This window comes from Notolabrus celidotus, chromosome 6, assembly GCF_009762535.1.
Source record: "Notolabrus celidotus isolate fNotCel1 chromosome 6, fNotCel1.pri, whole genome shotgun sequence".
NCBI lineage: Eukaryota > Metazoa > Chordata > Actinopteri > Labriformes > Labridae > Notolabrus > Notolabrus celidotus.
In genome coordinates, this window is record NC_048277.1 from 10,539,758 (window position 1) to 10,792,457 (window position 252,700).

Consider the following 252,700-nt stretch of genomic DNA (forward strand, 5'->3'; position numbering starts at 1 on the left):
AGTATTATCTCTCTAATTTCACATTCTTACCCACATCCTGTGCACTGCCTCCCTACGTGTCTGATTACAGCTTTATCTAATCATCTGATCTTAATTCTACACCAGCCTCTTAAGTGCAGGTTACCTTGGTACTTCACTGTGCATTCTGAATCTAGCTTTCTCTGTGTGATTATTCTATGGAGCAGTCGGACTCCCCTCTGTCTTTAGTACCTTGTTCTCCTGAGGGGTGAAGAAAACAGTGAAAGTAGCAGACAATCCTGGTGCGACCTTGCTCCCTCCATCCTCTGGACCAACCACATGGAAAAACTCAGAATCCTGCTGCTTCACCTTCACATGACGGGAAACCTTGAAAAAAAAAATACAAGTATTACACAAACTTAAGAAAATTGCAAACCCCACACAGCAAGAAACACAGAGCCAGGTACACACACACATGTGATGATTTATTCATTATTACTTGATGGTGTCTGTACAGCTTGCAGTGATAAATCTCCTCCAATCCCTACTGACCTCTTCCAATCATTCTACTCCCTGTGTGTAACACCCACACCCAGTGACACACACATGCACAAACACACACTCAACTCTCTGATGAAAGTTTGACTTGATCTGCTCCCTCTTTCTTCTATACTGAGACATTGGTTCAGCAGCCATGTTGTCTAACTTGTCTGTCATGCACCAACCTTGTCATTGTTGAGAAGCAGTAGAGGTAACTTGTAGGTGTGTGCTTGAGTGAAGTTCTGGAAAACCAACTCAGATGGGAAGGGCTGAAAAAGCGGCAGGTCGGTATCTACCAGAGACAGCTGACACACACACACACACACACACACACACACACACACACACACACACACACACACACACACACACACACACATAAGAAACAGTATAAAATAATTAACAATACAGGAATGTCTCTCTGCAACATATTCATTACAAAATTAGATACCAGTCCGTGCTATTAATAAGAACAATGTATAACTAACTAAATAAAGATGGTAGACTATAAGCATAACTGATTTGTCACAATGGTTTTGAAGCATTTGAGGCAAATGATGTTGCATTGATTGAGGAAAACATTAAAGTCTCTTTATCCACATTATAACATGTACTGTGTTAAGGTTATTATTAGTGTAACAACATCTTGTACAGTATTCAGTACTTAAATAACGGATTCAAGAAGGTAAGGGACATTCCAAATACTCCATAAGAAATAACCAAGTGGCAACCTCCGGTCTCAGAATATGACGCCCATGTGGAAGTGTTATAAACTGCAGTTCATCAAGCGTCCGCTTGAGGCTGGCTGCAGAAACACCAGAAACCACATACACACTAATTCAAAAAAGACGATCTTTGCAGCAATTATAAACAAGTTTACAGCCTGGTTTAAAAAAGGGCTTTGGTCAGAAGAGCTAATTCTCTAATGGCACCCTGTACGGGGGGGTGAATTTTTTTAGTACTAGACATTTCAGAAAAGTTTTGCCCATTTAAGAAAATGACTGACTTGACTGACTGGCAGGAACACTGTAGCTGTTGCCGAAGGAGGCTCAAAGCCCGCCTCTATACCTCACAATAACTCAACAGCAGTTTGGTTGAGTTCAGCATTTCCAGTATGACTCTTGTCGACGATTGGCTTCAAAACAGCACTTCAGAAACAGATGGGTGACGTCACGGATACTACATCCATTATTTATACAGTATATACAGTATATGGTCCAACCTTGTTAACCGAACTTCATATATTTCTATATCAATATTTCTTCGAGGAGACAATAAAAATTAAAGCAATGGTTTCCATTATATCAGGGTTAGTAATTAGACTGGCTGTTTGTGGGCGTGGATTAAGCCTAGTGGTTAGATTACGTGCCAGTAGGGCAGGTGGGTGGGTTTGATTCCAGACTGCAGTCCCTTTCCTGCATGTCATTCCCAAACTCTCTCTCCCAGTGTCCTGCTTTTGTCCACTGTACTATCCTCTCCAAAATAAAGGTGTTAAAGCCCAAAAAAATAAATGAAATAAAAAAATGTGTAGAATGGCTATTAGTCGTTCATACAACAAAAAATTTATATTAAGGGGGCGTTGCTGGCTTAGCTTGGCCTGCTCCCCATGTGCAGAGGCTTAAGTCCTCGTCACAGCGCTCGCAGGTTCGACTTCTGACCTCTACCATTTGCTGCATTTCTTCCCCCTCTCTCTACTCCCCACATTTCCTGTCTCTCTCCAGCTGTCCTATCCAATACAGGCAAAATGCAAAATGCCCAAAAACACAATTAATATACAATATATATATATATATATGTATATATATATATATATATATATATATATATATATATATATATATATATATATATAAAGGGGTGAGGTGTTTTGTTAGGTTGGTCAGATATGGCCAGACTAACTCCTTCCCAAATCTAGTCTTATTGTAATGCTAAGGTATACCCTGTGTTGAATGGACAGACACAGAGTCAATGAAACATCCCCATTCAAAATGCATCGTTTAATCTCAATCATCACCAGTCACAGAGCAAAAAGGGAGAAACTCAAAGTACTGTGCATGAAAGTGTGCATGACTGGGACTATTAGGAAGACTTTCAAAGATCCCTTTTCGAGTGATCATTGCCAGCACTTATCACTGCACAAAGGAGGTTACTCATATTTATATTTGCATATTTGACAATCAAAAGAAAGTGTGAGCAGGGTGAGGTGCAAAAATAGGTCCTCCTAATTACGATGAGGCTGCATTTATTCATCTAAAACTTTTGATGGCGTTGTTGCTCTAAGCACCTTGTTAAATTCTGACTCTTAAAAGTACAGGGCATTCATTCACATTGGTTGCCCTCTACCCATAAATTAGTGCCTGCTGACTAAGAGGAAGAAGCTTTGGTACAATATAAATGACCTTAGCAGACAGCATGTACCCTATATGCAGGTCTCATCTACCCTTCTGCTAAATCCACCTTATTCACTTTTTTATTCAGATTAAGTCATTTATTAATATATGCAGTAATGTTCATCCCATAGTGGCTTTAATTTGACTTGGCTATTAAACTAATTACTGGAGCTTAAGTCTGTAAATATGAGGGTGCTCAGACAGTATGGGGTGTTTCTGCAGCAGTGTTTATACATCTTATTACATACAGTATCTATATGGCCAGTATGTATATGCGTGTGGCCTGCAAATCTTAAGCAAGCAGACAGATTGTCAAAATCAATTAATTAATTGATTAATGCCAAACATGTGTCTTTCTGTATGCCATTGTCTGTCACGGTTATCACTGTGAGTGAGATCAGCTTTCAGCGTGTGCTTCAGGTTCTTATTACACAATCACATGCTGGACAAGCTTCATCATCCTTGTCACTACCCTTTTCCGCAACCATTCCTTCTTTCAGTATTCACTTATATTCCTGTGGATGAAAGCATGGACAGTTGTTAAGCTGCTGAGGCATCAAAACAGTTGTTGGCATTTACTTTGTGATGTGTCGTCATGCTCATGTCAAGCAGCTCCAGGATACGGGGTGGTTGCACCTCATTGGTGTTAGCCAGGCGCTCCTCCGTAGACTGTAACATCTCCTGGGTATAAACAGATGGAGTCACCTGCAAACACACAATCATGTTAGTGCAGTCTGTTTCCTGTCCCTTACTTCAGCACCACATCAAACAAAACTGTTACCACTGATGGAGAAACGGGGAAAAGATAATGAGCACAAGAGCTGTCAGCAAGACTGTGGACTAAAAGTTGTCAGCTATGACACAGATGCTCAGCCGCCAGCATCAAGAACATTTCCTTGAGCTGATTTCATGCGCTCAAAGATTATTAATACTCTCCCTTTCAGTGAGCCCTATCTGCAGCATTTTGTGGTTTATATCCTCTCCTCACAATCCTCTGGCACCTCTTTATCAGTGTACCAGAAACATCTAACTGCACTTAGCCTATTTCAAGTTTAGGTCAGAGAAGGATTTTGGCTTGAAATCTAAATGAATAATGTAGAAGGGGGAGTTACTGTATATGCAATATTCAATAGCTGCCAGTTATGTGTGTATTCAAAATAGACTCTGTTCCATTATTCAGAGACAACAAAGTTGCTCGAGTAAACATTATTCTTTATAAAGGTGAGCTGTGAAATTATGTTGCTCCTCTTTAGACTGGTGTGACTCTAAAGTGCGATCATGAACATTTAGCTGTGGGTTATGATTGTTGCACTGCTGTCTTAATCAATGTTACATAGTTGGGGGCGGCAGTAGTTGAGACCATAGGGACTTGGATTGGGAACCGGAGGGTAGCTGGCTCAAGTCCCAGTATGGACATAGTTTGGCAAGTGGACTGGTGGCTGGAGAGGTGCTGGTCCATTTGCCTGGGCACTGCAGAGATTCCCTTGATCAAGGCACCTAACCTCCAACTATTCAGGTGGTGCTGCTGGAATGCAGCCTCCTCACTCTGACATCTCTCCTTAGTGCATGTCCATAGCATGTTTGTATGTATATGTCAAATTGTGTGTTTGTAGCATGGTCAAAAAAACAACACAAGTGAAGAAATTGAATTTCCCCCATGGAGATTAAGAACGTACGTTTACCTTTATGTTTACCTTTACATATTTTATCCTGGGAACTTTTTAATGACTCTCTTCTAGATCTGTTTCATTGGCCTGGTAACATAGAGATATACAGAATAAGTAACTGGGAAATATTGCAAGTGTTACTGGAGCCTATGATTTAATTTTGAATAACTTTAGGTTTATCATTTGTTAATATGCAAACAGTTGTTTCTCTTATTCAATTGAAAAATGATAAAAACTGAACTATGCACAAACCTGAAACCATTCAAATCAGTTAGGAGTTGAGGAAGGCTGTTTTATGTGAATCTCATTCGCCCTGAGAAAAATCTCAGAACAGTAAAAGCACTTCATGTTTCTGCCACCTACTTTATGTTCGAACACAAGCAGCCCAGAAAATGCCTAAAATTGCTGAGCTGAGGTCATTGCAACAAAACACTGCAGTCACATATTGATTTTTGCTCCCTTTAAGAAGCCAGGGTAATTATTAGGACACTCTGTCACTTGAAGCAGCCTATTTAAAAGCTTGGGACAATGTCCAGAACTTGGTGCAGGAAATGTGGCTTCTGTTCATTCATAAAAAAAAACTGTTTACAACAGCTAATTAATCTCAACTGGATACTGCTAATTCTGTGTTACAAGCTGTCATGACATGATATTAGGTAACTTAATGTAACCCCCGGGGAATGGTAGTGTATCAGTGAGGTGCATTGTGTCCTTACCCTTCGTGGCTTCTCCTCCTTGAAAACGAGTTTAAGATTGCAAGGCAGAGGTTCACTGGTCTTGAACCTCCTTTTTCTCTGGGGAAACTGAATGGCTGTCATTTTAGAATCGCTTATAAGCAGAATTGACCTGCAAATAAAGATTATTGCACTGATTTAATGCCAATAATACCGAATACAACAGTTCCCTAAGACGCTGATAGTAACTCTGAAAATGATAGCATAAGCTTTTTTTTTTTTTTTTTAGCAATTTAGCTACGTGACGATGGCGTAATTGAAAATATCGACACTTAAATGTTCTTTAATTCTACATTTAACAGTCCATATGAGGATTTAATACTTGTAAACTAGACCCTCTAACAGATTAAACGAGTTTAGAACAAACAGTTATGAGTTAAATCTACCCTCTAGTTTATCAAGCACGCATCTGAAGTCCCTTTACAATAAAGTAATGAAATCTTATAAGTAAAACTTGTTGTCTTTACCACTCTGTAGATGAATTGTCGGCGTATTCACAGAACTTTCTCCTAAATTCACCGATGAACGCACTGCCGTCCACTTCGTTTGTTGCTCGTTGCCACGGTAACGCTAACTTCGACATCAGAGTAATCTGTTCTCTGATTGGCTCTTCAAGTCGAACGTGTCATTGTAACGTCCAATCAAACAGGCTGGAAAACAGTGCTTGTTCCAAACATGAAATCGAACCAATGTGAGACTAAACTGGACCGAGTCATCTTAGGTTTTTTTTTCTAGTAGCTCCATTCCTATCTTACAGTTCGATTGCTTAAACACGATTTTGAAAACAGGGCCCATTTTGTCAAAATAGTACACACAATTCACACAACCACACACACAAGTAGCAGAACACCTCAGATCCTTTGCAGCAGCCTGTCTGTTATTGTTAACAGTAAGAAAAAAGAATACACCACAAAACTATTTGGCAGAAGTTTTGAGTCTAAACTATTTCTAATAACAATAAAATTAATAAACAAGCATAAAATAAAGCACTCCATTAAAGAAATACAGACTCTTTAGTTTGTATGAGGTTAGTTTACTGTCAGCCATGATAAAAAAAAATGTATTTAGGCTTATCAAAATGTTTTCATAGCACTCGTTTATCATTTCACTGTCAACACAAACAGGAAATGAATGGCCTTTATCAGTACTTGTATCACAATTTGCAGCTACAGTTACAAATCCCCTCCTAACGCCTACAGTGTGTTTTACATGTACTTTCTTTGATTTTTCAAAAGATTATTGAATTGATTATCATATGATCCCAATAATAGAGTAAAATAATAATTCACACAAGGGGATATAACACTGAATACGGAAATGAGCAGCAAATTACTTCCTTATCAGAATTCTCCACTGGTTTTCGCTGACAGTCTCTGTGTCTGGGCAACATATTGTGCGTTTATTGGCTATCAGAAGTCTTTGTTGTGTAAAACTGCCCACAAATCCGGCAAACTCAACCCTGTCTGAATGTATTAACACTTCACTTTACACATCTGTGTCAGAAAGACAGTAGTGGCACTTGGTGGAGGAATAGTACAAGGCAGCATCGACATCTGTGGCATGACACTAGTTGAATGAAACAGCTGGTGATGTGGAGCTGTCAGCTTGGGTTTAAAAAGGCCCCTGCCCTTATTTTGCTCATGACATAGCTGAAATGTCTTGTAACTGCAGTGAGGGATTTGAAAGGAGGATCTGGGTGGAATTGGATTGAATGTAGAAAAGTTGATCGCTCTATTGAGGTGAGTGAAGGCTGAATTCATTGGGGAGAGGGGGAGATTTTTGCCTCCATTTTTGTGAAATGTTGTTGTGTTTTGCCCTTCAGTGCCACCATAATAATAGGTGCAGCTGATGTCCTTTTGGTTAGGGAGACTAAGGTTGATACATTTCTAGTTCACCAGCCAACCAACAAGTTAATTGTTGATGATGATAATGGAAGGTCTTAAATGGTTTGGTTGCTTCATTCTAGATGTTCCTTATTTTACAAAAAAATAAAATAAAATCCTTATTTGCTTTTGTGCATTGCCTTTACACTACTTGGCAGTACCTGCATCCAAATGGACTTGAAGCACTTTGTTACTCTTACTGATCTTGTTTCCTCTTGTCTAGATCTTTGCTTGTGTTGTTCTTGTTCTCGTATGTACGTTGCTTTGGATAAAAGCATCTACTAAATGACATTGTAACATTGTAACATTGTAACATTGTAACCAGCCACTGGTCATCTCTCAGGTATTTGCTCAGAAGCAGAACAGTGATTCACTGACTCATAAGCCAGTGGGTGTGCATGTTTGAATGAGGTTAGAGTGGTTTCAATTAAAGCACAGCTTGTTATGTAATTTGTCCATTACGCCATTCAACTGCATGATTTTCTTGTTGCCCTGCAAGGCAAAAGACCATGTGGGATGACTTTGTGTTGTATGAGGCCTTGTTTTCCATCTTCACTATTTTCTAACAATTAAAATGCACAAACATAACCCAGAATTATAAAAAAAAAAAAACGTGATAAGATGCAACAGGAAAAAAGTTGATTACATTTCCATTACAGCGTGCAAATGATAAACCAAAAATAGCCTCTGAGGTTACAACAAGCACATAAACATATTTAGTATATAGCAACACAATTACTGGTAGTGATCAAATAGAAACAATACATTCTCAACCTAGCACTGTGGCAGGTCAGTCACAGGGTATTTCTCTGTCACATCTGAAGTCAAACACAGACTTAAGAGTATGCATGTAGTCTGATTATCTTATGAATTTGGCACTTTTATTGAATCTTCTTATATATTCCTTTGGATAAAGCCACACATTATTTGATATAATTACTTAAATCTAATGAGTAAGGCTCCCAATCAGCCTAAAGGAAGACTTAAATGGCTGGTTCTAACACATTACCTGAATCTTTGTTTTGATTTCCTCTGTTGCTTGAAGCTCTTTTGAGGACTTTCAAGCTTGTTATGAATCAGAATGAAATTAACCCATGTGTCTATTTATGACCTACAAAAGCAAACAAGACCCTCAACAACACGATTAAACATTTCTTTAGTGAAGTCAGTGGTTCTTGAAACTGCTGTCAGGGGTTACATGTGTCAGGTGAACAGGTCAACTGCATGCCTTTTTTTACATTTACTACAGCAAATATTTTCAATGAGTCAATGGGTGAACTGTTCCTCCCGTGGGTTTTAATTCATTTCTAGATCTCTAGTCAAATAACATCCAAATGAAACCAATGGGTTTATGTTTCTTTAATGTATATGTAAGGGATAAGGGTAGCAGTTGGTTATGCCAAATAGAATCCCATCAGGGTGAGAACAGACTTGTCCACCCAATCGTTAAAGATGCAGAAAATAACAGCATCCTCTTCTCTGAAACTTTTCTGTTAGCATTTTCTTCTCACTCAACCAGTCCTGTAACACAGCCAAAGCCCATACTGTGTTTCAGTTTGTGGTTGCTTTGTGTCGGATTTCTTCCAATTGATAAGTTTCTCTTTCAATCGGCTCCTCCTGTGTTCAGACATCCCTTACTGTTTCGTGTTGTCTTGTCTTTCATTCTCTGCTGGTGACTGGTCAACCATTAACTACCAATGTAGCAGTAAAATATATCTTCCATGTTGTATACCAATGCAATAAGAACATTATGTTTTGTCTCATTGTAAACATGAGGAGGAAATCATAAACAGTACTAAATGTGTTGAAGTCCTTTCCATGGATTTGTTTGATACATGTGACGTGTCTGATCAGGTTGTCCCTAACGTAGAGGTTTTGACCAATCTGAATCAAGAATTCAACATAGCTGGGAGAATAGTGAGAAAGCCGGGTAATTTGTGTTATTTATTTCTCCCTTAATTTCCAGGGGTAATTAAAAAATTCTGTTGTTGAACTTGACCAAGAAACTAATTAAAACGTCTTACCTTGAACTGTTTCAGAAGGGAGTCAATCATCTAACTAACCTGTGATAGAGTGGTAGGAACTTCAAGAAATATCTTGGCATAAGTAATGGGGATGTACTGTGCAGGATTGCTACACTTGGATGCTGTCTCTGATTTATTTACCTTCCCATATTGCTTTACTTGTTACTGTCTATTTTTGATATGTACCATGTATATTTATGTTTTCAATGCTGTCACTGCATATAAGGAAGTGTACAACGGACACTGTCCACTAGAGGTAGGATCACTTTCATATGTGCCGAGGCTTCCCTTTTGGCAATTTCTGATTTTTTGCTTGTTATGTGGCTATATTGGAAAACTTAAATAAACACACTTAAAAAAAAAAGAAAAAAAGAATGGAGTCAATCTTTTTATAAACTATGTACAAGAATCAAACATTTATTGAGATGGAAGTGAACCACAAAGCTAATTCTGTTGATGTACAGTAAAAATCCCTTGACAGCCAATGTGCAAAGCTAAAAGAACAATGTGAATATAATCACCCAAAATTTGAAATAATAAATATAAATACGTTGTATTAAAAGGAAAGGTCCCAAATAATATAAATAAAATATATTTGTCCTTCTATTATTGTATCTTTCACTCTCTCACACACAGTCACACATGCACACAAACCCCTTGCTAATTGAGCCCAGTGTGTGAGTACAAAGGGGTCATCATGAGGGCAAGTTGGGCTGCTAAGTTGATCTGAAAGCTCAATGAGCATGATGACAGGACAGGAATGTCTCATTTTAATCTACAGTTGTACAAATCCACTTATTTATCCCTATTTTCTGACTGTAATCTCGTTTGCACAGGCAAATACTGCTCTATTTTTAATCAAACCATTGTAGAAGCACTTAGACCCTGATCACTGCTGATGGATTTTTTCCCATGTGTGCCCTAGCTGAAAACGTGTGTAATTTAAGCAGAATAGTCTAAGAGTTAAACTTCCTTTTAGTCACACATTCTGTGCTCACATTGCTGCTCATGTTCAGTTTGAAAATGTGTTTTCAAACCTTCTGAACTAATTTTAATGTAAAAATATTGAATTGTCTTTACATTTAAATAGCAACATTATTCTATGTAATACAACTTATTCACTGTGTTAAAATCTGAAATTGAAAGAGCCAACATTGATGATGTGACCTTACTGTACAATAGCCTTGAACATAACAAAAGTAGGCTATAAAGCCTTTTAATGAGTAGATTGACGTGAAATTAAAGTTTTACTACGTAGTACAGCTCTAGTCGTTGTAAACATTTATGGAGAGATCATCTGACATTATGCCATACTGGTTTATTGTTCTCTCCAGTCAGCAACAGCTGCTGATACTCCGCTTTTGCTTTCTCTTCTCTAACTTGCAGTCTTTCCTTGTAACCCATTAGTCATCACATTGAATTGTTCTGCAGCTTTTGTGTATGAGTGTGTGTGTGTGTATGTGTGTGTGTGTGTGTGTGTGTGTGTGTGTGTGTGTGTGTGTGTGCGTGTGCGTGTGTGTTTCTTTCTGTCTGTGTGTTTAAGAGAAGGGAGAAGAAAAAGAGTGACAGATGAGTCACAGACAGACTTCTACTTATATAAAATGCAGCAAAGTTCCCTTGAAATGTTTTTAACTTTAGGGTCACTTGGTCCTTATCTTTATAGCTGTTCAAATAAGTTATCCTTTATCTTATTATTTTGCACAAAAAGTATGCTCTCTCTCTGTGGCTCTCTCATGCTTTCCTCATAGTTTCCCAGCCTCGTTTCTGTCAGTGAACGGATCAGTGAGCTGCCCAACCTGGTAGAAAATTGGATTTGGGTCTTTTCAAAGGGACCGGCAGTCAGTGTAGGCCCCACCTCCTTCGTACTTAGCGCAGTGACGTCGGGACGCAGCGCCTCTCTGTCACTCCGCAGCAGAATCTCCATCAGCAAGCTTAACCCCTGTGGACGCAGCACCTGTCTAAAACCACAACAAGGGCGTCTTATCAGAATATAGGTCCCCCCAACACATCGGAAATGGAAGCGGCGTCATCCTGCCTCTCTCAGAGCAGGTAAGACTGAAAACACTGGATGTTGGCGGAGCAGAATGAAATGTTTACTCTGTTTTCCCCGGATTACTAGCATGTAAGGGCTCTCCTCTTGGGATGACCCCTCTGACGTCAATGTGTTTGCTACAGGTGGAATGTAAATATTATTAAAGTGAAATAGACAGACCTATAATAAATGATGCCTTTACCTACTCATTTGAAAAGCCAGTCTATCCTAGTCCACTAAGAGCCTCGGAGGTTATAGCAACAGCAAGACTGGTCAGACCCGCTTGTGTTTAGCTGGAGTGTTAGCTCCAGCAGCACCTCGGACAGCTCCAGGCGAAAGCGAGAGCCTGAGAAGGAGAAGCCATGAGCTCATATCCTGCTCATCTGGTAATCTGTTACATCATTCTCAGCTCAGATGTGACATGCACGATCAATGATTATTAGATTGATATAGCGTTTGTATGATTAATCCTTTATGATGAATAAAGAGGCACACAAAAAACAAAGACCAAACTGTGAAAAATAAAACATTTGAAAAAACGTGGCAAATTTTATAGTTTAATTTAATAGTGGCCTACTGTAATAAACAATAATATACCTTAGTTAATATAAAGCCTTCCTGAAAGATATCAGTAGGAGAATATACACGTTTTAGAGATTTTAGTAGTAGTGCAGAAAATCTAATTAATCAAATTTAAATTGAAAACAGTTTCACTTATGTTCAACCTGTTGAGCAAAAAAAACTTTTAACAACTTGAAGTTGTTGCAATGAGTTTATTATTACACGTTTTAGTGAGATTTGTCAATTAAGGTACACATTCGGGCGTCTGTGGCTCAGTGGGTAGAGTCGTCGTCTATCAGTCGGAAGGTTGATCCCAGCTCTTGCGGTCACATGCTGACGTGTCCTTGAGCAAGACACTGAACCCCAAATTGCTACCGCCGTTGTTCAGCAGTATGTGAATGTGAACGAATGAGATTAGCTAATACTGATGGTCCGTCACTAAATAGCAGCCTCTACCATCAGTGAGTGAATGGGTATGAATGGGTGAATGCAACGAGTAGTGTGTAAAAGCACTTTGAGTGGTCAGAAAGACTAGAAAAGCGCTATATAAGTACAAGTCCATTTACCGTTTACCATTTACATTTTAAGGTTAAATCTAATAGAAAAAAATTGGGTAAAGTTTGAAAGAACTCACTCTACACAGTACACATTTCATCCATTACTAAACAAATTGATCACTAAGTGATCTAAAGTGTAAAAGAACACACGATTTCCATTAAACATGCTCACATGCCAATACAATCCATTGACGTATAATCCATGGATTTATTGATGTATGTGACGTCATCCATTGATTTCTCATGCAGAGTTTTGAAGCCTATCAAAAGTGGTCACAATATTGGATGCTGACTCAACCTAACCTTGGCTCGACCTAGCAAGAGACAAAGAGGTGGAGTTGGGGTTGATCTTTAGGCTCCTAGCTAACAGCTACAGTGTGCCTGCCCGTCACTCAGGTCGGCCATGCCCATAAAAAACTAGTGGCCTTGATATCTTCAAAATAATGCGTGTGTGTGTGTGAATAAAGAACTGAGCTATTCAGACCACAACCGTATTTTTTACCAGGCTTTGAACATGTTTATTTATGCAGTAAAGATAGCTTTTGGGGCTTTTGGATCCAGCCTCAGTGGACACTCAAGAAACTACATTTTTCACAGGCTTCACTGGCTTCATATTTCAGCAGAAGGTTGCCGCTTTGCATAATTATGATAAAAAAAAAAACTATCTTAAAAGTTGGCAGTAGCACTGCTCTCTGATTAGTTTAAATGGTCATGAACAATCAAAAGTAGCAGGGCACAAAACTAACTAGGCCTTCAATAATAAAAGTTTATTGCGGAAAGAGATTTGTTGTTGAAACATTTTTCCTTGTCTGTTAATTTAGTCAGTGTGGTTCACCAGCAGTGAGAAGCGTGACATGATTTCTCCCCTCTCCTCTCTGTTTATGAGGTCAGTTTATAGTCACTTGTATAAAATATGACAAACACATTAAAAGTCATCATGTTTCGTTGATAAGAAGTTTTTAGATAATTTTTATTGATATATTGAACATTCCTGCTCATGTATTCATGAATCTGTGTCCTGGGTTTATGACTTACTGAGTAAATGGCCTGAATGGCTGTCAGTCATTGCCTACCTTCTGCTGCCTCAGATTCATTGAATCTGTTGAAGAACACATTTACAGAGCTGCAGACGTTATGTGTGTTGTGCTGCCATTACCACCTGAAGTATGACACGGAGGGGAACTTCTGCGAGTGACAGGCTGGTAATGGCAGCCATACAACAATTCTAGCAATGTTTTAAATGTAGAACAGGTAGATTACTTGCTGCTTCAATGACTCATTGAGGCTTTCAAAGAATGAAAAAGGGCTTTATTTCACCCCTCAGAGGTCCAGCTTTCTGAAATTGTTTCTGATCTAGAATCAGAAAAGGAAATACATCTTTTAGTGAGCACCAAAAGTTACTCTAATGCAGCCATCATCTCATGTGGCAGCTTTAACATAGACTGAGAATCATCAGGCCCTGTGCTGCTGCAGATTGTTCCAGTAAAGGCTGCAGCCTGAAGTCTCAATGTGTTTTATGAACAATGCTTGAGGCGTAAAGGGAACGGTAACAAGGTTATGGCTTTACAACCAGATTTATAATCAGAGTTACACAGCGTCAGACTTGTTTAATGTAGTTCCTCGAGGCGTTTCCGATCAAATCAGCGTCCCTGAATAATAACTTCACAGGTACACTTAAAAAGGCACAGTAAAAACCTGATCATGTGTTGCACGGTGTATAGTTAATTTTTTTTAATGTACTTTACCCCTGCGTTATGAAAGACTTTCCATCCAGCTGATCTTTTCACTGAGATATGAAATGATTGTTAGAGAATACTGTGCATTGTTATTTTTATTACTATCATGATAATGAGCAGATTTATTCCTCATCAAAACAAATTGTCTCTTTATACAAACAATAAAATATTGCTAAAACTAAAGCAATGTTTCGCTTCTTCCAAAGACTTCAAAAAAGCTATCAGCTGTACATTGACTGTTGTATAACTGGCTACATGTACAGTTGGTGATACTTTCCATATTCCTTTTTCCTTTGTTTTCTCTGTGCAGAATATTGTCTTGTTATTGTGTTGTTTTGTGTCTAGCTATCTAGACATGTGTGTATCCTATATATTTTTTAACTCTTTATTCATCATCTTCCTTTGCTTTTTAACTTGCCCAAAAATTTGGACCAACACAGTGGTGTCTATATTACTCATTCTGTTGTGTAATGAAACAGAGCTGCATGTTTGCCTCCGTAGCTTTGCTTTAGTATACTCCTGCTCACTTGTCTCCATCAGCATGACTTATCTTTCAAAACTTGAGACCAATCTGGATTAGTAACAGTTCTAAATAAATGAATCTCTCTTTTGTTTCCAGTTATAGTTATGAAGACTATAAAGAGACAGCAGACTGGCTACTGGCTAACACAAAGCAGCGTCCTAAAGTTGCCATCATATGCGGTTCAGGCCTTGGCGGTCTGGCAGAGCTGCTAGGCGACAGGAATGTGTTCCAGTATAAGGATATTCCACGTTTTCCCATCAGCACTGGTAGGTGATCTCAATAAGGTTCTTTTTGTTTAAAACGTATTGTCAGTGCTTGAAAATGGTTCATCCGCATGCTAGCAGTTGCTAATGATGTATGTCATGCAGTGCAGGGCCATGCAGGTCAGCTGGTGTTTGGTAAGCTGCAGGGCCGTGAGTGCGTCTGCATGCAGGGGAGATTCCACTTCTACGAGGGCTACAACATACACACGGTAAGCAGAGACGAAACCAGACCGATAGTCTACAATCAAGTGTTTGACCAGCAGCAAGAAAACAAACAAGAACAAAATCAACTTAGGCTCATCATTACTATTACAAGTAGGAATGAATCTTGACTAGAGTCTATATGCACTTCAATGCATCTGTTGGAGAAAACATGAGCACCAGAAGCAAAATGATCTGAAGAGACGAAAGTAGTTGATTTATTTATATTTGTACACTTTAAAAAGGACAAGAGGACAAAGCTGGTACCACCTGCTTTACAAGACTTTTATCAAGCACCAATCGACCAAATGGAAAAAACAACTACAAAGTAAACAGAACATGCCTTTCAATACAAATAACGCATTAAGTCAAAATTGATGAAAAGATTAGGCTGCTTCTGTTCACTGAGTGTGCCATATTACTGTGACATCAAATGTGTTCAATGTCAAATTAATGCAGAATCTTGTCTGAATTTCAGACCAGGATTGGGACTTAAGTTTTATTCTCCAGTGCACTCTTCTGTCTGAAGTCATTTATTTCTTTATTCTGACTACAGAGGAGTGCAGATTAGTCCACAGTATTTCTCAAATTCAAATTTTGACCCCATGATGGTGATGAAAAAATGAAGAGATTTTACAAAGGTGGGTTTTAATAATGGGTTTTCATACGACATAACACAAGGTTAGTTAAGAAGCATAATTACAAATTCTCATCTAGAAATCAGGAATGACCAGTGTTCATTATCTGTGCCAGTCCATTAGGTTAGATTCATCTTGACATATTTTACAGACTAAAGTCCTATTTGCAAGGTATAAGTGTTGCCTGGGGAAATCTGTTCATGTAGAATAAAAGCAGAGTGTGTCTGTGTTTTGATCCTGTTAGATTTGACCATGTCTGTTCTTCATAAAGTAAAATTTCAAAGGCAAATCACCAACCATATTTCGGGACAGAAAATATCCTTGAAAGAAATCCCCTGATAGTATTATTGATTTAGTCTGAATCAACATCTCAGTAACTTAGGGTGGTCATTTCAGTTGAAGAAGGTCTTTATGGGTGTTATAACTGCAGATAAAGCCGAAAAAAGCTGATAAAACTATATTTGAAGAACCATAAAGCCCTAACACTCCCCCCCCCCCCCCCCCCCCACCCACCCACCCACAAGAATCTGGGCACCCTACCCCTGGTCGTGAACATTTAAAATGCAGTGTTAGGGCTAAGTGGTAGGGGCAAGGTGTGAGTGGGGTTTAACCTTTTTCTGACCCTTTCTGGTCAGAAGTGATGGCTGTTAAACATTGTAAATAGAGATTATGACTGTATTTTGGGTGCAACCTCAGCTGGATCATTACATCATGCAGTATGGAGACATGTTCACAGAAAGAGCAAACCTGAATCCTTTACAAGATCAGATGGGTTCATTGGCTTTAGGCAGTGTCACCTCCAAAACACGAGCTGCATTATGTCGCCATTCGTATAGAAATAAAAAAAGAGTGCAGACACTGAGGGGGAAGCCGAAGAGCCCAAAGCTCAATAGAAACTGCTTTATTGCATGGTAGCTTATAAACTTTATATGAAATAAGCTTATAAACCTTATACTCTGTGTCCTAAAGTTTTCAATGCACATTCTTTGTGAAAGATTACCAGAGGTGAACACTTCTTCTTTTTAAGAATGTCCAGCAGGCTGTACGCTGTGGAGTGTGATGCTGCTCCCAGCGTCAAGGTGGATCTCGTGCAGCACCTCTGGGTTTTCTATCAGAAATGTCAGTAAATTGGAGTAAATTACAGACTTAATTTATCCAGTGTCAATGTGTCACACCAGACACTGATATCAGGGGGTAATTCATAAATTACCAGATGTTCTCAGGTAACACTAATCCTGTGCAAATAGTGCTGAAGTGAAAAAATCTGTTGCCACATTTGTCCCAAGCGGCAACCTCAGGTCTCAAAACATGAAGCCCATGGGGAAGTGTTATAAACTGCAGTTCATCGAGCATCCACTTGAGGCTGGCTGCAGAAACACCGGAAACCACATAGACACCAATTCAAAAAGGACAATCTTTGCAGCAATGATAAACATGTTTACAGCCTGGTTCAAAAAATAGCTTAGGTCTGAAGAGCTAATTTCTCTATCTGCACACACTGTATGGGGGTTGATTTTTTTTCTAATGCGACGGTTCAGAAGATATTAAGATTACGAGCTTTGCACATTTAAAGACATGACTTGACTGATAGGCGGGAACACTGTAGCTGTTGGCTAGGAGGCTCAAAGCCTGCCTCTTTACCTCACACTAGCTCAACAGAAGTTAGGTTGAGTTCAGCATTTCCAATATGGCCTCCGTTGACGATTGGCTTCAAAACAGCACTGTTGCTCTGCACTGTAAGACATTTCAAGCTGGCTTAACTTGGAAATGTAAGTTCCCCTGCTGCCTTGAAAATGTAAGTTCATTCAACTTCAAAACTAGCTTTGTCTTAAATCTGAAATTAAAGTTAAAAAAGTTGATTTAACTATAATGTACTAGTTGTCACAATATTGTAGTTTAAGTTGTGAGTTAGTTAACTTTTGATATTTCATTGATTCAACTTTATACTGCAAATTCAAACAATGAATTATATAGTTTTATTGCAGTTATAAAACGTGTCTTACCTAATTGAACAAACACACATTTCTCTGTTGTTTCAATGTAAATTTCAAGTTTTTCTTAAGGTAAAATAACTTGACTAATTTGTTTTTACTTGTCTTTATAAGCTATAGGATCATTTCTGTTTCTAATTTTTTTGAACTTAGCTGCATCAGTTAATTTGACAAATGATTGTAAGTATAAATCCCAGTAGGCTATGCTAAATCGTCCAAAGAATTCATTCTTGCAATTTTTACATTCCAAAACCCATATCGCCTAGTTCAAAGTCTAAAACTTCTTCAGGCTTTTTGAGTTAAAGAAAAAACGTGAATGGATATAACTAATTGGGACTATAATGTTTTACAGTTTGCGAGCAGCTGTCTGTCACTTTCTTTCACAGGTTAACTCTTTCTTCATTTTGAAACCTTCCTGATGTCAATGATACACTGCACAAAACTCAAGCTATCAGTTTAAACTCTGAATATGTCTTTGACTTTGAGAAAATCATTCACCGCTTCTGTTTCTGTGGGCTTATTATTAAAAACATGGAATTTACAAATTCTGTTCTTCTTGTCACAAAGGGAGGCTTCAATTGAGTACAGAGAAAACTGCTCTCAGAGTCACACAAGTTTCTACCCAACCATAACATGTGATTTTATGATAATGTGGCACACTACACTGACTAAATATTTAAGTTGAGTGATCAGCTGCTAAACTGTGATGATACACAGCTTGTCATAGTGTGCCATGGACTTTGTCCTGTGGAGAAACAGTATGCTGGTTTTACTGCACCAGCTGTGATGCACCATCTCCTTAGTCAACGATGCCTATAATCCCTCATAACCATAAAAAAACAGTTCCATACTCATAGTTATACAAAGCCACCGCATAATGATACTTCAGCTCACACTTTAGACTTCTAACTGAGCTGAGCTGCACAAAATGCCTCCAACTGAACAAACAAAGATTTGAGTCAGCCCAAGCCAGGGTGGATACATTTCCTCCAGGTCATTTGTATTTGAAGTATGCTTTTCTATGAAGCTGTGCTGGTCTCTGTCCTGTGGTGTGTGACTGGAGCTCTCGGTAAACATAAAGTTCTGAAGTGAGAAGAGATCAGAAGAAATAAGGTTTTGTGTTTCTTATCCTGACCTTGACATGTCTGTCTGTCAACTGACAAGCATTTCTCTTTGCTTTAAAAAAATGTCTTCTAACACATACGAACAAATCTGTACTGTAAGGTTATCGCCTGTAAGCTAGTGTTAGCATTCTAATGCACAAGAATATGATGGTTAGTATACAACATGCTATGAAATGTTACAAGTAAATATATGCTAAATACGAACACATCAACTCTAAACATAAACATGTTTAGAGGGCGTTATTATTATTGTTAAATGTGAGCATGACACAACATGACACAAACCAGAAATATATATGCAGACGAGAAAAAAAAAAAAAAAATGTGAGCAGTGACATCAGCATTTATCTCAACCACCACATCAGTGAACCTCTGGGATGGCTCTACAGTCTTTTGCATGTTCTCTTTATCTGACTGTATCTTTTCCTCCTCCTAAGCAACACCAAGAATCAATATTGACTGCAAACAAGCTCAACAGGAAATATTACTCCTAGAGCCAAACAATGCAACAAAGTCAACTCACGAATAACAGCTTCATGCTTCAGATAAACAAGTCAACTCATGACTAAGTACGTAATTATTATATGCAAAACCTGTGAAATGACAGCCCTGACCTTATCAAGAAACCATGGTACCTCAAAACAATTCTGTAATAACTCGCAAAACACTTTCCCAGGCAATTCCAGCTGTAGAGAAATGTGGAGTAGAAAACGTAAATGTAACAGCAGTGAAAGATAACAAGAGTCAATATGAGCCGTCAGCTTCCTTGTAAAGGTTAGTTCATCGAAACATTTGTTTCAGACAAACACACTTCAGAAACAAACTACAGAAGCAACAGACTCTTCTAAAGTCTGTATGCAGCTGGTAGAATATTCACCTGTCATCTGATATGTGTTCACCTTTGTTGTTCTCAGCTGACCTCAATCTTCGTAAAGATCTGATTTACATCAGAGCAATCAAAGATTGATAGTATCGGTCTCTGAAACAAAGCATGTTCATCTCTCCAGGTGACATATCCAGTGCGAGTCTTCTTCCTGCTGGGTGTGGAGACCCTGATTGTGACAAACGCAGCGGGGGGACTCAATGGCAGCTACAATGTGGGAGACATCATGCTCATTAAGGATCACATCAACATGCCAGGCTTTTCAGGGCAGAACCCGCTGTGTGGGCACAATGATGACAGGTACAAACACCTCACTACAACAATAAACAACACTTTAAAATGTGCAACTTAAAGATGTTTGCAAAGTCTGATTTATTCAATTATGTCTGTCCAGGTTTGGAGTGCGTTTCCCGTGCATGTCGGATGCATACGACGGTGAGCTGAGGGCTTTGGCCAAGCAGACAGCAAAGGAGCAGAGTTGCGACAGCTTTCTACAGGAAGGAGTTTACTGCATGCTGGCTGGACCGACATATGAGACCATCGCAGAGTGCAAAGTCCTGCAGACGCTGGGGGCTGACGCTGTGGGTCAGTTCAGCTCCCTCATGCTCACTTGAAGGGACACTGATGTGTCAAGGGAAAATCTCTTAGTATGATGCTTACTAGGGATATGAGAGTGAATATGAGGACATGGTTAGGACAAGACAAGAGCATTCCACTTTGAACAGATGCAAACAGCTTTTGAATAGAGCAGCATTGATCCATAGATGTTGCTCATTAAGTCCAGTTGTCAGTTTTTCATGGATCTGACTGTTAATGTATACTGTTCTACTGAGTCTCTACAAGACTACGATTTGATTATAGGAGTCTGTGTGAAGGTTTGAGTTTAGAGTGTTAAAGACATACAGTAGCTCTAAGTCAGGTAGAGGATATCTGATAAAAGTCACAATCAAAGTGCATTGTGGGAAATGTAGGATTGAGCTACATTGTTAAAACTAGAAAACAATCACCATTCAATGGAACAATGAGAAGGAAGAAGGATAAATTGAATGGATGGATGGATGGATGGATGGATGGATGGATGGATGGATGGATGGATGGATGGATGGATGGATGGATGGATGGATGGATGGATGGATGATGGAAGGATGGATGGATGGATGGATGGATGGATGGATGGATGGGTGGATGGATGGATGGATGGATGGATGGATGGATGGATGGATGGATGGATGGATGGATGGATGGATGGATGAATTAATGGATGGGTGGATGGATGGATGGATGGATGGATGGATGGATGGATGGATGGATGGATGGATGGATGGATGGATGATGGAAGGATGGGTGGATGGATGGATGGATGGATGGATGGATGGATGGATGGATGGATGGATGGATGGATGGATGGATGGATGGATGGATGAATTAATGGATGGATGGATGGATGAATTAATGGATGGATGGATGGATGGATGGATGGATGGATGGATGGATGGATGATGGAAGGATGGGTGGATGGATGGATGAATGGATGGATGGTCAGACGGACAGACAGATTGTTTGATTGATTGATTGATTGATTGATTGATTGATTGATTGATTGATTGATTGATTGATTGATTGATTGATTCCTACCTTTCTTAATCTACACATACAAAACTCTCCCCTCTCTGTTCAGGTATGAGCACTGTGCCTGAGGTGGTGGTGGCTCGTCACTGTGGCCTGCGTGTCTTGGGTCTTTCGCTCATCACCAACAAGGTTGTGACAGATTATGACAGCACTGAAAAGGCAAATCATGAGGAAGTACTGAGGACTACCAGGCACCGCACAGAGGACCTCCAGAATCTCGTCAGCCACCTCATCAGCAAGATCTAATACCAAAAAACAAATCCAGCTTCATATTTTAGTCACAGTGATAGTTAGATTTGAACATAAGGTAATCGGTGTATGCACACACACAAGATAATCTGGTTAATGTGGGTCTGTTTTGATTTTTTGGTTATTGTATAGCTAACATGATTAGCCTGGGGGTGAAGTTCTGAGGTATGGAGTTCATGAAAAATGTTGTTGTGACAGTCGGAGGTGTCTGATATAGCTCTAATGTCCACAGCACTAGTTAGGTAAAATATTGGCTTATATGTCCAGTTACCTAATTGGTGCTAATAGAGCATAAGTCATACAGTATAGATCATGTCAGCCTGGGTTTTGGTGCAGTTTTCATGTCTTGCTGAGGGCGTGGATTTACTTGATTTATTTTTATTTAGTTTGGTTTTGCCTGCTAATCTGGGGCTTGCAATAATAAGAGGAATAATAAGGGGAATACCAGGATATTTGAACCAGGCTGGTGAGCAGAGTCTCACTGGCCTCTTTGGTAGCAAGTTTGAGTATGCTCCATTGATAGACCACAGCACACATCACCGTTGCCTTGGGTTAGAGTGGCGAAACACAAAAAGACTCAGACATCTCTAACAGCTACAAAACAGTATAACAATTGTAAGACTATTCTAAAGTGTATTTATTCAACATGCTGGAGTACGTATGGACACATAAAACCTCAGTCTGGTATGATTGTTGTGAATGTAGATCTTAAAGTCTTTTATTTTCGTCGTCACTGGCAACCTTTTATTGCAGTCTACTGCTCAGTAATACACCTGTATTGTTTTTGAATACATGCTTTACATCCTGTTTGCCTTCAGTGAGACGTAGCATACAACTCGCCTCTTTGAATGCATCATTTTCTAGTTTAGGTGTGTTCAGATGACACTTTGCACTTTTGCGTTTGCCTCCTCATGTTGGTGCAGGGCTCGAACAGACAGCCCATTACATCTCATAAGTTTATCCAGATTATAATCAATGTTGCTACTAGAAGAGAAAACAGAATATTCCTTGTGACTAAAGAGGATCAGTAGGACCAACTGTCATGTACTTTTCCTTTGCTTTGTGATTGCTTGTAATAATAAGTGTTCAATAAACACTAAATTTAGCTATAAATCAAGTTCATATATTTAAATTCTGATGCGATAAAATCAGAGTTGCATATTTTTATAATATAAAAAATATATTATTTTAAATATCTATTGTATTTACTGATGTAAAACATGCATCAAGTAATATAAGTCTTGTATCTCCATTGAAAAAGAGAATTCAATTATGTAACAGGCCTCTACTTGAACCCCTCCTGTTTATGTAGGGTTGTGTATTAGAGTAATCTTTTAGATGAGCGTTTGTATGTATTGAAATCAAATTTATCACAATTAAAAGCACAATATAATCGATGAGAAATACTGAAAGTTAAAGGCTGATTAAGACAAGCAGTCGTGATGTATGAAAGCTTTTCCGCAGTGGATTGCACAGACCCGTTTTATTTGTACAACAAGAGACCACAGCACTGTAATATCAAGGAGAGCTGTATTACCCAGGCCTGCAGGTTTCAATCTTCCCTGCACTGATTTGGAACCTCCTGCCAGGTTCCTTTGACCGACTCATTCATTAGAGCTGGAAAGGCCAGAGAAATCCTGGATCAGCAGGTCCACCTCTTAGACCATTTATATCAGGCTTATCATCAAGATGCTAATGGAAGTCTTAAAGGGGAATTAATCTCAGAGTGAAACCTGCCATCATCAAAATGTAGAAACCAGAAAGCTGCTGCATTCACAACTAACAGGGGAACTTGTTTAAGTACAGATGATTCACTTAAAGATGAGGCTGTTTTCCCTTATTTGCACAACTTCACATTTTGCAATTAATTTCCTTCTGGTTTGTTTCCCTCATGCTCTCATTTATTTGACTAAATCCAAACAATATTGCAAGCTCCACCGTATCATTATGCTGTAAATGTACCTATGTCCCTATGTTAATGTCTAATTTGGATACAAGACAAACATGCTTTTTTTCAAACCTGCCTACTATCATATCAACTGTTGTTGCTTTTTGCTGTCAAATAAAAACTGTCTGGGTACATAAAAATGGTGTATTTAGCCTTTAATCTGTGTATGTGTGAGTGAGTACGTTGTCTAATACTATGTACCAGAATCAGTCAATGTAGAAAAAACTGTTTCTTTTGCTTTCAGGCAAAATGATCATGATGACACCTTGAAAAAGTTAGATAAAAGTGAAGACCACTCCACTCCACTTCCCTTCTAAAACAAACATTTACACCTTATCAACACACCACTCTTTCTCTCTCCATGTATCTTCAGCTGCACGTTAATCCTTCACTTTAAACACAGCTCAGATGAGGACACTGTGAGACTGAGAGGAAGTGGAAATGGCTGTTTCATGCTCGGCTCCTTTCTGTTACATAATTCATCCCATATAGCATGTGGGGTGCAGCCCACTGTGGAGCTGAAATATTAATACAAATGAACCAGGCAGCGTGGTAACAAAAACACAACACCTCTACTCAGCTGGTTTGTATTTACACTGAAGCCTCGCAGCTTAGCTCCACAGCGAAAAGTGAGACGTCTGCAGCCAAGATGCACATGTAGAATGCAAATGACTGGCTCTCTGCTTTGAATGGGAGGAAGCTGTGGACAGGACACGCAGATAAAGACAGACGATACCAGTGAGTCAAGAGAATAAGAGAAGAGAATGAAGTGTGTTTGAGTAGGCAGTCCCCGCAGGCTGGCGACAGGCCTCATCTGTAATGTAATGTTGATCTATCTATTGTTGCTGTGCCAACTGAGCCCAGAGCCTGCTATTGATTACTATAGGGTGAAAAGAGAAGCTGAGGAAATAGAGTGGGACAGCTCTGCTGAGTTTACACTCTTAAACACTGTCACACAGAATCCTCACACACTCTGTCTCTCTGTCACACACACGCTGCTCTCATGCACTGTCATGTTTCAGAGCCCACACAGTCCATGAGATAGCAGCGCTCATCTTACTGAATGTGACTTTTACAAGCATAAGAAATAGCGTTAGTGAGGGGATGTCTCTGCTGACTTTCACACACCGCCTCCCAACAGGAGTCGGCTGCCAGCAGCGCGTCAGCACTGTATCAGCGTGCAGGCTTGATCTGGAAAATTACTGCCCCACCTCTGAGGACACTTGACAGGTCAAGTTCAACAATGCATTTATGGGCGTGATGGTTGCCAACTTGGTTAACGTGGATCATCTGTATTATTTAAGGTAACCTTGATTCATAGGAGTGAGAATACAAAATGTTAAGAACAAGATCAGGCACACACCAGGCAGGATTTATTATACAGCAACCAACTGTTTTACCTAAGCTGACCCCAGAAGTTAAACCTACTCCGTCTTTGCAGAATACCTCATTTCCATGAGCTCTAAAAGGACTGATTGAACAATTGTTGGTTGTTCACTTTCTTTTAAAGAGTGAGACTATTGGATAAAGGAGGTTGGAGCCAGGAGTTGATTAGCTTAGCTTAGCAGACAGGTTAGAAGCAGAGTGAAACAGGTAGCCTGACTGTGTCATGGGTCCAAAATATGTCAAGTAGTGCTGTTAATATCTACAATTAAAATTAAAATTTGACAAGATGGAGACCTAATCAAAAGCTGGTCCTCATGTGCTGCCAGTGATGGGCAGATGGACGGACTATTGTTTGCCAAGAAGTACCACAGAGTTATGTCCACTAAAACCACAAATTATCATACATATTGTCATTCACTTCTGAGTTGGTTAAAGACATTTTTGTATTCTGGGGCAAGCCAAGCTAGCTTTATCCACTTGCTCCCACTCTCCGTGCTAAACTAGACTGATTTCTTCTTGCTACTTCTTACATTTTTGACTTGATATAGTTTTTCCCACTCAACTACAAAATAACTCTGCCCAAAACTGTCCCCTGGTAAACATTTAGTTGCTTTTAGCCCCCATGGGAGTCAGAAAATTAAAAAGTAAAGCAACAGAAGAGTGACTTCTTTTTTCTAGGTGGTCAAACCATGACATATATTCGTATATATTCTGCCCTTTGCAAACAGACTGTTTGCCTTATGTGTATGAAACATATGTGAGATCATGATATCTTATCTTTACACTCTCCCTCCTCCTTCCTCATAGTGGTAATAAGATATAGTGTGATAAACTTAAATAAACTGTTGACTACTCCATTGTGCACCTCAGCAATCCCTTGTCCTGCAGACATATTTTACATGTTATAGCCATAGACTGTATAAATAATGGATGTAGTATCCGTGACATCACCCATCTGTTCCTGAGCACTTTTTTGAAGCCAATTGTCTGCGGGAGCCATATTGGAAATGGTGAAGTCAACCTAACTTCTGTTGAGTTAGTGAGGTAAAGATGCGGGCTTTGAGCCTCCTAGCCAGCAGCTACAGTGTTCCCACCTGTCAATCAAGTCAGCTATGCCTCTCATAATGGAAAACTCGTAATCTTGATATCTTCAAAATTGCTGCGTAATGAAAAAATTCACTCCCCGTACAGTGTGTGCCGATTAATTAAGAAATTAGCTATTCAGTACCAGCCATCGTTTTTTGTACCAGGCTGTAAACATGTTTATATCTGCTGTAAAGTTCAGCTTTTTTGATTTGGTGTGTATGTGGTTTCCAGTATTTCCAGGGCCAGCCTCAAGCAGAGACTCAAGAAACTCCAGTTTTTAACACATCCGCATTGGCTTCAACTCTTGTGGCCGGGGGTTGCTACTTGGTTATAGAAGGCCCTCAAAACTGTGCTCTTTCACTGAGGATAACTCAAAACATCAGTGACAGGATCAACTGTAATCACCATAAAGAGTTTGGAAATCATTCTTAAATGTCCCTCTGCAGAAGCACATGTGACAGTCAATTGAAATATATTAATAATCTCTGAGTGAGAAAAGCCGCCTCTTTGCAGAACTTATCCAACTGCAGTAACAAGCTTCTGGGGATACTTGCCCTCTTGCTCATTACAGCCTTATTACTTCATCCTGAATATTATCACCTCTGCGGTAAATGAGTTCAAGAAATATATATATACTTTTTCCATTCTCATTCTCCTAATAGGATCTGTGGCTTTGCCTGCCCCTCTTCACAGTAGACCGGCCATTAATGAAAAAGACCCTCACCACCACCCCTGCTTTTTTCCAGAATTTACATTTATTATGTGGGCTAATCACTGCAGGCTTGAGGCAATGTGGGAAATGTGATTAGTGTGTGAGTTCTAATTAAGTCTGTGAAGCCTCACACACTGGCAGACAGGCTGGGGGAGCTGCACGCTTAGATACACACACAGATGTAGGAAAGAAGAACACACACACTTTAACACAAACACACTGAGACATGCATTGTACATGCATGCAGGTGCATAGGATCAAACTCACACACGTGGGATCTTCTGTAATGCATAACTCAACACCAAAACAAAATGCCCACTATCTGCATTTCTTCAATCTATCCCTCTCGCTCACACAGCCTATTGTACACACACATACACACACACGCACAACAGTCTGTCCACTGCAGTGCTCAAGACGTCCTATCACACAACTATATCAAGGCTGAAAGCGCGCACACACACATGCGCATGCACGCACACAAGCACGCTCTCAGTGAGACAGGGACGCTGACTCAGATGGAAGTTGTTGGTGGCAGTGCGCCCCCAGCGGTGATGTGGCGGTGCTGCCACTCCTGCGCCGGGGTTAAAAAGCGGCGGGCGGCGGACCGGGGCCACAGTGTGGGGTGTAGTTGCAGAAGAGACACAGAAAAGTTAGTAGCGGATTTTTCTGATCTGCAGCAGCATCCGTCGAGAGCATCATGGCAAACAAATCACAGCAGGCTCCTCACCTGCACCTGGCCGAGGTCACCGCGTCCCAGTTCCTCGACATTTGGAAACATTTTGACGCAGACGGTAAGACACTTTTTTCTTCTTTAAAGTTAAAATATTAATGTACGACAAGTTAATTATAGGCTACACCAGCTTTTAAAAATGCAGAGTGATTATCAATCGTCATAGGGGGAAATGCATTGGGAAAATATTGAGAGGTACCATCTCAGCAGAGCCAAACCGTTACCAGACTTAGAAACACAGAAATTATTAATCCGAGCATTTTTATTCCGGTCAAAGACATGATTTGTGATCAGGATGAAGAGAAATGGTGAAAAACACGGTTCTGGTTGTTAAATGGTCGCATCAACTTAAATTAAAATGTTGTTTTAAGTCATAACACTTTCCTAAGTTATCTGACAGATGATAAAGTATCCATGAGAGACATTTTCATCCATCATATCCTTAACGGGATAATAGCCATCCCAGTTTCTGTGGCACTAAACCTTTTTTCCCCACCGCTCATAAAAGTTAATCGTTTCTCCAAATTCATTTTAGATGCGGACCACTCCCGACGTCATCACGTGGCATGATTTTATCTGATATTGAGTTTTTTTTTTAATGATTTCAGATATTATTTATTAATGCAATGTCTGATCGCTTCTCGTGAAAAGGTGCAAAAAAGAAAAGCGTATGCAATGGTTCATAGCCTATTCAGTTTTCTTTCTATTCTATTTATACTTCAAGAGCCTTAAATGGATTGAATGACTGATGAACCGCATTGAAATATTGAGTAGATCGACTTTAAGTGGAAGCCGTCTTTATTCCTATGACGGTATTGCTACATAAGCGCATAAAAACGTCCTGCATGGTTCATATAGTACAACCTGACGTTGTAATTTTAAAGTCATTGAAACACACTTTAAGTGTGATTTTGTATTTAATTAGTATCTTAATTAATAGCTTAATTGGTATAAAGTAACGAGCATCAACTGACTGTTTGGATGTTAAGTAAGTAATTGGATCTAACTGGTGCTCCTTGTATTGATTTCCATTTTCACTTAAAGACTGTTTTTTTTAAAGTTCCATCAATAGATGCCCACTGTGAAGTGTTCCTCTTAAATAGTGAAGCATGGTGTAAAAACAGATAACTGTGGGGTTTCTGTCAACATGAAATTGTATTGTATGTTCTAATCTATTCAAAGAGCCCCTCCTCCCTGCCCCTTACACACTCTCTCGCTGTCTCTCTCTCTCTCTCTCTCTCTCTCTCTCTCTCTCTCTCTCTCTCTCACACACACACACATACACACACACACACACACACACACACACACACACACACACACACACACACACACACACACATACAGTGTATTTCTTCCCCAGCCTCAAACCTAATTGGTGTCTTCCCTTCTGGCATGGATCTTCAGTCCATCTTGCCAGTTGTTCCCACTCTGCAAATATTCCTTTGTGTGTGCATGTGTGTGCAGATGTGTTTGTGATGAGGTATGAGTGACAGGCGTTAACAAATCCATCAGCCATATCAGTGCCATAAAAAAAAAAGCCTCATAAGTCTAATTATTATGGAAATGTTCTTACTTTCATGTAACCCAAAGGTCTGCAGACTCCTCTGTGGATTAATGACATTCTGTGACCTGATAAAATGCTGATGAAACTGTTTTCAAAAACACTGATGGGACTCAAAACGCCACAGTAGTCAATCTCAAAAGGAGAGCCATTTTCATTCTGCTTCAAAACTTTGTGACTCAGACTGTTGGTCTCCTGACTGCTGGTGGTCATGTCAGAGAGTTCTCAGTCTCCCATCTTCAATCAGCTGTTTTGAGAAGTTCAAGATGTACCTGCTGACAAGGCTATGTGGTGCATCTATTTGTTAAACACTCGCACACACACACTCGCTCCTGGGAATTCATTGTTAGGTGATCTGTTTTTTGACGCCTGTGCATGCTGAAAGGTTCTCCGCAGGGAAATCAAGGTGGCATGAAGAGATGGGTGGGGTGGGTTGGAGTGGCTCAGCAGCTGAGCTCCTCCACACCTGTCAATGTGCAGATAGAGTTGTCATATCTGTGGGGGGTTTTCTTCTCTTTTGGCCTGGTTGGAGCATATCACTAGAAGTCCTACCCCCCAGGTGTTTTGGTCTGCTGCAGAGGTCTTTTACATATTGGTATTTGCAATAAGCCACTTTGCAAATCAAATACAACGAACGTGCATCAACAGATTTAGCTGCAGCGCTTGATTCCTGCTCTCATTACTGAGAGTGTCTTCTGGCTGTGCAGAAAGAAAGGCGAGCTAATTTGTTTGTTCAGATTGAGTAAACATCTCTGAGTTGCAGATAAAAATACACAAGAGGGGCGATGCACCCAGAGATGATGAAACCACATATTCCCCTGTTGGCCAAGGATCAAGTCTCATCTGGATTGTGTCCTCTCCCAGCTCTATCCCTCCGTGTCCCTCTCATCTTTCTCTGCTGTGTCTGTCAGGCCTTTTCAATGCTATCACTTCAAAGCTTAAAAAGGAAGCAACTGCAGTGTCTTTTGCTAATTATAGAGCTGTCAATTATTTTTATTAACCTGGATATGGAAATTCAGAGTTTGAAGCATTATCCGCCTCCTGAATTAAGCCAGCTGTGATCTCAACACAAAATATTTGAATAGACAGGGCTGCACTCTTGTTTGAAAGGCAAATGCACTTTATATAGGATTTAAATATGCACTTGGGTGGCACAGCTGTCCGCTTGAGAGTTTTCTTGTGTTGGGGTTGAATTTTAAAATCAGAACTGGTAGAAGAGTGAAACATCCTACCCACATCTCCCGGGACTGTAATGACGCACTTTCTCAAAGAGTGTGTATTCAGGCCAAAAGTGGTTTTGTGGACCTTTTATCTTGCTGGTTGGTGCATGCTTTTAGTGCATGTGCAGAAACACTAGAGAGTACAAAACCAAGTATGAAGGCGAGCTCTCATTATGACATATAAGCCAAGTTATTTGACATTTAAACTGAATGGTCTTGAAGTGAGCCATGAAATGTGTCTGCTATCTGTGATTTTCCTTACATCTGCGCACTGAGACAGCACCATTGATGCACAGTGGATTTGGGACGCTGTACAGCAAGATGAACACTCTTGTTTGGCTGCAGCACATGAAGCATTTGAAAGTTAAAAAAGAAAGTGTCAATAAATAGAACAGATTGTGTTACCCTAAAGGCATCTTAAACACAAAATACTCATGGTACATCTGAATAAGCATTGAACAAACAGATGCTCACACGTGCACACAAGATAGGATGTATGGGTTAATTGATTCATCTATTGAGTGTATGAAATTGCTTGTGTATAATGTATTCATAAGTCTCTCTTTATTGTCATTTTCTGCCATCCCGCTCGTACTTCATCACATCTTACTCTGTTTAATTATCAACACACCATTTCTCTCCTGAGAGCTAAATGTCAATAAGACCCACTGGAGGGAGGCTCAATAGCAGCAAGTCATTTAACTGTCCAGCTTATTGAAACAGCAGAGCTTCTATTCAGGAGTTTTGATAACATCACTGAGGAAGGCGTGAATGCCCACACACATGCTAAAGAATTTCCATGGGTAGAACAAAGAGACTAAGATGCTGGTTAGATAAGGAGAGGAAGATGGCAGAGAGAGAGAAAGTGAGTTAGAGGTGGAGAAGAGGAAGTGGATGGCATGATAATCTTTGTTAGTGTTTAATGAGGCAGCTCTGTCTTCTAGGGTTTTATTGAAGTAGCTAGTTACATCGTTTGGAGCCATCTGTCCAGCCATTCAGCATGCCTGTTGATAGAATATTGGCACGGGTTCACACAGTACCCGGGTGAAGCGAGCATACATTCATCCTCGGAATAGGTACTGTCAGGGCAACAAAACACCAAGCATACGAGAAAAATAAGATAAGAAGAAAACAACCTCATTGTCCCTGAGCTAAATTTGTCCTCAAGGACTAAAGAAAAATGTGATGTACATGAACCCATGATAGGCACCATCTGACAACAGTGACACTTGAGCTGTCAGAGTGATTGAAAGCCTGCAGTGAAACAAGGTTAAGACATTTTTTCACAAAATGTTTTCTCTCATAAGTCAAACTAATAAAGGTAGATACTGTCACATTACACTGTTACCTCTATTGATCCTTGTTGTATACCACACTCCCTGTTGAAGACAGCATTGATCTCTCTGTGGAATAAGGAAGCCGTGTGTGGATCATCACCTTTCATATCCGGGAAAAGCAATTTTCCATAAATAGTTTCTCCTAGTGTACAACCCTGTGAACGGGCAGTCTTTTTGGAGTGATCAGTTTGCATGGTGTCAGTCAATAGCCTAATCTATTGAGCCAGAGGGGAAGGAAGAGAGTTACTGGGAAAAGGCTCATGTTTGAATCAATACCAGGGCAAAAGTGAGCCATCCTTGGATCTGTTTGACACCGCAACACTGTGACCACATCTGTCCTGATGGTATTTTTGCATGTCAGCAATTCTGAAAAAAAAGCTCTTTGTGATGTGTTATGAGAACTTGTCGTTATAATCTGTCTGTCTCTCAGGTAATGGCTACATTGAGGGGAAGGAGCTGGAGAACTTCTTCAGGGAGTTGGAGGTGGCCCGAAGAGGAGCTGGGGTAGTGAGTTCAAGAACAAGAAATATTAACAGAGATACTGTGGCTTACGATTTCCCTTTTATTTAAACATTTTATAATGTTTCCTAGGACCCTTCAAACCCCACGTTCAGAGAAAACATGAAGGAGTTCATGCAGAAGTTTGACAAGAACAAAGATGGACGAATTGAGATGTCAGAGGTAAGGCTTAGATTTGTTTCTGGGATCATTCCCAAGATTGTGCATTTACCAACCAATTACCAGTCCTATTTTGAAATGCTCAGTATGCTCATTGATTTTGTTCCAGGGAGATAGAGGAGGACATTGGTGTCATGCTCTATGGAACTAGCGAACAGCTTACTAGCTTAGTTTCGAATCAATAATGACAAACGAGAAAGAGCTAGCTTCTTAAAAATTGTACACTTTGGTATTTTTGGAAACAGGCGTATTCACCTTGTTGTTGAGATTTAGACTTTTATGAAAAGACTTATTTTATTTCTGTCCATCAAAGAGTAAGCTGCCAGCCGTTTTAGCTTAGCATGTAAAAAGCTGGAAACAGAGGTAAACAACTGGCAAAAAAAGCTTAGCATAGATGTGAAAAAGGTGATGGAACAATGTGTTTAGTGATAATAAAGCCCTCATAATGCACACTGTGGTGCTATAATTAACTAGTGTAGCAAATAAGGGAGCTTCAGTGGTAGTTTTTTAGCCTATGAGCAGAGGCTACATGAGCCTTTTACCCCAAAAATCTAGTCTCACCTAAGAGCTAAACTGACCTATTGCTAGCTTTAGCATCTTGTTAACACAGACATAAATGTGTTTTTAATCTCCCTCTAGATTCAGTTCAAAGAGAATACGTTTTCATGCTAAACAGTCTCTCTAAAATCTGGAGAACAACAGATGGAGTGTGGCTAATTTCTGCTACGTTATTGTTACTCAACAGAGCTGTTTTACTCCAATCACTGTCATGACAGCAATAGGTTGTGTTTTGTACTTTTAGCCCACAAACTGAATTCAGTAAAATGTGCCTGTGATCCAAAAATAACTACAGAAAAGCTTTGAGCTTTCTCCTTCATGCAGGGTGAGAAAAAGTTGTAGAGAAAAAGAAGTTTGGATTATTTAAAGCGCCAGAGGAATACAGCAGAAGTGAGAGGCTGCCGAGGCCTGGTCAATACTCCAATCGATACATAAATACAGTCTTTATGAAAGTCTCCATAGAGTGTCAGTTTGGGATACTGACTTCCCTCGATTTTACCATTTTCAGAGTGTAATTTAAAAAAGAAAAAAGAAAGAGAGCTCCTGCAATATCAATAATCCCCTGCTAGGGTGGAAAAGCTGCAAATTGAAAGTCCAATGCAGACAAAGGCTTTGCCTGAACATAAGAAAACAACATTTAAAAAAACATTTCTGACTGAGTACAGCCTCTGAGGTTATGACTCTCTATTATTTATGTCTGTACAAAAAGCTCACTGGTCTCCACCTCTTTTCTCCGATCATATCAGCGCCACCATCTCCTGTACTCACCACTCCCATTTTCCTGTCATTTCTCTCTTTAGCTGGCCCAGATTCTCCCCACCGAAGAGAACTTCTTGCTCTGCTTCAGACAGTTTGTCAGCTCCAGTGCTGAGTTTATGGCGGTAAGAGTGTGTTTTTAAGTGTGTGTGGATGAGGTGGTATATTTTTTTTGGTGCAGAGATTTGTCTCCTCTTGCCCTTTGGCTTTTGATCAGATCTTTGCAATACTTTTCAGACAAAGCCATCTTGTTTACGACAGATACCATTAGTCTGGGCAACTGAAATCCAGACTAGTGCCACTTAACCATAGAGAGGAGACAGCATTCATGTTGTCATTTCTACCTAGTAGCTGATTTCATGGATAAGTTTGCGGCAGAAGACTTTTTGGCATAGCATGCGAAGAAGACCACACACTCGCCTCCACACGACATTTGGCACTTGAATTGCAAATTCAAAGACCTCACTTGGGCAATTATGAAAATCAACTGCAGAATTGGCTTAGCAATAAACATAAACAAACAAAATGACTTACGCTGCAATGTCTACACTGGTGTTTGGAAGTCATGGGTAACAAATGAGATATGCAGGAATGCTAACATGCTAACATGCACATCTCAGTGCAGACTCAGCACTAAGCAAACATTTAAAGGGTTAAAAAAAAAATGTAAAAATCACCTTTAAAGTCTGCATGTATATAAATAGAAAGCTCTTAAAAAGTTTCCAAAGCATGTGGTCTCATCTGAACACAATACCTTACAGAATATGCAAGGCAGCTGTTGCTGATAGTCTGACTGAGCCAAGTAGGCTATGCACTGATCAGGGTTTAAAGTTAAAATTTGAAGTCAGGGCTGGACATCTAAGACCTTATTTCAACCCAATTGGATAAAATGCAGTCACATCTTCAACTGCACACACGTTAGTACTTAGGCAGTGCAGAAATGAAGCCAAAATGATCCTGTGATGCTGATGTAGTAATTGATTTCTCACAGAAACTGTGTCTTAAAGAGACCTCAGTGGCTGATGAGTGCTGGATAAATACAACTAAATAAGTTTAGAGCTGCTTTGAATTATGCATAATAAATGATTGTGAGAGTAACAAAAAGCCTTCAGCAGTGTGAGATGTGTGCTGAAAGGTACAAGCAAAAGGAAATCATTCATGCCACAAAATATCTTGAGCAGATAAGAAAATGGCAGATTTTATGTAAGATGTGCTGCAATGAAAGAATGGAGCCAATTAGAAACCAATTACATGCAGAGAAGAGTTTGTCCTTGTCTCTTGTGTCATATTGGGAAGGAATAATGAAACGAGAGAAGAGGGTGACAGAGAGAGAGAAGATGCAGAGAGAGAAGGATACAAAGGGCAAACGAGGGAGAGAGAGCAGGAACAGGGAGGACGTAAATGAAATGTCGATGGGAAGTTGAGAGCCAGAGTTTGAGAACATAAAGCAAGAGAGGAGGATTAATCAGTCTTTGTTGAAGGGTGCAGGGAGGAGGAAGTGGGTGTAGAGGTTCTTTAAGGGTTAGAATGAGGAAGCAGAACCTTCTATTTTCAGAGTCATATATAATGGATAACACCACTGTAGCTCCTCTCTGCAGAGCCCAGAGGAGGGGAGGAGGAACACAGAAAAGGAGAAGGAGAAGGGGGAAGACCATCCATCTTTGATAAGGAGCCCTTCTTTGGACAGGGACAGCTGCTAGATTAAAACATTCATTAAAATGACTTTCTCTCCCTTCCTCGTTTCTCTGTCTCTCGTCACCCTCTGGTCTGTATGCGAGTGGATGGGATTGTATTGAAAACTGTGTGATTACACACTGATGGTCCAGGCTTTTGTGGTCACCCCCTCTGGAACGATTTCTGCTCAGCTCCTGAGAAAAATCAAACTCTTGGCGCTGTTAAAGAGCAAGCTGGGGTTCGATCAGGGAGGATTTATGTAGGGGGGAGAAATGTAAATCGCTCTGAAGAACAGTGTCTTTGTGCTTTGGGCTAAAAACTACTTTCAATTCAATAATTCTTTTGTCTCCTTTATTTCTCAGGCATGGCGGCAGTATGACACAGATCGCAGTGGCTACATTGATGCAAATGAATTGAAGGTACGTTTAAATATTTATCATTTTTAATCATAAAACATGGATGGTTGTTCAAAGAGAGAGCTTTTATCCAAGATTTCTGATGATATAATTCATCTTGGAATCATAAAGGCTGCAATGATCTGCAAACTTTGATTACATAAATAAAAATGCATTTTATTTACCCATCTGCACTCTGTCAAACTTACCTTTTTGTCCTTTTTCTTTCTTTTCTTCCTCATTCATCAACACATGATCACTCAAAGAGCACCCATCCTAAACAATAATTATCAGAGAGAAGTCATTTGAGTAGGAACCTACCTACATGACCCATAGTCCCTCTCTCTTCTTGTGATAACTCCCTTTTTTCACACAATCATACCACTGTCATATTAATGCTTTTCTTTGGTTTTGTCACCCTCATGTATTTCTCATACCTTTCATTTGTTTTACGTGTAAAGCAAAACAGACAAACTGTCTGAACTTGTATGATTTTTCCTAGTTACTTCATTGTACAACAATAAAAAACAAGCAAAGCAAGAGACAAAAAAATGCTCTACATTTATTGTGTATCCACTCTATCAAACAAACAGTACTGGCATGATACTAAATCTAAATCTGTGTACAGGTGAAAAACAAGCCACATTTCAGGGAAGGTGCTTATAGCTTGAACACACACACAATCAGTGACGTCACCCATTGGTCTCTGAGGAGGCGTTTTGAAGCAAAGCGATGGCAGTTGTGATGTTGGAAACTGCTGACTCAGTCTAACTTTCAGTCGGCCTAGCAATAGACACAGAGGTGGAGCTGAGGTGGGCCTTAAGCCTCCTTGCAAACAGCTACACTGCTTCCGCTGTCTCGACCACATCCCCTAATAATGCAAATCTATATTCTTGGTCTTAATATCTTCAAAATGGAAGAGTTACAGAAAAAAGGACCTCCCTGTGTACAAATACAGAAATTAGCTGTTCAGCCCAAAGCTGCTTTCCATACCAGGCTGTAGACATGTTTACTTATGCTGTCAAGATGAGCATTTTAATATGCATAATAATGAACACCCTGGGCTTTTGCAGCCAGCCTCAAGTGGACACTTGAGGAACTGCAGTTTTTGGATGCTGTTGCTTGGCTTGTAGGCTTTCTTGCTAAACCTGAACAATGTTGAGGCTGCAAGCTTCATTAAAGCATGGAACCAGCAGTAATTAGCATAAAGACAGACAACACAGTAGGGAAAATCAACTCTGGTTGATTCAAAATTTGTGACACCTATATAGTACAGTTTGTTGCTACAATTTAGCACCCATACTTACCTGTAAAACCAAAGCTTGTTTTTAAATTTGTGTTTTTGAACAGATTAATTTATGCTAGCAGTCAGGTTTAGTGTTTCATTTGAACTTTGAATGAAACAAGACAAGCAGTCGACCCTAAGTTAATTGCTTCTTTGCACAGGCTTCACAATTAGCAGAACAGTAAAGAATCATATTTCCAAGTCTTGAGGCTCATCAGTGGAGCGTGTTGTCTCTCAGTCAAAAGTGTGGAGGTTCAATCCCTAGCTCCTGCAGTCCACATGCCAGAGTGTCTCATAGAAACCTTTGCCATTGGTTCGGGAGAGGTAAATGTGACATGTAGTGTGAATGGTCAGAACACTAGAAAAGGTCTGTAGAAGTGCAGACCATACAATTAAAGATGTCTTCATAGGCCAGAGAAACATCTGTTAAAGGTGCAGTGTGCAATAATTAGGGGCATAAAGAAGAACAGACTTAATAGAATTTAGGATTTTGCAATATTGTATTTTCACTTCACGATTATTCAGGCCTAAAAAACCCATGAAAATAATATTACCGCCATATTCATGAGACAAAATAATACTATCAGTTAAATTAAGGAAAGGCAAGGGTGCGACAAGGGTGGAGCGGCACATCTATTACTTTATAAACCAGCAACCTCACTTTCATCTGTCATTTCTGATGGTAAATACTTTGATAAAAGGAGGGTCATATTCATCATGCATCACAAGGAGCTTCTTCCTCAAAGACCACCATGGCTTCACTGAGGGAGGGGAGAGAAAGGGAGAGTTTAAATCTAGAATCTGGCCGCTAGATATCGCTAAATAGTCATTTCAACACACTGTACCTTTGAGATGAGTGTTTAAAGCTTTCAAAAATGAAATTACAAAGAAATCAAACAAACTGGTTTGAAGGAAATAAATTGGCACAGATGCTTAAAAACTGAACAACCTATCTGAGATGTTATTCAACACACAAGAGCAAAGCTAACAACTCTCTAATATCCCCCAGTATTGAGTGTTTTCTTCAGGTGAGGACTCTGATGTTCACAGATGTTATTCCCCTCAACACTTCTTTGAATTACTGTGTCAAATCATACACGATAGTCTTCTGGGATATATTCCACACAGGTGAACTGAAGATTAATGGGGTCAGTGGTTGCAGGGCATGTTCAGATAAGGCTGCCTGGGTTGTTGTGGAGTCACATATCTTGCAGCTGAGCAGGTTTACGAGTTACACAGTTGTGATCTATTGAGAACGTCAGAAAAATGCAGATAAGATGGTGTGCAGCAGACTCATGCTTCAACTGTAGACCGCAAAGTAACGTAAAATAAATCCTCAGAGGTACTGCTCAGGTGATGTGGAAATCGATTTAAGGTATAAGAACTTGGGTTCCCTCATTTTTAGTTTCTTAAGACTTTTAGTGCGCCACATTACGGATGACAAAAACCTTTTACTGCACTAATGGCTGTGGTACCACTTTACTCTGCAGATTGAGATTTCACACATTAAACAAAAGAGGCATGCTTTACGCTCACAGAAATTAGCAGTACTATCTCTTCATTTTCCTTTTTATCTTTCCTCAACTGTGGAATGAAGTATTTTGATATGTGTTACATTTTTATTCATCATGTCTCCCTTTTCTCTCTGTGTTAAACATCATCATATCATAACGTATCTCCTTTAACACCTCTTCCTACTTCCTGCTTCCTAGTAAATGCATAATTTGTAGGAAATGATAGGGTCTCTTTTTTTATATGATGCATGGAGAATATAAACTGTTATGTAAGTTATATTTTGGGTAATTTTTGCCTTTATTTGACTATTCAGCTGAAGAGAGACAGGAAATGTAGGGAGTAGAGAGTAGGTTATGACATGCAGCAAATGGTCGAGGCAGGGAGTCGAACCAGAGGCTGCTGCAACTAGGACTATAGCCTCTGTTAAGGGGCATGTACTTAAACCGCTAGGCCAATGGCGCCTCTTTATTGATTTATCAAATTGTCAATTCATTTATTTAAAAGTCCAAGACCAAAGAAACAAGCTTTGCTCATCCTCTATAAAAAAAATCTTTAGTACAACATTTTTACATGTTTTTACTTGTTAACATTAATATTTTAGCATTTATTGACAAAGAGTAAAGTGTTTCTCCTCCAACTGAGGATGGCTGACTTTACTGTTTTGACATTTTTAACAAAGAAGAATTCTTTGTTAAAAATGTCAATACGGAGGTGCTGGTGGCCTAGTGGCCTAAGCGCCCCACATACACAGGCCATAGTCCTCATTGCAGAGCTCGCCAGTTCGACTCCTGGTCGCGACTATTTGCTGCATGTCTTCCCCCGCTCTCTATTCCCCACATTTCCTGTCTCTCTTCAGCTGTCCTTTCAATTAAGGCAAAAAATACAAAAATATAACTTAAAAAAAAAATGTAAATATGTTACCACAAAAATCGATGTAATTTCTGACCTGTGTTGAACCTTCAGCTACATCATATATCCATAACAGAGCACAAACTCTTGGAAAGCTGTGAGCTGTGTTTTTCAACATAGATGTCTAATTTCTGCCTGGTTGTCCTCATCCTTTTTTTTTTATCTGTGTCTCCATCCTCAGGGCTTTCTGTCAGACCTGCTCAAGAAGGCTAACAGACACTACGATGACCAGAAGCTTCAGGAGTACACGCAGACCATTGTGAGACTCTCTCTCTCTCTCTCTCTCTCTCTCTCTCTCTCTCTCTCTCACACACACACACACACACACACACATTGCTCAGCAAATTAAAAAGATTACGTCCATTTAGTTGAGCCACACCACATGGGCAGTGTCAGTAAAACAAGCGATAATTAGTTTTATGATGGGTTTTTTACACAAAGTCTACAGAAACAAAAGTTGGATGTACCCAGAGATGTCCTAAATGATGAGGTTCTGTTTTAGCCTTATACCATCCCAATGGCATAACTCAAATGACATTCAAACCTTGGGATCACTAATGGCTCCTACAGAATCACACATTGATCATCTTGCTGGCAGCCTGTCGTGCACCTCAATGCTTCTGACCCTTTATATCCTGCAGGTTATCTGTTTACAGCCCAGATGTGTTTACTTGAACATCTGCCTATGCCTTGAAGGCTGACCTGACCTTGTTTTCTGAAGCATTTCTTCTTTGATATGCTCACACATGTCCCTATTGTTACCTCATACGTTATAACACATTAAAGCATTGATGATTACATCACATGTCGGTTATCCTGGAAGTTGAGTTTGCAGCGATTGGCCAAATTATGAAAAAGGCATCAATGTATTTAAGATGCTGCTAGAGAGTGTTTGCTGTAGCAGTGTATGGCAGTTACTTATGTTGTGTTACATACTGTCCTAAAACTAATCCTCTATGAAATTTGAACCTACTGTGAAGATAAAAATGGCTACAATTACTTAATATCAGCTAAGGATTTCTTGAGGAGATATGACCCATAACAAGAGAAATAAAAGGTGTCTAATATAACATTCATTAAAGTATTACAGTCATACTATGGGTCAATCTTCTTTGGTTGTGAATGTGAATTGCATCCTGTTAATTAATTTACAACATTTGCATCATGATGCCTCATTAAAGCTAAATGTTGTAATATGGAATACATTTGCAATGACATTGTGTAAAATAAGAAAGCATATAAGGCTTTTTCTCTGTGAGAGTTATCATAAATGCAAAGAATTGTGTATGCTTTTCTTCTGCAGTCAGTAGGAAGCTTTGAGTTCTCAGTCTTGAAGGATTCACCATGAACAGCATTGTCTGAAATGGTTTAAGAAACTTTTCTGGACTGGTCCTCTCTTAAACATCCACAACTATGAAAAAAAGAGTAGGGATGGTAGAAACTTTGTGCCCAGCAATTCTATTTCCCAGTCATGAAATCCACGGTACGGCATCTGCCTTTATCTTGACAGCATATATCTATAAAAAGCTTCCCTTTCGGTTTCTCTCCTCTGTCCCTTCCTATCTCTGCTCTGCTTCTACTTTGTAGCTCAGGATGTTTGATCTGAATGGAGATGGGAAGCTGGGTCTGTCAGAGATGGCAAGGTAATGTGCAATTTTACTTGCTTCTGTTCATTATATAAATGTTGGAGCCCATTGCCTGCTGATGTTCTTTCAATGGATTTGAATAATTTAACACCTATTGTGTCCGCTAATGAAGACCTTCTCTCCCACAGGCTTCTTCCTGCTCAGGAAAATTTCTTACTCATCTTCCAGGTAGGGACCAAACAGGACGCATAAAGGAGGGGTGATACAAAGCTAAATAACTGCAAATAATGTCTCTGACATCTGTGTAAGGTGTAGCTACTGTTTTATACTGAATACTGATTATCTTTTCTGATTGAGTAGTATGACTTGTTGGAATTTAAAAATGTGCAGCCTGGTAATTAAAGTTACACACTTGTTTCTACAGGGTGTCAAGTTGGATGCTGAGCAATTCAATGCCATCTTCACATACTATGATAAGGTAGGAGACGATTGGGCCAAGTTGGAAATTAATAATGTTGTTTGTACTGTCCAATTACTCAATGATGTCTGGAAGCTTCTCAGTCTTATCCCCAGCTTTGATTAGAAACAGTTTTGCAAAGTTCTCTTGTTGAAAACAACTAAAAATAACGTATAGCTTTTTTCATGGGTTGCTAAAGACGCTATCGTTTTCACCTTAAGCCAAATATTAAAATGTTTTTATGTTGGTAGATATTAGCTTAGTTTGGCTAAGGCAGGTGGAAAGAAACTAATTCAAAAAAAGACTTAACAAGGCCTAACAAGTAGGTATGGTTTGTGTCTGTGCAGTAGTGTCCTCTATCTGAAAGCTAAAATGTTAATACGGTGAAACGACCCAGTAAAAGAAAGTCTAGTGTGTGTGTATAGACACTATGAAATAAAAAATACATCACAACAAAGCTTTGAAAATTAGGCTAGACTCTTTGTAAACTCTGTCTGGATGACTCAGCAGTGTTTGTTCTGGAGTTCCCCCTTCCTTTCGAATCATGAATACACAAATTTCTACTTTTGTATCTAGGGCGCTCCCGAACTACCTAGGGAAATGAGTAAGGCTTGGCACACCTGTCCCTTTGTAAACAGCACAGGGTGGCTGAGCAGTGGTTCAGTTAATGGCCATATTTTCCACATTAGAGACAAATTGTCAGGGAGGGACCACGGGGTGGGATGTGATACAAGAGGAAAGGGGAACAGAGCAAGGTGACAGAGGAGAGAGATGGCTTTTGGTCACCTGCTGAATTCTTTTTCTCTTTGTATTGATATCTTTCAGGCTTTTGTCAGGTAGATATAAGAGGGCTGACTCAATATTTGATGGAAATAAATGACTTATCTTGGCACAGCACCAGGGTGTGTGTTAGCTCAGCTTTTAGCTCAATGCTTATTAGGTTCAATGTTCAGTAATCTTTATATAGTTATACAAACATTTGTATTGAAATTCTCATCTCCTTCGCTCTTTTCGGCTGCTTTTACAAGTCACGCTTGAATAGAAAACATGAGTCCTCAGAATTTTTAACTGAAGATTGTTAGTAGTGTATTCGATTCAGAGAAAACCAAACAGCCCATTCAGCACTGTATCATGGAGTGGAGGTTCATTGGACTCCCACTCTCATTTTGGAGCAATCACACATTAGCCTCCTCTCATTTGAACTCTCTTCTAATTTGGCTCCACCATTTATGTGTGTAATAGTTTCATCAGTTTGTCATGAGCTCAGGCCCAGCAGCTGAAACACAGGCGGCTGCTGTCACTGGTGTTTAGAGATCTGAAGAATGTGGCCAATCAGCTGGACACTGACATGACTCCCAGTACCTCAGCCCCAAACTGTGCAAGGCCTCCAAAATGTCTAAAATACAAGATAGCATGAAGAGTAACTGATTGGTACTTGATGTTGCTCCTCTTTCTCAAAGCTCTGCAGAGGTCCATATTTCATCCGCTATGTAAAAATACATTGAATAACTTAGTTCCCAAGAACCTGTATACTTCAGTCTAGCTCTAAACTGCAAACAGCATCTCCCAAAGTAGCAAACTGGCAAGCCACTCAGCTATGAAGTCATCTTGAGACTGAGCCTTGATGAACAGATCATGGTTTTGTGCCATAAGCCAAGGGAAAACTTCCAACTATTTGGACTTTTTTTTTGGCCCCAGACTCTAAACACGACTGTGCGACTTATCTCATTAATTAGCAAAGTGGCTCCATATTGGCTTTACAGCCAAACCCCTTTGCAGAATTGTGAATGGGAGATCTTTTTTAAACCATCAGTCATGGATGGTTATTTGGCTGGTACATTCATGACAGCTGCCATTAATTATTGAATGAGGTTTGAGCAGCAGAGCAGAACTAAAATCTGAAAGCTTAATTTAAACATAGCTGGTGCACTGTTTACTAAGAATGCAGGACTTTCAGATCTGAAAACACAGGCGCTGTATTCAGATATGCTGGCTCCAGATTATTCTGATGGTGTTGTCTTTCTTTAAGTCCAGTGTTAGTGTTTGGAGGTGTAAATGACATCTGTGACTGTTTCTGCTAACTTCTTTTAGGATGGGAATGGCTACATTGATGAGCAGGAGTTGGACGCATTGCTACGAGACCTATACCAGAAAAAGAAGATGGTGAGATAGGAATCTGATAAATGATTTTGAGCCAATTTGTATGCCTAACATTAACCAGACCAGAAACCGAAAGAAAAACAGAAGTTCCTTAAAAAATGTCTTAAGTAAACTCTTCAAAGCTGCATGTATTGCTGAAAGAAAACATACAACAATCATCAGAATCAGAAATACTTTATTTATGCAGGGGGAAATTCAACAGTGGGTGTTAACATGAATAATGGACAAGCTTCATGTGATTAGTAATTTTGACCACTTCGGTCCTTAGTGCTGCAAAGTCATTATAAATATCCCCAAATTTTACACATTTTAACTTTTTATTGACTTTACTTAATGTGTTTATGCAGAGTTTGACAAATGGGTTGGACAGTCAGACAAAAGTGAGTCTTTGTGTTACTACACTGAAGTCATCTTACCTGTTGGCGATACTTGAATGAATTAAAATAGTACAGAACAAGGTGCTATTTAGCAAGGATTCAAATAAGACATTTCCAAATGATAAAATTCAAAGTCTTAGCACCATGAATTTCACCCTTGTGTTAAGTTCACTTTTTGGACCCTTAGTACCGCTCGGGTCAAACTGACCTGGGATATTATTGGGCTTTTAAAGCACAACATATTATTAAAAATACATAAAAATCCTTTACATATATATTGTCTTCATCTCAATATAAACAATATTAATAATATATGTGATGAATCTTTATAATTAGTGGCTCACATTTAACAATAAAAGTTCATTTTTGTGATAAAGTTATAATTTGTTTAAAAAAACGATAATAAAGACCTTATGGCATAAATCTAGGGAATATTGAAGTTATATATCTAATCCAAGTGATGAAAAATAATAAAAGCACAAGAACCAAAGATTATTTCAGTCCCTTTCTTTGATATACATTCAGTCTGGCCTCTTGTGGACGTATATGGGTGCTGTGGGGCTCCTCCAGTGCTGCGTTGCACTGTTCCTTGAGATGCATTCTCATCTTCAGATTCACTGTTATGGTCAGGATTTATTTCTACAGTATCCTCATATTCTTAGACATCCTCCTCTTCCCCTTCGTTACCTATCTCACTAGCTCAAAGGCTCTCTGAGACGTGTAGTTTTTGCTCATATTGCTGATGGGGGGTGTTGGATGAAATTACCTTTACACTGTGATCAAGATCCCTTTTTGTTCAAATTGTCCTGAACATCTCATAAGAGACATAAATGTGTGGGGTTATTGAAGCATGTGTACTTAATGAACTTTGTTTCTTTCTCGAAGTCTTCACATAAATTAAATTAAAGCCATCAAGTTTCAGGATAAAAACATTTAATCTTGCACAATTTTTCTTTCAACGAAAATACTAAATGGGTCAAATCGACCACCAAAACGTACTAGAAATGACTTAAGGTTATTACTAAGCAACACACTATTACAACATGAAGACACCAGGTCCATTTGTACTTATGAGGTCGAAGAATATTACAATGTAATAAAAAAAACTCAAATCCTAAAAGTAAAGATCATTTAACTGAACTGTCTTTTGTGGAACTGTACGATTTTACTGGTGACAGCCAGAAAGAGCCTTCTACAATAATTATGGCTTATGCTTAATTTTTACCTGGGACACGCAGCCCTCTTATATAATTACATCAAATATGTTGCTGAGAAATATTTTTGTCTATATTTGACTTTTTTTATGTGGCTCTTATTTAGAACAGCAAATATCAGAGAAACCTTAAAGCCAGCATAGTTAGCATGGAGCTGGCTAGCAAGAGAGGCTACATGCTAGCTATAAATGTGGTTTAATACAAAATTATTAGATGACAGACAATCAAGAGATGCATTTCTGTCAGTCTGAAATCAAGGAAGGTTGTTACCTACAACCTTGTGTTAGAATCCACAACTATCATTTGTATTATGCAGAAACAAGGACCATGAAGATACTTGATGGAAGGATTAGTAGCCAATCAAGGTGTAAATAATGAGCTAACTTCTCTATAAATAGAATTAGAGCCCAGCTGAAAATTTAGACCTGTTGTTCATGTCCCCAAAGACTTTCTAAAAAATGTTCATGCTGAGGTTACAGAACATCCATACAAGAGAAAAAAATCAGACTGTCAAGGACAATACTTATTGAATTATTCATCTTCAGTTTCACTGACCTTATCATACCTGTCTGTCTGTCTGTCTGTCTGTCTGTCTGTCTGTCTGTCAGGATGTGGACGCCAAGAACCTCAAAGGCTACAAGCAGAGCATCATGAGCCTGTCTGACGGAGGCAAACTGTACCGTGGCGAGCTGGAAATTGTCCTCTGCAGGGAGCCAATTGTGTGACTCTTCCTTCCTCTCTTGTTGTATATCATAATTTTCTCTGCCTGCCCCGCTTTGCTCTCCCGCGACCACACCCACTTCCAGCTGCCTGGCAACATATACCAGGTGCATGAGCCAGACACCCCTGACCCTTATCATTTCCCCGACCCTTGATAAAGTTACAAGTCCAGAATGAATGAAAAGTGCACTGTCAGCACGCAACAGCTCCTCGTCCTTACACCCTTATTTTCTGCAGTCAGACCTTTCAACCCTAAACATGACCTGTTTGAATCCTCTGGCTTTTCATCTTTGTAACATTACCCGTGTCTTTAACCATTTCTGACCTCATCCCTGTCCATGCCGCCCATGCTGTGCCTGACTTGTATATCCTGTAAAGCCCAAACCCATGACTCCACAGAAATTACCTTTTTACCTGTTGAAAACCCCCAAACCTTTACCCAGCTTCATCGACCCCTTCATCCCCTTGCTCTATCAACTTTGCATTAGATACAATATATAGTCGAAGAAAACTGCAGACAACTGTGTTTGAATTGATTTTATTTATAGTCTGTGATGGAACTGTTACAGATTTTTCCACCTTTATCTGACCTGAACCTCTTCTGTTACATTTCCATACTATGGTTTTCATTTTTAATATTTGTTTTGGGCTGATACTGTCAATTGAAAATATTAATAAAATGTCTTAAGATAAAATCTGTTTTAACTTTGTGATTCTTGAAAGAAAAAATGCCAGTGGTGGTGATGACTTTAGAAGAAAGACTGCCTGCATGACTTCCTTATAGTCAGCCCTGCAGAGCTGTGTCATACTCCTGAAGTTTCATTTCTTGATTACTTTCTGTTGTGCTGACCTTCTGCATACAGACTTGTTTACTTTATCATGCCTCCCAGCTTTAAACTGCTCCCTCACCTTCAAAGCATAAAAAGGATTAACGATTGGTGCAATCACAACAAGAGCAAGAAGGTGTACAATTTAAAGCTACAGTAAAGTTAAGAAAAACACTTAAACAGGACTCTGTTGTTGATGCTGGTCGTTTGTATTAAGCAACTTAGTAGCAGCCATAACTTCTGATGCTTGGCTTCCACACAAATTGCTTAGTGTGCATTTGAATCAAGAAGCTGATAAAAATAATGGCTGTTTCCCTGTTGCAAGGACTCCGACAGCTTTATTTGCTGCATGATGTCTTTCTCCCCGTTGTATAATGAAAATGACTGAAGGAACAAGTGGAGTGATATTGCTGAGTCTGCACTGCAAAGCATTGCCTGTGTTTCCCCCTCTTGTGAATGAATTGCACTTCAACCATGAGTTTGAGGAGCAATCCTGAACAGCAGCGTTAAAAGAAAATGCTGATGACATTCCAGTTCACATAAATTCAAACCTAATTTTTAATGGATTATCTCTTTAACTCCTGTCAGTGAGTCCTTCTTTCAGATGTGGGTTTCAATGAAGAGCCCCAGTTCAAGAGTTTAAACCTTTGTAGGCCCAGATATGTAACACTATTTTAAAAGTAACTAAATTAAAACTGAAAAACACATTTATCTAAAGTAAATCTAATAATCTCCAAATACAAATGCAGCGCCTGTTACATGAAACCTGCCTTAGAAAAAACAAAACTCACCCTTAACAATTATTGAAACTGACAACAGCAACACATGAGCTGAAATTCCAGTTGTATAGGAAGTCTCATCTTTTCCAGCTCAATCCAGGGTGCAGGATTTCCTCTCTCCTGAGCTCAGATGTTACTCCTGAGATAGTAGGACAGAACATGATATTTCTAGTAAAATCCTGTAATTGATTTGACATGCTTTTAAAGTCACCTGAATAATACAGCAGGCACACAAGCTCCAAGCTCACTGTGGAGCTGGTGCAAACCCACATCAATTAATCAGGAGCATTTAAATCTTTATATGACATACAGCTGCTACAGTGAAATCTGCTTATGTCGAAAATTTCAACAGTGTTTATTGATGAAAAGTCCAATGTGTCTATATAATTTGTAGTGAAACAGTGAACTAACACACACAATCATTCACAAAACAATAGATTAATTAAAACAGATACAATCTGAGACACAGTGGTCTGAGATCAAAGTCTTAAATTCTGCAAAAGAGAGAATGGATGTCAACTTTAAAGTCTGTTGGAGGGTATTCCATGATTTAGCGGCATCAATGGAAAATGCTGATCTACCGAGTTCAGTGTTAACTCGAGGGGCTTTCAGAATGAGCCTATCAGAAGAGTGAGTCATGTAGGATCCATAATTCAGATAAAAATGATAAAATATGTGCTAAAGTGTAGCAACAGAATAGAAGGGTCAAATGACAACACACTACTTCAAATACCATCAGGTCAGACAGAAACAGATCTGTTTGTTTTCTTACATCAGTGATTATTAGCCCCCTCAGGTGAAATCTACTGCAGTGCACAAGTCTGACAGAAAAGACTCTGATATGGTAATGGTACATTGAATGTGTATTATATAGTGCTTTCTCTAGTCTTCTGACCACTCAAAGCGCTTTTACATTACATGTCACATTCACCCATTCACACACTGATGGCAGAGGCTGATGTGTAAAGAGCCCATAACTATTAATTAATCCCATTCACACGTTGCTGACACAGCCACCGGGGGCAGTTCAGGGTTAAGTGTCTTTTCTAAGAACACTTAGGCATGTGCAAGGCAGGACCTGGGATCAAACCCCCAACCTTCTAGTAGAGAGACAATTGACTCTACCACTGAGCCACAGCCGCAATATTTGACAATACAGTGAAGGCTGTTTGAGGGGAAGGGGCGAGAAAAAAAAAAAAAAAGGGCACCTCCTTTCTAAACCCTGGTACTCACAGTTAAGGGTGGTTTTAAGTGTATTGAGGCAGCAGTAACAAAGCAGTCTGGGGCTCCTCCCCTAACATTTTGAGCATCTAACTAAAAAAAACCAAACTATTGAATTACCTCTATTTTATTGATTATATTACATAATTAACATAATAACATACCGTAATTAACTACAAGGGCATCCAGAGGCCACTTTTTTGTGTTTTTATACATTTTAGGGGCAGCCAGATGACACTTTTTCATGCATTTTCCACTGGAAGGGCACCTGAGAAGGCCATTTTAATATTTTATCTAGTGGAATCCAAGAGGGCACTTTAGCGTGTTTCTTTTGGACATGAGGGCACCACTGTGACAATATGACAGAAGCTGAATAATGATTATAGCTTAAAGGCACTGTGAGGCGTGTTCATGCTGCATTGATTCTGGTGACCCCATTGGTTGACACTTCTAGTGTTTTTCCTGGATGAAGACTTGTTTTGTTGTGAATTGTTTTGTTAAAGAGGTAACATTTACATGTTACTTAGTTTAATGATTTATAAAGAAATGTAAAAACACACTAGTTACATGGTTTACAACAATCAATGTTGAAAAACCTGCTAATGTTAATGATTTAAGTTATATTTCCTGTGTTGTCAGGAAGTGCCTATATTTCAATGTACAAGAAAGTGACATGTCAGTGAGTTGTTGTTGCTGGCTTGATGTTGTGATTAGACACATCAGTGCAGAAGGCTGTGTTTTTAACCCTTTCCTATCTGTTAGCTGCTTAATATGACAGTAAACAGTTCAGTTCAAAAGACTTCCATCTAAGATCATCATTGAAGCTTCCACTTCACAACACATTTCTCATGTGCACCATAACCAACTGTCATAGAGATGTGGCTCTTACCACAGCATGCAGTTGATGTAGAAACAAACAAATGGCACACAGATCTTCTTTTTGATATCACTTTTCTTTGTTCGAGACAACTTTTGCTGGATGCAGAGTGATGAGGTGATGTCTTCATCTATAGCTGTGTAACATTATTTACTGTAATATAACAATGACAACACTTTGTAAACTCAGATTTTTTACCTTTAGTTAGCTTAAAAAAGATGACCAGATGTACCTGTTAAATGTTCCCTTTTATAGCCTCAAGTTTTGTAATAATAAAGTGAGTAATGTAAATATGCACGTGGTTTAACACTAGAAAGACCAAGGGAGTCGTTTTTACTGTTTTCACATTTATATGTCGTGTAACTTTGTTAAATTCAAGATTACAGTGCTGATGGTTCCTGACTTTTCCTAAAGTTGCATGTTTGCGTATTTAAAATGTAATTTATACAAGTTGCACAAAAGGCAACAATTATATTTAATTTTTCACCTACGTCGGCCACAGGCAGTCATTAGATAGATACATTTTCCCGCTGGGCCTATGCCTCTTGGTTGCTTGGCAACTATCATTGTAGTGTACAAAGCAATTTGAAAAGTTTTGGATTGAAACTGAGAAAAATAGACAACTCTAATTCGCTAATTATGGCAAAGAGAAGCACAAAGAGAGAGAGAACTGCTAAGGAAGCCTGAAAGTTGTTCCAGCAGTTGGACAGCGCTGACCGGCCATCTATCTGCATAAGAAGCGGATAAAAGTGACTTGCCAAGGAAAGTTTCATATAAACCTATGTATATTTTCATACATATATAGCATATTGGGGTGCAGTTGGTATTGTGGTCTAAGTGCGCTCCATATACAGAGACTATAGCCCTCTTCATAGAGGTTGCAGGTTCGATTCCAAACTCAACCATTTACTGCATGTCCTCCCCACTCTCTGCTCCCCACATTTCCTGTCTCTCTTAAGCTGTCCTGTACATTAAAGGCAAAAATGCCTCAAAAATATAACTTAAATAAAAAAAATATATATAGTATATCATTAAAATAAACACATCATTTTCTATGTTGGGTATTTATCATAATAGATAATGCAATTTGGAATCTGGCATTCAAAATGACCTCTCATGGCCTCTCCAGTAGAAATGGAATTCTGGCCCTTCTAGTGTTAACTGTATTGACCTTAAAGAGCAATGAAGCATTCACACACCAGCATCAACATTACATCTTGTGCACAGCCATTTTTCTCTTTTACCAATAAGCACAGGTTGTAAAGTCCCTCCCTCTAAAACCAAATGCTATGACAGAAAACAGTCATTGTGCAAAAACTGCTTCAGCATCAGCCATGAGTACAAAATTTTGTGTCAAAAGAAAATATTCAGAGAATAAAAAAAACCCTTTCATATGTTAACTTAAATCTCACTGTGAAACTTTACCAGCATAGTTCTAAACATAGCCACTTCATAACATAGCCAGGTCATGAAGAGGCATCAGTATAAGAGTGACACTATTTAAAAAGCAGTTCTACTCCTCACACAGCCTTTAACCATAAACTGTAGTAATAATGTGTCAGAAGTCATCGTACTGGCAGAAAAATGTCCGATATCCATCAAAAGCTTGCTAATACCGTTAGCTAATGGACCAAGACAAGTCATGGGAGGGCTGAGATAATTCAGTAAGTTGTGTTATTTTATATAAATTAACTGTCCATATTTAATTGTTGATGCTTAAACAAAATGTAGGTCTTGAATAAACTCTGGTGCTCATCATCAGCGATGAGCCAAGGGTCATGGGGTAATTTGGGTCTTAGATCGTCACACGCTCTCCCAAAGGCAACCAAGTCAAGGGTGATCAGCCCCTGACTTGTGTCACTCTGCTCCTCATGTTCCTTTTCCGGATCAACAGCAACCTTAAGGCCCTTTCAGCAGCATTCACAATGTTCCTGGTAACTCTTCTTCACTTGAGTTATTTCAGTTTTGGATTTGGAGTTGCAGTATGACTGACCAGCAGAATCCCAGCACCCAACTTGGAGCAGCTCACAGCGTCCTCTCCAGCTATCGTACCAGCACTCTGTTACAAGATCTGCATATTCTGGATTCTTTATTATAGTCCACCGCAAGAGTCGTCAGAACAACTTGTTGGGCCACTTATGAATCTTTGAATATTTCTTGCAAGCGTGAGCTGCCCTCCATCGATCCTCCATAGACGCTCCTTTGTCTTTCTGTTCTGAATCCTTGTCTTTATTGTTTCTGCCAAAGACCTTAAGACTTGCAAGGATACCCCCCTTCTCTCTTTGCCCTCAGGTCACAACTGAAGAAGGGCTCTAATGTGCCCTTTCCCTGCACAGTTTTCAAACGAGGGCCCTAGCTTGCCTTGCCCCAGCTAAGGTTTTCCAAGTTTTAAGGAACATCATGAATTGACTGTGTTCTTGACAAGGCTCTGTATCCTCCCTGCTGGAGCAAACGGCTCCTTTGTTAGTACAAACCATTCTCTTTCTTCACCTCTCTTTGTGTCTCATCTGAAACAGACTCATGCTTCTCCTCTCAGTGGGCTTTTTGGAAAACTGCCAAGTACTTCCCATCCCACTGCCACAGTACCCACCAAGATGTTGTCCAGCAGCCGTACCACTGCTCTTTTAATGTGCCTGCCTCTGCTTTCACGTCTTTGTCAGGATTTCAAAACAGTTTATATATCTGAGAAGCTGTGGTTAATCACTGCAAGGCAAGTTACTGAAAAAAAGTAATTGGATACATTTACTAGTTACTATTAAAAACTGGAACACATAGCTGTTGGCTAGGAGGCTCAAACTCCCCCCCTTTACGTCACACTCTGCATGGTTGAGTTCTGCATTTCCAATATGGCTGCCGCCGTCGATTGTCTTCAAAACAGCGCTCAGGAACAGATGGGTGACGTCACAGATACTACGTCCATATTTTATACAGTCTATGGTCACTGCATTATAAAGGTAATCAGTTACTTCAGAAAATTATATAAGCTTACTTCTTTCTGTTATTAATGTACCCGTCTCTGCAGTATTCTGCTATTTCTCTGAAATCAGAGGACTCATCAGCTGTTAGGTGAAGCATATCTACAACAACATACCTTCAAAACAGTCTGTTTAGTCCTCCCTGGCTTACAGTTTGTGGAGCTGATGGTGATTTAAAATCATGCCTTGGCTGTTTGGATGGAGTGCTCTGCCAAGCTAATGTCAGCTGCACTTGCATCATTGGAGTTTGCATCGCTGGGCTCTCTTGCAACTAGTTTAGTAGAAGCATTTTGTTTAGTTTGGTGCTTTGTGAGATTAGAATTACCCGTCTTGGTGGTGAACAAGTTTTCCTTACTGCACAAAGACTAAAACTCACCAGTTTACTCTAGTCTGTTGTCTCAAGGAGATGATGTAGGCGTAACCTAACCAATGAAGTCTAGTGATTAATCTTATGCAGTTTTTGGCTTTGGCGTAAATTACTTTTATTGTATTGTAACAGCAGTATTGAATTTGAAAAGTAACTCAATACACTACTAGTTGCAGCAAATGGTATTGGAATTACACTGACGAGTTACTCAACCTGATCATAACCAATCTTGCATAGATAACTTTGACACAGCTTCATGCTGGGCCTCATTTCTCATCCGTCTTCCCTCTTTCTTAATCTCCTAAGAAATGAGGAAGAATACTATTTCTTTGACAGGCTGCTGTGGTGTTACCTTTGGTGGAATACCCATACAGAGCCACGTTGCTCAAGGCATTGTAACAATAACATTATTAAGTGAGTGAGGAGTCAAGACAGTAATATTTATATAATAATCTTAAATTTGCTGCCTCATAGCCTGTGGTCATACTTGTTGTTTATTCACTCTGAACAATGAATCAGTGTAATAATTTGGAGCAATGTGTGTTTAAAAAATATATATATTTCAGAGATTACACAGGTTTATTTTGAATTGCACCCAGTATGCAGTAGACCAAAGGATTGTTCTATTTAATGATATTAATAACCACATATATCACAAGTTAAACAAGCGTTTTTACTGAATGTGCAGTTGCAACATTCCCATGCTTTCCCTCAGCCTGTCCTTGTGGAGCAGCTTCATTTAAGACTCTCTCCAACCTACACGTCTCCCTGCATCCCTGAGGGTATCTAACAGTAGCACCATCTCTCAAAGGTTTACGCACTACTCTCTCACTCCTTTTGTACAAAGACAGATTTTTAATCACTCTTTGGGTAGCATGGAGATGACTCAGCTAATGACGTCAGACTTTAAAACAGGGGAGAGTTCTTTGAGGTAGATAGTGAGTTGGTGTTGGAATAATCTTCTAGAACTCCACACTGCTGAAGTAAAAGAAGGTAGGCACATCTATGTACTTGAGAAAATGGTGAAGATGCAGAGGCCAAGAGATTGGAAAACAGTAGACATCTCAGGGCCACCAGTGTTTAGTCCCTCTCCAGAAATATTGTTTCAGTCATCAAGAAATAAAGTAGTCACTTATACACCTTTCCTACATACTGCATTAGCAGATGAAGCAGGGCATGAGTCAGACCTTTTAGAGAGGTGTGGCCAAACTGGAGCAGTGACTTTTGCAGGGTTGGCATAAAGTATGTATGCACACACAAATGAATAACATTTATTTGCCCTTTGTGTTTGGTCTTAAACATCTTAACTGCTTACATTGAAGTATCAAACAGATGTCACATACTTGTGTATAGAAAGTAACAACACAAAATGCGACATGAAAAATCTTCTTTGTTAAAATTTGACAACTGAAAAAGATCTATGTCCAACGTCACAAGTAAAAATAAACAAAAACAAAAGGTAATTTACTACTTTTAAATGCAAGGACAACTACTGTCAGCCTATATCAACACAGCCCAAACAGTTGGTTTAAGCAGAAGTCCTACCTCAGACGAGGCCAGATAGCCAATCATGGTTAAGGATTTTTGGTGGCCGCACAGATGGCCAACCCCCAGGCTCCACCCCTGAGAGGAAAAGTAAATTGTTTTAGGCAAAGAATCCCCTTAATCACTTAAGCAGTCATACAAAGCTTGATCCGAAAAGTATGGTGTCCCTGAAGGGCAAAACACAACAACGCGGCGCGTCTCAGTTCCATCTCGGGAGCGTGCCCCGCCCGCGCCTCTCCGCCAGAGATACGCTTCAAGTCTATTTTTGATGGAGCTCGCACCCAGCATGCGTCAATATGCACAGAAAAGAATGACCAGGACTGGAAGTCAGGCACGAGGATCGCATGCAACCTCTGCCAATCTCAAAATAAAACTTCATACAAGGACTTCAAAGCATTTAAAGATCATTTAGATCAGAAATACTCATTGATTATGGATGTAAGCTACAAAGAGCCACATATCAGTGATCCATGTCAACCACAACAGGACTTTAAGATGATAACTGTGTCAGAAGGTAACAGGACAACAAAATAGAGCAGAATTAATCATATTAAACTCATCGAAACCTGCAAAAACGAAACTTGACAGTTATGCAGCATACTCAGTGATGATAGAAGCACCAAAGTAATGGAATACTATCCAAATGAGCAGAAATTCAACCACAGAAAGGCTCTGTGACCTGTTGTTTGTATGTGGTTCTCTCTATTTTGGACCCAGCTGATCCTGCCTGCTCTGAGCTGCGCTAGAAGCACGCGTCCTGTGGACCAGGGCGCAAGCCCTCAGACAGAGCAAAGCCGTGTTGCAGCCGTAACGCGGCGCACACACATCCTGTGGACTCCCCTGGTAATACTCCTATGGTGTAGCCTACATATTAGGACATCCTCAGGTCTCAGAGTCAGGTGTCAGACCTCAGTGAAAAAGCATCAGGTCTTTTTCACTTCAGAAGCAAAAATTTTCCCTTTTTTCTCGTTCTGATTACATGTAATTAGATTACTCTTTGGAAAGTATGCTGATTACATGTACTCTGAATGCTTTTGGGAAAGAACTCTGATAATTACAGGCATGCCAATTATGTGGTGGTTAGCACGGACAATCTTCAACAGAATAAGTCCTGGTTCACATCCTGGCCTGAGGTTTTCTATTTGAGGAACAATTTTTTCACACTGTCTAACATGTGCTTTTAAAGTATCCCAATAAAATGTTTGAATGAAAACACCTAAATCTCAGTTAGATAAGCACTGCCAGGCAGGCCTGTGGAAAGGTGGTTGGTACTGTGTGGTGTAATGTGGTGTACGGCGTGATATAGTTAAGGGTTCAAATCCTGGACAGAGACCCATTTGCAATCGCAACATGTTGTTGTGATTTGTGAAATTATGCTGTTTTCTGTAATGCCGTGTTTTCTGAAATGTTGTGTTTTGCCCTTCAGGGCCACCGTACAAAGGTCAACTGGATGAGTAAAATGAATCTTGAAGACATTCACCTTTCCTCCGATAGGCTTCTTCACTTCTGATCAAACTGTGGAAGAGCTAGAAGATGCAGATTAAGAAGCCTCTTACAGTAGCAGGTGTGCTTAGTTGGTCTCAAACGGTCGTTAGTAGAGTCGTTGACCAAGTTCCTGAAAGGCATTTGCCTAGTTCCTGACAGCCGTTCAGGTCATGGGTTGTCTGTGGGTCGTTAGGGTCACGTGATCTCTCGTGAGTGTTACTTGTTTTGAAAGGGAATTCAAGACTGCATTGTATGTTGGAGACAAATGGATGTTCACGACTGTTGTATGTTCACAACTGTAAGAGGCTGATATTTTCTAACTCTTCCCAAGTCTGGTCCAGTTGCCTTTTCGGATCAAGCTTACCATGACCTGGCTGACCGAAAACCTTCACAGACGTTAAGCAGTCATAGACATTTTCAAAATGTGGAATGATTTTAACACCAAAAGCCACACTACACCACAACAGACTATTACTGTGAGGGGTCAAAGGATGTAATGGGACAGAGTCCTTGATTGGGCACTTAGTTGACCCATGTTAATGCTAAATCTGGTCTGTTGCATTAGTTACTGAAATTATGAATTAAGGAATCAGTTCTCCATATTCTCAGTTTAGGAAAGAGGTTTAAAACACTGACACCCTGGGCATAGGCGATCCGTACAAAAAAGTATCAGGAGTATTTTTCTGCTTTCATGGTTTAACTGAAAGACTTTAACTTTGCACCATTTTTTGTACTAATCTGGCACACTAGGTTTTTTCCAAAGACTGACACTTTATTGAATCTTAAATTGTATTCAAAATAGCAAATAGCTTCAGGTCAAGGAATCATGCAAAACATTTATAAAGTACTTACACCAGCAAAAGCAGTAAGTGAAAAGCTTATAAGGATGCAAACAGTAAGAGGATAAACAATTTTGCACATGAACACATATAATAATGCATCTGACTTCTTGTAATGAACAATGTGATGAAGACTGGATGAAGCCAAATACTCTGTAGCTATGCAGGAGAGAAAGAGAGAAGAGAATATGAACACACAACACAAGAAGCCATGATTTATTCATTCATGAAAGGAACCCTGGTATTTTATTTATGGTGTCTTTAAATATAGCTCATGTGAATTAAATAAATGATTGAGAATGGATGTTCCAACCTACATTATTGTGTATTTAACACATTCAGGCCCATACACACTGAAGTGCGCTCACCTACACACACACACACACACACACACACACACACACACACACACACACACACACACACACACACACACACACACACAGGTTGTGTGTGGTAGTTCTTAGTTTATTTCATGTCCTTTAGACTTTGATCTGTCTTTAATAATCTCCTAATCTAAATCCATCACGACTCCAGCTTGTCAGAAATACAGCAAGAAGAGTTTCAGCTTGCGTAAAACTCTTATTTTTCAAATGTCCTGACTTCCTGTAAGATCCAGAATTAGTTTCAATCACTTTTGTTTTATTTATTTTAAGCCCCTGGCTTGATAAGCCAGGTCTCAGTCTTTTATATGAACCATAGTCCAGTCTTAAATAAAGATGACTGCCCACTCTGTTAGAGCGCCTGTACCGAAGAACAGAAAATGAGGGATGTTTTTTTAACTACAAAAAAACTACATTAACAGACTTTAACGTCAGTAATACTTTTATATCCTTTACACCAATTTCTCATAATGATGCAGTAAACACCATATCCTAAACGGACCTTTGAAGCTCTTCTTTTTCAGATTTCCTTCCCAGGAGTTTGTGGAGATTTGCATGGAAATATAAAGTGAAAGGTGTGCCAGGTAATTCAATGAAAACTATTTAAAACTCCAAATTGGAGTGTTAAACAACTGATAAAGCAGTTTTAGATTGTGACATGTAACACTGCCTATAATTACATCTTAAAACTCTCAAATTCAGCACAGCATGGAGCTACTTACCCGAAACAGCATCCTCCAGATACAAAGTACCTCCACGGATGTAGTAGGCCATTTTCCTGACTTCCCCTGACCTCAGCTGGCCTTCTTCAATGGTTATTTTATCATTGTTGAAAAGGAGGCTCATAAGGATAGGTTCTGTACAGGTATGACTCTGATTCATCTTCCTGATCAGGTTCCTGAACACGCCTCTGGTCGTCACAGCGTCTGAATAAAAAATGATGTCTAAAGTCATGTTAATATAAGTTCAGCCAACTGCTAGCTCCTCTTAGCTGAAGGATCATTATCAAATCAGTGGACTTCACACAGTCTATAAAATATAACAGGAAGTAAGAACAAAAAAATGTGATCAAAAAACACAATTATCCTCTGCCAACACCAAGCCTTCCTCTTTTGATCAACCCTCAAGACAGAGCAGTGTTAATGCACAGACAAGCAATAATAAACAACAGTCTGAATGAATGGGTTTGAGGTTGCCTGCGGTCTCATTCTGGGATTACTCCAACGCACAGTTTGAAACTTTGCACACATTTAGTATTGACATCCATCATTTTAATGACCTGCATGTAATAGTTTTTAAACTATGAAAAAGCATAATACGCCTCTTTAATATCTACAAACTCAACAAGCATGTGAACCATCTTCAGGGTAATTAGGGTTATTAGATGAAGATGAAAGATGAAATTATCCAGTAAATGTTGATTTAATTTTCGTTTTCAGATACTGTGCAACAAGTTTGTATCTGGCGTATGTCATTCCAAGGATGTGCAACGTGATTCATGCATGAAACCCCTGGACTTTGTAAAACACGTAGTTCTGACGCCACCTGTTGGTTTTTGGAGCAGATTTGAAGTCGAACAACAGCAGTAGCCACGTTGGTAAAGCTGACTCAACCTAAATTTCAGTCGACCTAGCATGAGGCTTTTAGCTTCTTTGCTAACAGCTACAGCATGATCACCTTTATGTCAATGAGCTGTGCTGTAATTATGCAAAACTCATAATCTTCATATCTCTAAAAGTAAGGAGATATAAAATAAATTCACCCCCTCTGTGTGTGCAGACAGAGAAATGAGCTATTTAGACCAAAGTCATGGTTTGAACCAGGATGCTAACATGATTATTTTTGTTGTTTAGATCGGCTCTTTTGAATGGGTGTATATGTGACTGCTGTTGTGTCTGCAGTCAGCCCAAGTGGATATTTGAGGAACTGCCATTTTTAACACTTTTGCATCAGCTTCATTCCTCCAGGCCAGAGGTTGCTGCTTGGTAAAAGTTGAGTGTGCAGAAGTAAGTAAGGAACAGAGCATTTATTTTTAAAACAGAACAATCCAGAGAATGAAAGAGTGCAGAATGCAGAGGAAAGAGATGATGAGCAGTTCATTATACTGTAAAAAGATGCAGTCCATTTTCATAGATGAGAGCACTGTATTTTACAGATTTGTTTGTTGATAGAAAACTTAGCCTGGAAACTAAAGATGATATTTTTGGTGATATTTTTTAACTCAAAAGAATACACAAATTAAGCTAAATCCTCCTGTTAGTGTACCATCAAATGTTGCACAATCACATCCCCATCACAGTCAAATCTCGACACTGACTTTCTGAGTACTTTCATCATGCAAAATGTTGCTTATGAACACACCTTCACATTCCATTGATAAACAGTAGAACTGTAGAATAATTTACACATCTAAACTTAAAGAAAGTTTGATCTCACTTCAACACTTGTCTATATTCACACTCTTCCTCTCTCACTCGTCCTTATCAGCACTGTTCTCTCTCTCTCTCTCTCTCTCTCTCTCTCTCTCTCTCTCTCTCTCTCTCTCTCTCTCTCTCAATTTTCAATTCAATTCAAATTGACTTTATTGGTATGAACAACGAGATATTATTGCCAAAGCACATAAATTCATACAGTACATTATATATATTTACAACACACTACACTCACCATATATACATTAATCACACACCATATTCATTACATATTATATTCATCACATACATATCAACCATATATTACATATTTTATATGAATTAATGAACGATGGTGTCACCTATACAGCATATCTCAATGTCCTCACCCGATGCGGCGCGCTCACAAAACCTCCACCCAAAATCAAACACCATGGGATGGTGCGTCCCTCAGGCTGTGACAGGCAGACACATATTTAGCAGCCAGAGGAGCTGCTGACCCTTCCCCCAGTAGAACTGACAGTTTCTCCTCTGGGGTTAATGTTGGGAAGTTTGGTACCATTTTAGTAATTTCCCTGTAGTGGGCATCTCTTAAAGAAGAGAACTTGCTGCAGTGGAGGAGGAAGTGCATCTCTGTCTCTATGTTCCCTGTAGAGCAGTGAGCACATAGACTCTCTCTCTCTCTCTCTCTCTCTCTCTCTCTCTCTCTCTCTCTCTCTCTCTCTCTCTCTCTCTCTCTCTCTCTCTCTCTCTCTTGCTGTGAGTCAACAGTTTTCTATGTTTCCATTGGTTAAAGATAATGATTGACGCCGAGGTTTTATTTGCTTTCGGAGCTGTCAGGAAATGAGATCAGATCGTGTTGTTAACACTAAAAGAATTGTGATCAGATACGGGTTGTAAACAGGGCCTGTCAGTAAAGATTACAGAAGTTTAAGAGAAGTTTAAGTTAGAAGGATCCCTCCCCCTGTTCACTGTCTCAGTGGAGGGCAGAGTTATCAAATTATATCCCACTTTACTACTTGTACTACAAAATAAGAGGAAAGCTGGACATACATGACAAAATATGGATCCCTTACATCAATTTTATGGACGACAACTTGTGATATTTATGAGGTCATTCACTATCTATTAAAAGCTTATACTCACTGTAAAGGCAGATTATGAATGAATGTCAGACAGCAGCTAACGTTATTACTCGGGCTGAAGAACATTCAGACTCACTCAAATGTGTCCAAGATGTTTGTTCATATCCCTGACTTAAAAATCAAACACTATCAAGTGGTTAAAAAGTGGCGTTAGCTGTTGTCAAATGTGTTCCTGCAGAATTATATTACAACTGTCTATTCTGTTGCTGATGTACTAGAAAGGGTTAAATTGATGACATTGACTCATATCAGAAATGCAACATATTTTATCATGTCCTGTAAGCATGCAACGCAAAGCACTGTTTCCTTCTGTGATGTCCTGCAGAGTGACGCAAAGTAACACAATGCAATGCATGCAATGACTCGACCTCAAGGGCCTTAAGCATCCTGGCACACACTACACCTCTTATTATGCAAATGTATGCAGGACTCTTGGCTATAATATCTTCAACACCAATGAATTACCAAAAAAAAATCCACCCTCATTTTACACCAGACTGTAAACATGTTTGATTCCGATGTAAATGGTATTTTAACATGGGTGTTAATGGGGATTCGTGGCTTGTGGAGACAACCTCAAGTGGACACTCGAGGAACTGCAGCTTTTTGCATTTCTGCATGACTTCATGCTCCCCAGATTTTGCTGTTCGGGGCCGAGTTTGTGCAAAAAACTATAAATAATAAATTTGCATGGCCACTGTGTTTTGAATCAAAACACTGATGTGCCAACCTCGTCTGAAAGAGCAGCTCCACGAAGCTCATCAGCTGCATTACTGCCGACACGTCGCTGCAGAGAAACAAGCAGGAGAGAGCAGTTCTTTTCAAGGAACTAAATGGTTCCTGTGGCCCATTGTTGTCTGCTTTCCACCGCTGCCTGAAGTCCCGTGGAGATTATACAAATCAGGCCAGTGACGCATGATGAAGCAATAAAAATAATTACACTATACACAGCCACACCAGTGGAGGGAAGTACGACAAAGACAAAAGCCATTGAACAAAGATGACACCATCTGATGAGGTTATTTTGACAATTCAATAAGAAACTAAACTACGATGCATTCTGAAAACTCCTTCCATGTTAAAACCACTGACACGTTCAGCTGGAGAGTTCAGGTCTCCAGTGTACAGGGTCACTCTTCAAACTGTAACACCAGGAGCTCAAAGAGACGAATTCACACTATTGTCACAGCTGCAGCTTCATAGCGTCTTAGATAAGCATCTTAGCTGCCATTATTAATGATAGTATTTACCACTCATAGAAAAAAACAATCTTGAACAATAATAAATGCTTTTGAAGCACCTTGTGACCTAAGTCTGGTAATGCATTCTTGTCCCAGTGGGAAGGGAAGTTTTCAGCTATGGAGGCTCTGGAGCTATGTGATGATCGACTGCAGTGGAGACAAACAGAGTAACAGTCCGACTGAAGTAACTTTGAATGCAGAGAAATCTAAAATGTAATGCAATCCTGATCTGTTGCTGGAAATAAAGATACCTTTTCAGCTTCAGCTCCACATCCTTAGCAGATACAAAGCGAGGCCTACGTCTGACCTCTCTCTGAGTTTTGTATTTTACATTCTGCTGATACATATGATGGGCTCCTGGTTCACCTTTGATGTGGAGAATATATGCATGTTTGCCAGCATTGAAAATAATCTCTACATCACTCTCTGCCAGTGCCAGGTACGCATTCTCCAGAGTTTGAGAAGTCACGGAGGCAGATGCATCACCCTATAGAAAGAGAGAGTAGACAGAGTGGAGAAATTACTAAAGTACAGAGGGGTAAAGGATTATGGTTATATGACCACAAACTCAGATCTACGCAGAAGGAACAGTCTGGTCGCAACCACTGTGGGAGCAGGGTCGGAGCCAGACCTTTTTGGCTGGGGTAGCCAAGCTAGAGGACTGACTTTTGTAGGGGTTGCTATGTGGGATTAGCATTAGGTGCTTATCACAAACCTTGCAGGGGTATCTCCACTGCTCACATGTTAACCTTTGATAGAATATATAACTCACTTTGAAAGATATCTCAAAAGAGTGAAAACATTTAAATCTGCTGACCTGAACTCTTAAAAATAAGACTGGAAATACTGGATAACCTCTGGTATCTGTGATGTACATGAACACGTTCATCGAATGTGCTCATATTTTGATTAATGGTAAACTGAACGGCTCAGTTTGCAACTCAGGAACAGTATCTATCTATTAGAGATAAATGATTAATGGGGTAGATTAATGGCATTTTGAAACAGTTGTATCAGCCAATGTCTGTGCTCACCAGGCCTATTAAAAAAATAAAAAAATAAAAAAATGTCTGCAGACACTGCAGGCAGCCTCATCAGTGTGGCTGCTGTTGAACAATGTTAGTACTTTCCCTTATGACCATTTCTCCATTCTATAATCTACTATAACTTTCCTTAGTCACCATCATCTTTTCTAAATAGCAATGTTTTCGATGACAGCACATCAAATCTAAAACAGTTACTGGCTGGTGGCTACTGTTTCTAAAATAAAAATCAGTCATGTTCTGAATTCTATAGCATGACCCGATGTATCTTTCTTTTCCATGAATCAGTTAAATAGCCTTCTAAAACATGTTGCTGGCTGAGATAACCATGTTTTTAGATTGTTTGGAATAATGGCTTTAACTATTAAATTGTTGTTTGTTTCTGATGACAAGATATCAGCATTGAATATTGGCCATCAGCCAACTTGCTCACTAATTACTGGTATCAGCACTGGCTATTGAAGGTTGATTTCAGTCAACTACTACTGTTTATGACTGTCTTGTAGTAGTGTGCTATAATTCATTTAGTTTAGGAAATGTCAGTGTTTGAGGCCTGAGGACTGAAGCAGGAGGCTCCACTGGAAAATAATGTGGGTGCAGCTTTAAAAAATGAGTGAATACTTAATTTTTTGGACCATAAACTTAGTTCAAAATGTAAAACAATGAACTATGAGTGTGGACTATAGTTCATTTCAATCTGTGTGAACTGAACTTTGAGCAAACTAACTTGCGAACTTCCATAACACTGTCAACACAAGCTAAGCTAGCCTGGGCTAATTTATTAGACTACCTGTGATAACTCAGCGCCAATGTGCTAAACCACTGACTTTATATTAGATAGACAACCTGTCTTCACCTCCTCTCATTACACTAAAGTGAAGATAAAATATCCCAAAGCATGTGCAAATATATCGGTGATGATGTTATTTGGACCAAGATTTGTTCATACACAAATGACCTCTGAAATGGCAAAGATCCCCACTAGTCAGCTCAGAAAGTTGAGTGGTTGTAGTTTTCTGTGTTGATGGAATCTCCCTTGCTGTTCCTTCTCTACCCTGCTCCTCTGTTACAAACCCCCTACAGGAGCTGTAGTTTTCAACAGAGCTGTCAATCATCACATAACAGCCCCTTGATAGTTTGGTCCATGTCACATCAGTTAACATTAGAGAGGCAGACCTTCTGAACTATTCTGCAGCCATCACCATGGGGCAATCCAAGTGTTTTGGGTCAACTTTTGGAGAGCTGTGGCGTCATTCATCTTTTTATGTAGCTGTCACTGTTTTGGTGCTGAGCAGGAAGAGTTTAAGAGCTTTTTTTGCTAAAAATATCTGTATGCTGCCAAGAGAGCATAAAGGGCGACCCAGAATAGTTAAGCTGAGCTTAAGGTCACTGTAAATCTTGTTACTCTAAATATGTAGAGGCAGACAAACAGACACATACAAGAACTAAAATAAAAGAACCCTAACCACTCAAACCCCTAACCTTATATACAAAAGTCATATTAGCCTACCAGCTTAACCTTTTGATCACTGTATTGGAAATAGGCACCACTTAACAACACTTGGTTACAGAACTGACTCCTTTTTTTCTTAGTTGGCGTCAATATTCTGTATCCTTCTTTGACCTTTCATTAGGTCTTGACAGAGTCCCAGTGGCCCATTAATGTTTGCTCCTTACCACTAAGCCAATAAAGGACATTTCAGGAAGAGCATATGAAAGAGGATCCTTATGAGATACAGGAAAAGGAAGTACTATAAAATGATCAATACTGCCATTTTCGGTGGCAGAAAATCCTCCTGCAGTGACCTGACCTGTCTTTCATTTTGGCTGGACATTCTAAAGCTCTAGAGAGTGTGTAATCTTAAATAAGTTACTGTATATCTTCACTCTCATGGCTATGCCTGACCAATGTTTGCATTCAAGCTCAGAGGTACACATGGACAGACACCAGTAAATTCTACATTTAATAACACAGCACATTCAAATTCTATTTTTTCTTCTCATAGAAATGTACTGTTTTACTCTTTATCTTGAAGTATTACGGTTCAAGTGGCTTTACGATTGATGAAAAAATTAATCAACATTTTAAAGAACTCAAAATAGTCCCCCAAACTGCAGACAGTCTTAATGGCCATATATAGAAAGTACACTACAGGTAATTGTGATGTATCATGTGCAGTCTCCAGTACAAATCCAGTACCTTTGCTATGAAAATCACTTGGCTGTCTTGCCATTATTATTTACTGAGCAAAAGGAGATACAACACTAATGTAAACACAGCTCAGTTATTACACTCAGCTTATAAATGTTATGGTTGTCCTGTTTGGTCAGTTATAGTTTTATTATAGCTTCGTGGCAGATTAGTAATACTAGTGTTAAATTGTGGACATGGAGACAGAGTAATACTCATTATGTGATTTTGTTGAGGAGGCAAATTGGAAAAATAGAAAAACATTGTATTCTGTTTCTACTGCCCCTCTGCAATGTGTCCTGGACTGACCAACAGCAGTCCAAGCTATTAACAGATTGTCGTGTTTTCTGTGGAAACAATACATCACTGCACTATTGTGTATGCTTAGGAGAGCCCATTGCTACACCACACATTGTACTACTACCAACCCATCATTTGCACTGAATGCTGTGTGCCAAAGAAGCTTGTTAGAAAATGAAGGCATGAAATGCCAAATTCTAAATTAACTGACCTGAAGCAGACCTGCGATATCTGCTGCTCCCAAACACGAGAAGCTTTAAGAAAATCTGGATTTAGGAGGCTGCCAGAGAAACCATCTGTGTTTGGACTGCATAAGCCGTGCTGTCACCCTCATCTCTGCACGTCCATCTTGGCTTCAATATTTAAGAACTAACAAAAAAATTGAAGCTATGTAAAATGATTTACACGATTAACATATGCTCAGAAGATTTTAGTAAGTCATGTAGTTTAACATTGATGGAAAATGGCCATCACAAAGTGAAAACTTAAAGAAAATGTCTGGTACTAAAATTTGTGAGTTTTTAAGCATTCTCACACAATATGAGACAACCAAAAAACAAACAGATGATACATAGAAATAATTGATGGTACACTGTTAATGTAATGTAGCCAGCCACTGTCATAATGTCTGTTTCTTGTTTTATAATTTATTAACGTCATAAACTGTAGGTAATGCTGCTAATCTCATCGTTTTATAGGCTACTGTATGTAGGCCTGTTCATTAGCAATATATTGTCAGATTGAGCAGCACCTCTTTAATAAAAATAAAATCAAATTAAGATCATTGTATTAAAATAAATATATTTTTTGAATTTTATAGAGTAAGTCTTAAACATTAAGAATGTAGCTTTTGGGAGGTTTTTTTTTCCACTTCCCCACCCTTTGTCCCTCTTATATTAATGTGTTTGTTTGTGTTTAACCTAAAAAAATAATTCCAAGTATTATCACTACCTTTCGGCCTTATTAACTTACAGTATGGTACAGACCAAATTACTCATTCCAAAGAGTCTAATGAAGGAAGAGGGGTCATCTAAAAACAGCAGCGCAATGAATTGTGGCTGATAAGAACTCATAGCCTGAGCAGGACATGCGACTCACACCCATCTGTACCTCTTACATAATACTCAGGGACACAGTTCCTATCAAGTCTCAGTGATAATGTTTTGAAAGACTGTATCTCAGTTTGCTGAGTGTTTGCAGCGACTTGTCGTAGAAAGAGACTGTGTTAATTTGAACCATCTCCCTCTTGTAGAGTCTCTGGTGTGTTTTGGTCAAATGGAGCAATCCCCCCACCTACCGGCGAAGCCACACGACAACTGAGGACTTATCTTAATCGTGTCAGTGAAAGCTCTAGAAAGGGAGCTCAAACACCGGGCTGCACACTCTTTCGTTGGGTACAGGTGAAATATGCAATGAGTGGTGCCATGAATTTTAAGAACTGCGGTTCTGTGTTGGTGACAGGAGCCAGCCGTGGGCTGGGGCTGCAGATAGTCGACAGTCTGGCGAGTGGAGATTTCTCACCTGGCAAGATATTAGCCACAACAAGAAACCCAGCGAGCGCGCAGGTAAAGACCCACCTTTACAGCAAAATTGAACTTTTAGCGTTGATGCCATTAGTGTCTGGATATAAATGAGATCTGCACGACGCTTTGTCGACCTTGAGTACAGGTAGAGGTGCGACAGCAGCGAAATAAAGTCACACCACACAGAGGGCGCTATTGTCCCCCCTACCCCTGTTCTTCACACAGCCTATAAACAATGATGATAATGTGTTTGTCTTACAGAAACTACAGGAACTGGCAGCGAGACACCCTAACATCCATATTATCACTTTGGGTAAGACTGAGAAGAACTGTTTAGGATTGTGTGTGCCAATTGTGTTTAAATTTTTTAAGATCAACTTTCATACATTTCTTTTGTGTGTGTTGTGGCCCAAAGCTAAATACTGCAGCACAGGAACATATTTTTATACACAGCCCGTCCCAGAAACAACATCGCCATCTGGATTTAGCAAAGCAAGTAGGTAAGAGCCTTCCATTGGATAATTAAAGCAGTGATGAATATGTTTCAGATGGCAACAACTTATTTAACCCTAGCTGATCCAATCCAATCCAATCCAATCCACTTTATTTATAGCACATTTAAAAAAGAAAATAAATCAAGTTTACCAAAATGCAGGACAGTTAGGTAAATGAGTTAAAACACACAGAACATAAAACACTGTCAGAAAATAAAATAAAATAAAAGAATCATAATAAAACACTAGCAAAAATAATTTAAAAACACTGTAAGAACAAATGAAAATATGATAAAAGAACAGACAGAGACCACAAAACTGTCATGCTGGATTAAAAGCCAAGGTAAAATGGGATTTAAGAAGGCACGGCCACCCCTGGTTTTCAGTCTGGTGTTAGGGACCACAAGAAGCTGCTGACCAGCACACCTCAAAGACCTTGAGGGAGTGTAGCTTTGCAGGAGGTCGGTAATAAACTGTGGAGCTACTCCATTTAAAGATTTATAAACAAACAATAAAATCTCAAAATGAATCCTAAAATGAACAGGGAGCCAGTGGAGGGAGGCGAGGATGGGGACAATGTGCTCTAGCTTACGGGTGCCTGAGTAGCTTCACATTTCTTAAACAACCAAGTTGGAAGACATAACCTGTGGTGATGGAAAGGATTTTTAATATTTTTCAGAAGGGATCGAATTATTGGCCTGCATCAAGCAAAGTAAACGAAACATTCGAGTTTACAACATTTTTTTTCGACGGGCAGTGTATTTTGGTGAAGGGATATTCACACTAAATGTATGATCAGTATTAAAAAAAAATCTGGATGAATAAGTTGGACATTATCAACAAAACTCCGACATGAACCAACATTCTGCACATCATACATCACAACAACTTTAACACATGCTATCTGCAAACGTCACATCTGTTACGTTGTGTGTTAAAACATTCTGCTTACATTTTAACATCTAATTCATATGATTGTATTTCTGTCTATATTCTGTATACTCTGACTTTGAGGATTTTAAAGTGAGGATGTTTCGCTCTCTACCAGATGCAGTGAACCAGGAGAGCATAGAGAAGTCTGTGGAAGAGGTTGGCCAGCTTGTACAAGAAGAAGGCCTGAACTGTCTGATCAACAATGCCGGGATTAATGTGGTGGCTGACTTTCACACAGTTACTGCAGAGAAGATGATAGAAAACTTCCATACTAATGCTGTGGCTCCTCTGATGATAACCAAGGTAATGTCCTTAATTGGATTTTATGCTTGACAAAAAAGGCTAACAGCTCTCACTTCACCAGACAGTGAAATGAATCAGAAAAGATGCCACATGTGTGAAGATAAGTCAACAGACACAGGATCAATAGGTGGTTATGTTACTGAATGCTGCAAAATTATGCAAAGGGTTGACCTTGATACACAAGTAAAAAAAAAAGCCCCCGAGTAGAGGGCAGACTGCATTTCATGAATATTGATTAAAAGACTGGCTTCAGTTGGCCTCAGAGTACAGCACAAACTAAAGAGCAGCACCTTGTGCTTGGAAAAATTCAGGCACTGATCAAGAACATGTCAGCAGGACAGATGCTTGCTGACACCCAGTTTGCTCCAAATGAAGGACAGACTCTTTGCAACCACAAGGCCATGCTGCAGAGTGTGAATGTGGGGGGAGGTCAGCAGTGAATCACATAAATCAGAATACTGACACCCTGAATCAGAATACTGACACCCTGCTCTCTACAGGACAAGTGTATGAAACATAGTTTTTATTCATTTGGGCTGGTGATAGTCATCACTGGAAGTACTGCTGTCCTTCCCCCTCTTGTAAACACAATATGGGAGGATGACTGGAGGGGAATATGTCCCAATTTGCCACAAACTTTCTCTTGGTTTCAAAGATAAACTAATTAGTTTTTGCTCGTCACAGGTCAAGATCACAGTCACCTAAAATCCTTCCCTTTCTTGTGAGAGAGAACTCTCAGTCCTGCCCAGAGGGAATGTCATACTCCGTGGTGTATTTTCTTTTTCAATGCGTATGATGCCTGTTGCAGTTGATTAGTGAAGAGTCCCCTGTCACTCCACCCCTAGTTTGTTCTGCGTTCATGAAGAAGGTCACCTGACATAACATGCTTTGCAGAGAAGCACAGATGGAGATGTTTGCAGGTGTTGGAGGTGTGACCTTTTCAGTTAAATACAGGCATAATTATGTCCTAATTATTTTAAGGGTAATGTTTTCTTAAAATTAATTTCAATGTACACATTCTATCCAAACCCTAGTAGGGTAACACATGTGGACTGAGGGGCCTGGACTGTTAATGATAATAATAATAATAATAATAATAATAATAATAATAGTAATAGTAATAATACAAATAATACAAATAAAATAAATAAATGAAAAATAAAAGAGAAGTTTCTGAACGAACTGAGGAAACACTCATGGTATCTTAATGAGGAAACACTGGAGGTAAAATAAGATGTTAAAACTCAACACAGAAAATTAAACATACCAAAATAAAATCAAAAAATACTAAAAGTTTAAATCCGTAAAAGAAACTAACATGCTATACTTAAAAAGTGACTAAAATTTGAACTAGATAACAAATAAATAAACAAAGTAAGGTGAAATAAAACTGGTAGAAGAATAAAACTCAGTTAAAAGTGAGACTAAAAAGGTAGGTCTTGACTTTGCTTTTAAAAATGTTGATGCTCTGTGCAGCCCTCAGATCTTCAGGTAGGGTGCTCAACAGACATGGGCCATAATGATAAAAGGCAGCCTCACAGTGGTTCTTTGTTCTAGCTTTTTTGTACAATTAAAAGTCCACTACCCGAAGACCTTAGGGCTCTCACGGGCTCATATGGTAAAAGTAAATCTGATAAATAAGAAGGAGCAAGACCATTAAGAGATTTTAAAAAATTAAGTAATCTTAAAATCTATTCTAAAAGGTACTGGGAGCCAATAGACAGAGACTAGTGTTGCCATAGCCTGAGATTATTTCAGTCTAACTTAATTTTATTTTGTATTTATTTTTTAAATTATGAATTTTAAAACAAATCTAAAATATTAACAAGATTACTGATTTATGGGACTCCTGTAGAGCATGAAGTTGTTTGTAAAATCCTTTAAGCACAGAACAGAGTGCTAGAATAGAAGATATTTTAAAAGAAAGTTTTTGGGTTGTATTTCTGTGTATTTCAGATAACTGAAACTAGATATTTGTAAATGTTGTTGCCAATTAATTAGGTACACTTAGCTGACAGAAGAAGCTAATGTAACATCCCTCATGTCATAAAGTCATTTGAGGGGACCGTCAATTCAGCTGTGATAATCTTGAAAGTTTCTGTGTATGGAAAATGTTATTGAGCAATACAGTCAGGTTTTCTGTTATTTAGCCCACTGTCATTGATACACGTGTTGGACAGTCTGATATTATTCAGTAAGTTCCACTTATAACCACTAGATGGCAATCTTTTACTCCACTTGAAACAACACTGTGCTCAGGAGAAGGCAAAGTTTATTGTTTTATACTTATTTTGCAAAGTGTTCTTGTTCTTGTTCTTCTTCTTCTTCTTCTTCTTCTTCTTCTTCTTCTTCTTCTTCTTCTTCTTCTTCTTCTCATTATTATTATTATAGTCAATCCGTGATTTATTTCATTATGGCAACCTTTTTGAGTTTTTGTGAATTTCTGGCACTCTGATGCCACTTTAAGTTTTATTTCTCAATAGCCTTAGGTTGAATTCAGCCTCAGATGTACTTTCTTGCCCCTGCCAGGCGTTCCTGCCTCTGTTGAAGAAAGCTGCATCCAGAGGAGGAGCAGGCGGTGCAGGGAGCATGAGCATCCACAGGGCGGCAGTCATCAACATGACATCTCTGCTGGGCTCTGTTGAGCTTAACTGGGGAGAACGGGCCAACAACTTCAAGTGGTACCCCTACAGGACTTCCAAGGTACTGTTACAGTTTCCACACAGTGTGACACCAATAAGCTGTTTGAATTGTTGCATATTGCACTTGTGACTTAGTGAGTGAAAGTAAGTCATTAGCCCTTGTTTTTTGAATGAAACATGCAGGATTGGACTGAAATGCACAGCTGCACTTTTGAACATCCACCGAGGTATCACCTGTAATAGTGATGAGTTAAACTGTAATGTGTTGCATGGAAGATTTTCCTCCTTGCTTTTCTTAGAGTGCTCTAAACATGGTGAGTCGCTGCATGGCAGTTGACCTGGAGCCTGATGGGATTCTCTGTATGGCCATACATCCAGGCTGGGTCCGCACTGATATGGGGGGGTCTCAGGTAAGAGTTTACTCTGCCCTTCTGCGTTACATTGCTTCAGGAATGCTATGGAATAAATCTGAATAAGTTGTGATTGAATTACTCAAATATATCAGCTGTTATGTGATGTTAGATTCAAGAGCTGCTGCAGATTTGACAGTGACATGGTGCTGTGATGTGAGTCATGCTTATATGGATCACAACATTCACATTTCTACAAAGTGTGTCTTATAATTTATCCTTCTCTTTCCAGGCTCCACTGAGCCCAGAGGAGAGCATCTCTTCCATCTTGTCTGTGATTGGTGGACTGACTGAAAAGGATCATGGGTCATTTCTAAACTTTACAGGAGAGGTGTTGCCTTGGTAACCCTGGTATTCCCAGTAATGAGAGGCTCGATTATGAGTACCACTACCTGATCGTATGATCAGCTTCAGCTATGCAAATATGAAAGAAGTAATGAGTCAGAAATGAGTAAAGGTATTCAGTATTCTGTGCACTGTAGTTTGTCTGTGCTTCATACTTTACTCACATTAAACTGTGAGAGCAGTGCAAACTCTAAATACCTCCAACATGTTACAAAAAGAACAAGCTGTGTTTAGTATTAAACATTTAAGGTTACAAGAACAAATACGCTGTGTAGAAAATAAAACGTTTTAGGATATTAGATGTTGATCAATCAGACTCATTATGTCAGATTTATTTTAAAACATCTCCACAGAGTTACACTTTGATTGTTTGTTATGAATACGTCACAGCAGAATTCTGGAAAGCTGAAGGGTCTCAGTGCATATCTGTTCTGTGAATGTCGTCAGCCCTGTAGCTCTAAAACAATGGCCCAGGGTGCATCTCAAAGCTCTAAACTGCAGTCTCCTCGCCAAAGTAAAGTTTGTCTGTTAGTAAAAACACTCGTTATATTTCCTGTCAGGTTAAAAAAGTTTCACATGAGGTTGATCATTAATGAGCACAGGGTTTGAAAAGAGTTGCATGGTTTCTATTTTCCCTTAAAATAATAAATAATTTAATAATGAGGCATTTTAAAAGTAAATCGATCCGTGATGCTTGAGGACAGAATAAACAGAGAGCAGATTCTCTTCATGTGCAGGTGTTTGTTAAACAGGTAAACACAGAGACAGAGCTCTGTTACTGTTTATATTTATCAGAGTTATTACAGGGAACATGTGTGCAGACACAAACAGCTGTTAAGGCCGTCATCACAAACCGACGTCGCTTCACGTGACACTCCGGAGGAGAGGACGTCTCATTTCTCTAAATACAAATCTCCTCTCTCCTCTGGTTTCATTTCCTCGCATCTCTGGTGGGCGGGACTAAGACATGAGGAAAAGAAGCGAGGAAACGACGCGAGGATTTACGTTTAGAGCTTTGAGATGCAGCCCCAATCTCAATCTTCTCCCTGAACCCTGAACCCTGAGCCCTTCTTGACTTAATTGACGTCACCTGGAAAGTGATTGAGGGTAGGAGGCTGTAAGGGCTCAAAACTGTATAACTGGGAGTGGGACAGCAGTAACCTGCATGACGTCATGTTGCTCACCTTAGCAGCATTAGGAATGTTAATGCACAATTTTTACTTCCCTTAAATTCAAGGCGCTTCAGAGATGGACTGACTGCCATAGGATCCAGGCTCTTACCGCACAGACTGCTTAACCACAAAATTTAAAATATATAAATATACAACTATAGATATATAAATTATACTGGATATACACGTGTGAAAATAAATAGATTTAGGCTGATTAAGGCTGCTTTCTACATTTATACTTAAAAACTTTTGGAAGGCCAACATTGGTTGCACCTTTCATGCATCTTGTTTACCATCTCTCTTTTTTAAATTTCATGTTATTGCGTTCGTTTACCCTTCCATGCTCAGGGGCTCCCCCTTTGAAATCCTGTGTTTCACTTCACAATGCTCCCTTACGCTAAGTCTGCAAAAATGCCCACTTACGAAAAAGGGGGCATAGAGGGATCAGGCACACACTTGAAGATTTGACAGTGGGACAGCCCTAAGCCAGTCAGTGAGTGTGAATGTAAACATTGAGATAGGGCTAAATTACTTTGCTCAGACATCTGTATTTGAATGTAGTCCCAAATGTGATATTGACACTAGTATTAAATATAGTGTTTGTAACAAACAGTAATGTAAGTTTAAACAGATCTAGTTTGTATTTATTTGATATCCGATGACCAGTATCACCAATATGGATGCTGTTGTTTAAACAGATAATGATTATATATAATTATGGAAAGCACACACATAAAAAGCCATTAAAGCTCCATAAAACTGAAGTGTAGTGTGTTTGTGACCCATTGTTGAGTATTTGTTTAATGCTAAATTAAGGGACCCTAAAATGTTGTGTGGTCCTGCTTATATATCATAGTAAGCATTTTAGAGAATAAAAAAGCTTTTAAAGCCACTGTACTGCTTGGAAATTAGCTTTATTTATAGAGCAACTTTCATACAAATCAAATTAAATTCTAAGTGTTTTACAGCAATTGAAAAAGATATAATATATAATGACTTTATATAAAACGCAAATGGATTTTTAAGTAGAGACTATTGTTTTTTGATTTGTTGTTTTGAGATTGGACGTGTATTTGTTAAGGCCTTTTTTTGCTAATCTCAGTGGTTTTTCTTTCTGTGGCCCGTTTCTGAGCACAAAGTTTGTTCATGCTAAGTTTTGAAAAATTGCTGTTAAGCCTTTGAAACCTCTGAATGTGGTCAGCCAGTAGTTTACATGTTTACATTTTGATGGAAATGAGAATTATCTGCTGTGATTCCACTACTGATTTGTATACCAACACTACAAAACCATATATAGCCAATATACTTTATTTAGATTGTATTATTTTACTATTTACAGTGGTTTTAGCAGCTGTTTAAGAAAATAACACGGACATGTGTTGTGTTTTTTAAGATTGCTTCTGTTAGGAGGATTCACTTTAAACAGTAATAAAGGTTTAAGTATGATCAAGTACAAGAGGTCTTCTGCTTTATAGTTACCTTTGTATTTAACTGTGAAATGAATAAGAAAGATCTAACAGTGGCTGTGTTAGAGGGATGTTTAAACTCACAGGATCTAAGACAAAAAAACACTGACTCACAAGGAAAATACGTTCTCTTCCTCATTCTTTTAAAGGCAAGTTTAAGTAATACTAAAACCTTTAGTTCCTGCAGGGCAACTTGTCATGGTTTATTGTTGAAGGGCATGTTTTATTTCTAAACACACAGTCCTCCAAAAAGGTTGTAATAAGTGCAAAATAACACAAAGAATGTAAATTTGAATAAAGGTCACTCAATAGTAATCCTGTCTCGGTTGTTACAGAGAGCTGTGTGTTATCCTGTCAGTTTATTGTACCTGTCGTTGCAGATAGTTTGGGTAAAGTTGATAAAGAAGAACTGCCACTGAACAGAGCAAAGCGTAGAATGGAAACATATCAGATGTATTAAACTCCTCATACAACTAACAAGCTAAAACTAACATGCACAGTGGAGAAAGGACAGCTAAGGTAGGGCTCAATGCAAAGGGGTTTGGCTGATTACCAGTAAATACACGAGTACAATGACTTGACACTCATTGTATCTGTCCCCTACTTTGTAGAATATCCCCAACCTGAAAATTTGGCTGTGGAAGAATCTGAAAGAGAAATAGAGCTGGTAATCAGGCCACGTTAAGCTCCCCTTAAGAGTCATCTCAATCTAATCAAACCAGTTTGCTAACAATGGTGTGGAGGAAGTCAGCTGCTGGGTGTGTGCAGAGAGAGAGGGAGGGAGGGGGGGCAGAGGGAGTGTGCCTGGAGTGCAAAAAGGAGGAACAGTTACATGATAAGATGCTGCTTTGAATTTTTCTTGCTCACCTTATTTTGTGTCTGACTTTTCAGGAGTTCAGGGTGGATTTATTGCGCAGGAAGATGCATGAACCTATGAAGAAAAAGTGCTTGTGAGTTTTCATTGCTTACTCTAAGTAAATATTGATGTTTGTCCTCCATGCGGTTATGAATTAGATCAACTGGAAAGCAGCCACAGAGGTGAAGTGTTTCATCTATTCACCTGTCTGACCACGTCACAACTCTACTATTTTTCTACTACAAGAGCAATCTGACCCGTGAAGTATGTTGCATAAATGAGCAGACTTAATGACATCACTGTTATTCACAACAAAGACTCACAGTGAGTGAAATGTTTGAGTTTGTGCATGAGATATGCAAAACATTTTATGGACCAAAAGGGTTTCTCATGGGGGCTTTAATCTTTCACTTTTGTGGTCCACAGAAAGTCAATTAAGTGAAAGTGCTGAAGAGTTTCCCTAAGCCTTTTTTGAAGTATTTTAACAATTTCTTTTTAACAGCTGTCCAAAACCCAAATGGTATTCACTTAAAAAAGTTATTACAAAGTACTCTTGTTGGCTAATATAACTTGTTCCAGTGTACATTTTGGAGATACCCTCTGGCTTAACTTCCACAATAGCTGGTCCATCATGTGACCTGCAGTTCAGTACTTTACAAAGGTGTCCTCTATATGTTGCAGAGGAATGTAAAGGCTACATGTAGGTGGAGAGTACTTTTGATGCAGATGGAGTTTCCGACACCTGTCGGGCTCCTATCGGCTGCTGATAACCCGGCGATGCTGTACTCAGACTGGGTCAAGTATACTATCCTGGGTATCTCAGTCACTCTTCTTCTGCTGGCACTCGGGATCTTGGCATGGCAGATCTTCAGATGCTACACACAGCCACGCTCTACACACACTCAGCAAGATACTTGTGAGTAAAAATTACATTATAATACTAAACAGTGCTGCAATATTGATGATGCTGGGTTTCTGACCAAGGCTGCAATCACCTCATAAATGTGCCCGATCTTTGCTGCAGTGAACAATGATTTGCTGTACTTGGATGAAAAGCCTGGAACAGCGGGAAACTCCTCAGGAGCTCCAAGTACTAGGGTAAGAGGAAGAAGATTTAAGGGATGATCATGTAAAAGAAATCACTTAAGTATATTTTCTTAAAACCAGGGGTCATATGCAGTGTCTTTACAAAGTAGTATGGCTTTGAGAACAAAGCTAACTGTACCCATGCTCAAAACAATAAGTCAAGTCCATATTTTTTTCAAGCAAATATACATACTTGAGGGTCTTTTGTTGTTTTTGTTTTTTGATGAAGTTAAAATGTGAGTGTACTTTTCATGTGACGACTGGGAAATGGCCCAGTTGTCCCCGAGCAAACCTCTTAGAAAAGTATATCTGAAAAATAAAGACTGACGAAAAGAAAAAAAGAAAAAACTATCACATTCAAGCTAATACAATTAACTAGAACCTTATCACTCTGAATTAATTCATCCAAGATTACCTCAGAAAATATTATTTCAAATGAGTACAACAGGACCCCCTAATAGATACCATGTAGTCAGAAGTAAGTACACGTTCACAGAGGCAAGAAAAAATTAAGAAAAAAACATCCACCCTGGACGGCTGTGGATTTCTGTAACGACCTGGATATGTTTAGCAGTGCTATTATTGTTCTTGTTTGAGGAGTTATGTTTTTCCTGTGCACACAGTAGATGACAGTTGAGATGTTGATCTTGTGTTTTCTTGTACCACATATTAGCTGTGTTTGAGAGTTTTTTTTAACTTTTTGTTTGGATAACTGACTTCTTCCTTTCCATGGGACTTATGTCAGTAAAACACAACCAAATATTTTGGACTTACAGTGACAGGATTGTTGTAAAAAGAAAATATAAAATGTGAGCCTAGGCAGATGGTACAATGCAAATCTCACAAAAAGCAGGTGCAGCAAGTAAAGCTCCACATAGTGGATGGTCTGAAGAACATAGAGGAGACTCTGCTGCCCGGGAAACTTAAGCACTGGTGTCTACAATTTGGGCTCCTCCCCCCAAATGATGTGGCCAAGTCCCAATAACAACTGTGGAGAAGATGGAGTGAACCATAACTTTGCATGTGAAAAAATGGCTTGGTGTCCCACAATGCTTAAGCAACATAGGCCTTTATGGGAAAGGGGTCCTTGAACTACCTCTTGCTAGTCTAACGGAGGAATACAAGTGGTCAAAAGTGGGACTCTTGATGACTCTAAAGTACTCCAAGGATCAGATCATTAGCAATGATCCAGCATCACTCCTAACTGGACGGAAATGGACACCATCAGATGAAGTACAGACAGCTACATCAACCCTGAGACACAAAGATATTGTGGGGCAAGTCCATCAGGGAACAGGAGACTGCAAGGGGTGCACAAGCCGTCTCTCTCGTGAAACAGGGACAATGTATGCAGTGGGAAGGAGTGGAGAAGAGGAAAATCAGTCGGAGGGAACTTTGGGAAATGGAAGCAAGCAGCATCAGCTTTATCATCAGAGCTACTTATGATGTACTGCCATCACTAAAGAATCTCCATCAGTGGTTTGGCAAGGATCCAACCTGTGCCCTCTGTCCAACTCCAGCAAACCCTAGAACACATCAGCGATGGCTTATAGTGTGTCCTTGTTGAGATCAAAACTGGGTCATTGCGTCATTAAGAGGTCAAAACGAGATGGGCTGTCTGCCCAAAGACTACTGGACTTCACTCAAAATAGCACAACACTTTTCTTTTTTCCTCCTTTTTTTGAGTTTCCTTTTCATTTCAGAGTTTAATTAGCTTCCTGTTAGCTATTTAGGTGAAAACCCTTAAGATAAAAGAAAACAGACAAAAGAAATACACCTGCATCAAATCATATGAAAATGCAACATAAGCACAGAGCTAGAACAACAGAAAAAAAACATGCAAAATCTAAATCAACTTAGTTTGAATAACTGCCTATCGTTGCTTTTACCACCATAACATTAATAAAACAATTTAACCCTTAGAAATCCAGGAAATTCAATGATATTTAAATGTTTATATTCATATGATATATAATAAAATTGTTAAATTATTTATCAATTAGTTATTTATAATGTTTATTTCAATCATTGGTTTAATGCTGATCGTCCTCTCTGCACAGATGCACCACAGGTCTCCTCTTTAGAGCAGCCTGTTTTACACCGTGTTCCAAATTATTATGCAAATTGCATTTTTGTGAATATTTTAAAAACTGTGTCAACAGTTGTTTTCAAATTTGTCAAGAAGTCAGATAGTGAATATATTTCTTCAACTGTGTGGTTAAAATGATGCTTTCCAAAGTACGTTGGCTGTATTTTTAAATAAATGCAGAATCTGCATCAGCCAGATAGTGAATTTATATCTTAAACTGTGGGGTTAAAATGATGCTTTTCGGCTGTATTTTTAAATAAATGCAGAATGAGTGTGCCAAATTATTATGCAAGTTGGTGATAAGGGCAAATAACTTGTGATAATTAAAAACTAGGCACCATTTTAAACATTCTATTGATAAAGTCTTCAAAACATTTAAAATCTAAAGTGTTTCTCAAATGTCCAATATAACCTCCATTTCTTTCAGTGAGGGTCAGAGGTCACTGGTAAACTGATTTAGTTTCTGATGAATACTCTGCTGACTCTGTGTGCAGCACCTTTGGCCTGCCTGCTCACCTGATCTCAACCCGATTGAGAACTTGTGGTCAATACTAAAGGAGATAATTTACAGTAATGGCAAGAAATACAGCTCAAAAGAGCAGCTTTGGAAAGCCATACAAGGTACAGCTCACAGTGTCAGCAGAGAAGTCATCAGAAACATCAGTTTACCAGTGACCTCTGACCCTCACTGAAAGAAAAGGAGGTTATATTGGACATTTGAAAAACACTTTAGATTTGAAATGTTTCAAAGACATTAACAGTTTTATTTTGTATACAAATGTAAAGAAAACTGTTGTTTTTGTTGAAGTTTGAAAACAGTTGTAGTAAATATTACTTTCAATCAATAGAACGTTTAAAATGGTGCCTAGTTTTAAAATTTCACAAGTTATTTGCCCATATCACCAACTTGCATAATAACTTGGCACACTCATTTCTACAGATTCTGCATTTATTTAAAAACACAGCCGAAAAGCATTATTTCAACCCCACAGTTAGAGAAATAGATTCACTATCTGACTTCCTAACAAATTTGAAAATGACTGTTAACATAGTTTTTAAAATATTCACAAAAATGCAACTAATAATTTGGAACACGGTGTAAGTGCAGAATTTTTTTTAACAACTTATTTATTTACATATTAACTAATCTATTAATGATTTAGTTTATTTATCTGATAAATAACTTAACAATCTTTTTTTATCTACTTATCCATCCCATCTGCATAGCAGCATTAGTTTTAATGAATATGTCTTTTCATAAACGTAACTAAGATAAAGTTATAGATTCTACTTTTGGTTATTCTAATATATTAAAGCCTATTTTATTATTTTTCTACTATTATTTGTTCTATTATTACAGTTTGACTTGACAACTACTACTTTTTGATTTATGATTGTTTGTAAAATAAGACATTCTGTCACAAAGAGTTCATGTTACTTTGTTCAGACCATGTAGTCTGCAGATACACATTGTCAACATACTGATAGATTAATGACCATACTTGTTTAAACAAATTAAAGTTGACTTGGTTATTGTAAGTCAAATAAAAGCTTGAGGTGCTGTAGTTTCTAATAAAAACAGCACTAATACAACTGCTGTGTATGTCTGCTTGCTCCCCAGGTGAAGGATTTAAACACAGAGGTACAGAAGCTAAGTCGCTGTCTCTCTCAGGCCTTGTCTCTCCCCTCAGGATCCAGCCAGACAGAGAAAGACACAGGAGAGCAAACAACCCTAAAAAAGGTAGTAGACATTCCTGTCCACCCTCTTGTCTTGCAACAATCTCACAGCTACTTGCATCTTTTCATTATTTTCGTCATATACCCCGTATTCGTATCTAAAAAAAATACAGAATGGTCTTTCCCAGTTGTATTTTAATTGACATGTGCGCTTGTCTCTTCAGTGAGGCATTCTAAGTAATAAAAGCATGCAAGACCTTTTTTCTTTTTCCTTGTATTGTAAGGAAGATGTAGTTTGTGATCAAATAATTCCAAGTATCATTGATAAAGACCAGAACAGCTTTGTACAAAATAGGCATTGGAGGAGGAAATGGAGGAGCTCCAGCTAAATTTACCTCTTCCTACATACCTGTACTCGGCAAATGCCAAGAACCTTAAAAGAATACCAAAAACCTTATAGTGGAAAACATGATTGCAGTGTGGCTTCAAGTTATAAAATATCTGAAAGAAGGGCCCTCTCTCTCCGTCTTCAGTCCAATATGGAGAAATGACTCCTCTCCAGGAAAAGCAGACAGGGGATATAAATCTTGGGCTATGAAGGGGGTAGGGAAATTAAGAGATCTATACAACCCGCAAAAGCAACTAATGACATTTGAAGAAATAGTGAATAAATTTAACATACCACATAACAATTTTTAAAAAATACCTGCAGTTAAGAAACTTTATTATAACACTACAAAACCAAACGCTGTGCATCCCTTTAATGTCTACCATAGAAAAATGAATGACCATACATTGTTTAGGGATGGGCTTAATTTCCAAATTATATAAATGCCTGGTAGATGGATGTACAGAGACGTCTGTGGAGCAGCTGGAGGCGTGGAGAGGGGACCCACAAGACAATATTTCAGTGGAAAAGTGGAACGAAGCATGTACTAAAGCACAATCAAGAACCACTGATACTGGCCTGAAATTACTGCAATATAATTGGTTGATGCGTACATATCTAATTCTGGAAAAACTTAATAGATACAATAGAGCCATATCTGAAAGCTATATCAAATGAGGGAAAAGGGTTCATTTTTTCATTGTATTTGGCAATGTGGTGAGATACACAAATTCTGGCAAGAAGTGAAGCAATGCATCCAAAAAATTGTACAGATTCAAATACCCTTAATCCCACAGCTGTTTATATTAGGTTTATACCCAGATAATTTGCATATAAAAAAGAATCAACAAATATTTGTAGATTTAAGCATGCTACTGGCAAAAAGAGTAATCACTCTCTCATGGAAAAACATCAGAAGACCTAATATGGGCAGATGGTTGTCTGAACTATCTACAACACTCCCTCTAGAGAAAATAATGTATACAATAATAAAATCAAAAACATAATTTCCACCAGCTTTGGAACCCTTTCATTAATTAGATAACAGGAATAGACTTGACTCATATGATGGAAGTGCCCGAGGATGTATAAATAGCAGCCCTCTGCAGTTATCAAATCCAAACAGATTATGGACTGAAAAAGCGTAAATTATTGATAATATATATATTTGACCTCCAACCAAGAAGTTTAATAAATCGGGGGGGGGGGGGGGGGGGGGGGGGGGGGTCTGTTTGATTTGATATATTTATGTGTGTGTAATACATGTAATTGAATTTTATTTTTAAGCTGTGAATACAATTAAAAGAATGTTGGGGGAAAAGATGTAGTTTTTGGAAAGATACCATACGCTGTCATGTCCTACAAATAGCACCATATCTTGCATGAACAACTTAATCTTGGAACATGTCTGATATAAAATCTGGTGGGTTTCCCATCTTATTGTCTTATGCTAGGTTGATGGAAAGCTACGTTTCTCCATCTTTTATGACCAGCTTCAGTCCTGTCTAGTGGTCACCATCTTGCAGGTGGAGGGGCTTCAGGAGCACAGTCAGAAGCTCTATCCGTTTGTTAAGATAAGTCTCATGTGGGCCGGCTCACATGGAGTGGAGTTGGAGAGCTGGTTAAATGAGGAGGTAATTATGTCCTTATTGGGAGCCACAATTTTCTCACTCAGCATGTAATAACATTAAATTAGTTTCTGTGTGTGAATCTATGGCATGTTATTTGGGAAAATATAAAGCTTTTCTTTTTTCTTTCTGCTTGTTTACTACGTTGACCCCCATAGGGCCATGGGATAGAAGAACCTGTGATTTGGACAATGCTGCAGGATTGGCGGACTCGTATTGTGAAAGGCAGCTGTAATCCTTTATATGGAGACCAGTTTAGCTGTTTTTTACATGAAGATAAGGAGCTACGTCACCTTAACCTTAGAATGGAGGTCCTATGGTTTACATTGTATACCTTATATCTGTCTGATTATATATCTATATCGAACTATAGGATTGTATGCCAGTTATTGAAAAAATGTCTAGAAAGATAAAACTGATAATTTTCTAAATGTGTGATACTGTTTGTGCTCTTCCTACCATGTGTCTGTTTGAAACTTAGGTGAGGGACTTTGACAAATTCTCCAGACACACAGTATTAGGAGAAGTCAGGGTTCCTCTTGGGCACCTCAACATCTCCTACCCTTTGGAGCTACAAGAAGATCTGCAGATTCCCCAGAAGGTCAACATTACATCATTTGTACAAATGCCTTATCAAATTAAAAAATATAATTCTTCAATTGAGATTAATTTAGAAGAGGTATTTTTCACATTCAGTCACTACAGTAATATTGACTATAGAAATGGCATTGTTTTTTTTGAGTTACTAGCTTACTTACTGTCAGTGTACCACACAGAGTAGATACAAAGCGGCAACCTCCGGTCATAAAATATGAAGCCCATGCGAAAGTGTTATAAACTGCATTTCATCGAGCGTCCACCAGAGGCTGGCTGCAGGATCACCAGAAACCACATGCACACCCATTCAAAAAAAAAGATCTTTGCAGCAATAATAAACATGTTTACAGCCTGATTTGTCGTGGGCATAAGTGCAGTGCTGCTCACAATCAATACATTCATTCATCATACCAATATACAATAACATGCACACTTTCAAAAAAAATAAAATGTCACTGTGGCATACAAATGACACAACAAAATACCAATAATACAATAAATACCAATAAGATACCAATGTGGCAGTAGAAAGCAATATCACATTAAAATATCAACTTCTAGGTTGATTTATCAATGTTGCATATCTACAATATCTACCAAATATGGTCACTTCTGGTTCCAAAAAACAAAGATCCTGATGAGCCAAGATGTCTAACTGAGGGCATCAAAAGCATTGGTTAACATCATAGTGGCTATAACCACTTCTATAGTCAGTTGAATAAATGTACAGTATATTGTCCTGAAATGTTTATCTTTTCAATATCCAAACAGGATCTTGTAGGAGAGGTGCTTCTGTCTTTGAAGATTCTTCCTACTTCTCAGAGACTGGAGGTTGGATTGCACAAAGTCAAAACAGTCCCCCCAGAAATATGCTCAGATACAGGTGAATGAAATACCTATAGAAAAAGCTATACAAACACATCTAGTATATGCACATCAAGTTTTACACACATTTTCTTTTTGTCTTCTGTATTTTCAGCCTTGTATGCCAGGATCAGTGTGCAGTGCAACCAGTGCAAATTAAGGTACCAGAAAACCTCTGCTGTAGCCCACTGGCTGGTGTCCGTCTTCAACGAGGTCTTCATGTTCTCTCTGCCAGAGTTTCCTCTTGAACAATGCAAAATTTCAGTTTCTGTTTATGAGATTCACATGAATAGAAAATCCACCAAACATCTGATTGGACAGTTGACTGTGGAGAAGAATGAAAGTTCAGAAGACAAGCACTGGAGTTTAATGATGCACTCTGTTCGCCAGCCAGTAGCGAGGTGGCATGGCTTGCTGATGTGATTTACTGCTCACAAATTCTCACCTTCACTTGTGGATGCTTGGGTATTCAGTCTTTTTGTTTGTTGACCAGTTAACTGATATATTTTATTTAACCCCTAGCTTCTGGTCTGATTATTATTATTATTATTATTATTATTATTATTATTATTATTATTATTATTATTATTATTATGTCAAAACTCTAAAGATATGAAATTTGCACTCTAGATTTCTGTGATCACTCGATGAATAGTTTTGTTGGTTTTGTTTCTTTAGGTATGACTAAACCATGCTGTTCTTATCTGCTTGTAAAACTGCCCCCTCTTTGTTACTAAATGTTTACATTGAAAGTATTCATATTTAGTAATTTCAACATTTACACATTCACCAATGTCTTATATATGAGAAACCAAACAATTTCTTTCAAGTGATATATTCTAAAACTGCATAAGGCACGAGGAAACCTCAAATGATGATGAAAAATATTAAGAGTTCGTGGATGAAAAGTTACCGGGGAAGTTTCAAATTCTTCCAAATGCTGTGTCTCTTAAACCTTTACTGACTCAGGTATGACTCAGTCATTACTAGAATTAATGTTATTTTTACCTTTGCTGCCATCTTCTGGTTAAACCGAACATTTTGTCTAGTTTGGAGAAAACTTCCATATTATATCTGAAAATACCTTTAACAATTAACTTTCTAGCTCTTAGCTTAGCAGCCAGCAACTGGAAACAAATCAGGGCTGGGACTTCTAGTGGTTATTATTGTTGTTAATTTAATCAATTACTCATAATTAGCAATGTGAAGGTTTTTTTTAAAATCGATTTATTATTCGGCCAATGAAATGTGAAACCTTTAAAACCTGGCTGTGCAAGACTCAATGACTCAACCTCTGCAAAATAAATACTTTGGCCATTCCACCAAACAGGGACCTTTTCTGTCCCGGGATATTTTAATTGTAAATGAAAACAATTTGCTAAATGCATTTTATCATCAAGCAATGTGTCTTGCAGATTGATGTAATCGTAGATATAAGATATTGAATTTCAAACACAGATAAAAACTACCTAGAACACCAAAAGATAGAAAATCTTACCTGTCCCAACCCACATCACTTCCATCCTATTCTCCTTACATTGGCTGCCAATCAAATTCAGAATACAGTTTAACATCCTCATATTAACATATAAAACTATCCATCATCAAGCACCCTCATATATCTCTGACCTGCTCCACCCTTACATCTCCAGTAGACCCCTCAGATCCTCAGATCAGGGTCCGTGACCGTGCCTTTGAGCTTATGGCTCCAACTCTGTGGAACAATCTGCCGGCCAAATTGCGCTCTGCTATTTCCACTGAGACTCTTAAAAAGCAGCTTAAGACTCATTTGTTTGTCATGGCTTTTGACTATCTTTTGTAAATTGTTGTTATTTTGTCTGCTTTCATTACTATCTTATGTATTGCACATTGTATTGCTTTGTCCATATTGATACTCTGTGAAGCACTTCGTGACTATGCTCTTGAAAGGTGCTGCACAAATAAAGTTTCCTTACTTACTTGCTTACTTGCTTACTTGCTTACTTTAACACTACATTTTAAACTATGAATAACTAAATTAACTAAAATCCTTCAGAATTAGATGATTTAAATAGTTTTAATTGTAGTCCGCATCCCACCTTTGGTGTGAATACTTTTTTTTTAAAATAAGCATTTCCCAATTAATAATAATTAATTAAGGTACACTTTTCTCGGTCCACTTACCTTAATACTTTCCCTCCTCTTAACAACTTGCAACTTCCACAAGTCTTTTTTTTTACAGAAAACCATTTCATGATCTGGATCTTCTGAAGGCCATGGTACAATCATAAAGTTGTATTTTCTCTATATAGCTATTTTATGATTTTATGACCATAACACATTATTTCAAATAACATGAGTTTTGGTAACAGGACTAAGAATAATGCATTAATCTCTTGCTTTGAAACCCTGTAAAGGATATAAACAACAGCTTGAGATGGTACACACTTTGAATACTTCAGGAATCAGTGTGTAAAAAAAGCTCATTTGAATAGTTACAAGTAAAAGGAAAGGCATACATTTTGGGGAATTGCCTAAATGACTGAACAAGTAATATTAAATGAAACAGTTAACCGTGATGTTGTCAACAGTTTTTTGGACATATGCAACCAGATCATAACGATGTTAATATTTATAATTGATATTCACTATTCTGCGGATCTGGGATTTCGCAGCTGCACGTCGCAGGGTGCGCATAGGTGGGAATTGATCTCACTGATATGCGTACATGTCAAGCGGCAACCTCCAGTCTCAAACGATGAAGCCCATGCAGAAGTGTTATAAACTGCAATACGAGAATCCGCTTGAGGCTGGCTGCAGAAACACCGGAAACCACATAGACATGAATGGGAAAAAGACGATCTTTGCAGCATTAATAAACATGTTTACAGCCTGGTTCAAAAAACGGCTTGGCCCTACGAAGCTAATCTCTCTATCGGCACGCACTGTACAGTGGGTGAATTTTTTTCTAACGCGACGGTTCAGAAGATACTAAGATTACGAGTTTTGCCCAAATAAGGACATGACTGACGTGACACCCGGTCGGGAACACATAGCTGTTGGCTAGGAGGCTCACACTACGTCACACTCTGCCTGGTTGAGTTCCGCATTTCCAATATGGCTGCCGCCGTCGATTGGCTTCAAAACAGCTCTCAGGAACAGATGGGTGACGTCACGGATACTACGTCCATATTTTATACAATCTATGGTACATGTACATGCACGACGGCAAGGGAAGCTTTTGAGGTAGGAGCAAATACAGGTAGGTTGAAATATGAAGATATCTTTGAAATGTGTCATTCTTTTAAAAATTAAATCGAGTTTAGTATCCCTGCTCAATTTTGGCGCTAAAATCTTTTTCTTTTATCTTGTAAATGAAAATAGGATTTGTTTTAGCTAGCTAGCTTAAGTAGTGTTGTAAGAGTGGGGAGAAGTGCTAAAGCCAACTGTAGCATTCATGTAAAGTTTAGCCAGTCATCACCCAAGTGACAGAATATATTCAAACACATATTCAGATAATCCAAAAGCAAATTCAACAGGGATAAAATATTGAGGCAGTTTTGGTATTGTTGGGTTAAAGAAATCGTGTTAATGCTAAAATTTAAAAGTGCTACTCACTCACTTCATATTATAATATAATGTTGGTACAATTATATTTGAAATACATTTTTCAGAATGTGCCTGTCTGGGAAGTGGTACTAAAATGTATTACAAAATTATCAAGACGTAGTAGTGTGAATGCAGACATACAGACATTGGACAATGAGCTCTTTGTTATACAAAGAAAACTATGGTTGCAGCTGTCTCAGCCAACAACCAGTTGCTGTTTGTGTTAAATGTATTTTTGCAGAAAATTTGTTGACAAAATTAGCCTTTTTTTTTCTGTTAGCAACTTAGATGATTGCTTTTCATCAGGAATGAAGTCGGAGTAAGAGGGTTCTACAATGACAATAATATTTGACTAATGGGTCTTTGGCACTAACCTTTTAGGTACTGCTAAACCAACTTAGAAATTGTGTTCCCCTTGTTACTACAGTCATTTTGGTCCCCTGTGAGAGCTGTCAGTCAAACCCAGATGATGACCAAAAATCTGCACCTTGACAGTGGGAAAAGGTAAGTTTTTCCACCTGCATTTGATGCAGAAAAACAAAAAATCAAACACAGGATCTGATGATTGTAGATAGTGGTTGTGTTTTCAGTATGATAATAAAAACTTGACAGCTAACAAATTAATTTGCTGGATGTGGAATATACAGGATAATTTACTCGTTTTTTAAAATCTAGTAACATACAGTCTAATTCGGTGATAAACCCAGGCCCATTACGTAGGTTACATCTGCAAGAATATGCGTCCCGCGACGTCCCGTGACGTGCCGCGACGCTGGCTGGGTGAAATGTTCGTGGAATAAATGAGATTTATGGATTTTGATGGACACTAAAGTTGGATTCTTGCATGTTACACTATGGAGAAAAGACGGTGAACAATAAATCATCCGTAAATGCAACCAAAGGACGTCAGGTACTTCTTTTCACAAGACACAATGATCGGCAAGCGCGTCAATTATGTTTAGCCCATCTAGACAGCCCCTCATCGGCTTTAAGTTTTAGGCTTAGCCGCTATATTCAAGTCAAAAAACTGTGTTAAAGTACGCTGGAGGAGCAGCGTACTTTAACACAGTTTTTTTACTTGAATATAGCGGCTAAGCCTAAAACTTAAAGCCACTGAGGGGCTGTCTAGACGGGCTAAACAATACTATTATTGTTACTGTATTTACTTAAGTATGACCAATAAATGATTTTGAATATATATAACAGTTTATTTTTATTTTTTAGTATATAAACCAATTCTCAAACATTTGCTATAAGTATACTAATTCTAATATTTATGGGTTTTTTTGTATTGACTTGTATTCTTCTGTTCCATGAATGAGTTATTTGGTACGCAGAGCAGAATTTGTTTTAAACAATACTGTCATGCTTGGAGGAAAACTTGCTCCCTATCATGGAGAGAACACGGGTGGAAGAACATCACAAGATTCTTTAGAGCACCAGCGCAAACAAAGTATCATGACACAAAGTGTTGGAGATTATGTGGAGTTGATAAAGCCGACCATTTCCACGTGTTCTGGGGTTGTCCCTCCATTGATAGCTACTGGCAGGAGCTTAAGAAGTGTATGGATAAAATACTGAAGGTAAACCTTCCACATACATTTGAGGTATTATACTTGGGGAAATTGGACATCAATTTTACAAGATTTGGGGATAGATATATTTATAGAATAATGCTGATTGCAAGCAAAAAAGCAATTACTAGAAAATGGAGGACGAATGAAGCACCCAAGGTTGAGGACTGGGTTGAGGTAATACACAATATATATGTGATGGAAAAATTAACTTTTTCTTTGAGACTGGAGGCGGATAAATTTAAAAGAATTTGGGAAAACTGGATGGAGTACGCAAAACCAATTAGGTCAGATTTTATCTGAGATGTCAATTGTGGAAAAGAAACCCTAGTTCATAGCTACAGGAGTTGAAATGTTTTGTTTCTTTTGAATTTATTTATTTATTTCAATAACCTTTTACTATATTCTCTACACTGTTATCATAGTGAAATTCTGTAAGCCGAACTGGCTAAAATACATGGCTGAATGTAAATACCCACTATGTCCTGGGCATAATTTTATTTGTGTACATGGAAAGGTACGGTCATTTTAATTTGATTTAAAGTAAAATACTGAGGAAGTCATGTTTAAGCTAAAGATAATGCATTTGTAAAAGAAGATAGAATAAAAAACACTCAGTCATTGTGTACCAACTGTATGTAGAATATATGGTATAATGTTCAATAAAAAGAAAATTAAAAAAAAACACAAAAAAAAACCAATACTGTCATGCTATCTTCAATAGCCAAGAATGTTAATATGTCTCTTTCCGCTTCCTCAGCCTGCCTCTTGTAGGCCTTCACCTTGAGCTGCAGTTTGTCAACCAGATCCAGCAGCCTGGTAACATTCTTCTTGTCCTCCTCGGTCTGTAATAAGAAAACGTGATTTGTATTTTGGATCATTTCAAATCTTATAAATCCTTCATTGATTTAGTTTTTACATGATAAATGATAAAAGTGACTTTACCTGATAGGTGAGCTCCTTCACTCTCCTCTCATATTTGCGGACACCCTTAACTGCATCAGCTCCACGTCTCTGCTCACCCTCAACTTCAGTCTCCAGCTCACGCACCTTCAGAAAACAATTAAACAGTACGTATATGAATATATTATTTTATAGACTTGACTCAAGTGTCCAAATTCTTAACACAACCTTCTTACCCTAGTCTCAAATTTATGGAGCTGCTTCTTGCCTCCCTTCATGGCCAGGTTCTCAGCCTCATCCAGGCGGTGCTGCAGATCCTTAACAGCAACCTCAAGGTTTTTCTTCATTCTCTCCAGGTGAGCGCTAGTATCCTGCTCCTTCTTCAGCTCCTCAGCCATCATAGCAGCCTAGAGCTAACAGAATTTAACACTGGTGAGAAATGTTGTAGAAAGACAACTGATCATGACCAAAAATTAAGAATAAATGAAAGTACACCTACATCAGTGATGGCCTTCTTGGCCCTGGGTCCACTAAGGGATTTTACTGATGCCCTTTCTGGTGAGGACTATGTCAGTGTTTCCTACATAAAGCCAGTGCTGCACCTGCTTAAAGTAAGCCTCTTCAACCCAAGTGATGATGACACTGAACTTACAAAATCTATGAAGACAGATATCCTCAGCTACCTCATCGAAAAATACCAGGATCCCATCACTGATGCTCTGCTGGATATGGCTTCACTTGTCGATTCCAAGCTTTAAAACACAATACATTGACACTGACAAGAAAGAGAGAATACAAGCCAGAGCTGTGTCGGAGCTCGAGTCCTTTCTGACTGCACAAGAACAACAACAGGAGCCATCTTCATCCCCCTCCACATCACAGAGTTCTGAGGCAGAAGTACTAACACAACCAAGTAAAATAAGAAAAAAACTTGCCAGCTTTTTGAAAACATCAGGCACTATACCTGCAGCTGCCACATCTACTCCCCCATCTCTAAAAGAGGCTATTGGTGGTGAACTGAATGCCTACCTGTCCGCACCAAGTGCTGACAGTGAGATAGATCCTCTTGCATGGTGGAGACTCCACGAGAGAAGCATTCCCAGGGTTAGCCAGCTAACTAGTAAGTATTTGTGCATCCCAGCAACAAGTGCTCCCTCAGAACGAGTTTTCAGCATTGGTGGCAAGATAGTTACCTGCCAAAGGGCTACCCTCAAGCCAGACAAAGTGGATAAACTGGTTTTCCTGGCTAAAAATCTGTGAGTTGAAATGAAAGCTGCTGCTTTATTTTCCTATTCAGTGACCAAACATATTTTGCACTGACTTTTGTGGATGTCATTTTTTGCCATGTGATAAACAACTTTCAACTGTGACACAAGCACTTTTTGTGACTGGGTGGCGTTATCACAGTTTTGTTTCAAAATTTTGCATTGCCCTTTAGGTGTTTAAAGCAGTTGCTTAAGTTTACAATTGTATTTAATCCTTTGCAATATGTTGAATTGTTTTTATCTTGGGAAAGTTAAGCCAATTTTCATTGAAAGTTGTGCAAAAGTTTTAAGTCAAGTTAAGTTTACATGGCTGTAATTAGAAACTGTTTGAACAGCTTTGGAAGCATCTGTTACGGCCAGCGCCACACTGTGGGCAACACAGTGCACCTGGATCGAAATAGGGCTGTCCTTTTTCAGCAGTGCGCATACTCCAGAGTATACACCTGTCTTTACACTTGCGCCGTCGGATCCTGGGCCTGTCACTCGCCTGATATCCACACTCCTGTCTTTCATTCCATCCACAATTGTACTATAAGTGCACTGTGCCAACCCTGAATGCACGTTGTAGTTTCCTAGAAAACATGTCTCAGCTTTCCCCTCATTTTCAACTTTTAAGTACATTATTAGTTTTTTTTCTGCTGTGATGTTTACAGTTTCATCAATTATCAAACCTAGAAATTTGCTCTGCTTAATTTTGCCATCAAGCTCGTCAGTCAGTGTTTTTTTCCAGCGCTATTTCCATGTCGTTAACAGAGTCATTGTGTTTGTACACATTAGCGTTGCAGTCAAAGTCTCTCAGAGATTTTAATAAATCTGTCAATCCAGCAAACTGATGGCATGGGATGTCATTTTTTGCCATGTGATAAACAACTTTCAACCGTGACACAAGCACTTCTTTTTGTGACTGGGTGGCATTATCACAGTGTTGTTTCACAGCACTTTGCTGCTGTGTTAGATTAACAGCTAATTTGTGGTCTGAGCTTTGGCTATGATCCATAAATGCTCGTCCGCTATCTTACTGGCTTCAGTTGTAGTATTTGTTGCACCATTGCTTGTCTTTTTAAAAAACTGTCCCAGGGATGTCTGCTTTGATTTAAGGCTGATTTATACTTCTGCGGCGAATCGACAGCATAGCCTACGCCAGGGGTCCTGTACCTACGCAGAGGCCTATGCACGCAGCTGACGTGCACCTCCTCTGAAATGCAATTACGCGTAGAATCGACGCGGACCGCAAGCCCTGTGATTGGTCCACTCTGTGGCATTGTGTTTCCTGCATTTATATCACTTCCGGGATCTCGGACATCGTCCGCATATCGGCCGTGTATTTCATCTCCTCCTCTCTATTCTTCATGTAATCATGTCTGTATGATAAACAGCAACATGTATCAGCTGTAGATTAACATAAAACGCTCTGAATCGCTGTGGATAGGTAAACGGAGATCATAGTGGGGCCGGAAGCAGGCGACTGGCTATCAGAGAGACCACACTGCCCTCAAGCGTTTCAGCTGAGATTTGCTGCGTGACATGGACACACACACATTGACGCACAAGTATTTGGTGCTCATGTCCGCGTCAGCCCCTGTTGCTAAGGGGCGACGTAGAAGTATAAATCAGCCTTTAGACATATTTGAGAGTCATTGATCGCTGTTATTATAGCTCGCACAGGGTTTTATTTAATTATGTAGATGATTTTCTTTCCGGGCATTTTGGCCGTCAATATCTTTATGTGCCGGAAAACTACATGTGATATGAGCCACTCTCAGCTGACTTCGGGCGGAAGGCAGGGTACACCCTGTCGGCAACCTATCAAACGTGGAGAGACAGTCAACCATTCACGCACACTCACACCTACGGGCAATTTAGAGTGATCAATTAACCTGGTGAACATGTATTTGTACTGTGGGAGGTAGCCGGACTACCTGGAGAGAACATGCAAACTGGGACTCGAACCAGGAACCTTCTCACTGTAAGGCAACAGCGCTACTCACCGTGCGTTGGTTCCTCCCCGTGATTATTCTGTATTAGTTATCCTTTGTCCATGAGTGTTTAGTGATCCATGTCTCTTGATGTGTTTTCTTAGTCTAGTCTTGTGTTTACTGTAGGGGTGACCCCAAATAGTCGAATATTCGACGATTCGTTCTAACGAGCCTTAGTCGACTGCCAATCTCATAGTCGAATATTTGCATATGAAATGTGGATCATTCCATTCAAACCATGGGGGTGCTCAATGTCTAATTTGCATTATTTTCCTGTTTCCCGTAAAAATAGTGTCTCATATAGCCTATTTTTATATAAATATAAACTTATTTAATGTAATTCTGAGAACAGCTCTTGAAGTGTTAAATCCCCTTAAAGTGGTAATTAAATCTCCCCTGGTAATTAAAGGTGGACCATTTAGCGGGGACCTGTGGAGCAGACGTACCTCAGCTGGCCTTTAAATCTTTCTACGTTCGTGGTAGCTCAAAATGTCAGGAAATAAAACTTAAATTTATCCTAAAAAATAGTAATGAAGATGAGGAGCAACTTAATGAAGAGGGCTGTGAGATCAAGGATTAACGGACCACACAAAAACTGTACGGGGCCAAAAGAACGAGGATGGATACCCAAAGCTGTCCGAAGCCTCAAAAACAATCCACAGCATCCCATCCACCTCCACGCCATCAGAGAGGATATTCTCAAAGACAGGATTTACAGTCAACAAAGCAAGGAGTGCACTTCTGCCCATAAACATGATGGTTTTCCTTGCGTACAATTTGAAAAGACCCAAGCGGACAAAGACGCGATGAATGACTGTTTTAAAAGGTACTGTTAAGAGATTTAAAAACCCTCTAGCTGGTTCAGGTTTGATTTTGAACATTATACAAATGTTTAGCCTTAAGTTGGACAAACTACCCACCACAGTGCTGCTCTCCGCTGTGTGAACACGGTTTAAATATCTCCTGATTCCTTATTCTATAATGGCGCGTTGTTCCATATTTAACGGATGGTGGCCTTATTTGAGTTTTCTCTCCTTCATCACCTCGTTGTTTTTGTGTGCAATATGGATTTAAAAAAATCTAAGTTTTATGCTTATAATATTCTGTTGTCCCTTTTACTTTAAGCTACGAGTCTCTTAATTGTAAAGGGTTATGCGTAATATTGTCATGCGGTCACCATCATGCAGACTTTGGGTCAATATGGAAAAACAACAAACATTCGACTATTCGTCGACTATGGGCAAAATCTGATGAATCGGATTCAACTAAGCAAATCCTTAGTTGGGCTCACCCCTAGTTTACTGTTTTATTTTGTAGTTCTGAACCTTTGTGTCTCCAGTTTAGTTTTACGTCATGCCCTTGTGTGTTTCCCTCCTTTTGTGATGTGTTTCACACCTGTGTTGATTACTCAGTGTATTTAGTTATTCTGTTTCCCCTGTCCTGTGTTGGATCATTGTTCATCTTCCCTGTACCGGTACAGCGGTTTGGCATTGTTTTTCCTCGTTACTTGCCTCTTTGCGAAGTACATCCATTGTGGTTTTTCAAGTGTGTGAAGACTTAGGTGGTGATGTTGATGATGTCATACGCAGCGTCCCTACACTTAAAAGTTATTTGGACATGGATATTAACTTAATAAAATTGATCCACATATAATTAAAACAACATTAATCGTTCTGATAACTCAATAATTAATTGTTGGTTCAACTAATTAGCTGGTTTTGAGTGCTGTACCGATCATGGCTATGAGTTAGAAGTACTATTCGGGTTGACACTGTAGTTTTCATCCAAAATACCTCAAACACTGTAGGTTTACACTTAGTATATAGGCACTTCACCTGACCCTTCTCTTTTTCCTCAGGGGTAGAATGAATAAGAAGCTCTAAAACCCAGCTCTTATTAAATATTTAGCACTGAATATTGAATGCTGTTGAATGTTGAACGATATTGTTGACTTGTATTATTTGTTGTGATTAGCTGTGGCTACATTATCTTTAAAAAAAATTACAACAAAAAACTGGCACTTCTTCTGGTATTAGAGGGCAGAACCTGTGGCCAATCAACTTGAAGCACTTTGTCGCACTTACTAAGGTTTTCCCTCCAGTCTAAATTCTTGCTCGTGTTGTGCGTCGCTTTGGACAAAAACGTCTGCTAAATGAAATTGTAGAATTGCAGTATTGTAGCATATATTTGGGATGATTTTTAACCTAGAAACAAACCATACCAGTTAGCCACCGATTCTAATAGAGACTGTTAAAGTGTTTTGGAAATTATTTAAATGTACATGTGCTGCCTTCAGGCCCAAAATAAAAAAACAAACACATAGAGCAACTCAAGATCAAAGAGCATTTTATTATGGTTTATTTCACATCATATTATATGATAAGAGATAGCCCATCAGCTGGAACGCTTCACTCAGCTGCTTCTTTTCCCTGTAAAAAAGAAATAAATTAATCACTCAATTTTCACAGTACATCCCTGAATACATGTATACAAAAATTGCTTGATGAAACTTGAAATACAGGGAAACTTATCAGTTCAGTTTTTGAATTTCTAAATATAGTTTTACCTTGCCAGAGTCACGGCTCTTAACTCTCAGTTTGTTAACCTGGGACTCAGCTATGTCGGCACGCTCCTCAGCCTCCTCAAGCTCATGCTGAATCTTCCTGCTCTTGGACAGATGAGAATTGGCCTGCTCCTCCTGAAAAACGCAGAACACGACATAATGAAAATCTTTCAAAAATGTTATCGAACTTTACATAAAGAATACATTTTGTCAGGTGATTTTTGTTTGAACATGTGTTGAAACAAATTCTATGTCCTTACCGCTTCCTCAGCCTGCCTCTTGTAGGCCTTCACCTTGAGCTGCAGCTTGTCAACCAGATCCTGCAGCCTGGCAACATTCTTCTTGTCCTCCTCAGTCTGTAATAAAAACAAAATACAGATTTAGATTTTTAATCATTTCAAATTGTAAATATGTATTATTGATAAAAATGTTACATCTTAATAAAAGTGACTTTACCTGATAGGTGAGCTCCTTCACTCTCCTCTCATATTTGCGGACACCCTTAACTGCATCAGCTCCACGTCTCTGCTCACCCTCAACTTCAGTCTCCAGCTCACGCACCTTCAGAAAACAATGAAAGTACAGTAAGTAAAGTAAAATAAATCTGTTTTTAAAGAGGATTTAACCTCTTAACTCAGGTGTTAAAATTCTTAACACAACCTTCTTACCCGAGACTCAAGTTTCTGAAGCTGCTTCTTGCCTCCCTTCATGGCTAAGTTCTCAGCCTCATCCAGGCGGTGCTGCAGGTCCTTAACAGCAACCTCGAGGTTCTTCTTCATTCTCTCCAGGTGAGCGCTAGTATCCTGCTCCTTCTTCAGCTCCTCAGCCATCATAGCAGCCTAAAGATAACAGAATTTAACACTGGTGAGAAATGTTGTAGAAAGACAACTGATCATGACCAAAAATGAAGAATAAATGAAAGTACACCTACATCAGTGATGGCCTTCTTGGCCTTCTCCTCTGCATTCCTTGCTTCCTGAACAGTGTCATCCACTTCACCCTGAACCTGGACCAGGTCAGCCTCAAGCTTCTTCTTGGTGTTCAGAAGGCTTATGTTCTAAAAGCGTAGAATAAAGTGTTATTATTTCCCCAATAAAAATGGTATGAATGCAGAAAGTGGCAGAAATAAAAGAAAAGTCACCTGTGAGTGCAGAAGTCCAACACGCTCACTTGCGTCCACCAGCTCCTGCTCAGCAGTTTTGCGGCTTCTCTCTGTCTGTTCCAGACCAACTCTGAGTTCCTCAATTTCAGCCATCATGAGGCCGTTCCTGCGATCCACCATTGCAGCTTGTTCTTTGAGGTCTTCCTGGGCTCTCACAGCATCATCAAGGTGCAGTTGTGCATCCTAGTGAAAAATGTCAGGAAAATATGAAGATGACTTCTAAAATGAAAGAGAACTGATCATAAACTCTGCACAGCCTCTGTGTGCTACAGTACCTTGAGCTGTGCCTGCACATTCCTCAGCTGCTTCTGGGACTCAGCAGCCTGGCGATTGGAGTGGCTAAGCTGAATCTCCATCTCGTTCAGGTCTCCCTCCATCTTCTTCTTGATTCTCAGGGCATCATTCCTGCTCCTGACCTCAGAATCCAGAGTGCTCTGCATGGAGTCAATCACCCTCTGGCTGTTCCTCTTGATCTGCTCCATCTCCTCGTCTTTCTCTGCAAGCTTCCTGTCCACCTCACCCTTGATCTGGTTGAGCTCCAGCTGGACACGCAGGATCTTAGACTCTTCATGTTCCAGAGTTCCCTAGTGACAGAAAAGATAATTATTCATCTTAATGTTCCTACATTTGCAAAGTACCTGTCAACAGATTCAAATATTTTGAATTTTACATAAGATTTCTCAAGAAAAAAAGTATACCTCAGCCTCTTCAAGAGCAGTCTGGATCTCAGACTTCTCAGTCTCCACCTGCTTCTTGGACTTCTCCAGTTCATGGATGCTCTTGCCAGTCTCACCGATCTGTTCAGTCAGATCTGAGATCTCCTCTGCAGAGAAATGTATGTGTTTCAAAATATTAAGCCTCAAAATGTAAAATGAGCATTGAATAGAACAAAGAAATACAGCCTTTTTCAACATAGTGTGTCTGCAGTATGTAGTGAGAGCTTACGCTGCAGGTTCTTGTTTTCACGCTTCATGGTCTCCAGCTGATCCAGAGCTTCCTCGTATGAGTTCTTCATTTTGAACAGCTCAGTGCTGAGAGAACGAGCCTCCTTCTGAGCTCCCTCAAGCTCTGCCTGTGCCTCCTCGTACTTCTGTTTCCATTCTGCCAACACCTGAAGTGCAATTCATTTTCTCAGTAACTGATCAAAACAATGTTGAAATGCATCGTGGTTTCTTGGATTTCATGTAGAGCTGAAAGAAATGAACTTTACCTTGTCAAAGTTCCTCTGCTTCTTGTCAAGGTTAGCAGCCAGACCGTTAGCTCTCTCCACATCAATCATGAGGTCCTCCACCTCACTCTGGAGCCTCTGTTTGGTTTTCTCAAGAGATGCACACTTGGAATTGACAGCCTCAATCTGCTCCTCAGCCTCCTGAAGGCGCTGGGCAAGCTTTTTCCTGTGTGAAAATGGTGTGGTTGGTCTCAGTGAAAACCTTGAACTTACAAACACTGACAATATTTGTACATATAAAAATTATTCAAATTTTTGTTCATGTGTTGTATGAAAATTAACTCACTTGGCTTCCTCAAGCTCCTCAGTGCGCTGGATAGCATCAGTTTCATACTTGGATCTCCACTGAGCCACCTCACTGTTGGCCTTGGACATTCCACGCTGCAGCTCAGCCTTTGCCTCCTGCTCCTCCTCAAACTGCTCCCTCAGCAGGTCACAGTCATGGCGGGCCGATTGCACTCCATGAGCAAGAGCATTCTTGGCCTAATGTAAAAAATGAAATTCTGTGTGAAAAATGTTGAAAAACACACATTAAATGTTATCATAACAAAGTCGAATGTTCTTACCTTAACCTCCTCCTCAACCTGTCTCTTCAGCTCCTCAATCTGCTGAGTGAAGGCCTGTTTGCCCCTGGTCAGTTGGGAGACAAGAGCCTCTTTCTCTTCAATTTGACGGCTGAACTCACCTTGTTAGAAAGATGTGTTGAAATATTAGTTTGTGATACCCTTTTACAACAATTGAAAAAAGATCTTTCAATTAAAATTTGTAGATACCATTTTCTGTCAGGAGACGTGCTTTCTGTGCACTCATGTCATTGTTTTGACGGACATTTTCATCATTCTTGGTCTTCAGTTCACTGAATTGGTCCTCAAGGGTACGGCACATCTTTTCAAGATTTCCCTAATGAGAATAAGAGAGATTAAAGTATTGATCAGATTTTCTTTTAATACATATGAGACTGTTCAATGTACTCACTTTTGGCATTAAAATAATGTTTAATATATGTTGTACCTTTGCTTTTGCTACAGCCTCCATGTTGCTGGAGAGATCATCAATCTCCATCTTGTATTCGCTCTTTTCCTTCTCAAGCTTCTGCTTGACACGCTGGAGGTTATCAATCTGCTCTCCCAGCTCAGCAACGCTGTCGGCCTGTTTCTTGCGAAGAGCTGAAGCTGTGGCTTCATGCTGCAGAGTGGACTCCTCAAGATCACGACGGAGCTTCTGGAACTCAGCTTCACGCTTCTTGTTCATCTCAATCTGAGCAGCAGTGGCACCGCCAGCCTCCTCCAGCCTCTCACTGATCTCCTCAAGTTCCCTGGAGAGGTCAGCTCTCTGCTTCTCAACTTTGGCACGAGCAGCCCGCTCAGCCTCAATCTCCTCCTCCAGTTCCTCAATACGGGCCTGTTAAATGGAGGCATGTTGTCTTTCAGTATACTTTAACTGAACTTAAAAATGAATGTATTTTCTTTCAACACAATATGTCACCTGAAGCTCCTTGATCTTCTTCTGAAGCTGAGCACCCATTGACTGCTCATCCTCAATCTTGCTGAGGAGCTGGCTGATCTCAAAGTCCTTCCTGTGGGGATTACACAAGATCAATTTAAGAGCTTGTGTGTTGGCTATAATCTTTTAGTATTATTTTTGGTAGAATTGAAAGACAATTTTACTTTTTAATTTTCTCATCAGACTGCTGCTTTTCATTCTCAAGATCCATGATGGATTCCTGAGCCAGTTTCAGATCACCCTCAAGCTTCCTCTTGGCTCTCTCAAGGTCCATACGCAGCTTCTTCTCTTGCTCCAGAGAACCCTCAAGCTAAACAGTAGTATACGTTTTGAATGACGAGGCTCATCACCCATGTTAATTTGCAAAGCTGAGTGACTATTAAAACTTACATCATCCACTTGCTGCTCAAGCTTTGTCTTGGCCTTGGTCAGAGTGTTGACTTTGTCTTCCTCAGCCTGCAGATCATCAAGAGTCTGCTGATGAGACTCCTGAAGGGCTTTCTTTTCCTTGGTCAGCTTAGCAATGCTCTCATCCTGAGAGGCCATCTCTTCAGTCAGGTTCTTCACCTAGATTTGTAAGCAAAACATTGTTTATATGTGGTAATCTCTGGATTTTAGTTTAAGTGTAAGATATTTAGTTGTTCCCAAACCTTGTTCTCAGTGGCATGTTTCTCCTTCTCCACTTTGGCCAAGGTAAGCTCCAGGTCATCAATGTCCTTCTTGAGCTCAGAGCATTCATCCTCCAGCTTTCTCTTCTTGGCAGTGAGCTCAGCATTGATTTCCTCCTCATCCTCCAGTCTCTCAGTTGTCTCTTTGAGTTTGGCCTCCATCTGAATCTTACTTTTGATAAGTCCCTCACATCTCTCCTCAGCATCTGACAGATTCTCTCCTTCCTGGTTTGCAATGGAAAAAGGTTGTTTGCAGATCCACATTATGCTAACAGAAGGAGACAGAATATAAATGTATACTTACTGATGCGACTTGCAGCTGCAGGTCATTCTTCTCCTGCACGAGGGACACCATCTTCTCCTCCAGTTCCTTCTTTTTGGCCAGGGCAGTAGCCAGGTCTGTCTTCATCTTGTCATAGTTCTCCTTCATCTGACTCAGCTCCTTCTCAGTTTCAGCACTCTTCAGCAGAGGCTTGATCTTGTAGTACACCTTCATCCATGGCCAGTGTTTGACATTCATGAATGAGCGGATGTTGTACTGGATGGTATAGATGGCTTCTCTGTGGACAAGAAACAGCTGTTATGGACAATGTAGTTTTTTTACTTTTCCTTAATTTTATTTAGTAAAATCTGTTTTCAACATGCCTCCTCTCCATCATCTTAACAAACTCCTTCCTCATGACGTAACCACGGCACAAAGCTTGAGTCATGGTGACCAAAGATGCCAGTTTTTCATCTCTCATCTCCTCAAGGACACCCAGGAGACCAGCCTTGAAGAACACCTGAATAAAAAGAAAACAGTAGTTTATGGTTCATTTTGCATCATTCACTACTCTAACACCATAGATGGTACTTTAGGACCAGGAAAGTGTGCACCCCATTCAATATGAATCTCTCACATGTAAAAAAGAATTCTTTGGAGAATATTTTTCAATTAGCCAGAGATTAAGTTTCTTTAAAAATTTCATACTGTATATAACCAAGACATGTGTGCCACATGGCCAGTGGCAGTTATGCTTAAGAAAACTTAGACACATGTAGGAGCAGTAGCAGTAGTGAATTGTTGACAAATTTCACTGGGGAGAGACTTGTGACAGTGAAGTTATTGTGATTTAACAGGCAAACGTTCTTATATGTTCTGGAGCATTAGTAGTGGCCACATGGGTGTGCTGTTTGGCCTCATCTACTTATTTTAACTTGTTCCTTGGCCCATGGCCTCAAACTCCATCACAATGTCTTCTAACTTGGAGATGTGATTTTTAATTAAGATTGAAAGCAAAATAAATTGCAATGTACATATACCCTCCTTGGTGACTACAATTAAGTTAATGAATGCAAGAAGGGTGCTTACCTTGGTGTGTCCAAATCTGTACTCATCATGGTTGACATCAATTGATCCAAGCAGCTTCTCTGAAGCCTTCTTGTTATCAATGAACTGGCCCTCAGGGATGACACTGGCATTCAGCACTTTGTATCTTTAAAGAGGGAGTTCATTATCAGTGTGAGAATTGTCTTTGTATCCCCTGCATTCAATTTCCATTCATATTTCAATTGATACCTCTGCTTGAAGTCAGCATAGACGATTCTGCTTGGGAAACCTTTTCTGCAGATTCTGATACCCTCCAGCACACCATTACACCTGAGCTGGTGGATGACCAGGAAGTTCTCCATCAGACCTGTTAAAAAAATGTATAATAGCAAATATTGTGTTAAATGTTTGACACAAAATGAAATAACAATCTATCCAAACTATTCCTCAAATAATCTATTTAGATTTTCTTTTCCATGTACCTGGAGTCTTTGACTCATTTGGAATCAGGCAGCGCACAAAGTGAGGGTGGGTGCTCCTCAAGTTAGTCATCAGCTTGCCCAAGTTCTCCTGTGGATCCAAAGTGTTAACTCGTCATGAGATATATCAGTGTGAGTTTGCTTGTCATCTGAAAAATTATTGAATATCCAATTTTGTAATGGGAAACCTTACCCTGAACTGTGAAGACACAGTCTGCATAGAACCACCCTTCTTCTTGCCTCCCTTCTTTCCAGTCTCTGTTGACAATCAAGAAAATACTGTCAGAACTAGTAAAACAGTTCATGTAAATCCATGCTAAAGTTTGTTCAAAATCAACAAGCAAAACACAACTTGACATAAACCCAAATAATGTGTTATATATATATCTATGTTGTCACAATCGTACCCTCAACAACAGTAGGATAGATAACAGGCATCAGTTTGACTGAGGACTTCTGGTACAGCTGAATGACAGACTCATTCAGTGGATCCTTGTTCTTGTCCAGCCAGCCACCGATATTGTAGTCCACGGTACCAGCATAATGTACCAGGGAGAAGTGGGCCTCAGCCTTGCCCTTGGTGGGCTTGGGCTTCTCAAATGCTTTGTTTTTGCCAAGATGCTGGTCATACAGCTTGTTTTTGAAGGATGTGTCTGTTGCCTTGGGGAACATGCACTCCTCTTCAAGGATGGAGAAGATGCCCATGGGCTTGAAAAAAAAGAAGTATATTATTAAAGGGAACAATAAGTAAAACTCAGAGTTACATAGTCACCAAATGTAATCATTACCTTCTCAATAAGCTCAATGCAGGCAGCCAAGTCCATACCAAAGTCAATGAACTCCCAGACAATACCCTCCTTCTTGTACTCCTCTTGCTCCAGAACGAACATGGTGTGGTTGAAGAACTGTTGCAGTTTCTCATTAGTGAAGTTGATGCACAACTGCTCCAAGGTGTTGAACTGTGAGCAGAGAGATACATCAGTTGTTATCTCAAAAACACAGGGAATGATTGTGTTATGAAAGGTCACGAAAGGAAAGCCAATAAAAACTAAAATATGAAGCTTACATCAAAGATTTCAAAGCCAGCAATATCCAGCACACCAATGAAGAACTGCCTTGCTTGTTTAGTATCCAACATCTGGTTAATACGGATAACCATCCACAAGAACATCCTCTCATAGATAGACTTGGCAAGGGCAGTCACTGAGTTCCCGACCTGAATAAAAAAACAGGTATTATATGATTTTAGTCAGTCAAGCATTTCATTTAAAATACCAAGTTATTAGTTTTTTGAACTTTTGTTTGAGATGAATGACACCAAAGATCTTAAATAAAAACTACATCCCAAATAGTACTCAAGATATACTACAACATACGTTTCACGTTTCATGTCTTAAACCCATAAAAAACACTATTACATCGAATTCCTTGTTTTAGTAAAACACAAAAAAACAAATGTATTACCATAATATTTAATTAGAACTAAAGTGACCCTATTTTTTTTTTTTTATAGATATTAGTGGTGCAACGGATCATCGTTGATCCGTGATCCGTACGGATGCCTCTCCACGGTTCGGCACGGACGTGGTCCGCGGATCGGTTGATGAAAAAAGTTGCGCGTGTTCACGTGATGACCGTATGTTCAATCCACTCTCACTCGTCAAGCGCAGCGGTAGTCATGGTAAGTGAAGGAGCAGAGGAACTTGAAAAACCTCCTGCATCTCTTAAGTCACATGTATGGGAGCATTTTGGTTTCCCTGTGAAATACAGTGAATGCTGAATGTGATTAAGCCACGTTATGAAACTCCGTTGCGCACCCACTAGACCAGAGGCCGTCAATACGCGGCCCGTGGGCCGCATCCGGCCGCCTATTTATGGCCCCCGAACTGTTATCCCTTCACTCTGTGTTTTGGTCGGGTCACCGTGTGTTTACCGGGACTTGTCTCCATGTCAGATACGCAGACAGGCTGTTACTGGGTCACTTAAAGTCCACTGCTGCGAGTGCAATTTTTAACTTTCACTTTCGTTTCTGGAGCAGTTCACATATTGGCACTTTGCCAGCTGTAGGACCCTAGAATGCACGAAAACTGTGTGTTCGTAGTTTGCAGCTCAAAAAAAAGTGGACGGTGAAAATCAGCAAATGAAAGTAGAATGGAGTGAAACTTCTGAAGTTCCTCTGCTCCTTCACTTGCCATGCCATGAAATGCAGTGAATGAGGCAGGACTGGGCCCACAGATGGGGTGCTTTGCACAAGCAGTACATTTTGAGTTGAATCTTGTTTTTATTTAATGGGCAAAAGTTTACAAGGGTTTTACAAATAAATGGAGGACAAAGTTATATTTGTCTTGTCTTCTTTTTTTTTTTTTTTGCTGGTCCGAAAAATGATCCGATCCGTGACTCAAAACCGTGATCCGATCCGAACCGTGAGTTGTTTGATCCGTTGCACCCCTAATAGATATTGATATTTCATGGTTACCTGAGGTACAGTCTGTCCCTTGGTGACAAACTCATTTCCGACCTTCACTCTGGGATAGCACAGAGCCTTAAGCATATCAGCAGAGTTGAGACCCAGCAAGTAGGCAACCTTGTCAGCATCTGACAGAAATTAAATGACTTTAAGTTTGTACAGACAGCATGTGATAACGTCAGTCATGATAGAGGACAAGCTAGTCTAAAAGAACATTTTGCAAGCATTAATTAACATAGAAACTCACCCTCTGTGCCATCAGGCTCAGCCTGCTCCTCACGCTGCTTCTGCTTGAACTTCATGTTGCCATGGTGGAGCACAGCACCGGTCAACTTGTAGATGCCCATCTTCTCCTCATTAGTGAAGCCCAGGATATCAATAGCATTCTGTGTTTGAAAGAAGTGTAAAAAGAAATGTTAACTTTCTGGAAATTTAGTAAAGGGCAATTTTGGTATTGCAAACATTCACAGAAATACATGTTAACATTTTGTAGTCACAGTCACGCACATCAGTGGCTTCCAGCTCAACTTTGTCATCAATGCTGTTCACAGTGATCTGACCCATGCTGCACATGGGGAAGTCATAGGGGTTGGATGAGATGAGTGCCATTTCTGGAAAACAAAGAAAAGGGTGGAGAGCTCAAAACATAGTTGTATATGAAACTGAGGAGTAACACAGGGGTATTTGAGTTAAGGTTTGTGTATACCAATCAGCTCAGGTTTGTGGTTGGTCATCATCTGGAAGAAGATGTGGTAGCCTCTTTCATCAGGAAGCTGGAATGTCACTCTAGACTTCTCCAGCAGATCTACAAATGTTGTTCATAAGTCAAATCCTGGCAAAATTTTTGTCCTTGGTTTTTGGATGTATCACAGGATTTGTACTTACATGTCTCAATATCAGCACTAGCCAGTTTGCCAGTTGTGCCGAAATGGATTCTGATGAATTTACCCTGTTTGGGAAAAAGAAAGTTTTGACATTCATGAACATGGGCAATGTTTCACTAGACCTCTCTGATTTGCAAAAATCCCTCCATACTTACAAAACGAGATGAGTTGTCATTTCTCACAGTTTTGGCATTACCATAGGCCTCCAGCAGGGGATTGGCTGCAATAATCTGATCCTCAAGTGAACCCTATAATGAAGATTTAGAAGGGATATCAGTTTTGTTTTTTTCTTTTCTTTGAACCATATGAAAGAATACTGAATTGTAACCATTAAACATGTTGATACTCCCACCTTTGATGTATCCCTCTTCTTGTCTCCACCAACTGAGATTGTTGCAAAGTACTGAATGACACGCTTGGTGTTCACAGTCTTTCCAGCACCAGATTCTCCACTAGGTATAGAAAAAGACTTGTAAAGACTTGTTCATTTTCTTTGTCAAGATATAGAACTAAAAAATATCAACAAATATGAAACTTACGTGATCAAGACAGACTGGTTCTCCCTATCTGTTGAATGAAAAAACAACAAAGTTATCCACCATGGGGTCCAGAGCCTTCAGCCGGTCTGCCCCCCGCCTCTGGAACTCCCTCCCACCAGACATCGGTAACATCAACTCTCTTTCCATTTTCAAATTGCATCTCAAAACACATCTTTTTTAAATTGTCATATTCACTTTGATTACACCTCTTCACTGCACTGATTGTATCCTGTTAAAGTTATATGTATTTATTAATTACGCTGTATCGTGCCATGTTGATTTTATCTGCCTAATTCTGCCCTGTAATCTGACCTTGTGTGCTAAGAAAGGCGCCTTCAAATAAAATGCATTATTATTATTATTATTTGTATTTAAAAAAATTTTTTCATCATTATTATTATTATTATTTATTACGTTTTTCTTGCAGCAGAAATATAATATTTGATAAATTGTGCATGTCTTACCAGTAAGCATGAACTGATAAGCGTTGTCAGAGACGGAGAAGATGTGGGGTGGAGCCTCCATACGCTTCTTGCCTCTGTAGGCATTGACAACTTCAGAGTCGTACACTGGGAGCCATTTGTAGGGATTCACAGTGGCACAGAACAATCCAGAGTAGGTCTGAAAGGGGTCAAAAGGATCCAAAAATGACCTTGATGTTTCCTACATGTGAATCAAACTGAAAACAAATTGTCATAGAGCTCATTTTCTTACGTAGATCATCCATGCTGCATAACGCTCTTTGAGGTTATAAAGCACAGAGGCTTCATTGAGGTGGGTCATCATGGCCATGTCCTCAATTTTGTCGTACTTTGGAGGGTTCATTGGAGAGACGTCATCTTCCTTGACTGTTTTCTCCTGGAACAAGAAAATTGTCAAATGATAACTGGTCAACTGAGGAAGAATTTGACTTTGACTTAAAGATACCAACCTCCTGAGTGTCCAGGACTTTGACGACAACTTTGCCACCATCCTTACTTATGATTGTTCCCTTCAAGTACAGCTCTTTGACATCAGTCACATAGCAGGCAGCCTTGGCATCAAACGGTTTGCTTTGAGCCTCAATTCTCTCCCTCTCCGGCTTACGGAGGTAAATGGCAGCTTTGCCGTAAGCGGCCATCTCTGCGTCTGTACTCATGGCGGCGGTTTGCTTCTATAGAGGAATTACCAAAAAGAGAAAAATATCTTTAACTTGTATCAGCCTACAGAGCTCATTATAACCAAGTTCACGAAATAGATATCACTGTTAAATAAATGGAATTCCTTGAAAAGCAAAAAATATCCACATTGAAACCATGTTCCAACATTCTTACATTAAGTTTTTAAATGTCATTACAGAATAAGCTGGTAAATGAAACAAAGTCTAACATTGTTTTATTCATCCAGATCTTTGTATGAACAACTTTGGTCATTAAATGCAATATCTGTACAGAGAAAATAATGAAATTCCAAGTTTTTCTTACCTGACCCCCTCTCTTTGTGTCTTATTCACCAATCCTGTTTGAAGAAATTTGTTAAATTTGTTAGGGTAGGTGTGAAATCATAGATTCACCAAATACTGCCTTCGACTGAACTTTTATCATGTCAAAACATTGTAAATTTGTCTGATGCATTGAAGAACGCAGCCTTACCACAAGCAGGAACCCACAGATCTTCTGAGACTCATTTTCCCTGAGGCCTACTTATATTGTATGGGGTTTGCTGACACATCTAAAGTTAAATGTGGATTGATTTCCAAATGTGGTATGGTAATGTCAGATCTAGTGTTTCAGTTATTCTGGCAAGCAATAATATTTTTTATTTGATCCTTAGTTCTATTCAGGTTTACTTTGAGCTCTCGACCATCTGGTATGTTTAAAAGAAATTAGCAGATTAAAAAATATCTGCTGTTTTTGGTTTTGATTCAATTAGGTACAATATTTAGAAAATCAAGTTTGCCTAGTTCCAAAATGTAATCTACAAATATTTTATTGTCTTTTATTTTTGCACAGTCAACTGCTCTATGGATATAGTTGGTAGTAGGTTATTATTTTCTAAATGGCATCCACATCCCTTAAAATAATTCATCATAACTAATACTGAATTGAAATAGATACCTCTGGTTACAACTTTAGGACCCCAGCAGCACATCAAATTCTGTTATGAAAGCCATGTCTGAGTTTCATTTCTTATTGGTTCCATCTGTGCAACCAGGAAATAAAATCACATTTTATTTAATAAAAGTAATCATTTCTTTGAGTTTTGAACAAGCCTTAATTTGATTTTTGTTCTTTTCTGTAGAGACAAGACACTTAAGAGAATAGGCTGACGAGCATATTGTAATGCATATTTGAAACAGCTGGAAGCACTTCACTTGAATATATTTCAATGTTAATCTTAGAATTTTCAAAACCTCGATCCAATGCGATGCTCAGACTAAAATCATATAGGATTATAGGATTTTATAGCACTATACTTTGTCAAAATGAATAGAAAACCAGTTCACACTGATAAGTAACATTTTTAATAATAATTAAAAAAAATGAAAGTCTGAATATATGGAATGAAGTCTGAATATACTGAATGAAACTCGATATATATGAAATGAAGTCTGAATATATGGAATGAAACTCGATATATATGGAATGCAATTCTGAATATTGAATGAAACTCGATATATATGGAATGAAGTCTGAATATATTGAATGAAGTCTGAATATATGGAATGAAGTTTGAATATATGGGATGAAACTCGATATATATGGAATGAAGTCTGAATATATTGAATGAAACTCGATATATGGAATGAAGTCTGAATATATTGAATGAAACTCGATATATGGAATGAAGTCTTAATATATGGAATGAAACTCGGTATATATGGAATGAAGTCTGAATATATTGAATGAAGTCTGAATATATGGAATGAAGTCTGAATATATGGAAAGGAAACTCGATATATATGGAATGAAACTCGATATATATGGAATGCAATTCTGAATATTGAATGAAACTCAATATATATGGAATGAAGTCTGAATATATTGAATGAAACTCGATATATGGAATGAAGTCTGAATATATTGAATGAAGTCTGAATATATGGAATGAAGTTTGAATATATGGGATGAAACTCGATATATATGGAATGAAGTCTGAATATATTGAATGAAACTCGATATATGGAATGAAGTCTGAATATATTGAATGAAACTCGATATATGGAATGAAGTCTTAATATATGGAATGAAACTCGGTATATATGGAATGAAGTCTGAATATATTGAATGAAGTCTGAATATATGGAATGAAGTCTGAATATATGGAAAGGAAACTCGATATATATGGAATGAAACTCGATATATATGGAATGCAATTCTGAATATTGAATGAAACTCAATATATATGGAATGAAGTCTGAATATATTGAATGAAACTCGATATATGGAATGAAGTCTGAATATATTGAATGAAGTCTGAATATATGGAATGAAGTCTGAATATATTGAATGAAACTCGATATATGGAATGAAGTCTTAATATATGGAATGAAACTCGGTATATATGGAATGAAGTCTGAATATATTGAATGAAACTCGATATATATGGAATGAAGTCTGAATATATGGAATGAAACTCGATACATATGGAATGAAATTCAATATATATGGAATGAAGTCTGAATATATGGAATGAAACTCGATATATATGGAATGAAACTCGATATATATGGAATGAAACTTGATATATATGGAATGAAACTCGATATATATGGAATGAAGTCTGAATATATTGAATGAAACTCAATATATGGAATGAAGTCTTAATATATGGAATGAAACTCGATATATATGGAATGCCTGCCTGCCTGCCTGCCTGCGTGTGTGTGTGTGTGTGTGTGTGTGTGTGTGTGTGTGCAGTAAAGTTTCATGCAATATATTCAGACTTCATTCCATATATTATTTCCTGAACGGCTTGTCATATATATATATATATTAGGGGTGCAACAATACTCAAAATCCACGGTTCAGTTCGGTATGTTTTTGTCACGGTTCGATATGTTTTCGATACAGAAAAAGAGAAATTTCCATAACTTTTTTTTTTTCCTTGTAGTTTATTGAAATTTCCAACATTTGTTTCAGCTCAAAAGCAGTTTTTAAATTAAATTAGATGTATCAGGGGCAGCTATACCTGACACACTGCCTGCACGCGCATCTGCCGTGCGAGATAGAAAGCAGAGGAGAATTGTAAACGCGCGACCATGTAGAGACAGAAATGACATCCTGTCATGTAAATAAGATAAATAACATAAGGATATTTAGGCTGTTACATAAATGAACAAGGTATAGACCTGATCTATGAGAGAGGGAACCTTAAATCACTTCTGCTTTGACTTCCAAGGAGGGGCGGGACCCGACGGGTGCGCCCCCGATGTAACGGCAGGAAAACACTGTCCGGTATCAGGCGGAAGTCTACAGAGCATGCAGTATAAGACCACAAGTAATGCATAAACGCACTTTAAAAACATATCATCCAGACTAGCATCACTAGAGCAGCCATTCTCAACCCTGGGGTCCCGACACCAATGGGGTTCGCGAGATGATTTCTGGGGGTCGCCAAATAATTTTCGAAAAATATATCTAATATTATATTACAGAATTTCAGTCAGGGAGCTGTTCTAGTTGCTTTGTGCTTCATTACTTTTTCAAAATGCATTGTATCAACTAAATTTGTATGAATTGACCTGTGCGCGTGAGATCATGCTCCGTGACCCACGGCGGGAAAAAAGACAAAGAAAAACAAACCATTAACCTCGCGCTACATTTTGCAACAAGTTTGCTAGCTTTCTGATGCTGTAAAATGGAGCGATGGCTGAAGAGAAAAAGTGTTCCAGCTCGAGACTTGGGTCAGCAGCAGGGGTCTCAGAGTCAGTCACCAGACAGTCTGACAGCAGGACCACCCCCTGAGAAACGGAAGGCACTGGGGCCGACACCGGCAAGAACTAAGGAGCCAAAAAACGGTGGTCAGTGACTATGCTACAGTCCCAGCTAAGGCCCTGGCAGCTTCATATGAGGTGGCATATTTGGTGGCTCAATCGAAAAAGGCTCACACGATCGCGGAGAGTCTCATCCGCCCCGCAGCCGTAGCGATGACAAGAGCATTGCATGGAGAGAAAATATCTAACACTCTTTTAACCATTCCCCTTTCAAATGACACTGTGGCACGCCGCATTCAGGACATGGCTAATGACATTAAAGATCAACTCATTGACAGAGTGAAGAAGAGCGGAAGATTTTCTTTGCAAATTGATTAAAGTACAGATGTGTCCGGAGATGCGCAGCTGCTGGCCTTTGTGAGGTACAGCTACGAAGGCAAAATGCATGAGGATATGTTATTTTGCTCATCAATGGAGGGAACATGTACTGGACGGGACATTTTCAACAAGCTCGACAGTAACATCCAAAAAGAGGGGCTGAGTTGGGGGAGCTGTGTCTCTGTGTGCACAGATGGAGCTGGAGCTATGCAGGGGGCAAGAAAAGATTTAAGGGCCTGCGTGTTGGAGGTAGCGCCCCATGTGAAATTTCTGCACTGCATGATCCACAGAGAAGCACTTGCTGGCCGGTGTCTCGGGCCAGAGCTTCGTGATGTTCTCCAAACATCAGTTCAGATTGTTAATTTTATTAAATCTCGGCCACTGCAAAGCAGACTCTTTGCCACACTCTGTCATGAAATGGGATCAGATCACGAAGAACTGCTGTTTCACACAGAGGTCAGGTGGCTTTCTCATGGTAAAGTTTTAACGAGACTCTTTGAACTGCGTGAAGAAGTCCGCATATTTTTATCAGACTGTGGTTCTCCCCTCGCTGACCATCTGACTGACCCAGAGTGGGTTGCAAGCCTTGCATATTTGGCTAGCATTTTTGACAAACTTAACTGCTTAAACTTGTCCCTACAAGGCCCAAACACAAATGTCCTTATTCTCTCTGATAGGGTCACAGCATTTAAGAGAAAGCTGGAGCGGTGGGCTGTGCGAGTGGAAGGGGGTAGTGTTGAAATGTTCCCTGAGCTTGATGACTATATGGACAGTCACGACATAACCATGCAAACTATGCAAGGAATTATTGCCACTCACCTCAGGAGCCTGCTTGAAAGTTTCACTAAATACTTCCCAAACGATGACACGCCAGAGAAGTACGACTGGATACGCCAGCCTTTCACCACCTCCACCGCGCATCACCTGCCATCAGAGCTGCAGGACGCGCTCTTGGATCTCTCCTCTGACCGCACATTACAGACTGCTTTTTCAGCATGCACACTGGAAGAGTTCTGGTTGTCAGTAGCTACAGAATAGGCAGCTTTGTCAAAAGCTGCAACCGATGTACTGTTGCCATTTGCATCCACATATCTGTGCGAAAAGAGCTTCTCTGCACTGACATGCATGAAAAACAAATACAGATCACGACTCCTCAGAGTTGAGAGTGATCGCGGACACCAGTGCATGTTAAATTGGGGGTCGCGACTCAAAAAGGTTGAGAACCGCTGCACTAGAGGACCACGGAACAACTCTGCTCTGCAACCAAAGCGGATCACTCGTGCTTCCCTCTCGTGCGGGCGCGCGCGAGCTCACACACACATACGTGTGCCAGTCACAAAAAAGAGCCATGCCATATCTCCTATGGAGAAACTCCTTGCAACACTGCATTTTCTTGCATCTGGATCATTACAGCGCACCGGCGTCTCCCAATGTCCACCCGTGGCATAATGAACGAGAATGAGTGTCCCAGCGGAGCGCGCCCAACATTGGACACAGCTCTCACCTCCTGATCAGTGGCCTGTAACCCATCCGTCTGATTTCTTTGCAGATAATGAAATCACAATTTTTTCCATTCTATATTCAATGAGACACACAGAGCAAATTCATTTTTAACTATTTAAATGTGTCCAATATTAGAAATGTGCTGAGATTTTATTAAGGGAAAGTTTTTCCTTTTTTTTTTTTCTGCAGATATCTTGCCATCTTCTTTTTATTTCATCAGCAGATGTTCTGTTTTTTCTCACAGCATTCACCTTTTCACATATGGCCTCCCAAATCGCGTTTCTTGTTGCAACGCTGAGATGTCTCTGCTGGAGTTCACTGATGTGTTTATTTGCCTCTTCCACCAAAACCTCCAACTCCATGGCTTCAAACTTCATTTTTAGTTTGCGGCCACTCTGCTCTCAAACTCTCCATGGTGACAGCCGGTAGCACACGCAAAATCCTCATTAATATAGGGCGGTCCGCACCACTTTTGCACTTGTTAACATTTGCACACGCAGTCATGGTAGATCACCCGCAACACGCCCAGAAATAGCACGTGCAGTGTTTTAGTTTGCATTTTGATAAAATCTAAAATTAAGCATGAAAGGGACATTGGGTGATTCTGGAGTTAAATTTCCACATCTCTCATAATTGTCCGTTGCCTTTAAAGACAGCTTTTAAGCAAATTTGAGTCTTTACTTGGTCAAATTGTCGTGCATGCTCAATCTTCTTTTTTATTGAAGGAAACTTGTGATGTACCTTTTTCTACTCTTCAAATACTTTTCAACTTCACCTGATGAACACAAAAAGTTATAGTGTCTGTCTTGATGAACTCTCTGGGAGATTGTTTCTCGCTAACGATGATGGAACTTTTTTTTTTTTTAACCATTTATCTATGATTTGGTTTACACTAGGTAGTTTTTCATCCTAAATACCTCAAACACTGTAGGTTTACACCTAGTATGTATTTTGGATAAGATTTAACCTAAAAACAAACCATACCAGTTAGCCACCAATTCTAATGGAGACTGTTAAAGTGTTTTGGAAATTATTTAAATATACATGTGCTTTCTTCAAACTCAGAATAAAAAAAAAAAATACAAAGAGCAATTCAAGATCAAAAAGTATTTTATTATGGTTTATTTCATGTCATATTATATGATAAGAGATAGCCCATTAGCTGGAACGCTTCACTCAGCTGCATCTTTTCCCTGTAAAAAGAAATAAATTAATCACTCAATTTTCACAGTACATCCCTGTATACATGTATACAAAAATTGCTTGATGAAACTTGAAATACGGGGAAACTTATCAGTTCAGTTTTTGAATTTCTAAATATAGTTTTACCTTGCCAGCGTCACGGCTCTTAACTCTCAGTTTGTTAACCTGGGACTCAGCTATGTCGGCACGCTCCTCAGCCTCCTCAAGCTCATGCTGAATCTTCCTGCTCTTGGACAGATGAGAATTGGCCTGCTCCTCCTGAAAAACGTAGGACACAACGTAATGAAAATTTCAAAAATGTTTTCAAACTTTACATAAAGAATACATTTTGTCAGGTGATTTTTGTTTGAACATGTGTTGAAACAGATTCTATGTCCTTACCGCTTCCTCAGCCTGCCTCTTGTAGGCCTTCACCTTGAGCTGCAGCTTGTCAACCAGATCCTGCAGCCTGGCAACATTCTTCTTGTCCTCCTCAGTCTGTTATAAAAACAAAATACAGATTTAGATTTTTAATCATTTCAAATTGTAAATATGTATTATTGATAAAAATGTTACATCTTAATAAAAGTGACTTTACCTGATAGGTGAGCTCCTTCACTCTCCTCTCATATTTGCGGACACCCTTAACTGCATCAGCTCCACGTCTCTGCTCACCCTCAACTTCAGTCTCCAGCTCACGCACCTTCAGAAAACAATGAAAGTACAGTAAGTAAAGTAAAATAAATCTGTTTTTAAAAATGATTTAACCTCTTGATTCAGGTGTCCAAATTCTTAACACAACCTTCTTACCCGAGACTCAAGTTTCTGAAGCTGCTTCTTGCCTCCCTTCATGGCCAAGTTCTCAGCCTCATCCAGGCGGTGCTGCAGGTCCTTAACAGCAACCTCGAGGTTCTTCTTCATTCTCTCCAGGTGAGCGCTAGTATCCTGCTCCTTCTTCAGCTCCTCAGCCATCATAGCAGCCTAAAGATAACAGAATTTAACACTGGTGAGAAATGTTGTATAAAGCCAACTGATCATGACCAAAAAATAAGAATAAATTAAAGTACACCTACATCAGTGATGGCCTTCTTGGCCTTCTCCTCTGCATTCCTTGCTTCCTGAACAGTGTCATCCACTTCACCCTGAACCTGGACCAGGTCAGCCTCAAGCTTCTTCTTGGTGTTCAGAAGGCTTATGTTCTAAAAGCGTAGAATAAAGTGTTATTATTTCCCCAATAAAAATGGTATGAATGCAGAAAGTGGCAGAAATAAAAGAAAAGTCACCTGTGAGTGCAGAAGTCCAACACGCTCACTTGCGTCCACCAGCTCCTGCTCAGCAGTTTTGCGGCTTCTCTCTGTCTGTTCCAGACCAACTCTGAGTTCCTCAATTTCAGCCATCATGAGGCCGTTCCTGCGATCCACCATTGCAGCTTGTTCTTTGAGGTCTTCCTGGGCTCTCACAGCATCATCAAGGTGCAGTTGTGCATCCTAGTGAAAAATGTCAGGAAAATATGAAGATGACTTCTAAAATGAAAGAGAACTGATCATAAACTCTGCACAGCCTCTGTGTGCTACAGTACCTTGAGCTGTGCCTGCACATTCCTCAGCTGCTTCTGGGACTCAGCAGCCTGGCGATTGGAGTGGCTAAGCTGAATCTCCATCTCGTTCAGGTCTCCCTCCATCTTCTTCTTGATTCTCAGGGCATCATTCCTGCTCCTGACCTCAGAATCCAGAGTGCTCTGCATGGAGTCAATCACCCTCTGGCTGTTCCTCTTGATCTGCTCCATCTCCTCGTCTTTCTCTGCAAGCTTCCTGTCCACCTCACCCTTGATCTGGTTGAGCTCCAGCTGGACACGCAGGATCTTAGACTCTTCATGTTCCAGAGTTCCCTAGTGACAGAAAAGATAATTATTCATCTTAATGTTCCTACATTTGCAAAGTACCTGTCAACAGATTCAAATATTTTGAATTTTACATAAGATTTCTCAAGAAAAAAAGTATACCTCAGCCTCTTCAAGAGCAGTCTGGATCTCAGACTTCTCAGTCTCCACCTGCTTCTTGGACTTCTCCAGTTCATGGATGCTCTTGCCAGTCTCACCGATCTGTTCAGTCAGATCTGAGATCTCCTCTGCAGAGAAATGTATGTGTTTCAAAATATTAAGCCTCAAAATGTAAAATGAGCATTGAATAGGACAAAGAAATACAGCTTTTTTCAGCATAGTGTGCAGTATGTAGTGAGAGCTTACGCTGCAGGTTCTTGTTTTCACGCTTCATGGTCTCCAGCTGATCTAGAGCTTCCTCGTACGAGTTCTTCATTTTGAACAGCTCAGTGCTGAGAGAACGAGCCTCCTTCTGAGCTCCCTCAAGCTCTGCCTGTGCCTCCTCGTACTTCTGTTTCCATTCTGCCAAAACCTGAAGTGCAATTCATTTTCTCAGTAATTGATCAACGCATCGTGGTTTCTTGGATTTCATTAAGAGCTAACATAAATTAACATTACCTTGTCAAAGTTCCTCTGCTTCTTGTCCAGGTTGGCAGCCAGACCATTAGCTCTCTCCACATCAATCATGAGGTCCTCCACCTCACTCTGGAGCCTCTGTTTGGTCTTCTCCAGAGAAGCACACTTGGAATTGACAGCCTCAATCTGCTCCTCAGCCTCCTGAAGGCGCTGGGCAAGCTTTTTCCTGTGTGAAAATGGTGTGGTTGGTCTCAGTGAAAACCTTGAACTTATAAACACTGACAACTTAAAAATACTCAGTTATTTATATCTTTTTCAAACAAAGAACACAAACAATATTTTCTGTTAAACTAAGCTGCTGTGTGAAAATAGTCATTTGTTTTAAAAAAAAAAATGAACTCACTTGGCTTCCTCAAGCTCCTCGGTGCGCTGGATAGCATCAGTTTCATACTTGGATCTCCACTGAGCCACCTCACTGTTGGCCTTGGACATTCCACGCTGCAGCTCAGCCTTTGCCTCCTGCTCCTCCTCAAACTGCTCCCTCAGCAGGTCACAGTCATGGCGGGCCGATTGCACTCCATGAGCAAGAGCATTCTTGGCCTAATGTAAAAAATGAAATTCTGTGTGAAAAATGTTGAAAAACACACATTAAATGTTATCATAACAAAGTCAAATGTTCTTACCTTAACCTCCTCCTCAATCTGTCTCTTCAGCTCCTCAATCTGCTGAGTGAAGGCCTGTTTGCCCCTGGTCAGTTGTGAGACAAGAGCCTCTTTCTCTTCAATTTGACGGCTGAACTCACCTTGTTAGAAAGATGTGTTGAAATATTAGTTTGTGATACACTTTTACAACAATTGAAAAAAGATCTTTCAATTAAAATTTGTAGATACCATTTTCTGTCAGGAGACGTGCTTTCTGTGCACTCATGTCATTGTTTTGACGGACATTTTCATCATTCTTGGTCTTCAGTTCACTGAATTGGTCCTCAAGGGTACGGCACATCTTTTCAAGATTTCCCTAATGAGAAAAAGACAGCTCAAAGTATTGATCAGATTTCCTTTTAATATCTATGACATTTTTCAATGTACTAACTTTGGTATTAAAATAATGTTTAATATATGTTGTACCTTTGCTTTTGCTACAGCCTCCATGTTGCTGGAGAGATCATCAATCTCCATCTTGTATTCGCTCTTTTCCTTCTCAAGCTTCTGCTTGACACGCTGGAGGTTATCGATCTGCTCTCCCAGCTCAGCAACGCTGTCGGCCTGTTTCTTGCGAAGAGCTGCAGCTGTGGCTTCATGCTGCAGAGTGGACTCCTCAAGATCACGACGGAGCTTCTGGAATTCAGCTTCACGCTTCTTGTTCATCTCAATCTGAGCAGCAGTGGCACCGCCAGCCTCCTCCAGCCTCTCACTGATCTCCTCAAGTTCCCTGGAGAGGTCAGCTCTCTGCTTCTCAACTTTGGCACGAGCAGCCCGCTCAGCCTCAATCTCCTCCTCTAGTTCCTCAATACGGGCCTGTAAAATGGAGGCATGTTGTCTTTCAGTATACTTTAACTGAACTTAAAAATGTATGTATTTTCTTTCAACACAATATGTCACCTGAAGCTCCTTGATCTTCTTCTGAAGCTGAGCACCCATTGACTGCTCATCCTCAATCTTGCTGAGGAGCTGGCTGATCTCAAAGTCCTTCCTGTGGGGATTACACAAGATCATTTTAAGAGCTTGTGTGTTGGCTATAATCTTTTAGTATTATTTTTTGGTAGAATTGAAAGACAATGTTACTTTTTAATTTTCTCATCAGACTGCTGCTTTTCATTCTCAAGATCCATGATGGATTCCTGAGCCAGTTTCAGATCACCCTCAAGCTTCCTCTTGGCTCTCTCAAGGTCCATACGCAGCTTCTTCTCTTGCTCCAGAGAACCCTCAAGCTGAACAGTAATATAAGTTTTTAATGACAAGGCTCATCACCCATGTTAATTTGCAAAGCTGAGTGACTATTAAAACTTACATCATCCACTTGCTGCTCAAGCTTGGTCTTGGCCTTGGTCAGAGTGTTGACTTTGTCTTCCTCAGCCTGCAGATCATCAAGAGTCTGCTGATGAGACTCCTGAAGGGCTTTCTTTTCCTTGGTCAGCTTAGCAATGCTCTCATCCTGAGAGGCCATCTCTTCAGTCAGGTTCTTCACCTAAATTTGTAGCAAAAAAAATTGTTTATATGTGGTAATCTCTGGATTTTACTTAATGTACAAGATATTCAGTTGTTCCCAAACCTTGTTCTCAGTGGCATGTTTCTCCTTCTCCACTTTGGCCAAGGTAAGCTCCAGGTCATCAATGTCCTTCTTGAGCTCAGAGCATTCATCCTCCAGCTTTCTCTTCTTGGCAGTGAGCTCAGCATTGATTTCCTCCTCATCCTCAAGTCTCTCAGTTGTCTCTTTGAGTTTGGCCTCCATCTGAATCTTACTTTTGATAAGTCCCTCACATCTCTCCTCAGCATCTGACAGATTCTCTCCTTCCTGGTTTTCAATGGAAAAAAGGTTGTTTGTAGATCCACATTATGCTAACAGAAGGAGACAGAATATAAATGTATACTTACTGATGCGACTTGCAGCTGCAGGTCATTCTTCTCCTGCACGAGGGACACCATCTTCTCCTCCAGCTCCTTCTTTTTGGCCAGGGCAGTAGCCAGGTCTGTCTTCATCTTGTCGTAGTTCTCCTTCATCTGACTCAGCTCCTTCTCAGTTTCAGCACTCTTCAGCAGAGGCTTGATCTTGTAGTACACCTTCATCCATGGCCAGTGTTTGACATTCATGAATGAGCGGACGTTGTACTGGATGGTATAGATGGCTTCTCTGTGGACAAGAAACAGCTGTTATGGACAATGTAGTTTTTTGACTTTTCCATAATTGTATTTAGTACACTCTGTTTTCAACATGCCTCCTCTCCGTCATCTTAACAAACTCCTTTCTCATGACGTAACCACGGCACAAAGCTTGAGTCATGGTGACCAAAGATGCCAGTTTTTCATCTCTCATCTCCTCAAGGGTACCCAGTAGACCAGCCTTGAAGAACACCTGAATAAACAGAAAACAGTAATTTATGGTTTATTTTGCATCATACACTACTCTAACACCAAAGATTCTACTTTAGGACCTGGAAAGTGTGCACCCCATTCAATATAAATCTCTCACATGTAAAAAAGAATACTTTGGAGAATGTTTTTCAATTTGCCAGAGAATAAGTTTCTTTTAAATTTCATACTGTCAATAACCAAGACATGTGTGCCACATGGCCAGTGGCAGTTATGCTTATGAAAACTTAAGACACATGTGGGAGCAGTAGCAGTAGTGAATTGTTGACAAATTCCACTGTGGAGAGACTTGTGACAGTGAATTTATTGTGATTTAACAGGCAAACGTTCTTATATGTTCTGGAGCATTAGTAGTGGCCACATGGGTGTGCTGTTCGGCCTCATCTACTTCTCCTTACTTTACTTGTTCCTTGGCCCATGGCCTCAAACTCCATCACAATGTCTTCTAACTTGGAGATGTGATTTTTAATTTAGATTAAAAGCAAAATAAATTGAAATATACATATACCCTCCTTGGTAATTGCAATTAAGTTAATGAATGCGAGAAGGGTGCTTACCTTGGTGTGTCCAAATCTGTACTCGTCATGGTTGACATCAATTGATCCAAGCAGCTTCTCTGAAGCCTTCTTGTTATCAATGAACTGGCCCTCAGGGATGACACTGGCATTCAGCACCTTGTATCTTCAAGGAGGGAGTTCATTATCAGTGTGAGCATTGTCTTTGTATCTCCTGCATTCAATTGACTGTCTGCATACCCTTACATGGCCGTTTCCGGTCACAACTATCGATCGTCTCCCTGCAATACAAACTCCAATAGCCCCCCCTCTCGGTTTGAGCGTGATCCATGCTCTCTGAGTCTCCCCTGTATCATACATCCTATTAAGTCAAATGAAAACCCTGGTCCTTCAGCCTTGCAATCTGTAAATGAACCACTGTCTCAGTTGACCTCTATCTGTACTTTAAGTCCCTCAAGTTTCAAGAACAGGAGAGGCCTGGGCTTAATTCACTTAAACACAAGGAGCATTCTTCAGCCTGAAAAACTTGACCAACTTAAAATCCTTGTGTCCCAAACTGATCCAGACATTATTGTGTTGTCTGAAACTTGGTTGAAATCTTCTGTGAATGATTCTGAGGTTGTTTTAAGTGATTTTAACCTTTTTAGAATGGATAGACAGTCAAGGGGAGGTGGTGTAGCCATTTACACAAGAGCCTCGTTAAATTGTACTGTTCTTAATGCAGTAACAGTTGAAAAAGGTTTTGAGTTTTTGGCTTTGAAAGTAAATATTGCACATAATAATACTATTACTGTGATTGCTGTGTACAGACCTCCTTCTGCTGCCACTTCTGCTTTAAATGCATTGGCTGATCTTTTAGCTCCACATGTAAATTCAGAGGTCATAGTTTTAGGTGATTTTAACTTAAACTGGTTGAGCTCCCCCTCTGATAACTTAAAACACATCTTTGAAAATTTAAACTTTGCACAGTTGATTACAGACCCCACTAGGCCAAATCTAAAGGACTCATCAAAGTCCACTCTGATTGACTTAATATTTACAAACAGATTAGATAAAATTACTGATTCTGGAGTGTTTGAACTTGGTTTCAGTGATCATTGTCCGATAGCTTGTATCAGAAATACCAAGTTACAAAAACAATGTCCTCGCATGGTGGTAAGCCGTAATTTTAAACACTTTGTTGAGCAAGCCTTTCTCTCAGATCTTTGTAATAGTGACATTCATGCTACTGTTGAAATATCTGATGTTGACTTAGCTCTAAACCATTTTTGTAAATCTTTTAATTCTGTAGTTGACAAGCATGCACCCTTCAAACAACACAGGGTAAAAAATAGGTCCTCTCCCTGGTTCTCTGCTGAAATTTCAGCCCTGCTGAGAGAGAGAAATAGGGCCTGGGTCATCGCTAGGTGCTCTGGTGAACCCAGTCACTGGCTAACTTTCAGGCGCCTTAGAAATAAGTGCACCTCAACTATAAGGAAGGCTAAAACAAATTTTTATTTGCTTTTAATCCCCAACCCTCACTCAAATCCATCAAAATTCTGCAAGGTAATAAATTCTATCAATCGAAAGTCCTCCCCCTCTTTACCCTCCCTTACTTCATCTGATGGAACATTAATAACAAACCAGAAAAATATCTGTACAGCCTTTAATGAACACTTTTATGCTGCTGGTAACCTATTTGAAGAAACTTATACAGGTCCCCCTCTGCCTTTTATCTATAATTCTTCTCAGATGATGCAAAGACCAAGATTTACTCTTCAGCCCATTTTTCCTGGTGATGTCTTCAATGCCTTAGTAGCATTGGACTCAAAGTATTCAATTGGGGAGGATAAACTTGAGCCCTACTTCTTGAAGCTTGCAGCCCCTATTATAGAGAGCTACATAACGTACATTTTCAACCTTTCAATTTCATGTGGTACAGTTCCCTTGCTTTGGAAGACTGCTTATATCACTCCATTACATAAAGGTGGTGAGACAGGTAATGTGAACAACTACAGGCCTATCTCTAAACTATCATGTCTTTCAAAAATATTAGAATCTCTGGTGAATGATCAACTTAAAGCATATCTTTTCAATCATTCTATTATAAACTCTCACCAGTCTGGTTTTAGACAAAGGCATAGCACCATTACTGCTGCCACTCTTGTTTTAAATGACATTATCGTAGCCTTGGATAACAGGAAACACTGTGCAGCCGTCTTTATTGATCTTTCCAAAGCTTTCCACACAGTAAATCATGTAATGCTCTTAAAAAAGCTAGAAAATGCTGGTTTCGATAAAAATGCGTACAGCTGGTTCAAGAGCTATCTCTTGGGCAGACAGCAGTGTGTTGCCCAAGGAACTGTAAAGTCAGACTTGGTTGAAATTGTAAATGGTGTTCCACAAGGTTCTGTTCTAGGACCTGTTCTTTTTACTGTTTATATCAATGATATTGTGTCTGCTGTCTCAGATTGTAAAATTCATCTTTATGCTGATGACACAATTCTGTACTGTACTGCTGCTAATGCACAGTCTGCTGTGCATTCTGTACAACACTGCTTCTCTGAATTAGAAGCTGCACTCACCCAACATAGGTTGGTCTTAAATGCTGAGAAAACAAAATTCATGCTCTTTTCCAGGTCCAAACATATTAATCTGAGTAAATTCATCATCAATTCCAATGCAGGCACCGAAATAGAAAGGGTGAAGATTTACAAATATCTCGGCATCTGGATCGACGAGAAAGTAACTTTTAAAAGTCATATTTTAAATTTGTCAAGTAGACTTCGACAAAAGATTGGCTTTTTTTACAGAAACAAGTCCTGTTTTCCTCTCCACTGCAGGAAAACTCTGATAGAGGCAACATTTTTATCAGTCCTCGATTACGGTGACATATTGTACAGGCATGCTTCAGCCTCTACATTAAAGCCACTTGATGCTGTATTTCACTCTGCCCTACGTTTTATTACTGGTGATAGTTACAGCACTCATCATTGCATACTTTACCAAAAGGTGGGATGGTCTTCTCTGGCAGAAAGACGTGATTTGCATTTTTACCTGTTTATTTATAAAGCACTTATTGGAATGCTACCGTCATATTTATCTTCGATGCTAGTTTGGTCTTCTGGGGCAAAACATACCAGATCAACTGGTTGGCTCACTCTCCAGGTTCCCAGAGTTAATTCTGAGCTGGGAAAATCTGCCTTTTGCGTATTTGCACCATCTGCATGGAACTCCCTGCAAAGCACTTTAAAAATAAATGCACTGGTTTCTTTTAATCATTTTAAATCATTAGTTTTAAAATGTTCAACCTCTGATTGTACCTGTTTTCACTAACTTTGTGTAACATTATTTTTTCAATGGTTGTAACATTACTTTTAACTGTCGTCTGTTTTTAATTGATCATCATTCTTTTAGGGTTATATCTTTTATTTTGCTTGTCATGCATTTTAATGTTTCTTTTATATACTCGTCGTCATTGTAAATGAGGGCTTGCCCTCAATGATTTTCGAGTTTAAATAAAGAGAAATAATTTCTATTCATATTTCAATTGATACCTCTGCTTGAAGTCAGCATAGACGATTCTGCTTGGGAAACCTTTTCTGCAGATTCTGATACCCTCCAGCACACCATTACACCTGAGCTGGTGGATGACCAGGAAGTTCTCCATGAGACCTGTTAAAAAATGTATAATAGCAAATTTTGTGTTAAATGATTGGCACAAAGTTAAATAACAAGCTATCCAAACTATTCCTCAATTAATCTATGTAGAATCTATTTTCCATTTACCTGGAGTCTTTGACTCATTTGGAATCAGGCAGCGCACAAAGTGAGGGTGGGTGCTCCTCAAGTTAGTCATCAGCTTGCCCAAGTTCTCCTGTGGATCCAAAATGTTAACTCGTCATGAGATATATCAGTGTGAGTTTTCTTGTCATCTGAAAAATGATTGAATATCCAATTTTGCAATGGGAAACCTTACCCTAAACTGTGAAGACACAGTCTGCATAGAACCACCCTTCTTCTTGCCTCCCTTTTTTCCAGCCTCTGTTGACAATCAAGAAAATACTGTCAGAACTAGTAAAGCAGTTCATGTAAATCCATGCTAAAGTTTGTTCAAAATCAACAAACAAAACACATCTTTCCATAAACCAAAATTGTTTGTTATATATTGATGTTGTCACAATCATACCCTCAACAACAGGTGGATAGATAACAGGCATCAGTTTGACTGAGGACTTCTGGTACAGCTGAATGACAGACTCATTCAGTGGATCCTTGTTCTTGTCCAGCCAGCCACCGATATTGTAGTCCACGGTACCAGCATAATGTACCAGGGAGAAGTGGGCCTCAGCCTTGCCCTTTGCGGGCTTGGGCTTCTCAAATGCTTTGTTTTTGCCAAGATGCTGGTCATACAGCTTGTTTTTGAAGGATGTGTCTGTTGCCTTGGGGAACATGCACTCCTCTTCAAGGATGGAGAAGATGCCCATGGGCTTGAAAAAAAAGAAGTATATTATTAAAGGGAACAATAAGTAAAACTCAAAGTTACATAGAGTCACCAAATGTAATCATTACCTTCTCAATCAGCTCAATGCAGGCAGCCAAGTCCATACCAAAGTCAATGAACTCCCAGATAATACCCTCCTTCTTGTACTCCTCTTGCTCCAGAACGAACATGGTGTGGTTGAAGAACTGTTGCAGTTTCTCATTAGTGAAGTTGATGCACAACTGCTCCAAGGTGTTGAACTGTGATCAGAGAGATACATCAGTTGTTATCTCAAAAACAAAGGGAATGACTGTGTTATGGAAGGTCACGAAAGGAAAGCCAATAAAAACTAAAATATGAAACTTACATCAAAGATTTCAAAGCCAGCAATATCCAGCACACCAATGAAGTACTGCCTTGCTTGTTTAGTGTCCAACATCTGGTTAATACGGATAACCATCCACAAGAACATCCTCTCATAGATAGACTTGGCAAGGGCAGTCACTGAGTTCCCGACCTGAATAAAAAAACAGGTATTATATGATTTTAGTCAGTCAAGCATTTCATTTCAAATACGAAGTTATTTGTTTTCTGAACTTTTGTTAATGAGATGAGTGACACCAAAGATCTTAAATAAAAACTACATCCCAAATAGTACTCAAGATGTACTACAACATATGTTTCACGTTTCATGTCTTAAACTCATAAATCACTATTACATTGAATTCCTTGTTTTTAGTAAAACACAAAAAAAATCAAATGTATTACCATAATACTTAATTAGAACTAAAGTGACCCCACTTTTTGTTTATAGATATTGATATTTCATGCTTACCTGAGGTACAGTCTGTCCCTTGGTGACAAACTCATTTCCGACCTTCACTCTGGGATAGCACAGAGCCTTAAGCATATCAGCAGAGTTGAGACCCAGCAAGTAGGCAACCTTGTCAGCATCTGAAAGAAATTAAATGACTTTAAGTTTGTACAGACAGCATGTGATAACGTCAGTCATGAAAGAGGACAAGCTAGTCTAAAAGAACATTTTGCAAGCATTAATTAACATAGAAACTCACCCTCTGTGCCATCAGGCTCAGCCTGCTCCTCACGCTGCTTCTGCTTGAACTTCATGTTGCCATGGTGGAGCACAGCACCAGTCAGTTTGTAGATGGCCATCTTCTCCTCATTAGTGAAGCCCAGGATATCAATAGCATTCTGTGTTTGAAAGAAGTGTAAAACGAAATGTTAACTTCCTAGAAATTTAGTAAAGGGCAATTTTGGTATTGCAAACATTCACAAAAATACATGTAAACATTTTGTAGTCACGGTCACGCACATCAGTGGCTTCCAGCTCAACTTTGTCATCAATGCTGGCCACAGTGATCTGACCCATGCTGCACATGGGGAAGTCATAGGGGTTGGATGAGATGAGTGACATTTCTGGAAAACAAAGAAAAGGGTGGAGAGCTCAAAACACAGTTGTATATGAAACTGAGGAGTAACACAGGGGTATTTGAGTTAAGCTTTGTGTATACCAATCAGCTCCGGTTTGTGGTTGGTCATCATCTGGAAGAAGATGTGGTAGCCTCTTTCATCAGGAAGCTGGAATGTCACTCTAGACTTCTCCAGCAGATCTACAAATGTTGTTCATAAGTCAAATCCTGGCCAAAATGTTGCCCTTGTTTTTTGGATGTATTACAGGATTTGTACTTACATGTCTCAATATCAGCACTAGCCAGTTTGCCAGTTGTGCCGAAATGGATTCTGATGAATTTACCCTGTTTGGGAAAAAGAAAGTTTTGACATTCATGAACATGAGCAATGTTTCACTAGACCTCTCTGATTTGCAAAAATCCCTCCATACTTACAAAACGAGATGAGTTGTCATTTCTCACAGTTTTGGCATTACCATAGGCCTCCAGCAGGGGATTGGCTGCAATAATCTGATCCTCAAGTGAACCCTATAATGAAGATTTAGAAGTGATATCAGTTTTTCTTTTCTTTGAACCATATGAAAGAATACTGAATTGTAACCATTAAACATGTTGATACTCCCACCTTTGATGTATCCCTCTTCTTGTCTCCACCAACTGAGATTGTTGCAAAGTACTGAATGACACGCTTGGTGTTCACAGTCTTTCCAGCACCAGATTCTCCACTAGGTATAGAAAAAGACTTGTAAAGACTTGTTCATTTTCTTTGTCAAGATATAGAACTAAAAAATATCAACAAATATGAAACTTACGTGATCAAGACAGACTGGTTCTCCCTATCTGTTGAATGAAAAAACAACAAAGTTATCCACCATGGGGTCCAGAGCCTTCAGCCGGTCTGCCCCCCGCCTCTGGAACTCCCTCCCACCAGACATCGGTAACATCAACTCTCTTTCCATTTTCAAATCACATCTCAAACCACATCTTTTTTAAACAGCCATATTCACTTTGATTACACCTCTTCACTGCACTGTATTGTATCCTGTTAATTTTATGTGTATTTATTAATTACGCTGTGTCATGCCTTGTCGATTTTATCTGCCTAATTTTTTTTATATTGTTGTTTTTTATAACTCTGCCCTGTAAGGTGACCTTTTGTGCTAAGAAAGGCGCCTTCAAATAAAATGCATTATTATTATTATTATTATTACTTTTTATTATTATTATTATTTCAATTATTATTATTTATTACGTTTTTCTTGCAGCAGAAATATAATATCTGACAAATGTTGTGTATGTCTTACCAGTAAGCATGAACTGATAAGCGTTGTCAGAGACAGAGAAGATGTGGGGTGGAGCCTCCATACGCTTCTTGCCTCTGTAGGCATTAACAACTTCAGAATCGTACACTGGGAGCCATTTGTAGGGATTCACAGTGGCACAGAACAATCCAGAGTAGGTCTGAAAGGGGTTAAAAGGATCCAAAAATGACCTCGATGTTTCCTACATGTGAATCAAACTGAAAACAAATTGTCATAGAGCTCATTTTCTTACGTAGATCATCCATGCTGCATAACGCTCTTTGAGGTTATAAAGCACAGAGGCTTCATTGAGATGGGTCATCATGGCCATGTCCTCAATTTTGTCGTACTTTGGAGGGTTCATTGGAGAGACGTCATCTTCCTTGACTGTTTTCTCCTGGAACAGGACAATTGTCAAATGAGAACTGATCAACTGAGGAAGAATTTGACTTTGACTTAAAGATACCAACCTCCTGAGTGTCCAGGACTTTGACGACGACTTTGCCACCATCCTTACTTATGATTGTTCCCTTCAAGTACAGCTCTTTGACATCAGCCACATAGCAGGCAGCCTTGGCATCAAACGGTTTGCTTTGAGCCTCAATTCTCTCCCTCTCCGGCTTACGGAGGTAAATGGCAGCTTTGCCGTAAACGGCCATCTCCGCGTCTGTACTCATGGCGGCGGTTTGCTTCTATAGAGGGTTTACCAAAAAGAGAAAAATATATTTAACTTGTATCAGCCTACAGAGCTCATTATAACCAAGTTCACGTAATAGATATCACTGTTAAATAAATGGAATTCCTTGAAAAGTAAAAAATATCCACATTGAAACCATGTTCCAACATTCTTACATTAAGTTTTTAAATGTCATTACAGAATAAGCTGGTAAATGAAACAAAGTCTAACATCGTTTTATTCATCCAGATCTTTGTATGAACAACTTTGGTCATTAAATGCAATATCTGTACAGAGAAAATAATGAAATTCCAAGTTTTTCTTACCTGACCCCCTCTCTTTGTGTCTTATTCACCAATCCTGTTTGAAGAAATTTGTTAAATTTGTTAGGGAAGGTGTGAAATCATAGATTCACCAAATACTGCCTTCGATTGAACTTTTATCACGTCAAAACATTGTAAATTTGTCTGATGCATTGAAGAACGTAGCCTTACCACAAGCAGGAACCCACAGATCTTCTGAGACACATTTTCCCTGAGGCCTACTTATATTGTATGGGGTTAGCTGACACATCTAAAGTTAAATGTGGATTGATTTCCAAATGTGGTATGGTAATGTCGGATATACATCTAGTGTTTCAGTTAGTCTGGCAAGCATTAGATAAATGCTTGATCCTTAGTTCTATTCAGGTTTACTTTGAGCTCTCGACCATCTGGTATGTTTAAAAGAAATTAACAGATTAAAAAATATCCGTTGTTTTTGGTTTTGATTCAATTAAGTATATATTTAGAAAAACAAATTTGCCTAGTTCCAGAATAAAATCTACAAATATTTTATTGTCTTTTATTTTTGCACAGTCAATTAATCTATGGTTATAGTTGGTAGGTTATTATTTTCTAAATGGCATCCACATCCCTTAAAATAATTCATCATAACTGATACTGAATTGAAATAGATTCCTCTGGTTACAACTTTAGGACCCCAGCAGCACATCAAATTCTGTTATGAAAGCCATGTCTGAGTTTCATTTTTTATTGATTCCATCTGTTCACCCAGGAAATAAAATCACATTTTATTTAATAAAAGTAATCATTTCTTTGAGTTTTGAACAAGCCTTAATTTGATTTTTGTTTTTTTTCTGTAGAGACAAGACACTTAAGAGAATGGGCTGACGAGCATACAGTAATGCATATTTGAAACAGCTGGAAGCAATAATTGAGATCACTTGGATATATTTCAATGTTAATCTTAGAATTTTCAAGAACCTTGATCCAATGCGATGCTCAGACTAAAATCATATAGTATTATTTTTCTACATTTTGCTTAACAGTGTTCAGAAATTGATCCTGGCTTTGAAGGAGGTCAATTTGGAGGTTGCGCTATACTTTGTCAAAATGAATAGAAAACCAATTCACACTGATAAGTAACAATTTTTAAGAATAAAAACATATTTAAAAATGAAATATATATATATATATATATATATATATATATATATATATATATATATATATATATATATATATATATATATATATAATGTATCTTAATGGGGTGCAGGATTATGAAGAATTTTGTGGTAACTAATCAACAAAAATATCTGAATCACTTCTTCAAACAGAGTATAGAACACGAAAACTTATGTCAATAGGTTTGAGCAAGATTATGGTGGAGACCAACCATTACAAGTATACTCTCCGTAGTGGACAAAAGCTAACCCTTTTTGTAGCATATTCTCGAACAAAATGACAGAGTCCAGCTGGATGGTCTGAAGCTCGTTTAATGATAGCTCACACTCAGCTTTTATACACTTCACAATGGCGTCACACAATCTCGGCTACGTGCTGGTCTCCATGAACACCAGGTCAATATTTGGCACCATCCAGGTCCATTTTAGGCAATGTCCTGGTCCATTGACACCACTGATTAATATTTCTTGAGATGTCCCAGCGGAGCGTGCCCAACATTGGACACAGCTCTCACCTCCTGATCAGTGGCCTGTAACCCATCCGTCTGATTTCTTTGCAGATAATGAAATCCCATTTTTTTTTCCATTCTATAATCAACGAGACACACGAAGCAAATTCATTTTTAACTAATTAAATGTGTCCAATATTAGAAATGTGCTGAGATTTTATTAAGGGAAAGTTTTTCCTTTTTTTTTTTTCTGCAGATATCTTGCCATCTTCTTTTTATTTCATCAGCAGATGTTCTGTTTTTTCTCACAGCATTCACCTTTTCACATATGGCCTCCCAAATTGCGTTTTTTGTTGCAACGCTGAGATGTCTCTGCTGGAGTTCACTGATGTGTTTATTTGCCTCTTCCACCAAAACCTCCAACTCCATAGCTTCAAACTTCATTTTTAGTTTGCGGCCACTCTGCTCTCAAACTCTCCATGGTGACAGCCGGTAGCACATGCAAAATCCTCATTAATATAGGGCGGTCCGCACCACTTTTGCACTTGTTATTATTTGCACACGCAGTCATGGTAAATCACCAGCAACACGCCCAGAAATAGCACGTGCAGTGTTTTAGTTTGCATACGCAATATAGCGCTTGTTATTTGAGATCTTACTAGATCAGGCCCTTAGTGTTATCCTTCAATTTTGATCAATAACTTGAGCAAGCAAAGCATTAATTAAGCATATACAAAATTATCAATTTGTAAGAACCTTTGTAGGCAGGAAAAATCCTTGACAGAAACAGCTCTCTGTATACCTTGGTCTAATTTTTATTAATGAGAAAAACTTTGATCTCAGAGTGTGGTGATGGATAATACCCTGAAAGATTGTGCTTTCTAATAATCTTTATGAGACAAATAAAACAAAAACTACTCTCTTCTACATTTTCCTGTAATTTTTCTAAAAATGTGCTGGATGCATTTTGAAAAAATCGAAAATTAAGCATTAAAAGGACATTGGGAAATTCTGGAGTTGGTAAAATGTTCACATCTCATAATTGTTTGTTGCCTTTAAAGACAGCTTTTAAGCAAAATGTAGTCTTTACTCGGTCAAATTGTTGTGTATGCTCAAGCTTCTTTTTTAATGGAGGAAACTTGTGATGTACCTTTTTCTACTCTTCAAATACTTTTCAACTTCACCTAATGAACACAAAAAGTGATAGTGTCTGTCTTGATGAACTCTCTGGAAGATTGTTTCTCTTCTTTTATGGTGCTAACGATGATGGAACTTTTTTTTTTTTTTTTACTATTTTACTGTTTCTCTATAATTTTGTTTACACAAGGAAGTTTTTCATCCAAAATACCTCAAAAACACTGTAGGTTTACACCTAGTATATGTTTTGGATAATTTTTAACCTAAAAACAAACCATACCAGTTAGCCACCAATTCTAATGGAAACTGTGTGTTTTGGAAATGATTGAAATGTACATGTGCTTTCTTCAAACACAGAATAAAAAAAATTCCAAGAGCAATCCAAGATCAAGAAATATTTTATTATGGTTTATTTCACATCATATTATATGATAAGAGATAGCCCATTAGCTGGAATGCTTCACTCAGCTGCTTCTTTTCCCTGTAAAAAAGAAATAATTAATCACTCAATTTTCACAGTACATCCCTGAATACATGTATACAAAAATTGCTTGATGAAACTTGATATACGGGGAAACTTATCAGTTCAGTTTTTGAATTTCTAAATATAGTTTTACCTTGCCAGCGTCACGGCTCTTAACTCTCAGTTTGTTAACCTGGGACTCAGCTATGTCAGCACGCTCCTCAGCCTCCTCCAGCTCATGCTGAATCTTCCTGCTCTTGGACAGATGAGAATTGGCCTGCTCCTCCTGAAAAACGTAGGACACAACGTAATGAAAATTTCAAAAATGTTTTCAAACTTTACATAAAGAATACATTTTGTCAGGTGATTTTTGTTTGAACATGTGTTGAAACAGATTCTATGTCCTTACCGCTTCCTCAGCCTGCCTCTTGTAGGCCTTCACCTTGAGCTGCAGCTTGTCAACCAGATCCTGCAGCCTGGCAACATTCTTCTTGTCCTCCTCAGTCTGTAATAAAAACAAAATACAGATTTAGATTTTTAATCATTTCAAATTGTAAATATGTATCATTGATTAAAATGTTACATCTTAATAAAAGTGACTTTACCTGATAGGTGAGCTCCTTCACTCTCCTCTCATATTTGCGGACACCCTTAACTGCATCAGCTCCACGTCTCTGCTCACCCTCAACTTCAGTCTCCAGTTCACGCACCTTCAGAAAACAATGAAAGTACACTAAGTAAAGAAAAATAAATCTGTTTTTAAAAAGTTTAACCTCTTGACTCCGGTGCCCAAATTCTTAACACGACCTTCTTACCCGAGACTCAAGTTTCTGGAGCTGCTTCTTGCCTCCCTTCATGGCCAAGTTCTCAGCCTCATCCAGGCGGTGCTGCAGGTCCTTAACAGCAACCTCGAGGTTCTTCTTCATTCTCTCCAGGTGAGCGCTAGTATCCTGCTCCTTCTTCAGCTCCTCAGCCATCATAGCAGCCTAAAGATAACAGAATTTAACACTGGTGAGAAATGTTGTATAAAGCCAACTGATCATGACCAAAAATGAAGAATAAATTAAAGTACACCTACATCAGTGATGGCCTTCTTGGCCTTCTCCTCTGCATTCCTTGCTTCCTGAACAGTGTCATCCACTTCACCCTGAACCTGGACCAGGTCAGCCTCAAGCTTCTTCTTGGTGTTCAGGAGGCTTATGTTCTAAAAGCGTAGAATAAAGTGTTATTATTTCCCCAATAAAAATGGTATGAATGCAGAAAGTGGCAGAAATAACAGAAAAGTCACCTGTGAGTGCAGAAGTCCAACACGCTCACTTGCGTCCACCAGCTCCTGCTCAGCAGTTTTGCGGCTTCTCTCTGTCTGTTCCAGACCAACTCTGAGTTCCTCAATTTCAGCCATCATGAGGCCGTTCCTGCGATCCACCATTGCAGCTTGTTCTTTGAGGTCTTCCTGGGCTCTCACAGCATCATCAAGGTGCAGTTGTGCATCCTAGTGAAAAATGTCAGGAAAATATGAAGATGACTTCTAAAATGAAAGAGAACTGATCATAAACTCTGCACAGCCTCTGTGTGCTACAGTACCTTGAGCTGTGCCTGAACATTCCTCAGCTGCTTCTGGGACTCAGCAGCCTGGCGATTGGCGTGGCTCAGCTGAATCTCCATCTCATTCAGGTCTCCCTCCATCTTCTTCTTGATTCTCAGGGCATCATTCCTGCTCCTGACCTCAGAATCCAGAGTGCTCTGCATGGAGTCAATCACCCTCTGGCTGTTCCTCTTGATCTGCTCCATCTCCTCGTCTTTCTCTGCAAGCTTCCTGTCCACCTCACCCTTGATCTGGTTGAGCTCCAGCTGGACACGCAGGATCTTAGACTCTTCATGTTCCAGAGTTCCCTAGTGACAGAAAAGATAATTATTCATCTCAATGTTCCTACCTTTTGTAAAGTATCTGTCAACAGATTCAATTATTTTGAATTTTACATAAGATTTCTCAAGAAAAAAAGTATACCTCAGCCTCCTCAAGAGCAGTCTGGATCTCAGACTTCTCAGTCTCCACCTGCTTTTTGGACTTCTCCAGTTCATGGATGCTCTTGCCAGTCTCACCGATCTGTTCAGTCAGATCTGAGATCTCCTCTGCAGAGAAATGTATGTGTTTCAAAATATTAAGCCTCAAAATGTAAAATGAGCATTGAATAGGACAAAGAAATACAGCTTTTTTCAGCATAGTGTGCAGTATGTAGTGAGAGCTTACGCTGCAGGTTCTTGTTTTCACGCTTCATGGTCTCCAGCTGATCTAGAGCTTCCTCGTATGAGTTCTTCATTTTGAACAGCTCAGTGCTGAGAGAACGAGCCTCCTTCTGAGCTCCCTCAAGCTCTGCCTGTGCCTCCTCGTACTTCTGTTTCCATTCTGCCAAAACCTGAAGTGCAATTCATTTTCTCAGTAATTGATCAACGCATCGTGGTTTCTTGGATTTCATTAAGAGCTAACATAAATTAACATTACCTTGTCAAAGTTCCTCTGCTTCTTGTCCAGGTTGGCAGCCAGACCATTAGCTCTCTCCACATCAATCATGAGGTCCTCCACCTCACTCTGGAGCCTCTGTTTGGTCTTCTCCAGAGAAGCACACTTGGAATTGACAGCCTCAATCTGCTCCTCAGCCTCCTGAAGGCGCTGGGCAAGCTTTTTCCTGTGTGAAAATGGTGTGGTTGGTCTCAGTGAAAACCTTGAACTTATAAACACTGACAACTTAAAAATACTCAGTTATTTATATCTTTTTCAAACAAAGAACACAAACAATATTTTCTGTTAAACTAAGCTGCTGTGTGAAAATAGTTATTTGTTTAAAAAAAAAAAATGAACTCACTTGGCTTCCTCAAGCTCCTCGGTGCGCTGGATAGCATCAGTTTCATACTTGGATCTCCACTGAGCCACCTCACTGTTGGCCTTGGACATTCCACGCTGCAGCTCAGCCTTTGCCTCCTGCTCCTCCTCAAACTGCTCCCTCAGCAGGTCACAGTCATGGCGGGCCGATTGCACTCCATGAGCAAGAGCATTCTTGGCCTAATGTAAAAAATGAAATTCTGTGTGAAAAATGTTGAAAAACACACATTAAATGTTATCATAACAAAGTCAAATGTTCTTACCTTAACCTCCTCCTCAATCTGTCTCTTCAGCTCCTCAATCTGCTGAGTGAAGGCCTGTTTGCCCCTGGTCAGTTGGGAGACAAGAGCCTCTTTCTCTTCAATTTGACGGCTGAACTCACCTTGTTAGAAAGATGTGTTGAAATATTAGTTTGTGATACACTTTTACAACAATTGAAAAAAGATCTTTCAATTAAAATTTGTAGATACCATTTTCTGTCAGGAGACGTGCTTTCTGTGCACTCATGTCATTGTTTTGACGGACATTTTCATCATTCTTGGTCTTCAGTTCACTGAATTGGTCCTCAAGGGTACGGCACATCTTTTCAAGATTTCCCTAATGAGAAAAAGACAGCTCAAAGTATTGATCAGATTTCCTTTTAATATCTATGACATTTTTCAATGTACTAACTTTGGTATTAAAATAATGTTTAATATATGTTGTACCTTTGCTTTTGCTACAGCCTCCATGTTGCTGGAGAGATCATCAATCTCCATCTTGTATTCGCTCTTTTCCTTCTCAAGCTTCTGCTTGACACGCTGGAGGTTATCGATCTGCTCTCCCAGTTCAGCAACGCTGTCGGCCTGTTTCTTGCGAAGAGCTGCAGCTGTGGCTTCATGCTGCAGAGTGGACTCCTCAAGATCACGACGGAGCTTCTGGAATTCAGCTTCACGCTTCTTGTTCATCTCAATCTGAGCAGCAGTGGCACCGCCAGCCTCCTCCAGCCTCTCACTGATCTCCTCAAGTTCCCTGGAGAGGTCAGCTCTCTGCTTCTCAACTTTGGCACGAGCAGCCCGCTCAGCCTCAATCTCCTCCTCTAGTTCCTCAATACGGGCCTGTAAAATGGAGGCATGTTGTCTTTCAGTATACTTTAACTGAACTTAAAAATGTATGTATTTTCTTTCAACACAATATGTCACCTGAAGCTCCTTGATCTTCTTCTGAAGCTGAGCACCCATTGACTGCTCATCCTCAATCTTGCTGAGGAGCTGGCTGATCTCAAAGTCCTTCCTGTGGGGATTACACAAGATCAATTTAAGAGCTTGTGTGTTGGCTATAATCTTTTAGTATTATTTTTTGGTAGAATTGAAAGACAATGTTACTTTTTAATTTTCTCATCAGACTGCTGCTTTTCATTCTCAAGATCCATGATGGATTCCTGAGCCAGTTTCAGATCACCCTCAAGCTTCCTCTTGGCTCTCTCAAGGTCCATACGCAGCTTCTTCTCTTGCTCCAGAGAACCCTCAAGCTGAACAGTAATATAAGTTTTTAATGACAAGGCTCATCACCCATGTTAATTTGCAAAGCTGAGTGACTATTAAAACTTACATCATCCACTTGCTGCTCAAGCTTGGTCTTGGCCTTGGTCAGAGTGTTGACTTTGTCTTCCTCAGCCTGCAGATCATCAAGAGTCTGCTGATGAGACTCCTGAAGGGCTTTCTTTTCCTTGGTCAGCTTAGCAATGCTCTCATCCTGAGAGGCCATCTCTTCAGTCAGGTTCTTCACCTAAATTTGTAGCAAAAAAAATTGTTTATATGTGGTAATCTCTGGATTTTACTTAATGTACAAGATATTCAGTTGTTCCCAAACCTTGTTCTCAGTGGCATGTTTCTCCTTCTCCACTTTGGCCAAGGTAAGCTCCAGGTCATCAATGTCCTTCTTGAGCTCAGAGCATTCATCCTCCAGCTTTCTTTTCTTGGCAGTGAGCTCAGCATTGATTTCCTCCTCATCCTCAAGTCTCTCAGTTGTCTCTTTGAGTTTGGCCTCCATCTGAATCTTACTTTTGATAAGTCCCTCACATCTCTCCTCAGCATCTGACAGATTCTCTCCTTCCTGGTTTTCAATGGAAAAAAGGTTAATTGCAGATCAACATTATGTTAAAAGAAGGAGACAGAATAAAAATGTATACTTACTGATGCGACTTGCAGCTGCAGGTCATTCTTCTCCTGCACGAGGGACACCATCTTCTCCTCCAGTTCCTTCTTTTTGGCCAGGGCAGCAGCCAGGTCTGTCTTCATCTTGTCATAGTTCTCCTTCATCTGACTCAGCTCCTTCTCAGTTTCAGCACTCTTCAGCAGAGGCTTGATCTTGTAGTACACCTTCATCCATGGCCAGTGTTTGACATTCATGAATGAGCGGACATTGTACTGGATGGTATAGATGGCTTCTCTGTGGACAAGAAACAGCTGTTATGGACAATGTAGTTTTTTGACTTTTCCATAATTGTATTTAGTACAATCTGTTTTCAACATGCCTCCTCTCCGTCATCTTAACAAACTCCTTTCTCATGACGTAACCACGGCACAAAGCTTGAGTCATGGTGACCAAAGATGCCAGTTTTTCATCTCTCATCTCCTCAAGGACACCCAGGAGACCAGCCTTGAAGAACACCTGAATAAAAAGAAAACAGTAGTTTATGGTTCATTTTGCATCATTCACTACTCTAACACCATAGATGGTACTTTAGGACCAGGAAAGTTTGCACCCCATTCAATATGAATCTCTCACATGTAAAAAAGAATTCTTTGGAGAATATTTTTCAATTTGCCAGAGAATAAGTTTCTTTTAAATTTCATACTGTGCCACATGGCCAGTGGCAGTTATGCTTACGAAAACTAAAGACACATGTAGGAGCAGTAGCAGTAGCAGTAGCAGTAGTGAATTGTTGACAAATTCCACTGTGGAGAATTGTCACAGTGAAGTTATTGTGATTTAACAGGCAAACGTTCTTATATGTTCTGGAGCATTAGTAGTGGCCACATGGGTGTGCTGTTCGGCCTCATCTACTTCTCCTTACTTTACTTGTTCCTTGGCCCATGGCCTCAAACTCCATCACAATGTCTTCTAACTTGGAGATGTGATTTTTAATATAGATTAAAAGTAAAATAAATTGCAATGTACATATACCCTCCTTGGTAACCACAATTAAGTTAATGAATGCGAGAAGGGTGCTTACCTTGGTGTGTCCAAATCTGTACTCGTCATGGTTGACATCAATTGATCCAAGCAGCTTCTCTGAAGCCTTCTTGTTATCAATGAACTGGCCCTCAGGGATGACACTGGCATTCAGCACCTTGTATCTTCAAGGAGGGAGTTCATTATCACTGTGAGCATTGTCTTTGTATCCCCTGCATTCAATTTCCATTCATATTTCAATTGATACCTCTGCTTGAAGTCAGCATAGACGATTCTGCTTGGGAAACCTTTTCTGCAGATTCTGATACCCTCCAGCACACCATTACACCTGAGCTGGTGGATGACCAGGAAGTTCTCCATCAGACCTGTTAAAAAATGTATAAAAGCAAATTTTGTGTTAAATGATTGACACAAAGTTAAATAACAAGCTATCCAAACTATTCCTCAAATAATCTATTTAGATTGTCTTTTCCATGTACCTGGAGTCTTTGACTCATTTGGAATCAGGCAGCGCACAAAGTGAGGGTGGGTGCTCCTCAAGTTAGTCATCAGCTTGCCCAAGTTCTCCTGCGGATCCAAAGTGTTAACTCTTGTCATGAAATATATCAGTGTGAGTTTGCTTGTCATCTGAAAAATGATTGAATATCCAATTTTGCAATGGGAAACCTTACCCTGAACTGTGAAGACACAGTCTGCATAGAACCACCCTTCTTCTTGCCTCCCTTCTTTCCAGCCTCTGTTGACAATCAAGAAAATACTGTCAGAACTAGTAAAGCAGTTCATGTAAATCCATGCTTAAGTTTGTTCAAAATCAACAAACAAAACACATCTTTCCATAAACCAAAATTATTTGTTATATATTGATGTTGTCACAATCATACCCTCAACAACAGGTGGATAGATAACAGGCATCAGTTTGACTGAGGACTTCTGGTACAGCTGAATGACAGACTCATTCAGTGGATCCTTGTTCTTGTCCAGCCAGCCACCGATATTGTAGTCCACGGTACCAGCATAATGTACCAGGGAGAAGTGGGCCTCAGCCTTGCCCTTTGCGGGCTTGGGCTTCTCAAATGCTTTGTTTTTGCCAAGATGCTGGTCATACAGCTTGTTTTTGAAGGATGTGTCTGTTGCCTTGGGGAACATGCACTCCTCTTCAAGGATGGAGAAGATGCCCATGGGCTTGAAAAAAGAAGAAGTATATTATTAAAGGGAACAATAAGTAAAACTCAGAGTTACATAGTCACCAAATGTAATCATTACCTTCTCAATCAGCTCAATGCAGGCAGCCAAGTCCATACCAAAGTCAATGAACTCCCAGATAATACCCTCCTTCTTGTACTCCTCTTGCTCCAGAACGAACATGGTGTGGTTGAAGAACTGTTGCAGTTTCTCATTAGTGAAGTTGATGCACAACTGCTCCAAGGTGTTGAACTGTGATCAGAGAGATACATCAGTTGTTATCTCAAAAACACAGGGAATGATTGTGTTATGGAAGGTCACGAAAGGAAAGCCAATAAAAACTAAAATACGAAGCTTACATCAAAGATTTCAAAGCCAGCAATATCCAGCACACCAATGAAGTACTGCCTTGCTTGTTTAGTGTCCAACATCTGGTTAATACGGATAACCATCCACAAGAACATCCTCTCATAGATAGACTTGGCCAGGGCAGTCACTGAGTTCCCGACCTGAATAAAAAAACAGGTATTATATGATTTTAGTCAGTCAAGCATTTCATTTAAAATACCAAGTTATTAGTTTTCTGAACTTTTGTTAATGAGATGAATGACACCAAAGATCTTAAATAAAAACTACATCCCAAATAGTACTCAAGATATACTACAACATACGTTTCACGTTTCATGTCTTAAACTCATAAATCACTATTACATTGAATTCCTTGTTTTTAGTAAAACACAAAAAAAATCAAATGTATTACCATAATTCTTAATTAGAACTAAAGTGACCCTACTTTTTGTTTATAGATATTGATATTTCATGCTTACCTGAGGTACAGTCTGTCCCTTGGTGACAAACTCATTTCCGACCTTCACTCTGGGATAGCACAGAGCCTTAAGCATATCAGCAGAGTTGAGACCCAGCAAGTAGGCAACCTTGTCAGCATCTGAAAGAAATTAAATGACTTTAAGTTTGTACAGACAGCATGTGATAACGTCAGTCATGAAAGAGGACAAGCTAGTCTAAAAGAACATTTTGCAAGCATTAATTAACATAGAAACTCACCCTCTGTGCCATCAGGCTCAGCCTGCTCCTCACGCTGCTTCTGCTTGAACTTCATGTTGCCATGGTGGAGCACAGCACCAGTCAGTTTGTAGATGGCCATCTTCTCCTCATTAGTGAAGCCCAGGATATCAATAGCATTCTGTGTTTGAAAGAAGTGTAAAACGAAATGTTAACTTCCTAGAAATTTAGTAAAGGGCAATTTTGGTATTGCAAACATTCACAAAAATACATGTAAACATTTTGTAGTCACGGTCACGCACATCAGTGGCTTCCAGCTCAACTTTGTCATCAATGCTGGCCACAGTGATCTGACCCATGCTGCACATGGGGAAGTCATAGGGGTTGGATGAGATGAGTGACATTTCTGGAAAACAAAGAAAAGGGTGGAGAGCTCAAAACACAGTTGTATATGAAACTGAGGAGTAACACAGGGATATTTGAGTTAAGCTTTGTGTATACCAATCAGCTCAGGTTTGTGGTTGGTCATCATCTGGAAGAAGATGTGGTAGCCTCTTTCATCAGGAAGCTGGAATGTCACTCTAGACTTCTCCAGCAGATCTACAAATGTTGTTCATAAGTCAAATCCTGGCCAAAATGTTGCCCTTGTTTTTTGGATGTATTACAGGATTTGTACTTACATGTCTCAATATCAGCACTAGCCAGTTTGCCAGTTGTGCCGAAATGGATTCTGATGAATTTACCCTGTTTGGGAAAAAGAAAGTTTTGACATTCATGAACATGAGCAATGTTTCACTAGACCTCTCTGATTTGCAAAAATCCCTCCATACTTACAAAACGAGATGAGTTGTCATTTCTCACAGTTTTGGCATTACCATAGGCCTCCAGCAGGGGATTGGCTGCAATAATCTGATCCTCAAGTGAACCCTATAATGAAGATTTAGAAGTGATATCAGTTTTTCTTTTCTTTGAACCATATGAAAGAATACTGAATTGTAACCATTAAACATGTTGATACTCCCACCTTTGATGTATCCCTCTTCTTGTCTCCACCAACTGAGATTGTTGCAAAGTACTGAATGACACGCTTGGTGTTCACAGTCTTTCCAGCACCAGATTCTCCACTAGGTATAGAAAAAGACTTGTAAAGACTTGTTCATTTTCTTTGTCAAGATATAGAACTAAAAAATATCAACAAATACGAAACTTACGTGATCAAGACGGACTGGTTCTCCCTATCTGTTGAATAAAAAAACAACAAAGTTATCCACCATGGGGTCCAGAGCCTTCAGCCGGTCTGCCCCCCGCCTCTGGAACTCCCTCCCACCAGACATCGGTAACATCAACTCTCTTTCCATTTTCAAATCACATCTCAAACCACATCTTTTTTAAACAGCCATATTCACTTTGATTACACCTCTTCACTGCACTGTATTGTATCCTGTTAATTTTATGTGTATTTATTAATTACGCTGTATCATGCCTTGTCGATTTTATCTGCCTAATTTTTTTTATATTGTTGTTTTTTATAACTCTGCCCTGTAAGGTGACCTTTTGTGCTAAGAAAGGCGCCTTCAAATAAAATGCATTATTATTATTATTATTACTTTTTATTATTATTATTATTATTTCAATTATTATTATTTATTACGTTTTTCTTGCAGCAGAAATATAATATCTGACAAATGTTGTGTATGTCTTACCAGTAAGCATGAACTGATAAGCGTTGTCAGAGACGGAGAAGATGTGGGGTGGAGCCTCCATACGCTTCTTGCCTCTGTAGGCATTAACAACTTCAGAATCGTACACTGGGAGCCATTTGTAGGGATTCACAGTGGCACAGAACAATCCAGAGTAGGTCTGAAAGGGGTTAAAAGGATCCAAGAATTACCTCGATGTTTCCTACATGTAAATCAAACTGAAAAAACAAATTTTCATAGAGCTCATTTTCTTACGTAGATCATCCATGCTGCATAACGCTCTTTGAGGTTATAAAGCACAGAGGCTTCATTGAGATGGGTCATCATGGCCATGTCCTCAATTTTGTCGTACTTTGGAGGGTTCATTGGAGAGACGTCATCTTCCTTGACTGTTTTCTCCTGGAACAGGACAATTGTCAAATGAGAACTGATCAACTGAGGAAGAATTTGACTTTGACTTAAAGATACCAACCTCCTGAGTGTCCAGGACTTTGACGACGACTTTGCCACCATCCTTACTTATGATTGTTCCCTTCAAGTACAGCTCTTTGACATCAGCCACATAGCAGGCAGCCTTGGCATCAAACGGTTTGCTTTGAGCCTCAATTCTCTCCCTCTCCGGCTTACGGAGGTAAATGGCAGCTTTGCCGTAAACGGCCATCTCCGCGTCTGTACTCATGGCGGCGGTTTGCTTCTATAGAGGGTTTACCAAAAAGAGAAAAATATATTTAACTTGTATCAGCCTACAGAGCTCATTATAACCAAGTTCACGTAATAGATATCACTGTTAAATAAATGGAATTCCTTGAAAAGTAAAAAATATCCACATTGAAACCATGTTCCAACATTCTTACATTAAGTTTTTAAATGTCATTACAGAATAAGCTGGTAAATGAAACAAAGTCTAACATCGTTTTATTCATCCAGATCTTTGTATGAACAACTTTGGTCATTAAATGCAATATCTGTACAGAGAAAATAATGAAATTCCAAGTTTTTCTTACCTGACCCCCTCTCTTTGTGTCTTATTCACCAATCCTGTTTGAAGAAATTTGTTAAATTTGTTAGGGAAGGTGTGAAATCATAGATTCACCAAATACTGCCTTCGATTGAACTTTTATCATGTCAAAACATTGTAAATTTGTCTGATGCATTGAAGAACGCAGCCTTACCACAAGCAGGAACCCACAGATCTTCTGAGACACATTTTCCCTGAGGCCTACTTATATTGTATGGGGTTAGCTGACACATCTAAAGTTAAATGTGGATTGATTTCCAAATGTGGTATGGTAATGTCGGATATACATCTAATGTTTCAGTTAGTCTGGCAAGCATTAGATATATGCTTGATCCTTAGTTCTATTCAGGTTTACTTTGAGCTCTCGGCCATCTGGTATGTTTAAAAGAAATGAACAGATTAAAAAATATCGGTTGTTTTTGGCTTTGATTCAATTAAGTATATATTTAGAAAAACAAATTTGCCTAGTTCCAGAATAAAATCTACAAATATTTTATTGTCTTTTATTTTTGCACAGTCAATTAATCTATGGTTATAGTTGGTAGGTTATTATTTTCTAAATGGCATCCACATCCCTTAAAATAATTCATCATAACTGATACTGAATTGAAATAGATTCCTCTGGTTACAACTTTAGGACCCCAGCAGCAGTTCAAATTCTGTTATGAAAGCCATGTCTGAGTTTCATTTTTTATTGGTTCCATCTGTTCACCCAGGAAATAAAACCACATTTTATTTAATAAAAGTAAACATTTCTTTGAGTTTTCAACAAGCCTTAATGTGATTTTTGCTTTTTTCTGTAGAGACAAGACACTTAAGAGAATGGGCTGACGAGCATACTGTAATGCATATTTGAAACAGCTGGAAGCACTTCACTTGAATATATTTCAATGTTAATCTTAGAATTTTCAAAAACCTTGATCCAATACGATGCTCAGACTAAAATCATATAGTATTATTTTTCTACATTTTGCTTAACAGCGTTCAGAAATTGATCCTGGCTTTGAAGGAGGTCAATTTGGAGGTTGCGCTATACTTTGTCAAAATGAATAGAAAACCAATTCACACTGATAAGTAACAATTTTTAAGAATAAAAACATATTTAAAAATGAAAAAAAAAAATAAAAAGAAAAAAAACTTATGTCAATAGGTTTGAGCAAGATTATGGTGGAGACCAACCATTACAAGTATATTCTCCTTAGTGGACAAAAGCTAACCCTTTTTGTAGCATATTCTCGAACAAAATGACAGAGTCCAGCTGGATGGTCTGAGGCCCGTTTAATGACAGCTCACACTCAGCTTTTATACACTTCACAATGGCGTCACACAATCTCGGCTACGTGCTGGTCTCCATGAACACCAGGTCAATATTTGGCACCATCCAGGTCCATTTTTGGTAAAATCCTGGTCCATTGACAACACTGATTAATATTCCTTAAGATGTCCCAGCGGAGCGTGCCCAACATTGGACACAGCTCTCACCTCCTGATCAGTGGCCTGTAACCCATCCGTCTGATTTCTTTGCAGATAATGAAATCACATTTTTTTTCCATTCCATATTCAACGAGACACATGAAGCAAATTCATTTTTAACTAATTAAATGTGTCCGATATTTGAAATGCACTGAGATTTTATTAAGGGAAAGTTTTTCCTTTCTTCTTCTGCAGATATCTTGCCATCTTCTTTTTATTTCATCAGCAGATGTTCTTTTTTTTTCTCACAGCATTCACCTTTTCACAGATGGCCTCCCAAATCACGTTTATTCTTGCAACGCTGAGATGTCTCTGCTGGAGTTCACTGATGTGTTTATTTGCCTCCTCCACCAAAACCTCCAACTCCATGGCTTCAAACTTAATTTTTAGTTTGAGGCCACTCTGCTCTCAAACTCTCCATGGTGACAGCCGGTAGCACATGCAAAATCCTCATTAATATAGGGCAGTCCGCACAACTTTTGCACTTGTTATCATTTGCACACACAGTTTGCTGTTATTTGAGATCTTAGTAGATCAGGCCCTTAGTGTTCCTTCAATTTTGATCAATAACTTGAGCAAGCAAAGCATTAATTAGGCATATACAAAATTATCAATGTGTTAAAACCTTTGTAGACAGGAAAAATCCTTGACAGAATCAGCTCTCTGTATACCTTGGTCTAGTGTGGTGATGGATAATACCCTGAAAGAATTGTGCTTTCTGTTTATTTTTATGAGACAAATAAAACAAAAACTACTCTCTTCTACATTTTCCTCTCATTTTTCTCATAATGTGCTGGATGCATTTTGATAAAATCTAAAACTGAGCATTAAAAGGACATTGGGTGATTCTCGAGTTGGTAAAATGTTCACATCTTTCATAAATGGAGCGCTGCCTGCAAGCTAGTTCAGGCAGACAACTCGAGCTGCGCTCATTAATACTGACACGTCATCATCCTCCCTATCAGCTGATCTCAGCATCCTCTCATTTGGCGGTCTATTTAAGCTGCAAGTCTCCCTGTCTCTGCCTCTGCTTTGCAAGTGCTCCTGCTGTCCTGCTAAGTGCTGTGTGCAAACTTCATAATATCTTGGAATGCGATTAGCGTCTTACTTTCTCTGCTCGGCACCGGATTTTGGGCAAGCTCTACTCACGGAACATTCCTGTTCCACTGATTTCCCTCCGTCCGTTCCTCGTGTTGCTCAATCCAAAGGTAAACACCCGGCGAAGAAGCGTCTCTCTCAGCAGATTGCTCCGAGCACGCCTGCGAGACGTTCTGGGCACCTCCGGACCCTGTCCATTAATGGACTCCTCCTTGTATCCGCTCTTCGTGAGATGAAGTCGGCTCTCACTGCCATGAATGTCAGGATGGATTCCCTGGAAAGCAACGTGATGTCCCACGTCTACAATCACAACATGCCGGGGCCATCCACTTCCGCGTTCGCTACCTGCTCCTCTAACACATCACGTCTCACCCCAAAGGACCATGGGCACTGCAGTTCCAGCTCCGTCTACTGCCTCTCTGTTTCTGGAGTTTATCTTGAAGATAGCGACCCGAGACTGTCTAAAACTCTGACTTTAGCGGAATTTAATGTGTCTTTGGGGTTTTTAGGGTCTGCAGTGGATCTGAGCTTAGTGAGTGGCCATTTTCCCAACCTTTGTCTTATCCAAAAATAAATAAATAAATAACCGATAATGATTGCCGGTTGGTGCAAGGTTTTCTAGCGGGTCTGTGCTGGCTCCAAAGGGACGCATGTATTCAGGACTCTGCAATCAGCTCTCAAAGAGCCAGAGGTTGTAATCCAGCTCTTGGTTAGGGAGGTTGAGAAAGGCTACATGCTGGATCCTTTGTCAAGCTCCCCTTTTGCATCCTCAGAGTAAGTCCCATTGGCATAGCTACAAGAAGTATTCTCGTGAAATACGCCTTATCATAGATCTGTCAGCCCCTCGCAATTCCTCCTTACCAAGTATAAACAGTTTGATTCATTCGGAGCCTTTTTCCTTGTTCTATAATACCATTGATAATGCAGATGAAGCACACAACCTGTCATTTACCCTCCCAGGTAAAGCAGGTGTTGGCGCATGGTTGGGTAAGGCAGATATTACAGATGTCTTCAAAGTACTGCCACTTTACCCTTCCCAGTGGCATCTCTTTGGAGTCAAATGACGGTCTTGGTTCTATTTTTCTGTTGAACTGACTTTCGGCTGCTGTAGTAGTCCCTCATATTTCAACACCCTGTCAGAGGCATTGTGCTGGATTTTCTACAACACATGCAGACTGCCCTTTGTTTTGCATCTCCTGGATGATTTTGCCGGTTGACTTTCTCCTTCTCCTCCGGCTCGTAGCATCTCCTTGTTGAAAGTTCTGTCCGGGAGTTAGGTGTACCTCTTTCACAGGAAAAACCATAGGTCTTTCCACACGCTGGAGTTCCTTGGCATTACTCTTGACGGCGTGCCTATGCAAGCATTCCTACCTCTTGATAAGTTGTCTCGCATTAGAGAGGCTATCGGATCCTGTTCCTCTACTGCTAGTGTTACGAAGCAGGGGCTTTTATCCCTGCTAGGTCACCTGAATTTTGCAATGCGTATCATACCTCATGGTAGGTCTTTTGTGTCTGGCTTGCTTACTCTAGCTAATTCTGTTGAGAATTTGAATGATCATTTTGTCTTAGATGAGGGCTGCAGTTCAGATCTTCGGTTCTGGTCCATGCTGTGTAACGTATGGAACAGCGTTTCCTTCTGCTATAATAATTTGCTGAGTCCTCAGATTCCCTCCAGTTTCACTAATGCGACCCTTCTGTTGGTTTTGGGGGTCTTTACAACAATGAGTGGTTTGCAGATAAATGGCCCTTAGAGATTCAGTCTCTCAATGAATCCAAATCTACAGCTCTATTCAAGCTCTACCCTGTTGTTGTTTACCAGCTTGGGGCTCCAGTTGGACAAGGGAGTAAATCGTGGTGCTTCGTGACAATTCTGCAACTGTAGAAATAATCAATAAGGCTGCTCCGAAGTACCGCTTATAAACAGCCTTATGCATCGGCTCACTTGGCTATGCATTTTAAATAATTTCATTGTGCTAGCAGCCTGTATTCCAGGTCATGAGAATCGCATAGCCCCTGCAGGATCTTTTGCACTCAGCCTGAAATTATATGAGAATTGACCTAGCAAAAGTACCATTAAAGCCCATGACTCTCCCTGGTACTTCTAAATTGCTTTCAAGCCAGCCTTTTCCTCAATCCTCTTCCAGTAGACATCTCCATAGTTTCTGCCTTCATTGTATTTTCATTTGAATCCCGCCATCTTCAAATGCAGAGTATTAAGCAATGTTGGCAGGACTTCGGTTTTACATGCGTTGTAATGATCCAGCTTCCCAAAGCCTTCTTGGGAATTCAGCTATCAAGCTACAGCTCAACGGCCTTAAAAAGCACACCCTTCAGGCAATGATAAAAGATTACCTATCAAAAAGGTGAATTAGTTGGTTTCTAGGTTAAGACAAGGTCTCTTTTCACAGTACACTGATATCATGCTGGAAGCGGTTCTCCTAATGGCTTTTTATGGGTTTCTATGGTGTGGTGAATATACTACAAGATCCCTGTTATTTAATCCTCAGCAGGATCTTACAATTGAGGATTTAACCATGGAAGAGCACATGTATTTTTGTTCCTTAAACTCTCCAAGACTGACAGAAATAGACAAGGTACTCAGATTTATTGCTAAGACTAACTCTATGTTTTGTCCCTTCTCTTCCATTATGAAATTCCTGCATTACCGGCCCCCAACTATGGGCCAGCTCCATTGTTTGTCCTCAAGGGTTGCAAGCCAATGTCAAAATCCTGGTTCTCCTCCAAGCTGCGCGATCTTGCCGTAGCTGTGGTCTGCCTCAGGATCGCTATTCACCTCATTCCCCAGAATTCGCCACCGCTCAACTGCAGCTCTTCTTCTTCCTGCATCGATCTTAAAATATCTTGGCCGTTGGTCATCATCCACGTACCAAAGATATGTCAGACTTCATAAGAAAGATATTCTGGCAGCACAAAAGCTAATGAGTTCTAGCAACCCTTGAATCTAAATAAATCTTGAAATTGCCTTGCTTAAATATGTTGTTGCATATGAGGTGGTTGCTGGGTTTTGAATACTATTCATTAAGTCACTTGCAGTAACCTAGTTAGCATATTCTAATGGGGCCTCAGTGCTTTTGAGAATGGCCTGAAGGTGAGGCATACACAGGTCTACCCATAATAGTCACTAGGTAGTATGTTTCTCATAGGGCCAGGGTGCTCTATGGAAATGGCCTGAAGGTGAGGCATACCCAGGTCTACACATAAGTCACTGGGTAGTATGTTTCTCCTAGGGCCAGGGTGCTCTATGGAAATGACCTGAAGGTGAGGCATACCCAGGTCTACACATAATAGTCACTTGGTAGTATTTTTCTCATAGGGCCGGGGTGCTCTTGAGAAATGACCTGAAGGTGAGGCACACCCAGGTCTACACATATTAGTCACTAGGTTGTATGTTTCTCATAGGGCCAGGGTGCTTTTGAGAAATGACCTGAAGGTGAGGCATACCCAGGTCTACACGTTAGATCCTTGCCACTTTGGCGTCAGGCTCCACTTGCGGTTTGGGGGGTTAGTCCTATCTCATTACTCCTAATGTCTGCATTTAAATAATCTACGAGGAGTAATGAGGTTCGGAGCCCATACGCCAAACACAATACTGTATGCTGCATTAAACTTTATCTTAAAGGGGCTATGAGGACTTTCCGTCGGTCGTTGTTTGCAGTGACACCTTTGGATTGAATCGTAGTGTTTTCCGGGATAAAGACTCAATTTCCCATGAGCACCCTCGCCCACTGTCGCAAAGACGTGCCTCTTACCAAGGCGTGCATTTGTTTTGGGAGCAAAAGATGGAGAACGGATCGTCTTTTTAACTCTACTTTTCTTCGTGCAAGACAACTTTCTGCAGGATGCAAAGCGACGAGGTAAAGTATTAATCTGTATTTACGTAGCGTTACTGTCTGAAAAGTGACAACAAATAAACTTTGTAAACTCCGTAGTTTAGTTTATAAAGTGTGAGCAGACTATCTGTGTAGCTCCTCACAGCCCGGTGCCCTGAGACGAGTCTGAATAATGTAAATATACATGTTTTAATTCTTTAGTCCTCTTAGAGCAGTAAATCATTCACACACCGGTATAAACATTATATCCCGTCCACAGTCATCTTACTCTGACCTTGCTCAGCCCTGGTTTAGCTGCTGTCTGTAACGATGCTTGACAGAAGAAGCTTTAACTCATAGCTCATAGCATAGCATTGTAATACCTTATTCGTATGTATATGTTATTATCTATGTCGTAACCTTATCATCACAGTAATATATTCAAAGTATTTCGTTCATATGATTGTATAGTTACATAGCAGGGCCAAAGTAAACAACTAAAGTAAGTTTGAAATAATAAGCATTGTTTCTGTGAGAGTATCTTCATAGACCTCCTTTATGTACAGAGCTATTTGTATTATATGCAGATGTTCAATTTTACAGCCATTAGCATTATTTTTAAATACCATTTACTTTCATTTGAAAAACTGAATTAGCTAACATGTATCTGCATTTATTTCACACACCATCTCAAAGCAGGACCTCAGCACTGAAACAGAGGGGACAACACACTCCTCCTCCAGCTGGACTGAACCGGAGCTTTCAGCAGTGGACAGAGGACGGGAGAGGTGTCATTGTTAGAGGAAGGGGGAGAGGTTCTGCATCAGGCCCGTGCTGCATGGAACGACACTTTGCTGCTGATGAAGACCTGGAGCCAGGCGTGGAACAAAGACAATACAGATAAACAGCATGCAGGCGGCATGTGTTGTGGCAGCATGGATTTTATCTGAGGGCAACAGAGTGGGGATCCATAGCTGCACTGTATGAAGAATTAGAGACACATATCCAGACACTCAGGGCCACTGCACTGGGTTTAGACTCTGCAGACTAATATCAATTGTATAAAAGCAAGAAAGGTTAAACAAGCAGGTCGTATCTACTTCTTACACCTCAATAAAACACACTGACTTGCTTCTATAATACCAAGTACTCTATAGTCATATTGACAATGTAAATTACTTTTGACATATTTAATATTTTACTTTGAGCCAAGTGAATGCAAATAAAGTTTGTTTTCTTTAAACATTCTTGTGTTTTATTTTCAATATACAATATTTACAGTTCTTCACATTATTAACATATCTGTAACACGGTGTATGATGATACAACTTTACACTTTTCATACAGGCAGGTTCTGTAAGAGTGAAAGAAGATATAGTGATGGTTAGAAGAGGAACAAAAGGAAGCTTAGAGTGACTACATGTGTCACATTTTACTCTAAAAGTTAAACTGCTGTGTGTGATGAACAACAGAGATTCTTTTATGATCAGCCAAGCTGCTTTATCAATATTCAGACTATGCTGCAGATATCAGATATATAATATTTATTCTTGTTTGTCATGTAAGTGATGCTAGAAAAATATGCCTACATGTGTACAAACTTCTCTGCATTGGATGCATGCTTGTGCTAGTTCTGTTGTAGGTGGTGGAGGAATCCCAGGAAGATGTCCAAGTCTTCTTTGATCATCAGGTCTTAGTGTTCTTGTTTTGGGAAGTCTCTTCCCAGATTTCAATCTTCTTCCAAGTATTCCTTTCTGAAAATGAGGGATGTAAAGTTACATGGGAGACTACAGTTGTGCAGTCTTAAGGCTTCTTCACAGTAGATGCTCCATGTTTTGGTCGTCTTATTGTAGTAGCTTTTGTTCCCGTCACAATACAGAATTTATAATTCAACGTTAGTGAATTACTTTTTCCTCCCATGTTTTTAAAATTCCACACAGGTAAATAGAAAATATTTTAGTAATGTTGTGTGTTTATGAATGCATTTTGTACTGAAGGCAGAGACATGTCTAATAGGAAACTTTTAGTATTAATGCCATCACTCACATTGTTACCATCAGAGTCAGGGCTGCAGGCCTGTGGGTGTGGTGCCAGAGGAGTGTGCGCCTCATACACTGGTGAGCTGAATGAAAAGCATTTTGCAGCATACAAGAGGATGTGGTTCTGAAAGGATTCCAGGTCAGGTGTTGTGCTGTATAGGGACAGACAGCTCATCAGTCATTGCCCTCATCTATTTTAGTAAGATTCATCAATTCATAATTTTGTCTTGAAATGCGTTTGTCTTACTGAAAGTTGGTAAACTTCTCCTTCAGTCAGCGTTTATCAGGGATGATGGATGCACAAGCCTGATGTGATGGAGAGTCTGTGTAAAACATAATGAAGAACATTGTAGGATTAACTCATCAGCTCAGTATTTGAGACTTCAGTGTAGAGATCTAAAACATGATCATATAGTCTGACAACTCACCTCACACCATCCATGGCTTATCTCTGCTGCTCTCATCAAGTGGCCCGTGGTCACAGCTTCCAAAAGAGCAGCGGTGCTGGTCTCTGACATGGAGGAGGACACGATGCCACATTATCTGAGGAGACATCACAGTGAAACACATAATGTATTATTCAATAAAATCCTGGGAGAATACAGAATACTGAATCATACTTACTGACATCTGAGTGATAATGTTTAGTTAGCCTGTGGTTATGTATAATAGCATTTCAGGGTCTTGTTCACACTGAGGCAGAGTAATGAGTGAAGATAACTAGCAGACAAAAAGCTGGAGGGTGGTCAAAATGACTTACTTTCAGAGCTAACATTAGGGGATCATTGTGTTTTATCACTGTGTAACTACATGCAACTTTGAGAACACAGTATGCATCTAATAACTCAACCATCACCACGTAGAGCACACAGACTACTGTGTTATACCTGCAGCATGTGGGCTTTAATGCACATTATCACAGACTACTGTGTTATACCTGCAGCATGTGGGCTTTCATGCACATTATCACAGACTACTGTTTTATACCTGCAGCATGTGGGCTTTAATGCACATTATCTCAGACTACTGTGTTATACCTGCAGCATGTGGGCTTTAATGCACTTTATCACAGACTACTGTGTTATACCTGCAGCATGTGGGCTTTAATGCACATTATCACAGACTACTGTGTTATACCTGCAGCATGTGGGCTTTAATGCACATTATCACAGACTACTGTGTTATACCTGCAGCATGTGGGCTTTAATGCACATTATCACAGACTACTGTGTTATACCTGCAGCATGTGGGCTTTAATGCACTTTATCACAGACTACTGTGTTATACCTGCAGCATGTGGACTGTAATCATAGACTGTATGGCTATAGTTCACATTATCACAGACTACTGTGTTATATCTGCATCACAGACAGCTTATAGGTGCTAGCTTTGCTCAATACATGCAGCTAATGCTAACGAGCTAGCCGTGTGGCTAACGCGATTTGACCTACATACAGACGATTACTAGAATCAGAATCAGCTTTATTCGCCAAGTATGCTTGAACACACAAGGAATTTGACTTTGGTAAACTGTGCTCTCTTTGTACAAGGCATAAGAATAGGAATAAGAATAAGAACTACAATAAAAAATAAAATGAAAATATAATAACAATAACCTTAGCTATAAATACAAAGAAACAACAAATAGCTTGACTAATATGTACAGGCTAAAATAATATGATAAAGTGCAGTGGTGAGTTGCAGAGGTAGTTTTACATTATAAAACAGAAGTTAAATAATACAAAAAATAGAAATATGGAATTCTGCTTGAGAATTGTTGCATTGTATATCTACATGTATATTTACAGAGAGTATTTATCTGACAGGTATGACACTGTTATGGTTTAGTGTTCATCAGAGTGACAGCCTGGGGGAAGAAACTGTTCTTATGGCGGGTTGTTTTGGCGCACAGTGATCTGTAGCGCCTGCCGGAGGGGAGGAGTTTGAAGAATTTGTGTCCAGGGTGTGAGGGGTCAGCGGTAATGCTCCCTGCCCGTTTCCTGGCCCGGGACCGGTACAAGTCCTGGATGGGGGGCAGGTCGACACCGATGATTTTCTCTGCAGTCCTTATAGTCCGCTGCAGTCTGTGTTTGTCTAGTTTGGTTGCAGAGCCAAACCAGACAGTGATGGAGGTACACAGAACAGACTGGATGATGGAGGTGTAGAACATGATCAGCAGCTCCTGAGGCAGGTTGAACTTCCTGAGCTGACGCAGGAAGTACATCCTCTGCTGGGCCTTTTTTCTGATTGTGTCTATGTGGGAGGTCCACCTCAGGTCCCGGGAAATAGTGGATCCCAGGAACCTGAAAGAGTCCACAGTAGACACAGTGCTGTTCAGGATGGTGGGGGGGGGCTTCTCCTGAAGTCCACTGTCATCTCTACCGTCTTGAGCGGGTTCAGCTCCAGAAGGTTCTGACTACACCAGAGGGCCAGCTGTTCCACCTCCTGTCTGTAAGCAGACTCGTCTCCGTCCTGGATGAGACCGATGACGGTGGTGTCGTCTGCAAACTTCAGGAGTTTCACCGAGGGGTCTCCTGAGGTGCAGTCATTGGTGTAGAGGGAGAAGAGCAGTGGGGAGAGAACACATCCCTGTGGGGCGCCAGTGCTGATGGTCCGGGTGCTGGATTTGATGCTCCCCAGCCTCACCTGCTGTCTCCTGTCCGTCAGGAAGTTGGTGATCCACTGACAGATGGAGGCCTGCACTGTGAGCTGGGTGAGTTTCTGGTGCAGGATGTCTGGTATGATGGTATTGAACGCAGAGCTGAAGTCCACAAACAGGATCCTAGCGTAGGTCCTGGGGGAGTCCAGGTGATGCAGGATGTAGTTCAGACCCATATTGACTGCATCCTCCACCGACCTGTTTGCCCGATAGGCAAACTGCAGGGGGTCCAGCAGGGGGCCTGTGATGTCTTTCAGGTGGCTCAACACTAGTCTCTCGAAGGACTTCATGACCACAGACGTCAGGGCGACGGGCCTGTAGTCATTGAGTCCTGTGATGGTGGGTTTCTTTGGGACTGGGATGATGGTGGAGCTTTTGAAGCATGAGGGCACTTCACACAGCTCCAGCGATGTGTTGAAGATCTTTGTGAAGATGGGGGCCAGCTGCTCAGCACAGACTCTCAGGCAGGAGGGGGACACGCCGTCTGGTCCTGGAGCCTTCTTGGTCTTTTGTCTCTGGAAGAGCTGGATTACCTCATCTTCACAGATCGTCAGCGCAGGTGGGGGGTCAGAGGGGGGTGGGGAGGGGCTTGTGGGGGGGCCAGGTAAATCAGAGTGTTCGGGTGTGGGGTGTGAAAACCTGCAGTAGAAGCTGTTCAGGTCGTCAGCTAGTCTTTTGTTACCTTCAGGGTGGGGGGAGGGTCTCCTGTAGCTTGTAACTTCACGCAGGCCTCTCCAAACTTCTGAGGGGTCGTTGGCAGAGAAGCTCTGTTTTAACTTCTCAGTGTAGCTCCTCTTAGCTACCTTGATCCCCCTCGTCAGTTTGTTTCTGGCCTGCTTGAACAGGTCCCGGTCCCCACTCCTGTAGGCCTCTTCTTTGGCCTGACGCAGCTTCCTCAGTTGAGGTGTGAACCAGGGCTTATTGTTGTTGTATGTGCAGAAGGTCCTGGTCTGCACACACATGTCCTCACAGAAGTTGATGTATGAAGTCACAGTGTCAGTGAGTTCATTGAGGTTTCCTGATGCAGCTTCAAAAACACTCCAATCAGTGCAATCAAAGCAGGCTTGTAACTCCTGCTTTGACTCCTCCGTCCACTTCTTCACAGTCCTAACTACAGGCTTAGCCGTTTTTAACTTCTGCCTGTAGGTCGGGATGAGATGAATCAGACAGTGATCAGATAGTCCTAAAGCTGCACGGGGGACAGAGCGATATGAGTCCTTTATTACTGTGTAGCAGTGGTCCAGAGTGTTAGACTCCCTGGTGGGACACTTAATATGTTGTCTGTATTTAGGTAGTTCGTGGGTTAAATTTGCTCTGTTAAAATCCCCGAGAATGATGAGCAGAGAGTCAGGATGTTTTTTCTCCACGTCTGTAATCTGGTCAGCCAGGTGCTGTAACGCCTCCGTTACGCAGGCCTGAGGTGGGATGTAGACGCCGACCAGAATAAAGGAGGAGAACTCCCGCGGCGAATAGAAGGGTTTGCAGTTTATGAAAAGAGTCTCCAGATTTGGACTGCATGACTTCTTCAACACTGTGGTATCTGTACACCAACCTTCGTTTATGTAGAAACAGATTCCGCCTCCTCTCGCCTTCCCAGAGAGTTCCTTTACGCGGTCCGCTCTGTGGAGCTGAAAGTCCGGTAAGTGCAGCGAGCTGTCTGGGATGTGTTCACTGAGCCAGGTTTCAGTGAAACACAGGGCGGCGGATCTGCAAAAGTCCGTGTTTCTTGAGTTGAGGAGCAGCAGTTCATCCATCTTGTTTGCCAGGGAGCGGACATTCGCCAGGTGAATGGACGGGAGCGCACTGCGTAACCCCCGCTGTCTCAGTCTGACGAGCACGCCTGCTCGCTTGCCCCGGCGCCGGCGCCTCCGGCAAAGACCATAGAGAGCTGCGGCTCCACCAGCAAGAATCTCTGTGTAACTTAAAGGTTCAATGAAAACCGGTGTAAAAAGTTCGGCAGAGGACTGTCCAATGTTAACAAGTTCTTCTCTGGTAAAAGAAACCAGAGAAGCGGAGCATAAAGATACAAGAAAAGAGAAAAACGCAAAAAGTACGAGAGAGCGCAGTACCAGGGCGACCGTCCGTGGCGCCATCTTGGATTGGCAACTATAGTGCAATAAAATATTACATTGTGATTAACAACAGAAATGAAGCATTACATACCTGTTTCAAGGAAGAGGATCCACCCAGCATCTGTTTTCAGTCATTTTAACTCCTTTAGTTCTCTCCATCTCTGAGAAGCTATTCTGAAGTGCTTCAGACTGGGCTCTGTCACTCTCCTGTTTGCTTTCTTCATCTCTTCTGTCCTTTCTCTGTTTACCAGTCCAGCTCCAGAGTCCACCATAACTTCAAAATAATTCAAATAAATCGATTTCTTCAAGGAAAAGACCAGCGGTCACTTGTTGCTTCTCTCTCACTCTGCTCACGTCTCTCTGCTTCTCTCTGCTAAACGCAGCCGGTCTGCGTAGTGTAAACAAGGGGACGCGCGGGTACTGCCGTATATCGTTCCATTGTTTTGCGCGGGAAATGGTCGGGTCGGACAGGGATTTTTGAAATAGCATTTAGAAATGACCTTTTTTAGAGCTGATAATCTCATTTTATAACGTGGATTAAGAGCAGGAACATATATAAAGGTGAGACTATTTCAAGATCACTTAAAAAGTCCTCATAGCCCCTTTAAGTAAACGTGAGTTGTCTGACTGAATTATCTATGGCCTTTAAAGGCAGCTTTTAAGCTAAATTTTGTCTTTACTTGGTCAAATTGTCATGCATGCTCAGGCTTCTTCTTTAATGGAGGAAAATGAATTATCTGGGAGATTGTTTCTCTTCTTTTATGGTGCTAACGATGTTAGCATTTCTCTATACTTTGGTGTATACTAGGTAGTTTTTCATCCAAAATACCTCAAAAACACTGTAGGGTTACACCTAGCATATATTTTGGATAATTTTCAACCAAAAAACAAACCATACCAGTTAGCCACCAATTCTAATGGAGACTGTTAAAGTGTTTTGGAAATGATTGAAATCAATATGTGCTTTCCTCAAACCCCGATTAAATTAAAAAAATACAAAGAGCAATTCAAGATCAAAAAATATTTTATTATGGTTTATTTCACATCATATTATATGATAAGAGATAGCCCATTAGCTGGAATGCTTCACTCAGCTGCATCTTTTCCCTGTAAAAAATAAATAAATTAATGACTCAATTTTCACAGTACATCCCTGAATACATGTATACAAAAAATGCTTGATGAAACTTGAAATACAGGAAAACTTATCAGTTTAGTTTTTGAATTTCTAAATATAGTTTTACCTTGCCAGCGTCACGGCTCTTAACTCTCAGTTTGTTAACCTGGGACTCAGCTATGTCAGCACGCTCCTCAGCCTCCTCAAGCTCATGCTGAATCTTCCTGCACTTGGACAGATGAACATTGGCCTGTTCCTCCTGAAGAACGCAGAAAACGACATAATGAAAATTTCAAATGATCAAAATGTCATCGAACTTTAAATGAAGACTACATTTTGTCAGGTGATTTTTGTTTGAACATGTGTTGAAACAAATTCTATGTCCTTACCGCTTCCTCAGACTGCCTCTTGTAGGCCTTCACCTTGAGCTGCAGCTTGTCAACCAGATCCTGCAGCCTGGTAACATTCTTCTTGTCCTCCTCAGTCTGTAATAAAAACAAAATACAGATTTAGATTTTTAATCATTTCAAATTGTAAATATGCTTTATTGATTAAAATGTTACATCTTAATAAAAAATAAACTTTACCTGATAGGTGAGCTCCTTCACTCTCCTCTCATATTTGCGGACACCCTTAACTGCATCAGCTCCACGTCTCTGCTCACCCTCAACTTCAGTCTCCAGCTCACGCACCTTCAGAAAACAATAAAAGTACAGTAAGTAAAGTAAAATAAAAATAAAAATGATTTAACCTCTTGACTCAGTTGTTCAAATTCTTAACATGACCTTCTTACCCGAGACTCAAGTTTCTGGAGCTGCTTCTTGCCTCCCTTCATGGCCAAGTTCTCAGCCTCATCCAGGCGGTGCTGCAGGTCCTTAACAGCAACCTCGAGGTTCTTCTTCATTCTCTCCAGGTGAGCGCTAGTATCCTGCTCCTTCTTCAGCTCCTCAGCCATCATAGCAGCCTAAAGATAACAGAATTTAACACTGGTGAGAAATGTTGTATAAAGACAACTGATCATGACCAAAAAATAAGAATAAATGAAAGTACACCTACATCAGTGATGGCCTTCTTGGCCTTCTCCTCTGCATTCCTTGCTTCCTGAACAGTGTCATCCACTTCACCCTGAACCTGGACCAGGTCAGTCTCAAGCTTCTTCTTGGTGTTCAGAAGGCTTGTGTTCTAAAAGTGTAGCGTTGTTATTATTTCCCCAATACAAATGGTATGAATGCAGAAAGTGGCAGAAATTTTAAAAAAAGTTACCTGTGAGTGCAGAAGTCCAACACGCTCACTTGCGTCCACCAGCTCCTGCTCAGCAACTTTACGGCTTCTCTCTGTCTGTTCCAGACCAGCTCTGAGTTCCTCAATTTCAGCCATCATGAGGCCGTTCCTGCGATCCACCATTGCAGCTTGTTCTTTGAGGTCTTCCTGGGCTCTCACAGCATCATCAAGGTGCAGTTGTGCATCCTAGTGAAAAATGTCAGGAAAATATGAAGATGACTGCTAAAATGAAAGAGAACTGACCGTAAACTCTGCACAGTCTCTGTGTGCTACAGTACCTTGAGCTGTGCCTGCACATTCCTCAGCTGCTTCTGGGACTCAGCAGCCTGGCGATTGGCGTGGCTCAGCTGAATCTCCATCTCATTCAGGTCTCCCTCCATCTTCTTCTTGATTCTCAGGGCATCATTCCTGCTCCTGACCTCAGAATCCAGAGTGCTCTGCATGGAGTCAATCACCCTCTGACTGTTCCTCTTGATCTGCTCCATCTCCTCGTCTTTCTCTGCAAGCTTCCTGTCCACCTCACCCTTGATCTGGTTGAGCTCCAGCTGGACACGCAGGATCTTAGACTCTTCATGTTCCAGAGTTCCCTAGTGACATAAAAGATAATTATTCATCTTAATGTTCCTACCTTTTGTAAAGTATCTGTCAACAGATTCAAATATTTTGAATTTTACAGAAGATTTCTCAAAAAAAAAAGTATACCTCAGCCTCCTCAAGAGCAGTCTGGATCTCAGACTTCTCAGACTCCACCTGCTTCTTGGACTTCTCCAGTTCATGGATGCTCTTGCCAGTCTCACCGATCTGTTCAGTCAGATCTGAGATCTCCTCTGCAGAGAAATGTATGTGTTTCATAATATTAAGCCTCAAAATGTAAAATGAGCATTGAATAGAAGAAAGAAATACAGCCTTTTCAGCATAGTGTGTCTGCAGTATGTAATGAGAGCTTACGCTGCAGGTTCTTGTTTTCACGCTTCATGGTCTCCAGCTGATCCAGAGCTTCCTCGTATGAGTTCTTCATCTTGAACAGCTCAGTGCTGAGAGAACGAGCCTCCTTCTGAGCTCCCTCAAGCTCTGCCTGTCCCTCCTCGTACTTCTGTTTCCATTCTGCCAAAACCTGAAGTGCAATTCATTTTCTCAGTAACTGATCAAAACAATGTTGAAATGCATCGTGGTTTCTTGGATTTCATTTAGAGCTGACATAAATTAACATTACCTTGTCAAAGTTCCTCTGCTTCTTGTCCAGGTTGGCAGCCAGACCATTAGCTCTCTCCACATCAATCATGAGGTCCTCCACCTCACTCTGGAGCCTCTGTTTGGTCTTCTCCAGAGAAGCACACTTGGAATTGACAGCCTCAATCTGCTCCTCAGCCTCCTGAAGGCGCTGGGCAAGCTTTTTCCTGTGTGAAAATGGTGTGGTTGGTCTCAGTGAAAACCTTGAACTTATAAACACTGACGACTTACAAATACTCAGTTATTTATATATTTTGCCAAATATTTTTTTTTCATATATTTAATACAAACCATAAAACTTAAACAGTCTTTTTGAACATTTGAAATCAGTTCAGCAATACGATGTATGTCCTCCAAAAGCTCACAAAACAAATTGTGTTTTTCGATATATTTCTGGAAAAGCAAGTTTAAATACAAACAATATTTTCTGTTAAACTAAGCTGCTGTGTAAAAGTGGTCTTTTCTGTTTTGCAAATGAACTCACTTGGCTTCCTCAAGCTCCTCAGTGCGCTGGATAGCATCAGTTTCATACTTGGATCTCCACTGAGCCACCTCACTGTTGGCCTTGGACATTCCACGCTGCAGCTCAGCCTTTGCCTCCTGCTCCTCCTCAAACTGCTCCCTCAGCAGGTCACAGTCATGGCGGGCCGATTGCACTCCATGAGCAAGAGCATTCTTGGCCTAATGTAAAAAATGAAATTCTGTGTGAAAAATGTTGAAAAACACACATTAAATGTTATCATAACAAAGTCAAATGTTCTTACCTTAACCTCCTCCTCAATCTGTCTCTTCAGCTCCTCAATCTGCTGAGTGAAGGCCTGTTTTCCCCTGGTCAGTTGGGAGACAAGAGCCTCTTTCTCTTCAATTTGACGGCTGAACTCACCTTGTTAGAAAAATGTGTTGAAATATAAGTTTGTAATACACTTTTACAGCACTTGAAAAAAGATCTTTGAATTAAAATTTGTAGATACCATTTTCTGTCAGGAGACGTGCTTTCTGTGCACCCATGTCATTGTTTTGACGGACATTTTCATCATTCTTGGTCTTCAGTTCACTGAATTGGTCCTCAAGGGTACGGCACATCTTCTCAAGATTTCCCTAATGAGCATAAGAGAGATCGAATTACTGATCAGATTTCCTTTTAATATATATGACATTGTTCAAAGTACTAACTTTGGTATTAAAATAATGTTTGATATATGTTGTACCTTTGCTTTAGCTACAGCCTCCATGTTGCTGGAGAGATCATCAATCTCCATCTTGTATTCGCTCTTTTCCTTCTCAAGCTTCTGCTTGACACGCTGGAGGTTATCGATCTGCTCTCCCAGCTCAGCAACGCTGTCGGCCTGTTTCTTGCGAAGAGCTGCAGCTGTGGCTTCATGCTGCAGAGTGGACTCCTCAAGATCACGACGGAGCTTCTGGAACTCAGCTTCACGCTTCTTGTTCATCTCAATCTGAGCAGCAGTGGCACCGCCAGCCTCCTCCAGCCTCTCACTGATCTCCTCAAGTTCCCTGGAGAGGTCAGCTCTCTGCTTCTCAACCTTGGCACGAGCAGCCCGCTCAGCCTCAATCTCCTCCTCCAGTTCCTCAATACGGGCCTGTTAAATGGAGGCATGTTGTCTTTCAGTATACTTTTACTTAATTTAAAAATGTATGTATTTTCTTTTAACACAATATGTCACCTGAAGCTCCTTGATCTTCTTCTGAAGCTGAGCACCCATTGACTGCTCATCCTCAATCTTGCTGAGGAGCTGGCTGATCTCAAAGTCCTTCCTGTGGGGATTACACAAGATCATTTTAAGAGCTTGTGTGTTGGCTATAATCTTTTAGTATTATTTTTGGTAGAATTGAAAGACAATGTTACTTTTTCAGTTTCTCATCAGACTGCTGCTTGTCATTCTCAAGATCCATGATGGATTCCTGAGCCAGTTTCAGATCACCCTCAAGCTTCCTCTTGGCTCTCTCAAGGTCCATACGCAGCTTCTTCTCTTGCTCCAGAGAACCCTCAAGCTAAACAGTAATGTAAATTTTTAATGACGAGGCTTATCACCCATGTTAATTTGCAAAGCTGAGTGACTATTAAAACTTACATCATCCACTTGCTGCTCAAGCTTGGTCTTGGCCTTGGTCAGAGTGTTGACTTTGTCTTCCTCAGCCTGCAGATCATCAAGAGTCTGCTGATGAGCCTCCTGAAGGGCTTTCTTTTCCTTGGTCAGCTTAGCAATGCTCTCATCCTGAGAGGCCATCTCTTCAGTCAGGTTCTTCACCTAAATTTGTAAGCAAAAAATTGTTTATATGTGGTAATCTCTGGATTTTACTTAATGTGCAAGATAATCAGTTGTTCCCAAACCTTGTTCTCAGTGGCATGTTTCTCCTTCTCCACTTTGGCCAAGGTAAGCTCCAGGTCATCAATGTCCTTCTTGAGCTCAGAGCATTCATCCTCCAGCTTTCTCTTCTTGGCAGTGAGCTCAGCATTGATTTCCTCCTCATCCTCCAGTCTCTCAGTTGTCTCTTTGAGTTTGGCCTCCATCTGAATCTTACTTTTGATAAGTCCCTCACATCTCTCCTCAGCATCTGACAGATTCTCTCCCTCCTGGTTTTCAATGGGAAAAACGTTGTTTGCAGATCCAAATTATGCTAACAGAAGGAGACAGAATATAAATGTATACTTACTGATGCGACTTGCAGCTGCAGGTCATTCTTCTCCTGCACGAGGGACACCATCTTCTCCTCCAGTTCCTTCTTTTTGGCCAGGGCAGCAGCCAGGTCCGTCTTCATCTTGTCGTAGTTCTCCTTCATCTGACTCAGCTCCTTCTCAGTTTCAGCACTCTTCAGCAGAGGCTTGATCTTGTAGTACACCTTCATCCATGGCCAGTGTTTGACATTCATGAATGAGCGGACGTTGTACTGAATGGTGTAGATGGCTTCTCTGTGGACAAGAAACGGCTGTTATGGACAATGTAGTTTTTTTACTTTTCCTTAATTTTATTTAATACAATCTGTTTTCAACATGCCTCCTCTCCGTCATCTTAACAAACTCCTTCCTCATGACGTAACCACGGCACAAAGCTTGAGTCATGGTGACCAAAGATGCCAGTTTTTCATCTCTCATCTCCTCAAGGACACCCAGGAGACCAGCCTTGAAGAACACCTGAATAAACAGAAAACAGTAATTTATGGTTCATTTCACATTATACACTACTCTAACACCAAAGTTTCTACTTTAGGATATAGAAAGTGTGCACCCCATTCAAAATAATGATAATGATAATAACTGACATTGATATAGCGCCTTTCAAAAAACCCAAGGTCGCGGTAAACGTGCAAGAATAAAATTAGAAAAGCTTCAGGTACCAACCAGTAAGAGGGCCATGGGTCTCCCTAAACTAGCATTGTATCACTATGCCTTCTGCTTGAGACATATAGCTCAGTGGACATTGCCACCTGAAAGGGCCCCTCCTTTGCTTGAGATTTAACATGGATTTTTCTCTCCACTTGCCCCTATAAATGCCCTGTCTAGTAAAATACCACTGGAATTAAAATCTCATCCCATTATAGCCAACCTCTACTATGTATGGAAGAAGGTCTCTCAGGCTTGTCATCTGAATGTCTATCTCAACTCTGAATCCTGTATTTGGAATAACCCAAAGTTACGAATTGGTAAACACTCCTTTTTATGGAAGGACTGGATAGAAAAGGGAATTCTAACACTGATAGACCTATATGAGGGAGATAGTGTGAAGTCATTTGAGAGGTTGGCTAATGAATATAATCTGTCCAGAAGCAGTTTCTGGAAGTATTTACAAATCCGACATCTTCTAGTCCAGGTTATGGGGATAGGTACTCCACCTCAAAAGTCAAATCTTCTGTCTCATACCATAAAGGTGATTGGTTTGGGACATGAGGCGTCTATCTATTATGCAATGATTTTCCAGCAGATGGTTACTGTATTGTATGCTCTGAAGTCAACTTGGGCAGAGGATTTGAATATGGATGTTACAGAGAAAGAATGGGACAATATATATAAAAACATAACAAGGATTTCGAGAGACATCAAAAAAAGACTAATTCAATTTAAGATTCTCAACCGATATTATTGGACCCCCTCCAGAATGTTCAGGATTAAGCTCAGGGACAATGCTGATTGTCGGAAATGTTGCAACTCTGAAGGGACTCTTCTCCATCTACTTTGGGAATGCCCCATGGTACAGAACTATTGGCTAAAAGTTCATGAACATATTAAAAATATTACCAGGACCAACTTTGAACTATGCCCAAGGCTTTATGTTCTGAGTGATCCACAAATGACATCTCAATGTGCGGCCAGGGACTTTATTCAGACCAGTATAATGGTGGGAAAACAAATCATAATGAGAAACTGGAGGAACCCAAGTGAGCCCTCTTTTCATGAGTGGTTCACTGAGCTGGCAAAGGTAGCATCATATGAACGGATTTCGTTCAGCTGTCAGGATATGGTGGAGAAATATGTGGCAAAGTGGGGAGACTATTTGAATTACATTGGTAATGGGGATTGAGCATGAACTAAGGCACACATACTGTAAAGTAATGTACTGCTTCTATTAAATTGGAGTAGATCATGGTGCATGTTTTTTTTGTTGTTTTTTTCGTATTGCGGTTGTTTTTTTATTTTTTAACTGTGGATTTTGGTTTCAATTATTATTAGTTAAATGTGTTTATTTTAATCTTTCTGTTCATTTATATTATTATTATTTTATTTATATTTTGTTTTATGTTAAAAAAATGAGATATTTGAATTTCACCAAAATGTGATAAGTCTTATGTAAAAATCAATAAAATACTAATTACAAAAAAAAATAAGAAACCCAAGGTCGCTTCACAGGGTCAGGTAGAGGGTCTGGGGGAGAGAGATTGACACAGCCGGGAGATGTTCTTCAGGTGGTAGAAGGCAGACTTTGTGACTGATTTGATGTGTGACCGGAAGGAGAGGGTGGAGTCAAGAATGACACCCAGGTTGTGGACTTCAGGAGATGGGTAGGTGGAACAGCCATCCACATGGAGGAGATCTCCAACCTTCCTGAGCAGTGGCTTGGGAGCATCAACCATGAGCTCTGTCTTTTTACTGTTGAGCTTGAGTAGTTTAGTTGTCATCCAGGTTTTTATGGCGTGAAGGCAGTTGACCAGAGACTGAGGGGGAAGCTGGGTGGATGGTGAGGTGCTGAGATAAAGCTGAGTATCATCAGTGCAACAGTGAAAATTGAGACAGCAGTGCCGGATGATCTGCCCGAGTGGGAGCATGTAGCTGGTGAAGAGTAGGGGACCGATCACCGAGCCTTGGGGGACACCTTGGTTGACAGGGGCCGGGGGGGGAGGATGAGCCGTTAATGCTGACAAACTGAGTCCTGTGTGAAAGATATGATTGAATCCATGAAAGAGCTGTACCTGTGATGCCGAGATTGTCTGATAGGCATTTCAGAAGGACTGCGTGGGAAACTGTGTCAAAGGCAGCAGAAAGGTCAAGGAAGATGAGTACACTGATGTGTGATGGTGGAGTTGACATGGATGTTGAAATCTCCCAGCAGATAAGTAGTTGGAGACTTAGAACAGAGAGAGGACAAAAGCTCAGTCAACTCGGACATGAAGGTGGTGGAGGCTTTAGGGGGGCGTTATATCAGGACAAACTGGAGTAGAGGAGAACCGGAGAGTATGAATGTAATGGACTCAAATGAGGTGATATTTGGAGTGGGTATCTCCTTGACCCGGATGTCAGCCTGGTAGATGACAGCCTACCCACCGCCACGGCCTACTGAGCAAGGTTTTTGAAGATACACATAACCAGGGGGAGTGGCTTGGTTGAGTGTCATAAAGTCCAGCTGGTTTTGCCATGTCTCCGTCAAACATAGATAATCAAGTTGTCTTTCATTGATAGTGTTATGGATAAGTAGAGCTTTATTATTTAGGGAGCGAGTATTGAGCAGCATGAAGGTGGCTGAAGAAGAGATCAGACAGCTGGTGCAAACGTGATTTGTTGTGATGACGCCGGCAAGCAACACGGAAGCGCACAGCGGATTGTACCACAGGAATAGTGATAACAGTGTGAATAAGCTTATAGCGGGAGGCTCTGTGTATATAACGGGGGCGTTGTAGGAGTCTGAGTGATCTGATGACATCCAGGCAGATTGGCGCGGCACCACTGGAAAAACTCAGAAGTTTGAGAGAGGAGTATCTGAGCACCATATTCATGGTAGCAGCTAGCCGGCTTACGACCGGCAATGTGCAGCAGACACAGCGACAGACAACAGCCTTCTGCGGTGCAATGACAGGAGTCAACTACGGAGAGTCCAGATTTCTTGGCAAAAGGCAATCCAGTTTGGGATAATCCAAGTTGCAAGAGAGGACAAAAACCGAGGCGAGAGACCCAGGAGAGACAGACACCAGGTAGCCTGCAGGGAAATTACACTAAGCTAACAGCTGACAGGTAGCAACGTTAGCCCGGACAGCTGGTCAGCAAAGAGGGTGAGTACCGAGGCAAAAACAATGTAAAAAGAGATGCAGTCGTCCCAAGGCAGTGGCCAAAAAAGAAGCAGGAGGTAGTGAACTAATCCAGCAGTCAAAACGCAACTTTTAGGAAGGCAGGGAAGAGATATAAACTTAAGTAGACTGGATGAGAAGCGGCGACATGAAACGCCAGTGCCCTCTCACAAGCTCGATCACAGGTAAGAAAATGAAAACAGCAATGTCATGATCCTCATCATGGCAGCCCTCCCCTCTCCCTCTTTGTGTGTGTGTTTTGTCATTTCCCTGTCTGTTACTCCTCCTCCTGTGTCTCTTCCCCTTGTTTGTTCCATTCGGGTGAATGTGGGCGGGGTTTTCCATACACAGGCAGCACCAGGTGAAGCCCATTCACTAATCAACCCTCTACTATAAAGCGTCTGGATTTCCTCCTACTCATCGCCAGATCGTACTTCAGTTTCAGTGGTATTCTGAGTCCATGGCTCCTCAGCATTTAACTTTTGCTTGTCTTTGTGTGTGTTTAGTTGACGTCCTTGTGTGTTTCTGTCTTGCTGCAGAGATTGCTGTGCATGCTTCCTGCTCTCGTGCCGATTGCTTCCCTGTCTGCTGCTGAACCTGCCTGCCTTTGCCTGAGCTCCTGTTTCCCTCTGTGTGAGTACGCTGGAGAGTGGGACTGCTCTGCTCTGTACCCATGGCACCATTACCACAGGGTGGACGCCAGTCGTGCCTCACACAGCGCCACCATTGTCACGTGGCTGACTCCAAATAAAAGATTTGGATATTCACAATCGATCTTTGCCTGAGTTCTGCTTTTGGGTCCAATTCTGGTTACAATCCATAACAAGCAAGGCCATATATAAATCTCTCATATGTAAAAAATAATATTTTGGAGAATATTTTTCAATTTGCCAGAGATTAAGTTTCTTTTAAATTTCATACTGTAAATAACAAAGCGAGTGTGCCACATGGCCAGTGGCAGTTATGCTTACGGAAACTAAAGACACATGTAGGAGCAGTAGCAGTAGTGAATTGTTGACAAATTTCACTGGGGAGAGACTTGTGACAGTGAAGTTATTGTGATTTAACAGGCAAAAGTTTTTATATGTTCTGGAGCAATAGTAGTGGCCACATGGGTGTGCTGTTTGGCCTCATCTACTTATCTTTACTTTACTTGTTCCTTGGCCCATGGCCTCAAACTCCATCACAATGTCTTCTAACTTGGAGATGTGATTTTTAAGTTAGATTAAAAGCAAAATAAATTGAAATATACATATACCCTCCTTGGCAATTGCAATTAAGTTAATGAATGCGAGAAGGGTGCTTACCTTGGTGTGTCCAAATCTGTACTCGTCATGGTTGACATCAATTGATCCAAGCAGCTTCTCTGAAGCCTTCTTGTTATCAATGAACTGGCCCTCAGGGATGACACTGGCATTCAGCACCTTGTATCTTTTAAGGAGGGAGTTCATTATCAGTGTGAGAATTGTCTTCGTATCCCCTGCATTACATTTCCATTCATTTTTCAATTGATACCTCTGCTTGAAGTCAGCATAGACGATTCTGCTTGGGAAACCTTTTCTGCAGATTCTGATACCCTCCAGCACACCATTACACCTGAGCTGGTGGATGACCAGGAAGTTCTCCATCAGACCTGTTAAAAAAATGTATCATAGCAAATTTTGTGTTAAATGATTGACACAAAATTAAATAAAAAGCTAACCAAACAATTCCTCAAATAATCTATTTAGATTGTCTTTTCCATGTACCTGGAGTCTTTGACTCATTTGGAATCAGGCAGCGCACAAAGTGAGGGTGGGTGCTCCTCAAGTTAGTCATCAGCTTGCCCAAGTTCTCCTGTGGATCCAAAGTGTTAACTCGTCATGAGATATATCAGTGTGAGTTTGTTTGTCATCTGAGATATGATTGAATATCCAATTTTGCAATGGGAAACCTTACCCTAAACTGTGAAGACACAGTCTGCATAGAACCACCCTTCTTCTTGCCTCCCTTCTTTGCACCACCAGTCTCTGTTGACAATCAAGAAAATACTGTCAGAACTAGTAAAACAGTTCATGTAAATCCATGCTAAAGTTTGTTCAAAATCAACAAGCAAAACACAACTTGACATGAACCCAAATAATTTGTATATATATTGATGTTGTCACAATCATACCCTCAACAACAGGTGGATAGATAACAGGCATCAGTTTGACTGAGGACTTCTGGTACAGCTGAATGACAGACTCATTCAGTGGATCCTTGTTCTTGTCCAGCCAGCCAGCGATATTGTAGTCCACTGTACCAGCATAATGTACCAGGGAGAAGTGGGCCTCAACCTTGCCCTTGGCGGGCTTGGGCTTCTCAAATGCTTTGTTTTTGCCAAGATGCTGGTCATACAGCTTGTTTTTGAAGGATGTGTCTGTTGCCTTGGGGAACATGCACTCCTCTTCAAGGATGGAGAAGATGCCCATGGGCTTGAAAAAGAAAAGAAGAAGGAAGTATATTATTAAAGGGAACAATAAGTACAACTCAGAGTTACATAGAGTCACCAAATGTAATCATTACCTTCTCAATCAGCTCAATGCAGGCAGCCAAGTCCATACCAAAGTCAATGAACTCCCAGATAATACCCTCCTTCTTGTACTCCTCTTGCTCCAGAACGAACATGGTGTGGTTGAAGAACTGTTGCAGTTTCTCATTAGTGAAGTTGATGCACAGCTGCTCCAAGGTGTTGAACTGTGAGCAGAGAGATAAATCAGTTGTTATCTCAAAAACAAAGGGAATGATTGTGTTATGAAAGGTCACGAAAGGAAAGCCAATGAAAACTAAAATATGAAACTTACATCAAAGATTTCAAAGCCAGCAATATCCAGCACACCAATGAAGAACTGCCTTGCTTGTTTAGTATCCAACATCTGGTTAATACGGATAACCATCCACAAGAACATCCTCTCATAGATAGACTTGGCAAGGGCAGTCACTGAGTTCCCGACCTGAATAAAAAAACAGGTATTATATTATTTTAGTCAGTCAAGCATTTCATTTAAAATACCAAATTATTAGTTTTCTGAACTTTTGTTTATGAGATGAATGACACCAAAGATCTTAAATAAAAACTACATCCCAAATAGTACTCAAGATATACTACAACATACATTTCACGTTTTATGTCTTCAACTCATAAAAAACACTATTGATGAATACAGTGAATTCCTTGTATTAAAAAACAAAAAACAAATGTATTACCATAATACTTAATTAGAACTAAAGTGACCCTACTTTTTGTTTATAGATGTTGATATTTCATGCTTACCTGAGGTACAGTCTGTCCCTTGGTGACAAACTCATTTCCGACCTTCACTCTGGGATAGCACAGAGCCTTAAGCATATCAGCAGAGTTGAGACCCAGCAAGTAGGCAACCTTGTCAGCATCTGACAGAAATTAAGTTTGTACAGACAGCATGTGATAACGTCAGTCATGAAAGAGGACAAGCTAGTCTAAAAGAACATTTTGCAAGCATTAATTAACATAGAAACTCACCCTCTGTGCCATCAGGCTCAGCCTGCTCCTCACGCTGCTTCTGCTTGAACTTCATGTTGCCATGGTGGAGCACAGCACCAGTCAACTTGTAGATGCCCATCTTCTCCTCACCAGTGAAGCCCAGGATATCAATAGCATTCTGTGTTTGAAAGAAGTGTAAAAAGAAATGTTAACTTTCTGGAAATTTAGTAAAGGGCATTCACAAAAGTACATGTTAACATTTTGTAGTCACAGTCACGCACATCAGTGGCTTCCAGCTCAACTTTGTCATCAATGCTGGCCACAGTGATCTGACCCATGCTGCACATGGGGAAGTCATAGGGGTTGGATGAGATGAGTGCCATTTCTGGAAAACAAAGAAAAGGGTGGAGAGCTCAAAACATAGTTGTATATGAAACTGAGGAGTAACACAGGGGTATTTGAGTTAAGCTTTGTGTATACCAATCAGCTCAGGTTTGTGGTTGGTCATCATCTGGAAGAAGATGTGGTAGCCTCTTTCATCAGGAAGCTGGAATGTCACTCTAGACTTCTCCAGCAGATCTACAAATGTTGTTCATAAGTCAAATCCTGGCCAAATTTTTGTCCTTGTTTTTTGGATGTTTCACAGGATTTGTACTTACATGTCTCAATATCAGCACTAGCCAGTTTGCCAGTTGTGCCGAAATGGATTCTGATGAATTTACCCTGTTTGGGAAAAAGAAAGTTTTGACATTCATGAACATGGGCAATGTTTCACTAGACCTCTCTGATTTGCAAAAATCCCTCCATACTTACAAAACGAGATGAGTTGTCATTTCTCACAGTTTTGGCATTACCATAGGCCTCCAGCAGGGGATTGGCTGCAATAATTTGATCCTCAAGTGAACCCTATAATGAAGATTTAGAAGGGATATCAGTTTTTCTTTTCTTTGAACCATATGAAAGAATACTGAATTGTAACCATTAAACATGTTGATACTCCCACCTTTGATGTATCCCTCTTCTTGTCTCCACCAACTGAGATTGTTGCAAAGTACTGAATGACACGCTTGGTGTTCACAGTCTTTCCAGCACCAGATTCTCCACTAGGTATAGAAAAAGACTTGTAAAGACTTGTTCATTTTCTTTGTCAAGATATAGAACTAAAAAATATCAACAAATACGAAACTTACGTGATCAAGACGGACTGGTTCTCCCTATCTGTTGAATAAAAAACCACAAAGTTATCCACCATGGGGTCCAGAGCCTTCAGCTGGTCTGCCCCCCGCCTCTGGAACTCCCTCCCACCAGACATCGGTAACATCAACTCTCTTTACATTTTCAAATCACATCTCAAACCACATCTTTTTTAAACTGTCATATTCACTCTGATCACACCTCTTCACTGCACTGATTGTATCCTGTTAATATTATGTGTATTTATTAATTACGCTGTATCGTGCCATGTCGATTTTATCTGCCTAATTTTTATATTGTTGTTTTTATAACTCTGCCCTGTAAGGTGACCTTGAGTGCTAAGAAAGGTGCCTTCAAATAAAATGCATTATTATTATTATTGTTGTTGTTCTTGTTATTATTATTTATTATGTTTTTCTTGCAGCAGAAATATACTATCTGACAAATGTTGTGTGTGCCTTACCACAAAGCATGAACTGATAAGCGTTGTCAGATACTGAGAAGATGTGGGGTGGAGCCTCCATACGCTTCTTGCCTCTGTAGGCACTGACAACTTCAGAATCGTACACTGGGAGCCATTTGTAGGGATTCACAGTGGCACAGAACAATCCAGAGTAGGTCTGAAAGGGGTTAGAAGGATCCAAAAATGACCTCAATGTTTCCTACATGTGAATCAAACTGAAAAAGCAAATTGTCATAGAGCTCATTTTCTTACGTAGATCATCCATGCTGCATAACGCTCTTTGAGGTTATAAAGCACAGAGGCTTCATTGAGATGGGTCATCATGGCCATGTCCTCAATTTTGTCGTACTTGGGAGGGTTCATTGGAGAGACGTCCTCTTCCTTGACTGTCCTCTCCTGGAACAGGAAAGTTGTCAAATGAGAACTGATCAACTGAGGGAGAATTTGACTTTGACTTAAAGATACCAACCTCCTGAGTGTCCAGGACTTTGACGGTGACTTTGCCACCATCCTTACTCGTGATTAAGCCCTTCAAGTACAGCTCTTTGGCATCAGCCACATAGCAAGCAGCCTTGGCATCAAACGGTTTGCTTTGAGCCTCAATTCTCTCCTTCTCTGGTTTACGGAGGTAAATGGCGGCTTTGCCGTAAACGGCCATCTCCGCGTCTGTACTCATGGTGGCGGTTTGCTTCTGTAGAGGAATTACCAAAAAGAGCAAAATATATTTAACTTGTATCAGCCTACAGAGCTCATTATAACCAAGTTCACGTAATAGATATCACTGTTAAATAAATGGAATTCCTTGGAAAAGTAAAACATATCCACATTGAAACCATATTCCAACATCATTAAGCTTTTAAATGTCATTACAGAATAAGTTGGTGAAGGAAACAAAGTCTAGCATCAGTATAACTCATCCAGATCTTTGTATGAACAGCTTTGCTCATGAAATGCAATATCTGTACATAGAAAATAATGAAATTCCAAGTTTTTCTTACCTGACCCCTCTCTTTGTGTCTTATTCACCAATCCTGTTTAAAGAAATTTGTTAAATTTGTTAGGGTAGGTGTGAAATCATAGATTCACCAAATAATGCCTTCGATTGAACTTTTATCATGTCAAAATATTGTAAATTTGTCTGATGCATTGAAGAACGCAGCCTTACCACAAGCAGGAACCCACAGATCTTCTGTCACACAGTGCTTCCTAAAGGACTACTTATATTCTGTGGGGTTTGCTGACACATCTAAAGTTAAATGTGGATTGCTATCCAAATGTGGTATGGTAATATAGACTGATGTGGTGTTCATGATTTAAATGGTGTTGACAGGATATACATCTAATGTTTCAGGTTTCAGTTAGTCTGGCAAGCATTAGATTTATGCTTGATCATTACTTCTATTCAGGTTTACTTTGAGCTCTCGACTATCTAGTATGTTTAAAATAAATTAACAGATCAAAAAAATATCTGTTGTTTTTTGTTTTGATTCAACTAAGTACAATATTTAGAAATCTAAATTTGTCTAGTTCCAATATATAATCTACAAATATTTTACTGTCTTTTGTTTTTGTACAGTCAATTAATCTATGGATATAGTTGGTAGGTTATTATTTTTTAAATGGCATCCACATCCCTTAAAATAATTCATCATCACGGATTCTGAATTGAAATAGATATCCTCTGGTTACAACTCTAGGACCTAAGAAATTTAGGTGTTTTATTTGACTCTGAATTTTAATTTAAACCACATGTTTATTTTATCACCAAAACAGCTTTTTATCATTGAAAGAACATTTCTAGAGTGAGGCTGTTTCTCTCTCAGCAAAACAGAGAGACTAATGCACGCTTTTATTACCAGCAGGCTAGACTACTGTAATGCTCTCCTTACTGGTCTTCCAAAGAACACAATAAACAAACTGCAATTAATACAAAATGCAGCAGCAAGAGTTTTAACAAAGACCAGAAGGAGAGCACACGTTACGCCTATTTTAAAATCTTTACATTGGCTGCCTGTTTCTTTTTGTATTGATTTTTGAATTATTTTACTAGTTTTTAAGGCACTGCATGGCCTCGCGCCAACCTTATATCAGATATGCTTTTAGTGTATGAACAAGGCCTCTCAGATCCTCCGGCTCCTCTCTTTTAGCTGTTCCTCAGTACGTATTTATTCAGTCTGGCTTTTATGTAGGGTTTGACAACTTACTTTTTACTGTTATATTGATTTAAATGTTGCTTTATTTTAACTTAACTGTTTATCTTATTTTATTTTTTGTATTCATTCATTTATTTATTTTAATTTATCTACTCAGTTTTATTGATATTTTTAGCCTTAATCTTATTTTCAACTCTTATCCTTACCCCTGTAAAAAACTAAATATTTTAACTATTTATATTCTTAATATTAATCTGACTCTTTAACTTATTTTAATTACACATTTTTTTATTATTTTTTTAATAGGTCTTGCCATTATTTTATTTCTGGTTCTTTCTTGTCTTCAGTCGCTGTAAATCACTTTGGGTTGCATTTGACCAGTATGAAAGGTGCTATATAAATAAAGCTTGATTGATTGATTGAATTTGGAGGTTGCGCCATACTTTGTCAAATTAATAGAAAACCAGTTCACACTGATGACCCTCATTAGTTTCACCTGTGTCCTGTGTTCCACACCTTTGTTGATTACTCTGTGTATTTAGTTCCTCTGTTTCCCCTGTACTGTGTTGGACCATTGTTCGTCTTCCCTGTAACGGTACAGCGGTTTGGCATTGTCTTTCCTTGTTACTTGCTGCTTTGCGAAGCACAGCCATTATTGTTTTTCAAGTGTGTGAAGACCAAGCGGCAACCTCCGGTCTAAAAATATGAGTCAATGCGGAAGTGTTAAAAGCTGCAGTTCATCGAGGATCCGCTTGAGGCTGGCTCCGGAAGTACCGGAGTCAACAATACACATACACATGAATGGGGAAAAGACGATCTTTGCAGCATTAATAAACATGTTTACAGCCTGGTACAAAAGATGAGAGTAGTCTGAATAGCTAATTTCTCGATGTCCTCTCACTGTGAGGGGGGTGAATTTTTTTCTAATTCGGCAATTTCGAAGATATTGAGATGACCAGTCTTCCAATGAGAGGCACAGCTGCCTGTGGGAACACTGCAGCTGTTGGCTAGGAGGCTCAAAGCCCGCCTCTTTACGTCACACTGGCTCGACAGAAGCAATATGGCTGCCGCAGTCGATTGGTCTCAAAACAGCTCTTCAGAAACAGATGGGTGACGTCACAGATACTACGTCCATATTTTTTACAGTCTATGGTGAAGACTTAGGTATATACAGTCATGGCCAAAAGTTTTGAGAATGACACAACTATTAATTTTCACAAAGTCTGCTGTTTCAGTTTTTATAATGGCAATTTGCATATACTCCAGAATATTATGAGGAGTGATCAGCTCAACTGTAATTAATTGCAAAGTCCCTCTTTGCCTTGAAAATGAACTTTATCACCAAAAACACATTTCCACTGCATTTCAGCCCTGCCACAAAAGGACCAGCTAACATTATTTCAATGACACACAGGTGTCACACACATTAACACAGGTGTGGGTGTTGATGAGGACAAGGCTGGCGATCAATCTGTCATGATTGAGTGACTGGACACTTTAAAAGGAAGATGGTGCATGACACCATTGTTCCTCATCTGTTAGCCATGGTTACCTGCAAGGAAACACGTGCAGCCATCATTGCATTGCACAAAAAGGGCCTAACAGGGAAGTTTATAGCAGCGAGTAAGATTGCACCTCAGTCAACCGTCTATCGAATTATCAAGAACTTCAAGGAGAGAGGTTCAATTGTTGCCAAACAGGCTCCAGGGCGCCCAAGAAAGTCCAGCAAGCGCCAGGACCGTCTCCTGAAGGTGTTACAGCTGCGGGATCGGGCCACCACCAGTGCAGAGCTTGCTCAGGAATGGCAGCAGGCAGGTGTGAGTGCATCTGCACGCACAGTGAGGCGAAGACTTTTGGAGGAAGGCCTGGTGTCAAGGAGGGCAGCAAAGAAGCCACTTCTCTCCAGTAAAAACATCAGGGACAGACTGATATTCTGCAGAAGGTACAGGGACTGGACTGCTGAGGACTGGGGTAAAGTCATTTTCTCTGATGAATCCCCTTTCCGATTGTTTGGGGCATCTGGAGGAAGGCTTGTTCGGAGAAGACGAGGTGAGCGCTACCATCAGTCCTGTCTCTTGCCAACAGTGAAGCATCCTGAGACCATTCATGTGTGGGGTTGCTTTTCGGTCAAGGGAGTGGGCTCTCTCACAATCTTGCCTAAAAACACAGCCATGAATAAAGAATGGTACCAGAACGTCCTCCGAGAGCAACTTCTCCCAACCATCCAAGGGCAGTTTGGTGATGAAGAATGCCTTTTCCAGCATGATAGAGCACCTTGCCATAAAGCAAAAGTCATAACAAAATGGCTCGGGGAACAAAACATTAAGATTTTGGGCCCTTGGTCAGGAAACTCCCCAGATCTTAATCCCATTGAGAACTTGTGGTCAATCCTCAAGAGGCGGGTGGACAATCAAAAACCCACAAATTCTGACAAACTCCAAGCATTGATTATGCAAGAATGGACTGCCATCAGTCAGGATTTGGTCCAGAAGTTGATTGACAGCATGCTAGGGAGAATTGCAGAGGTCTTGAAAAAGAAGGGTCAACACTGCAAATATTGACTTATTGCATGAATTCTGTGTAATTCTCAATAAAAGCTTTTGATACTTATGAAATGCTTCTAATTGTATTTCATTATACCATAGAAACATCTGACAAAAACACCTAAAAACCCTGAAGCAGCAGACTTTGTGAAAATGTAATATTTGTGTCATTCTCAAAACTTTTGGCCATGACTGTACACTTAAAGTTGTTATTTGGACATGGATATTAACTTAATAAAATTGATCCACATATAATTAAAACAACATTAATCGTTCTGATAACTCAATAATTAATTGTTGGTTCAACTAAATAGCTGGTTTTGAGTGCTGTACCCGTAATGGCTATAAGTTAGAAGTACTGTTCGGGTTTACAGTGTAGTTTTCATCCAAAATACCTCAAACACTGTAGGTTTACACTTAGTATATAGGCACTTCACCTGACCTTTCTCTTTTTCCTCAGGGGTAGAATGAATAAGAAGCTCTAAAACCCAGCTCTTATTAAATATTTAGCACTGAATATTGAATGCTGTTGAATGTTGAACGATATTGTTGACTTGTGATTAGCTGTGGCTACATTATCTTTAAAAAAAATTACAACAAAAAACTGGCACTTCTTCTGGTATTAGAGGGCAGAACCTGTGGCCAATCAACTTGAAGCACTTTGTCGCACTTACTAAGGTTTTCCCTCCAGTCTAAATTCTTGCTCGTGTTGTGCGTCGCTTTGGACAAAAACGTCTGCTAAATGAAATTGTAGAATTGCAGTATTGTAGCATATATTTGGGATGATTTTTAACCTAGAAACAAACCATGCCAGTTAGCCACCAATTCTAATGGAGACTGTTAAAGTGTTTTGGAAATGATTGAAATGTACATGTGCTGTCTTCAAAAAAAAATACAGAGAGCAATTCAAGATCAAAAAGTATTTTATTATGGTTTCTTTCACATCATATTATATGATAAGAGATAGCCCATCAGCTGGAATGCTTCACTCAGCTGCTTCTTTTCCCTGTAAAAAAGAAATAAATTAATCACTCAATTTTCACAGTACATCCCTGAATACATGTATACAAAAATTGCTTGATGAAACTTGAAATACGGGGAAACTTATCAGTTCAGTTTTTGAATTTCTAAATATAGTTTTACCTTGCCAGAGTCACGGCTCTTAACTCTCAGTTTGTTAACCTGGGACTCAGCTATGTCAGCACGCTCCTCAGCCTCCTCAAGCTCATGCTGAATCTTCCTGCACTTGGACAGATGAACATTGGCCTGCTCCTCCTGAAAAATGCAGAAGTCGACATAATGAAAATTTCAAATGTTCAAAATGTTATCGAACTTTACATAAAGAATACATTTTGTCAGGTGATTTTTGTTTGAACATGTGTTGAAACAAATTCTATGTCCTTACCGCTTCCTCAGACTGCCTCTTGTAGGCCTTCACCTTGAGCTGCAGCTTGTCAACCAGATCCTGCAGCCTGGTAACATTCTTCTTGTCCTCCTCAGTCTGTAATAAAAACAAAATACAGATTTAGATTTTTAATCATTTCAAATTGTAAATATGCTTTATTGATTAAAATGTTACATCTTAATAAAAGTGACTTTACCTGATAGGTGAGCTCCTTCACTCTCCTCTCATATTTGCGGACACCCTTAACTGCATCAGCTCCACGTCTCTGCTCACCCTCAACTTCAGTCTCCAGCTCACGCACCTTCAGAAAACAATGAAAGTACACTAAGTAAAGTAAAATAAATCTGTTTTTAAAGAGGATTTAACCTCTTAACTCAGGTGTTCAAATTCTTAACACAACCTTCTTACCCGAGACTCAAGTTTCTGAAGCTGCTTCTTGCCTCCCTTCATGGCCAAGTTCTCAGCCTCATCCAGGCGGTGCTGCAGGTCCTTAACAGCAACCTCGAGGTTCTTCTTCATTCTCTCCAGGTGAGCGCTAGTATCCTGCTCCTTCTTCAGCTCCTCAGCCATCATAGCAGCCTAAAGATAACAGAATTTAACACTGGTGAGAAATGTTGTATAAAGACAACTGATCATGACCAAAAAATAAGAATAAATTAAAGTACACCTACATCAGTGATGGCCTTCTTGGCCTTCTCCTCTGCATTCCTTGCTTCCTGAACAGTGTCATCCACTTCACCCTGAACCTGGACCAGGTCAGTCTCAAGCTTCTTCTTGGTGTTCAGAAGGCTTGTGTTCTAAAAGCGTAGAAATAAAGAGTTATTATTTCCCCCCCAAAAAAGAGTATGAATGCAGAAAGTGGCAGAAATAAAAGAAAAGTCACCTGTGAGTGCAGAAGTCCAACACGCTCACTTGCGTCCACCAGCTCTTGCTCAGCAATTTTACGGCTTCTCTCTGTCTGTTCCAGACCAGCTCTAAGTTCCTCAATTTCAGCCATCATGAGGCCGTTCCTGCGATCCACCATTGCTGCTTGTTCTTTGAGGTCTTCCTGGGCTCTCACAGCATCATCAAGGTGCAGTTGTGCATCCTAGTGAAAAATGTCAGGAAAATATGAAGATGAGTGCTAAAATGAAAGAGAACTGATCATAAACTCTGCACAGTCTCTGTGTGCTACAGTACCTTGAGCTGTGCCTGCACATTCCTCAGCTGTTTCTGGGACTCAGCAGCCTGGCGATTGGCGTGGCTCAGCTGAATCTCCATCTCATTCAGGTCTCCCTCCATCTTCTTCTTGATTCTCAGGGCATCATTCCTGCTCCTGACCTCAGAATCCAGAGTACTCTGCATGGAGTCAGTCACCCTCTGGCTGTTCCTCTTGATCTGCTCCATCTCCTCATCTTTCTCTGCAAGCTTCCTGTCCACCTCACCCTTGATCTGGTTGAGCTCCAGCTGGACACGCAGGATCTTAGACTCTTCATGTTCCAGAGTTCCCTAGTGACATAAAAGATAATTATTCATCTTAATGTTCCTAACTTTTGTAAAGTATCTTTCAACAGATTCAAATATTTTGAATTTTACATAAGATTTCTCAAGAAAAACAGTATACCTCAGCCTCCTCAAGAGCAGTCTGGATCTCAGACTTCTCAGTCTCCACCTGCTTCTTGGACTTCTCCAGTTCATGGATGCTCTTGCCAGTCTCACCGATCTGTTCAGTCAGATCTGAGATCTCCTCTGAAGAGAAATTTATGGGATTTGTATTGTTAAGCCTCAAAATGTAAAATGAGCATTGAATAGAAGAAAGAAATACAGCTTTTTTCAGCATAGTGTGTCTGCAGTATGTAGTGAGAGCTTACGCTGCAGGTTCTTGTTTTCACGCTTCATGGTCTCCAGCTGATCCAGAGCTTCCTCGTATGAGTTCTTCATCTTGAACAGCTCAGTGCTGAGAGAACGAGCCTCCTTCTGAGCTCCCTCAAGCTCTGCCTGTCCCTCCTCGTACTTCTGTTTCCATTCTGCCAAAACCTGATGTGCAATTCATTTTCTCAGTAATTGATCAAAACAATGTTGAAACGCATCGTGGTTTCTTGGATTTCATGTAGAGCTGACCTTGTCAAAGTTCCTCTGCTTCTTGTCCAGGTTAGCAGCCAGACCGTTAGCTCTCTCCACATCAATCATGAGGTCCTCCACCTCACTCTGGAGCCTCTGTTTGGTCTTCTCCAGAGAAGCACACTTGGAATTGACAGCCTCAATCTGCTCCTCAGCCTCCTGAAGGCGCTGGGCAAGCTTTTTCCTGTGTGAAAATGGTGTGGTTGGTCTCAGTGAAAACCTTGAACTTACAAACACTGACAATTTTTTTCATGTAAAAAAATTCAAATATCTGTTCATGTGTTGTATGAAAATGAACTCACTTGGCTTCCTCAAGCTCCTCAGTGCGCTGGATAGCATCAGTTTCATACTTGGATCTCCACTGAGCCACCTCACTGTTGGCCTTGGACATTCCACGCTGCAGCTCAGCCTTTGCCTCCTGCTCCTCCTCAAACTGCTCCCTCAGCAGGTCACAGTCATGGCGGGCCGATTGCACTCCATGAGCAAGAGCATTCTTGGCCTAATGTAAGAAATTATATTCCGTGTAAAACATGTTTAAAAAATAACACGTACAGAGTTATCTTAACAAAGTCAAATTTTTCTTACCTTAACCTCCTCCTCAATCTGTCTCTTCAGCTCCTCAATCTGCTGAGTGAAGGCCTGTTTGCCCCTGGTCAGTTGGGAGACAAGAGCCTCTTTCTCTTCAATTTGACGGCTGAACTCACCTTGTTAGAAAGATGTGTTGAAATATTAGTTTGTGATACACTTTTACAACAATTGAAAAAAGATCTTTCAATTAAAATTTGTAGATACCATTTTCTGTCAGGAGACGTGCTTTCTGTGCACTCATGTCATTGTTTTGACGGACATTTTCATCATTCTTGGTCTTAATTTCAATAAGTTGGTCCTCAAGGGTACGGCACATCTTCTCAAGATTTCCCTAATGAGAAAAAGAGATATCGAAATTGGTGATCCGATTTCCTTTAAATATCTATGGCATTGTTCAATGTACTCACTTTGGCATTAAAATAATGTTTAATATGGATAAGGTAATATGTTGTACCTTTGCTTTTGCTACAGCCTCCATGTTGCTGGAGAGATCATCAATCTCCATCTTGTATTCGCTCTTTTCCTTCTCAAGCTTCTGCTTGACACGCTGGAGGTTATCGATCTGCTCTCCCAGCTCAGCAACGCTGTCGGCCTGTTTCTTGCGAAGAGCTGCAGCTGTGGCTTCATGCTGCAGAGTGGACTCCTCAAGATCACGACGGAGCTTCTGGAACTCAGCTTCACGCTTCTTGTTCATCTCAATCTGAGCAGCAGTGGCACCGCCAGCCTCCTCCAGCCTCTCACTGATCTCCTCAAGTTCCCTGGAGAGGTCAGCTCTCTGCTTCTCAACCTTGGCACGAGCAGCCCGCTCAGCCTCAATCTCCTCCTCCAGTTCCTCAATACGGGCCTGTTAAATGGAGGCATGTTGTCTTTCAGTAAACTTTTACTTAACTTTAAAATGTATGTATTTTCTTTTAACACAATATGTCACCTGAAGCTCCTTGATCTTCTTCTGAAGCTGAGCACCCATTGACTGCTCATCCTCAATCTTGCTGAGGAGCTGGCTGATCTCAAAGTCCTTCCTGTGGGGATTACACAAGATCATTTTAAGAGCTTGTGTGTTGGCTATAATCTTTTAGTATTATGTTTGGTAGAATTGAAAGACAATGTTACTTTTTCATTTTCTCATCAGACTGCTGCTTGTCATTCTCAAGATCCATGATGGATTCCTGAGCCAGTTTCAGATCACCCTCAAGCTTCCTCTTGGCTCTCTCAAGGTCCATACGCAGCTTCTTCTCTTGCTCCAGAGAACCCTCAAGCTGAACAGTAATGTAAGTTTTTAATGACGAGGCTCATCACCCATGTTAATTTGCAAAGCTGAGTGACTATTAAAACTTACATCATCCACTTGCTGCTCAAGCTTGGTCTTGGCCTTGGTCAGAGTGTTGACTTTGTCTTCCTCAGCCTGCAGATCATCAAGAGTCTGCTGATGAGCCTCCTGAAGGGCTTTCTTTTCTTTGGTCAGCTTAGCAATGCTCTCATCCTGAGAGGCCATCTCTTCAGTCAGGTTCTTCACCTAAATTTGTAGCAAAAAATTGTTTATATGTGGTAATCTCTGGATTTTCCTTAATGTGCAAGATAATCAGTTGTTCCCAAACCTTGTTCTCAGTGGCATGTTTCTCCTTCTCCACTTTGGCCAAGGTAAGCTCCAGGTCATCAATGTCCTTCTTGAGCTCAGAGCATTCATCCTCTAGCTTTCTCTTCTTGGCAGTGAGCTCAGCATTGATTTCCTCCTCATCCTCAAGTCTCTCAGTTGTCTCTTTGAGTTTGGCCTCCATCTGAATCTTACTTTTGATAAGTCCCTCACATCTCTCCTCAGCATCTGACAGATTCTCTCCTTCCTGGTTTTCAATGGAAAAAAGGTTGTTTGCAGATCCACATTATGCTAACAGAAGGAGACAGAATATAAATGTATACCCACTGATGCGACTTGCAGCTGCAGGTCATTCTTCTCCTGCAGGAGGGACACCATCTTCTCCTCCAGTTCCTTCTTTTTGGCCAGGGCAGCAGCCAGGTCTGTCTTCATCTTGTCGTAGTTCTCCTTCATCTGACTCAGCTCCTTCTCAGTTTCAGCGCTCTTCAGCAGAGGCTTGATCTTGTAGTACACCTTCATCCATGGCCAGTGTTTGACATTCATGAATGAGCGGACGTTGTACTGGATGGTATAGATGGCTTCTCTGTGGACAAGAAACAGCTGTTAAGGACAATGTAGTTTTTTGACTTTTCCTTAATTTTATTTAGTACAATCTGTTTTCAACATGCCTCCTCTCCGTCATCTTAACAAACTCCTTCCTCATGAGGTAACCACGGCACAAAGCTTGAGTCATTGTGACCAAAGATGCCAGTTTTTCATCTCTCATCTCCTCAAGGGTACCCAGGAGACCAGCTTTGAAGAACACCTGAATAAACAGAAAACAGTAGTTTATGGTTTATTTTGCATCATACACTACTCTAACACCAAAGATGGTACTTTAGGACCTGGAAAGTGTGCACCCCATTCAATATGAATCTCTTACATGTAAAAAAGAACTCTTTGGAGAATATTTTTCAATTAGCCAGAGATTAAGTTTCTTTAAAAATTTCATACTGTCAATAACCAAGACATGTGTGCCACATTGCCAGTGGCAGTTATGCTTAAGAAAACTTAGACACATGTAGGAGCAGTAGCAGTAGTGAATTGTTGACAAATTTCACTGGGGAGAGACTTGTGACAGTGAATTTATTGTGATTTAACAGGCAAACGTTCTTATATGTTCTGGAGCATTAGTAGTGGCCACATGGGTGTGCTGTTTGGCCTCATCTATTTATCTTTACTTTACTTGTTCCTTGGCCCATGGCCTCAAACTCCATCACAATGTCTTCTAACTTGGCGATGTGATTTTTAATTAAGATTAAAAGCAAAATAAATTGCAATGTACATATACCCTCCTTGGTAACCACAATTAAGTTAATGAATGCGAGAAGGGTGCTTACCTTGGTGTGTCCAAATCTGTACTCGTCATGATTGACATCAATTGATCCAAGCAACTTCTCTGAAGCCTTCTTGTTATCAATGAACTGGCCCTCAGGGATGACACTGGCATTCAGCACTTTGTATCTTTAAGGAGGGAGTTCATTATCAGTGTGAGCATTGTCCTTGTATCCCCTGCATTTAATTTACCATTCATATTTCAATTGATACCTCTGCTTGAAGTCAGCATAGACGATTCTGCTTGGGAAACCTTTTCTGCAGATTCTGATACCCTCCAGCACACCATTACACCTGAGCTGGTGGATGACCAGGAAGTTCTCCATCAGACCTGTTAAAAAATGTATTATAGCAAATTTAGTGTTAAATGATTGACACAAATTAAATAACAAGCTAACCAAACGATTCCTCAAATAATCTATTTAGATTTTCTTTTCCATGTACCTGGAGTCTTTGACTCATTTGGAATCAGGCAGCGCACAAAGTGAGGGTGGGTGCTCCTCAAGTTAGTCATCAGCTTGCCCAAGTTCTCCTGTGGATCCAAAGTGTTAACTCTTGTCATGAAATATATCAGTGTGAGTTTGCTTGTCATCTGAGATATGATTGAATATCCAATTCTGCAATGGAAAACCTTACCCTAAACTGTGAAGACACAGTCTGCATAGAACCACCCTTCTTCTTGCCTCCCTTCTTTGCACCACCAGTCTCTGTTGACAATTAAGAAAATACTGTCAGAACTAGTAAAACAGTTCATGTAAATCCATGCTAAAGTTTGTTCAAAATCAACAAGCAAAACAAAACTTGACATAAATCCATTTTTTTTTAAATATATTGATGTTGTCACAATCATACCCTCAACAACAGGTGGATAGATAACAGGCATCAGTTTGACTGAGGACTTCTGGTACAGCTGAATGACAGACTCATTCAGTGGATCCTTGTTCTTGTCCAGCCAGCCAGCGATATTGTAGTCCACAGTACCAGCATAATGTACCAGGGAGAAGTGGGCCTCAACCTTGCCCTTGGCGGGCTTGGGCTTCTCAAATGCTTTGTTTTTGCCAAGATGCTGGTCATACAGCTTGTTTTTGAAGGATGTGTCTGTTGCCTTGGGGAACATGCACTCCTCTTCAAGGATGGAGAAGATGCCCATGGGCTTGAAAAAAGAAGAAGTATATTATTAAAGGGAACAATAAGTAAAACTCAGTTACATAGAGTCACCAAATGTAATCATTACCTTCTCAATCAGCTCAATGCAGGCAGCCAAGTCCATACCAAAGTCAATGAACTCCCAGATAATACCCTCCTTCTTGTACTCCTCTTGCTCCAGAACGAACATGGTGTGGTTGAAGAACTGTTGCAGTTTCTCATTAGTGAAGTTGATGCACAACTGCTCCAAGGTGTTGTACTGTGATCAGAGAGATACATCAGTTGTTATCTCAAAAACAAAGGGAATGATTGTGTTATGGAAGGTCACGAAAGGAAAGCCAATAAAACCTAAAATATGAAGCTTACATCAAAGATTTCAAAGCCAGCAATATCCAGCACACCAATGAAGAACTGCCTTGCTTGTTTAGTATCCAACATCTGGTTAATACGGATAACCATCCACAAGAACATCCTCTCATAGATAGACTTGGCAAGGGCAGTCACTGAGTTCCCGACCTGAATAAAAAACAGGTATTATATGATTTTAGTCAGTCAAGCATTTCATTTCAAATACCAAGTTATTAGTTTTCTGAACTTTTGTTTATGAGATGAGTGACACCAAAGATCTTAAATAAAAACTACATCCCAAATAGTACTCAAGATATACTACAAAATACGTTTCACGTTTCATGTCTTAAACTCATAAAAAACACTATTACATCAAATTCCTTGTTTTAGTAAAACGAAAAAAAAAACAAATGTATTACCATAATACTGAAGTAGAACTAAAGTAACCCTAATTTTTTTGTTTTAAGATATTGATATTTCATGCTTACCTGAGGTACAGTCTGTCCCTTGGTGACAAACTCATTTCCGACCTTCACTCTGGGATAGCACAGAGCCTTAAGCATATCAGCAGAGTTGAGACCCAGCAAGTAGGCAACCTTGTCAGCATCTGACAGAAATTAAATGACTTTAAGTTTGTACAGACAGCATGTGATAATGTCAGTCATGATAGAGGACAAGCTAGTCTAAAAGAACATTTTGCAAGCATCAATTAACATAGAAACTCACCCTCTGTGCCATCAGGCTCAGCCTGCTCCTCACGCTGCTTCTGCTTGAACTTCATGTTGCCATGGTGGAGCACAGCACCAGTCAGTTTGTAGATGCCCATCTTTTCCTCACCAGTGAAGCCCAGGATATCAATAGCATTCTGTGTTTGAAAGAAGTGTAAAAAGGAATGTTAACTTTCTGGAAATTTAGTAAAGGGCAATTTTGGTATTGCAAACATTCACAAAAATACATGTAAACATTTTGTAGTCACGGTCACGCACATCAGTGGCTTCCAGCTCAACTTTGTCATCAATGCTGGCCACAGTGATCTGACCCATGCTGCACATGGGGAAGTCATAGGGGTTGGATGAGATGAGTGCCATTTCTGGAAAACAAAGAAAAGGGTGGAGAGCTCAAAACATAGTTGTATATGAACTTGAGGAGTAACACAGGGATATTTGAGTTAAGCTTTGTGTATACCAATCAGCTCAGGTTTGTGGTTGGTCATCATCTGGAAGAAGATGTGGTAGCCTCTTTCATCAGGAAGCTGGAATGTCACTCTAGACTTCTCCAGCAGATCTACAAATGTTGTTCATAAGTCAAATCCTGGCCAAAATGTTGTCCTTGTTTTTTGGATGTATCACAGGATTTGTACTTACATGTCTCAATATCAGCACTAGCCAGTTTGCCAGTTGTGCCGAAATGGATTCTGATGAATTTACCCTGTTTGGGAAAAAGAAAGTTTTGACATTCATGAACATGAGCAATGTTTCACTAGACCTCTCAGATTTGCAAAAATCCCTCCATACTTACAAAACGAGATGAGTTGTCATTTCTCACAGTTTTGGCATTACCATATGCCTCCAGCAGGGGATTGGCTGCAATAATCTGATCCTCAAGTGAACCCTATAATGAAGATTTAGAAGTGATATCAGTTTTTCTTTTCTTTGAACCATATGAAAGAATACTGAATTGTAACCATTAATCATGTTGATACTCCCACCTTTGATGTATCCCTCTTCTTGTCTCCACCAACTGAGATTGTTGCAAAGTACTGAATGACACGCTTGGTGTTCACAGTCTTTCCAGCACCAGATTCTCCACTAGGTATAGAAAAAGACTTGTAAAGACTTGTTCATTTTCTTTGTCAAGATATAGAACTAAAAAATATCAACAAATACGAAACTTACGTGATCAAGACGGACTGGTTCTCCCTATCTGTTGAATAAAAACAACAAAGTTATTAATTATGTATTTCTTGCTGCAGAAATATAACATCTGACAAATTATGTGTGTGCCTTACCACAAAGCATGAACTGATAAGCGTTGTCAGAGACAGAGAAGATGTGGGGTGGAGCCTCCATACGCTTCTTGCCTCTGTAGGCACTGACAACTTCAGAGTCGTACACTGGGAGCCATTTGTAGGGATTCACAGTGGCACAGAACAATCCAGAGTAGGTCTGAAATTGGTCAAAAGGATCCAAGAATTACCTCAATGTTTCCTACATGTGAATCAAACTGAAAAAACAAATTGTCATAAAGCTCATTTTCTTACGTAGATCATCCATGCTGCATAACGCTCTTTGAGGTTATAAAGCACAGAGGCTTCATTGAGATGGGTCATCATGGCCATGTCCTCAATTTTGTCGTACTTGGGAGGGTTCATTGGAGAGACGTCATCTTCCTTGACTGTCCTCTCCTGGAACAGGAAAATTGTCAAATGAGAACTGATCAACTGAGGGAGAATTTGACTTTGACTTAAAGATACCAACCTCCTGAGTGTCCAGGACTTTGACGACGACTTTGCCACCATCCTTACTTATGATTGTTCCCTTCAAGTACAGCTCTTTGGTATCAGCCACATAGCAGGCAGACTTGGCATCAAATGGTTTGCTTTGAGCCTCAATTCTCTCCTTCTCCGGCTTACGGAGGTAAATGGCAGCTTTGCCGTAAACGGCCATCTCCGCGTCTGTACTCATGGTGGCAGCTTTTTCCTGTTGGGTACATAGGAAATGCCATCTCAGAATTAGTTCTAAGTCCATGTGATTAAAAAGTAATTGAATTTGGAATTCCTTGGAAAAGTAAAACATGTCCAGATTGAAACCATGTTTCAACATTCTTACATTAAGTTTTTAAATACCATTACAGAATAAGCTGGTAAAGGAAACAAAGTCTAGCATCATTATAACTCATCCAGATCTTTGTATGAACAACTTTGGTCATTAAATAAAATATTTGTCCAGAAAAAATAATAAAATTTGAAGTTTTTCTTACCTGACCCCCTCTTTTTGTCTTATTCACCAATCCTGTGTTAAATTTGTTAGAGTAGTATTAAAATCATAGATTCACCAAATAATGCCTTCGATTGAACTTTTATCATGTCAAAACATTGTAAATTGGTCTGATGCATTGAAGAACGTAGCCTTACCACAAGCAGGAACCCACAGATCTTCTGTGACACACTGCTTCCTAAAGGACTACTTATATTCTGTGGGGTTTGCTGAGCCATCTGAAGTTAAATTTGGAATGCATTCCAAATGTGGTATGGTTATGTTGACCGTTATGGTGTACATAATAACCTGTAGACTGAGTTACTCTACTTTCTTAGGTTTCATAATTCAGTTAGTCCAGCAAGCTTTTGATCTTTGCTTGATCATTACTTCTATTCAGATTTACTTTGAGCTACTGACCATCCAGTTTGTTTAACAGAAATAAACTAGTTAAAAAGATATCTGTTGTTTTTGGTTTTAATTTAGAAAACCACATTTTCCTTGTTCAAAAATATAATCTACATTTTTTGTATTGTCTTTTATTGTTATACAGTAACTTAACACATGGTAGGTTATTATTTTCTAATGGCATACACGTCCCTTGAAATAATTCCTAATCACTGACACTGAATTGTAATAGATTCCTCTTGTTACAACTCTAGGACCCCAGCTGTCCGCACTTAAACTTCAGCTGTCAAAGCCATGTCTGGGTTTCACTTTTCATTGGTTCCATTTGTGCACCCAGGAAATAAAATCACATTGTATTTGATAAAAGTAAACATTTCTTTGAGTTTTGAACAAGCCTTAAACTGATTCTTAAGAGAATGGGCTGTCAAGCATATTGTAATGCATATTTGAAACAGCTGGAAGCAATAATTGAGTTCACTTGGATATATTTCAATGTAAATCTTAGAATTTCCAAAACCTTGATCCAATGCTATGCTCAGACTAAAATCAAATAGGATTCTTTTTTGCATTTTGCTTAACAGCATTCAGAAATTGATCCTGGCTTTGAAGGTCAACTGGAAGGTTGTGCCATACTCTGTCAAAATGAATACCAGTTCACACTGATAAATAAATTAATGTATTTATAAAAACATATTTAAAAATTAATATATATATATATCCAATGTATCTTAATGGGGTGCAGGAACATGAACATTTTTGTGGTAACTCGTCACCAAAAATATCTGAATCACTTCTTCAAACAGAGAAAAAACAAGAAAACCTTATGTTAAGTTTGAGCAAGGTTATGGTGAAGACCAACGATTACAAGTATTTTCTCCTTAGTGGACAAAAGCTAACCCTTTACAAAAACATTTTGTTTATTTACTATTCAGTGTTATCCTTCAATTTTGATGAATAACTTGAGCAGCAAAGCATTAATTAAGCATATAAAACGTTATCAATGTGATAAAATCTGTGTAGGCAGGAAAAATCATTGACAGAATCAGTTCTCTATATACCTTGGTCTAATTTTCTTTAATGAGAAAAACCTTAATCTCATAGTGTGGTAATATATAATACCCTGAAAGATTGTGCTTTCTAATAATCTTTATGAGACAAAAACTACTTTCTTCTACATTTTCCTGTAACTTTTCTCAAAATATGCTGGATTCATTTTGATAAAATCTAAAATTGAGCATTAAAAGGACATTGGGTGATTCTGGAGTTGGTAAAATGTTCATATCTTTCGTAATTGTCTACGGCCTTTAAAGACAGCTTTTAAGCAAAATTGAGTCTTTACTTGGTCAAATTGTCGTGCATGCTCAAGCTTCTTTTTTAATGGAGGAAACTTGTGATGTACCTTTTTCTACTCTTCAAATACTTTTCAACTTCGCCTTATGAACACAAAAAAAGATCCTTTTTTTCTTCAATTCAATTGAGCTTTATTGGCATGAACAAAGACATGTTATTGCCAAAGCACATACAATTCATACACATACATTCCATATATATTCACAACATATTATATTCATTACATATATATTAATTACACATTATATATATTACATATTTTATACGCATTAATGAACGATTACCCATACAGCATATCTCAATGTCCTCACTTGATGCGGTATGCTCATAAAACCTAAAATCAGATATTATGGGATGGTACGTCCCTCAGGATGTGACAGGCAGACACATATTTAGCAGCTAGAGGAGCTGCTTACCCTTCCCGCAGGAGAACTGACAGTTTCTCTTCTGGGGTTAATACTGTCTGTCTTGATGAACTCTCTGGAAGATTGTTTCTCTTCTTTTATGGTGCTAACGATGATGGAACTTTTTAAAAAATGTTTTTACCATTTTACCATTTCTCTATACTTTGGTGTTCACTCGGTAGTTTTTCTTCCAAAATGCCTCAAACACTAGGTTTACACCTAGTATCAATTTTGGCTCATTTTTAACCTAAAAACAAACCATACCAGTTAGCCACCAATTCTAATGGAGACTGTTAAAGTGTTTTGGAAATGATTGAAATGTACATGTGCTGTCTTCAAACCCAGAATAAAAGAAAATACAAAGAGCAATTCAAGATCAAAAAGTATTTTATTATGGTTTATTTCACATCATATTATATGATAAGAGATAGCCCATTAGCTGGAATGCTTCACTCAGCTGCTTCTTTTCCCTGTAAAAAAGAAATAAATTAATCACTCAATTTTCACAGTACATCCCTGAATACATGTATACAAAAATTACTTAATGAAACTTGAAATACGGGGAAACTTATCAGTTCAGTTTTTGAATTTCTAATCATAGTTTTACCTTGCCAGAGTCACGGCTCTTAACTCTCAGTTTGTTAACCTGGGACTCAGCTATGTCGGCACGCTCCTCAGCCTCCTCAAGCTCATGCTGAATCTTCCTGCACTTGGACAGATGAACATTGGCCTGCTCCTCCTGAAAAATGCAGAAGTCGACATAATGAAAATTTCAAATGTTCAAAATGTTATCGAACTTTACATGAAGATAAATTTTGTCAGGTGATTTTTGTTTGAACATGTGTTGAAACAAATTCTATGTCCTTACCGCTTCCTCAGACTGCCTCTTGTAGGCCTTCACCTTGAGCTGCAGCTTGTCAACCAGATCCTGCAGCCTGGTAACATTCTTCTTGTCCTCCTCAGTCTGTTATAAAAACAAAATACAGATTTAGATTTTTAATCATTTCAAAATGTAAATATGTATCATTGATTAAAATGTTACATCTTAATAAAAGTGACTTTACCTGATAGGTGAGCTCCTTCACTCTCCTCTCATATTTGCGGACACCCTTAACTGCATCAGCTCCACGTCTCTGCTCACCCTCAACTTCAGTCTCCAGTTCACGCACCTTCAGAAAACAATAAAAGTACAGTAAGTAAAGTAAAATAAATCTGTTTTTAAAGAGGATTTAACCTCTTAACTCAGGTGTTCAAATTCTTAACACAACCTTCTTACCCGAGACTCAAGTTTCTGAAGCTGCTTCTTGCCTCCCTTCATGGCCAAGTTCTCAGCCTCATCCAGGCGGTGCTGCAGGTCCTTAACAGCAACCTCGAGGTTCTTCTTCATTCTCTCCAGGTGAGCGCTAGTATCCTGCTCCTTCTTCAGCTCCTCAGCCATCATAGCAGCCTAAAGATAACAGAATTTAACACTGGTGAGAAATGTTGTACAAAGACAACTGATCATAACCAAGAATGAAGAATAAATTAAAGTACACCTACATCAGTGATGGCCTTCTTGGCCTTCTCCTCTGCATTCCTTGCTTCCTGAACAGTGTCATCCACTTCACCCTGAACCTGGACCAGGTCAGTCTCAAGCTTCTTCTTGGTGTTCAGAAGGCTTGTGTTCTAAAAGCGTAGAAATAAAGAGTTATTATTTCCCCCCCAAAAAAGAGTATGGATGTTGAAAGTGGCGGAAATAAAAGAAAAATCACCTGTGAGTGCAGAAGTCCAACACGCTCACTTGCGTCCACCAGCTCCTGCTCAGCAACTTTGCGGCTTCTCTCTGTCTGTTCCAGACCAGCTCTGAGTTCCTCAATTTCAGCCATCATGAGGCCGTTCCTGCGATCCACCATTGCAGCTTGTTCTTTGAGGTCTTCCTGGGCTCTCACAGCATCATCAAGGTGCAGTTGTGCATCCTAGTGAAAAATGTCAGGAAAATATGAAGATGACTGCTAAAATGAAAGAGAACTGATCATAAACTCTGCAAAGTCCGTGTGTGCTACAGTACCTTGAGCTGTGCCTGCACATTCCTCAGCTGCTTCTGGGACTCAGCAGCCTGGCGATTGGCGTGGCTCAGCTGAATCTCCATCTCATTCAGGTCTCCCTCCATCTTCTTCTTGATTCTCAGGGCATCATTCCTGCTCCTGACCTCAGAATCCAGAGTGCTCTGCATGGAGTCAGTCACCCTCTGGCTGTTCCTCTTGATCTGCTCCATCTCCTCGTCTTTCTCTGCAAGCTTCCTGTCCACCTCACCCTTGATCTGGTTGAGCTCCAGCTGGACACGCAGGATCTTAGACTCTTCATGTTCCAGAGTTCCCTAGTGACAGAAAAGATAATTATTCATCTCAATGTTCCTACCTTTTGTAAAGTATCTTTCAACAGATTCAAATATTTTGAATTTTACAGAAGATTTATCAAGAAAAAAAGTATACCTCAGCCTCCTCAAGAGCAGTCTGGATCTCAGACTTCTCAGTCTCCACCTGCTTCTTGGACTTCTCCAGTTCATGGATGCTCTTGCCAGTCTCACCAATCTGTTCAGTCAGATCTGAGATCTCCTCTGCAGAGAAATGTATGTGTTTCATAATATTAAGCCTCAAAATGTAAAATGAGCATTGAATAGAAGAAAGAAATACAGCTTTTTTCAGCATAGTGTGTCTGCAGTATGTAGTGAGAGCTTACGCTGCAGGTTCTTGTTTTCACGCTTCATGGTCTCCAGCTGATCCAGAGCTTCCTCGTATGAGTTCTTCATTTTGAACAGCTCAGTGCTGAGAGATCGAGCCTCCTTCTGAGCTCCCTCAAGCTCTGCCTGTCCCTCCTCGTACTTCTGTTTCCATTCTGCCAAAACCTGAAGTGCAATTCATTTTCTCAGTAACTGATCAAAACAATGTTGAAACGCATCGTGGTTTCTTGGATTTCATATAGAGCTGACCTTGTCAAAGTTCCTCTGCTTCTTGTCCAGGTTGGCAGCCAGACCGTTAGCTCTCTCCACATCAATCATGAGGTCCTCCACCTCACTCTGGAGCCTCTGTTTGGTCTTCTCCAGAGAAGCACACTTGGAATTGACAGCCTCAATCTGCTCCTCAGCCTCCTGAAGGCGCTGGGCAAGCTTTTTCCTGTGTGAAAATGGTGTGGTTGGTCTCAGTGAAAACCTTGAACTTACAAACACTGACAATATTTTTACATGTAAAAAAATTCAAATATCTGTTCATGTGTTGTATGAAAATGAACTCACTTGGCTTCCTCAAGCTCCTCAGTGCGCTGGATAGCATCAGTTTCATACTTGGATCTCCACTGAGCCACCTCACTGTTGGCCTTGGACATTCCACGCTGCAGCTCAGCCTTTGCCTCCTGCTCCTCCTCAAACTGCTCCCTCAGCAGGTCACAGTCATGGCGGGCCGATTGCACTCCATGAGCAAGAGCATTCTTGGCCTAATGTAAAAAAAAATGTAAGACATTATATTCTAAGTGAAACATGTTTAAAAAATCAAATGTACAAAGTTATCTTATCAAAGTCAAATGTTCTTACCTTAACCTCCTCCTCAATCTGTCTCTTCAGCTCCTCAATCTGCTGAGTGAAGGCCTGTTTGCCCCTGGTCAGTTGGGAGACAAGAGCCTCTTTCTCTTCAATTTGACGGCTGAACTCACCTTGTTAGAAAGATGAGTTGAAATATAAGTTTGTGATACATTTTTACAACAATTGAAAAAAGATCTTTCAATTAAAATTTTTAGATACCATTTTCTGTCAGGAGACGTGCTTTCTGTGCACCCATGTCATTGTTTTGACGGACATTTTCATCATTCTTGGTCTTAATTTCACTGAACTGGTCCTCAAGGGTACGGCACATCTTCTCAAGATTTCCCTAATGAGAATAAGAGAGATCAAAGTGTTGATCAGATTTCCTTTTAATATCTATGACATTTTTCAATGTACTAACTTTGGTATTAAAATAATGTTTTTATATATGTTGTACCTTTGCTTTTGCTACAGCCTCCATGTTGCTGGAGAGATCATCAATCTCCATCTTGTATTCGCTCTTTTCCTTCTCAAGCTTCTGCTTGACACGCTGGAGGTTATCAATCTGCTCTCCCAGTTCAGCAACGCTGTCGGCCTGTTTCTTGCGAAGAGCTGCAGCTGTGGCTTCATGCTGCAGAGTGGACTCCTCAAGATCACGACGGAGCTTCTGGAATTCAGCTTCACGCTTCTTGTTCATCTCAATCTGAGCAGCAGTGGCACCGCCAGCCTCCTCCAGCCTCTCACTGATCTCCTCAAGTTCCCTGGAGAGGTCAGCTCTCTGCTTCTCAACCTTGGCACGAGCAGCCCGCTCAGCCTCAATCTCCTCCTCCAGTTCCTCAATACGGGCCTGTTAAATGGAGGCATGTTGTCTTTCAGTATACTTTAACTGAACTTTAAAATGTATGTATTTTCTTTTAACACAATATGTCACCTGAAGCTCCTTGATCTTCTTCTGAAGCTGAGCACCCATTGACTGCTCATCCTCAATCTTGCTGAGGAGCTGGCTGATCTCAAAGTCCTTCCTGTGGGGATTACACAAGATCATTTTAAGAGCTTGTGTGTTGGCTATAATCTTTTAGTATTATGTTTGGTAGAATTGAAAGACAATGTTACTTTTTCATTTTCTCATCAGACTGCTGCTTGTCATTCTCAAGATCCATGATGGATTCCTGAGCCAGTTTCAGATCACCCTCAAGCTTCCTCTTGGCTCTCTCAAGGTCCATACGCAGCTTCTTCTCTTGCTCCAGAGAACCCTCAAGCTGAACAGTAATGTAAGTTTTTAATGACGAGGCTCATCACCCATGTTAATTTGCAAAGCTGAGTGACTATTAAAACTTACATCATCCACTTGCTGCTCAAGCTTGGTCTTGGCCTTGGTCAGAGTGTTGACTTTGTCTTCCTCAGCCTGCAGATCATCAAGAGTCTGCTGATGAGCCTCCTGAAGGGCTTTCTTTTCTTTGGTCAGCTTAGCAATGCTCTCATCCTGAGAGGCCATCTCTTCAGTCAGGTTCTTCACCTAAATTTGTAGCAAAAAATTGTTTATATGTGGTAATCTCTGGATTTTCCTTAATGTGCAAGATAATCAGTTGTTCCCAAACCTTGTTCTCAGTGGCATGTTTCTCCTTCTCCACTTTGGCCAAGGTAAGCTCCAGGTCATCAATGTCCTTCTTGAGCTCAGAGCATTCATCCTCCAGCTTTCTCTTCTTGGCAGTGAGCTCAGCATTGATTTCCTCCTCATCCTCAAGTCTCTCAGTTGTCTCTTTGAGTTTGGCCTCCATCTGAATCTTACTTTTGATAAGTCCCTCACATCTCTCCTCAGCATCTGACAGATTCTCTCCTTCCTGGTTTTCAATGGAAAAAAGGTTGTTTGCAGATCCACATTATGCTAACAGAAGGAGACAGAATATAAATGTATACCCACTGATGCGACTTGCAGCTGCAGGTCATTCTTCTCCTGCAGGAGGGACACCATCTTCTCCTCCAGTTCCTTCTTTTTGGCCAGGGCAGCAGCCAGGTCTGTCTTCATCTTGTCGTAGTTCTCCTTCATCTGACTCAGCTCCTTCTCAGTTTCAGCGCTCTTCAGCAGAGGCTTGATCTTGTAGTACACCTTCATCCATGGCCAGTGTTTGACATTCATGAATGAGCGGACGTTGTACTGGATGGTATAGATGGCTTCTCTGTGGACAAGAAACAGCTGTTAAGGACAATGTAGTTTTTTGACTTTTCCTTAATTTTATTTAGTACAATCTGTTTTCAACATGCCTCCTCTCCGTCATCTTAACAAACTCCTTCCTCATGAGGTAACCACGGCACAAAGCTTGAGTCATTGTGACCAAAGATGCCAGTTTTTCATCTCTCATCTCCTCAAGGGTACCCAGGAGACCAGCTTTGAAGAACACCTGAATAAACAGAAAACAGTAGTTTATGGTTTATTTTGCATCATACACTACTCTAACACCAAAGATGGTACTTTAGGACCTGGAAAGTGTGCACCCCATTCAATATGAATCTCTTACATGTAAAAAAGAACTCTTTGGAGAATATTTTTCAATTAGCCAGAGATTAAGTTTCTTTAAAAATTTCATACTGTCAATAACCAAGACATGTGTGCCACATTGCCAGTGGCAGTTATGCTTAAGAAAACTTAGACACATGTAGGAGCAGTAGCAGTAGTGAATTGTTGACAAATTTCACTGGGGAGAGACTTGTGACAGTGAATTTATTGTGATTTAACAGGCAAACGTTCTTATATGTTCTGGAGCATTAGTAGTGGCCACATGGGTGTGCTGTTTGGCCTCATCTATTTATCTTTACTTTACTTGTTCCTTGGCCCATGGCCTCAAACTCCATCACAATGTCTTCTAACTTGGCGATGTGATTTTTAATTAAGATTAAAAGCAAAATAAATTGCAATGTACATATACCCTCCTTGGTAACCACAATTAAGTTAATGAATGCGAGAAGGGTGCTTACCTTGGTGTGTCCAAATCTGTACTCGTCATGATTGACATCAATTGATCCAAGCAACTTCTCTGAAGCCTTCTTGTTATCAATGAACTGGCCCTCAGGGATGACACTGGCATTCAGCACTTTGTATCTTTAAGGAGGGAGTTCATTATCAGTGTGAGCATTGTCCTTGTATCCCCTGCATTTAATTTACCATTCATATTTCAATTGATACCTCTGCTTGAAGTCAGCATAGACGATTCTGCTTGGGAAACCTTTTCTGCAGATTCTGATACCCTCCAGCACACCATTACACCTGAGCTGGTGGATGACCAGGAAGTTCTCCATCAGACCTGTTAAAAAATGTATTATAGCAAATTTAGTGTTAAATGATTGACACAAATTAAATAACAAGCTAACCAAACGATTCCTCAAATAATCTATTTAGATTTTCTTTTCCATGTACCTGGAGTCTTTGACTCATTTGGAATCAGGCAGCGCACAAAGTGAGGGTGGGTGCTCCTCAAGTTAGTCATCAGCTTGCCCAAGTTCTCCTGTGGATCCAAAGTGTTAACTCTTGTCATGAAATATATCAGTGTGAGTTTGCTTGTCATCTGAGATATGATTGAATATCCAATTCTGCAATGGAAAACCTTACCCTAAACTGTGAAGACACAGTCTGCATAGAACCACCCTTCTTCTTGCCTCCCTTCTTTGCACCACCAGTCTCTGTTGACAATTAAGAAAATACTGTCAGAACTAGTAAAACAGTTCATGTAAATCCATGCTAAAGTTTGTTCAAAATCAACAAGCAAAACAAAACTTGACATAAATCCATTTTTTTTAAAATATATTGATGTTGTCACAATCGTACCCTCAACAACAGGTGGATAGATAACAGGCATCAGTTTGACTGAGGACTTCTGGTACAGCTGAATGACAGACTCATTCAGTGGATCCTTGTTCTTGTCCAGCCAGCCAGCGATATTGTAGTCCACAGTACCAGCATAATGTACCAGGGAGAAGTGGGCCTCAACCTTGCCCTTGGCGGGCTTGGGCTTCTCAAATGCTTTGTTTTTGCCAAGATGCTGGTCATACAGCTTGTTTTTGAAGGATGTGTCTGTTGCCTTGGGGAACATGCACTCCTCTTCAAGGATGGAGAAGATGCCCATGGGCTTGAAAAAAGAAGAAGTATATTATTAAAGGGAACAATAAGTAAAACTCAGTTACATAGAGTCACCAAATGTAATCATTACCTTCTCAATCAGCTCAATGCAGGCAGCCAAGTCCATACCAAAGTCAATGAACTCCCAGATAATACCCTCCTTCTTGTACTCCTCTTGCTCCAGAACGAACATGGTGTGGTTGAAGAACTGTTGCAGTTTCTCATTAGTGAAGTTGATGCACAACTGCTCCAAGGTGTTGTACTGTGATCAGAGAGATACATCAGTTGTTATCTCAAAAACAAAGGGAATGATTGTGTTATGGAAGGTCACGAAAGGAAAGCCAATAAAACCTAAAATATGAAGCTTACATCAAAGATTTCAAAGCCAGCAATATCCAGCACACCAATGAAGAACTGCCTTGCTTGTTTAGTATCCAACATCTGGTTAATACGGATAACCATCCACAAGAACATCCTCTCATAGATAGACTTGGCAAGGGCAGTCACTGAGTTCCCGACCTGAATAAAAAACAGGTATTATATGATTTTAGTCAGTCAAGCATTTCATTTCAAATACCAAGTTATTAGTTTTCTGAACTTTTGTTTATGAGATGAGTGACACCAAAGATCTTAAATAAAAACTACATCCCAAATAGTACTCAAGATATACTACAAAATACGTTTCACGTTTCATGTCTTAAACTCATAAAAAACACTATTACATCAAATTCCTTGTTTTAGTAAAACGAAAAAAAAACCAAATGTATTACCATAATACTGAAGTAGAACTAAAGTGACCCTACTTTTTGTTTATAGATATTGATATTTCATGCTTACCTGAGGTACAGTCTGTCCCTTGGTGACAAACTCATTTCCGACCTTCACTCTGGGATAGCACAGAGCCTTAAGCATATCAGCAGAGTTGAGACCCAGCAAGTAGGCAACCTTGTCAGCATCTGACAGAAATTAAATGACTTTAAGTTTGTACAGACAGCATGTGATAATGTCAGTCATGATAGAGGACAAGCTAGTCTAAAAGAACATTTTGCAAGCATCAATTAACATAGAAACTCACCCTCTGTGCCATCAGGCTCAGCCTGCTCCTCACGCTGCTTCTGCTTGAACTTCATGTTGCCATGGTGGAGCACAGCACCAGTCAGTTTGTAGATGCCCATCTTTTCCTCACCAGTGAAGCCCAGGATATCAATAGCATTCTGTGTTTGAAAGAAGTGTAAAAAGGAATGTTAACTTTCTGGAAATTTAGTAAAGGGCAATTTTGGTATTGCAAACATTCACAAAAATACATGTAAACATTTTGTAGTCACGGTCACGCACATCAGTGGCTTCCAGCTCAACTTTGTCATCAATGCTGTTCACAGTGATCTGACCCATGCTGCACATGGGGAAGTCATAGGGGTTGGATGAGATAAGTGCCATTTCTGGAAAACAAAGAAAAGGGTGGAGAGCTCAAAACATAGTTGTATATGAAACTGAGGAGTAACACAGGGATATTTGAGTTAAGCTTTGTGTATACCAATCAGCTCAGGTTTGTGGTTGGTCATCATCTGGAAGAAGATGTGGTAGCCTCTTTCATCAGGAAGCTGGAATGTCACTCTAGACTTCTCCAGCAGATCTACAAATGTTGTTCATAAGTCAAATCCTGGCCAAAATGTTGTCCTTGTTTTTTGGATGTATCACAGGATTTGTACTTACATGTCTCAATATCAGCACTAGCCAGTTTGCCAGTTGTGCCGAAATGGATTCTGATGAATTTACCCTGTTTGGGAAAAAGAAAGTTTTGACATTCATGAACATGAGCAATGTTTCACTAGACCTCTCAGATTTGCAAAAATCCCTCCATACTTACAAAACGAGATGAGTTGTCATTTCTCACAGTTTTGGCATTACCATATGCCTCCAGCAGGGGATTGGCTGCAATAATCTGATCCTCAAGTGAACCCTATAATGAAGATTTAGAAGTGATATCAGTTTTTCTTTTCTTTGAACCATATGAAAGAATACTGAATTGTAACCATTAATCATGTTGATACTCCCACCTTTGATGTATCCCTCTTCTTGTCTCCACCAACTGAGATTGTTGCAAAGTACTGAATGACACGCTTGGTGTTCACAGTCTTTCCAGCACCAGATTCTCCACTAGGTATAGAAAAAGACTTGTAAAGACTTGTTCATTTTCTTTGTCAAGATATAGAACTAAAAAATATCAACAAATACGAAACTTACGTGATCAAGACGGACTGGTTCTCCCTATCTGTTGAATAAAAACAACAAAGTTATTAATTATGTATTTCTTGCTGCAGAAATATAATATCTGACAAATTATGTGTGTGCCTTACCACAAAGCATGAACTGATAAGCGTTGTCAGAGACGGAGAAGATGTGGGGTGGAGCCTCCATACGCTTCTTGCCTCTGTAGGCACTGACAACTTCAGAGTCGTACACTGGGAGCCATTTGTAGGGATTCACAGTGGCACAGAACAATCCAGAGTAGGTCTGAAAGGGGTCAAAAGGATCCAAGAATTACCTCAATGTTTCCTACATGTGAATCAAACTGAAAAAACAAATTGTCATAAAGCTCATTTTCTTACGTAGATCATCCATGCTGCATAACGCTCTTTGAGGTTATAAAGCACAGAGGCTTCATTGAGATGGGTCATCATGGCCATGTCCTCAATTTTGTCGTACTTGGGAGGGTTCATTGGAGAGACGTCATCTTCCTTGACTGTCCTCTCCTGGAACAGGAAAATTGTCAAATGAGAACTGATCAACTGAGGGAGAATTTGACTTTGACTTAAAGATACCAACCTCCTGAGTGTCCAGGACTTTGACGACGACTTTGCCACCATCCTTACTTATGATTGTTCCCTTCAAGTACAGCTCTTTGGTATCAGCCACATAGCAGGCAGACTTGGCATCAAATGGTTTACTTTGAGCCTCAATTCTCTCCTTCTCCGGCTTACGGAGGTAAATGGCAGCTTTGCCGTAAACGGCCATCTCCGCGTCTGTACTCATGGTGGCAGCTTTTTCCTGTTGGGTACATAGGAAATGCCATCTCAGAATTAGTTCTAAGTCCATGTGATTAAAAAGTAATTGAATTTGGAATTCCTTGGAAAAGTAAAACATGTCCAGATTGAAACCATGTTTCAACATTCTTACATTAAGTTTTTAAATACCATTACAGAATAAGCTGGTAAAGGAAACAAAGTCTAGCATCATTATAACTCATCCAGATCTTTGTATGAACAACTTTGGTCATTAAATAAAATATTTGTCCAGAAAAAATGATAAAATTTGAAGTTTTTCTTACCTGACCCCCTCTTTTTGTCTTATTCACCAATCCTGTGTTAAATTTGTTAGAGTAGTATTAAAATCATAGATTCACCAAATAATGCCTTCGATTGAACTTTTATCATGTCAAAACATTGTAAATTGGTCTGATGCATTGAAGAACGTAGCCTTACCACAAGCAGGAACCCACAGATCTTCTGTGACACACTGCTTCCTAAAGGACTACTTATATTCTGTGGGGTTTGCTGAGCCATCTGAAGTTAAATTTGGAATGCATTCCAAATGTGGTATGGTTATGTTGACCGTTATGGTGTACATAATAACCTGTAGACTGAGTTACTCTACTTTCTTAGGTTTCATAATTCAGTTAGTCCAGCAAGCTTTTGATCTTTGCTTGATCATTACTTCTATTCAGATTTACTTTGAGCTACTGACCATCCAGTTTGTTTAACAGAAATAAACTAGTTAAAAAGATATCTGTTGTTTTTGGTTTTAATTTAGGAAAACCACATTTTCCTTGTTCAAAAATATAATCTACATTTTTTGTATTGTCTTTTATTGTTATACAGTAACTTAACACATGGTAGGTTATTATTTTCTAATGGCATACACGTCCCTTGAAATAATTCCTAATCACTGACACTGAATTGTAATAGATTCCTCTTGTTACAACTCTAGGACCCCAGCTGTCCGCACTTAAACTTCAGCTGTCAAAGCCATGTCTGGGTTTCACTTTTCATTGGTTCCATTTGTGCACCCAGGAAATAAAATCACATTGTATTTGATAAAAGTAAACATTTCTTTGAGTTTTGAACAAGCCTTAAACTGATTCTTAAGAGAATGGGCTGTCAAGCATATTGTAATGCATATTTGAAACAGCTGGAAGCAATAATTGAGTTCACTTGGATATATTTCAATGTAAATCTTAGAATTTTCAAAACCTTGATCCAATGCTATGCTCAGACTAAAATCAAATAGGATTCTTTTTTGCATTTTGCTTAACAGCATTCAGAAATTGATCCTGGCTTTGAAGGTCAACTGGAAGGTTGTGCCATACTCTGTCAAAATGAATACCAGTTCACACTGATAAATAAATTAATGTATTCATAAAAACATATTTAAAATTTTAAAATAAATAAATATATATAACCAATGTATCTTAATGGGGTGCAGGAACATGAACATTTTTGTGGTAACTCATCAACAAAAATATCTGAATCACTTCTTCAAACAGAGAAAAAAACAAGAAAACCTTATGTCAATAAGGTTTCCTTTCCAAAAAAAATTTTTTTGTTTACTATTTAGTGTTATCCTTCAATTTTGGTCAATAACTTGAGCAAGCAAAGCATTAATTAAGCATATACCACGTTATCAATGTGATCAAATCTGTGTAGGCAGGCAAAATCCTTGAAAGAATCAATTCTCTATATACCTTGGTCTAATTTTCTTTAATGAGAAAAACTTTAATCTCATAGTGTGGTAATGGATAATACCCTGAAAGATTTGTGATTTCTGTTAATCTTTAAAAAAGATTAAAAAAGAAAAACTACTCTCTTCTACATTTTCCTGTAATTTTTCTCAAAATATGCTGGATGCATTTTGATAAAATCTAAAATTGAGCATTTAAAGGACATTGGGTGATTCTGGAGTTGGTAAAATGTTTATATCTTTCATAATTGTCCCTTGCCTTTAAAGACAGCTTTTAAGCTAAATTGAATCTTTACTTGGTCAAATTGTCGTGCATGCTCAAGCTTCTTTTTAATGGAGGAAACTTGACTTTTTCTACTATTCAAATACTTTTCAACTTCACCTGATGAACACAAAAAGTGATCCTGTCAGTCTTGATGAACTCTCTGGGAGATTGTTTCTCTTCTTTTATGGTGCTAACGATGATGGAACTTTTTTCTTTTTTTTTTACCATTTTACCATTTCTCTATACTTTGGTGTTCACTCAGTAGTTTTACATCCAAAATACCTCAAACATTGTAGGTTTATACCTAGTATAAATTTTGGCTCATTTTTCACCTAAAAACAAACCATACCAGTTAGCCACCAATTCTAATGGAGACTGTTAAAGTGTTTTGGAAATGATTGAAATGTACATGTGCTGTCTTCAAACCCAGAATAAAAGAAAATACAAAGAGCAATTCAAGATCAAAAAGTATTTTATTATGGTTTCTTTCACATCATATTATATGATAAGAGATAGCCCATCAGCTGGAACGCTTCACTCAGCTGCATCTTTTCCCTGTAAAAAAGAAATAAATTAATCACTCAATTTTCACAGTACATCCCTGAATACATGTATACAAAAATTACTTAATGAAACTTGTCAGTTCAGTTTTTGAATTTCTAAATATAGTTTTACCTTGCCAGAGTCACGGCTCTTAACTCTCAGTTTGTTAACCTGGGACTCAGCTATGTCGGCACGCTCCTCAGCCTCCTCAAGCTCATGCTGAATCTTCCTGCACTTGGACAGATGAACATTGGCCTGCTCCTCCTGAAAAATGCAGAACACGACATAATGAAAATTTCAAATGTTCAAAATGTTATCGAACTTTACATAAAGAATACATTTTGTCAGGTGATTTTTGTTTGAACATGTGTTGAAACAAATTCTATGTCCTTACCGCTTCCTCAGCCTGCCTCTTGTAGGCCTTCACCTTGAGCTGCAGCTTGTCAACCAGATCCTGCAGCCTGGTAACATTCTTCTTGTCCTCCTCAGTCTGTAATAAAAACAAAATACAGATTTAGATTTTTAATCATTTCAAATTGTAAATATGTATTATTGATTAAAATGTTACATCTTAATAAAAGTGACTTTACCTGATAGGTGAGCTCCTTCACTCTCCTCTCATATTTGCGGACACCCTTAACTGCATCAGCTCCACGTCTCTGCTCACCCTCAACTTCAGTCTCCAGTTCACGCACCTTCAGAAAACAATAAAAGTACAGTTAGTAAAGAAGAATAAATCTGTTTTAAGAAATGATTTAACCTCTTGACTCAGGTGTCCAAATTCTTAACACAACCTTCTTACCCGAGACTCAAGTTTCTGAAGCTGCTTCTTGCCTCCCTTCATGGCCAAGTTCTCAGCCTCATCCAGGCGGTGCTGCAGGTCCTTCACAGCAACCTCGAGGTTCTTCTTCATTCTCTCCAGGTGAGCGCTAGTATCCTGCTCCTTCTTCAGCTCCTCAGCCATCATAGCAGCCTAAAGATAACAGAATTTAACACTGGTGAGAAATGTTGTATAAAGACAACTAATCATAACCAAAAATGAAGAATAAATTAAAGTACACCTACATCAGTGATGGCTTTCTTGGCCTTCTCCTCTGCATTCCTTGCTTCCTGAACAGTGTCATCCACTTCACCCTGAACCTGGACCAGGTCAGTCTCAAGCTTCTTCTTGGTGTTCAGAAGGCTTGTGTTCTAAAAGCGTAGCGTTGTTATTATTTCCCCAATAAAAATGGTATGAATGCAGAAGGTGGCAGAAATAAAAGGAAAGTCACCTGTGAGTGCAGAAGTCCAACACGCTCACTTGCGTCCACCAGCTCCTGCTCAGCAATTTTGCGGCTTCTCTCTGTCTGTTCCAGACCAGCTCTGAGTTCCTCAATTTCAGCCATCATGAGGCCGTTCCTGCGATCCACCATTGCAGCTTGTTCTTTGAGGTCTTCCTGGGCTCTCACAGCATCATCAAGGTGCAGTTGTGCATCCTAGTGAAAAATGTCAGGAAAATATGAAGATGACTGCTAAAATGAAAGAGAACTGACCATAAACTCTGCACAGCCTCTGTGTGCTACAGTACCTTGAGCTGTGCCTGCACATTCCTCAGCTGCTTCTGGGACTCAGCAGCCTGGCGATTGGCGTGGCTCAGCTGAATCTCCATCTCATTCAGGTCTCCCTCCATCTTCTTCTTGATTCTCAGGGCATCATTCCTGCTCCTGACCTCAGAATCCAGAGTGCTCTGCATGGAGTCAATCACCCTCTGGCTGTTCCTCTTGATCTGCTCCATCTCCTCGTCTTTCTCTGCAAGCTTCCTGTCCACCTCACCCTTGATCTGGTTGAGCTCCAGCTGGACACGCAGGATCTTAGACTCTTCATGTTCCAGAGTTCCCTAGTGACAGAAAAGATAATTATTCATCTCAATTTTCCTACCTTTTGTAAAGTATCTGTCAACAGATTGAAATATTTGGATTTTTACACAAGATTTCTCAAGAAAAAAAGTATACCTCAGCCTCTTCAAGAGCAGTCTGGATCTCAGACTTCTCAGTCTCCACCTGCTTCTTGGACTTCTCCAGTTCATGGATGCTCTTGCCAGTCTCACCAATCTGTTCAGTCAGATCTGAGATCTCCTCTGCAGAGAAATGTATGTGTTTCATAATATTAAGCCTCAAAATGTAAAATGAGCATTGAATAGAACAAAGAAATACAGCCTTTTTCAACATAGTGTGTCTGCAGTATGTAGTGAGAGCTTACGCTGCAGGTTCTTGTTTTCACGCTTCATGGTCTCCAGCTGATCCAGAGCTTCCTCGTATGAGTTCTTCATTTTGAACAGCTCAGTGCTGAGAGAACGAGCCTCCTTCTGAGCTCCCTCAAGCTCTGCCTGTCCCTCCTCGTACTTCTGTTTCCATTCTGCCAAAACCTGAAGTGCAATTCATTTTCTCAGTAACTGATCAAAACAATGTTGAAATGCATCGTGGTTTCTTGGATTTCATGTAGAGCTGAAAGAAGTTAACATTACCTTGTCAAAGTTCCTCTGCTTCTTGTCCAGGTTGGCAGCCAGACCGTTAGCTCTCTCCACATCAATCATGAGGTCCTCCACCTCACTCTGGAGCCTCTGTTTGGTCTTCTCCAGAGAAGCACACTTGGAATTGACAGCCTCAATCTGCTCCTCAGCCTCCTGAAGGCGCTGGGCAAGCTTTTTCCTGTGTGAAAATGGTGTGGTTGGTCTCAGTGAAAACCTTGAACTTACAAACACTGACAATATTTTTACATATAAAAAAATTCAAATATCTGTTCATGTGTTGTATGAAAATGAACTCACTTGGCTTCCTCAAGCTCCTCAGTGCGCTGGATAGCATCAGTTTCATACTTGGATCTCCACTGAGCCACCTCACTGTTGGCCTTGGACATTCCACGCTGCAGCTCAGCCTTTGCCTCCTGCTCCTCCTCAAACTGCTCCCTCAGCAGGTCACAGTCATGGCGGGCTGATTGCAGTCCATGAGCAAGAGCATTCTTGGCCTAATGTATGAAATCATATTCTGTGTGAAACATGTTTAAAAAATCACATGTACAAAGTTATCTTAACAAAGTCAAAATGTTCTTACCTTAACCTCCTCCTCAATCTGTCTCTTCAGCTCCTCAATCTGCTGAGTGAAGGCCTGTTTGCCCCTGGTCAGTTGGGAGACAAGAGCCTCTTTCTCTTCAATTTGACGGCTGAACTCACCTTGTTAGAAAGATGTGTTGAAATATAAGTTTGTGATACACTTTTACAACAATTGAAAAAAGATCTTTCAATTAAAATTTGTAGATACCATTTTCTGTCAGGAGACGTGCTTTCTGTGCACTCATGTCATTGTTTTGACGGACATTTTCATCATTCTTGGTCTTAATTTCACTAAGTTGGTCCTCAAGGGTACGGCACATCTTCTCAAGATTTCCCTAATGAGAAAAAGAGATATCGAAATTGGTGATCAGATTTCCTTTAAATATCTATGGCATTGTTCAATGTACTGACTTTGGCATAAAAATAATGTTTAATATGGATAAGGTAATATGTTGTACCTTTGCTTTTGCTACAGACTCCATGTTGCTGGAGAGATCATCAATCTCCATCTTGTATTCGCTCTTTTCCTTCTCAAGCTTCTGCTTGACACGCTGGAGGTTATCAATCTGCTCTCCCAGCTCAGCAACGCTGTCGGCCTGTTTCTTGCGAAGAGCTGCAGCTGTGGCTTCATGCTGCAGAGTGGACTCCTCAAGATCACGACGGAGCTTCTGGAATTCAGCTTCACGCTTCTTGTTCATCTCAATCTGAGCAGCAGTGGCACCACCAGCCTCCTCCAGCCTCTCACTGATCTCCTCAAGTTCCCTGGAGAGGTCAGCTCTCTGCTTCTCAACCTTGGCACGAGCAGCCCGCTCAGCCTCAATCTCCTCCTCTAGTTCCTCAATACGGGCCTGTTAAATGGAGGCATGTTGTCTTTCAGTATACTTTTAATTAACTTTAAAATGTATGTATTTTCTTTTAACACAATATGTCACCTGAAGCTCCTTGATCTTCTTCTGAAGCTGAGCACCCATTGACTGCTCATCCTCAATCTTGCTGAGGAGCTGGCTGATCTCAAAGTCCTTCCTGTGGGGATTACACAAGATCAATTTAAGAGCTTGTGTGTTGGCTATAATCTTTTAGTATTATTTTTGGTAGAATTGAAAGACAATGTTACTTTTTCAGTTTCTCATCAGACTGCTGCTTGTCATTCTCAAGATCCATGATGGATTCCTGAGCCAGTTTCAGATCACCCTCAAGCTTCCTCTTGGCTCTCTCAAGGTCCATACGCAGCTTCTTCTCTTGCTCCAGAGAACCCTCAAGCTGGACAGTAATATAAGTTTTTAATGACGAGGCTCATCACCCATGTTAATTTGCAAAGGTGAGTGACTATTTAAACTTACATCATCCACTTGCTGCTCAAGCTTGGTCTTGGCCTTGGTCAGAGTGTTGACTTTGTCTTCCTCAGCCTGCAGATCATCAAGAGTCTGCTGATGAGCCTCCTGAAGGGCTTTCTTTTCTTTGGTCAGCTTAGCAATGCTCTCATCCTGAGAGGCCATCTCTTCAGTCAGGTTCTTCACCTAAATTTGTAAGCAAAACATTGTTTATATGTGGTAATCTCTGGATTTTACTTAATGTGCAAGATATTCAGTTGTTCCCAAACCTTGTTCTCAGTGGCATGTTTCTCCTTCTCCACTTTGGCCAAGGTAAGCTCCAGGTCATCAATGTCCTTCTTGAGCTCAGAGCATTCATCCTCCAGCTTTCTCTTCTTGGCAGTGAGCTCAGCATTGATTTCCTCCTCATCCTCCAATCTCTCAGTTGTCTCTTTGAGTTTGGCCTCCATCTGAATCTTACTTTTGATAAGTCCCTCACATCTCTCCTCAGCATCTGACAGATTCTCTCCTTCCTGGTTTTCAATGGAAAAAAGGTTGTTTGCAGATCCACATTATGCTAACAGAAGGAGACAGAATATAAATGTATACCCACTGATGCGACTTGCAGCTGCAGGTCATTCTTCTCCTGCAGGAGGGACACCATCTTCTCCTCCAGTTCCTTCTTTTTGGCCAGGGCAGTAGCCAGGTCTGTCTTCATCTTGTCGTAGTTCTCCTTCATCTGACTCAGCTCCTTCTCAGTTTCAGCACTCTTCAGCAGAGGCTTGATCTTGTAGTACACCTTCATCCATGGCCAGTGTTTGACATTCATGAATGAGCGGACGTTGTACTGGATGGTATAGATGGCTTCTCTGTGGACAAGAAACAGCTGTTATGGACAATGTAGTTTTTTGACTTTTCCTTAAGTTTTTTTAGTACAATCTGTTTTCAACATGCCTCCTCTCCATCATCTTAACAAACTCCTTCCTCATGAGGTAACCACGGCACAAAGCTTGAGTCATGGTGACCAAAGATGCCAGTTTTTCATCTCTCATCTCCTCAAGGGTACCCAGGAGACCAGCCTTGAAGAACACCTGAATAAACAGAAAACAGTAGTTTATGGTTTATTTTGCATCATACACTACTCTAACACCAAAGATTCTACTTTAGGACCTGGAAAGTGTGCACCCCATTCAATATGAATCTCTGAAATGTATAAAATAATTCTGTAAATAACCAGTGGCAGTTATGCTTAAGAAAACTTAAGACACATGTGGGAGCAGTAGCAGTAGTGAATTGTTGACAAATTTCACTGGGGAGAGACTTGTGACAGTGAAGTTATTGTGATTTAACAGGCAACAGTTCTTATATGTTCTGGAGCATTTGTAGTGGCCACATGGGTGTGCTGTTTTGCCTCATCTACTTATTTTTACTTGTTCCTTGGCCCATGGCCTCAAACTCCATCACAATGTCTTCTAACTTGGAGATGTGATTTGTAATTAAGATTAAAAGTAAAGGAAATTGCAATGTACATATACCCTCCTTGGTAACTACAATTAAGTTAATGAATGCGAGAAGGGTGCTTACCTTGGTGTGTCCAAATCTGTACTCGTCATGGTTGACATCAATTGATCCAAGCAGCTTCTCTGAAGCCTTCTTGTTATCAATGAACTGGCCCTCAGGGATGACACTGGCATTCAGCACCTTGTATCTTTAAGGAGGGAGTTCATTATCAGTGTGAGCATTGTCTTCGTATCCCCTGCATTACATTTCCATTCATTTTTCAATTGATACCTCTGCTTGAAGTCAGCATAGAGGATTCTGCTTGGGAAACCTTTTCTGCAGATTCTGATACCCTCCAGCACACCATTACACCTGAGCTGGTGGATGACCAGGAAGTTCTCCATCAGACCTGTTAAAAAAATGTATCATAGCAAATTTTGTGTTAAATGATTGACACAAAATTAAATAACAAGAACCAGTAAAACCAAACTATTCTACAAAGAATCTATTTAGATTTTCTTTTCCATGTACCTGGAGTCTTTGACTCATTTGGAATCAGGCAGCGCACAAAGTGAGGGTGGGTGCTCCTCAAGTTAGTCATCAGCTTGCCCAAGTTCTCCTGCGGAACCAAAAATGTTAACTCGTCATGAGATATATCAGTGTGAGTTTGCTCGTCATCTGAAAAATTATTGAATATCCAATTTTGCAATGGGAAACCTTACCCTAAACTGTGAAGACACAGTCTGCATAGAACCACCCTTCTTCTTGGCTCCCTTCTTTCCACCAGTTTCTGTTGACAATCAAGAAAATACTGTCAGAACTAGTAAAACAGTTCATGTAAATCCATGCTAAAGTTTGTTCAAAATCAATAAATAAAACACATCTTTACATAAACCAAAATTATTAGTTATATATTGATGTTGTCAAAATCGTACCCTCAACAACAGGTGGATAGATAACAGGCATCAGTTTGACTGAGGACTTCTGGTACAGCTGAATGACAGACTCATTCAGTGGATCCTTGTTCTTGTCCAGCCAGCCAGCGATATTGTAGTCCACGGTACCAGCATAATGTACCAGGGAGAAGTGGGCCTCAGCCTTGCCCTTGGTTGGCTTGGGCTTCTCAAATGCTTTGTTTTTGCCAAGATGCTGGTCATACAGCTTGTTTTTGAAGGATGTGTCTGTTGCCTTGGGGAACATGCACTCCTCTTCAAGGATGGAGAAGATGCCCATGGGCTTAAAAAAAAAGAAGAAGTATATTATTAAAGGGAACAATAAGTAAAACTCAGAGTTACATAGAGTCACCAAATGTAATCATTACCTTCTCAATAAGCTCAATGCAGGCAGCCAAGTCCATACCAAAGTCAATGAACTCCCAGATAATACCCTCCTTCTTGTACTCCTCTTGCTCCAGAACGAACATGGTGTGGTTGAAGAACTGTTGCAGTTTCTCATTAGTGAAGTTGATGCACAACTGCTCCAAGGTGTTGAACTGTGAGCAGAGAGATACATCAGTTGTTATCTCAAAAACAAAGGGAATGATTGTGTTATGAAAGGTCATGAAAGGAAAGCCAATAAAAACTAAAATATGAAGCTTACATCAAAGATTTCAAAGCCAGCAATATCCAGCACACCAATGAAGTACTGCCTTGCTTGTTTAGTATCCAGCATCTGGTTAATACGGATAACCATCCACAAGAACATCCTCTCATAGATAGACTTGGCAAGGGCAGTAACTGAGTTCCCGACCTGAATAAAAAAACAGGTATTATATGATTTTAGTCAGTCAAGCATTTCATTTCAATTACCAAGTTATTGGTTTCTGAATTTTGACTTTTGTTTATGAAATGAGTGACACCAAAGATCTTAAATAAAAACTACATCCCAAATAGTACTCAATATGTACTACAAAATATGTTTCACGTTTCATGTCATAAACTCATAAAAAACACTATTACATTGAATTCCTTGTTTTAGTAAAAAAAAAAAAATGTATTACCATAATACTTAATTAGAACTAAAGTGACCCTACTTTTTGTTTATAGATATTGATATTTCATGCTTACCTGAGGTACAGTCTGTCCCTTGGTGACATACTCATTTCCGACCTTCACTCTGGGATAGCACAGAGCCTTAAGCATATCAGCAGAGTTGAGACCCAGCAAGTAGGCAACCTTGTCAGCATCTGACAGAAATTAAATGACTTTAAGTTTGTACAGACAGCATGTGATAACGTCGGTCATGATAGAGGACAAGCTAGTCTAAATGAACATTTTGCAAACATTAATTAACATAGGAACTCACCCTCTGTGCCATCAGGCTCAGCCTGCTCCTCACGCTGCTTCTGCTTGAACTTCATGTTGCCATGGTGGAGCACAGCACCAGTCAATTTGTAGATGGCCATCTTCTCCTCACCAGTGAAGCCCAGGATATCAATAGCATTCTGTGTTTGAAAGAAATGTAAAAAGAAATGTTAACTGTCTGGAAATTTAGTAAAGGGCAATTTTGGTATTGCAAACATTCACAGAAATACATGTAAACATTTTGTAGTCACAGTCACGCACATCAGTGGCTTCCAGCTCAACTTTGTCATCAATGCTGTTCACAGCGATCTGACCCATGCTGCACATGGGGAAGTCATAGGGGTTGGATGTGATGAGTGCCATTTCTGGAAAACAAAGAAAAAGGGTGGAGAGCTCAAAACATAGTTGTATATGAAACTGAGGAGTAACACAGGGATATTTGAGTTAAGCTTTGTGTATACCAATCAGCTCAGGTTTGTGGTTGGTCATCATCTGGAAGAAGATGTGGTAGCCTCTTTCATCAGGAAGCTGGAATGTCACTCTAGACTTCTCCAGCAGATCTACAAATGTTGTTCATAAGTCAAATCCTGGCCAAACTGTTGTCCTTGTTTTTTGGATGTATCACAGGATTTGTACTTACATGTCTCAATATCAGCACTAGCCAGTTTGCCAGTTGTGCCGAAATGGATTCTGATGAATTTACCCTGTTTGGGAAAAAGAAAGTTTTGACATTCATGAACATGGGCAATGTTTCACTAGACCTCTCTGATTTGCAAAAATCCCTCCATACTTACAAAACGAGATGAGTTGTCATTTCTCACAGTTTTGGCATTACCATAGGCCTCCAGCAGGGGATTGGCTGCAATAATCTGATCCTCAAGTGAACCCTATAATGAAGATTTAGAAGGGATATCAGTTTTTCTTTTCTTTGAACCATATGAAAGAATACTGAATTGTAACCATTAATCATGTTGATACTCCCACCTTTGATGTATCCCTCTTCTTGTCTCCACCAACTGAGATTGTTGCAAAGTACTGAATGACACGCTTGGTGTTCACAGTCTTTCCAGCACCAGATTCTCCACTAGGTATAGAAAAAGACTTGTAAAGACTTGTTTATTTTCTTTGTCAAGTTATAGAACAAAAAAATATCAACAAATATGAAACTTACGTGATCAAGACAGACTGGTTCTCCCTATCTGTTGAATAAAAAACCAACAAAGTTATTTATTATGTTTTTCTTGCAGCAGAAATCTAATATCTGATACATTTTGTGTCTGTCTTACCAGTAAGCATGAACTGATAAGCGTTGTCAGAGACAGAGAAGATGTGGGGTGGAGCCTCCATACGCTTCTTGCCTCTGTAGGCATTGACAACTTCAGAATCGTACACTGGGAGCCATTTGTAGGGATTCACAGTGGCACAGAACAATCCAGAGTAGGTCTGAAAGGGGTTAGATCCAAGAATTACCTCAATGTTACCTACATGTGAATCAAACTGAAAAAAACAAGTTGTCATGAAGCTCATTTTCTTACGTAGATCATCCATGCTGCATAACGCTCTTTGAGGTTATAAAGCACAGAGGCTTCATTGAGATGGGTCATCATGGCCATGTCCTCAATTTTGTCGTACTTGGGAGGGTTCATTGGACAGACATCAGCTTCCTTAACTGTTTTCTCCTGGAACAGGAAAATTTTCAAATGAGAACTGATCAACTAAGGGAGAATTTGACTTTGACTTAAGATTTGTGATAACCTGTGTTCCCGTGTACAGCAAAGATTGTATTTTTTTTTACGTCGGCTCAGGGTGTTTGGTGTGAATCAGCAGGCTATGTTTTTTTTTTATCAGGCTGTACTGGAGAGTATTATTAGGTATGGGATGACAGCATGGTATGGTAACCTCTCTGTTCAGCTGAATACCAAGCTCTCTCGTCTGGTGCAGACTGCCATGAAGGTCATAGGGAAGACTGGCAACCCTTCCCTACAGGCCATTTATGTCTGTAGGCAGGCTCAGAGAGTACTTGTAGACCCGTTGCACATCCTTTACTCTGAGTATGAACTTTTACCATCTGGAAGAAGGTACAGTCCCCAAGTGTAAGTTGAATTATTTTAAAAACTCCTTTGTGCCGATCTCTATTAGAATTTTAAATAGTAAATAGCCTGTTATGGTTGGGACAGTGTTATGGTGCTCTCTCTTTAAGATTATGCTGTGTGTTGAATGAATGTGTACTATTTATTGTATTTTATCTTATTTATTTATGTGTTCTTGTGTCATTGTGGTGATTTTTGAAGGAGCAGGTAACATGTGCAGCACTGATGTCAAAGACAAATTTCCCAATAAAGTACATCATATCGTATAGTAAGATACCAACCTCCTGAGTGTCCAGGACTTTGACGACGACTTTGCCACCATCCTTACTCATGATTGTTCCCTTCAAGTACAGCTCTTTGACATCAGTCACATAGCAGGCAGACTTGGCATCAAATGGTTTGCTTTGAGCCTCAATTCTCTCCCTCTCCGGCTTACGGAGGTAAATGGCAGCTTTGCCGTAAACGGCCATCTCTGCGTCTGTACTCATGGTGGCAGCTTTTTCCTGTTGGGTACATAGGAAATGCCATCTCAGAATTAGTTCTAAGTCTATGTGATTAAAAAGTAATTGAACTTGGAGTTCCTTGGAAAAGTAAAACATGTCCAGATTGAAACCATGTTTCAACATTTGTACATTAAGTTTTTAAATGTCATTACAGAAAAAGATGGTAAAGGAAACAAAGTCTAACAACGTTTTAATTCATCCAGATATTTGTTTGAACAACTTTAGTCATTAAATGCAATATTTGTCCAGAGAAAATAATAAAATTCCAAGTTTTTCTTACCTGACCCCCTCTCTTTTGGTCTTATTCACCAATCCTGTGTAAAACAAGTTGTTAAATTTGTTAGAGTAGTATTAAAATCATAGATTCACCAAACAATGCCTTTGATTTAACTGTTATTATGTCAAAACATTGTAAATTGATCTGATGCATTGTAGCCTTACCTCAAGCAGGAACCCACAGATCTTGTGACACAGTGCTTCCTAAAGGAGTACTTATATTGTGTGGGGTTTGCTGACGCCCCCAAAGTTAAATTTGGAATGCATTCCAAATGTGGTATGGTTATGTTGACCGATATGGTGTTCATAAAAACGTGTTGACAGAGTCACTGTACTGTCTTAGGTTTCATAATTCAGTTAGTCCGGCAAGCTTTTGATCTTTGCTTGAGCATTACTTCTATTCAGATTTGCTTTGAGCTACTGACTGTCCAGTATGTTTAACAGAAATAAACTAGTTAAAAAGATATCTGTTGTTTTTGGTTTTAATTTAGAAAACCACATTTTCCTTGTTCAAAAATATAATCTACATTTTTTGTATTGTCTTTTATTGTTATACAGTAACTTAACACATGGTAGGTTATTATTTTCTAAATGGCATACACGTCCTTTGAAGTAATTCCTCATCACTGACACTGAATTGTTATAGATTCCTGTTGTTACAACTTTAGGACCCCAGCTGTCTGCTCTTTAACCCTCCTGTTATGTTGCAGGTCAAACTGACCCTTTGTTAAGTCTATTTTAGGCAATATATGCCTTCCAAACCAGCTAAATGCAGCATAAAAATCTGGGCAGCATGTGACAGAAGAGGTGTCTTGTGTTCAACATCAACATCACTTCATAAAAAATAAAAAATATATATACATGTAAAATAAAATAAACAGAAATCTATGTCATGTAAAACTATTGTATTTATATTTAGGGCTTTCCAATGTACATTAAAAAAAGTATTAAGATGAATTTTAATGAAAAACGAGTGAGTTATCCTCATTGAATTATGATCTGTGAGAATTAAAGAACACCAATCATCCATAACAGGAGGGTTAACTTCAGCTGTCAAAGCCATGTCTGGGTTTCACTTTTCATTGGTTCCATCTGTACACCCAGGAAATAAAATCACATTGTAATTGATAAAAGTAAACATTTCTTTGAGTTTTGAACACGCCTTAATTTGATTCTTGTTTTTTTATGTAGAGAAAAAACACTTAAGAGAATGGGCTGTAGAGCACACTGTAATGCATATTTGAAACAGCTGGAAGCAATAATTGAGTTTACTTGGATATATTTCAATGTAAATCTTAGAATTTTCAAAACCTTGATCCAATGCTATGCTCAGACTAAAATCATATAGGATTCTTTTTTACATTTTGCTTAACAGCATTCAGAAATTGATCCTGGCTTTGAAGGTCAACTGGAAGGTTGTGCCATACTTTGTCAAAATGAATACCAGTTCACACTGATAAATAAAATTATGTATTAATAAAAACATACTTAAATATTAAAATATATATATATATCCAATGTATCTTAATGGGGTGCAGGAACATGAACATTTTTGTGGTAACACATCAAAAATATCTGAATCACTTCTTCAAACAGAGAAAAAACAAGAAAACCTTATGTCAATAAGTTTGAACAAGATTATGGTGGAGACCAACAATTACAAGTATTTTCTCCTTAGTGGACAAAAGCTAACCCTTTACAAAAACATTTTGTTTGTTTACGATTTAGTGTTATCCTTAAATTTTGGTCAATAACTTGACCAAGCAAAGCATTAATTAAGCATATAAACATTATCAATGTGTTAAAACCTGTGTAGGCAGGAAAAATTCTTGACAGAATCAGTTCTCTATATGTCTTGGTCTAATTTTTTTTTAATGAGAAAAACTTTGATCTCAAAGTGTGGTAATGGATAATACCCTGAAAGATTGTGCTTTCTGTTAATCTAACAAATAAAACAAAAACTACTCTCTTCTACATTCTCCTCTTATTTTTCTCAAAATATTCTGGAAGCCTTTTGATGAAATCTTAAATTTAGCATTAAAACCCTGTAAGACCCACTGTTGCAAAATTACAACATCAGTTTAAGATATTCTTTTAAAGAAATTAACAAAGTATTTTTTTTTTAAAAGACCAAATTTACATAGTTAATGGGTTCTATTGTTTAACCCTGCATTGTGATTGGTTTGTCAATATGGGTCCTGCCACCGGGTCATGAACTCACAACCTGCAGACTTTTCGTCAGACTCTACAACCCTGGGTCAAGGTGGTTGTCAAAATAGCAGTTGCACCTGACACATTCCATGGGGACACTGCTCTTCTCACATGTTCATATATGGACAGATATGCTTTAGAAATATAATTTATTTGGTGATTACTATTAATACAAACTGTTAATGTGCTTTCTGTTAAAATCTTGAGATTAGACAATAAATGATTAAATCATTTTTGATTGCCGTATATGAAACTCTATATGTAGCAGTATTTGAAACTGCATCCGTGTCTCATCAGTTAAAAATAATTAACAGTTGAAGTATATAATTTAACTGATCCTGGGCTTTGTTTTTCTGCCCAAATAGCTTCTTGTTGCATTAGAGTAGGCAGAAACAGGTTCTGAATGTTTTGGGGGGTTGCTCGTTGCATTGTTCAGAGAGAGCTGAGAATGTCCTGGAATGTGGGGATGTGAAGTGTTCCCTTTTAGCATGACAAGTAGAGAGCCTAATAGGCCACCCACACACTATTCTGTGAATTTGGTGGAATAGGAAAACAAGATTAGGATATTGGAATTGAAACTATTTAGCCTGGAGAATATATCAATCAGTCAATCAGACTTTATTTATAAAGCGCTTTTCATACAATGACATTGTAACACAAAGTGCTGTACATAAAAACAACTTAAAATAGAATAAATTAAGAAAAAGATCCAACCCCCAGCCCCGACCCCAAAGCCACCCCACAATCCTAAGGTTAAGAACACAATATATGCAACAATAGTAATAAAAACAATAAAAAAGAAAATAAATAAATAAAAAAGAAGTTGCTGAACGAACTTAGGGAAACGCTCTCATGATATCTTAATGAGAAAACACTGGAGGTAAAATAAGATGTTAAAACTCAACACAGGAAATTAAAATCACCAAAAAAAAATACATTTCTAAGATAATAAAACACTAAAATATTAAACCATTAAAAGAACATAAGATGCTATACTTAAAAAAATAAATAAGTACATAAATAAATAAAGTTGAATAAAAGTGAATACATTTGAAATAAATGATAAATAAATGAATAAAGAATAAAAATAAAACTCAGTTAAAAGCAAGACTAAAAAGGTAGGTCTTGACTTTGCTTTTAAAAATACTGACACTCTGTGCAGCTCTCAGATCTTCATGGAGGGTGTTCCACAGGGGTAGGCCATGATAATAAAAAAAGCTGCCTCACCGTGGGTCTTAGTTCTTACTTTTGGTATAATTAAAAGTCCACTACCTGAAGACCTGAGGGCCAGGGGGGGTTCTACACGGGTGGCATACGGTGGCAAGTGCCACCCTAAAACACAGCCTTGCCACCCCTGTTGCCAGCCCAGTTGAAAGGATTTGATACAAAGATATTTTTTTTTTGTCAGTTAACCACTGTTATTAATACAACCTACTTTTTATGTTGATTGAAAAACATAGTGAAGTTACTTTAAATCTTACAGAAATGAAGAGGAAAGACATTAGCAGTTTTTTCCCACCAAAGACAAAGGTGAAAAAAATAAAGTCGGAGCAACTGGGCAAGGTAGATGGAGAAGATGACCAGGGACCCTCATTTTATGTGGTCAAATCAACTCAAAAAGACATCCAGAAAACAGAACAATCATTTTTTTTAAAATATCAAGCTTTGACCAAAGTATAAGTTTTTAAATTAATTCAGCACATCGACGTCTGCCATGTTGCCACCCCCCAAAAATGTACTGCCCCCCTCTTGCCAACCCATAAATATTTTTCTAGATCCGCCGCTGCTGAGGGCTCTTACTGGCTCATATGATAAAAGCAAATCTGATAAATAAGAAGGGCCAAGACTATTAAGAGATTTAAAAACCAATAAAATAATCTTAAAATCTATTCTGAAAGATAATGGAAGCCAATGTTCATCTGTATTACTCACTTACGTACATATTTTTTATTAATTTGTTTGTTTTACTTTTCCATTTCAGAATGCCACCAGCAAAGAGATATGTTCTCCACAGTGTGCAGGATGTGATTGATGCCATCACAAATGGAGACAGTGATTTTGAGATGGATTCAGACACTGATACCAGTGACGAAGAGGCAGATGAACATGCGAAGTGGACAAAGAAAATCTACAGCCCACTGACTGTCCAGCTGACGATTATATGAACATTGAGCCCCAAACTACCAAACACGAAATGCCCATTACCAGTATCATTGGCTGAAAAAGGATTTCATTAGTCCCAATACTGATTTCTCTGGTCCAGATATCACCAATAATGTAATTTCCCTCCACACACCACTAGTGTACTTCAAGAAGTATGTGTTCGACTATATAGAATAGATAGTGTGATGTTCGTCTTTGCTTTCAGAGGAAAATAACTGTTTCTGGGACTTCGCTGCAAATGAACAAAAGGCTGAACACCGGGACACTAGGACTTTGAATGCTCAGAGGGGATTTTGTAAATACACTATTATCTTCGTTTTTTTAATTATTAAATGACTTCATAACAAAATATGTTTTTTTTAGGTTTTAAATACATCTTCTGATGCACCTGAACACATCATCAGTGATGTGACCAGGGGTCATTGAGTGTTTCGGGTCTTTCAACATCAGACACTATCACCCTGGCAACCCAGCTGCGGTTGATCAGACCGCAGCTTGTGCTCAGATAGCATTTGCTTCTCCCCATGGCTGTGATCTTCGGATCCAGAGCCATCTCGAGGCCTTCTCAGCTGCTTCGGTGGTGTTCTTGATGGCTCTGCTTCTTGTTGCTCCCGTAATGCCTAGTGCACTTACGGCTTTGTGGACTGAACACCCACAAAGCCCCTGCATGGGCATACACCTTGCCTTCCAGCCCTGCGCCCGACAGTAGATGGCCAAATGTTCGTATTTTGACCTCTTCCTTTCGTGGGCCTCCCCCAAGCGGTCCTCCCATGGCACTGTCAGCTTCATTGTGACGATGTTCTTAGTGCTCTCTGAGACCAGGAGGATATCTGGTCTCAGAGTCGTGCTGACGATGTGTTGAGGGAACCTCAGCTGCCTCTCCAGGTCTACTGAGAGCTGCCAATCCTGTGCAGTTGCCAGGATACCTGCTGCTCCCTTCTTGCAAGCTGCCCTGGGCTGCTCTCCTTCCTAGACGAAAGCAATCGCGCTCATCTTGTTGCGCACTCGGCTGCAGCTGCTGATTCCTTTACTGATAGCTTCAGCAATCGGTTTCAGCACCTGGTTTTGGCGCCAGGTGTAGCGGCCTTGGCCGAGCGCTCTTGGGCAGGAGCTCAGAATATGCTCCAGAGTACCTCTTGCTGAACACAGCTGGCAGTCCGGGGTCTCCACTTTCCCCCAGGTGAAGAGGTTCGCTGGGCTAGGCAGAACATCATAAACTGCAGTCCTGACCTCCTCCTGTATCTGCCTGCGCTTCTCCTTCCCCTTGCACTCCTTGCACCAAGGTGGTGTTGGGAACATCCCCAGGCCTGCTCTGCCATGGGCTACCATGCCCACCAGATCTCTGGTGTTGGGAACATCCCCAGGCCTGCTCTGCCATGGGCTACCATGCCCACCAGATCTCTGTGGCGCAGTTGTGCCCCTGCATCCAGCACAGCAGCCTGGGCACTCCATTTCCTTCCCTTCTTCACCACCACTCCTGCCTGGGCGACCTTTGGGTCGTTCGAGTCCCTGTACATCAGCACCTCTCTTGTTTGTGTCACCTTGAGCTCCTGTTCCAGAGACTTCAAGGGCAACCATAGCTTTGTGGTGTTCCCATAGAGGGCAATGTTGCTGAGGCTTCTGGGCAACCCCAACCATCTCCTGAGACAGCTGCTGACCTTCCTCTCCCTGTATGGCTACGGGGGCCTCGGCACTCTGGCTCAGCAGACTTGGCAATCATGTTCATTGCCAAGGCAAACAAGGTCACAGAGATGGTGCAACCTGTGATTATCCTCACCTCCAACCTGTGCCATTCTGATGTTTCTTCCCCCGCAGTAACTCTCATCCTGAAACAGTCATAATAATCCAAGATCAGAGCCACAACGTGGTGTGGCACATGATGTTTGGTCATGGTGGTCTGGACCAGTTTGTGGGGGATGGAGCCATAAGCGTTGGCTAGGTCCAACCACATCACTGTGAGGTCTCCCTTGTTCTCCTGGGCTTCCGGGATGAGCTGTGTCACCACTCCAGTGTGTTCTAGACACCCCGGCACTCCAGAGATGCCTCCCTTTTGCACCGACGTGTCTATATAGTTTTTTGATTATTATCCATGGCATAAGCTGTTATGTGGCAACATTGGCACTCAACACTGCAAAGGAAACCTAAGTTGTTTAGTATATTTGTCCAAATAAGGTTAGTATAAATACAGAAATTCTGCTCCCAACTAGGCCCAACGTTGCAATATTACATGTCCCTAAAAACTTACTAAAACATCAACGTTTTATTTCTCAGGTATTTTTATATTTGAGTTTTACAGGGTTAAAAGGACATTGGGTGATTCTGGAGTTAGTAAAATGTTCCCATCTTTCATAATTGTCCTTTGCCTTTAAAGACAGCTTTTAAGAAAAATTGAATCTTTACTTGGTCAAATTGTCGTGCATGGTCAAGCTTCTGTTTTAATGGAGGAAACTTGTGATGTACCTTTTTCTACTCTTCAAATACTTTTCAACTTCACCTGATGAACAAAAAAAGTGATCCTGTCAGTCTTGATGAACTCTCAGGGAGATTGTTTCTCTTCTTTTATGGTGCTAACGATGATGGAATTATTATTATTTTTTTTCATTTCTCTATACTTTGGTGTTCACTCGGTAGTTTTTCATCCAAAATACCTCAAACATTGTAGGTTTACACCTGGTACATATTTTGGATATTTTTTAACCTAAAAACAAACCATACCAGTTAGCCACCAATTCTAATGGAGACTGTTAAAGTGTTTTGGAAATGATTGAAGTTAACATGTGCTGTCTTCAAACCCAGAATAAAAGAAAATACAAAGAGCAATTCAAGATCAAAAAGTATTTTATTATGGTTTATTTCACATCATATTATATGATAAGAGATAGCCCATCAGCTGGAACGCTTCACTCAGCTGCTTCTTTTCCCTGTAAAAAATAAATAAATTAATCACTCAATTTTCACAGTACATCCCTGAATACATGTATACGAAAATTACTTGATGAAAACTTGGAATATGAGGAAACTTATCAGTTCAGTTTCTGAATTTCTAATCATAGTTTTACCTTGCCAGAGTCACGGCTCTTAGCTCTCAGTTTGTTAACCTGGGACTCAGCTATGTCAGCACGCTCCTCAGCCTCCTCAAGCTCATGCTGAATCTTCCTGCACTTGGACAGATGAGAATTGGCCTGTTCCTCCTGAAAAACACAGAACACGACATAATGAAAATTTCAAATGCTCAAAATGTTATCTAACTTTACATAAAGAATACATTTTGTCAGGTGATTTTTGTTTGAACATGTGTTGAAACAGATTATATGTCCTTACCGCTTCCTCAGACTGCCTCTTGTAGGCCTTCACCTTGAGCTGCAGCTTGTCAACCAGATCCTGCAGCCTGGCAACATTCTTCTTGTCCTCCTCAGTCTGTAATAAAAACAAAATACAGATTTAGATTTTTAATCATTTCAAATTGTAGATATGTATCATTGATTAAAATGTTACAGCTTAATAAAAAATAAACTTTACCTGATAGGTGAGCTCCTTCACTCTCCTCTCATATTTGCGGACACCCTTAACTGCATCAGCTCCACGTCTCTGCTCAGCCTCAACTTCAGTCTCCAGTTCACGCACCTTCAGAAAACAATGAAAGTACACTAAGTAAAGTAAAATAAATCTGTTTTTAAAGAGGATTTAACCTCTTGACTCAGGTGTCCAAATTCTTAACACAACCTTCTTACCCGAGACTCAAGTTTCTGAAGCTGCTTCTTGCCTCCCTTCATGGCCAAGTTCTCAGCCTCATCCAGGCGGTGCTGCAGGTCCTTAACAGCAACCTCGAGGTTCTTCTTCATTCTCTCCAGGTGAGCGCTAGTATCCTGCTCCTTCTTCAGCTCCTCAGCCATCATAGCAGCCTAAAGATAACAGAATTTAACACTGGTGAGAAATGTTGCATAAAGACAACTGATCATGACCAAAAATGAAGAATAAATTAAAGTACACCTACATCAGTGATGGCCTTCTTGGCCTTCTCCTCTGCATTCCTTGCTTCCTGAACAGTGTCATCCACTTCACCCTGAACCTGGACCAGGTCAGCCTCAAGCTTCTTCTTGGTGTTCAGAAGGCTTATGTTCTAAAAGCGTAGAATAAAGTGTTATTATTTCCCCAATAAAAATGGTATGAATGCAGAAAGTGGCAGAAATAAAAGAAAAGTCACCTGTGAGTGCAGAAGTCCAACACGCTCACTTGCGTCCACCAGCTCCTGCTCAGCAGTTTTGCGGCTTCTCTCTGTCTGTTCCAGACCAACTCTGAGTTCCTCAATTTCAGCCATCATGAGGCCGTTCCTGCGATCCACCATTGCTGCTTGTTCTTTGAGGTCTTCCTGGGCTCTCACAGCATCATCAAGGTGCAGTTGTGCATCCTAGTGAAAAATGTCAGGAAAATATGAAGATGACTGCTAAAATGAAAGAGAACTGACCGTAAACTCTGCACAGTCTCTGTGTGCTACAGTACCTTGAGCTGTGCCTGCACATTCCTCAGCTGTTTCTGGGACTCAGAGGCCTGCCGATTGGAATGGCTCAGCTGAATCTCCATCTCATTCAGGTCTCCCTCCATCTTCTTCTTGATTCTCAGGGCATCATTCCTGCTCCTGACCTCAGAATCCAGAGTGCTCTGCATGGAGTCAATCACCCTCTGGCTGTTCCTCTTGATCTGCTCCATTTCCTCGTCTTTCTCTGCAAGCTTCCTGTCCACCTCACCCTTGATCTGGTTGAGCTCCAGCTGGACACGCAGGATCTTAGACTCTTCATGTTCCAGAGTTCCCTAGTGACAGAAAAGATAATTATTCATCTTAATGTTCCTACCTTTTGTAAAGTATCTGTCAACAGATTCAATTATTTTGAATTTTACAGAAGATTTATCAAGAAAAAAAGTATACCTCAGCCTCCTCAAGAGCAGTCTGGATCTCAGACTTCTCAGTCTCCACCTGCTTCTTGGACTTCTCCAGTTCATGGATGCTCTTGCCAGTTTCACCGATCTGTTCAGTCAGATCTGAGATCTCCTCTGCAGAGAAATTTATGGGATTTGTATTGTTAAGCCTCAAAATGTAAAATGAGCATTGAATAGAAGAAAGAAATACAGCCTTTTTCAGCATAGTGTGTCTGCAGTATGTAGTGAGAGCTTACGCTGCAGGTTCTTGTTTTCACGCTTCATGGTCTCCAGCTGATCCAGAGCTTCCTCGTATGAGTTCTTCATCTTGAACAGCTCAGTGCTGAGAGAACGAGCCTCCTTCTGAGCTCCCTCAAGCTCTGCCTGTGCCTCCTCGTACTTCTGTTTCCATTCTGCCAAAACCTGAAGTGCAATTCATTTTCTCAGTAACTGATCAAAACAATGTTGAAATGCATCGTGGTTTCTTGGATTTCATGTAGAGCTGACCTTGTCAAAGTTCCTCTGCTTCTTGTCCAGGTTGGCAGCCAGACCGTTAGCTCTCTCTACATCAATCATGAGGTCCTCCACCTCACTCTGGAGCCTCTGTTTGGTCTTCTCCAGAGAAGCACACTTGGAATTGACAGCCTCAATCTGCTCCTCAGCCTCCTGAAGGCGCTGGGCAAGCTTTTTCCTGTGTGAAAATGGTGTGGTTGGTCTCAGTGAAAACCTTGAACTTACAAACACTGACAATATTTTTACATATAAAAAATGTTCAAATATTTGTTAATGTGTTGTATGAAAAGGAACTCACTTGGCTTCCTCAAGCTCCTCAGTGCGCTGGATAGCATCAGTTTCATACTTGGATCTCCACTGAGCCACCTCACTGTTGGCCTTGGACATTCCACGCTGCAGCTCAGCCTTTGCCTCCTGCTCCTCCTCATACTGCTCCCTCAGCAGGTCGCAGTCATGGCGGGACGATTGCACTCCATGAGCAAGAGCATTCTTGGCCTAATGTATGAAATCATATTCTGTGTGAAACATGTTTAAAAAATCAAATGTACAAAGTTATCTTAACAAAGTCAAAATGTTCTTACCTTAACCTCCTCCTCAACCTGTCTCTTCAGCTCCTCAATCTGCTGAGTGAAGGCCTGTTTGCCCCTGGTCAGTTGGGAGACAAGAGCCTCTTTCTCTTCAATTTGACGGCTGAACTCACCTTGTTAGAAAGATGTGTTGAAATATTAGTTTGTGATACATTTTTACAACAATTGAAAAATTATCTTCCAATTAAAATTTGTAGATACCATTTTCTGTCAGGAGACGTGCTTTCTGTGCACTCATGTCATTGTTTTGACGGACATTTTCATCATTCTTGGTCTTCAGTTCACTGAATTGGTCCTCAAGGGTACGGCACATCTTCTCAAGATTTCCCTAATGAGAAAAAGAGATATCGAAATTGGTGATCAGATTTTCTTTTAATATATATGAGACTGTTCAATGTACTCACTTTTGGCATTAAAATAATGTTTAATATGGATAAGGTAATATGTTGTACCTTTGCTTTAGCTACAGCCTCCATGTTGCTGGAGAGATCATCAATCTCCATCTTGTATTCGCTCTTTTCCTTCTCAAGCTTCTGTTTGACACGCTGGAGGTTATCGATCTGCTCTCCCAGCTCAGCAACGCTGTCGGCCTGTTTCTTGCGAAGAGCTGCAGCTGTGGCTTCATGCTGCAGAGTGGACTCCTCAAGATCACGACGGAGCTTCTGGAACTCAGCTTCACGCTTCTTGTTCATCTCAATCTGAGCAGCAGTGGCACCACCAGCCTCCTCCAGCCTCTCACTGATCTCCTCAAGTTCCCTGGAGAGGTCAGCTCTCTGCTTCTCAACTTTGGCACGAGCAGCCCGCTCAGCCTCAATCTCCTCCTCCAGTTCCTCAATACGGGCCTGTTAAATGGAGGCATGTTGTCTTTCAGTATACTTTAACTGAACTTTAAAATGTATGTATTTTCTTTTAACACAATATGTCACCTGAAGCTCCTTGATCTTCTTCTGAAGCTGAGCACCCATTGACTGCTCATCCTCAATCTTGCTGAGGAGCTGGCTGATCTCAAAGTCCTTCCTGTGGGGATTACACAAGATCAATTTAAGAGCTTGTGTGTTGGCTATAATGTTTTAGTGTTATTTTTGGTAGAATTGAAAGACAATTTTACTTTTTAATTTTCTCATCAGACTGCTGCTTTTCATTCTCAAGATCCATGATGGATTCCTGAGCCAGTTTCAGATCACCCTCAAGCTTCCTCTTGGCTCTCTCAAGGTCCATACGCAGCTTCTTCTCTTGCTCCAGAGAACCCTCAAGCTGAACAGTAATATAAGTTTTGAATGACGAGGCTCATCACCCATGTTAATTTGCAAAGCTGAGTGACTATTAAAACTTACATCATCCACTTGCTGCTCAAGCTTGGTCTTGGCCTTGGTCAGAGTGTTAACTTTGTCTTCCTCAGCCTGCAGATCATCAAGAGTCTGCTGATGAGACTCCTGAAGGGCTTTCTTTTCCTTGGTCAGCTTAGCAATGCTCTCATCCTGAGAGGCCATCTCTTCAGTCAGGTTCTTCACCTAAATTTGTAAGCAAAACATTGTTTATATGCGGTAATCTCTGGATTTTCCTTAATGTGCAAGATAATCAGTTGTTCCCAAACCTTGTTCTCAGTGGCATGTTTCTCCTTCTCCACTTTGGCCAAGGTAAGCTCCAGGTCATCAATGTCCTTCTTGAGCTCAGAGCATTCATCCTCCAGCTTTCTCTTCTTGGCAGTGAGCTCAGCATTGATTTCCTCCTCATCCTCCAGTCTCTCAGTTGTCTCTTTGAGCTTGGCCTCCATCTGAATCTTACTTTTGATAAGTCCCTCACATCTCTCCTCAGCATCTGACAGATTCTCTCCTTCCTGGTTTGCAATGGAAAAAAGGTTGTTTGCAGATCCACTTTATGCTGAAGGAGACAGAATATAAATGTATACTTACTGATTCAACTTGCAGCTGCAGGTCATTCTTCTCCTGCACGAGGGACACCATCTTCTCCTCCAGTTCCTTCTTTTTGGCCAGGGCAGCAGCCAGGTCTGTCTTCATCTTGTCGTAGTTCTCCTTCATCTGACTCAGCTCCTTCTCAGTTTCAGCACTCTTCAGCAGAGGCTTGATCTTGTAGTACACCTTCATCCATGGCCAGTGTTTGACATTCATGAATGAGCGGATGTTGTACTGGATGGTATAGATGGCTTCTCTGTGGACAAGAAACAGCTGTTATGGACAATGTAGTTTTTTTACTTTTCCATAATTTTATTTAGTACAATCTGTTTTCAACATGCCTCCTCTCCATCATCTTAACAAACTCCTTCCTCATGACGTAACCACGGCTCAAAGCTTGAGTCATGGTGACCAAAGCTGCCAGTTTTTCATCTCTCATCTCCTCAAGGGTACCCAGGAGACCAGCCTTGAAGAACACCTGAATAAACAAAAATGTAGAATGTATCTGGACAAACTCACGATAACATCTTGATATTAAGTAAAATATGCAGACAAACAAATAATGTCCTCCTACTGTGCGTCGTTTTTGGTATTTAGGAAAAATATGTAAAGTAATTGACCCTTTGTTTTACTTGTCTCAAAACCCAGTTCATTCATGTTGTTCCTGAAACCACTCATAACACTCCTTAATCTTGAAAAGTTTCATGTAGTTTTTTCTAAGAATTTCACAAATGTAATTCATATTGAATTAACAAAGAAAAAACACACAAGCTCAACTCAACAATTCAACCTTCTTTGCTAAGGATTTCAGGAAAAAAATGAAGAAAGAAGCTTACCTTGGTGTGTCCAAATCTGTACTCGTCATGATTGACATCAATTGATCCAAGCAGCTTCTCTGAAGCCTTCTTGTTATCAATGAACTGGCCCTCAGGGATGACACTGGCATTCAGCACCTTGTATCTTTAAGGAGGGAGTTCATTATCATTGTGAGCATTGTCTTTGTATCCCCTGCATTACATTTCCATTCATATTTCAATTGATACCTCTGCTTGAAGTCAGCATAAAGGATTCTGCTTGGGAAACCTTTTCTGCAGATTCTGATACCCTCCAGCACACCATTACACCTGAGCTGGTGGATGACCAAGAAGTTCTCCATCAGACCTGTTAAAAAAATGTATCATAGCAAATTTTGTGTTAAATGATTGACACAAAATAAAACAAGAACCAGCAAAACCAAACTATTCCTCAAATAATCTATTTAGATTTTCTTTTCCATGTACCTGGAGTCTTTGACTCATTTGGAATCAGGCAGCGCACAAAGTGAGGGTGGGTGCTCCTCAAGTTAGTCATCAGCTTGCCCAAGTTCTCCTGTGGATCCAAAATGTTAACTCATCATGAGATATATCAGTGTGAGTTTGCTCGTCATCTGAAAAATGATTGAATATCCAATTTTGCAATGGGAAACCTTACCCTAAACTGTGAAGACACAGTCTGCATAGAACCACCCTTCTTCTTGCCTCCCTTCTTTCCAGTCTCTGTTGACAATCAAGAAAATACTGTCAGAACTAGTAAAACAGTTCATGTAAATGCTAAAATTGTTAAAAATCAACAAACAAAACACAACATTACATAAACCGAAATCATTTGTTATATATTAATGTTGTCACAATCATACCCTCAACAACAGTAGGATAGATAACAGGCATCAGTTTGACTGAGGACTTCTGGTACAGCTGAATGACAGAATCATTCAGTGGATCCTTGTTCTTGTCCAGCCAGCCAGCGATATTGTAGTCCACTGTACCAGCATAATGTACCAGGGAGAAGTGGGCCTCAGCCTTGCCCTTGGTGGGCTTGGGCTTCTCAAATGCTTTGGTTTTGCCAAGATGCTGGTCATACAGCTTGTTTTTGAAGGATGTGTCTGTTGCCTTGGGGAACATGCACTCCTCTTCAAGGATGGAGAAGATGCCCATGGGCTTGAAAAAAGAAGAAGTATATTATTAAAGGGAACAATAAGTAAAACTCAGAGTTACATAGAGTCACCAAATGTAATCATTACCTTCTCAATCAGCTCAATGCAGGCAGCCAAGTCCATACCAAAGTCAATGAACTCCCAGACAATACCCTCCTTCTTGTACTCCTCTTGCTCCAGAACGAACATGGTGTGGTTGAAGAACTGTTGCAGTTTCTCATTAGTGAAGTTGATGCACAACTGCTCCAAGGTGTTGAACTGTGATCAGAGAGATACATCAGTTGTTATCTCAAAAACAAAGGGAATGATTGTGTTATGGAAGGTCATGAAAGGAAAGCCAATAAAAACTAAAATATGAAGCTTACATCAAAGATTTCAAAGCCAGCAATATCCAGCACACCAATGAAGTACTGCCTTGCTTGTTTAGTGTCCAACATCTGGTTAATACGGATAACCATCCACAAGAACATCCTCTCATAGATAGACTTGGCAAGGGCAGTCACTGAGTTCCCGACCTGAATATAAAAACAGGTATTATATGATTTTAGTCAATCAAGCATTTCATTTAAAATAGCAAGTAATTAGTTTTCTGAATTTTGAATTTTTTTTATGAAATGAGTGACACCAAAGATCTTAAATAAAAACTACATCCCAAATAGTACTCAATATGTACTACAAAATATGTTTCACGTTTCATGTCATAAACTCATAAAAAACACTATTACATCGAATTCCTTGTTTTAGTAAAAAAACAGAAAAACAAATGTATTACCATAATACCTAATTAGAACTAAAGTGACCCTACTTTTTGTTTATAGATGTTGATATTTCATGCTTACCTGAGGTACAGTCTGTCCCTTGGTGACATACTCATTTCCGACCTTCACTCTGGGATAGCACAGAGCCTTAAGCATATCAGCAGAGTTGAGACCCAGCAAGTAGGCAACCTTGTCAGCATCTGACAGAAATTAAATGACTTTAAGTTTGTACAGACAGCATGTGATAACGTCAGTCATGATAGAGGACAAGCTAGTCTAAAAGAACATTTTGCAAGCATCAATTAACATAGAAACTCACCCTCTGTGCCATCAGGCTCAGCCTGCTCCTCACGCTGCTTCTGCTTGAACTTCATGTTGCCATGGTGGAGCACAGCACCAGTCAACTTGTAGATGCCCAACTTCTCCTCATTAGTGAAGCCCAGGATATCAATAGCATTCTGTGTTCGAAAGAAGTGTAAAAAGAAATGTTAACTTTCTGGAAATTTAGTAAAGGGCAATTTTGGTATTGCTAACATTCACAGAAATACATGTAAACATTTTGTCACGCACATCAGTGGCTTCCAGCTCAACTTTGTCATCAATGCTGGCCACAGTGATCTGACCCATGCTGCACATGGGGAAGTCATAGGGGTTGGTTGTGATGAGTGACATTTCTGGAAAACAAAGAAAGGGGGGGAGAGTTCAAAACATAGTTGTATATGAAACTGAGGAGTAACACAGGGATATTTGAGTTAAGGTTTGTGTATACCAATCAGCTCAGGTTTGTGGTTGGTCATCATCTGGTAGAAGATGTGGTAGCCTCTTTCATCAGGAAGCTGGAATGTCACTCTAGACTTCTCCAGCAGATCTACAAATGTTGTTCATAAGTCAAATCCTGGCCAAACTGTTGTCCTTGTTTTTTGGATGTATCACAGGATTTGTACTTACATGTCTCAATATCAGCACTAGCCAGTTTGCCAGTTGTGCCGAAATGGATTCTGATGAATTTACCCTGTTTGGGAAAAAGAAAGTTTTGACATTCATGAACATGGGCAATGTTTCACTAGACCTCTCTGATTTGCAAAAATCCCTCCATACTTACAAAACGAGATGAGTTGTCATTTCTCACAGTTTTGGCATTACCATATGCCTCCAGCAGGGGATTGGCTGCAATAATCTGATCCTCAAGTGAACCCTATAATGAAGATTTAGAAGGGATATCAGTTTTTCTTTTCTTTGAACCATATGAAAGAACAATGTATTGTAACCATTCAAAATGTACATACTCCCATCTTTGTTGGTTCCCTCTTCTTCTGGTCTCCACCAACTGAGATTGTTGCAAAGTACTGAATGACACGCTTGGTGTTCACAGTCTTTCCAGCACCAGATTCTCCACTAGGTATAGAAAAAGACTTGTAAAGACTTGCTCATTTTCTTTGTCAAGTTATAGAACAAAAAAATATCAACAAATACGAAACTTACGTGATCAAGACAGACTGGTTCTCCCTATCTGTTGAATAAAAAACCAAAAAGTTATTTATTATGTTTTTCTTGCTGCAGAAATATAATATCTGACAAATGTTGTGTATGTCTTACCAGTAAGCATGAACTGATAAGCGTTGTCAGAGACAGAGAAGATGTGGGGTGGAGCCTCCATACGCTTCTTGCCTCTGTAGGCATTAACAACTTCAGAATCGTACACTGGGAGCCATTTGTAGGGATTCACAGTGGCACAGAACAATCCAGAGTAGGTCTGAAATGGGTCAGAAGGATCCAAAAATGACCTCAATGTTTCCTACATGTGAATCAAACTGAAAAAGCAAATTGTCATGAAGCTCATTTTCTTACGTAGATCATCCATGCTGCATAACGCTCTTTGAGGTTATAAAGCACAGAGGCTTCATTGAGATGGGTCATCATGGCCATGTCCTCAATTTTGTCGTACTTGGGAGGGTTCATTGGAGAGACGTCATCTTCCTTGACTGTTTTCTCCTGGAACAGGACAATTGTCAAATGAGAACTGGTCAACTGAGGGAGAATTTGACTTTGACTTAAAGATACCAACCTCCTGAGTGTCCAGGACTTTGACGACGACTTTGCCACCATCCTTACTCACGATTGTTCCCTTCAAGTACAGCTCTTTGGCATCAGCCACATAGCAAGCAGCCTTGGCATCAAACGGTTTGCTTTGAGCCTCAATTCTCTCCCTCTCCGGCTTACGGAGGTAAATGGCGGCTTTGCCATACATGGCCATCTCCGCGTCTGTACTCATGGTGGCGGTTTGCTACTATAGAGGAATTATCAAAAAGAGTCGTATCAGCCATGCAGCTAAGTTACTACAGAGCTCATTATAAGCAAGTTCACATAATAGATATTACTGTTGTTAAATAAATGTGTCTACAATATTTCAAGTCAAATCAAATCTTACATCACTTTTTAGACTGACTTGACAGTGACAACATGAACATTACTGTGAGTTTTGCAGAGCTTTGCAAGTAAATAAAATGTATCAAGATTAAGATTGTACAAAATATTCATACCTGACCCTCCCTTTGTCAAAAGTCTGTAATATTGCACAGTCCTGTTAAGAACATACAACATATTTTCAGTGTTTTGGAGATGGTTTAAGCAGAATAATGTAATTAATAATTGTATCGAAGTGATCCAAACAGGATAACAGATTAACTTACCACAAGTAGAGGTCTCGTAAGGTCTTCTACCACACACTGCTCTGTCCTCTTTGACTCCTTATATTGAACCTGTCATGCTTACACAGCCAAGTCTAAATATGGTCATATGACAAATGTGGTTCGGATAACATTTAAAGCAGACATCGATATAAACATGTGCTGCTTGAACAAAAATTTGTGTTGCTGATTTTAGCATGAGATGGATATTAGATAGTATGTGAGTCATATTCTTGATTTTTAGTATTATTAAGTGTGTGTGAGTGATTTACTTTTTTCTATACTTGTTTTTCTTTCAGACTTAAGACATTAACATCCATGGTGACATATAGATATTAAAGAAAGGGGAGGAGCGCAGGGAAGGTTTATATTGTTTATTCAACAAATTACAGTTGTAGACTATATTTAATCAATATAAAACTGTATTTTGCCTCTGAGCATGTACAAAGGTTGTCTTAGCCTGTTGTTGTTCATAACTGTTTTCATTCTTGTATGTGAATGATTATAATCTTCTGTATACCTCTTCAAATGCTGAAATGCAAATGCTTTTTTTCATCCAGCTAGAGTCATTCTATTCTAGTAAAATATCTGCTATCCTAAAGTGATAGAGCAGGATTTAAAATAAACCAAATAAATTCATGGTTCTCATATTTAAGTAAAGAATTTGAGAAATGCTTTGTGATATTCAGAACTTCCTTTGAATGTTTGCTATATTTAGACGTGTTTTTTTCTGTGACTTAGAGTCATCTTTGAAATCCATTGCAGCTGCTTTGAAGTCAAGTTGACAACAGCTGTTATTGTCTTGAGGTAATGAGAAAGAGTTGGACATTTCAACAGCAATACTCAGGACAGTGTAGGCATTGATGAAAATAGAGATACCCTGATATGTGTGAAAAGTTCAAGCAAGCTTACTAGCTTTTAATAAGTATTTTTTCTTAAATGTGATGAGTAAATGGGGTTATAACAGTGTTTTGTTTAAGTGTTTGTCTTTTAATTGTATGAATAAAACGTGCCACTTTAACATCTCATGTTATGTATCTTTCAAAAAAGCAGTATGAATATCTATTCATTTAGCCAAATATAAACTACAGATTTTTGTATGTTAGTTTTAGTTGAGTTTTGCAACTTTCCAATTTCAATACATCTGTGTTTCTCAGGAAAAGTAATGCATGTGAAACAACTTAAAACTACAGAGACCTTTTTTTTTGCGGCAGCCTGTCTCCTACCAACCCTTTTTAGGTTCCATATTTTTAGTAACCCTGGTAGTTGATCCCTGATCCGTCTACCACTACTTTTTCATCCTGCCTCTTTTGGCTTGTTGTAAATTGCTGATCCTGATGTCTTGTCTTGTCTTTTGTGTAAATTAATTCTGTGTTTTAAGCCTGTGTAGTTGGGTGTATGTTTTAATAGCAACTAGATTTGGCCTTTATCTTACATCAATGTATAAAAAATTTTTAACTGGATTGCTGCTTCAAATATACTTTCTAAAAATCCTTTACTTAACAACTCTTTCATTCTTTTTTTGCCATTTCTCCGCAGCTCAAGCTCCTCAGGAGGAACTTCAGGCTCTACTTTATCACCTCCAGAAAGGTTAGAATTAATTTTTATTTTGTTTTTGATATTTTTAAGTGATGACACTCTTGTCCCTTATTTGTATTACTTTCTTTCTGTTCAGTGCTGTCTACTTCTGTTGGTAGCTGTAAATTGCTCTCCTGCATCAAAACATTTTGTCATTTTGATTGTTTTATTCCTGATTCGAAAATATTAATTTGTGTGTTAGGAAAGAAATTTAGGCATAAGTCCAATGAACCCCAAATGCATTGGCAGCTGCCTCAGCACTTGGCACCCCTTCTGTCTATTTCAGAACATCCCTGGCTCCTAAATTTCGGCCACCTGTTGACTGACTCTGCTCACAGTGGGGTGTTTTTAATGTGTGTAAATTCCACTACTATCATTAGTTCATGCAATTAAATTATTCTCAACAGGAAATTAGTTCATTAAAGTATGAACATGCAACTCCAAATTTAATTTTACAGCCATCTATTGAGCTAGAGTGACAAAGCTAGTAATGATTTTAAAAAATTGACACATTAATTACAATGTATTTTTTTACACAGACCTTTATCATCATGTGTGAAAATGTGTACACCAGTTTGAACTATTGTTAGAAATTAATTGATATCAAAATGTTAAATTGATTTAAAAAAAATGTTCGACTTCATTGTGCATAATATATAATATATAACACTACTGTGTATATGGACTTCTGATATCTGATGCATCATAGATAATTTTAATGCAAACATGATCTTATAAGGTTATGTACCACACTTTCAGCTCCAGGGTTCTTGCATTGAGTCTGTGTTGCTTGCAAGGCAAAAGTTAAATATGGGACACATACCATTTATGGTGAAGGGTGACAGCTGATGCTTGGATGAGTTTGGTATTTGCTGCCAGTACATGCATCTTGTGTTTCAGGTCAGCAAAGGCACACTTTGTATTTGATTAAAACAGGGAACACTTTGTATTTGATTAAAACAGGGAACCTAATTTTAGTTTTTGTCAACTTTTTTATTTTTGATATGGGCAATTGATTTCAACAACAATTTTACAGTAAAAGTACTTGTGTATTCAAATTATTTTATATCGTTTAATTAGTTTGATGAATAAATACTCAATTAAAATAAACTAAGTGAAGTTGCTGGAAGCAGCATAAAACAATTTCTGCACACATCTTAAGAGTGTAAGAAATAAATAATGAACGATATGCAACTACTACTTTTGATAAGCCGTAAGAGATATGCCTGTGGTATTCACAGTCATATGCCAAGCTATTAACACTTTAACTGACGCTGCAGACACAGCTTCAGTCCATTTTTGGCCCCATGCACATCACAGCACTTTGAATGTCAACCATTCCACTTGTTGAGCAATACCATTTCTAAATGTCACAGGCAAGAGATAAACATGCAGTGTGAAAAACACACTTCAATTGTTACATTTCACTGAAATTAGCATTCTCAAAAATCAGTTCCTCTTAAAAGGACTGATTCTGTTAAGCAAAAACTATTCTTGTAAACCCAAGAGCAGAACACAGGGACTGAGGCAGGTCGAAGGAACAAATCATTTATTAGTGAAGATGAAAAATGTAATTGAGAATCTTAGCTTGGTCAGGAGTGGGGAGGGGGGGGGCGGTGAGTCCAGGGGAGTGAGAGTCCAGGGTGAGTGAATCCAGGGGGAGAGAGAGGTTGGCGGAGCCCGTGTCCAGAGGTTGCCTGAATTCCTGGGAGTATGTGAGTCCAATGATGAGTCCTGAGGTCCATTTGTGTGTGCGGGTCCAGAGTAGAAAAGGAGTTGGAGGATGGCTGGAGTTGAACACAGCACCACTGTTGGCAGAGGAGAACAGGTATTAGCAGGTATTCAATAATATAAAAGAATTTCAAGAAGAGTCTCTGGAACTCCGAAGCAGAGTCTACTGGCAGCTTGGTTGAGTAGGAGACAAGTATTTGTAGCGGAGTGATTGGAGAAGTGCAGCTGCCTCCCCAGGGCTGCACACCTGATTCCACTCTAGTAATCAATCATACACACACACAGGGAGGAGGAGGAGGCCTCCTGCTATATGATGAGGAGGGCGTAACATTACCCCTCCCTTAGGGGCCCCTGCTAAAGCACATCCAGGGGGAATTGAGGATATGGCGACAAGGGGCCCAACAGCCCTCCTCGGGACCGCATCCCCCCCAGTCCACCAAATATTGTAGGCCACGACCACGGCGCACCATCCACCAACCTGGAAGGAGGTGGGGGAGGAGTGGGGGGGCAAAGAGGGCTGTGGGAAACAGGCTTGTTTTGGGAGACATGAAAGGTTGGATGAATCGCACAGGGGTTCACTATGGATTTAATCTCAAATGGACCAATAAAACAAGGAGACAGTTTCTTGGATTACAATTTGAGGGGAATGTTCTCAGAATTGAGCCATACCTTCTCACCATGTGAGTAGCTGGGGTCAGGGATCCAGCAGCGATTAGCTTGACGAATACCTTTTAATAGTGGCGTATATGAGCTTGGACAGAGGGAACAGCCAACTCCTGTTTCTTTGTGGCATTGGGCAAGGTGTTGTGGGCATATTCCACCCAGGGCAGTAAGGTGCTCCAAGACGATGGATTGGAAGAGGTAAGTTGAGAGGAGTGAGCCCACTGGAGGACCTGAGAACGGACTGAATCAAGAACAAACAGACAGTTATTGGGACCTTGGTCGGCCTGTTGGTTTTGGGCCTGTCTAACAAGAGACTTGATCTTGCAGATAACAGCTGCGACAACACAGGTTGGTGGCAAGAAAGGTTCAGGATCCAGTCAAGTCAAATTTAATTTGTATAGCACATTTCATACACAAGGCAACAAAATGTGCTCTACAATTACAACACGTAAAAATTACAGAGAAAATCAAGTTAACAAAATACAAAGCATATATCCTTTTTTATATGCATACAACATTTCAGAGCACACATTACCTCCACATCACAATATCCCCACATGGATATCGATGTGCTCACACACAGATGCACACAACCTAAAAGCTAAAGTGTAAACTGATGAGAAAATAAATGTTTTCAGCCTGCTCAACTGCCCTAACAGGGCATCTGGCTGGGTGGTTTGAGATCTACCAAAATACTAGGCCCACCTGGCTTGCCTGGAGTTCAAACGTTTAGTAGACTGGATGTATACAAGGCTCTTGTGATTTGTCCACGGTTCTGCCCCCTCCCCCAACAAGTGGCACCATTCCTCCAGGGCCAGTTTAACAGCAAGTAGCTCTTGGTTACCAATCTAGCAATTTCTCTCTGCAGGGGGGAGTCTGTGGGAGAAAAAGCGACAGGGGTGAATTTTATAGTCTGCAGTCACTCATTGAAATAATACAATGCCTACCCAAGTATCAGAGGCGTCCACCTCCACAATGCACTGACGAGTAGGGTCAGGTGGGACCAGAATGGGAGGAGAGGCAAAACAGAGCTTGAGCACTTTGAAAGCAGATTCAGCCTCTGATGTCCAGCAGTAATGTGATTGATTTTGGGTAAAATCAGAATGTTATCCAAATAGAAATAAAAACATACCTGTTGAGCATGTAGCGGAGGAGATTGTTAACCCTAAGGGCATTACCAGATACTCGAAGTGTCCCATGGGAGTGTTGAATGCCGTCTTCCCATTTGTCATCCTCACAGATGCGGACCAGATGTTAAGCAGGTTACATTCACAAATGTAACATTTTTGGGGATAATTTAAGTGTACCCAATTATCATTCATATCACACTTCCAACTTTGTGGAGGTTAGGGCTGCAAAGACAGCTGTTGCACAATGGCTGATAGAGAGTGAGATGTATTCAGCTTCTTTACTATTTGATACAGAAATCCATGATCCTTGTGATTTGCCTTCTTCCAATTTTTTTTTTCAAAATGTGGATAATTAGGTGTTATATCTTGTGAGATCATTCATAGTTTTTTTTGTGAGTATAGGAGTGTGATTTAGTGAATAAAGTGTTAACCATAGTGCCTTGATTATATTAATGGCCTAATTAAAGAATGGACCAGCTTGGTAATGTCAGGGAAAGACGTCTAAGCTGACAGAAATACCTTCACATAATTGACTATGTTTTTTGTATTTTTGGTTACAGGTTGGCTTTCAAGTGCTTTCAAAATATCTTTAAATTTTGTATTTTATTTTTCGCCAATAAAAACAGAGTTATGGAATGATTGTACCAATTAATGATTCTTGAATGAGTTTTTCTTTTACATACATTTTCTGTTATTTATTCAAATTACTCACATTTTCTATTGGCCAATTTTTATTGGAATCAAATAAATGAAGTAGAAATAAAAGCATTACAGACAGCAAGTGAAGGTCAAAAAATGAATCTTTATTGTTTCAGCATGAATTATATCATATTTTATGATTAAACAAATGAAACACTCGTGCTTTACTCAGCTGCTTCTTTTCCCTGTAAAACAGATAAATGGTAGTGTAAGTTTAATTTTAGAGAACTTCAGATAATGAGTTTCATCATTTACTTTTTTTTTTAGATTGAAAGTTAATGCGTTGTTAGGTGACTACAAAACTTTGAAGACTGTTCAGACTTATTGACAGATAAAGTTAAATATAAGTTAGATGTTTACCTTGCCGGTGTCACGGCTCTTAGCTCTCAGTTTGTTAACCTGGGACTCAGAAATGTCAGCACGCTCCTCAGCCTCCTCAAGCTCATGCTGAATCTTCCTGCACTTGGACAGATGAACATTGGCCTGCTCCTCCTGAAAAGGGGAAGAAGACATAATAAAAATTTCAAATGTTTCAAATTATCCTTTCAGGTAATATTTGTTTGAACATGTGTTGAAACAAATTCTATGTCCTTACCGCTTCCTCAGCCTGCCTCTTGTAGGCCTTCACCTTGAGCTGCAGTTTGTCAACCAGATCCTGCAGCCTGTTAACATTCTTCTTGTCCTCCTCAGTCTGTAATAAAAACAAAATACAGATTTAGATTTAGATTGATAATTTCAAATTGTAAATATGTATTATTGATTAAAATGTTAAATCTTAATAAAAGTGACTTTACCTGATAGGTGAGCTCCTTCACTCTCCTCTCATATTTGCGGACACCCTTAACTGCATCAGCTCCACGTCTCTGCTCACCCTCAACTTCAGTCTCCAGCTCACGCACCTTCAGAAAACAATTAATATTAATATTATTAATATTATTAATAACAAACAGTGAATATTTATTTATATTTATTTATCATTTTCATTATATATATATTTTTTTTTTTTTTTTTTTTTTTTTTTAAGGTCTTAACTGAGTTTTTCAAAATCTTAAAATGACCTTCTTACCCGAGACTCAAGTTTCTGAAGCTGCTTCTTGCCTCCCTTCATGGCCAAGTTCTCAGCCTCATCCAGGCGGTGCTGCAGGTCCTTAACAGCAACCTCGAGGTTCTTCTTCATTCTCTCCAGGTGAGCGCTAGTATCTTGCTCCTTCTTCAGCTCCTCAGCCATCATAGCAGCCTAAAGATAACAGAATTTAACACTGGTGAGAAATGTTGTAGAAAGACAACTGATCATGACCAAAAATGAAGAACAAATTAAAGTACACCTACATCAGTGATGGCCTTCTTGGCCTTCTCCTCTGCATTCCTTGCTTCCTGAACAGTGTCATCCACTTCACTCTGAATCTGGACCAGGTCAGTCTCAAGCTTCTTCTTGGTGTTCAGAAGGCTTGTGTTCTAAAAGCGTAGTATAAAGTGTTGTTAATATTTCCCAGAAATATGATTAAGATTGCAGAAAGTGGCAGAAATAAAAGAAAAGTCACCTGTGAGTGCAGAAGTCCAACACGCTCACTTGCGTCCACCAGCTCCTGCTCAGCAATTTTGCGGCTTCTCTCTGTCTGTTCCAGTCCAGCTCTGAGTTCCTCAATTTCAGCCATCATGAGGCCGTTCCTGCGATCCACCATTGCAGCTTGTTCCTTGATATCATCCTGGGCCCTGACAGCATCATCAAGGTGCAGTTGTGCATCCTGGCAAGAAATTTTAAAAAGTATGTCTTACATGACAAGGCTAAAATTCTCTTCAAAATGTGTTCCACAGCACATAGCATCACTATGTGCCAGTCATGTTTGCATTTAAACAAGCCATTACGCATGAATGTTGTTCAAAACAGGCACTTTCTATGCAAATGAGGCTCTTGCAAATAACACCCAATTCAATTACACTGGCGTTAACAGCCATGTGCAATCAAAGATAAATTATGAATATTTCAAAATAAATATTTACCGTCTTTATAAGCATTGTTATGCTGAGACCAGTCAGTGATCAAACACTGACATCACTGTTATTATAATAATTGGGGTAAGATCTGTCTGGAGCTGTCTGAGGCTCAACCCTGGCACATAAGTGCTGTTCGACTTCTAACAACAGAGTGTTATAATTATTTTTTTTAAATATATTTTTTAATTTGAACAAGTTGTGTATTGCTTCCTCGCTCCAGGGAGTAAGCTGGTGATAAACTGAGTAATTTGTGTCACATCTTCCCCTAAATAAAACGGTAAGGACTTCCTCTCTCTCCATCCAACTCATCATACATGTGGATGGCATTCAGTGCTGTCAGGATCAGACGGCACAGTGCAGCCCAGGGTTGCACAGAGTGAAGGTTTTTGCAGCTCATCTCAGTCACAATCGGGATATAAGCTAGGGCAAGAGCTGCACAACTTTGTGGGTGTTTTAGTGCTTGAATATCATAAGAACAATTTGCTTCGTGAATTAAACCTTGAGATTGGCCAAATGATAAGCAACTCTTTGTGCAATTAGGAGCCGCAATCCATTCATAGTTAATTCCCCCTCGAGTATACTCTTTGCCAACCTACAGCTACAGTACCTTGAGCTGTGCCTGCACATTCCTCAGCTGTTTCTGGGACTCAGCAGCCTGGCGATTGGCGTGGCTCAGCTGAATCTCCATCTCATTCAGGTCTCCCTCCATCTTCTTCTTGATTCTCAGGGCATCATTCCTGCTCCTGACCTCAGAATCCAGAGTGCTCTGCATGGAATCAGTCACCCTCTGGCTGTTCCTCTTGATCTGCTCCATCTCCTCGTCTTTCTCTGCAAGCTTCCTGTCCACCTCACCCTTGATCTGGTTGAGCTCCAGCTGGACACGCAGGATCTTAGACTCTTCATGTTCCAGAGTTCCCTAGTGACAGAAAAGATAATTATTAATCTCAATGTTCCTACCTATTGTAAAGTATCTGTCAACAGATTCAAATATTTTGAATTTTAAAGAAGATTTCTCAAGAAAAAAAAGTATACCTCAGCCTCCTCAAGAGCAGTCTGGATCTCAGACTTCTCAGTTTCCACCTGCTTCTTGGACTTCTCCAGTTCATGGATGCTCTTGCCAGTCTCACCGATCTGTTCAGTCAGATCTGAGATCTCCTCTGTAGAGAAATGTATGGGATATGTATTGTTAAGCCTCAAAATGTAAAATGAGCATTGAATAAGAGTCTGGGTGTCATCCTTGACAGCACATTATCCTTTCAATCACACATCAATAACATCACCCGGACTGCCTACTTCCACCTTCGTAACATCAATCGTCTCCGCCCCTCCCTCACCCCCCACACTGCCGCCATCCTTGTCCACAGCCTTGTCACTTCCCGTCTGGACTACTGCAACTGTCTCCTCTTCGGCCTCCCTCACAAATCCCTCCATAAACTCCAACTGGTCCAGAATTCAGCTGCCCGTATCATTACCCGAACCCCCTCCATCCACCACATCACTCCTGTCCTCCAACAGCTCCACTGGCTCCCTGTTCAGTTCCGTATTCAGCTCAAAGTCCTCCTGTTAACATTCAAGACCATCCACAACCTCGCCCCCCCATATCTGTCCAACCTCCTCCATGTTCCCACTCCCTCCCGCTCCCTCAGATCCTCTTCCTCCATACACCTGTCTGTCCCCTCCGCCCGTCTCACCACTATGGGGAGCCGAGCATTCAGCAGCTCTGCTCCCCGTCTCTGGAACTCATTGCCACCTCAACTCAGAAACACAGATTCTTTCCCCCATTTCAAATCACAACTCAAAACATATCTGTTCAAAACCGCCTACTCCGTCTGACTCCAACATTTTGTTATTGTTTCTATTTTTTTCTTACCACTTTGTTAGTTTATATTGTTTTCATTTTGACTTTGATTTTGTTTTCCTTTAATGTAAATTTGTGTATGTATATATATATATCTGTGCGGTGTCCTTGAGTGCAGAGAAAGGCGCCTTTAAATAAAATGTATTATTATTATTATTATTATTATTATTATTATTATTGTTATTATTATTATTATTAATAGAATAAAGAAATACAGCCTTTTTCAGCATAGTGTGTCTGCAGTATGTAATGAGAGCTTACGCTGCAGGTTCTTGTTTTCACGCTTCATGGTCTCCAGCTGATCCAGAGCTTCCTCGTATGAGTTCTTCATCTTGAACAGCTCAGTGCTGAGAGAACGAGCCTCCTTCTGAGCTCCCTCAAGCTCTGCCTGTCCCTCCTCGTACTTCTGTTTCCATTCTGCCAAAACCTGAAGTGCAATTCATTTTCTCAGTAACTGATCAAAACAATGTTGAAACGCATCATGGTTTCTTGGATTTCATGTAGAGCTGAAAGAAATGAACATTACCTTGTCAAAGTTCCTCTGCTTCTTGTCCAGGTTGGCAGCCAGACCATTAGCTCTCTCCACATCAATCATGAGGTCCTCCACCTCACTCTGGAGCCTCTGTTTGGTCTTCTCAAGAGATGCACACTTGGAATTGACAGCCTCAATCTGCTCCTCAGCCTCCTGAAGGCGCTGGGCAAGCTTTTTCCTGTGTGAAAATGGTGTGGTTGGTCTCAGTGAAAACCTTGAACTTACAAACACTGACAATATTTTTACATATAAAAAAATTCAAATATCTGTTCATGTGTTGTATGAAAATGAACTCACTTGGCTTCCTCAAGCTCCTCAGTGCGCTGGATAGCATCAGTTTCATACTTGGATCTCCACTGAGCCACCTCACTGTTGGCCTTGGACATTCCACGCTGCAGCTCAGCCTTTGCCTCCTGCTCCTCCTCAAACTGCTCCCTCAGCAGGTCACAGTCATGGCGGGCCGATTGCAGTCCATGAGCAAGAGCATTCTTGGCCTAATGTGAGAAATTATATGCTGTGTGAAACATGTTTAAAAAATCACATGTACAAAGTTATCTTAACAAAGTCAAAATGTTCTTACCTTAACCTCCTCCTCAATCTGTCTCTTCAGCTCCTCAATCTGCTGAGTGAAGGCCTGTTTGCCCCTGGTCAGTTGGGAGACAAGAGCCTCTTTCTCTTCAATTTGACGGCTGAACTCACCTTGTTAGAAAGATGTGTTGAAATATTAGTTTGTGATACATTTTTACAACAATTGAAAAAAGATCTTCCAATTAAAATTTGTAGATACCATTTTCTGTCAGGAGACGTGCTTTCTGTGCACTCATGTCATTGTTTTGACGGACATTTTCATCATTCTTGGTCTTAATCTCACTAAGTTGGTCCTCAAGGGTACGGCACATCTTCTCAAGATTTCCCTAATGAGAAAAAGAGAGATCGAATTAGTGATCAGATTTCCTTTTAATATATATGAGACTGTTCAAAATACTAAATTTGGTATTAAAAATAATGTTTAATATGGATAAGGTAATATGTTATACCTTTGCTTTTGCTACAGACTCCATGTTGCTGGAGAGATCATCAATCTCCATCTTGTATTCGCTCTTTTCCTTCTCAAGCTTCTGCTTGACACGCTGGAGGTTATCGATCTGCTCTCCCAGCTCAGCAACGCTGTCGGCCTGTTTCTTGCGAAGAGCTGCAGCTGTGGCTTCATGCTGCAGAGTGGACTCCTCAAGATCACGACGGAGCTTCTGGAATTCAGCTTCACGCTTCTTGTTCATTTCAATCTGAGCAGCAGTGGCACCACCAGCCTCCTCCAGCCTCTCACTGATCTCCTCAAGTTCCCTGGAGAGGTCAGCTCTCTGCTTCTCAACCTTGGCACGAGCAGCCCGCTCAGCCTCAATCTCCTCCTCTAGTTCCTCAATACGGGCCTGTAAAATGGAGGCATGTTGTCTTTCAGTATACTTTAACTGAACATAAAAATGTATGTATTTTCTTTTAACACAATATGTCACCTGAAGCTCCTTGATCTTCTTCTGAAGCTGAGCACCCATTGACTGCTCATCCTCAATCTTGCTGAGGAGCTGGCTGATCTCAAAGTCCTTCCTGTGGGGATTACACAAGATCATTTTAAGAGCTTGTGTGTTGGCTATAATCTTTTAGTATTATTTTTGGTAGAATTGAAAGACAATTTTACTTTTTATTTTTCTCATCAGACTGCTGCTTGTCATTCTCAAGATCCATGATGGATTCCTGAGCCAGTTTCAGATCACCCTCAAGCTTCCTCTTGGCTCTCTCAAGGTCCATACGCAGCTTCTTCTCTTGCTCCAGAGAACCCTCAAGCTGAAAAGTAATATAAGTTTTTAATGACGAGGCTCATCACCCATGTTAATTTGCAAAGGTGAGTGACTATTAAAACTTACATCATCCACTTGCTGCTCAAGCTTGGTCTTGGCCTTGGTCAGAGTGTTGACTTTGTCTTCCTCAGCCTGCAGATCATCAAGAGTCTGCTGATGAGCCTCCTGAAGGGCTTTCTTTTCCTTGGTCAGCTTAGCAATGCTCTCATCCTGAGAGGCCATCTCTTCAGTCAGGTTCTTCACCTAAATTTGTAAGCAAAAAAAATGTTTATATTTGGTAATCTCTGGATTTTAGTTAATGTACAAGATATTCAGTTGTTCCCAAACCTTGTTCTCAGTGGCATGTTTCTCCTTCTCCACTTTGGCCAAGGTAAGCTCCAGGTCATCAATGTCCTTCTTGAGCTCAGAGCATTCATCCTCCAGCTTTCTCTTCTTGGCAGTGAGCTCAGCATTGATTTCCTCCTCATCCTCCAGTCTCTCAGTTGTCTCTTTGAGTTTGGCCTCCAGCTGAATCTTACTTTTGATAAGTCCCTCACATCTCTCCTCAGCATCTGACAGATTCTCTCCTTCCTGGTTTTCAATGGAAAAAAGGTTGTTTGCGGATCCACATTATGCTAACAGAAGAAGACAGAATATAAATGTATACTTACTGATGCGACTTGCAGCTGCAGGTCATTCTTCTCCTGCAGGAGGGACACCATCTTCTCCTCCAGTTCCTTCTTTTTGGACAGGGCAGCAGCCAGGTCTATCTTCATCTTGTCGTAGTTCTCCTTCATCTGACTCAGCTCCTTCTCAGTTTCAGCACTCTTCAGCAGAGGCTTGATCTTGTAGTACACCTTCATCCATGGCCAGTGTTTGACATTCATGAATGAGCGGACGTTGTACTGGATGGTATAGATGGCATCCCTGTTGATAAAAAAAAGTATCTCTTGTCGTAAAAGTCATTCAGTTGAGTCATGTTAAACACAGTGTTCACCAAATTAGGAATTTTCAACCCACCTCCTCTCTGTCATCTGCACAAACTCCTTCCTCATGAGGTAACCACGGCACAAAGCTTGAGTCATGGTGACCAAAGATGCCAGTTTTTCATCTCTCATCTCCTCAAGGGTACCCAGTAGACCAGCCTTGAAGAACACCTGAATAAACAGAAAACAGTAGTTTATGGTTCATTTTGCATCATACACTACTCTAACACCAAAGATGGTACTTTAGGACCTGGAAAGTGTGCACCCCATTCAATATAAATCTCTCACATGTAAAAAAGAATACTTTGGAGAATATATGCAATTTCCCAGAGATTAAGTTTCTTTTAAATTTCATACTGTAAGTATCCAAGACATGTGTGCCACATGGCCAGTGGCAGTCATGCTTAAGAAAACTAAAGACACATGTAGGAGCAGTAGCAGTAGTGAATTGTTGACAAATTTGGAGAGACTGTGGAGAGACTTGTGACAGTGAAGTTATTGTGATTTAACAGGCAAAAGTTCTTATATGTTCTGGAGCATTAGTAGTGGCCACATGGGTGTGCTGTTTTGCCTCATCTACTTCCCTTAACTTGTTCCTTGGCCCATGGCCTCAAACTCCTTCACAATGTCTTCTAACTTGGAGATGTGATTTTTAATATAGATTAAAAGCAAATTAAATTGCAATGTACATATACCCTCCTTGGTGACTACAATTAAGTTAATGAATGCGAGAAGGGTGCTTACCTTGGTGTGTCCAAATCTGTACTCGTCATGGTTGACATCAATTGATCCAAGCAGCTTCTCTGAAGCCTTCTTGTTATCAATGAACTGGCCCTCAGGGATGACACTGGCATTCAGCACCTTGTATCTTCAAGGAGGGAGTTCATTATCAGTGTGAGCATTGTCTTTGTATCTCCTGCATTCAATTTCCATTCATATTTCAATTGATACCTCTGCTTGAAGTCAGCATAGACGATTCTGCTTGGGAAACCTTTTCTGCAGATTCTGATACCCTCCAGCACACCATTACACCTGAGCTGGTGGATGACCAGGAAGTTCTCCATCAGACCTGTTAAAAAAATGTATCATAGAAAATTTTGTGTTAAATGATTGACACAAAATTAAATAACAAGCTAACTAAATTATTCCTCAAATAATCTATTTAGATTGTCTTTTCCATGTACCTGGAGTCTTTGACTCATTTGGAATCAGGCAGCGCACAAAGTGAGGGTGGGTGCTCCTCAAGTTAGTCATCAGCTTGCCCAAGTTCTCCTGTGGATCCAAAATGTTAACTCATCATGAGATATATCAGTGTGAGTTTGCTTGTCATCTGAGATATGATTGAATATCCAATTTTGCAATGGGAAACCTTACCCTAAACTGTGAAGACACAGTCTGCATAGAACCACCCTTCTTCTTGCCTCCCTTCTTTGCACCACCAGTCTCTGTTGACAATCAAGAAAATACTGTCAGAACTAGGAAAACAGTTCATGTAAATCCATGCTAAAATTGTTAAAAATCAACAAGTAAAACACAAAATTATATAAACCCAAATCATTTGTTATATATTGATGTTGTCACAATCATACCCTCAACAACAGGTGGATAGATAACAGGCATCAGTTTGACTGAGGACTTCTGGTACAGCTGAATGACAGACTCATTCAGTGGATCCTTGTTCTTGTCCAGCCAGCCACCGATATTGTAGTCCACGGTACCAGCATAATGTACCAGGGAGAAGTGGGCCTCAACCTTGCCCTTGGCGGGCTTGGGCTTCTCAAATGCTTTGTTTTTGCCAAGATGCTGGTCATACAGCTTGTTTTTGAAGGATGTGTCTGTTGCCTTGGGGAACATGCACTCCTCTTCAAGGATGGAGAAGATGCCCATGGGCTTGAAAAAAGAAGAAGTATATTATTAAAGGGAACAATAAGTAAAACTCAGAGTTACATAGAGTCACCAAATGTAATCATTACCTTCTCAATCAGCTCAATGCAGGCAGCCAAGTCCATACCAAAGTCAATGAACTCCCAGATAATACCCTCCTTCTTGTACTCCTCTTGCTCCAGAACGAACATGGTGTGGTTGAAGAACTGTTGCAGTTTCTCATTGGTGAAGTTGATGCACAACTGCTCCATGCTGTTATACTGTGAGTAGAGAGATAAATCAGTTGTTATCTCAAAAACAAAGGGAATGATTGTGTTATGAAAGGTCACGAAAGGAAAGCCAATAAAAACTAAAATATGAAGCTTACATCAAAGATTTCAAAGCCAGCAATATCCAGCACACCAATGAAGAACTGCCTTGCTTGTTTAGTATCCAACATCTGGTTAATACGGATAACCATCCACAAGAACATCCTCTCATAGATAGACTTGGCAAGGGCAGGCACTGCGTTCAGGACCTGAATAAACATTAGAACATGGTTTGGTTCAAGAGAGTAGTAAATAAAACAAGTTCACTCAAGTAAATGTCATCACATCTCTTTATTTAATAAAAACGGTATCTTTATATGGATCAAACATAAAATTCAAAATATTTTTTATAAGTAAATTGATATTTCATGCTTACCTGAGGTACAGTCTGTCCCTTGGTGACAAACTCATTTCCGACCTTCACTCTGGGATAGCACAGAGCCTTAAGCATATCAGCAGAGTTCAGACCCAGCAAGTAGGCAACCTTGTCAGCATCTGTAAGTGATTAAATGTTTTTTAGTACAGACAGCATGTGATAACGTCAGTCATGATAGAGGACAAGCTAGTCTAAAAGAACATTTTGCAAGCATTAATTAACATAGGAACTCACCCTCTGTGCCATCAGGCTCAGCCTGCTCCTCACGCTGCTTCTGCTTGAACTTCATGTTGCCATGGTGGAGCACAGCACCGGTCAACTTGTAGATGCCCATCTTCTCCTCATTAGTGAAGCCCAGGATATCAATAGCATTCTGTGTTTGAAAGAAGTGTAAAAAGAAATGTTAACTTTCTTGAAATTTAGTCTAGGGCAATTTTGGTATTGCAAACATTCACAAAAATACATGTAAACATTTTGTAGTCACGGTCACGCACATCAGTGGCTTCCAGCTCAACTTTGTCATCAATGCTGGCCACAGTGATCTGACCCATGCTGCACATGGGGAAGTCATAGGGGTTGGTTGAGATGAGTGCCATTTCTGGAAAACAAAGAAAAGGGTGGAGAGCTCAAAACATAGTTGTATATGAAACTGAGGAGTAACACAGGGATATTTGAGTTAAGCTTTGTGTATACCAATCAGCTCAGGTTTGTGGTTGGTCATCATCTGGAAGAAGATGTGGTAGCCTCTTTCATCAGGAAGCTGGAATGTCACTCTAGACTTCTCCAGCAGATCTACAAATGTTGTTCATAAGTCAAATCCTGGCCAAAATTTTATCCTTGTTTTTTTTATGTATCACAGGATTTTTACTTACATGTCTCAATATCAGCACTAGCCAGTTTGCCAGTTGTGCCGAAATGGATTCTGATGAATTTACCCTGTTTGGGAAAAAGAAAGTTTTGACATTCATGAACATGGGCAATGTTTCACTAGACCTCTCTGATTTGCAAAAATCCCTCCATACTTACAAAACGAGATGAGTTGTCATTTCTCACAGTTTTGGCATTACCATAGGCCTCCAGCAGGGGATTGGCTGCAATAATCTGATCCTCAAGTGAACCCTATAATGAAGATTTAGAAGTGATATCAGTTTTTCTTTTCTTTGAACCATATGAAAGAATACTGAATTGTAACCATTAATCATGTTGATACTCCCACCTTTGATGTATCCCTCTTCTGGTCTCCACCAACTGAGATTGTTGCAAAGTACTGAATGACACGCTTGGTGTTCACAGTCTTTCCAGCACCAGATTCTCCACTAGGTATAGAAAAAGACTTGTAAAGACTTGTTCATTTTCTTTGTCAAGATATAGAACTAAAAAATATCAACAAATACGAAACTTACGTGATCAAGACGGACTGGTTCTCCCTATCTGTTGAATAAAAAACCAACAAAGTTATTAATTATGTTTTTCTTGCTGCAGAAATCTAATATCTGATAAATGTTGTGTGTGCCTTACCACAAAGCATGAACTGATAAGCGTTGTCAGATACTGAGAAGATGTGGGGTGGAGCCTCCATACGCTTCTTGCCTCTGTAGGCACTGACAACTTCAGAATCGTACACTGGGAGCCATTTGTAGGGATTCACAGTGGCACAGAACAATCCAGAGTAGGTCTGAAAGGGGTTAAAAGGATCCAAGAATTACCTCAATGTTTCCTACATGTGAATCAAACTGAAAAAACAAATTGTCATAAAGCTCATTTTCTTACGTAGATCATCCATGCTGCATAACGCTCTTTGAGGTTATAAAGCACAGAGGCTTCATTGAGATGGGTCATCATGGCCATGTCCTCAATTTTGTCGTACTTGGGAGGGTTCATTGGAGAGACGTCATCTTCCTTGACTGTCCTCTCCTGGAACAGGAAAATTGTCAAATGAGAACTGATCAACTGAGGGAGAATTTGACTTTGACTTAAAGATACCAACCTCCTGAGTGTCCAGAACTTTGACGGTGACTTTGCCACCATCCTTACTCGTGATTAAGCCCTTCAAGTACAGCTCTTTGGTATCAGCCACATAGCAAGCAGCCTTGGCATCAAATGGTTTGCTTTGAGCCTCAATTCTCTCCTTCTCTGGTTTACGGAGGTAAATGGCAGCTTTGCCGTAAACGGCCATCTCCGCGTCTGTACTCATGGTGGCGGTTTATATCTGTGCAGAAAATCACACATTTGCATTCTTAGACAGATGTAACAATAAATTCAGTGAATACAAAGATAGCTTTTGAGGTTGTATTAAAAAGTCAACATAATCTTAAGTAAATTATAGAACACTTTGGTCATTACATGTTGCTGTATGCTTCAACATCCTAAAATTGACAAACATTATTGTAACTAGCTGAACGTTAATCATTCATTCACCAACTCTGCCTGCTTGTCCATTTAAAGGGTTACAGAGCTCCTGGTTTCTATCCCAGTAGACATAGTGTAAGATGCTGCCTACATAAGCATATGAAGTGTAAAACGGGACATCTCACACTCACATTCACGCTATGTGCAATTTAGAGTCTCTAATTAACCTCAGCAGTGGGGGAAACCAGAGCATCAAGAGAGAGAAAAAAAACCTACACAGGCTGGAAGGTGACAGTGCTAACTGCTGCAGCACTGTCCCACTAAATCATTTAACATTAAGTAACTTCTACAAAGTCTATTTGTAATTACGAAATGATGAAACACAAAAATCTCAGAATTGCACAGAACTTACCCTTTCCCTTTTTGAAAAGAATGTTGTTCCACAATCCTGCCAAAAACAAATTTTAGTCAACACATGAAACAAGGAGAAAGGTTTGGCTGATCCTGTATAATATGAGTTAATGGTCAAAATTCATTCTTATCCTAAATTTGAGGAAAATGCTCTGTAAAATGAAAATATATATCTACTTATACTTGGCACTATTATTTTGTAAACTAATTTCTAAACTGAGGAATAATATATCATTGGCACAGTGAACAGTAGAAGGCTACCTCACCTCAAGCTGTAAGTTCACTGGTCCTCTACCACACACTCTGGAGCTCTTCCCCAGCCCCTTATATTCAGTCTGACTTGCTTACAAAGCAAAGCTCAAAGAAGGCTATCTACCAAATATGGTTAGACTGACAACAGCATCTTAGGAGTTTCAAATATTTAGCTGGCAGTAGTTAGAAGGTAGCTCATGAGTTTTCTCAACACTACACATACTTTGATATTTACTTTTAAAATGTAGATTCATAATAATTTAAAAAACAAAATTTGAATTTAAGCATGAATAATTTCTAAGAGACTGTGGCATTTTAACTCATAGCAAAGTTACAAACAGCTTTAAGATTCTTCTTTATAGTTTAATATTGCCCAGTGAAATCCTTTTATAGTTCATTGTTGATATTTTGAAACTGGAAGCATCATGAAGGCTGACAAAAAACTTTGGGATCATTTCCAATAGGTCTGATTGTTAGTAAACCTGGAAAAGTCTTAAAGCTTTGAAATAGCTGAGAAGAATATTCTTTTCCAGGAAATTATTTTAAATATTCTAGTTGTATTCATTACACTTATATGAAATTTGGAAGAAGACAGTAGTGCATCAACAACAGGAGAACTAGATGACAGCTTGGCATATGATTTGAAGTATTTTAGCCATGACAGTATGGTGGCTGTTTCCGAGTGATTATTTGATTCTTTTTTAATCATGTCTTGACTACAAATGAGTCTGGCTGTTCCAAAGTGAGCACACAGTGAGCAGGTGATTCTCACATGGTAGGATCCCAATGGTTTTTCATACTTGTGTGGACAAACACTTTTTTCAAGCTAATGGAAATTATTAAAAAGCAAAGTTAAAAAAAACAAAACACACGTGTAGATTTAAATTAGTGGGAGTATAGCAGGCAAATCTGGAAATAATCCAGAACTCCATTAAAGGCATGTCTTAGTATTTTATCATTTAAACAATCAAGGAGTAATACATGTAACTTAATTCAGTTTATTTAAATCGTGTTATGCTTCTAAAGTATGTTTCACAGGATTTTCACTGTCTCAACCAAAAATGTGCTCCTATTTCTGTCATTATGGAGGGAGTGTGATTTAGTGTTCAGAGTGAGACAGTTGCCCTCTAACTTGGGGTGCAATTTGAAACACATGTTAAGACACACATGCTAAGTCTAGTAAGACACATTTGTTTGGGGCCCCTCTGTCCTACTCCATCATGTAACCTGAGTGGTTTAGAGGTTGCTGTGTGAAGGTGAAAGTGGGCAAATGTAGGTCCTGGATAGACTGATGTCTAGGGATCGATCAAAAAATGTTTTGTACTCAGTACTCAGTTTGATGAAAACTGAGTTCTTGACTGAGTTTGATAAGAATGTTGATCCTATTTTCTCTGTGCTCAACTTGATGTCACAAATGTCTCATGAACAGAAAAAATGTGCATGTAAGGTGTATACCCAGAACATTTTTAAAAATATAATGTGCTCATTAGGGTTAGGTATGCTAAAAGAGATAAAAACAAATCATAGAGTGGAATAGTCTAATCTTCACAACATTTTAGTCCAACAAAATCAAACAAATTGCTGCACTAAAGCTGTAAATGTTCATGTAATTTACAAGATATTAGTAGGAGTATGGCTGGCATGTTTAGGGAATATTGAGTCCTACAAAACTTCTTGTGCACAAAAATGTGTTAATTTTCTCAAAAATGTAATATAACATTAGTTGGGGGGATGGGTTGCCTATACCAACAGAGTCACATTGGGGGTATATCTGATTAGTGGCTCAAAGCAAAGCCCTCCCACTCTTTGGCTTACCCAGTTTGGTAAGATGCCAAAGACAAACTATTTAGGTATCTTTGAGTAGAAACTGATAAGAGTTTCAATTTGTTTGGCATACATTCTGATATGATGTCCTTATTGTTGTACTCAACCAAATATGATGTCACCTTGGCTGAAGAAAGAGCTCAACAAAAAAAATCAATGTTATTAATCTATTGAATAGTTTGGTATAGCCTCTAGAAAAGTTTTGGTCAATCACCCCAAAATATGAGGAAAATTTTAATAGATGTTCCCCAAGTATCTGTTAGCCAGTCTGTATTGAGTGTAAGTCCATGAATTCGTCAGTACTGTAATAAACATGTGATGACATTTTATACTATTTGTTTTCTTGAAACTCACTTAACATTTGTAGTAAAGCATCTATCAAATTACGCCAGCACAATGTAACAAGATATCTGTTGGAGTACTGAGAGGAAAGAGAGAGGCTAGGAGGTCAGAGGTCAGGTGGTGTGCTGTGGCGGGGGGTTGTTCCAGCATTTACTCAGAAGGCAGTTGTTTGAGCTTCTGTAAAACGCCAGTCAGCTTATAACTTACCGAATTGAGATGACTAATGTAGAAATTCTTTGACCAACCATGGCTTATCTATTTTTGTAAAAAAAAAAAAGAGTATAAAGGTGGCTGCTGCCCACCACATGTAGAGCAGGGTCGAGCACATTGAGAGCATTTCTGTTTTGTCCTCTTGAGCACACTCACAAGTCAACTGAACATTACCATTAAGCTGTGGTGATACATTTTGCTGTAGAGCGCACAAACTAATTAAGAGATCACATCACATTTAGTCACTTACTTATTATTGGACAACTGCAATAAATACCAATTCTTTTCATAGATTATGAAGAAAAAAGTGATATAAAAATAAAGCCATTTCTCAAGGATCCTCTTCTTTTTCTGAAGATGGCTGTTCAGACGATCAGTGAGAGGCAGATTGCAGATCACATGCCTAAGACTTTTACTCAATGGCATTTCATTTTAAATGAG

The 252,700-nt window shown here is 39.9% G+C and overlaps 14 protein-coding genes, 3 long non-coding RNA genes and 2 pseudogenes across 24 annotated transcripts in view; 5 read left to right on the top strand and 14 right to left on the bottom strand.

The window, feature by feature from the left end:
- The window catches only part of hydin (HYDIN axonemal central pair apparatus protein), an 85,236-nt gene extending 79,378 nt beyond the window's left edge, over window positions 1-5,858 (bottom strand). For 2 of the 3 annotated variants that reach the window (XM_034686565.1, XM_034686567.1), the window contains exons 1-5: window positions 5,757-5,858; window positions 5,272-5,401; window positions 3,468-3,593; window positions 684-803; window positions 211-345 (exon numbers count right to left, since the gene is read on the bottom strand). In XM_034686565.1, the coding sequence (XP_034542456.1) occupies window positions 211-345; window positions 684-803; window positions 3,468-3,593; window positions 5,272-5,373 (483 nt within the window). In that variant the 5' untranslated portion in view covers window positions 5,374-5,401; window positions 5,757-5,858. The remainder of the gene's footprint in view (window positions 1-210; window positions 346-683; window positions 804-3,467; window positions 3,594-5,271; window positions 5,402-5,756) is intronic. The other variant, XM_034686566.1, reaches the window with a different exon arrangement.
- A 5,237-nt stretch (window positions 5,859-11,095) lies between these two features.
- Window positions 11,096-23,671, top strand: pnp6 (purine nucleoside phosphorylase 6). Its single transcript, XM_034684888.1, has 6 exons — window positions 11,096-11,245; window positions 14,702-14,871; window positions 14,974-15,077; window positions 19,830-20,005; window positions 20,100-20,290; window positions 21,384-23,671. Exons 1-6 carry the CDS (start codon window positions 11,211-11,213, stop codon window positions 21,578-21,580), a joined length of 873 nt encoding a protein of 290 aa, XP_034540779.1. The 5' UTR covers window positions 11,096-11,210; the 3' UTR covers window positions 21,581-23,671.
- Window positions 23,672-27,276: 3,605 nt separating this feature from the next.
- On the top strand, window positions 27,277-46,548 carry calb2a (calbindin 2a). Of its 2 annotated transcripts, none has more exons than XM_034685852.1 (11): window positions 27,277-27,509; window positions 32,000-32,076; window positions 32,161-32,250; window positions 33,606-33,686; window positions 35,598-35,654; window positions 39,521-39,598; window positions 40,927-40,982; window positions 41,114-41,153; window positions 41,350-41,403; window positions 43,474-43,545; window positions 45,742-46,548. In XM_034685852.1, exons 1-11 carry the CDS (start codon window positions 27,416-27,418, stop codon window positions 45,856-45,858), a joined length of 816 nt encoding a protein of 271 aa, XP_034541743.1. In that variant the 5' UTR covers window positions 27,277-27,415; the 3' UTR covers window positions 45,859-46,548. The 2 variants fall into 2 exon arrangements, with proteins under 2 accessions (XP_034541743.1, XP_034541744.1); XM_034685853.1 differs by having other exon boundaries at window positions 27,284-27,509; window positions 32,000-32,073.
- Window positions 46,549-66,722: 20,174 nt separating this feature from the next.
- si:dkey-12e7.4 (uncharacterized protein LOC558132 homolog) lies at window positions 66,723-75,090 on the top strand. The gene is made up of 6 exons (XM_034684744.1): window positions 66,723-67,047; window positions 67,267-67,318; window positions 68,548-68,735; window positions 71,265-71,438; window positions 71,677-71,787; window positions 72,020-75,090. Exons 1-6 carry the CDS (start codon window positions 66,895-66,897, stop codon window positions 72,131-72,133), a joined length of 792 nt encoding a protein of 263 aa, XP_034540635.1. The 5' UTR covers window positions 66,723-66,894; the 3' UTR covers window positions 72,134-75,090.
- Window positions 75,091-76,154: 1,064 nt separating this feature from the next.
- Window positions 76,155-85,916, top strand: syt19 (synaptotagmin XIX). Its single transcript, XM_034684742.1, has 8 exons — window positions 76,155-76,542; window positions 76,651-76,724; window positions 80,423-80,542; window positions 82,321-82,500; window positions 82,653-82,805; window positions 82,976-83,095; window positions 83,863-83,974; window positions 84,071-85,916. Exons 1-8 carry the CDS (start codon window positions 76,299-76,301, stop codon window positions 84,376-84,378), a joined length of 1,311 nt encoding a protein of 436 aa, XP_034540633.1. The 5' UTR covers window positions 76,155-76,298; the 3' UTR covers window positions 84,379-85,916.
- Window positions 85,917-89,263: 3,347 nt separating this feature from the next.
- LOC117813964 (myosin-7-like) lies at window positions 89,264-91,092 on the bottom strand. Its single transcript, XM_034685046.1, has 5 exons — window positions 91,050-91,092; window positions 90,520-90,575; window positions 90,257-90,427; window positions 90,063-90,167; window positions 89,264-89,962 (listed from the first exon to the last, which is right to left on the bottom strand). Exons 1-5 carry the CDS (start codon window positions 91,090-91,092, stop codon window positions 89,792-89,794), a joined length of 546 nt encoding a protein of 181 aa, XP_034540937.1. The 3' UTR covers window positions 89,264-89,791.
- A 4,498-nt stretch (window positions 91,093-95,590) lies between these two features.
- LOC117813867 (myosin heavy chain, fast skeletal muscle-like) lies at window positions 95,591-112,280 on the bottom strand. Its single transcript, XM_034684917.1, has 41 exons — window positions 112,176-112,280; window positions 107,527-107,560; window positions 106,995-107,216; window positions 106,778-106,921; window positions 106,528-106,684; window positions 106,064-106,091; window positions 105,877-105,976; window positions 105,680-105,772; window positions 105,526-105,589; window positions 105,347-105,445; window positions 105,148-105,251; window positions 104,888-105,026; window positions 104,650-104,768; window positions 103,240-103,389; window positions 102,962-103,132; window positions 102,581-102,881; window positions 102,367-102,431; window positions 102,177-102,264; window positions 101,944-102,061; window positions 101,737-101,860; window positions 101,031-101,167; window positions 100,690-100,945; window positions 100,368-100,610; window positions 100,108-100,284; window positions 99,882-100,027; window positions 99,700-99,790; window positions 99,226-99,615; window positions 98,988-99,114; window positions 98,781-98,899; window positions 98,501-98,697; window positions 98,197-98,380; window positions 97,932-98,097; window positions 97,685-97,809; window positions 97,262-97,570; window positions 96,966-97,169; window positions 96,756-96,881; window positions 96,493-96,663; window positions 96,281-96,385; window positions 96,085-96,180; window positions 95,828-95,959; window positions 95,591-95,690 (listed from the first exon to the last, which is right to left on the bottom strand). The coding sequence occupies exons 3-41, from the start codon at window positions 107,199-107,201 to the stop codon at window positions 95,670-95,672; spliced, it is 5,793 nt and encodes a 1,930-aa protein (XP_034540808.1). The 5' UTR covers window positions 107,202-107,216; window positions 107,527-107,560; window positions 112,176-112,280; the 3' UTR covers window positions 95,591-95,669.
- Window positions 112,281-114,093: 1,813 nt separating this feature from the next.
- Window positions 114,094-142,483, bottom strand: LOC117813965. Its single transcript, XM_034685047.1, has 77 exons — window positions 142,454-142,483; window positions 141,922-142,143; window positions 141,705-141,848; window positions 141,453-141,609; window positions 140,961-140,988; window positions 140,774-140,873; window positions 140,584-140,676; window positions 140,430-140,493; window positions 140,251-140,349; window positions 140,052-140,155; window positions 139,792-139,930; window positions 139,554-139,672; window positions 139,086-139,235; window positions 138,808-138,978; window positions 138,426-138,726; window positions 138,216-138,280; window positions 138,024-138,111; window positions 137,792-137,909; window positions 137,585-137,708; window positions 136,883-137,019; window positions 136,542-136,797; window positions 136,219-136,461; window positions 135,958-136,134; window positions 135,732-135,877; window positions 135,549-135,639; window positions 135,075-135,464; window positions 134,838-134,964; window positions 134,631-134,749; window positions 134,351-134,547; window positions 133,990-134,173; window positions 133,738-133,903; window positions 133,495-133,619; window positions 133,071-133,379; window positions 132,775-132,978; window positions 132,565-132,690; window positions 132,302-132,472; window positions 132,092-132,196; window positions 131,896-131,991; window positions 131,641-131,772; window positions 127,764-127,985; window positions 127,547-127,690; window positions 127,297-127,453; window positions 126,805-126,832; window positions 126,618-126,717; window positions 126,428-126,520; window positions 126,274-126,337; window positions 126,095-126,193; window positions 125,896-125,999; window positions 125,636-125,774; window positions 125,398-125,516; window positions 124,930-125,079; window positions 124,652-124,822; window positions 124,269-124,569; window positions 124,059-124,123; window positions 123,869-123,956; window positions 123,637-123,754; window positions 120,143-120,266; window positions 119,432-119,568; window positions 119,091-119,346; window positions 118,768-119,010; window positions 118,507-118,683; window positions 118,281-118,426; window positions 118,098-118,188; window positions 117,624-118,013; window positions 117,387-117,513; window positions 117,180-117,298; window positions 116,900-117,096; window positions 116,539-116,722; window positions 116,287-116,452; window positions 116,044-116,168; window positions 115,621-115,929; window positions 115,325-115,528; window positions 115,115-115,240; window positions 114,852-115,022; window positions 114,640-114,744; window positions 114,444-114,539; window positions 114,094-114,320 (listed from the first exon to the last, which is right to left on the bottom strand). Exons 2-77 carry the CDS (start codon window positions 142,126-142,128, stop codon window positions 114,153-114,155), a joined length of 11,595 nt encoding a protein of 3,864 aa, XP_034540938.1. The 5' UTR covers window positions 142,129-142,143; window positions 142,454-142,483; the 3' UTR covers window positions 114,094-114,152.
- Window positions 131,464-136,787, bottom strand: LOC117813869 (annotated as a pseudogene).
- A 6,279-nt stretch (window positions 142,484-148,762) lies between the features above and the next one.
- LOC117813871 lies at window positions 148,763-150,111 on the top strand. 2 transcript variants are annotated; one of them, XR_004631477.1, is made up of 2 exons: window positions 148,763-148,913; window positions 149,565-150,111. It is a non-coding gene; the product is annotated as an uncharacterized LOC117813871 (long non-coding RNA). The 2 variants fall into 2 exon arrangements; XR_004631478.1 differs by having other exon boundaries at window positions 149,568-150,111.
- Window positions 150,106-156,017, bottom strand: LOC117813870. 3 transcript variants are annotated; one of them, XR_004631475.1, is made up of 6 exons: window positions 155,730-156,017; window positions 151,336-151,450; window positions 151,155-151,230; window positions 150,915-151,059; window positions 150,458-150,622; window positions 150,106-150,222 (listed from the first exon to the last, which is right to left on the bottom strand). It is a non-coding gene; the product is annotated as an uncharacterized LOC117813870 (long non-coding RNA). The 3 variants fall into 3 exon arrangements; XR_004631476.1 differs by having other exon boundaries at window positions 150,159-150,222; window positions 150,470-150,622; XR_004631474.1 differs by lacking the exon at window positions 150,106-150,222 and having other exon boundaries at window positions 150,313-150,622.
- A 654-nt stretch (window positions 156,018-156,671) lies between these two features.
- On the bottom strand, window positions 156,672-171,593 carry LOC117813868 (myosin heavy chain, fast skeletal muscle-like). Its single transcript, XM_034684918.1, has 39 exons — window positions 171,387-171,593; window positions 171,170-171,313; window positions 170,918-171,074; window positions 170,451-170,478; window positions 170,258-170,363; window positions 170,074-170,166; window positions 169,920-169,983; window positions 169,741-169,839; window positions 169,542-169,645; window positions 169,300-169,438; window positions 169,072-169,190; window positions 168,602-168,751; window positions 168,324-168,494; window positions 167,932-168,232; window positions 167,715-167,785; window positions 167,525-167,612; window positions 167,292-167,409; window positions 167,084-167,207; window positions 162,281-162,417; window positions 161,940-162,195; window positions 161,617-161,859; window positions 161,357-161,533; window positions 161,131-161,276; window positions 160,949-161,039; window positions 160,475-160,864; window positions 160,238-160,364; window positions 160,031-160,149; window positions 159,751-159,947; window positions 159,250-159,433; window positions 158,985-159,150; window positions 158,739-158,863; window positions 158,315-158,623; window positions 158,019-158,222; window positions 157,812-157,937; window positions 157,549-157,719; window positions 157,343-157,447; window positions 157,145-157,240; window positions 156,883-157,014; window positions 156,672-156,745 (listed from the first exon to the last, which is right to left on the bottom strand). Exons 1-39 carry the CDS (start codon window positions 171,591-171,593, stop codon window positions 156,725-156,727), a joined length of 5,805 nt encoding a protein of 1,934 aa, XP_034540809.1. The 3' UTR covers window positions 156,672-156,724.
- Window positions 171,594-176,548: 4,955 nt separating this feature from the next.
- LOC117814884 (myosin heavy chain, fast skeletal muscle-like) lies at window positions 176,549-186,849 on the bottom strand. Its single transcript, XM_034686441.1, has 39 exons — window positions 186,629-186,849; window positions 186,426-186,564; window positions 186,174-186,330; window positions 186,061-186,088; window positions 185,874-185,973; window positions 185,684-185,776; window positions 185,530-185,593; window positions 185,351-185,449; window positions 185,152-185,255; window positions 184,892-185,030; window positions 184,654-184,772; window positions 184,184-184,333; window positions 183,906-184,076; window positions 183,524-183,824; window positions 183,308-183,378; window positions 183,116-183,203; window positions 182,885-183,002; window positions 182,677-182,800; window positions 181,966-182,102; window positions 181,625-181,880; window positions 181,302-181,544; window positions 181,043-181,219; window positions 180,817-180,962; window positions 180,635-180,725; window positions 180,161-180,550; window positions 179,911-180,037; window positions 179,704-179,822; window positions 179,421-179,617; window positions 179,119-179,302; window positions 178,869-179,034; window positions 178,622-178,746; window positions 178,198-178,506; window positions 177,902-178,105; window positions 177,690-177,815; window positions 177,427-177,597; window positions 177,215-177,319; window positions 177,019-177,114; window positions 176,757-176,888; window positions 176,549-176,619 (listed from the first exon to the last, which is right to left on the bottom strand). The coding sequence occupies exons 1-39, from the start codon at window positions 186,847-186,849 to the stop codon at window positions 176,599-176,601; spliced, it is 5,808 nt and encodes a 1,935-aa protein (XP_034542332.1). The 3' UTR covers window positions 176,549-176,598.
- Window positions 186,850-189,732: 2,883 nt separating this feature from the next.
- On the bottom strand, window positions 189,733-199,999 carry LOC117814885 (myosin heavy chain, fast skeletal muscle-like). 2 transcript variants are annotated; one of them, XM_034686442.1, is made up of 39 exons: window positions 199,793-199,999; window positions 199,576-199,719; window positions 199,324-199,480; window positions 199,211-199,238; window positions 199,024-199,123; window positions 198,834-198,926; window positions 198,680-198,743; window positions 198,501-198,599; window positions 198,302-198,405; window positions 198,042-198,180; window positions 197,804-197,922; window positions 197,336-197,485; window positions 197,058-197,228; window positions 196,676-196,976; window positions 196,460-196,530; window positions 196,268-196,355; window positions 196,037-196,154; window positions 195,829-195,952; window positions 195,118-195,254; window positions 194,777-195,032; window positions 194,454-194,696; window positions 194,195-194,371; window positions 193,969-194,114; window positions 193,787-193,877; window positions 193,313-193,702; window positions 193,075-193,201; window positions 192,868-192,986; window positions 192,574-192,770; window positions 192,271-192,454; window positions 192,021-192,186; window positions 191,774-191,898; window positions 191,350-191,658; window positions 191,054-191,257; window positions 190,842-190,967; window positions 190,579-190,749; window positions 190,367-190,471; window positions 190,171-190,266; window positions 189,910-190,041; window positions 189,733-189,772 (listed from the first exon to the last, which is right to left on the bottom strand). In XM_034686442.1, exons 1-39 carry the CDS (start codon window positions 199,997-199,999, stop codon window positions 189,752-189,754), a joined length of 5,799 nt encoding a protein of 1,932 aa, XP_034542333.1. In that variant the 3' UTR covers window positions 189,733-189,751. The 2 variants fall into 2 exon arrangements, with proteins under 2 accessions (XP_034542333.1, XP_034542334.1); XM_034686443.1 differs by lacking the exon at window positions 189,733-189,772 and having other exon boundaries at window positions 189,898-190,041; window positions 199,576-199,716.
- Window positions 200,000-202,449: 2,450 nt separating this feature from the next.
- LOC117814886 (myosin heavy chain, fast skeletal muscle-like) lies at window positions 202,450-213,272 on the bottom strand. The gene is made up of 39 exons (XM_034686444.1): window positions 213,084-213,272; window positions 212,248-212,388; window positions 211,999-212,155; window positions 211,884-211,911; window positions 211,697-211,796; window positions 211,507-211,599; window positions 211,353-211,416; window positions 211,174-211,272; window positions 210,974-211,077; window positions 210,714-210,852; window positions 210,476-210,594; window positions 210,009-210,158; window positions 209,731-209,901; window positions 209,345-209,645; window positions 209,132-209,199; window positions 208,941-209,028; window positions 208,701-208,818; window positions 208,494-208,617; window positions 207,864-208,000; window positions 207,523-207,778; window positions 207,200-207,442; window positions 206,940-207,116; window positions 206,714-206,859; window positions 206,532-206,622; window positions 206,058-206,447; window positions 205,808-205,934; window positions 205,601-205,719; window positions 205,318-205,514; window positions 205,015-205,198; window positions 204,750-204,915; window positions 204,503-204,627; window positions 204,079-204,387; window positions 203,783-203,986; window positions 203,577-203,702; window positions 203,314-203,484; window positions 203,102-203,206; window positions 202,906-203,001; window positions 202,644-202,775; window positions 202,450-202,523 (listed from the first exon to the last, which is right to left on the bottom strand). Exons 1-39 carry the CDS (start codon window positions 213,270-213,272, stop codon window positions 202,503-202,505), a joined length of 5,775 nt encoding a protein of 1,924 aa, XP_034542335.1. The 3' UTR covers window positions 202,450-202,502.
- Window positions 213,273-218,456: 5,184 nt separating this feature from the next.
- LOC117813966 lies at window positions 218,457-220,023 on the bottom strand (annotated as a pseudogene).
- A 768-nt stretch (window positions 220,024-220,791) lies between these two features.
- Window positions 220,792-231,163, bottom strand: LOC117814883 (myosin heavy chain, fast skeletal muscle-like). Its single transcript, XM_034686440.1, has 40 exons — window positions 231,153-231,163; window positions 230,678-230,899; window positions 230,461-230,604; window positions 230,209-230,365; window positions 230,095-230,122; window positions 229,899-230,007; window positions 229,715-229,807; window positions 229,561-229,624; window positions 229,382-229,480; window positions 229,183-229,286; window positions 228,932-229,070; window positions 228,694-228,812; window positions 228,220-228,369; window positions 227,942-228,112; window positions 227,558-227,858; window positions 227,353-227,417; window positions 227,163-227,250; window positions 226,926-227,043; window positions 226,719-226,842; window positions 226,224-226,360; window positions 225,883-226,138; window positions 225,564-225,806; window positions 225,304-225,480; window positions 225,078-225,223; window positions 224,896-224,986; window positions 224,422-224,811; window positions 224,171-224,297; window positions 223,964-224,082; window positions 223,681-223,877; window positions 223,377-223,560; window positions 223,127-223,292; window positions 222,880-223,004; window positions 222,456-222,764; window positions 222,160-222,363; window positions 221,950-222,075; window positions 221,687-221,857; window positions 221,475-221,579; window positions 221,277-221,372; window positions 221,015-221,146; window positions 220,792-220,876 (listed from the first exon to the last, which is right to left on the bottom strand). The coding sequence occupies exons 2-40, from the start codon at window positions 230,882-230,884 to the stop codon at window positions 220,856-220,858; spliced, it is 5,802 nt and encodes a 1,933-aa protein (XP_034542331.1). The 5' UTR covers window positions 230,885-230,899; window positions 231,153-231,163; the 3' UTR covers window positions 220,792-220,855.
- Window positions 231,164-234,409: 3,246 nt separating this feature from the next.
- Window positions 234,410-236,505, bottom strand: LOC117814887. Its single transcript, XR_004631662.1, has 5 exons — window positions 236,404-236,505; window positions 236,219-236,251; window positions 235,977-236,147; window positions 235,337-235,512; window positions 234,410-234,685 (listed from the first exon to the last, which is right to left on the bottom strand). It is a non-coding gene; the product is annotated as an uncharacterized LOC117814887 (long non-coding RNA).
- Window positions 236,506-237,183: 678 nt separating this feature from the next.
- LOC117814881 (myosin heavy chain, fast skeletal muscle-like) lies at window positions 237,184-249,065 on the bottom strand. The gene is made up of 39 exons (XM_034686433.1): window positions 248,859-249,065; window positions 248,642-248,785; window positions 248,390-248,546; window positions 248,275-248,302; window positions 248,088-248,187; window positions 247,898-247,990; window positions 247,744-247,807; window positions 247,565-247,663; window positions 247,366-247,469; window positions 247,106-247,244; window positions 246,872-246,990; window positions 246,555-246,704; window positions 246,277-246,447; window positions 245,893-246,193; window positions 245,678-245,748; window positions 245,488-245,575; window positions 245,255-245,372; window positions 245,048-245,171; window positions 244,338-244,474; window positions 243,989-244,244; window positions 243,666-243,908; window positions 243,405-243,581; window positions 243,179-243,324; window positions 242,997-243,087; window positions 242,523-242,912; window positions 242,273-242,399; window positions 242,066-242,184; window positions 241,783-241,979; window positions 241,480-241,663; window positions 241,215-241,380; window positions 240,128-240,252; window positions 239,703-240,011; window positions 238,642-238,845; window positions 238,430-238,555; window positions 238,167-238,337; window positions 237,895-237,999; window positions 237,696-237,791; window positions 237,461-237,592; window positions 237,184-237,285 (listed from the first exon to the last, which is right to left on the bottom strand). The coding sequence occupies exons 1-39, from the start codon at window positions 249,063-249,065 to the stop codon at window positions 237,265-237,267; spliced, it is 5,799 nt and encodes a 1,932-aa protein (XP_034542324.1). The 3' UTR covers window positions 237,184-237,264.
- Window positions 249,066-252,700: the final 3,635 nt, after the last annotated feature.

Excerpts from the sequence above, each read along its gene's own strand:
- pnp6 (XM_034684888.1), top strand. The coding sequence starts at position 11,211 with ATGGAAGCGGCGTCATCCTGCCTCTCTCAGAGCAG. Across the intron at positions 14,872-14,973 it reads ACGTTTTCCCATCAGCACTG|TGCAGGGCCATGCAGGTCAG; the intron begins GTAGGTGATCTC and ends TATGTCATGCAG. Across the intron at positions 15,078-19,829 it reads AGGGCTACAACATACACACG|GTGACATATCCAGTGCGAGT; the intron begins GTAAGCAGAGAC and ends TCATCTCTCCAG.
- calb2a (XM_034685852.1), top strand. The coding sequence starts at position 27,416 with ATGGCAAACAAATCACAGCAGGCTCCTCACCTGCACCTGGCCGAGGTC. Across the intron at positions 33,687-35,597 it reads CCAGTGCTGAGTTTATGGCG|GCATGGCGGCAGTATGACAC; the intron begins GTAAGAGTGTGT and ends TTTATTTCTCAG. Across the intron at positions 43,546-45,741 it reads TATACCAGAAAAAGAAGATG|GATGTGGACGCCAAGAACCT; the intron begins GTGAGATAGGAA and ends TCTGTCTGTCAG.
- si:dkey-12e7.4 (XM_034684744.1), top strand. The coding sequence starts at position 66,895 with ATGAGTGGTGCCATGAATTTTAAGAACTGCGGTTCTGTGTTGGTGACA. Across the intron at positions 67,319-68,547 it reads CATCCATATTATCACTTTGG|ATGCAGTGAACCAGGAGAGC; the intron begins GTAAGACTGAGA and ends GCTCTCTACCAG. Across the intron at positions 71,439-71,676 it reads ACCCCTACAGGACTTCCAAG|AGTGCTCTAAACATGGTGAG; the intron begins GTACTGTTACAG and ends TGCTTTTCTTAG.
- syt19 (XM_034684742.1), top strand. The coding sequence starts at position 76,299 with ATGTTGCAGAGGAATGTAAAGGCTACATGTAGGTGGAGAGTACTTTTG. Across the intron at positions 82,806-82,975 it reads ACCTTAACCTTAGAATGGAG|GTGAGGGACTTTGACAAATT; the intron begins GTCCTATGGTTT and ends TTTGAAACTTAG. Across the intron at positions 83,096-83,862 it reads ATCTGCAGATTCCCCAGAAG|GATCTTGTAGGAGAGGTGCT; the intron begins GTCAACATTACA and ends ATATCCAAACAG.
- LOC117813964 (XM_034685046.1), bottom strand. The coding sequence starts at position 91,092 with ATGCAAGAGGATCTATCTCACTGTCAGCACTTGGTGCGGACAG. Across the intron at positions 90,428-90,519 it reads CCAAGAAGGCCATCACTGAT|GCTGCTATGATGGCTGAGGA; the intron begins GTAGGTGTACTT and ends TGTTAGCTCTAG. Across the intron at positions 90,168-90,256 it reads TCCATAAATTTGAGACTAGG|GTGCGTGAGCTGGAGACTGA; the intron begins GTAAGAAGGTTG and ends TGTTTTCTGAAG.
- LOC117813867 (XM_034684917.1), bottom strand. The coding sequence starts at position 107,201 with ATGAGTACAGACGCAGAGATGGCCGCTTACGGCAAAGCTGCCATTTAC. Across the intron at positions 105,446-105,525 it reads TAGTGCTGATATTGAGACAT|ATCTGCTGGAGAAGTCTAGA; the intron begins GTAAGTACAAAT and ends CAACATTTGTAG. Across the intron at positions 99,791-99,881 it reads TCTGATGAGAAAATTAAAAA|GAAGGACTTTGAGATCAGCC; the intron begins GTAAAATTGTCT and ends TAATCCCCACAG.
- LOC117813965 (XM_034685047.1), bottom strand. The coding sequence starts at position 142,128 with ATGAGTACAGACGCGGAGATGGCCGTTTACGGCAAAGCTGCCATTTAC. Across the intron at positions 132,979-133,070 it reads ATGTTCAGGCACAGCTCAAG|GATGCACAACTGCACCTTGA; the intron begins GTACTGTAGCAC and ends ATTTTTCACTAG. Across the intron at positions 116,723-116,899 it reads GAGGAGCTTGAGGAAGCCAA|GAAAAAGCTTGCCCAGCGCC; the intron begins GTGAGTTCATTT and ends ATTTTCACACAG.
- LOC117813868 (XM_034684918.1), bottom strand. The coding sequence starts at position 171,593 with ATGAGTACAGACGCGGAGATGGCCGTTTACGGCAAAGCCGCCATTTAC. Across the intron at positions 162,196-162,280 it reads GTTAAGATGACGGAGAGGAG|AGAAGCCATCTACACCATTC; the intron begins GCATGTTGAAAA and ends TCTTGTCCACAG. Across the intron at positions 161,860-161,939 it reads TGCAGCTGCAAGTCGCATCA|GAGGGAGAGAATCTGTCAGA; the intron begins GTAAGTATACAT and ends ATTGAAAACCAG.
- LOC117814884 (XM_034686441.1), bottom strand. The coding sequence starts at position 186,849 with ATGAGTACAGACGCGGAGATGGCCGTTTACGGCAAAGCTGCCATTTAC. Across the intron at positions 186,331-186,425 it reads ATGCAGCATGGATGATCTAC|ACCTACTCTGGATTGTTCTG; the intron begins GTAAGAAAATGA and ends GACCAATTTCAG. Across the intron at positions 179,035-179,118 it reads AGCAGAGGAACTTTGACAAG|GTTTTGGCAGAATGGAAACA; the intron begins GTCAGCTCTACA and ends ATTGCACATCAG.
- LOC117814885 (XM_034686442.1), bottom strand. The coding sequence starts at position 199,999 with ATGAGTACAGACGCGGAGATGGCCGTTTACGGCAAAGCTGCCATTTAC. Across the intron at positions 199,720-199,792 it reads AAGTCCTGGACACTCAGGAG|GAGAGGACAGTCAAGGAAGA; the intron begins GTTGGTATCTTT and ends TTCCTGTTCCAG. Across the intron at positions 191,258-191,349 it reads ATGTGCAGGCACAGCTCAAG|GATGCACAACTGCACCTTGA; the intron begins GTACTGTAGCAC and ends ATTTTTCACTAG.
- LOC117814886 (XM_034686444.1), bottom strand. The coding sequence starts at position 213,272 with ATGGCCGTTTACGGCAAAGCTGCCATTTACCTCCGTAAGCCGGAGAGG. Across the intron at positions 211,078-211,173 it reads CCACAAACCTGAGCTGATTG|AAATGGCACTCATCACATCC; the intron begins GTATACACAAAG and ends TTTGTTTTCCAG. Across the intron at positions 202,524-202,643 it reads AGAGCCGTGACTCTGGCAAG|GGAAAAGATGCAGCTGAGTG; the intron begins GTAAAACTATAT and ends TCTTTTTTACAG.
- LOC117814883 (XM_034686440.1), bottom strand. The coding sequence starts at position 230,884 with ATGAGTACAGACGCGGAGATGGCCATGTATGGCAAAGCCGCCATTTAC. Across the intron at positions 228,370-228,693 it reads AGGGACAGACTGTACCTCAG|GTCGGGAACTCAGTGACTGC; the intron begins GTAAGCATGAAA and ends TTTTATATTCAG. Across the intron at positions 223,878-223,963 it reads AGGTTGAGGAGGAGGTTAAG|GCCAAGAATGCTCTTGCTCA; the intron begins GTAAGAACATTT and ends TTCATACATTAG.
- LOC117814881 (XM_034686433.1), bottom strand. The coding sequence starts at position 249,065 with ATGAGTACAGACGCGGAGATGGCCGTTTACGGCAAAGCTGCCATTTAC. Across the intron at positions 241,664-241,782 it reads GAGGAGCTTGAGGAAGCCAA|GAAAAAGCTTGCCCAGCGCC; the intron begins GTGAGTTCATTT and ends ATTTTCACACAG. Across the intron at positions 238,846-239,702 it reads ATGTGCAGGCACAGCTCAAG|GATGCACAACTGCACCTTGA; the intron begins GTACTGTAGCTG and ends ATTTCTTGCCAG.